Source organism: Pseudopipra pipra, chromosome 4 (assembly GCF_036250125.1).
Source record: "Pseudopipra pipra isolate bDixPip1 chromosome 4, bDixPip1.hap1, whole genome shotgun sequence".
Taxonomy (NCBI): Eukaryota; Metazoa; Chordata; class Aves; order Passeriformes; family Pipridae; genus Pseudopipra; species Pseudopipra pipra.
The window spans coordinates 42,381,127-42,669,484 of NC_087552.1; the positions used below are offsets into that span (position 1 = coordinate 42,381,127).

General features: G+C 39.2%; 7 protein-coding genes, 4 long non-coding RNA genes and 1 pseudogene across 18 annotated transcripts in view; 4 read left to right on the forward strand and 8 right to left on the reverse strand.

The window, feature by feature from the left end:
- The window catches only part of DCTD (dCMP deaminase), a 19,339-nt gene extending 11,263 nt beyond the window's left edge, over nt 1-8,076 (reverse strand). Inside the window, exons 1-4 of one of the 2 annotated variants that reach the window (XM_064652555.1) lie at nt 7,971-8,076; nt 6,660-6,710; nt 3,920-4,031; nt 2,392-2,527 (exon numbers count right to left, since the gene is read on the reverse strand). In XM_064652555.1, the coding sequence (XP_064508625.1) occupies nt 2,392-2,527; nt 3,920-4,031; nt 6,660-6,710; nt 7,971-8,005 (334 nt within the window). In that variant the 5' untranslated portion in view covers nt 8,006-8,076. The remainder of the gene's footprint in view (nt 1-2,391; nt 2,528-3,919; nt 4,032-6,659; nt 6,711-7,970) is intronic. The other variant, XM_064652556.1, reaches the window with a different exon arrangement.
- Nucleotides 8,077-46,296: 38,220 nt separating this feature from the next.
- Nucleotides 46,297-147,697, forward strand: WWC2 (WW and C2 domain containing 2). 2 transcript variants are annotated; one of them, XM_064652602.1, is made up of 23 exons: nt 46,297-46,774; nt 82,340-82,449; nt 93,967-94,170; nt 95,121-95,197; nt 99,771-99,850; nt 103,116-103,245; nt 103,931-104,077; nt 105,004-105,077; nt 109,746-109,988; nt 114,839-114,928; nt 116,858-117,471; nt 121,549-121,672; nt 124,141-124,221; nt 124,305-124,391; nt 127,354-127,546; nt 129,167-129,331; nt 130,155-130,267; nt 131,258-131,450; nt 133,402-133,566; nt 136,084-136,176; nt 137,261-137,503; nt 142,888-143,015; nt 144,998-147,697. In XM_064652602.1, exons 1-23 carry the CDS (start codon nt 46,644-46,646, stop codon nt 145,062-145,064), a joined length of 3,552 nt encoding a protein of 1,183 aa, XP_064508672.1. In that variant the 5' UTR covers nt 46,297-46,643; the 3' UTR covers nt 145,065-147,697. The 2 variants fall into 2 exon arrangements, with proteins under 2 accessions (XP_064508672.1, XP_064508673.1); XM_064652603.1 differs by lacking the exons at nt 46,297-46,774; nt 93,967-94,170; nt 95,121-95,197; nt 99,771-99,850.
- Nucleotides 136,163-161,078, reverse strand: LOC135413217 (uncharacterized). Its single transcript, XR_010430132.1, has 4 exons — nt 160,860-161,078; nt 140,962-141,021; nt 137,828-140,715; nt 136,163-137,492 (listed from the first exon to the last, which is right to left on the reverse strand). It is a non-coding gene; the product is annotated as an uncharacterized LOC135413217 (long non-coding RNA).
- LOC135413214 (claudin-22-like) lies at nt 148,520-149,144 on the reverse strand (annotated as a pseudogene).
- On the reverse strand, nt 150,366-151,196 carry LOC135413213 (claudin-22-like). Its single transcript, XM_064652604.1, has one exon. The coding sequence runs from the start codon at nt 151,031-151,033 to the stop codon at nt 150,380-150,382; it is 654 nt and encodes a 217-aa protein (XP_064508674.1). The 5' UTR covers nt 151,034-151,196; the 3' UTR covers nt 150,366-150,379.
- A 38,578-nt stretch (nt 161,079-199,656) lies between the features above and the next one.
- Nucleotides 199,657-204,594, forward strand: CDKN2AIP (CDKN2A interacting protein). The gene is made up of 3 exons (XM_064652605.1): nt 199,657-199,915; nt 200,010-200,140; nt 200,864-204,594. Exons 1-3 carry the CDS (start codon nt 199,692-199,694, stop codon nt 202,510-202,512), a joined length of 2,004 nt encoding a protein of 667 aa, XP_064508675.1. The 5' UTR covers nt 199,657-199,691; the 3' UTR covers nt 202,513-204,594.
- A 3,380-nt stretch (nt 204,595-207,974) lies between these two features.
- On the reverse strand, nt 207,975-215,221 carry LOC135413222 (uncharacterized). Its single transcript, XR_010430137.1, has 3 exons — nt 215,138-215,221; nt 211,345-211,563; nt 207,975-210,270 (listed from the first exon to the last, which is right to left on the reverse strand). It is a non-coding gene; the product is annotated as an uncharacterized LOC135413222 (long non-coding RNA).
- On the forward strand, nt 215,005-219,674 carry ING2 (inhibitor of growth family member 2). The gene is made up of 2 exons (XM_064652607.1): nt 215,005-215,216; nt 218,396-219,674. The coding sequence occupies exons 1-2, from the start codon at nt 215,027-215,029 to the stop codon at nt 219,064-219,066; spliced, it is 861 nt and encodes a 286-aa protein (XP_064508677.1). The 5' UTR covers nt 215,005-215,026; the 3' UTR covers nt 219,067-219,674.
- Nucleotides 219,675-225,595: 5,921 nt separating this feature from the next.
- LOC135413221 (uncharacterized) lies at nt 225,596-236,204 on the reverse strand. 3 transcript variants are annotated; one of them, XR_010430136.1, is made up of 5 exons: nt 235,468-236,204; nt 233,212-234,423; nt 231,603-232,622; nt 228,796-229,013; nt 225,596-225,747 (listed from the first exon to the last, which is right to left on the reverse strand). It is a non-coding gene; the product is annotated as an uncharacterized LOC135413221 (long non-coding RNA). The 3 variants fall into 3 exon arrangements; XR_010430135.1 differs by having other exon boundaries at nt 231,603-231,640; nt 232,449-234,423; XR_010430134.1 differs by having other exon boundaries at nt 231,603-234,423.
- A 15,896-nt stretch (nt 236,205-252,100) lies between these two features.
- Nucleotides 252,101-259,032, reverse strand: RWDD4 (RWD domain containing 4). 4 transcript variants are annotated; one of them, XM_064652619.1, is made up of 7 exons: nt 258,893-259,032; nt 258,514-258,594; nt 256,822-256,931; nt 256,567-256,711; nt 255,660-255,774; nt 254,378-254,427; nt 252,101-253,135 (listed from the first exon to the last, which is right to left on the reverse strand). In XM_064652619.1, the coding sequence occupies exons 1-7, from the start codon at nt 258,914-258,916 to the stop codon at nt 253,103-253,105; spliced, it is 558 nt and encodes a 185-aa protein (XP_064508689.1). In that variant the 5' UTR covers nt 258,917-259,032; the 3' UTR covers nt 252,101-253,102. The 4 variants fall into 4 exon arrangements, with proteins under 4 accessions (XP_064508689.1, XP_064508688.1, XP_064508690.1 ...); XM_064652618.1 differs by lacking the exon at nt 252,101-253,135 and adding an exon at nt 254,092-254,209; XM_064652620.1 differs by lacking the exons at nt 252,101-253,135; nt 258,893-259,032 and adding exons at nt 254,092-254,209; nt 257,579-257,679.
- On the reverse strand, nt 253,163-254,106 carry LOC135413231 (uncharacterized). Its single transcript, XR_010430141.1, has 2 exons — nt 253,370-254,106; nt 253,163-253,328 (listed from the first exon to the last, which is right to left on the reverse strand). It is a non-coding gene; the product is annotated as an uncharacterized LOC135413231 (long non-coding RNA).
- Nucleotides 259,033-259,201: 169 nt separating the features above from the next.
- TRAPPC11 (trafficking protein particle complex subunit 11) lies at nt 259,202-285,593 on the forward strand. Its single transcript, XM_064652616.1, has 29 exons — nt 259,202-259,607; nt 260,535-260,704; nt 261,114-261,184; nt 262,053-262,167; nt 266,026-266,125; nt 266,860-266,933; nt 267,145-267,241; nt 268,030-268,163; nt 268,506-268,653; nt 269,117-269,210; nt 270,556-270,635; nt 270,729-270,807; nt 270,896-270,950; nt 271,756-271,901; nt 272,997-273,058; nt 273,161-273,293; nt 273,880-274,010; nt 274,528-274,683; nt 275,212-275,399; nt 276,069-276,217; nt 277,757-277,878; nt 278,529-278,648; nt 279,008-279,073; nt 279,176-279,332; nt 280,902-281,010; nt 281,502-281,593; nt 282,485-282,618; nt 282,998-283,165; nt 284,605-285,593. The coding sequence occupies exons 1-29, from the start codon at nt 259,401-259,403 to the stop codon at nt 284,647-284,649; spliced, it is 3,402 nt and encodes a 1,133-aa protein (XP_064508686.1). The 5' UTR covers nt 259,202-259,400; the 3' UTR covers nt 284,650-285,593.
- The last annotated feature ends 2,765 nt before the right edge of the window (nt 285,594-288,358 follow it).

The window sequence follows — 288,358 nt, forward strand, 5'->3', positions numbered from 1 at the left end:
GCAGCTCTAGGGATGAAAGTGCCACCATTCCCACGGTTAGCTAATGGAGCACACAGTAAGTTTGTACCATCTCTGAACAAGCCAGTCAGGAAACAACAATAAAAAGTTCAATTTACACAAATACTGTGATGATTAGCAAAAACAGAAAGGAAAACATGACAGTTTAATGAGATTTTAGCAGCAATTCTACGTGTACCAAAATTTTTTAAAGCAGATTTTTTTTATATATATACTTGTCTGGTCTGTCAACCGTGCTATCAAGATTAATAAGAAACTGCTACAGTTTAAATGATCTGTGAATTACAAAATAGATTGTTTATTCATCACAGCAGACACTTTGTGTTACAAAGTTGTGATTTTTTTAATGAGGTGGAGATTAAGATTCTGAGGAGGAAAGGCAGTAGTTAGACCAATTCCCAGAAATCAACTTGTCTCTCCAAGCTGTTAGTGGTTAGTGAATTTTTTAAATATCACATGCTCCACATCTTTTGGAGGCAGAATTAACCAAAGAAGTAAAATTCTCAGGTCATCTTGTACAAAGATTTTTCACAGCACTTTTAGTTTAAATTGGTCAGTTTAAGGTGCCTGGAACATGCTCAGGTGCCAGAGACCACCCACACCGATCTTAGTTCAGAACTGAGATCTTACAGCAGCATAAAGGTTCAACCAAAATCAATATTCCGTTTTCAGTGCTTTATATTTAATCAATTGGCTAACACTTGTTTCCACATCCTACAAATAAAGAGCAGTCATACCAAATTGCACCACTATTGTCACAACATCATATGTAAAACCAGTGGTTTAGAGCAGACTTAAAATTTGGATGGAGCAGATTTCAAATTTGGCCCTAGTACTGGGAATACATCTCTTACAAAAAATAATATGAAATGATCTTGAGCTTAAGAGTTAACATGAGAGGTTTTATAATAAATCGGTAAAGTGAACAAGGACAAAGTACTGGGGTTTCAAGAACTCAAAAATATCAAACTGATGAATTATGTGCTGAGCCACTGCATATCATCTTCCACTTTAATGCCATGGGAAAACAGAAAATGTAATGCTGGTTTTTAGAGAGAGCTCTGGGTGAAGTGAGGCAATGTCAAAACTCATGCAAGTTTAATTTCTCTATCAGATCAATTGTTAAAGTTACAAGTGAGAAACAGAATTAGTAGGCAGAGATAAATACTGTACACCGGAAAAGAGCCAGGGTTTCTTTGCAAAAGGTGAACTCTGGTGCTTATGTCCCCCCACCCATGCAGGGAGAAGGGAAAATTTCTCAAGGCTCTTGCTCTATTTTGTTATTCTTCCCCCTGCCATTCCTGCGTCCAGGACAGGCTGAGATGCAGCACAGGATGTAGTTCCTAATGCCTGTTTTTCCTGTGCCCATGGCTTCTGCTGCATCGGCCTCACCCACAGAGACGCAGCAGGAGCTGGAGTGAGTATAGAAAGATGAAGAAGGACTTAAGGAAGCACAGGGACTGTACAGTCTCTTATTAGTCCTAATGAAAGCTTCTTCCCAACATCAGCTGTTGCAGGCCACGAGGCAGCTCAACTCCATTTCCATGCCCAGAAGACAGCAAGCATAACATGAAGCCTGAGGCAGCTCAGTCTCCTTGGTTCCTGCAAACCACACCAGGCTCAGAGGAGGAACTGTACAGCCCTGCTGACAGGTGCATAAAGACTCAGAGGACCCTTCAAAGGACGCTTACAGAAGGCCAAACTATGCCTACTGCAAAGACAAAGACAGGATCCAAAGCAGCACTCAACCACATTCACCACAAAACCATCCTTGCTCTTCATTCTGTTTGTCCATTTAATATATGTGAATCAAATCAGAGGCTGAAATAAACAACAAAAGTCATCCCACCCATGGAAGGGTAGATCCAGTGCACACCACATGAGGCAAAAGTGGCATGGAATGACAGAATGCAATCACACACTCCAAGACAAACAAAATTCAGTTCCTTCGTAATAGATATTACCTATGCCATCGATACCTGACATGGAAATTTCTCACAAGCACTGGAGTTCACAATTTTAATACCTGCATTTTAGACCCAATTATTTGTTTTGCATATATACGCTCTCTGTAATTTCTGTGGAGACGAACACACGGAAGCAGCAATCATCTGCATACACTGCAACTGTGCACTAATGAGCTGCTTTATATTTACAAGCTTTCACTATCCAATCCAAAACAGCTAATATTTATGAACATATTTCACCAGGAAGTCAGCTTTTCATAAAGACTGATTTTTATCCTGCTGTACCACATGTAGGCACATTAATGAAGTCAAGTGAGTGGAAGAAAAACTGATCAATACTTTACCAGCTGAACTTTCACAGTTACAGATATCACAAGTCTAAACTGTCAACCACAAGAAGCCTTACCATAAGGATATTTTGTGTCTAGTCTGTTTGCTGCTGTTCTTGTCCAGGGTAGTACATCATCACTGCAACCATTAGGCATCCCATTGTAGCCAATTCCAACAATCTTGTTTTCTGTATTTACAATGCAGGCACCAACCTAAATAAAATCAGATTTATATAGTACCAACAGCATGCAAAACAACATATCAACAGGAAAGATGAGGCGATAATAGTTAGTCCTATAATTTTCATTTAAGTGATAAAAGTTTCACTTAATATATTAAGTCACGCTATCTAGTGAGCAAGGCTACAATTGTACCTAATTGGTTGGGCTTTAAAATAAATCAGGGCAGCAGCAACCCAGCTACCCCTTTGGTCATGCCATTCCTATCTCAACCTGCCAGCACCGTTCCTTGTCTGATTATGAAGTGAATCTAGTTCAGGGAACAGCACTGATCTAACCTTAGTAAACTTGTCAGTTCAACTCCCCAAACTAGCTTTTCCAGCAGCAGTATGAACAGCAGCAGCAAAAGAAAAGGTATGAAACTTGGAACAGAAATACTGTATTATATTAATCTGTAATATCTGTTGGCTTACAATACTGTAAGCCAACAGTATTGTTGGCTTATGCAGGCCTCACAAGCCTTTGTGCCTTGTTTACACAAACATGCACTAAAATACCAGACCTTTTAACTCCCACCTTCCATTGCTTCAATCCAAGTCTACACAGAGACTCTTCTCATAGAATGATAAAGTGTCCCATTTTTATCTTTTCTCCCTATATTATTTACTGAAATGGCAACAGTACTGATTTTAATTCACACAACCTGTTTATCAACTAGCTCTTGGTAACAAACTTTAGCCCCAAATGAATACCCTTCAGTGAGCCAAGTGCCGTAACATACAGAAGGCAGTGAGTAATTGAACAGATTGTTTTTCTGGGATCTGCTTCCTGAATTTTTTCACACAAAGGAAGACTAACAGGATGACTGGATCCTGCAGAACATCATGTTTCTGATGTATCAATTGCCTCAAATCAATATTGAACAAGACTGAACAGAGGCACATGAAAGATGCAAAAAATGGGGACAGACAGTGAAGCAGAGGGAAAAAGGGGATCTTGAGGGAGGACCCAAACTAGAAGAAAACTCCTGTCAACCCAAGAACAAACAAACAAACAGGTAAGGAAAAGAAACCTGTAAAATGCTGTGTCTTTAAAAATTACAGTCTAAAACTTTCAGCAGTTTTACCCTTCTCTGAAAGTGACTATATTTATTGGAAAAAGGAAAGAAAATGCAAGTGTTATTTTAACTTCTAGATGAAAAGATGATTCACAAAACACCAAGCTGCAAATGTACACACAGAATTATACACGAGGTCAGCTCCAATAAGAGAATTTCTATAACAAAAAGTGCTGACTATGTTAAAAATTGAATAGTTATACACTAAAAAAACTTTTATTAAGAAATCCCTGGAAGTGCTACATGTGCATCTGATGTGATGTGCAATATAGATTAGGTTATGTTATTATTATATGTTGCCTTCTTACCTGAGAGCTTGGATCCTTGCTTCTTTGTGCTGACAAAAAAGCTACTGCCATAAAATATTCAGGCCATTCCAAATAATCTTCTCGTTTTTTGCAGGATGTTTCATTGCTGAAACTATAGTTTATAGAAAAAAACAGCCATCAGCAAGCAACACAGACCTAGAGTTACTACAAATTTTATTCTTTTAACATGCACAAGTTTAAAGTAACCAGAATCAGAATGTGGCTAAGACCACACATGCACAAATACTTTAACAGTAAAACCATCACTGTGATGTGCTTTCCAGGAACTTATATATGCAACATTTTCTTTTGGGGGGGAAAAAGCATCCAAGCGAGGTTACGGGTTTCAGTTTTAGATAAGAAGGTTGAGGTATTCAGAGTCACTGAGCTATTTCAAGACAGAGCAACTTACCCTTTATAGATAACACCTTGCATATTTCTAAGAGTCAGGTATATCATGTACTGGCATTCTTCTCACCCAAACAACAAAATGTTTTTTATGATGGCTGTGATAACTGCAAGCCTCTAATCTAAGTTATTTGGTACTTCTGCCTATGACAAGTGCTTGCCAGATTTCTATTTGGTAGCTTCCTCTACAGTCATTCATTTCTGACCGTACAATTATCACTATAAGTTTGCTTCTTGTTACAATACTTACCACTAAAAATCTAAAGCCATTCCAATAGTCCCCTGCTAAGTTTCCCTTGAGATTATGTCCTATGAAAGCCTTCTGAAAACTGACAGGAGATGGGCTCAAGAACTTTTCCTTGACATATAATGTATAAAAGCATCAGAATAGGTTCCTTCTTTCCCTGCACTGAAGGGTATATTTGGGGGAAGGAGGAAGGAAAAAAAAGGTGATGCATCATTTTCTCTTGTGTGCTCGGACTGTGTAAGACACAGCAGGGGAATTTCTGTGCTCTTCAGCTCGAAGAGAAGAAAGACAAAGACACCTCTCCCCTCTCCACACACATATCTAAGCTTCAAAAATTTCAAGAAAAAGATCAAATTCAAAGAAATTTCCCCAAACTCTCACACCTATTATTGCTACACCTTGAAAACCAAACCAATGGAACATCCTAAGCATAATGTCTAGCCTATCAAAATATAAGGGGCACAGTACATTTCTTCTTGGGCTCCTCTTACCAAGGACTACAGCTTAAGACTGAGACACCCATCTAGGGAGGTACAGCCAGGCAGAAAAACACGTCACAGGTAACTGCAAACAACAAGACATCTCCTAGCAACACTAGTACCAGCCCCTTCAGAAGACAAATGTGAGAAATCAAGTGTTTAGTTAATCATTATTTTTATAACCAAAAACCTGTATTAGAGGGTTGCAGTTAGCTTGTCATAAAGAGGTTACGCTATTTCAGTGAAGATAATGCCAGCACATGATAAAACTGTACTTTAGAAACCTACAGGGTGCTATTTACCAAAGATAAATTGCTGGTTTTGAATAGTTTGTATGTGGCACATTACAAGTTAGCAATTTTGGCTTGTTCTTGGAATGAATGAGGATCATCCTTAAGGCTACTGTCTCATTGTAAGGAGGGAGAAACACACACCCTTGGTGTAACCCAAACACCTCTCTCATATTTTGACAAGAGTGTAAATAGTGCCCAGAACTGTCAATTGTCAAAATACATGAATCGAGCATGTGATTCTGAAAATGCACAAACTGGCTTGAGTCACTATAACTAAAGGATTGGGGCTATATCCTACCAAGAAGGAAAAAGTGTTCAGAGAACAAGAAGCTCACAGCATAAAAGAAAGATTAAAGACATTCCCTCACACTTCTTCACACCAAACAGAACTTTGACAGGCTAACTGAAATGTTAGAAGAGTTTTTGAGCTAACTGATTATTTAAAATACCTCACAAAACCAGATTTATAAAATCTAAAACACCATTGGACTTTATGATCAGTTTAATACATTCCTAAGTACGTGACATTCACAGTGACGTCTTTGGAGAGAGATGAAACACAACTACAGTGAACAAAACATGCTGGGGAAAGGGCTCTAGAAAGACAGTGCTACTCTGAACTAAGAGGTCATGAGTTCTCCTTTTGTTAAACTATTCCCTAGCAACCCTATTTATCCAAAACACAAAAAAAGCTAGTATTTACTTTTCTAATAAATATAGAGCTGTATGTAAGTGGAGGTCCCTCAGAGTACCAACTTCACAGGGAGAGAAGCATATCTAAAAAGCGAGCAGAAGGCTTACATCAAAGAGAACAGAAGAAAAACCCAAAGCCCTTACTCAATTACTTCTACTTAACATCACCGTGTTTGGCGAGATAATTCCCTCAACTCAGTGCACAGGAATGCAGGACTGTGAAGTGGGTATAAACCACTTAATTTCTGATTGAGCAGAAGCCAAGGCCTTGGCTAGCAGTCAAGCACACACAGGAAAATTAAGTTTATGGATTTGGTGCAGCCGATCATCTTCTTTATGCTCATTTGCAAGTTCTATAATTGCATGAATGAAAGCTACTCTAGAAAATACCATAGCTAGCTGTAAAAAAGGCAATTAAGCTTTACCCTTATGATAACCCATAAGAACTTATGAACAAAAATAATGGGAACTGAAACCCATGAAAAAAACACTGCTCAAGAAGAACACGAGGGAAAAAACACTTAATTTTTTAAAAAATTAGTAGTCTATAGAAAAGTCTGTGTAAACAGTATTTCAAATAAAAAGAGAAAAAGATTCTGTAATTAGAGAACACTGCCTCCCTTTCCACTTCTTTTTCATCCATCCTGGCTTCAAGTAAGCTGTAACACCATCTGAAAAAGGAACAAATGTCATTCAGCTACTTAAAAAAAGGCCTACCATAACTAAAAACTTCACTGAGAATCCTAAAACAGAATATATCACCTCAAATCTTTTCATACAACAATTATGACGGTCAGCTATACATAGTACAACCAGAGAACTAGTGAGTATCAAACACATTCCCCTTTTCTTAAATTTTTCCTCTGCTTTCTTATCTTTGATGTCACGTTCATTATCTTACAACTCTATTTTACAAGTATTTTTTCCCCAGTATCAAGTATACTCCTAAAGACCAACTATCAATACTTCGTCATTTCAATCACAGAAATTAAGGTAAAAATAAAGTGTGTATTAAAAATAAGAAATAAACATCTCCAGCAATGCTCTTGTTCCCCAAAAGCCAAACAGGATATGGGCTCTTGCTGCCTTTCAAGACAGCCTTCTTCTATAAGTCTCATATTTTATAATCACTATTAGATCAAACAAATATGGTATTTCCTTTACTTGAGGCTTTTCACCTTTCCCCTCATTTATGTACTAAGATACGGTCATTACCTATTCCTTACTAGGAGGGAAGGTTTTGAGAGAGAAAAATCAACCTTTCTTAGAGAAAAACGATACTCAGCGCATTGAACATTAACTATATTAAAATTTTTCTTGTGAGATAACCCACCAAACCTGCAAACATAAACATTGTATAGAAATACTGAGCCCCAATAGAGCAGTACAAGAATATCTCCCTTCACTGAAAGTATTTCACTTTTACAGTCACTTTTGACTTTAATTAATTGCATGTTGCTCACGCCGGTCTCCATTTCCGGAAATAATGACCACGAGACACCCTGCCTGCTCTTTGTGCCACCGCGGAAATTACAAAGCCCAAGGAAAACAGATGGGCCTTCGGAGGCTCCAAGAAACGCCTCCCCGCCGGGACGGGTTTTCCCGGGCACGGGGGCGGCTCCCGGCTCCGCGGAGGCCTCCTCTCCCTGCCTCTTCTTCCCTCCCAGGACACCACCTTCCCTCCCTCTTCTTCTTCCCTGCCCCGAAGGTCACCGGCTTCCCTCCCCGCTGCCCTCAGCTGCCGGGACGGCCGCATGGAGCGGCGGGCCTCACCCGCGGGCGGCAGCGGCCAGGCCCGGGGCAGAGAAAGTTTAGTCAGCAGGAGCATGAGGAGAGCACGGTGCCGGTGGAAGAGGAAAGACGGGCGGGAAGAGCTTGGAAAAGTCTCCCGCGGGCCCCCCCATGCCCCTCAGCCTCCTCCACCCGCGTACCCGTTCTGGCAGTGGCCGGGCTGAGGGCGGCTCATCCCGCCGGTGCCGCGATCTCTTTCCTTTCGCCGCTTGGCGCCACAGCGGAGGCGGGCGGGGAAAGGGGCGGCCCCGGGGGTGCCCCGGCCCCGGCGGGAGGCCCCGGTTTGGGTGCGCCCGCAGCGCCCGGGAGTTGGTCCTGCTGACCCGGGGGAGGCCACTGGCGCTCCCGGGCTGCTGCTGGAGCCTCTGCGGCGTGTAAACGGGTTGCTTGAATATCTGTTTGTGTAGTTTTCATTTTTTCTGACAGGTGCTGTTCCTAACGTTATGCTTCGATACAAGCATGAGGGTTTTCACCCGGCTCACGCTCTTGAGGTAAATACTATTCATTAAAGCTTGACATTAACATATTATGATGTCTAAAAATCGGGGTTTTTTTTTGTTGTTGTTCTCTGGATATGAAATTGATATGTAAAGTGAGTTATGGTTTATTAATACCTCCAGCTGCTGCCAGGTTTTAGAAGTCTCCCAGGATGCACAGGTAGCTGAACATGTATATTGTCCATTACAGTGCAATATAAGCAGTATAATAATAAATATAAAATGTTGGTATGGTGTGTTTGTCTTGCTCCTGTGAGAGCTCCCTACCCTGGCTGGCTGGCTGCCACAGGGGCCTGCCTTTATGGAAGCACTCAAATGGGAGCACAGTACACATGTTTGCTCCGTGGGGCTGCAAGGCATCAAGTGAAAACTGCCCAAACCCAGCCGTATGTGACCAGTTCGGGTCCCACTGGAGGCAGTGACAGGTGCAGCATACTCAGTGATGGACAAAAGGAAAACACTTGCCTTTGAGAGCATCCCCAAGAGGGGTTTGTGCGCACAAACCATGGGTTCACGCTGCGTGTGAGCTGCACCATTGATCTGAATGTGGTCAACAGATATGACTGAGAGAGTGTTTTCCTGCAGCCTGGTCAAAAATCCTCCTCTTCATCCAGGAAGATGCTTCAGGTTGGAAACAGGACATTTTTTGGAAGCTGGGCATATAGCAGTCCTATCCTGGAAGCTGTCTTTATAGTTCCCCATCACTGACCATATGCATAGCAAATTGAACGAGTGGGTACACCTTACTACACCAGCATGTGTGCAAGAAGACAGCTAAATCAAGGAACCTGCCATGCTCAGAGTTACTTTTGAAGCTATGCCAAAATAGAGAGATCCTGCAGTGATAAAAACAGAGGAACACATGCTAATATGTTTTCGTATTTACATTGCTGTATAAGCTAGCCATCTTTTTCTTTTTTTGAGACAACTGACAAACCATCAAATATGAAAATGTTACTTAATTTCACAGATATTTCTATTCATTTGTAACCAAAAAACTTGGCAAAAGCAGCCTGTTATATTTCAACTGACAAGTTTTTCAGCCCTCAGAGTGGAAAACATACAGCTATTTCCATTTGCGAGACTTCTATTATCACAATTTCATATGGACAACACATGTTCATGTACGGTTTGTTAATGAATGAAAAGAAACTATTTAAATGCAAGAAAAAGAAAACAAATTTAATGAAAGTAGCATCATTCAGGAAAGCATAAGCCTGGAGGTAAAATGAAAGACCTGACTATGGCTGATCATGAAGAGAGTTATGGAGCACTCATTTAATTTATCTGGAGAAAAAAATAGCATAATTCAATTCCGAAAGTTTTCTACTCTCTGTATATCTGTTTCTGCGCTCTTGAAATATGAATTAAAATAGATAGTGCTGCAATTACCCATGCCAAATTTGTTATTTTTCATAATTAGGATTCTGAGGACAGACCATAACACCTACTAACCTTTAAAATTTGCTGCTTTTGTGCTGATCATACATAGTGAATGATTTTCTGTTCTATGAGCACCGGAGTTCTTACAAACTATTCCCTTCCTCTGAACTTATCATTTAACTTATCATTTAACTTAACATTTTCCAGCTAACACCTATAAACAAGCCAGAACCAAATTCAAAGTATTACTATTCCCATTTCTCAAAAAACAAACTAAGATTCTTGCTCCCTTCTCTTTCTCTCCTATTATACAAGAAAAAAATATACATTGCAAAGTAACTACTTATATTACTAAGCAATGAGGTTTTTAATTTCAGAGTGGAGTTTTCAACTTTCTATAAAATTACATAAGAATGATATATTTTTTGAAATGCAAAACTTAGCAAATAAGCTTCCATAATAATTTGAAAGTACTGTTGGTGGCCAGTCACTTGTGGTGTCCCCCAGGGATCAGTGTTGGGCCCAGTCCTGTTTAATGTCTTTATTGATGATCTGGATGAGGGGATTGAGTGTACCATCAGCAGCTCTGCAGATGACACCAAGCTGGGGGGGATTGTCGATCAGCTGGAAGGCAGGAGGGCTCTTCAGAGGGACCTGGACAGGCTGGAGAGTTGGGCTGATTTCAACAGGATGAGGTTCAACAAGGCCAAGTGCCGGGTCCTGCACTTTGGCCACAACAACCCCCTGCAGCGCTACAGGCTGGGGACAGAGTGGCTGGAGAGCAGCCAGGCAGAAAGGGACCTGGGAGTTTGGATTGACAGGAAGCTGAACATGAGCCAGCAGTGTGCCCAGGTGGCCAAGAAGGCCAATGGCATCCTGGCCTGGATCAGGAACAGTGTGGCCAACAGGTCCAGGGAAGTGATTCTTCCCCTGTACTCAGCACTGGTGAGGCCACCCCTGGAGTACTGTGTCCAGTTCTGGGCCCCTCAGTTCAGGAAGGATATTGAGGTGCTGGAGCAGGTCCAGAGAAGAGCAATGAAGCTGGTGAAGGGACTCGAGCACAAGTCCTGTGAGGAGAGGCTGAGGGAGCTGGGGCTGTTCAGCCTGGAGAAGAGGAGGCTCAGGGGAGACCTCATCACTCTCTACAACTCCCTGAAAGGAGGTTGTAGCCAGGTGGGGGTTGGTCTCTTTTCCCAGACAACCAGCAATAGGGCAAGAGGGCACAGTCTTAAGCTGTGCCAGGGGAGGTTTAGGTTGGATATTAGGAAGAAATTTTTTACGGAGAGAGTAATCAGACATTGGAATGGGCTGCCCAGGGAGGTGGTGGATTCGCTGTGCATGGAGGTCTTCAAGAAGAGACTGGATGAGGCACTTAGTGCCATGGTCTAGTAACCATGGCGGTGTTGGATCAAGGGTTGGACTTGATGATCTCGGAGGTCTTTTCCAACCCAGTTGATTCTATGATTCTATCTCAATCTAGTAAAATGACAAATTTTTATTTTTTTAAAATTTTTCAAACATTATTGACTCTTCTGTCTTGTCGTTCCTCAAACCCCAAAAACCTAGCTAACAATATTCAGCATTTCTTATAATACAACAGTGATATATGGCCTGAGGAGGAAAACTTTTGGTGGAATTTTAGTAGATTGCTCCTGTAGGGTTGCTAAATGACACATCCTCTGGAAACTTTGCTACATTTTGATTTTTCCCTACGTTTTTTCAAAGAATTGTACTGCAAACTTCTCTTGTGGCCAAGTTGTGACTGTTCTTCTGACAATATGCTACGTACCTGACATTACAGCCTCTTTCTTCAAGCACACTTGGGAAGTAGGTTACACCTGGATTAGGTAGGATTTCACCAGGATCCAGTGGTCTAAACACAGGGTTGTGCCAAGGGTAGGTAGTTTGACTTGCTACAGGTATGGGGCAGTCATGCTGCCTGGCAGGTTCCATAAGACTTCTCTGGCAGCTGCCTGCTTTGCAAAAGCAGCAGCTACTCTGGATCTGCTGTCTGAATCCTCCTCTCCATTAACTCTGCAATCTGGAAGCTTATTTGCACCCTTCATCTGTCTCAGAACCATTCAGATCTCTTTGACAGAACTAGAGGGCTCTTACTCAAAGCTCCTGTTAAGACAGACGTGCACTCAAATAGACTAAATTTCTTTTAATTTTGTATCTAACACTCTCTGGTTCCGCAGAAGGAGGATGTATGTCAAGAAGACTGGAATACTTCAGATAGTCTTTTATAAGTTATCTTTTTTGTGTCTCATTTCCTTACATGGTCCCAAGGATGGATTATCATGACCTTGCTGTATAGACATCAATACACAATCTGAGCTGATTACAAATACTTTAGATGCTTTTATTAATGAAGAGCGATACAAATATGAAAGACATGCTAAATATATAACCATCTGTCAAGGTGTTTATATTTTTAGCTTCCTGCTAGTGAAACATTCATATCTACCTTTTGTCAATTTTGATAAAAGCAAACTAAGTTGAGCTTCGGGAACCCCCAGGTTCCAGACCCTCTCTTCTCCTTCTTACTGCTTGCCAACAGACTCTTTTAACTTTGCTGGCAAGCAAGATCTCTCCTCAAATGTACCATATGTATAAGTCATGGCTCGGAGAGTAATGGTTGCTATTTGCCAGGATACGGAGCATGCAATTTGGTAGACCACACTCAAAACTTAAGGGAAAAGTAAAAAGAAATTGCTAACAAGTTGTTTTCTTTTTCTGTAATAGAGTGAATTTTTCAGAAACTAATTACTAGGTTTGGAGAGAAATACAGATAAATAAATATGACAATATGTCTTTATATCTTAACATCTGGTTCTTACCTATCTTTCAGATGAGTAACTGCTCATTGACAAGATAATTTTCATAGTTAAAGAACATTGTTTTTTAGGCAAGTCTCATCTTCTAAATGTTTTTCCAAATAGGAATTTCTACCTGAGTTAAACTTTTTCTTCTATACTTGCTTACAGACAAAACCCACATTAAATACAAATGAAGCTGCTGGCATATGCTGCAGTTCTCAATTTTTGTAGTTAATTTAATCAAGAATATGAGGTTATGGCTTCCTCACTGATCAAAAAACATTTGTTGCAATGTCAGGCTTTGTACTGTGAACAAAATACTATTTTGGAACCTCTATGGTAGAAGACATAAACAGGGTTAGCTGCAGCATCTTTTTAGTAAACCAGCCCCTTAACAGAACTGCAATAAACTGCTAAATTTTCATATTGTAGCATTTTGTACAGGGGCCATGAGCATTTCAGAATCGCTACAGGATTTTTAACTTTAGCATGTAACTCTTTATACTACATAATTTTGTAACTACTTATTGATAAAGATGGTAAGAAATGCAACTTATTACCAGCCTATGATGAAAAACAAATTGTATGGTATCATGGTAAATTAGGGGCAGATAGAAGCCTGTTAAAAATCTAGTATTTTCAAACTCAGCTAATAAAATTCAGGACATTGTAATTTGTGTTTAGATGCCTACCTTTTTGCAGATTTGTAACCAATGAATGTCAGAAATTCTTGTGCATGATGAGTATCCCTGACAGAATCAAGGCAATACTAAGACATCTCTATGTTTTTCATGTCCTAATGGAAATCTTCTCTTTATTCTTAAATTTTGATGGCTTGTGTATTACCTTACCTTTCTATAGCATCTGTTCCTTGAAAACTAGAATCTAGTGCTAAATTTAAGTTTTCTTCCTTCCTGTCCAAGTAAGATACTATTTTGAGTATCACATTCTCAGTCTTCTAGGCTCAAAATTCTGCAGTTTACTAACTCCCTAAATCTGGAATTTTTGCACTTTATTCTGACTGGGGTCACAAATGAGAATATAAATAATACTCTTAAAACAGTCTCCTGATCCATTTTTAGCACTACAGCTATTTTTCGTCTCACCTAAAATTTTTATAGACATATAGTGCTTTCCTAATTTTGACAGCTCTCTTTTTTATTCAGATTGACGGTTGTAGTTACAGGCAAATATTGTCTTTGCAGTACCTTGGTCACATAGTTGTTTCTTTGGTATCAGTATATTCTCCAGCTAGATTTGTTCTTTCTGTATCTTATTTGCTGATATTTTCTCTGTTTGTGTTTCTGTAATGTTTGTATCTAAGTCTCTGACCAGTCCTCTACTTTTAAAACTCCTTGTTCCATTCATACCTGCCCTTGCATCCAAATTCCCTGTTTTATGTAAGCTAGTACAATTCTCATACTGAGAATTTTACATCTCATACAAAACACAGCACTGTACCAGCTACTAAGGAAAAACTTAACTTTATCCCAGCTGAAACCAGGATAACAGGACAAAAATGGGTGCTAGAAAAACAGAAGATATTGCACATGATATTTTTTCCTATCTCCATTTAAAACTGGAAATCCCAGATAATTTCGCGAAGTTGTCCTTTGGAAAGTAAACTGAAACACAAAGTCTCAGACTGCAAATCCTCTGGCAATCATAGTGTTTTCTTCCAAAATATGAATTACCTTCTTTGCCCACCCATACTAGTCATGACCACAGATATTTCCTAATTAGAAGTGAGAAATTAATTTTCTGCTTTCAGTATAAAATTTCACTTTCTTGGCATGCTGCTTCTGTACTCAGCACCTGCCTACATACTTCACAGCTTTCTATTTCTTCTGTTACCTTCCCCTTATTTTTCAAGGCTATTTTTAATATCTAAGAAGATTATTTTCTATTTCCATCCCTTCTGATTTGGTATGATTTTCCTATCATGATGCGGTAGCTTTTCACACTGCATCCATGAACTTTCCTCAGGTCCCAAAATCTGTTGCAGTATGTTAGCTTGCAAAAACTCCAACTGGACAATAACACTACCTGTAATCACTACATCAGACACGTTCTGAAGACAGAAACCTTTACTCTTCCATACAAATAATATTGAATACACGTATCCCTTCCTATCTGGGCAACTAGTTTGCTGTTAGTAGTCTTTCTGTTTCTTCTCCCGATACAAATTCCATTTGTGTTTGTCTTCTACAACCTCAGTGAAATTTCTGTCCAAATTTGTTCTTGTTCCTCTCAAATTCTTTTTCATTTATGATAAGCTTTAGATTTCCTCTGAAGAGAATTTTCCTTTTTTTATGTATAATTTCCTGTCATTTATCTTAACTGTATCTTTAGATTTCATTATTACAGTGTGATAATACTTAAATCTTCATATAAGAGCTGCTATGCAGAATCATTTTCTCACATCTTTATATGGGATTTAGCATGGAAGGTTTTAAGAAAATGTGCTAAATCCATTCTGTGATAAGAGATGAATTACCCTTTCAGCTAACCTGTGGATTCGGGCAGGGGGGAAAGACAATATCTCAGGATTCTCAGATATACTGCTTTAGCTAGCTAAATCAAACTAAGTTAAAAGAAATAAAAAGAAACTCTGCACTCACCCTGGGTTTGTCCTGTATCTCACCTCAGCATGATGAGATCCCTTTGACCTACTTGCCTTTCAAGTTTGCCAATATTCCCAATTCCCCAAATTAGCATCAAAGGCACTTCCCTTCCTCAGTAATAACTGCGCCATCCCTAGGACATAGCACTAAGAGAACTATGAGACAGGAGGCACAATGCCTTCATTTTGTAACATCCTGAGTGTTAGCTTGGCATCAGGGCAGAGAGAGATCAGGTGCCGTTACCATTATCATATTATATGTGACTACTTTTCATCTCTTTTAAGTTCCAGCTGTTTCCTAAACTCACTGAACTAATTACAGAAGAGCAGCCATGCTGCTCTAACTTATCAATAATGAAAAGTGAGCTGGAGCTGTCAGGAAATACATTTGACATCCTAACTTGGAAGAACGGGAACTCTGTGCTCTCTCTGTAGATATGAGGGGAAATATAACCATTAGTAAACCTAATTTATTTCATAAGCTGAGTTGACAGCATGATTCCTTTTCAATATTTCCTGGCACTTTCCTATTATGAGATTCTGCTTTTAGTTGTCTACATCAGACAAAGATGATTTGTTCAGACTGAAATAACCCAAGCTGAGCACTTGCTTCTACCAAGATTATTTTTTTATCTTTCAGTTTGTATCCGTATTTTTTTTATGCTCCTGTAACTTTAAAACCATTATAAATAAAAACATATTCACTTTAGGAAGGCATTGACTTGGATGGCAAAGATACTATATGGTAAATGAGGAGCTTTGTGCTATAGAAAAGAGACGATTAGGTAAAGAAGGCAAAGATCGGGATGTGATTTTTGAAGCAGAAGTCATTAAGGAATTCAAAGATGGGTGAGCTATACATTGTGGAAAGGGGAGACAGCCATTAGTTAGATATATCCAATTCCTATTTCTCAGAATACAACAGAATGTTTTCAGGGTTCAAAGTACTGAAGAAAGACTGTCTTTTGAGATCAATCTTCACAGAAACCTAGGGAGATAAAGAAATTAAATAACAGATGTTCTTTACTTTTTTCAAAACTGAGGAAGCAAAAGGAAAATGAAATACAGTATTCTTCATTTACAGGAAAGTAAACTAAAAAACTGCCTTCTACTTCTACAAAAAATTCAGTAGGTTCTACAGGGACAATAACAAGGAGACTCTGAATCTCTCTCCTGGTATATATGTCTTCTGGGGTGAGTCTTCTTACACAAGCAAAATAAGAAACAGACCAAAAGTCATAAGAACTTTATGGGCTTTGTGAAAACTGGCTACCCTTGTTAGTACAACTTTTTAGAATAAAAATGTTTCCATGCAGAGTCTGTTAAATTGACTTTAATGATCTTTTAAAGGATTTGAGAATGGAGGATTCTTGTTGGGAGATATTATATGGGTCAGTTTTTCTGTGCATTTTGTGTTAGAAAATTCTTCAATATTTTGAACAGCACTTCAGCTGATCTGCGGTATGAGAACCTGAAATTAGCTAGCACAGTGGAATCAATACTGAGCAATATTTTGTCTCTGAAAGAAATTCAGTCTGACAGAGAAGAGTAAGAGCAGTGTGAGGAAATGGAGACTACCTGAAAAGCCAGATACAGAAATTTCCTATAAAGCAGTACAAATTAGTTGATGTCACTAGAGCAAGAAAACCATAGTGACAGAATAAGATGTTATCCAGGTTCCAGAATCCTTTATTATCACCACCTTAGGTCACTAAGCTTCACAAGCTATATCCATCAAGTTTGATACCAGTATATATACTCACAGCTGAAGCTAGAAGGTGCAGTGCTTTAATGTACTAACAATTTACATTAAGACACCTGGGTTCAAAGTCAGTTTATGACAGAAACAAAATGAGTTTGTTGGTCTCAGCCTGCACTCTAGTGGACAATTGCACATAAACCCAGTCCTGAGGAGAGTCCCAAGAATTAGATTTGTTGGCCAAGGCAAGGAGAAATTCATGTTCTCAGAACATTATTAAAAATAAAATATCTTTGCTATTCTGAAAATATCTGCTATTCTGAAACACTGCAAGATGGCACATTCCCATCAGCATCTCTTAAATACTGTGTTCAGTATTCTTGTTACCAGTATTTGAAAGAATACAACAGAAGGTGAAACAGTGCAATGGAAGGCAGTAAAGGAAATTAAATGCTTCCATGTTAGGGGGAAAATGGAGATAAGATGACATCCTGCCATGGTAGACATATATCAAGTTTATGACTAGGTAAAATATGTCTTTATTAAACTTCTTTCACTGTACAAGACAATGAAAAACAAAAAAATGACACACAAAATAATGATAAAAGAAATATTTTCTTGATACATAATTAACCTGTAAACTCATGTCTGAAAGACATCTTAGAGACAAGAGCTAAATAGGACTTAAATAAAAGATTTTGCTGTTACATGAATAATAAGAATAGCAAGGGTTATTTTAGATAGTATTAAAATGTATGAGGGATATAAACTCTCATGATTCAAGTTATAAAACAAACATAAATTACCTAAAGCATGGGAAAAAAATATACCCACAGATGTTTTATTTCATTAGTGCATCCCGTAGAATGTTTACACGTACTTCAGGGAGCAGGCAGTAGAATGCTGGAGTCTCAGATTTGTGTAGTCTGTGGTATTTCCTATGCTTCCAAGATAAATTCCTTAGTGATGCATTTGCAGAAATTAGCTGCAAAAAATTGTCCAGAACTCTGACCCCCTTGCTCTTTACATTGTTTAACCTTTTATTAGTCAAGAGAACAATATTTAAAATTGCAATCACAATCATGTGCCAACTACAGAGGCAAAGTAAAAATTTTATTGAGTTATCCTGTCTTTTCAAAACAAAAATAATATTAGCTATCACTAGCTTAAAAGTGACTCTTACATACTACATATATTATATTAACATATATATACACTATATTAAAACAATTTTTTATGGTCCTCTGATCTGTCCTAGTCTAAGATGACCTTTCCATTGTTTTTCATCATGTCATCTACCTCACTCATTTTCAGGAATGTTTGAACCCTTCTACATTTTACAAGCCTACATTTCAAGATAATTTAAAATTCAATTTTTATGCAAATAAAGTTCACCTAATGAAGTGTCTACCATTTACCATGTTTAGAATGCCATATTTCTAGATTTTCTATAATTTAAAAAGCGGTCTCTTTTTCAGTCTTTTAATGACAGAGCAGCCTCCAAATTTAGAGAATCAGAAATACTTGTAAAGAAATAATTTTGCCCTCAATTTTGCAAAGAAATGCAACTCCAGATATAGAGAATCACAGAATCACAGAATCTGCTGACTTGAAAGAGACCTACAAGGGTCCTCGAGTCCAACTCTCAGCCCTGCACAGGACCATCCCCAAGAGCCACAACATGTGCCTGAGAGCATTGTCCAAAAGCTTCTTGAACTCTGTCAGGCTTGGTGCTGTGACCACTTCCCTTATCCTTATCAAACATTAATTTCCACTGTCCCCTTGGTTACTTTTATACTGTTAGTTTATCAAAGCTCTTCTTTCCATGGTGCTTTCATAATTACCATTTCTGACTATTTTATTCCCAATCTTCTGATAGTTGATGGTTTTCTTAAAGGTTGAACCAATAAATGTTAGTGTGAAAATGTGAATTATTATTTACAGAAAAACTTTTTTTTAGGTTTTCTAGATTAAAAGTGAATTTTAAGTACTTTTCAAAGTGCACTAAGTGAATCTGAAAGCCCCTAAAATAACAAGGCAAATAAAGTCAAATCTTAATCTATTGGAAAAGGGAGCTGACTCATAATTTCTGCTTATGCAAATACAACAATATGCTTCCATGAGTAAATTCTTACTCCAAAACTATGTTTTTGCAGAATAGCTTGACAAGAATAATTTCCTTGTAGATTAAAAAAAAATTAGAACTATTAAATAGTCCCTAAATTTGTCTGGCATAACGCAGAGGAACAAAACAGCAAAGACTCATATAACTTCAAAAGAATTTGAATTATGCACTTAAATTCAGACTTGTGGCATGAACTAAGATAATTACCAGGAAAATAGCAGCTTTTGCAGTCAATAACAGCCATTGGATTGAGTTTGTCAATTTTTCTGAGCTGACAAATGAAAGCTGATAGCTGCTGAAATGAGCTGCAGATTATATAAGAACTACTACGGTCCATAAGAGCTAATGCTTTTATTCTCAAAGCCTGAAGCTGTAAAAATATTAATAAAATCATTTATATTTCGCTAGTTGTAGTGCATCAGGTACCCAGTAAGGAAAGGTTTCTTGATGGAGGTAGTCATTGTTTCCACTTGGCATCAAACACAGCTTTCTAAAAATGTTTTTCTGCTCTATTCTCCTGATAATTCAACAGCAGTAGGACCAAGACAACCTTGTCAGAAGTACTGACTGCTTGCACAGAATTTTTGTTGTACTCATGGCCACCCGCTGGCAAATACTAATGCACAGAACAAAAATAAGTAAGATAGCTATGGCTCAAAATGGATAGTGCTGGAAATGGGATATAGCAAGTGTACTGATAAAGGAGAAATCCCACCCATAATAGTGGTGCCTCACTGCTAGAGAACAAATAAATAAAGGCCAGTATTTATGCTATGCAAGATCTTAATCTTTATTTGTGATCTTACAAAAGAGCTTAAAATACTTTACTTTCTGCAGAGCAGAGATCTAAAGGACGAACATACTGTAACCATGACTATATATTCCAGGGATATAAACCACTGAATGACAGCTCAGGATCATCCACAGCTGATCAAAGCCTCAGGAATTTTATCTCCCCAACTTCTGTGGGACCCCACTGTGACAAGCTTATCTCTTTGATCCTAAATTTAGAATATGCCAGAATGGGTTAATCCTACATGTTTATTTTCACATTTGACAATATTTTTTAAATTCAAAGAGTAGGCAGGACCCTAGCCTTCAATTTTCTCACTGTTTTCCATCACCTGGAAAGTGCCATGGCATAGAGAAAACTTTTGAATTTCACCTTTTGGCTGAAGTATTTTCAGCTTTTCTCCAGCTCTTCTGCAAAAGGTTTCTGAATTAGTTTGCAGAGAAATATGAGTACAAAAAACCTTAGAACAAAAGTTCTTAAAAAGTACCATGAAATGAAAGTGAGAAGAACCCCAGTCTGTTACTATTTTTACACCCGATTATTTTGAGAAGTCATTGATTTTTTAATGCTGTAATTGAACTGTCTTAGACGTGGTACAGATTTCCTAAACCAGACAGTCAGTTCCCCTGTACTCAAGGGTATAGTATGATTCAGACAAGCCCTGAGCAATGGATCTTCTTATGAGCCTGACTGGCATCTGAGTTAGCCAAGGCATGCAAGGTCTCTTATGTGAAGTTGATGAGAGGAGAACCCTACACCTTCCTTCTGCTCAATCTCTTAATCATTCCCTGCAATCTTCACAACTGACTTCTGCATAGAGGCCTCGGGACTGAGCCACTCCCTTTGGTCCTGCTGACCCTGTGTGTGCCAGACTCATGACACAGCTGGGTCACTGAAGAGATATCACGAAGAGTTGTCCCTGGTGCTTCAGCAGGGACGCCTGAGGCACACATATAGCTGTAGCCTTACTGTGCAGAGCATCACTGATTACCATTGTCATTCCAGATACAATGTCAGTAGGAGTGCCACAAAAATACAAATGGGGACAACTGTTCACTGAAACCGACAGTGCTATGAGGGAGAGGAGCACAGGCAACTCCATGAATTAATTATCCATAGGACTAGGGGGAAAAAACAAGGGCAGGTAAGTACACAGAAAGTCTTAGAACAGCACATGCACATTATTCCCCCATATCTCCCCATATTTTTATTTCTCTATTCTCTACAGACCCAGCTCTGAGGAAGGGAACCCTGCCAGGAATCTGCTTCAACAACATCTAGAAAAGATCACAATCAGAGAACAGCAAGAGACTTACATCCAGGCACTTCTTCTCCACAGCTTTGTTTTAATTCAAAAAAGAGTAATGAAGTAAGAAAGACATATTTTGTTACAAGGAAGTGAAGGGCAGCTCAGAGTCTCAACTCTGTACAGGCACCAAAGAACCTATTTATGAATATTGTAGTAGGAATACATACTTTCTCTTAAGAACGACTTCAGAAAGGGCAAAAGGAAGCTGGTGTAACTAACTGGCAGGGTAAGTAAGGTTGTTACAAGCAAAAATCCATCTTTGAAAATGCTGAAGTTATGTTCCAATGGCACAAGAAGAAAGAGGTACAAACCCTGTGAGGTTAAATGTGAAAACATGATAAGGCAGACCAAAAAAGCATCTGAATAATCACTAACAAAGGAATCAAAACTAATAATCCTTTTCGCTACAAAACACATCAGAGGCAGGAATTTTGCTAGAATCTGTATGGCAAGTTCATTTTCAGGTCATGAAAGAGTACTCAGAGAAACAAGGTCATTGCAGAGAAGCTAAGTGAACCCCTTTGCATTGGTGTTCGCTGTGGAAGGAACTGGAAAGATTCCAAAACTGGAACCCTTCTTGGTGGGGGACTTGTCTGAAGAGCAGTCTGAAATTGAAATTACTGTAGAAGAGATTATGGAATAAATAGATAAAGTGAAAATCACCAGGACCGTATAGTATTCACTCCAAATTTCTAAAGGAACTCAAGGACAAAAGAGCTGAATTACTCACTGCAGGGTGTAACCTATTGCTTAAAATTGCCTTGCTTCTGGAAGGCGGCAGATGTGACATCAATTCTTTAAAAAGGTTCCAGGGAAAATCTGGGAAATAGTAGGAATCTAAGTCTGATGTGTATTGGGCAAATTACTAGAAACTATGATAAAAAACAAAATTAGGGGACATATGGGAAGGTCTGATTTATTTGGGAAGAGTTAGCATTCTGTTGAGGAAAATACTGCTTTACAATTCTGATAAAAAGTTTTTCAAAGGAGCTGTAAAGGGTGTGGCTAATATGGAGATGACGATGATGGTCAATACACCCTACTTTGATTTCCAAAAGACTTGAGTTCGGGTTAGAATTAGGGTTTGCTAAATGCATATGTCTACGGATATGGTAAGATTAAAGGTAGAAAAAAAGACCACCAAGGCAGGACTTCAGGAGTGGCTTATAGGCAGCACATTATGTGAGGGCATTGTAAGCACGTTCAGCCTGGTCTGACATAAGCCTTGGGGCATGATTAAGGCAAAGTTGTTCCAAAGGGTATGACTCTTGTTCCCAAATGGAGGATAAGGCCCAGAAAAGCAAAGACCTTGTACCGGTAAAGTGAGACACTATTAACTGTATTGTTTTTTCAGTGCATTCAGAGGTAGCTCTGTAAATAGGATTTTGCCAATACAAGTAAAAGGCCAGAAACTCTGTTGTGACCTGACAGTGCAGGATCTCAGGAGCTGTCTGGACTTGTCTTGACATGACCTCATTTTAATTTTTTTGGGTTTTGTGTGTGTGTACGTGTTCTATGAAAATCATCTAGTGAACAAGTGGGTATTGCCTAACTAGGTCGAGCGTGTTCTGTGCACACTTTATATGGTAAAAGCCTAACTACCCTGTTGTATCAGTGGCTTTTTATGTTGAAAGGGGCTGTAGGAGGCTGTGGGCCAAATTTCAGACTTCAGCAATGAGAAGGATGCCAACTATAGTAAGAAAACCCACGCAGATCCCAAATCAGAGGGGAAAGAGACTCCTACTGTGAACATTAAACTTTTTCCATCAAAGGAAACAGGAGGCCAGTGACTCATAACACCTCCATTTCTGACGCACTCTTTTTATGGAAGATGGAAGTTGTCAACCTTAGCACCCAGTGGGACATACAGCAGGTGAGCACAGCACCAGAGAAACTGAGTAGGAACAATGAAGTTTATATACAATTTTAACTGCAAATTTTAACTGTATTGTTAAAGTATCCTTTCTGTATTAATGGCGTAAATTGTGCCTTTAGATTATTAAAACATTAACAGGACCAATGCTACATTCTTACCTTCTCTTTTAAGGCACGATGCCTTTAGCCCATAACAGAATTTGAAAGTAACATGAATCCAGCCTCAGGCTGGTTTGTCTCAATGGCTAGGGTTAAGGTTTGAAAAGCTAGAAAGCTTACAGGGGGTGATGAGACTGATGGTAGAAAAGGGACTCCAAGGAAATGCAGGACAGGTGTCTAGGAGATTCCCAGGGAGAACAGTATACAAGGTGCCTTAAGCATGCTAGGAGGCGTCAGTCTAAGCTTAATGTTAGCCTTTGACAAAGTTCAGAAAAGGTGGTTGAAAAGAGTGTGCTTCTTAATTAAATGTGGAAGAAACAGTCTGGAAAAGCAGAAAAGACCTATTGTGAGTTGTGATATATGTATATATCTCAAAAGCTATGGCTGCTATATTGCTCTTTCTAGATTTGTAGAATTATGGAATCATTTATGTTGGAAAAGACCTTTGAGATCATCGAGTACAACCATAAACCTAGCTCTGCCAAGTCCACCATTTGAACCTGGTGCATTTGAACCTGAGCTCTGGCTAGGTGATAATTAAGGTTTGTTTCAATACAATCCTGATAGGGATGGTGGGACTGAGGGTAAGAACTGGAACTCCATGGGAGTAGAGGGCAAGCCTTAGGGATAACATTAGGCTAGGGGACCCGGAATCTATCTAAACAATGACAGCTTAAAAACACAGTCTTCCTGCATGGATAAATAGTTGGTTAAAAGATAGAAAAGAGAGCATCAGAGTAAATAGTAATTTTTCATTGTGGAGGAGATCACAAGTGGAGATTTGCAGTGGTCTGCCTGAGATGTTTTCCAGTATATTACTTTAAAATGGGAGCCAATAAGGAGATGTCAGTGTGTGTTGACGATGTCATAAAATTAATGGTTAGTGGGACAAAGGTTTGTTGTGAAGAACTGCTGCAGTCTCAGAGACCAGCGAAGTCCCTAAACAGTGAAGTCCCTCTTTGAAGGGAGTGAAAGAGAATATGCCATGAAGGATACTCGCTGGTCCAAGATTATGTGGAGGGAGATGACAGCTGTCACTTCACTATTTAGCTCCCAGTTACAACTCTATCTGGTGTGGTTCAGGGGGCTTAGGGCTTGCATAGTCTGCAAGACCAGGTGTCACAATGGACAACCCCAGGGGCCAGAAACCCTCAAGAAACAATGTTAGGACACATGAGTCAGTGTAGCAAAAGCATTAAGTCACATGAATGGTGGAGAACCAGTCCTCTGAGGTAGTCTGAGGCTGACTAGGGAAGCTGGCTGTAGTGGTCAAGTTTATGGGACCATGCTTTGCATATGGAACACAACTGTCTTCTCTCTACATGGAGAGTCACAAACCCAGGCTTTGTTCTGATTCCATGAAGCAAACAGAGAAGATGCTCACATTTTCCTGTTTGTTTTTGTCATTATTTAAAATCCATATCAATTAATAAAGCACAAAGAAATATGACCTATGCAAGGAAAAAAAAACCCTATTGCTAACAAAAGTCTATATTGCCCTTAATTGCCCCAAATTTTTAGAGAAGTAAAAAAATAGGATGTGATTAAAGTCTCAAATCAGACTTCTTTTCACCATGAATCCCTGTGGAATTCATAGGGGTTTCGGTGGCAAGACTTTTTAAAGGATTTCCAGTTTTAAATATATAACAGCCTAATATGTTGGATCAGTAATTCTTCTTCCATTAAATTTAATGGGTACTTTTTAGATTTCATATGTTTGTGACATTTTTGCAGGTTCATATTTCCTTTGTTGTCTTCACATTGCTACAGAGTTGCACCCCAGGGTACTTTATGAAACTGTAACTGATGTAAAAACTTGACTGGCAGATTTTTGTGCATAAAATATATGTTTCATGACATTTTAAAGTATTTCTTGATGAAATCTGCTTTGTTATTAGGCTGCAGTTCATTTCTGTTATGTGAAAACATATTTTTGCATTTGATACAGTACCAAATACACTGCTTTATGCACTGTCAGTAAAATGTTAAATATTGCTTATGGCATTATGACAGGTATCTAAAAATACAAGAGGAACATTTCTATTTTGGTAAACTGCCCAGATCTTCCATGCAAATAGAATTTTTAATATTTCAGTGTGAAGATTACCAAAATGGAAATCACATATAAAAAACTAACTTTATTTCTTTGAGGAAATGACAATAAAAGCAGACAAAAGTAGAGAAGCATATATTATTCACTTGGATTCCAAGGAAGTTTTTAATCCAGTACCAAATACGTTATTAATGAATAGGGCAAGAAGGTAAGGAAGTAATACTCAACTGGACAACAAGCTGGCTTGCTTACAAAATCAAGGAATGACCACAAATGTGAAAGGAAGATGACAAATGCAGAAAGCTTAGCATTAGACTCTTATTTTTACCATATTAATGGACAACTGACAGAGCTTCAAGGTGTGCAATTTGATGTGTGAGGAATACAGGTAAAAGCTGATCATGAACAGAAAGGAGGAAAATATAGTTCAAATTGAATGGGGAAAAAAGAGTGGATATGTGTATGCCATAAAAGTGAAGATATAAAATGTATAAAAGTAAGCATAAGGACGTTAAAAAAAATAAAAGAGATTATGCTCTAAATTATGGGCTGTACTGAGCATGTCAAAGACCTAGCAGTGTTCAATACAAAGTTTAAAATATCAGGTAATTAGATAAATGATTACATTAAATTATGTTCAAACTATTTGGTAAAAACATTAAATACCATTAGCCATTCAATATCTGGCAGCAGCTAGAAAGGACAAAAATGATGTGCAGAAGATGGAGAATGCTAAATCCAGACTCATAATACAATGGAGTGTGGAAAGAATTGAAAACTAGAATATTAGTTTGAATTTGTCTCAGGAAGACAAAGATTAACATGTCTTGCCATCAGTCTACTTGTTTGTCTGTCTGTGCAGTGAACTGATAATTATGCCAGCGGCTACAGAATCACAGAATCACAGAATCAACTAGGTTGGAAAAGACCTCTGAGATCATAAAGTCCAACCGATGACCGAACACCACCCTGTCAACTAGACCATGGCACTAAGTGCCTCATCCAGTCTCTTCTTGAAGACCTCCATGCACAGTGAATCCACCACCTCCCTGGGCAGCCCATTCCAATGCCCAATCACTCTTTCTGTGAAGAACTTCTTCCTAATGTCCAACCTAAACCTCCTCTGGCACAGCTTAAGACTGTGCCCTTTTGCCCTATTGCTGGTTGTCTGGGAAAAGAAACCAACCCCCACCTGGCTACAACCTCCCTTCAGGGAGTTCTAGAGAGTGATGAGGTCTCCCCTGAGCCTTCTCTTCTCCAGGCTAAACAATCCCAGCTCCCTCAGCCTTTCCTCGTAAGACTTGTGCTCCAGAACCTTCAGCAGCCTTGTTGCCCTTCTTTGGACATGCTCCAGCACCTCAATATCCTTCCTGAACTGAGGGGCCCAGAACTGGACACAGTACTCCAGGTGTGGCCTCACCAGTGCTGAGTACAGGGGAAGAATCACTTCCCTGGTCCTGCTGGCCATACTATTTCTGATACAAGCCAGGATGCCATTGGCCTTCTTGGCCAGCTGAGCACACTCTGGCTCATGTTAAGCTGTCAGTCCAAACCCCCAGGTCCCTTTCTGCCTGGCAGCTCTCCAGCCACTCTGCCCAACCTGTAGCGCTGCAGGGGGTTGTTGTGGCCAAAGTGCAGGACCCGGCACTTGGCCTTGTTGAACCTCATACTGTTGGACTTAGCCCATCTCTCCAGCCTTCCCTCCTGCCCTCCAGGACATCAACTCTCCCCACCCACCCCCAGCTTGGTGTCATCTGCAAATTTGCTAATGGTAGATTTGATCCCCTCATCCAGATCATTAATAAAGATGTTAAACAGGACTGGGCCCAACACTGATCCCTGGAGGACACCACTAGTGACCAGCCACCAACTGGATGCAGCACCATTCACACCACTCTGGAACATTAGTGACTGACAGAAAATGAATTTTTTTCTTTCCTGAGAATCTTCCACTTATTGTCAGAAAATCAGAAGGAGGAATACAGGTAGAGGACAGACAGAATATATAGTACTATATATGCTATAATACTTCTGAGAATAAAGAGGGATTTAGCACATTGTATTTCAAAAGTGTATATATTATGCACTAAGTGATGTTTTTCATTGCTCTAGTCTCTGACTAATGCAGTATATGCAAGCTAATAACTACTGTATATATCCTTGCACTTTGAGTGTTGCAGTGTGAGTTCTCCTCTCCCCTTGAAGGTGCATACTCAAGAACTGGAAGTGACTGGAAGCAGTGCTATTGCTACCAAATCCTCGGTTTACATAAGTCGCATGAAGGCTGCGTTTTTCAGTTAGACAAGGAGAACGAGTTAGGCAAGATGGCCATAAACTAAAACACAAGAAGTTCCACCTCAGCATGAAGAAGAACATCATTACACTGAGGGTGGCAGAGCACTGGAACAGGCTGCCCAGGGAAGTTGTGGCGTCTCCCTCTCTGGAGACATTCAAAACCCACCTGAACACATTCCTGTATAACCTGCTCTAGGTGACCCTGCCTTGGCAGGAAGGTTGGACTAGATGATCTGCAGAGGTCCCTTCCAACCCAAACGATTCTCTGATTCTGTGAAGATTAAGGCAACAGCAAGTGTAAGCTACACTTCGAATATGACCATACTCATTAGCATCAAGATAGCTTATTCTTTTGTCAACAACAGCTCACAAATGAACACTTAGTTGAAACTGAAGCAAAGAAATAAGTGATGGTACTTGAAGAGCTCATAGAAAATAGAAAAACTCTGAAAATAGAAAGCACTAAGTGGCTAACTCAGTCCTTGATTCTGGACTGTTTGCGGATTCTTACATCTTTGCATTTAAGACTAGTGCTCGCTCTCAGATAGTTGTTTTTGTTGAACTGCACTAGATAATGATCTTGTTTTATTATTCTTACTTCAGTTACCTAGATTATAGCAAGGCAGAGTAAAACCTGCAGCTCTCCAGGTGCTCTAGCCTACTTCTTATCTTCTGAAAATCACAGTCAATTCTGGACACATAAAATTCATTCTGCACTCTTCATATTTATTTTTCATTGATTTGAAGTCTGAAGGTCTGAGATCTCAGTATTCTGCAGCCTCAAGCCAAGGTAACTGAAATCTAGAGGGTGAAGAATGTGATTTTGGCAGAGTTGCTTCGCTGCCAGCCTATGTCAGAATAACATGACCTGTATGACAGACAAAATTCTGGAAGGACTGAGGGTAGGGGGAAGAAGAAAAAATAGAATCAGTCCTTACAGAAAGAAAAGACAATCCCACAGGGTCACTGCCTTCCGTTTCATGTGCAAGACCAGCTAAACCATGAAACAGACCCCTCCTCGATGAAGCAAAACAAAATGACATATATGTTTCCCCAGTGTTTTTAGGGCAGAGGTTAAATGAGGAGAGTCATTGTATCTCATTATTGGAAGGAATTCTAATAGTAAGATACTAAGTGTGGCATGAGAAAATGAATAGAATAGATAGGTCTTTTTTTTCCACAGTGAGTTCTAACCTTCACTACGTAGAACAATACAGCTGTCTTCCTACTGATGTCAGATGCCTATGGAGAAAATAAGACTGAAAGCAGTGCCGGTGAGGAATCCTTCCTGAGAGGTTTTTGTGCTGGAGATCAGGGTACTCAGAAGAAAATAAACCTTCTCCTTGTCCCATCTGAATCCTTCTCCCAGCAAGGGGATGAACTAATCTCTGCCATGCTGACCAGTTCAATGCTGGTCTTTGTAGTTCCTCTATATTATTAAACATTTCTAAGTCAGTATGGAGATTGTTCATAGTTTTCCTTTATAATTCTCTTGAATTAGCCTGTGGCTGTTTTTGCTTAATTTTTAATATATCTTAGATATTTTCATCATCTTACTGGGTGATGGTGATATAAAGGTGCTGTCAAACTCTCTGATGAATCTTAGATCCATACTTCATATCTAATATTTTTTGTAAAGAATTTTTCCTTAAAGACATTCAGATATTCACCTTTGGTAGATTTCCAGATTTTGTATCCACACATTAATATGCAAATTATCCCTACTCTCCCTCCTCAAAGCAATCTCCTAATGCTTCTTTTCATAATATTGTCAGCTTCTAACTTGAATGCTGAGTTTTGCAATACTAATAAACATTTTTGGTAGAATATGCAAAATAGAGCAATCTGCTGTTAGCATGTCTGGCATCAGTGGTATTATTCCTACTCCTGGTGAGTACAATGATGAATACAAATAGACCCAATGCATTTGAGAACAGTTTCTTGGGATCCTATTCTGGACAATTTTCCATTTAATTATTTCTTTTATGAAGCTTTCAAGACATCCAGAATTTTTCTATAAGTCTTTCTAATAGGTTGGAAGAAATATAAAAATATATTTAATAGGCATGTAGTGAATCAAGCTATGAAAATGAAATGAGGATAGAAAAAGAAATGGAAGCAATCTTACTACTGTACTTGAAAGAAAGGACTTACTGTGAGTTGCTTGCTTTATGTTATTATATTGAAAAGAATTATTATATTTAATGTACTTATTGGTAGCTCATTTATAACTAAATGATCATCAGCTATGGTCTATATGGTGGTCTTACATTATTTATTAGCTCCTGTATCACAGCATCTAAATGTAAGTCGTAATCAATAAATCATCAATACCTCACTTCTTCTTTATTCTGTGGGAACTAAATTATGCAGCTTTCTAGTATATATATGTGTATATATATCTATATCTATATAGCTGTATATATATATACACCTATATATGTGTATGTGTGTGTGTGTACATATATATAAATGTATATAATGCCCAGACTCTCCAAACCCATCAGAAATAAACTTATTTCTAATCAATAGAGATGCACCTACCATAATAGGATAATAGTTAAACAGCATAGGATAAAATGGCAGGAGTTTTTTATGCATTCCAACTTCGCAGACTTACAGCTTTGAATATGAACAGAACTAGGTTCAATGTTTAGACAATGTTTTTATTTTATTGTGAATTGTGCTCATGTGACATGAGAATAGAGAATCCTCAAGATCTCAAACTCATTGAGGAGAGGAGGGGAGGAGAGGGGAAAAGAGGGAAAGAGAGGGGAGGAGAGGAGAAGATTTTAAGTGATTAATAAGGAATGGTAAAACTTAATAAAAACGGAGAATTTTTTTCAGTAAAATGCTTCCTTCAGGAAAGCAAGTTGGTTAATGATGCAACAGTAAATGCTAAAGACACAGCTTGGCATACTTTCTGTAATGGAAGTCATGTTAGGCTTGTAGTAGGCCTTAGGCTGGCTGTTTAAGCACAGCTACATTTCGCCCACAGGCTTGAATTGAAGTTCAGTTTAGTTAAGAATTCAACCAACTTTATTTCAAACCACAGGGAAAAAAATCGCAACATTTAAAACTTCTATTACCCCTAAACTTATTTTAAAGGTGTCTTTTGATAAGAAAAACTAACTCATTAATCTGAATGACAATTATTACTGTTCTCAAAATGAAACCACTTAAATAATCTGGGTGTTCTTATGGAAAAGTTTAAAACTATTATACTTCAAATTAAATTTGAAGGTGTTGCATATTGAGTTGCCTTTTTCTTTTCTCCCATCGATTTTAATTACTAGTACATTTGCATGAAAATAAGATCTTTATTTCTTGAAAGCTCATCAGCTCCCGCTGCTCATTCTTCATTGAAGATATCATATGCAAAGGGTTAGATCTTCGGGTGAGGTAGAATCAAGAGCAGATGTGCTTAGAAGAAAGAAATTTTTTTATGCAAATACTATTTTTAATAAAACAGAAGAAGATAAAAAGTGAAAATACCTGCTCTGAAAGCAAAATTCCAATCTCTCTTCCAGGATATATAGATAGCCCTCAAAAAAAAGTAATTTTGAATTTAAAAGCTGAATATTGAACATGAAAATACAATATGAAACACTAAAGACTTACTAGATCATTGTTTACTCCAATTACCCTAATTTCATACTCATGCCCTTACTGTACAAGAAGGAAACACAAGTCCCAGGCAGTCAGGTTCATTTAAACCCTCAAAATAAGACTTTCCCTATACAAAGGCTTCTAATTTTTGATTGTCCTTTCTGAAACAAATGGCTGATTTCACATGGCTTAAGAGAGGCCTTCATATAGTAAAAACTGTAAGTCAAATGCTTATGTGAAGAAACCATGAGAAGCCAATACTGAATGCACATGAACTATAAACTAATTATTGGCTCTCCCATGTGCAGATCCAGCTGTAATGCAGCTTTGAGGGAGTTTGCACTACCACGTGTGCTTTCAAGGACAACTGGAGGTATTTAACGCCACATTTAATAGAAGAACCCTGCTTCTATTTCCTCATAGTGTAGCTTGATTTCAGCTACCAACAAAACCAAGTATGTGAAAACAGTAATGAGAGCCTTAGCTGTATTCAAAGTATGGGAAAAACCACCAAAGACTCATACACTGCTTTGCTTTAAGACTGCTCTTATGCTCTACCAAATTTTACTGAATATTAACTCATTTTCGGATAGCTCTGCCTGTTGAGGTAATCAATGTGGCAGTTATGTTTGACAATCATTGCAGCTGCCTGCAGCCTATCTGGGAAGCATCCTGAAGTTCATACACTCCGGGCACCAGACTGGTGATGACAGTAAACAAGCTGTTATTCCAAAACTGTGCACAAAAGTTTGGCTGTGTAAATGTTTTGGAATGACAGAAGGGCACTAATGATTGCCATGGTCAGATCTCCAGTCTGTGTAAAGTAAAATTTAGGTAGTACTGCCTCTCTGATGAAAGGGGGGCACCACAGTAAGGGAAGGAAGGTGAGGGGAGGGAAGGGAGTTTGGGTTTATAACGAGTCCTACTAAGAAAAATACAGTTCTGTCAAAGCTCCAGAAATAGCATTTGACCTCATTTCTTCTGGTACAGAAAATGCCACAGAGACAGAGGGAAGGCCCAGAGAGTATTTTACCTGCAGCCAGGAAATATTGACAGTGCATCATATACTCAGATTCAAATCTGCAAAACAAATAAATTGCTACTAATAAAAACAAAGCACAGAGTCCCTTTTACATTGTTTTATCCTGTTTAAAAGACAAACATTTGCACACTGCAAGCCTCAAATGGATAAATGCTACCATGAGAACTTATAAGCCATCTGCTTGCTTCCTAATGAAGCCAGTAACTATTATTGTTTACAGTTGAACACCGGGGGTCATGTGTATTTGCTGTAATGAGAGAATCAATGCAACACTGCAGATGCTAAAAGATGGAACGTTTTTTTTCAGACAGCTAATTATAAATACAATAAAATAGCAAATTAAAAAAAAAAATCTGTTCATTTCCGTAGAGAAATAGTGCTTGGCACAACAAACACAAAATGCAGCATTGCTCTGTTTTCTAGTGGTCTCCACTTGACAGGTTCAGCTTACAGAAACAAAATCACAAAAAGTTACTCTTCAATATTTAACAAATAGCTGATCACCAAGGGGTGCTTAGTCCCTAATTCTCTAACTTTTACAAACCTCCTACATTATTTAATTTTATTGTTTATCTGAATGTAATGATGAAGTGTGCATTAGCAGATATCTCTGTTGCTCTTTCACTCTGTATTTCTTGCTTGAAGAAGACACCATGATATATGAAAACTTTGTTTGGTTGAGCTATTAAAAATGTCTTGAAGTTTCTTGGATTTTTTTAAATGTTTGTTGAAGAGAAACTGATCCTATACTGAGCTATTAGGACTAAGCACTCCTCTACTCAAGAGAGAAGATATAGTGGGTACACACCATAGGTCACCCTGTAGTTTTATCTACGTGAACATGGAAAGGACACAAGGAAGTGGGATGAAAAATCAAGCTCAACCCTATAGGGACAGGTACATGAGTTGCAAGAGTGCTCAGTGTATAAACTAGGGGGAAAACTGGCCAGAGGCCACTGCTTGGGAACTGGCTGGGCATCGGTCAGCAGGTGGTGAGCAATCACATTGTACATCACTTGTTTTGTATATTCCAAGTCTCTTTCTTCTTCTTTTATTACTGTTATTATTCCTTTCTTTTCTGTCCTATTAAACTGTCTTTATCTAGAACCATGAAGTTTACTTTTTTTTTCCCCAGTTCATTCTCTCATCCCACTGGCAGGGGGGCAGTGAGCAAACAGCTGTGTGGTGTTCAGCTGCCTGCCAGGTTAAACCATGACAATAATTTAGTTATTTAATTTGACCATGCTTCCATCTTTGTGGACTTAAGTGAATAACTATTTTATATGTCTTAATTCTCTGTTTCATAACATGTCTGAGATAAGACTTTCTTCCTCAAACAGGCAAATATGTATGAATATACTTGATTCCCCCAATTACAGGGAGTTAGTTGCAAGAATTAATTAGTTAATGTTTGCTTCGAAGGCAGAAACCATTCTGTAAATGCTAATTACTAAATCAAAGGTTTATCTGACTTTATTACTAAACCACTAATAAAATAAGTTACATAGCTGTTGCATGTTGGAAAAAGCACTTTTACTGTCTAAAAGATATAAAGGTTTTAATTAGCAAACATTTTGAAAGCACTTTACTGAGGAAAAAAATGCTAACTATTAATACAGATTTTCCCTAATGACAATGGCTACAAAATATTAACTCCTGGATGCTACTGTAACTTCTGCATATATTATCTAAAGTTTTGTCCCATGGCAACGATATTTTTATTTTCAGCACAATTTTTGTAATATTGATGAAAAAATTGTGCTTATCTTTTTCAAATAAATGTTTAGATGCAGCAAGAGATTAAAAGTATCATTCTTAGCAGAGAATAGCAAAACCTAATGTATTGTCAAATTAGACATATATACACTTATCATATTTTTGCTATTTAACTTAAAATTGTATTTTGCTAAGTTCCCAAGCTTCTGGTGAATTACAAGGCTCAGATCTTCCAAACGCTGTACTGTACCTGCACATATGTGACCTGTTATCTACACCTGATCTTAAAATCTAAGCATGCAAACAGATTTGAAACGTTTACATGTAGGCAATTAGGCAGTCAGAAAGACTGAATTCTGAAAGTGCCTCAAGCCTTATTGTATTAACATAACTGATTCTGACTCATCCCCTTCCTACCTGCATTTTAGACATAAACTTGCTTTTAGAGCCTTCCAAAGTATAATTAGTAGTAGTAGTAGTAGTAATATTAGTATTAGTATTTCAAAATTGTCAGATGGTAATCAGTATTTCTCAAGTGCCTAGGCTAGTGGTTTGAAAAGAAGTTTCAAAGTAGATCATGATATGTTTAATACCTATTGTAGTGTCTGTCTGTGGCTGTAGAAAACTTGGAAGAAAGCTCAAGCTATACGAAAAGTCCTATTAGTCTGCTTTGCTGAGAGAGGAGAAGCATACCAGCATCCTCCCTGCTTAAAACTGGGCTGATGGTAGGAGGATGAGGATGCAGTCAGCCAGGCCCACTCACTGAAGCAATGAAGCCTGGCTGCCGAGACAGAAGCTGCCTGTCTCCACAGTCCATGAGATAAAATACCTCCTGCTATCTCTCGTGCTCCCAGCAGGATGGAGAGGTCCAGGTGTTGCTCCTACAGAAACCAAAGGGGTCTGCTGCTTTCCATTGTCACAGCTGGGTGGCTCCAAAAGGTCCCTTCCCAAACAGCCCTGGGGGAGGCAGTAGCATGTGTTCATTAATTTGAGCCATAAATCACAACTTCATGTGGCAGAAAAATGTCCAGAATATGCTACAGTAAAGAGTTACATCCATTTCTGCACTCTTACTATAGCTCTTCCAGGCAGATGGGGAGTCAGAGCAACAGCAGGAGTGCTAAACCTTTATCACTGCATTGATTTGTCAACCTGTCCCTGAAGGAAAGATGACCGAGCTTTTTTGGAAAGGAGGCAGGGTTCAGGGCTGGGGACATGAAGGACTGTCTAGGAATAGATGGGAAATGAAAAGTGTTCAGGAGACTTGTCAAAATGTTAAAAGGGCCCTTAGCAAAAGAAACTCAAGAGTACTGAATTTCTCTAAGCCCAGGGGTTTTTGAGTGTGTTTTCTTGGCTTGTAAATTCACTTTATAAAAGCAAAATTATTATATCTTTACAAAATAATTCTAGGCTAACTAATAAGCAGCCCAAATCATTTTGTGGTTAGTCAAAAAATACACATTGTGAAATAAGGTGTCAATGACATAAAGCAAGAACGGTAGGGCTGAAGTAATGTCTTAATGATACTTTTGCTGTTATTCTTATAACTATTAGCCCTTATTTTTTAAAAGTTATAGGAACTTGTGTGGCCTTTCTGGAGAAAATTTATGGATTTTAAGATTAATGGATGATATTAAGATTATACTAAAAATTTGTGTAAAAAGAAAAATAATCCCTTTTTTAATTTTTTCATGCTACATTAATTAAATCAAAATGGACTCTGGTAAAATAGAATTATAAACAAATCCTTATTTGAAAAACCTTAAAATGTATGTCAGCTTCCACAGAATAATTCTTATGGCACCAGTGCTCAAAAAGACAGGCCTACTTTGAGTTCTGTGTTTTGCCTTTGTGTAGTTTAGCTTTTCACATTCTGATATCACAAATGGTAAAATGGATGGCCAACAGAATTAGACACAATGCAGAAAAAAATCAGACATTTCAAGAAATACTTCTCTTTTGTAGCTGGGGAAAAGGCACATTAAGTGTTAATAAGTGATGCTAATAAAATACTTCCTGTTTTGACAGTAAATTGTGAAAAAACGGGTGATGACGCTGGGATGGGCATTAGAGCTTTGGAATATGATGCCAAAAGTAAAGGATATGGGTTTCAACCGGAAAAATAAAAAATCATGTTATCTGGGAAACAAGTATGTAAGAGAAGGGTGGCCTTAGTCCTGGGAATCAAAAAAAGAGCTTCAGTCACAGTAGCAATCCTTGCACACAAGTCCCAGTGAGGTGCTGTAACAGGAGTTAATCCAATCTATGGCAAAAGTAATGTGGAAACTGTAGCAGAGGTGGATAGATGCTACGTATCACTATATTTGGCATTAGTGTGACTGTTGATGGGGCGTTAGTGTTCTTTCTGATATTTCGAACAGAAGAAAGATCTCCTTTAATTGGAGTGGAGTCAGAGGAGAGAAATTAAAAGTATTAAGTGACTGGGAAGTGAGCTTTGCAGTGAAAGCTTACCAAAGAGGAGATTAAGAAGTTATTTAATCATATTATGTACAGTTGCAAAACAGAAATAGTCATTTCCACTTGTTCAAGATGAGATTTAAATGCATCTGATAAAAAAGAGTGAAGAATTCTGACATGGAAATGCTATAGCTATGCTTAATTCTGGTATATATAAAGCACTAAAATTAAAATCTAGTATCTGAAGAGGATGCAAAAATGCCCTGCTTGACTTGCTTGCTTCAATTAAAAATTCAGCAGTTACTAACACTCAGCTCTTTGTGTTTCCTGGAATAATTTGAAGGTAACCCTAAAATTTTTCTATTTGGTTTGGTATTCCATTATCCTTGCTTAGTTTAGCAATGCAGTTTTCTTCCTACTTGCTATGCATTTGCTTTCAAGAAAGTCTGCTCCTGTGACTTGTCCTAGAACAGTTTGCTTGTACGGGTACACATTAAAATTATGAGTAAGCCTAACTGCACATTGAGACAACCTCACATTTCAGAAACCATGTGTAACTATCTGTTTAGATTATATCCCAGCGTTGGTCAGGAAAAACAAGACTTTGCAGAGATTAAGAAGCTCTGCCATACCCTGGAATTGACACAGTTTGCCCTGAACCCAGGCTGGATGACATTTGGAATATGGGATCAGGTTAAGAATTTAAATCACTGGACTAACAGGACTTCACGTGGTGCTGCAAAAGTATCAACTGTTCGGTACAGCAGCAGAGAAAACAAAGTTTTGATGTGTTCATTATGCTTTCCTTTCATCCATCATAGTTTGCCTTTAGTTTGGGTGGGTTTTTTTGATTGGTAGGTTGGTAGGTTGGTTGTTTTGGGTTTTTTTGCTATTTCTTAGTTTTCTGCAAGTTCCTCAGTTTGGTATTTGACATGGTTTCAAAAAATATGACATGACAAGACATCATAATTATTCTGTCATGATGGTTTGATATATTTAAACATAAGAATTCTCTGTAAATAAAGTGAAAAGTTTTGAAAAAGAATTTTAGCTCTGCAGTCTGGTTTGTTTTTTTTTTTTACCTTGATTTGGAAAAGTCATGGTTCGCTGCAAGCTAACCAGAGTGAGTTTAATGGATTAGAATATATTATTAAAATGAGACTGCTGGAGAAGTATATCCCACAGATGTGGAATACTGTGAAGGGAGATTAAACTCTACTGTATTAAGAAGCAGTGTACCACTACTTTTTCTTTCTTACCTTACAGGATAAAGGGCAGGAGTAACACTACAAGTTTACTATAGCAGAAAAGTTGTATCTATTTTTAGCTTTTCTTCATTAATGTTGATACATAAAAAAAGATCTTTTTAAAGTATATTCAGAAAAGCATTACTCTTTCATGAGGCATTATGGACACAAAATGTGCATATATGTGCTTTTGAGATTTTTTTTAATATTCTTTTTGTGATTTTTTTTTTCCTGAAACATGATTTTGCTCAAGTTTTTATTTGATTCAAGAAAATTTCTTTTCATAAACAACTGGTTATCTTCTTCCCTGCCCCGGGGTATTTCTTCGCCTCCTCTTCCCAAAACAAAACAAGAGCTTGTGTTAGCTTGCTCATGATCTGTGAAATCCATCTAAAACCTTAAAAATCTGTATTTAATTGGGCAGATCTTTGCTTTCTCTTAACAGCATCTCAGCACTGGTGATTAGTGATGCTGCATGTAACTTGAGAACAGCTTGCTCCCTGAAAATAGTGTAGAAGGCACACCCATTGCAGAGGTGTCAGCAGCCTGCAGCCTCCAGTTCCTGCTTCTCAGAGTCATAGAATATCCTGTGTTGGAAGGGACCCACAGGGATCATTGAGTCCAGCTCCTGGCCCTGTGCAGGACAACCCCAAGAATCACACCATTTGTATGAACAAGTTGTCCAAAAACTTCTTGAACTATATGGAATCATAGAAACTTCTTCCAGCTCTCACCAGATGGAATTGCTAGTGTGGCTGTTGGTGCTGTTTTGAGGCCACTGAAGGATGTGCAGCATGTTCCCCTTCACTCACAGCCCCTCCCAAGCAGAATCGAGGCTTAGCACTCCTGTTTTGGCTTTAACCATATTTTTCTGACTCACAAGACTGGTATGGTTTGAATGGTAGCCCCAGCCACTGACTCTAACAGCAGATGTCACTGTCGGCAGCATGGTTCTTTGCTGACAGTTCACAGCAACAGGTACAGAGAGACTACAGTCACTTTCAAGACTGTTCCGGGAAGGTAGAATGTGGGATCCTCCAGAGAAGGGAGCAGCAAGGTTGATACAGGTATGACAGCACACACTGACGAAGTGCAGTGATCATCAGTGATATATCAAAAATTACCGTGAATTTTGGTTTAAGTACATGGAGTGAAACTAGATGGAAACTGTAGAACAATGAACCCTTGTTCCACTACATTTTGAAGGTACACACCACTTTATTTCCTTGGTGTGGAAGGCCTAATTCTGCAACCTAAAAAAAATGCCCAAAACTTACTGTTTCTGCATTCCTGGAGTGAAACTGCTGCATAAGAGTATTGCACTTCTTTCCCATTTATGTTTCAGAAAAAAGGTATTAATGTTAAGTGATCAGAGAGTTTCTGAATGTTTGAAACCACCATTTTTCTTTATATTAAACCCCCCTACTTTTATTTGTTTCAATTGCTGAAGGTGGCATATTGAGTTGTACAGTCATGTATTAATGCTTCCATAGAAGAACCAAGGTCTTTTGTGAGTGATGACGTCCACAATAACCACAGACGGCTGCAGAGGCTGCAGTATTGAGGCAGTTTATCTCTTGTTCTGATTGCCAAGTGAGACTAAAGGGAAGGCAGCACTGATTCCAAACATTCAGCTGCTTGCTTGAAGGGGAACCTCCGGCCTATGGTTTAAGAAGCCAGTTTGCAGTGTAGCAGTTTCTCTGGTTTGGTGTGTTTGAATTATGTGGCAAGCTTTTGTGCCCTTTAAAGACTTGAAGAAGTGGGCAAACAGGCATCTCATGGAATTCTACAAAGAGAAATGCAATGTCCTGCATCTGAGGAAGAATAAAACCTCAGGCACCAGTACACGCTCCAGGCACAGTTGATCCTTGGTGATACAAGGTGATCGAGGGAGGTGATCCTTGTTCTCTACTCAGCACTGGTGAGGACACACCTGGTGTGCAGGGTCCAATTCTGGGCTTCCCCATACAAGAGAACAGCAAAGGGCCACACAAGGACAATTAAGGGACTGGAGCACCTCACATATGGGTAAAGGCTGAGAGAGGTGGGACTGTTGAGTCTAGAGAAGAGAAGGTTCAGTTTTATCTCATGAATGTATATAAATACCTGAAGGGAGAATACAAAAACAATGGAGCCAGGCTCTTTTCAGTGGTGCCCAGTCACAGGCCCAGAGGCAATGGGCACAAACTGAGACAAGGAAGTTCCCTTTGAACATCAGGAAACACCTTTTACCTGTGAGGGTTACCAAGCAATGGAGCAGGATGAGAGCCCGGGGGTACTCTCAGGAACATGGTGTGACTCTTGTGGATGGTCCTGCGCAGGGCCAGGAGCTGGAATTAATGATCCTCGTGGATCCCTTCCAACTCGACATATTCTGTGATTCTGTGAATCGGCATCCTTGGAAATACTAAAAAAATATGCCTGGACTTGGTCCTGGGAGATTGGGCAATCATCTCTGGGTGGCCCTGTGCAACCAGGGGGGCTGAACAAGATGACCTCCAGACAACACCATTCCAACCTCAATCATCCCATGATTCTGTGATTCCTTTGGAATAAGCATCAACTATATATCCTTTTGCTTTACTTGTACACCTTTATAGAACAGCTGGTTATGAGCAACAGCTCTGACATTTCATACTCTGAGGATTAATCATTATTTAGTACTTGAATTTTGCAGACTGCCTAGATTCAATTTTTTTTTTATTATTTAGTGTAATCTTCTTATGCTGTTGGAGGTTGTTTCTTTATTAGTATATTTCATTTATGACCACACAAGTACAGCTAACTACAATTTATGCTTTTGTTTTGTTTTTCCACTGAGAAATTCAAAGTATTGTCATGTATGGATGCAATCATTTCATAACACATGCTTGACCATATGGAATTGATAACTTTTATACACATTTTACCTGGGAATGAGATACCAAAAAAAAAGGAGGTTTTGTGTGAATTATAATCTTTTTCTTGTGATAAGAAAGCTTATCCAAAGTATTCCTGAGACCACATATTGGAATAATAAAAATAACACAATTCAGTTCAATAGCTTCAGCTCAGGAGCTGAAAGCACCTTACATTCTAATCCCTATCCAATTTCATTTAGGTATTTTTTATTCCATCATGTCACTTAACATGATTCTTTTTTAATGTCCACTACAAAGTGGACATAATAGTATCATGCTGTGTTCTTCAAATAGTTTCAATCCTCCAAAAAGTGCAAACATTGTGATTCTCTGTTTTGGATAACCAGACTAGAATGGAAATTGCCATGGAATGATTCATACAATTCAGCAATACCTCTAGCAGTCTAGAAGTGCTAAATCTTGGTATTAATGCATCAGTCCCATTTTTGCTATAAATTTGCACAGATTCAAATTTTATTATTGCAGCACAGTTTTTAGCTTAACTTAGCAATAAGATAGGATTGAGGTTACTTTGTTGTTGGCCAGGCCAAACATCAAAGTACTTTGTATTCATGCAAAAAAACAGTATTTTTTGAGGGGAAAGAAGATATGAAAAGTGGGTAAAGGAGAAAAGAACTTTCTTCACATTATAGTTCGGCAAGTTCATACTTCTTTGCATTTGAAATAAGATTTTTTATTTGTTAGAAGAAATGTTCCCTAAGCCTCTCCATCAGTCAGAGGATCTTTTTTTCTTTTGTAATGCAGACGCTAAATACTCTGTTACTCAAGTCTACTTCATTCACTGCACGGTGTTTCTGAAAGTACATGTATGACAGAGCAGAAACGTACTTCAGAATGTTATTGCTAAAACTTTACTTTTTGTATTTCATCTGTTGTGCCCCCTTAGGTACAACACAGCATAGACTAAGTCCTTTCTACTGGCTGTGGTGGGAGCACATAATCCTTGTACCAGTAGAGAGAGACTGTTAAAAGCATTAGCTCTGTAAACCTGTGAACTTGGATACTGCTTGATGGAGGATCCTAAATACTTGAAGAAATTAATTGCTGTTCACTGCCAAAGGAGCTCTTACTGAGAAACTCCTCCATTCTTCCCTCCCTGCCAATGAGCACATACCCTCTATTGCTGGCCTGCTTCTTTCTTACATGCAGCCAAAAGGGAAGACCAGGCTCGTGGGAACCTTCTTGGCTGACCAGGCATGCTTTGCGGTTTTCCAAAGCCATTAGACAGCAGTGAGTAGACACTGTAATTCCATAGATATGATGAAAGGTAGGACAGTTAAATGTGTGTACAAGTATCAGAAATACACAAAGAATAGAGTGAGAGTGTTACTCTGGAAGATGTAATACCAAGACTGGATCAAGAATTTTTTGGGAATATGAGTCAGAGACTAACTTGGACTTCATCAAAACCACTTCAGGGGTTTTGGAATAACCAAAATTCTTCATCTCCTTTTTATTTTGTCCACAGACATTTCAGCAGTACAAATCAAAATTAACAGAACTCAATGATAAGTCAGTTTAATGAGTGGTTTGGGACAAGCTTGAGAAGACTTTATCATGAAAATGTTACATTTCCATAGCTAGGTTTGAGGCAAATCTCATACCACATCATTTCCATTCTAAACTTTCCATTTCCTACTCTAAACTCTTAATCAGAATAACAATCAGTTAAAATTGTTCTGTGCACTTACTAGGAGACATAGGATTTTAGTTATGTCTGCAAGGACTCAAAACATGCAATTGCTCATTACTTTCTCCTATACATGCTTGAAAGAAAGGAAAAAAGGCCAAAATTAAAAAAAAAAAAAAAAAAAGGAAAAAGCTAGTATATATTCATTTGAAGCAGAATCTGGTATGGCCTTTTTTTGCTGATACTTTGGGAAGTCTTTGTAGAACAATCTAAGCAATTGAATTTAAGTGGAGAGAGCAGGCTTTGAAATAACAAGAAAAGCTGAGTAAGCGTAAACATTATCTGGCTCCATCAGTTCTGCAGAGCTTCATGATAAATTCAACCAGAAACAATATTAGTCCAGTATCTTTTACTCTCAGATGTATACATGCATTAGAAGGTGACAACAGTAAAAGCAGCACTCCTCCTTCTTTCCTCCCTCATGCATGTACACTTTTTCTTTACAGGATTTTTTAAACCCTTTTTAAAACTAAAAAATCTCACTGCATCATGGAGTCATATTTATTGGTGTGGGGTTTTTTTTATTTGAAAACATAGCTGTCAGATAAAATTCACTGTTGTTAAACAAATAAATATTTAAAATGCTGAAAATATTGATTATTTTTTGAGAGTTCTACAGTAGCTACACGTGACAGAAGTCAGGCTCACTGTCCATACTCGGTGGTTTAAGTGTTTAAAAAAACCCAACATAACCAATACATATTTTCAAACATTTTTGTCAGCTGTGTCTAGAAATTAATTCTGTCATCATACTTCATAGTCCATTCTGCACTGAAATTCTGTGTGAAAGCAGTGGAGACTGAACTATGCAGATTTTCAGGGAGACACCTGCGGCTCCTGCTTCAGAGCCGTTTGTGGACAGTACAAGTTAGAGCTCTAACAGCTGTAAATTTCATCAGGGACAAAACTCTAGTGGATCATCAAGTTAAGGGAGTCTCTTAATAGGGAAGGACAAGGTACAAACACGTCTGTTGATTACAGTCAGTCCCAGGAACAGATTTACTGTGAAAGAAGAAGCAAGCAGAGAGTATCAGGAGATTAATTACATTAGTAAAGACTGGAGTAGGGTATGTTATGTGACAGGATACAAGTATATGCCTTTGGAGACCCCAGTTCTGGATACAACCATTTCCACCCTTGTGTTGTGAATTTTCACATAAACATTTTTTCTTCTTCTAGCTGACACAACATAGGTATTATTCTAATTCCCTTTAGCTCAATCTTTTAACTATGTACTACTTAAAACAGGACTTTCTTCAGGCTGGTTAAACATGCAAAGAAAAAGAGTGGAATGATTAACTCCTTTTCGTTGATTGCATCCTGTTGTTTATCATACTTACTGATAGATACTTAAGTTCATGCCATAGCTACATTGTTCTGTGCTTTTGGGCACCTCCTTCCTATGCACCCTTCTGTGTTTTGAATAAAGCATGTTTATGTCTTCTGAACTATGCTGTCTTACGCAATTAAGACAAACAATCTGTGGTATGCTGTCAGCTGACAATGTCAGTACAACATGCTAGGCAGGTTATCAATGGAGATGTAGGAGGTATACTTGAAAAACTACTTCTAGTTAGAATTTATAGCATATTTTAGGCTAAAAAGAATCAGTATGAACATCTGCTCTGCCTTCCTTTACTAGATTTATTAAAAAAATATTACAGGGTAGTGGAAGAAATTATTTTCTATCAGTCCAAATTGCAAAAGAACAAAAACCTAGGAGGATAATTGGATCGCATTTTGTACAATAGCAGTCCTTCAAAAAGCTGTATGTTCTCACTGATAATCTTAAAGGTCTATTTACAAAAATAATACCTAATTTTGTCTGTTTGACTTCAAATACTGTCATTTCTAAGTAGTCCTAAACTGACATTCTGGACTGTAGACTCTAACTGTAGAGGCAAACACAATGAAGTACTCAAACAATGGAAATTAGAGGGCGGATAAAGAGAGCTTAACACCATGCAATAGTTTATATTTAAGTGTAAGCACATCTGTATATAGACACTCAAGCATATACATAAAAATTAGACAATTATGCAATGATATTAGTGCATTTATTTCCAAAAATTTAAGAATGGCAATTTCTATCTGTTGTGCAAATTAAAATATTGATGTTTTCTGATGAGAAGTTTTTTCTAAATCAGATCCACATCCCTGTGTATCTCATCTGACCAATAATCGAAGATGTAGGTCTGGCTGCCTTGATGGTGACACAGCTGTACAACTGATTTCAGGAAGAAAAGTATATCCTCTATAGCTTTTTATCAACTTACATAACGAAATATCTTATTGATAACACAAACTGAACTTTAAATGAGAAAAGGAAATCCAGTTTATCCTGTCCCACAACTGCCACATGTACTTTCTCACTGTAGGATGTCACAAGTTTATAAAATTTAGTAGATTATTTAAAAAGACACAAATGTAAATGCTTAGTAAAAGTGGGGTTCTTTTACACTGATGGAAAACAAGACTGGTCTTTATAAACCAATCAGCTCACTGAAACTTAATATTCTCAATGATCCTGTTGCATTCCCTAAGTGGGTGAACTCTTATGGATATCCAGAAGTTAGGACAGCTCAGTTTTTCTCCATCGTTAACTACCAGGGCCTTTTTTCACGTATGAAGTTTCACTGCACATTACCTTAATATTCACTGCACATTACCTTAATCTTTGTTCGCAAAGCCTAGCCATGACTGACTGACTTACTGACCTTACTATAACAGATATCAAAGTAAAATCTTCAAGAGAATCTGAAGGAAGGCATATGGGCCATGTGGAGACAGTGTTACACAGTAAAATAAGTAGAATGAATAAAATAATAAAGGTCTTACCTGTACCAGATTGACAATTAGCTAAATTAAAATCATATCTTGCTGGTACTTTTTTCTGTTTAGGAGCAGATCAACAGTAGGACTTGGAGAGCTGTAAATTAGTTACTTCAATGCCTGTCAGATACGTGGCCTCTGAAGCAGAATGCAAAAACTTGTTATGCACTGAACAAGTCCAGTACTTAATAAGTGTAAATTGTCTCTGAAGAAGAATTCGTAGAGCTGAATGTTAGACAGCTATAATGGAGTAGATAAATAGACTTAAAAAGAAAATAAGAAAAGACAGCTCTGGGTCACATACTTCCTCTTCCAGGAAAATTTTGTTACTTAAAACCAGTAACTTTAAATGAAAAGAAATAAAATATTCTAGGGGACAGGGACTTGGGTTACCTCGGAGTCCTAGCCACTAAACTAAAGAGTCATATTCCCCCATAGATGCTCTGTTTCTGATGCCAGATCTTGGGAATCAGATACACATGCAAATTAATAGAGCTCATTAAGTTACCTTCTATCAGCTGAACCATGGTAACCGGCCTGGGATACTTTTCTCCTGTGGCAAATGCGAGATAAACACACAGTAACTCACACCTGGTTTCTATACTTAATGCGACTTAGCTGCCTGCTTTTGAGGCCACAAGGGTTCAGGGCACACATGGTGTACGTGTATTTTCCACCGATGCTTCTGTTATAAAAAAAAACCCAAAACAAAACCACAACCAACCAATAAGCACATAAAACCAAAACTAAAGACACTAAGTTTAGGTACTTCCAAGGTTAAAGAAGAGTTCACTTTTTAATTTAAATTTTGAACTCAAGTATTTTAAACGTGAAGGTTCTTTTTGGGAACCCTTGAGCCTTACTGGAGTTTTTAGGGAGAGTTCACAAGATGTGAAGTGAGGTTAGCGCGCCTTGAAGGGCTGGGACAGGGAACTCGACACCGCCACGACTGATGGAGGCACTGGCAAAGCTGCCTTTTCCCTGGGCGCGTTCCCTGAGCCCTCAGGGCCAGGACATCCCCCGCGATAAAGTCGCCTGCGCTACCCAGTGCGGGGCCGCGGCAACTTGGCAGACAAAGGACGGGACGCGCCGGTGTCCGTCGTGCCGTGGCGCTGCTGTTCCCGCGGGGCAGCCCCGGCTCCCGGGCCTCCCCAGTGTCCCGGCAGGCTGCGGGGACGCGCCGGAGCCCTCGTCTAACGCAGGGAGTTGTGTCCTGCCTTCGCGCCGGCCGAGCCCCCGGGCAGAGCCCGATGGAAGCAGGAGGGTCCCTCTGGCAGCCTCTCCCCCGCCGTCCTGCCCTACGCGCTGCCCCGCCGGACGCTTCCCGTGCCGAATCCGCGGCCACGGCCTGCCCGTCCCGGCGGGCAGCGCGGGCAGGGTTAACCCTGAGGAATGCGGCGGGAGGAATGTGCATGTAGATGAGATGGATGCTAATCTCATGCTAATGAGCGGCGGCCGGGGCCGCCCGGGGCTCAGCCGGGCTCCCCGCGCCCAGACGGCAGCTGGGCTCCGCCGGCAGCCCTGACCCGGCCGGCGCGGGCGAGGCGGCATCCCGGGCATGGTGGACTGAGACCCGGCCGCCGCACAGGGCTTCCCTGGGCTCCCGCGAGCCCCCGCTCCTGGCCCCTTCCCCGGCCCAGGTCGTGGCTTTTCCCGCTTCCCGTCTTTCTTTCTGTCCCAATGGAGCAGCTACTCCCGCCGCTCGACCATGCCTAGGAAAGCGGGGAATGGGCAGCTCCCCTTACCCGATGGCTGGGAGGAGGCAAGGGATTACGACGGCAAAGTGTTCTACATCGATCACAACACCAAGCAGACCAGCTGGATCGACCCCCGGGACAGGTGGGCGCGAGGGCAGGGCGGCGGCGAGGCCCGGCCGGGGTTGGGCTCGGAGCGGCGCTGCCGGGGCAGCTCCGGGCGGGGGGACGGGCGGGGGGCGCGCCCGAGGGTCCCCTCGGGACTGGAGGTGCGCCAGGGGGTCCCCTCTCGGGGCGCGGAGCGGGGGGGGGGGGGGGCAGGAGAAGCCCCTGCCTGCGTGGGTATAGACTATTACTAAGTCCGAGTCCGAGTTCGTGTTGGGGTTGGAGGGAAAGCCCGTAGAGCTCTTCCCGGAGTGGCCAGGGGTTCCTGGCGTTCGTGGAGTTCCGACAGGTACCAAAGTTTGCGGGTCCCTCCCAAAGCGGAGGCGCTGGCTCCTCGCCGTCCCTCTCCCCCGGGCTCTGCGGAGAGGGGCCGCCTCCCTCCCTCCCAGTTGGCGGAGCATCCCGGGCGCCTGCCCCTCTTGTGCCCCCTCTCCCCCGGCCCGTCCGGAGCGCTGTGCGGGGCTGGGGGGGAAGGACCGCGGCTGGCGGAGGCCCCATGCGCTCGCTAGGCCTCAGCAAGCCCAAATCCGCTCACTCCCCGCCCGCCGAAGCCCAGGGTGTTTGTTGCCCTTCCCTGGTCTGAGCTCTGTAAACCTCCTGTGGAAGTTCTTCGGCGAGCGAAGGACCCAGCGGGAAGGCTGCTCGCCCCAGGGCACGTCTGCCAGCTGGTGAGGGATGCTAGTGACTCTTAGAGTCGGCTTCAATGCTGTTTTTAATAGCAGGATCTCAGGCGCACAAGATACCTATTGTAAAACGTATATTTTGTCCAAAGCGGTGCTGAAAAGTAATTAGAAACCAAAACTTGGTGCATATTATGAAGTATGATGTTGCTATTGAAAACAGTGCAGCCTAATTATAAAAAAGTTTTAAAAGACATTATAAATTTATGGAACAAGCAGCACTGAATTATAAATGAGGGCCTTGGCTTATGTTTCTCAGATAAAATTAGAAAAGGTAGTTGTCACGAAGCTTGCTGGTTGTAAGTTGCATAGGAAAGTTTTGACAAGCATCATGTGCTGTGTAAGGCCTACTGCTCTGTCCCACTTGCTATAACAGCAAATTCCAGTAGTGGCAAACTTAATACTTAAATTTCTCTGTACTTCAAAACATGTTAATTACCTTGTAAATATTAGTGAGGTGGTAAGTTATTACAGGACAATGTTATTTGTTACACCTGGCCTTCTCAGGTGATTTTTTTTTTTAATGCAGGCACTATAAAACTTCTGGCTTTACTGTCCCTAGAAATAGTGAATATGAAGTTTTGTTTAGTTTTAGACCTTTAATTTGTGTTTTCAAAGCAGAATAGAAGATGGTATAATTGAAGTAAAGCAAAATTGTGACACCAGAGTTCACTTGTTATAATACTGCCTCATGAGTATACTACTAATTTAATTTTTTAACGCATTCTGTAGTCCTGAAAAGTTCAAGACTATACGTATTGGATGGTAAAATTTGAATCTTCACTCTCATTAACAGAGTAGACAGCAAAGTGAGTAACACTTGTGTGTTTGCCATCCTATAGAGATGGAATAAATATTGTTTCATTAATATCTTACAGGTGAAAGAGAAATCAAGTCCTGAGACTTTACTTCCTTAGTTCTCATTACAGATTATAAAGACCTTTTTCAGAAGAGTAGTGTTTGAAATAATTGTTAACCTGTGTCAGTCATGCAAAACAAACAAAAAGAGGAATTTTGCCCTAGGTGCTTGAGAGAATCCATGCTTTAGTGTACATGGCTCAACTGTGAAACTGAATTGCCTGCACAGAAGAGAGACTGACAAACCTGTTTAATGTGCAACTTGCAGTATTTGTATTTACAATATCCCTGTTTCCAGTCAGTATTTATACTGGTGACCTGTTTGGGAAAAATGAATAAGAAATGCATGAAAGCCCTGTGATGGCTTTGCTCCAGATTCCATTTTCGCTTCCAGCTATTTAGAGAATATACATTTGGAAACCATACAGGACATAATTAGAGCTTGCTGTCAAAAAAATTGAGAAGTGATTTTCCAAGTTTGTCAATACAATAAAATCTGGATTCATGCTGTTTCAAAAATGTATCTTAAATTGTCAAAATGAAAGTAGTGGCCTCTACAGAAGGACTGAAAACACATTCCCTTGTCTGATGATACTTTAGGACTTTTTTGCTATTTTCTCTGATGGAGATGATAAAGTTTTCATGATGTACTTGTGGAATGTACATGGGCTCCTAAAATCTTTCATTGGTAAAGCAAGTGTAAAATAGATAAGTTTTTATGGACAATATTCCTTCTAATGTTACACTGCATTCCCTGGATGATTACATAGAAAAGTCATGCCTGATGTTTTTAAATAATTTTTATCCTCTTAGATTTAGAAGATACAAATACTTGTCTCACAAAGACTAGTGCTGTGAGACATTAGTCATATGGTTGTGGGCTGCCAGGTGTATTTGAGCACAGTTAGGAATGGTTTAAAGTAATCATATCTAGAAATAAGTTGATGTTGGAAATGCCATATTTCAAAGCTTCTTAGAAAATTCTGTGTTTGTGGTTGTTGTTTTTTTCTTAATATAGTGATGCTTTTTCTCATGTTCTTTTCTAGACTGTTCTGATAGTATATGTTTTTTGTTAGTGCTTAGATGGTGCAGGTTTGTTAATGTGATTATAGCCTTGTCGTACAACTGTGGAAAAAAACCTCACATCAGCTTCAAGCTTGGGGCTCTGTTTCCAGTTTTGCCCACTTCATTTATCTAAGTAATCCCACTGATGTTATAGAATCTCACTCTTTCAAGGGCAAGAGTGACTTGGCTTGTTGTGTTTTAGGAGTGTTGTGGAAGGTCAGGGGGTTTTAATGTTTTCTACTATTCAGCAGTGTTTTTTCTCTCCAAACACTTAGGGTACCGTTCTGATTTGTTTTGAAGACTGGTGGCCCAAAAGAGAGGGCACTTTAAGATATAAAGTATGAGAAAGAGAAACATAAAGGCAAGAATGTGAGAGTTGTAGTAACATTTTCACTCACTAAATATATGGTTATGATTTCTTTTTTTATTACTCCATCACACTACAGCAAACTGAGTACTTACTAGTCTTGATGGTTCTTCTGAAACCGTTTTATTGTAAGATGGGGAGTAGCCCAAAATATCAATTGTATCCTTGACAAAGTTGTAGAAATACAACTATGGACTGAAGAGGACAAGCCAGATGAAAAGGGAAGAAAGGGCTAGAGGATTCATACTTTTCTTTGAAGTTCCCTTGAAACTCAGGTTCTTGGGATACTGAGATATGGTAAGGTATTGATGTGTTTTTGTTTCTTTTCTTTTTCTGATAGACAATTAAGAGGCACTTGGGGTGGGACAGAAATTTGAAAAGGAAAATATCTCTTTTTTTCCATCATTCAACACATTGTAAATGGGCCTTATGTTTATTATATTTCTTAGTGGAACCAACAGAATAAAGCACTAATGAGGAGTGAAATGGGAAGCAGGAATCTCAATACCCTGAATTTTTCAGCAGTTTTCTTGATTGGTTCAGCTTGGTTTTCTTACCATGAATGCAGAGCTTCTCATATCTTGGTTTCTATGTCATAAATAATCCAGTGCACACTGCTGATCACAACTGATTCAAAACAGATGATTTTTTTTTTTAATAGCTTGGCTACAATGAGTTCTACATCACAAATTCTGAAGCTACAAGTGATCTTTATTAAATGTTTATCTGCACTCCTGTCCCACTCCTATCAGTGGTAAGGAGTATGAAAACAAAACTACGCTGTCTTTCTGTCCTCACTTTGCTTTCCACTGAGGAGAAAAATCTGTTTAAAATGTATTTATACCTTTGAAATGTTCATGGTATGGTTTTGCTAGAATGTTTGTAGAGTACTTGCTAGCTGTGTAACCAAGAAAGTGCTTGAGAACATCGGATGTGCAGAAACCAGAGAACTTTATGAGTTAAGAGGCAGCGAAAGAGTTTTCTGTGTGCATAGGGAATTTAGTTTCCATTGCTGCTTTTGGCTTGTGGGGAGGTGAAAACACTACAGTTTTTAGCATGGGATTCTGTAACTTGTGCAAGATTGGATTTGTCTGAATTTTAGAAATTTAAGTGTTGCTTGCACTTTTCCCTTAGAAAAGAAGGGCACTTTGTTCTTTACCTTCTCATTGGAATTTGCTTTCTCTTGTCCTGTAAACAGCAGAGCCTGTGAAGAGTGAAGATACTGAGGTTTAAGTTATTTGAGGAGAGGGACTTTGATCCTGTCTCTTTCCTGGACGCTACTGTGGCTTAGGGGTGTGTGGTAGAAGACTTCCAGTCATAGCACTCCGAGGTGTACAGCTTGCAATAATCCTGTAGTGAGATAGGACAAGAATTTTTCTCCCCAAATGTCTTTTTCTTCTTGGTTTCATCCTGTAGTATCATTTGCTGGTTTTTATCCTAATTCCACGCAATTTGTTCCTGCCTCCTTGTCTGCTCAGGAATGTGCATGTGCCCTGTGAAACTGTCTGGTATCTCATTCTGGTTTCAGTGATGGGTTGGGGACTGCTTTTACTTAATTGATGTATATTTATTGAAAATAAACCTGTGAGGCAAGTACTGAACGTGCAGTGAGGGGCTAGCTGTGTCTGAAGTTCTGACACCTTCATTTGTTTATCCAGTGTAAAGCAGAATTCTAATATTGCAGTGCTGATATAGCTGTGATAGCATCAGACACTGTTAAAATACATAGTGATTGTGTATGTGGGTTTTTTAACCAGTCTGTCATTTGCTTGAGGCTGTGTGTTGTTGATTTTTAGCATTAGTGAAAATGGGTATGTTAACTCTGAGATAACACTTTTATTCTTTATTTCTCTGGAAGTGATAGGGCTGTACTGTATCTTTCATCTCAGAGCATGTGAAGTTAATAAGTCAGGAAATGCTGCAGAGTATTTGCTTATGTGTGCAAAGTATGTACTGCTGGTTACAGCCAAGGACTGTGACCTGGTATGTAAAGTGGGGCAAGTGGTCTAGATTGTGGTTTATCCAGACCTGTGTCTGAAGTACTTGCCTACTAGAGCTATTTCAATTAAAACCTATCTTGACTTACAATATAGTGTTACAGTAGTTGTCTTGCACAACATAAGTCTTAATGAGAAGTGGTACATGTGAAGGAAAATAGACCTTTTCTCAAATGAATGGAGCTAAGCTGTTTGCTAGATATGTTGTCTTACCCCACAGTATGGTTAAATGAAAGAATACTTCAGAATTCTGTTTTCAGAGAAGAGTAACTGATTTTACTTTGGCGTAATGACTGAGAGTTAAGTTTTCATTTTTACAGGCAAGGATCAATATATAGATCAAGTAGGGAAAAATATTTACAACTTTAGAGATCTGTACGGATGACATTAGCAGTTCTTGGGGTTTTTTCCAGTTAAATAACTTATCTTCAGCTGTTTGGTTAAAATTCTATACTTGAACATGAAATTGAGGTTATTAAAATAAGGTAAGAGGTTTCTCTACTTCCACTTACTAATGTTTGTAACATCTAGAGACAAAAGTGGGTTTTGTTTTAGCTTTCTTGCTACTTTTTTCTTTTTAGCCTAAAAAAACCTTTGGCTATTTGAGATTTAACAATTTTGATGTCACACAGATGACTGGAAACTGGAGTATACTTATGGAAGTAATGGAAAAGATTGAAAATGGACAAACTTATTTACATACGGTAATATTTCCATAGTTATACACTTTCAGGAAGGCATGAATAGAAACGATGCTAAGATTCCACAACTGTTATGCTGTGGTGTGTAAGAATGCTGTGGTATGAATTTACAGAAACCTGAAAGGGAAGTGGAAAAGGCTTGCAGAGGGGCAATTCAGCCCACTGAGTCCAGAATGTCATGGTTCTGTTTATGTGTCCTTCTTCTGCCACCAAAACTGACCCCAGGAGGTGATTTGACTAAAATGAAATGTCTTGTTATTAGGGTTGTTTTCCAGCGGAGTCAGCTCATTGTGTCACTGAATGGGTACTAGTACTAGTGAGGCTGGAGGCAAGTCCAGAGCTGGGAGCAAAAGGGGAAAATGGTACTGTAGAAATCAAGATGCAAATCAATCCTAGTTGCCATGGAACTGTTGTCTTCGGTGTCCATTTCTTTTGTTGGATGTCTCCATTGCTTTCTTGTACATGTCTTTGTGCTCACCTTTGCTACGAACCAGTAGTACAACTGTCACAGATATCTTGATCCTAAATATGTTTTCTATCACCAATAAACCTTTATGATGTTACAGACTTTTTTACTGACTTTTTAAATGTATGTTGCTGTGAAGCTTTTGTGGAAGAGAAATTTTGTCATTGCACAGTTGCAGTATTAGAATCTGTTTTTGGGAATGTGCTGCTGTTGACAATATGTTTACGAATAGCTAATTTCTACTGTGTATGAAAGTAGATGAGAAATTATTTTACTTTGGTGCATTTTGTTCCTAATTATTCATAAAGTGTGTTTTATGATCTGCTGCAAAGTGTCTCACCAGAATAATGTTATAATTCAAGATTGTGAATGTTTTATTGTGTGAAGCACACTGGAGCCATTTGTCTTCATGCATTTGAGGTTGTTATCTGTATGGACAAATTGACTTGGCCTTCATTTGGAAGGAGCAACTAGTGTCTGAAAAGGGCAGTTATATAGTAGTTATGGTTTGCCTTTTGTGTTTCTTGAGTAATTTGTAGGGTTTTGCTTTGTGGGTGTAGGGTTTGGGTCTTTTTAAATAGCGCATGTTGGGTATTGCTGAATACTGTTACTCTTCACAGTGACTTTTTCTGTGGAAAACCATTAATTATGGTGAAGTTTCTACCTGATGAAGTCAAACTCTGGCTCTTGTTTTTAAAAGAGCTTCCTGGAGGAGAGATTGCTTCCCCCCTTTGTTTACATGTACTTTTTAAGGGCCAATTTGCTTTTAGAATCTTTTTGTTGGTTAGGTCTTCTGGGCTAGAGGCAGTCTGTCAGTGTATTTTATCAATTGAAATAATCATTTGCATCTAACAGAACAAGATCGGATGCTGTCCTTTGAAGTTGGATACTATTTGTACTTGAAGAAAGGCAACTTTATCTCATCAAGTCTGAATACATATTGTATTCAAAGTAATTGTTTGGGTATGTAAAGAAGTAGGGACAACAAACTCGAATTTCTGCATACTCTTGCTGTGTGCTACATAATGCTCTATGTTGGACCTGCTTTGATATGTATGTGCTATTTTTCTCAATTCATGAAGTAAAACTTTAATCTTTATTTGAAAAACAAAAAGAACAACCATACTGGGATGCCTTCCATAATATGCTGTTTGTTCTGGTAATCAGGCATTCAGTGTCCAGAAATACCAATATTTTTTCACTTTTGGTACAAAGTAAAAGATTTAGAAAAATCTGTATTTTAACTAAGCTCTGCAAGGATGCTCTTTTTATATTAGCAACTTTCGTGTGTTGTTAATGAAGGAATAGTACTTTATACACCTATTTTTTCTTTTTAAAGTACTTTCAAGTGCTAAACTATAGTCTTGCCCAGATAAGTTTATCTTATGGCTTATAGATCTGACCTGTGAAGAATTCTTACTCTAATTCAATGCCTGGCCCTTCAGTCTCAAGAGCTTACCTCCCTCGTGGAGTTGGGAATGTCTGACAAAGATGCATCTGGTTTTAATCATGTGGCAGATGAACTTTTGATAAAACCTGCAAATTGTGTGCAAGCACATCATACCATATGGCAGAAAATATGGCCAATGCATGATGAATAGTGCCTGCCTTTTAGCTATGTGGCAGCCGTATGTCTTAGTAGCATCTTGTCAAGATGAGTTTGACCAAAGCACAGGTGTCCCCTGTCGTATCACTGCATGGCAGTGTTTTTATTGGGATCACGCTGAGGAGGAACAATTCTGGTCTCTTCTGCTTGTTACTCTCTAGGACACTTCTGGGCAGGGTGATTTGCTATGTGGTTCTCTTAATACTTCCAGAAGATGAGGTATGGGCCCCTTCAGCTGAAAAAGTGGGCATTTTAACATTGGTAGCTGTCCATGATGGACTGCAGAAAATTATTAGGGAAAGAAATTTATTTGTTTTTGGTGGGCAAATAATGAAATCCTTTGTTTAGTACTGTCAATAGTTAAACTGCAGTCTAGCCTAGAAATGCCTGTCTCATGAGAGGTGGTGATGATCTGATAGAGAACAAGTACTCTTATTGAAAGACTAGTCTCTTCATTCTTAATACACATTTGATTATGCAAAAAATGTCAATATAGAGTTAGAATTTTCTACCTCTTCACCAATGCTAACAAAATGTCTCTTTTAAAACTCATAATTCTTCTTAGAAGTAACCTTGTGCAAAATTTGTTGGTTAAAAAACAGTTGATTTGCATCAGACAACAAGATGTGATTCAGATTTACGTGCTAGATTTTTTAAGTGCTATTATTAGCAAATTACCTGTATTTTTTAAATGCTGTTACTTAGCAAATGATTACAGTCTCGCCCTGTGGTTTGGTTTGTGTTCATGAGCCATTCTGATTGTAGCCTGACTGGTGCAGAGTCTGACCAAGGGGGTGCTGGTTTTGGCTTCTAGGGAGCAGTTGTCAATGGAAAAAGGTTTATAGTGCAGTAAGGCTGAAATAGCTGGGAGAGGACCTAGAGAGGGACTATTTGGGTGTGTTTCTTGCTTTTGGAAAGGCGGTGGGAAAAGTAGGACGTGTATTGGCATCTAATGGACTTTGCTTCTGTGAATTTGTGGTTACTATTGCTTATGAAGCTTCTTTGACCTATGTTTATTCTTCGGTGGGTTTGTAAGAGATGCTTGTGATACAGAATTTCCTTGTGAGCTAAGGGTCATTTTATCCACATTCCATAAATTATCCACCACTCAAGTCTAATTGTACTTCTGTTGTCATATGTGTGTTACTGAGGATGTGATTTAAGTTTTAAAACGTTTTGGCTGTCCTGAGTTGCATTGTGAATACCCAGCTTGAGGTATCTCTGTATACATTGTTTCTTGGTACAGCACCAAATAATTATTTTTAAGAGATATGGAGAACATCCTGTGAGAAACTCATGAGATTTCAGAAGTTTAGGAGCTACTATTTTATATAGGAAGTGTTGTCTTGGTAGGAATATGTTAACACATTATTTGTGTTCTTAATTTATTGTTAAAACTGTGACATAGGTCATGGTTCTGCCTAAGGGCTATATGGCACTTAATTATGCTTTTTGTGTACTCTTGGGGATGTACTCCCAAGTGTACCTAAGCTCACTATCCATCCAAATCTGATCCCCATATTCCCAAGACCTCTGCAATGTATAGTCAGTGTAATCACATATCATAAAAAAGAAAAATCAAGTCCTTTTCAGTTAATTCTGTTAGTGCTGCCTTAACACATCATCATCGTGTACGGTAATTTGTGATAAATTTTAAATTATGACCCTTGCAAAAAGTTATTCATGTTTGTATTTTTTCTGAGGTACTGAATTTGAGTTACATTCTCAGTAATGGAAAGTTTTATTGTTCTGCAGGATATGAACCCAAATGGTATTTTTGGGTTTTTGTTTCTTGAGACTTTAAATGCAAAGGCTTGCACAATAGCCTCTCTTTTTAGTTTGGATGGAATTCAGAGCAATTCATTTTGGAGGGCTAGGGACTTCTCTCAGAAAGACTTACAAATTAAGTTATGGTATGAGTCTAAGGTACAAAACCATTTAGTACTAGATTCCAGGCTGAACAGTGACAAAATACAAAACCAGCATTGGAATGTCCATGGGGTTGGAGTAAGATCAAGAAAGCAGGATATTGCTCAGATGTGATCTCTGAGGGTCTGACTTGAATTTCACCCTTTTGAAGTAACAGCATTCCCTTTAATTTATGGATCAATTAATTAATTGTTTTGGAATGTAGACCTGTAGAGAAACTCCAGAATTCAAGGTCTTTTCTTCTGTGTTTTCATGCATTAATGTTCCTGAGTAGTAGGAGTTTTGCCAAAGTTTTTCACATTTTGTTTTGTAGTTCCCAGTTCCCTGCCACGCAGAAGTGGCAGGCTGAGGTGGTGCTTTAGTGGGTTACATTATGAAGGAGGATCTTTTGGAATGGAAGTATGAAATATTTAAAATATATTTGGCTTAAGCATTGATTAGTAAATGGTTATACATAAGAGAATGCAATTCAAGGCAGCAATCTGACAAGGATTAAAGACCTCTTTCTGTCATGCTGTCAGCACTGCAATGTTTGAAATGAACTGTTAACACATTTACAGTCATTCTGGTGAATAGTAGAATGTTATGGGTGTGAATAATCATCTGAGACCTCTACAGGACATTCCTGAAATAATGTTTAAATGACTAGAGATATTATGGGATGCAGGAAAGTATGCAAACACCGTAGTCAAGCCAGCATGGTCAGTGGTTTACTACTGCAGCAAGTAAGGCTTAACATGCAGGATTATTTAATACACAGTAAACAGATAATTTGTTCTGAAAGTTTCTGAACTTTGCATATTCTTTTCTGGTTTTTTTTGGTTGGTTGTTTGGTTGGTTTTTTTGTTTGGTTGGTTTTTCTGTTACTGATAATCCCTAGGCTCTCTTTTTATATCTACTCTTTGAGACAAAGACTGTAGTGGACTGAAGTTCAAGGTTTGCTAAAGCATTGTTGGTTGGGCTGCTGTTAGCAAAGTTAGTGATGCTACAGTCTAGAAGGTGAATTGCTGATAGCAAAAGGAGTTATTATGGTGATATGGATTTGGGGTTTTGGTTCTTTCTTATGTTTTCATTTGCTTGTGTGGTTGTTCTGCCTCACTTGCTAGCATGACTTACAATGATATAAAATGAGCCATAGATTTCTGTGCTGTGGCAGGTTGCTGATTTGCATTCAAGACCTGGCTGACCTGTTTGCTCAGAATACATGAAAGCCATCAAAACTTTTTTTTTCCAGGCAAGATTTTGGCAAGAAAATGAGCTTGGAGGACAGATGTAGAACAGTTAAAGATTTTTAGTGCAAAACCTTTAGAACCTCCTAGACTTGATATTTCATGTCCCTTTTTTTTTTGTCAGTCAGGGTTCGCTGAGAAATTGTAAGGTACCTTCTTTCTGCTTAAAGTTGTGGTACCTGATGTGGCTAGTATTTTAAAAAATGTAGGAAGAGTATTTAAAAAAACAAACAGCAAGAACAACAAAAAACGCAAACTAAAGAAAACCAACCAAACAACCCCCCCTGAAATAACCTTCCTGTAATCAACACTTCATTTTTGATTTTGTTCTGAATTTGGCAGGTGTCCTAGTTAGTTAAGCAGCTTCATCCAGCTGCCTGAAGTTCTTGAAACATTATCACTGCAGGTGTCTGGTGTTGAGGGGTGACAGTACTTACCAAAGTACCCTTCTTGTGGCAGTACTTATTAAGGTAGTAGGCTTCTAACAGATCCTTTGGGAATGAGCTGTCATAAACATCTATTTTGTAATACTGTATTTGAAAAGTTTTTTAAAATGGCCAGTATTAGAACTTTGTCTGAATGCCCTCTTTGTACTTATGCGTGACTAGTACCCACCTGTTTAAGACTTTTGGTGATATTTAAAGCTGATGTGATGATGAACACAGTAACATCCAGATACCATGAAGGTTTTCATGTGGCCTTGATGATGATGATGTCCTGATGGGTATTTTGATTACATAGGAACTTAGTACTTAACTTTAAATGTAAGATGATTGAATACTTGCAAAAATTTTGAAGGACAAGAATCTTAAGGGAAGACATTACTTCTTAGCCCTTTAGACTGATACATGGAATTTGTCTCTCCACAGGCAGTCATTTATGCAGATGCCTTATTGAAAGCAGACATATTTTAAAAAGCAGCTGTATTGAAAGAAGAGGAAGTTGTGAAACCTGATATATATTTTTTTCCTGAAAATATATTCTTTTTGCTGGATTGCAAGCTCTGTTTGGAGGTATTCCACTGCAGAATGTTTATAAACTTCTTTCTTGGGCTCTCTCATTCCACCTTTCATGTCATAGTAATACTCTGATGTCTAGCAAAAGTTGAGCTAGATGTTTTTATCCTCTTGGTAAGAAAGTTAGAGAGATAAGGAGATTTTATATTAATCTTTTCTGCAGCTTCTCTTTCTTACAGTGGCTTTTAATGCAAAGGTCAGGTTTGATCCAACTTAAGAATGGTTGCATCTAAACAGAAATATGTGTATGAGCACATACCCTGGAAACCTAATCCCATGGTCACCTGAACTATAGTCCTGACCATAACAGGTCATAGGTCTCTTTTGGCCCAGCTGATCCAGAAGTCAGCATTGAGAGATGGGACTGATACTTAGATAAGTTTCACTTTGCTATAGTGTCTGGTAACTCAGGAGGTTAAAAGCACTCCCAAACTCCACTTTTCCCAGTTGAGATGTAGCCGGAGATTGTTACCTTTCTGTTTCTCCTGGGGATATCTCCTTTGACTGTTGATCAGCCTGATGGTGCTTGATGATGAAGATAAAAAGGAATATTGGGATGGCAAAATCTTTTAAAGCAGCCATTCCTTTACTGTGTGATCTGTTGTCTTTTCAATAACGTCTACCCTGAAGTCATAGAATTTTGAGCTAATCAAGGAGTGTAAATAAACTTCCCGCTGCTGTGGACAAACTCATTAAGGTCCAAGTGAGGCAGTTTAGGGACAAATTTTGTATCTCCAGTGTTGAGACCTTTGGATCTGCTGTAGAAATATCCTAAGAATATAGGAGGTAATAGAAATCAGATATTAAGTCGTAAGGGAAGAGAGTGGGCAGAGAGTCTATATAATAAATAACAGTCTTTATTTTTAATTATTTTTTAAATAAAAAGAATCAAGTGCAAAATTTTACAAAATCCATGTTTGCTGTTCTGTTTCAGAGAAACATGTTAGTGCATTACTGTATTTCAATTCTACCTGTTTGGTTGAGATATATTTGATTTTCATGTGAAAACATCTCTAAATTTCTTTCAGAGAATAAAATGGTTCATGATATAAAATGATTGGGGCATTATTTGGCTGACACTTGTCAGTTTGAGTGGTCTGATGCACAGATGACTTTATGAAAGAGAGAAATGAGACTAGTAGACACTGAAGTTTTGATTTTGTGAATAACATTTTGTGCTAGTAAGAGCTGAAGGTATTTCTCTTTCCACTTTTCGCTTCTTTTTGACACTCCCCATTCAACTGTACTACACATCTGTTTGTGCAACTTTGCTGAGAATCAGAGTAGAAAGGCTTAAAAGCAGCGAGAGCAAAAATGAAAAAAGATGGCAATAAAGGTCATATCACAACATAAGCTTGTAGTACTTCTGCATCAGAGAAAAGTCAATTTACCTCTTTTTAAAAAATTATTATTTTGAAAAGATGACTCGTCCTCCTTACACTAGCTTTGGTACTGAAGACTTCACGTTGTGAAAGCACAATCTCTGGATGATGTGGAGACTAAGGATAAATTATATATATAGAATAGGTATAGAATGTGTACCACATGAATACTGACTGGTCTTCCACACAAATGTTAAAGTATGTGAAAGTAACACCAGGCAACTGATGAAAAATTTTTTTAATAGAAACCACAGAGTGGTTAACATGGAGATGAAATTAATACTGTTCATTATATTGAAACTGATGGGCCAATGTATAATCTGTATCCCAGAAGAGGTTTAAAAATAATTGCAAATGGAATTGCAGTGATTTACTACATCCAAAAAAATTGACAGTGTAGCCTGAAACTTGTGGTCAAACACTACAAGAGGTTGCCCTGAATGGTTGTGGGGATGACTCAAAGCAACCTGGTCTGATTTCACAAGGTGTCCTGCATTGGGTAGTATGTTGGACCAGATCTCTTCCAGAGGTTCTTTCTCTTCATTATTTACCAGGCATATGTGGGTAAATATGGCTTTATCAGTGTTAGATCATCAAATTAACTAAACATCATATTTTTAAAAAAGATACTAGTTTCAGCAAAGTAGTCTTGATGTAATCTGTTTAAATGCAAGGAAATACTTATTACCATACCTGACATGAAGTCCTTAATCCCAAACACCTGTGCCTTTAATGGAAAAATCAGATGATCAAGTAGCTGTGGGACAAGGAGACTAAAATGTGCTATATTGGAATGGGAATTATGAGGGTAGTTGGAGGTTATAAGTGCTGTTTAGCAGCATAATGACAGTAACTCAACCACTCTTCGCTTTAGTAGTGTCTGTAAAAAGATTTAAAGCTTCAATTTGCTCTAGCTATCAATTCTACAAGCAAAAATGTAGAAATTAAATTTCTTTATCACTTTGAAGATCACCTCTATTTGATATCGATGTAGATCTCCAACACCCTGGAGTTATCATTGTACTTCTAATAATTTGAATTTTAGAATTTGGTGAGGAAAATGTGTGTTACATCTAGTGGTTGGTTTATTAAAGATACCTCTGTGTGGGCTATGTTATATGCAGTGCAATATTAAAGTTACTACTAAATGTATTAGAAGCATCTCATTACAGTTGTTTTTTTTCCTGTTCCTTCAGATGTGACTTTGGAAGGGACAGTATTTTAAAGTTTGTTCCAGAAGGCACTTTCAGAGATGGATGATTGAAAACAACTCTCCTGAATGACACTTTGCTGTACTTCATAGATCATAACAGCTTTTATTCACCTCTGTGATTGTTTTTTAAATTACTACCTGTGGATGAATACTTGAAAGAATTGGCCTGCTGGCTACGTTTGGTTTGATTGAGGGCTATCTTGAAGTTGCCTTTAAATTACATGCGGTTCTTGATGATCCTAGCGTTTTCTAATCTTCTTTGTACTACATGGTTTGTTTTGTTTCTTAAATTCTTGCAATTTTAGAAAGCATAGAAATTCTATCTTTAATTTATTTTTTGCTTCAAAAAAATATGTCATTTCAAGCTAAAAGATAGAGAAATACTTCTTTAGCAAATGATAGTTGCTGTTTATTTTGCTTTATTCTTCCACTGGAAGCCATAAATTATGTAATGAATAATTATTATACTAATAGTTGCTGGTGGACTGGAAACTAAGAGATATATTTGTCATAGGGATAGTTCCAAGACGTCCATAACAGTGGTGTACAAAAGCAAAACTGCTTTAGTAGTCTATTGAAAATATCAGTATGGCAGTGGTGTGCTATGTGGGCTTTTCACTGGACTGTCACTAATAAGCCAGGCAGAAGATGTCATGGTTTGAGAACTCCAAAATCCAATTCCCTAGTCCAAACCCCCTCCCACATCTCAAGCCAGTGTGAGATGGTTTTTCCAGACACCACACGAGACTCAAAAATGGGGGAAGGGAATATATTACAGTGACTGTACAAAATAAATACTACAATACATTATATACAATCTTAATTATCTCTACCATGACATAAGTATTTACAACGCATCAAATCTCTTCTCCCCTCCAAATAAAAGTCCAGGAGGGAAGAAGGAAAAGATCCCTTTCTACTCTCAGAGCAACAATGTCTCTAAGGCACAGGCAGCTGTCCTCTTCTCATGCAGCAGCTGTAGCTGGATCTCTGCCAGCACACACGAGGGGGTATCCAAGCCCCTCGGCCACTCGTCTTCAAGCGAGGGTCTTCTCTTCCGTGGGCTGCGTTCACCCAGACAACGGTCACATCACCACGGTCATACCACGAAGCACGGGGGTCTTCATGATGGTCTGTATCTTCAGGGGATTCAAGTCCCCTTTGCAGAGCTTTGTGCTCTGTCACAAGCAGCAGGGGGGGGCAGGGTCACCCTCTCTGCATTCCTTCTCTGAGCTTTTCAGCTCCTTCCTGCAGTGCTGTAGCACTCCAAGACTAAAAGTCCATCATCCCTTCCTTTCTAGGAGGGGTCTCCAAGGAGTTTGGGGGTCTTTGATTCAGTTCTTACCCCAACCTCTGTCTCTCTCTGTGTAGAGCCTAGTTCTCTCTCTGCTGCTGGCTCTCTCTTGGCTCTCTCAGACAACTCTGTGTCTTCCTGCTCAGCTGCATGCTTGTTGCTGCTTGGTCTTATCTCTTCTGGCTCTCTGCCACCATTTCTTCAGTCAGTGCAGTTCTGCCGCTGCTCCTGCTGCTTCTTACAGTAGAGAAACTCCTTCAGCTCTCAGCCACAGGTACTTAGCCCAGCCTTACGCTGTTCCAAGTCCCTATAGCCCCCCTGCCAGGGGCTGGGGGGGCCAGAGGCCCCAAGGGGCTCCGAGCCCCTTCCTCGTGGCTCTACAACATGGCTACTTCTTCTACAACAACTACAACAACCTTCTCTTCTGTTCTACTTGTGATATGTTTATATTTTGCAGAAGCGCTCATTGGGTAAAACCTCAAAACTTCAAGGGTCACCACCCCCTGGGGTTTTACCATTTTATAACTTCAGGGGGAAAACTGTTTCCCACCACCGCAGAAGAAAAGGGAGAAAATGAATGTCAAAAGACAAAGTGACAGTTGAAGTTGTGTGATATATTAAAATAAGCTTTTTTTTTTTTTCAGAAGTTAGTGTTCATAAGTCTGTATAGAACATTCCATTCTTCTGTTTTGATGAAAAATTTGTGTCGGGGCTCTTTTGGGAGTGTAAAAGACTGGGAAGATTTTATTGCTTGTTAGTCAGTGCAGTGGTCTGGAATGTGAAAGAGTCAGATTCCAGTTCCTTTCCTGGCTCAGAATGACTTGGTGCTATTGAAAAACCAACCCCCAAATGAATGAGGTGGAAGAGGTACCTGAACATCCTGGTTCTGTTTTCTGAACTGCCATAACCCAAGGCAACAGGAAAATCTAGGATTCAGTTTTGGAAATGGATCATTTTGAAAAATTTAGGGTGGGAGAAACAGTGCTGTAGAAATTCCTGTGGAATGTAATCATTGTCCTATGGATAGCATTGAGAGGTGTGCCTGTCAATAGAAACATTTAACCAGTCAAAGACTGTCTGTGATCTCCATAAATTCTTCTCAGATTTTTATCAACAGCAGTTCTCAGCTTCAGGTGCCATGTCCTGTGTGCCCTCTGTTCTTAGAATTTGATCATTTCTCTTTAGGTTCAGAAAAAGCTCCAGCGAATAAGCAAAAGATAGGAGTGTGATGAAAAGAATGGCTCTCAGCCTGTTCAAATACATCACTCCATCTGTGTGAATAGTATGGAATAAATAAAAAGTAGGTAAGGGTGATGGCAGCAGGAGAATGAAGCATTTTTCAATGCTCTGAAGTCTGCAATACATTTTAGCTTGTTGGCAGCTTAACAACACAACTAGGATTGTTAGTGACTGGCAGAAGGGTTGTGATTTGCGCTATACAGTTCTTGTTAGTTCTGCTTTTTGGACCACAACAGCAAAACAGAAGGGAACAAAGACTTGAAGGTCAGGGTCGAGGTGTTTAAGTCCTTGTATTATCTTAGTGGGGAGTTTTCAGGCTGCAGACATCCCCCCCTAACCTCAGCTGAGGGATTTCCCTGACCCCTCTCTACCTCAGTCTGCACCTAGTGACCGCAAATTATTCTCTGCAAGAAGTACTCTGTCCCGCTTTGCTCTTCTGACAGACTTGGCAGTCTTTCTGCTAATGTGGGTATCACAGGAGCATCATGCCACCTGAATCTTTTTGCCTGTGTCCCTACTGTCCCTGCAGTCATCCATATTGCAACACACTCTAGGTTACAGCCATTCATAAGTATTTGGGCCATTCATAAGGGACTTGGGTTATAGCTTAAACATAGCAAATGTCAGTACAGTAAAGGCCCTTTGGACATCAGTTAGGCTTTCTGGTCAGGTTTGCGAAAGGAAGAGATTTTGCCTTCCCAAAGTCCAGTGAAAGAATTAAAAAATGCCCTAGCCTGCTTTTTTCAGCTGGCGCAGTGGATTGCCACGCTCCATCAACCAGACTAATTCTTTGGCTGCCGGTGAGGGTCACCAAGCACTGCTGTTTCCTTGTGTATCTCCCAGCAGCTGGCTGCTGGCTGTAGAGGGACAACAGGAAGAACAATCCAGGCATGGAAAAACAAGGTGATAACACTGTTAGTTACTTTGCAAACTTTATTCATCTCTGTTGCACAAGGCCATGCATTTTTTCTGCAGACTCTTGTCAAATGAAGCCAGGTGTCATTATCAGAAATTACGTGTGGTGGTGTTTGGTTTTGAGTGGTGGGTTTTTGTGCTTATTAGGATTAAAATAAAAGATGTCTGCTGTTATGATTAGATTTTGGAAAGCAGAAATCAATTCTAGACAGAATGTCTTCTATGTGTAGATGCAGAAATGCTAATAATGATTGAAATACTGTAATGTTAAGAAATTAACAATACTGTTTCTTCACTGGTACCCAGAGACTGCTCTGATACCGTTTGGCAGAGGTCTCTAGTTCTTGTTGCTATTTAAGTAAGTTTATGTAAACCAAACCAGAAACCTTGTTACAATCTGTTTATTATAAATACAAATGATAGAAGTACAATGAATTTAACATAGAGAAAGCAGTATGATGAAGGAGAGGAAATGTGATGGGCAAAATTAAATTCTTTTTGTGTCTTTGGAATGAAACAGTGCAGCAGCAAAAAAAGACAGGACTTGGACCCTTTCACCTGGACTTCTAGTAAAGAGCAGAGTTTTCACACTATTTGTTCAGAGTTAAAACTGCTGAAACGGATGAAACGTAGAAGTTAGGTTGGGAGAGGATGAAATTACCATGTACTGAAAAGTGAAGAGCTATGCAGATCACATTTAAGAAGGAATGCACGTTTTATTTTATTGAAAACTCCTCCCTTTCTTCCTTACTGTTTTTGCCTATAAAAGTTTAGTTCTTCATGGCATGGCACAGAAAGAGGTGCTTAGTATACTGACAACTTCAAGCATGAGATGATCAGCTTCACAATTGTGTTAAAAATGTTTAGAACTAAATGTAAAAGAATGGATTTTTCATTAAGCAAGCATGCAGTGCTAATGATTCCTATTAGCTTCTACCATTTCAAAGACTTGTCAGAAGATCAGATCTCTCTTTTTATGGTGGATTTAAATCAATCATTGTTCCGTCAGGCAAAATTCTAAACCCACCTTTGAAAGCTCTTTTGAGAATTATCCTTCCCCCACCCTAGGTTATATCTGCCAGATCAGGAAATTCCAGCTTCTTCTCTTAAATTTACTATGGAATCCCCAGAGTCTAAAACTCAGAAAACAGATTTTTGCTGAACTGTGAATAATCACGATCCTCTCTTTCTTCCCTAACCTTTTCACATACTTTCTAAATTAGAACTTTAGCCATACTGAGTGCCTGCAGATAAGCTAAAAAGAATTGCATGGGCTGTCACGAGCTTGGAAATCTGTCTGCTTGTTAGGTCAAGCTCCATGCTCATACACATTCTGACTGAATGTTAATTTCCCTTGTATTTGTTTTCTTTACATAGTATGTCGTAGAGCATTGGAATACATGCTGACACCCAGTGGCATTTTCAACAGATTAGAAGTTTGACTCCTGTTTAATTATAGTGTGCCCACTTTTAAACTTTCCAGTACTTCTGGAAATTGTTTTAGATGACTGATGTTTATAGGATGAGAGTCAGAAGCCTAGCCTTCAAGTAGATATATATGTTTTATTTTAAAAGCTTGAATGATACATGAAGTAATTTCCTAAAGGAACCTAAGGATACTATGTAGAATTGGAGGAAAAATAGTAGCTCAAAGTATTAATATTTATGTTAAAGATTTTTCACAAAAGCAACTGATGTAGATTGATTTATGAGAGATAGTAAGAGCCATCCATTGAGAAATTGAAAGAGAGTACATAAGTAATTGGATAGTAGAGATTCATATCTGGACTATCTCTTAAGAGCAATCCTCTCTATTCAGTTTAAAAGAATAACAAATGGCAAATGGGGATGTAATGGTTGTCTTGGCAAGGAATGACTGTATTTCCACTGTATGAGCTAATGTTGAGGTTTTTCATTACTCAAACTGTATAAAAGCTTTACATCTAACAAAATACTGAAAATTATTTTTATGAAGTATTCATTTAAAATTACTGTGTCTAAGAAATTCCAGAAGTCTGTGAAATTGCAGCTTTCTAGTCAGCTGAATTTATTGAAACGTTGCTTATATGGCAATTTGCCTTTTCCAGTACAAAAGATATGTACAGCGTGGGAGATTACTGTTTAATCAATTGTTTATGCTTAGGTGTTGTTTTTCTGTGGAAGTGCCTCTGCTCAGTATTTGAGACAGTGTTGTCATTTTCTGTGTCATTAGTAATTGTTTTTAAACTCTCTCCTTGCTAGAGCCTCATTAAGGAACTAGTTTTGATGGAAAAATAAAAGTCAAAATGTCTAAAGTAAAGCCTCTCAGAGCAGGACAAAATATTTTTTAGATTTTGTTTTGCAAACATGACAAACATCAGGTAACTAAACTATTAATTAACCTCTACACTGGACTTCCAGAGGGCAGATTTTGGCCTATTCAGAAGACTGGTTCAGAGTGTACTCTGGGAAACAACCCTTGAAAACAAAGGAGTCCAGGAGGGATGGACATGCTTCAAGGAGGAAGTTTTGAAAGCAGAGGAGCAGGCTGTCCCAGTCTGCCGAAAAGGCAAGCCGGCAGGGAAGACGACTGGTCTGGCTGAACAGGGAGATTTTGAGGGAGCCTACCCATTATGGAAAAAAGGGCTGACTACTCAGGAAGAGTTTAGGAATATAGTTAGGTCATGTAGAAAGAAAATTAGAGAGACGAAGGCACAACTTGAACTTAATCTTGCCACTTCTTTGAAGGATAACAAAAAGTCCTTCTACAGATACATCAATAGCAAAAGGAGGGGCAAGGAAATCCTCCATTCTTTATTGGACATGGGCAGGAATATAGTTATCAAAGACGAGGAAAAGGCTGAGGTGTTTAATACCTTCTTTACCTCAGTTTTCAACAGTAAGACAGATTGTCCTGAGGACACCTGGCTTCTGGAGCTTGTAGAAAGAGATAAGAATCTGAATAGCCCTCCTGTAATCCGGGAGGAAACAGTTAGCAACCTGCTGAGCCACTTGGATCCCTGCAAGTCTATGGGACCAGATGGGATCCACGCAAGGGTGATGAGGGAGCTGCCGGAAGAGCTCGCCAAGCCTCTCTCCATCCTCTACCAACAGTCCTGGCTCACTGGGGGGGTCCCAGATGATTGGAAGTTGGCCAATGTCACGCCCATCCACAAAAAGGGCCGGAAGGAGGACCCGGGAAACTACAGGCCTGTCAGCCTGACCTCAGTGCCTGGCAAGGTTATGGAGCAGATCATCCTAAGTGCAATCACACAGCACCTACAGGATGGACAAGAGATCAGACCCAGCCAGCACGGGTTTAGGAAGGGCAGGTCCTGTCTGACCAACCCGATCTCCTTTTATGATCAGGTGACCCACCTGGTGGATGAGGGGAAGGCTGTGGATGTGTCTACCTGGACTTCAGCAAAGCCTTTGACACCGTCTCCTACAACATTCTCCTGAAAAAACTGGCAGCCCACGACTTGGACAGGGGCACTCTGTGCTGGGTTAGGAACTGGCTGGAGGGCTGGGCCCAGAGAGTGCTGGTGAACGGTGCTGCATCCAGTTGGCGGCCGATCACTGGTGGTGTCCCCCAGGGATCAGTTCTGTTTAATATCTTTACTGATGATTTAGATGAGGGGATTGAGTGTACCATTAGCAAATTTGCAGATGACACTGAGTTGGGGGGGAGCGCTGATCTGCTCGAAGGCAGGAGGGCTCTTCAGAGGGACCTGGACAGGCTGGAGAGTTGGGCTGATTCCAACGGGATGAGGTTCAACAAGGCCAACTGCCAAGTCCTGCACTTTGGCCACAACAACCTCCTGCAGCGCTACAGGCTGGGGACAGAGTGGCTGGAGAGCAGCCAGGCAGAAAGGGACCTGGGAGTTTGGATTGACAGGAAGCTGAACATGAGCCAGCAGTGTGCCCAGGTGGCCAAGAAGGCCAATGGCATCCTGGCCTGTGTCAGTAACAGTGTGGCCAGCAGGTCCAGGGAAGTGATTCCTCCCCTGTACTCAGCACTGGTGAGGCCACACCTGGAGTACTGTGTCCAGTTCTGGGCCCCTCAGTTCAGGAAGGTTATTGAGGTGCTGGAGCAGGTCCAGAGAAGGGCAACAAGGCTGGTGAAGGGACTTGAGCACAAGTCCTGTGAGGAGAGGCTGAGGGAGCTGGGGTTGTTTAGCCTGGAGAAGAGGAGGCTCAGGGGAGACCTCATCACTCTCTACAACTGCCTGAAAGGAGGTTGTAGCCAGGTTGGTCTCTTCTCCCAGGCAGCTATCAGCAGGACAAGAGGGCATGGTCTTAAGCTGTGCCAGGGTAGGTTAGGTTGGATATTAGGAAGAAATTCTTTACAGAGAGGTAATCAGGCATTGGAATGGGCTGCCCAGGGAAGTAGTGGATTCTCCGTCCCTGGAGGTTTTTAAGATGAGACTGGATGTGGCACTTAGTGCCATGGTCTAGCAACCGCAGCGGTAGTGGATCAAGGGTTGGACTTGATGATCTCAGAGGTCCCTTCCAACCTGGCTGATTCTATGATTCTATACATACAAAGGTTGCTTCTAGCCTTGTTGAAGGCAAGGCTGCCTTTGACTTTGGTGTAGAAATTTCCTTTCTGTGAAGTTGTGTATCCTTCATAGGATCAGGCAGTTGCATCCCTCTGAAGCTGCCTGTTCCCCAAGCTGGACAAACCCCAGTCCCTCAGTGTCTTCACAGGGCAGGTGCTTCAGCTCCCAACCATCCCGGTGGCTTTCCCCTGGGCTTCCTCCAGTTAGGTCTGGGGGTGGTTTTTTTGCCTTAGAAGATCAGAACTGAGTGGAGTATTTGAGATACAGTTTAATGAGTGTAGAGTAGAGAAGGTAATCACTTTCCTTGATCTACTGGCCACATTCTTGCTGATAGGAGAGGCTGTTGGCCTTCTCTGCAGCCAGGGCACTGGATCACTGCCAGCTCACTGCCCGCCAGGACCCCAAAGCTACTCCACAGCTGATCAGTCCCAGCCTGTATTATAGTAGAGGGCATTTGCTTCCTGGATGCAGGACTTGGCATTTGTGTTGCTGAATCTCTGAAGGTTCCTGCTGGCCCATTCCTGTAGCCTAAGTCTTCTGAAGGCTGGTCATGTCCTTAATAGTGTTGGTTGGTCCCTCCAGTATGGTGTCATATGCAAGTCTGATGAGAGTGCAGTCTGATGCCTTTTCCAAATCACTGAACAGATGTTAAACAGGACTGGTCCCTCCAATAGTCCACATTTCATGATTTTCCAGGGAGAATACAACTTGTTGACTACTAGTCCAAAGGAAGGCAAGCGTGGTTTGCAGGTTGCTGTTACAAAACTAGGGCAGATGATGAGAATTGTTACCATGTTTTTAGTCAAAAGTAGAGACTAGCTATGACTTCTTCTGTTCAACTCAAGATGGACCTCAAACTTGTTGCCCCTCATCTAGGTTAGCTTTCTATTGTTCCTAAAATTTAATATTATTTGCTAGAAATGGGATTAATGTAAGTCTAAGAAATGTTAGCTTTGTGATACTCTTTAAAAAAAAAATCCTTTGTGACTATAACTAACAGAAGCAAGAAAAAAAAGAAACTGTAGTGATTCATTATAAAAATGTTCAATAACTAAATGGTTTTAACTAAGAATACATTAAACGGACTTCAAAGATATTTGTGTTTATGAGTTTCAGTGTTCCACAATATTCTCTGTAGTAAGACAGTTTTAAGAATACTTTCTAACAAGATCCAGTTTGAACTATGTGTACAAGACCAAAGTATTTTTCTTCTTTTTCTTTTTTTCCCAGTTGGAAGTATTTTCTTCATTTTCATCTTTGTATGTTAACTCTTAGGATTTGTGTATTATATGTTCCTTTCTGTTACCAAAGAATAACGCTGCTATAATAGTAGCTATCCTGAAAAGTATCACCTGCCTTGGTTGGTTGGTTGGTTTTTTTGTCTTTTTAATCCTTAATGTAAAGGTCAGTAGATCCTATATAGCCAGAGCCTTTTCTTTAAATTTACTTTAAGACAAGGTACTGTGTGTGACACAATTTCTATCTTTGGAATTCCGATTTCCAGTCTTAACAGCCTTGGGAAAGGAGGGAGTGGCAGATTTAATTAATCTTCCTGCATGTGCTAGGAGACAGGTGAATTTAGAATAGCAACTTCAATAGGAAAACAATTGTATCTGGAATATCACATTTACTGTCGCTATGAATCTGTTCTTTGTATTTTTTGTCAAATCTGTTTTTGAAAGCCGTTATGATTTTGACCTCAACAAAATGCAGAGGCAGTGTGGTCCAGCTATGATTGTGTATTGTATAGAACTTTGTTTTGAGCCTGCCCTTCTGTACTTTCTGCATGTGCTTTCTTGTAGTGTGAGAAACAGAGAATAAGTGCTGCCTGTTCCTCTCATGTACACCATATTTCCACTCTGTAAGAGACTACTAAGATGAATATTAACCCGTTCAGTTACATTACATTCTGTACTCTGATTGCCATTGCTTGCTTTTCTCTGCATCTTGGTTTGCGGTTTTACTTTTAAGATGTTGTGGTGGTGCAGAAGTACAGGGCTATCAGAGCTGAATGGAGCATTAAAAAGTAGTCGCACAAGAGCTTTAAAAAAAATTGTATGGTGGTATTTTCTGTTTTGTGTTATATTTCTTTCCTCGTAACATGTAATTAAGCTGTTTGGCATTTTGGCTTCTGCTAAGCGTTGAGCTGATTCAAAGAGCCACCCACAAGGAGTTGAATGATTTCTGCAGTGGTGTTGGCAAAAATAGTTGTCTCTTGATCCAGTTAAATGTGATACAGTAGTATAAAATCTCCTCACAGATTTTTGTAAATAGGCTACTTCCTTTTTTAATTTTGAGTTTTAAGTGTTAGCTTAAGCAACTGAATTTGAAAATGTGCAGAATAACCTCATTCTGGTGTTCTCATCTTCTTTCCCCTTCTCTTTCACCGTGAAAGTCAGGACTGGTAAAACATTGCTTTTAGCTACTCATGAGAGCATTTTGTATATTGTTTTGATGTTAGTATGCTTATTTAAAGAAATGATAATTTACTCTGTGCTATTAGCCACCACAACTAGGGACTAGGTTTGAATATGTACTATGTTCTCTGAAGTAATTCTTTAACCTGAATTATTCTAATTTTTAAATCAGCAATACAAACTGCTAATAAACCTGAAGGGAGTACATTTTCATGTTTGGGAGAGGTAGGCAGCTTTATTCCAGCATTAACTCATCTGGAAATTCCAGGTTTCCTTTGACAGTGTCTCAGAGAATTTCTCAGCGATCTTTGCAAATTACTGCTTTGGAAGTATTTGCTCTGAACAGCTTTGTGCCAAACATACTTGGTAAAGGGGGATGTGTGACAAGCAATTATGTGCTGGGGGTAGAGGAAAGGCTTATAAGGGTTCAGGGAAAGGGAACCAAAAAGGATAGCTGACCTGAAAGGCGTTTAGTCAATCTTGACATGAGAAGCAGAAGGTGATTCTTCTTTTTTTTCTTTTTTTTTTTCTTCCAACAGAGGGCCGAGCTTCAATAAACTGAATATGTGCTGTATTCCTCCTAGGGACTACTAGAAAATTTGCTGCCTTCATTACAGATTCTGAGGTGGTTTTTTTCAGCCAGTTTCTGGGAGTGGGTATGTGGGAAGGAAGTCACGGCAAACTTAGATGTTTCCTGTTGGATAATTGTTGCATATTTCCCATTCCTCAAACCTTACAACCACTGGGAATAAATTTGATCTAAAACTTGAAGTCAATTAATATTGTGAATAAAGAAATATAAAAACAGTAGAGATGGTGAAGAAACTCTTCATTGATTTTGTTTAATATAATACTATTTTCTGAGTATCTTGAAATATACAAAGAAAGACAGTTTAATTAAAGCATTGCAAATTAGAGCTTTTCATATTAAATTAGTGGGAAGGGGATTAAATGTGTAGGCCAGAACATATATCTGAAATCTTCTTATAATCATAATTTTATGCTACTGTAATTTTACAGTACCCTGACACTTGATGATCTTGCACTTTTAATTTCAATATTAGATTCGTATGGGGCAAACATTTGCTACAACCTTTACTTGTTATTTCAGTTTTGTGCAATTTTACTAATATATAATATAATAACTCAGTCTGTGACTTCCATATGATCTCAAGAATGTAAAGATTTTTCTAGAGTCTGTTTTCTATGAAAATTTCTATGAAATTATTTGAAGGATCTTTCTGAACCATTTGTATCAAGGGTTGGCAGACATTTTTATGGTCTCTTATTAATATTAAAATACAAATATATTATCCTTTTTCTTTTCAATATTATGCTACTTGCAGTTTTATATAATCAGTGTTGAGTTTGTTCTTTTTCCATTTAAAAAAATGTTAATACATTTTTAAGGGTTTCTTCTGTAGCATCTGGATACAGGGTTTACCAGTGGCCAGAGATGGACCAAGTGGTTGTGTACCATTTGAGCTCTGATTTAACTCAGTGTTTTTGCAACAGGAGCTGCATTGTACTGCAAAACACATAATGATTTAATGAAATACGCATTAAAAATTGTTCCAAAACAAGTGGTTGGATGAGAAGCCGGAATCAAGACAAGAAGAACTTAGTACTGCGAATAACAGAGTGGGGTGTTGTCCCCTGTTGGGTTCAGTTTGTAGGTCTGTTACCAAATTGCAGTGACCTTGGACTTAACTCAGGTTTGCTCTTCCCTTCTTCTGGAATGATTGGTATACTTGACTGAAGTGCTTCACAGTGATGAAGTTGAATGTTTGTGAGGTTATCTGAGATGTTCAGATGGATAGTACTTTTCAAAAGTGCTTGTCACAGACTTAAGTTTCCTGCTACTGAAATTGATAACACTCCTGATGACTTCAGTGGGAGCAGAGTTAGGCAAGGAGAGTCTTTAAATATCCTGTCTATAAATCCAAAGGTTCCTTGCATTGCAAGTAAGTGTTTGTTTGCAGGAGAAGTGGAATTCACAGTACAAAATTTTCAAAATCATTTTCTGTAGCTGATGAGGTGAGTAGTGGGGTGATTTGAACTAGTGCGTGAATGAAATTACAGAGAGGAGGAAGGGGAAAGATTAGAGGTAGGAAGGATCTTTTGATGATGACATTGTGTGATTGTGTTCTGGTTTTGACTGTGTTCTTTCTTTGAAATACATTTCTCTTTCCCATATTTAATTATCACACTACAAAAATGTCCTATATTTAACCCTTTAGTAGTTAACTATCTGTCATGAAGCCTACTTTTGGTAGTTTGTGACTGACAGCCAAGCTGACAAGTCATTCAGATTAACAGAATAAATGTTTTAATCCTTTCCTGTAAGTGTATCTGTTCTGATTTACTCTAATAAAGTACTCTGATCTATAGGTATTTTCCTCCCATTGTTTGTTGTGTCATACTTCAGTTAAGTAGTAAGCTTTTGGAGGCACTTGTTGCTCCTGGTTTGCATATGGAGATTCCTGCAGTGTGTGCCATTATTTGAATTTCAAAAACCAATGATTGACTGCATTTGTTGGGTTTTCATGGTGCTTTTTTTAGGGTTTGTGTGGGGTTTTTTGTTGTTTGGCTTTCCTTTTTCCTTGTGTATTTCTAAGGGTCCATCTTCATATTGTAGAAGAATACTTGGATAATGAATGTATGAAATGAGAAGCAGAGTGATACAAGACAAGTAAAGGAAACATTTCCAAGTCAAGTTTGTAGGCAGAAATTGTAGGATTGGAAACATTTAAAATTACTGGAAAAATAGCATGGTGTATATGGACTTAAAACTAATAGCCAAGTTTCTTAACAGTCTTCTCAATTGATGACAACATGGTGTCTTTCTATCAAGAGTGTACAGTCATGTATATATATAAATAACCTTTAGCAACGCTGCACATAATAGCCTTTTCATAATGTCACTGCATTTGAGCTTTCCAGGGACAGGCTCAAAGGTCGTATCATTGGTTTATGGCTGTGGAATTATCCCTGTGCTAGGGTATGGTTATCAGACATTCCTCACATTCCAGGTGTCTAATATTATAGCGCTTACGTGCCAGTGCAGGACCAACTGCTGTGGCGAAGAAAAACGCGGGAGAAAACATTCACGGCATTACCGATTTCCACTTCTTTGTGCCCTCCTTTTCCCCTAACCTTTCAAAATGTCATCTTTGCATTGAACTGGGCAATGTTAAAGAGATAAATTAGTTACAAGTAGTGACTTGGTTGGGGGATTTTCCATTTTCCTACAAAAATATATAGCTAAAATGCTGAGTTGGAAAATAATGGTTCTCCTTTTCACTTACAGACTTGGTTTATTTCAGTACCTTCAATTATGAAATAATGTAGCAAAATGTATAGCTGTGTTCAGTGTGGGCTTTTTTTTTTTTTCACTGATAGTGATTGTTAAGTGAAAAAGCCAAAACAGTTTATCATAATCAAAAGGCAAAGGAAACAAAAAACCATGCCAGCAGGCAGTTTGACCTGGTCCTGCAACCAGTGGGTGTGGGTCCCTTCCTTCTCAAAAGCGTTCTTCCCCTTCTGAGTCTCAGCTATTCAGTTCATGTGCCTTTTCAGAAGCACCTGTGAAGGGACAGAATGAGCTGACATTGAGCTAATGCCAGCTCAATGGGAGGAGGCAGTTATGCTCTGCTTCCTTGCTCTTAAAACATGTTTTTATGGCAGTCATTAACACGCACGTAGCATCTTATGGTGAGCTGGAGGGCAGCACACTCCCTCTGCACTCATCTCCCCCTCTCTGCTACCTCCTGGACTGAAAGCTTAAGTTGTGTATTCTCTGCTTGCTTCTTTTTGAGTGTTTGTGTATGAGAAGGACATAAGCTGCCCATTCTGTGGAGAGGTTTTTTCTGTAGAGGAAATGGGCAAGATCTTTGAAGGACCTGAAGATTTCTATCCTTATCTTCTCTGTATTGCATAAAGCTTATAGAGTTTGGGGATATACCCAAATAATGTCCCACCATTCTATGTTGCTTAAGTTAGCAAACTTATGTATGTCTCTTAATATAATCCTCCATCTGCACGTTTGTACATTTTTCTTTACCAAGGAAACCTTGTAAAACCAAGAAATATATTTCTTTAGGTCCTGTTGTCTTTCATAAGTATTCAAGGGCTTAAAAGAATCACAGGATAGAGGTTGCAAGCTATTAAAAATGTATACCTGTATGTTTTTTTAGAAAACTAGAATCAGTGCCCACATATTTCAAGTTTACATTCTTTTATATGGATTTGACTGGTTTACCCATCTTTGTATTACCAGGAGCAAAATTATCTGAAATCTGGAAAACAAGCGAAGACTCATTAAATGTATCCAGGAGTTAATAAATCTTTGTCTCCTAGAAGTGTATAACTCCGCTGTGACTTTAGTCCCTGCAATTAGATTTTGAGAATCCACTTGTGGTGCAAAAAGGTGGAGGTGCAGTACTGTCGACTGCTACGTGCCCACGCTAGGTAGGAGTGTGGCTGGGAACATTTGACTGTAAGCCTTTACTGTGGTGTGCATGTGTGTGTAATACAAAACAAACACATTAATAGTGCGTGTGCTACTGGCTATAGGCCTACATTTAATGCTGTTAAGAAGCATAATTTAATAGTATTGTGAATTTTTCATAAGTAAAGAATGGGGTGAAGTTTAGTTTGAGCTATTAGTAATTCTGTATTGGCACAGAAAAGGTAATAGGCATGTTTGCTGTCTTGTAAGCATAGGCATTTGTTAACATTTGGTTCCACACATCTTGGGAACAAGGTAAATGTGCACGACCTTACCATATTTGTTTATTTTACACCTCTATTCTCATACAGGCACTGTGACCACGCTACTCCTTTTTTGATCTGTTCTGATGTGGTACTGATGTCCACTTCGTTACTCTTTCAAAATAATACCTGTAATAAAGTGGCAGTATATCTTAATAATACCGTTACTAAAAGAGAATGTACCTGAGCAATTCAAAGTTTGTATATAATGTCTTGTCCTGATATCCGAATGGGAGGCACTACTGTGTTAAGAACATGGTGTTTAGAAGAAGAAATCCTGTTGAGAGACTCATGAGTGCTTTTTGGAGAGAGAGGTTTTGTGCGGGATTTGCTAGTTTATAGAATTGAATAAACCAAGAATATGGCAAAAGGGTGTTTTGTGGGCAAATTCTGCCCCTTCCTACAGGTAAACAGCGCAGTTACCACTTTTTAAAGTTAGGAAAGTGATAGCAATATAATTAATACAAAGCAAATGCATTTTGTTACAGCTTCAGCCACTGTAATCTGTAGAAGAGAAAATTGTATTCCCTATGCAGTGTAATTTTCATACTGTTAATGACCTCAGCCATAGGGAGCAGCAATGCCTTTCTTTAACTCTGACCTGCAAGGTGGTGCGACAGTTGGGACTCTTTCACTATTCATTTTGGGTATTTGAAGAAAGTTTTGAAATGCATGTTGAAGTTGCTATAGGAGTTGTGCGTTGACCCTAGTTATAATTGAATTCCAAACTTCAAGTGTTGACTGTAGGTGAAGTGTCAAACAGCAAAGGAGGTATTCTTGAAAGTAATTTTGAAAGAGATTAAGATGAACCTGTTTGTATTTCTCAGGTATTTGTGTACCTCTACCAACCTGTATTTTCTTCCTTTCTAATTGAGGAAAAATCATCTCAGGTTTGGGTGGGGTGGGATTTTTTTAGTATCTGTGTCTCTTTCTCCCTCTTCCCCACCCCACCATTTTCTGAGATCTGCCTACTTTAACCTTCTCTCTTCCCCACACCCTCCACCACATGTATTATAAGTCACAGTAAATCATTGATGCAATTGATGCACATTGTTCTATGTAAGCAAATCACAGTAGCTGAATTCACACAGTAATTCAGAGTATGGATAAAATCAGGTCTTGGTAGTAGGGTAAGGAGATAGGTGATGCTGGTATCAACTGAGTTTAGAAGAGGATGAAGACTAAAGTGTGGAGTTTTCTGTTGACGGAGTGCTAATCATAATATGGTTTAACTTATAGTTCAATGTTGCAATCGATTTAATCCTCAATGGATTTTGGAGAAAAAAGGTGCTCAGAGAAGGAATGCAGCAGAATGCAGCATTTCTCTTGCATTGAACAGTGTGTTCAAAATAGTTTGTGTATATACATAAATACATATGCATACACATTTTTAAGAACATGCACATTCATACTCTCAGATTACAGAAATGGGAAATACCATGGGCTGTCTGTATCTGCACAGAATGATAGTAAGTTTTACTAATATATATAGTAAATTTCTTATTTTCTGTGGACCCTGACCTTAGAAATAAGTCTATCTTCTATGTATTTTTGGGATCTAGGGACCGCAAAACGTGGTCTACATCAAACAAGAAAGTTGTCCAAACGGAACAGTGTTTCTGCACTGACAACCCATCAGTCTGTAGTTACAGTTCCATTTTACAGTATCACCAGCCTCATTTTTTTTAGAGCATGGTGCTAACAATGCCATGGTTGCAGGTTCGATCCCCATATGGGCAATTCACTTAAGGGTTGGAATCGATGATCCTTGTGGGTCCCTTCCAACTCAGAATATTCTGTGATTCATTGTTAACCTTAGATGCATATACAGACTTATTCTTAAAGTTATGGCTGTAGGTGCAGTAACAACTGTTAACAATAACACATATATCATCATAGAAACTGCATTTTAAGAGCTTAGCTAACTCTGTATTTGGAAACTTTAAAGAAAAAAGTGGATTTGATATGATATTACAGCTTTTTGATTTATAAACTGTATTTGTCTCCTAGGTTTCCCAGGGCATCTCTGAAGTGATTGGCAGTAACATAATTATACATTGTTTGTATAATGGAATTACAGAATGCTTCCTGGTTTTCCTAAAAATAGCCACTTCTAACACACACCTGCTTCTTTTTTGCTAAGGCTAAAAAGAAAAGTGCCCCTGGATGAGCATACTTGAGCTTAATGATAAGCATTAAAAAACCCCAAGCCTTTTGTTAACTAATTGAACTTCATTGGATAGTAAATGTGGACTTTTAAGTTCTACTTTTTAGAGTATCAGCATTCTTTTAAGAACATGTAAATTGATGGCTACAAATGAAACGGTATTATGAACTACCTCAGAATATCAGCACCCTAGAGATGCAGCACTTAATCCTCTATTATGGTGCAATAAACCTCATTTTTCTTGGGTCACGGTTAATGAATGTAATGGTAGTCCGTCTGTCATAGGTTATTATGTCACAGATAATGATCTTCACACAGACAAGATTCCTTCAGTCCTTGTTCCTAGATATTATTTCCTTTCCAATTACATCTCGTAACTCTCTGCTTTCAACTTTTGTCTTGCAAATTTTCTCTTGCTTCATATCATGTTAATCTCACCCATTTGCCATAAGTATTTTGAAAGTAAAAACTATTTATATTGAGACAATTCTGAGGGCCTTAAGCAATCAGGTATCACCTTGTGCTGATTCTTGTTCAAATGTAGAAGTACACATCGGACTCAAAAATCTTGTGCCATTAAAAGACTCTGGAACGAAAAAGAGAGTTGTGGGAACGTTACACTCTTAAGTAATTGTGATCTTACTATGTGCAAACTTTCTCATGTTTTAAAAATCTACTTGGGAGCACTTCTGACATAGTTCAGATCTTAAGGATGTGATATGCAAGCATGATCCAGCAGAGCAGAATTCATAGAACAATTTATCCAGTACTACCTGTATTTTTGGACCTCTGTCTCCCTCTTCTTCTCATTTTGTTTAAAGTCTAGAGTCGGTCACTCAAGTACTTTTCCACAGTTTTTTAGAGTCACTTTAATGTATGAAGTGTCTGGGATGAGAGAATGGCTGCTATTCATTCCCACGGTATCTGATTTCAGGGAAGTGATAACACCTGGACAGAACATTTGCACGATCAGAGTCGACTGCAGTCTAACATACAGAATGTTAGTATAGTAAGAAGTGGAAGCTATTATAGTAAGAAGTCAGTATTTGATTAAAAATAAAACTGATGTGGAGCACAGAAGAAAAGCCAGGATAGTACTGGGCTTATATCCTTCCTGTAGAGGTGATCTAAAAATCATGTCTTGTGAGTGTTGTTAGCTGTGGTGTGTATCTTTGGTGAAAGCATTGAATGCTTATGCAGAGTTCTAAATTATTTTATTAGAGATCATCTGGCCATGTTTATGTGAGTTTGTTATGATTTCTATGTTGCTATATGATATTTAAAATATTTTTTCCACTTGAACTAACTACATGAGCTAAGTTTTGAGTTAATATTATAATATTAAAGCTAATGATGACATTGAACTTTTATTTTTATCCAGTTTAAGATGTTTCATGAAAATCTACAGTTGTAATCAAATTTGAGACAGGACTTTCTTCACAGCAAGATGTGCTCTTGTAGTTGGCATATCTTGTTCACGTGACTAACCAGATTCACCAAAGAACTGTTGCTTTTACATGATTGATGCTTCCTCTGAGCAGCAGTGGCCTGGGAACTCTCTGACTTGGGTGGATGCTCTGTTTTCAGTCTGCTGCATGCTGCCTGTCTGAAACTGTGATTGTGCTTACCCTGGCTTTGAAAGGCTTTTCCTACTTTCCTAAGAGCCATCTCTTTCTTTCTAGCTGTTACTATTTGCAACAAAACAGTAACCTTTGAAGTGATGCTGGTAATTACTAGTAGGCAGCATTTGGGCATATCATTTGTGTTTGATATGGCAGTGCCAGGCAGCTGTTAACCTGCTGAGCTGCGTAGCTTCTGCTGCCCTGAGGGAAGGAGGAGGGTCAGGAGCAGGGTGGCAGGTCAGAGCTGGGGTTTCTGGAGAGCTCCTTGGAGCAGCCTCACTCAGAGCTATGCCAGTGTCTGGATTTAAAAATGTATTTTTAATGTTAGTAGTGTTAGGGGTTAGAATAGATAGGCTTGGCTTACTACAGACTTGCTCTCTCCCTGGAAGTCACTGGGGAGTTGACAGCTTGCTTGTGCTGCTTATAATCCATATTTTTATGTCCAGATGTAATTCCACATTGGTAATCTCACCTGTATTTTGTAATAGTTTTCATTGTGTTGAGTGGTTTTGCACAGCAGTTTGTAAGTGGCAATAAATAGGCCAATTTGTCTCATACCTGCAAATTTGTTCAGAACCTCAAATTAAGCATTAGTAACCTTCATAGGATTATGTTGTAAACTCTGGAGAAATATCAGGAAGTGGATTCATGCTTGCAATTTAAAAACCATAAATTGGAAACAAAATCACTGTTCGAAATGTTTTGAATCCTAAGAGCTTGGTTCTTTGTGATTTCTTCAGCCTTATTTTGGAGGAATACTGTCTTACTGAAAGACTTGGTAGATCAGATACCTTGATGATGATGATAATAAAGGTAACAATGGGGCAATGATTTCTAAATCAAACTTGTGCTCAAATTTCTGTTTTTTTCCAGCTGCATAAAGAATTCAGTAGTTTTGTAAAGTACTGTCTGTCTGGTGGTTTCTACACAAAATCCAATTCAGTTTGTAGAAGGTAAAATATAATATTCTTTTCTCTTTCTTTTCTCACAAAAAGTGTCAATAAACCAGTTTATTTTGGTCAGAAAGTAATTAAAGGAAAAAATCCCAAAACACAGAAAAGCATGTGTGAATTAGACTGTTAGCTTTTTATTTATATAGAATTTTAGTGGTGAGATGAAAAAACTGTCTTAGGTGATAGAACCTAATCAGCAGTGAGCAAAGGAGTACTGCTTGTATCCCACGAACTGCTCTCGATAATCTTACTCTGAGGATTCTTTTATTTAAACTTTGGATATGTACTAATCTTATTGTCACTATGGTGACAATAAAACCTTAAATCTCTTGTTCTTCCTGTTAAATATATCAGTATACCATAGATGGCATTTATCTGTGGATTTATCAACAGGAAACTCAATACTAATTTCTTTTTTAAAAAAAGGAGAAAAAGATGATCATGTAAAGCTCTGCTCAGCCTCAGTTGGAAAAGAGCCCATGTATTATTTTTATCAATCTACTTAATGTAAGAAATAAGTGCTCCATTATTAAAATGAAAAACTTTAATAGTCTGTCTTCCTAAAAAAGCACCATGTGAACATCTAAGGCCCATTAAATGTTACTTATAAAATGTCTGCTCTGTGCACACTGCTGTTTGTTTTATTCAAGTGCATGGATTGATGTGTGCTGCTAGCTGCATCTTAGGTGGTTGCATTCACTTTTCTGACTTTCTTGTCTGTGGTCGTTAGAGAAAATGATCTTGAAATCTTGTCGACTCAAGGTTGAAGGGTCCAGTTCTCCTGGTGACAAATAGGAATGTAGATAATTTTTATTTTTTTTTTACAAGCTATTGGTTGTTGTTTGATTTTAAACTGTCAAATATGAAAGATATTGCATTGAATTTCTCACTTGAGTTCCTGGACTGAAAAATGTTTGCAGTAATATGTTCTTGGAGGTAATAAATTCTGAAGGATGGAATAGGGGAAAAACAGTCAAGAGCCAAAACTTTAAGAGGGAGAAAACAACTTGCTTTCCTTTCTCCCTGCAATCTTTCTTTAGTTTCTATCATAATAGGAATTAATACGAAAAACAAACATATGGAAGCTGTGCCATTGAGTTGTTTCTTTGTTTTAGGTTAACAAAGCCCTTGTCGTTTGCGGATTGTGTTGGGGATGAATTGCCGTGGGGATGGGAAGCCGCGTATGATCCTCAGATTGGTGTATACTATATTGATCACATAAACCGTAAGTATTTTTCAGTTTGCCATATTGATTATAAAAGCAGGTTCATCTTGGTTAGACTCGGAATTCTTGATTAGCATCAAAATGCTGGGGAAAATTTACCCTTTGCTGTAACACTTTTGGCTTTAAAAAAAAGGCTTACAAGAAAATCTACTGGTACAAAATGGCTACATCTGTTTCTACGTATCTTTTTAATTGCATGGTAATTATGTCTAAACCATACAAAAATAGCAAAATTGGAATACAATGCTATTTAGAGTTACTGAAATGAATATAATTCTGAAAGCATGTCTATTTTCTCTGTATGCATTACTCCATATTAATTGATACCTTTTTCTGTTTTCTCAGAAATAGTATTTAGCAGCACAATAACAGAGATTCTACTTGCGAGTAATACCTGAATCTAGGTACCTGCCCTAGCAGTGCTATATGCTTACTTTAAAGATAGTAAGGTGTCTACAGCCATTTCAGATGCTTTAAGTTAGCAGAGACAACTGCACGGTAGATGTGTCATGGACATTAAGAGACCAGTGGCCTTCTGGAACAAAAGCTGGAGACAAGGCTTGCTACACGTGGCATCTCAAACATATGGGCAAGGGAATTGGCCCTGTGGTGTCTAAGCTGCTTTTATAGTCAATAGCTCTATTGTCAGTACAGTCAGTGTAATGAAAAGTGTGCTGTAGCTGACTGGGTGTCTGCTTTGGAGATGAGGTGATTTAATTTCCTTTGGTTGGGTTGGACTATTACTCTGATAACTAGAATGTGATATTAGATATCAGCTGTGCTTACTGAGCACCTACAGATAGACAACTAGTCTTGAACTGAATCCCACCCAGTAACCTCATTTGTGCTCTTAAAGCCTTGCTTTATTGGAATAGCAATGAGAGTCCTTTGATCTTGCATATGGTATTAGATTTTCATGAACTTTTAAAAATAGGGACGTTCTTGATTGAATTCAAAAGGTGAAGAAAGTAAAGGATTTGCTTCTGAATCTAAATGCTAGTATCAGACCTAAACTCATCTCTAACTTCTGCTTTGGCCAAAACTATAAAACATAAAGCTGTAAAATTTTGAGAGGCAATTCTCATTTCTGGGTGTTTTGAAAGTGTTTTCAGATCACTGCTCTGATAATTGTGCTCTTTATATTTCATGTGTGCTCAAAATATTTATTCAGTTCTAAAAAATCTCTTGTACCTTTGTTGTTTGGGTTTTTTTAAGAAAGAGTTTAAATACTTTCTTCACTCTTAATGTAATTTCTATGCATTGAAGGTGAATTCCTGATTATTATGAGCTACTCATGGGTTGAAATTCTGCTTCACACACATGTAAGATGTTGAGACCTGGACAACATTGTCTCAGAATTCTCTTGAAGATTGTAAATGTACTGCAAACACTAATGCTTTCATTTAATAGAGGAGAGTTGTGTATATCCATCTGTATACACGTCTTCTGTGGCTGGGACAAATGTCATCAGTTTGGTTTTGCTATGTCATGTTAATGCACAAGATGGATATCGAAGTGGTGTGCTTTGGATGTTGGTATACTTACAGTAGTTTCCATCCCTTGTTCAGTAGTGATTTGGTTCTTCTTACATTAACGTATATATTTCTTTGTAGCAATTTCAATTAAACTTCTTATCTTGTACAGTGGTATATTTTAGTTTTGTACACTGTATTTTGCACAGTGTTTTGGTGAGAGTATGTCTGAGTTGTTGGGAGGTAAAAACTGCCTAAGAATCTTACAAGTAGGTCATTTGTCTGATGTGCCAAATGTGGAGATTATACCTTCTACTTCATCTGACTAGGGGTGCATGTGTTGTTTTGATGTCATTGAAATCTCTAGTATGGAGGTCACTTGGAATTAGGGGGGCAAAGCCTTTCTAGAAAACAGTTTTTGTGCCTACTTCTCTTCTGGAGAGGGTTGAATTGTCTGTGAGCAGTCTGGAATTGTAGAACGATTCCTCAGATTCTTTTGGTGTCAATATGTTTAAGTATAATTTAATTTTATTATCATCTCACATTTTCTATACTTTTATATATTTTAATTTTTTTCCCCCAAATGCAGTTTGGGGATTTTTTTTTAGCTCGTAATGATTGCCTTAGAGCTTTTGCATGATCCTTTTGGATGATATAACCCACTTTGAGAAACATTGACTGAGGTCACTACTTTATGAATATATTACCCCAATTAGGAGTTTTAATGTGATGCTTTCAGCTTCAAGGGAGACCAGATTACAGGCCATCTGGCAAAGCAGAACATGCATATGATGTGGATAGCTAATGCTGTAAGAACTTAAATGCTTACCCTGTGGTTCAGTAGTGCCCTTTGTTAGAGGATGACTGAAGGGATACTATTTGGTGGCCAGGGCCCGAGGAGTTCCTTTTGTGCAGGATCCTTATTACATTTTAGAACTTATGCTGTTTGCTCTTATAATTGTATATATGTTCTCCTCTGTGTTCATCTACTTCAGCTAATTTGCTGACATTTACTAATTTTACTAAACAACATGGTTAGGAACTCAAAGCAATGCTAACACATAACTATTACTCCACTTTATTTTGTATATCTGCAGGCAAAGTGATCACTTTCAATTTTTTTCCAATTCTTCTGCAGGGTTTTCAACATCAAACATTAAGTGTCTGAGATGCAAACATCTGTGCTCTTAGAGCTTGGATTTGCAAAACCTTTAAGTTGGTATAATCTTTGAAAGAATTGGTCCTGCTCTATTGCTACCTCTGGCCTTTTGTTCTGTCCCTGCAATGTTTTTGCTTATACTGGCATGAACATTTGCATGGCCAGACAGTGAATCAGATCAGGGAGCCAATTCGAGTTGAAACTAATCTGGTATGGGAAAATAAAAGTTGCTGTTTGTTCTCCTTTCCACACCTCTATTTATGCAAGCAAGAAGGGGAAGGTGACCCGGGGATATGAAAGAACAGTCAAGTGGAAGAAATGGAGGACAGCTACTTTTCGTAGTAGCATTGGTTACATGTTCTTTGAAATTACATCCTTGAACTTTCATTTATTTGTTCCATGCTCTGTGCAGACTTTTCAGGAAGCAGTTTTGACTCTGAAGCTGTGATTTCCAGGTGCACTTCTCTGGTGATGGTGGCAGCTGAAGTAGCAGTCATTGCTTGCTCTGGTTCCTGTCCCCACATTGTGTCAGTGTGAGGATATGTAGTAAACATGGACAATGGGGATGCGCTCTGCTTCCTGAGGTGCGAGTTGTTGTCCACCTCTTCTTCCTTCCCCCAGCTGCTCAGGTTTTGTGATCTGGATCATTACATGGTGTGTGTTTAGATGAAGAGCTGTGGAGGTAATAGGAGCAAGAAAGGGAAACTTCTACTTTTGGCTTGACATGAATAGTCTAAGATAATCCTGGACTGGATTCTGCTTTGCCTTCAGCACTCTATGTGTTCCTAAATAACTTACCCTCTTTACTTTCAGTTCCTATCTTCAGTCTCAGGAATAACAAGGCAAGTGGTTGTTTTCTGCATTACATTGATCTAGTTAACCTATAAAACAGGTACTCTCCTGTTAGTAATGTTTAGTGGCAAAAGTAGCAGAAAGAAACTGAGTGATGGTATTTGAAAGATGATGATAGGAAGGAATAGCTCTTCTCAGCCTAGTACAGTTTCAGACCATCACACTGCTTTCTTTTTGCCATTCTGTACTTTGTATTCAATATGATGTTTTTTCTCCCTGCCTTCCTCCACAGCACTTTTTTTCAAAACAGAGTTGGACAACTACCTTCTCTGTTTCTGCGGCTCCTCCCTACTTAGTTTTAATTGTCCCCTTTGGAAGCATGAATGTACCTTTCCAGAAACAGCTTTCCATCACTGTTCATCCACAGAGAAAAATAAAATTGAGTCAGAGATGCTAAAAAAAAAAGGTGAAGGGGTTTGTATCTGCTTAGCTCAAGAATAGAATTCATCAAAGGTTCCTCTTTGCTCACTTGGTGTCCTTCTTAAAATTTCAGAGCCTAACTGTTTACCTACACTGTTTGATACTTACAGCACAATATTTTAACTACAGGTATTCTATTTCTTGTTGTAATCTTAAAGGTTTTCATGCTAGTTTATGCCTGTGCAAGTGGTCTATCTAACACAGGGACTTTTGTGGATAGACTGACTTTTCTCTGCTCCAGCCTGGGACTCTAATACATCCGCATCTATGAAAGTATGCCAGACTGTATTTTCAGAAAAGGAAGAAATCTGAAAATCCCACCATGAGTCTGCAATTACCAGTAGCTTGAGGGAGTCATGTATCATGATCGTAATTGTGCACTGTTTGTTCCCACAACCTACCACCATCTTCTGAGCAGAAGGTGACATGCAAACAATTATGAAGACTCTTTACTGTCAGCAAACACACATGGTGGAAACTCAAGTGCAGTATATCTTATCTTGAATCTTATTTGTAGGTAAGTGTCTTCTCTGTGTCCTGGCTATAAGAAGGGATTAGAGTAATCTGGTGCATGCTGGCTACAGAAGGGGGGCTCAAGCAATGAAGGCTCTGAATTAAAGATGATTTTACCTGCTGGCATTTATGTAAAGATCATACTTGCATCTTTTTCTAATGTCTTAGTTCTGCTAACCTTAGCAGTAGAATATTACCTACTTTCTTGATAATGTAGAAAAAGATGCTCAGAGTTTCTACAGCATTTTACTCTGAAATATATAAGCATACGTTACCTGATATCTCGAGGAATCTGATCGTAAAAGTCTTTGAATAAATCTTTCTTGCAAATCTGCTCATACTTACAGAGTATAGCTGGAAAAAGTTCTCATTTTCTCTCTTTACTCAAATTCAGACACAGAATTATTTTATGGAGAAGTGAAGAAGGTATCTGGAAGAGAGGATTCCTGTTTTTGGGATGAAAGTTTGATGCAGGAAACAAACTGTAGAGACGTCCATTTTGAACATACTCTAATAACCTAATTTTCATCCATGTCTCTCTTTACTTTTGTAAGTATTTTTAAAAGCAGAGGGGGAAAAGGAATAAGAAAAAAAAGCATTCAGAAAGCATTGTAAACAATAAAGTACATTCCTTTAGGCAGTCTAGTAACACTTGGTTATTCTCCCTGAAACTACTGCTAGTGCATTTGCTCCTTTGCTAAACATTAAGACTTGCATCTCAATTGCCTGCAATATTTGTTATGCCATTTGAAGTACAATGTAGTAATATTTGCACTTTTTTTCCCTAAATGTAGTTTTGGTTTGCATGCAAAAGTACTGGAGATTTGAAAGCCAGTTTGTTTGTCAAATAATGTGGGATATACTTGTAGAATAAACATATCCATAGTGATTATGTAATGTTGTTGATAAAACTGCTTTCACCACTCACCACTAAGCTAAGTCATATTATCCTGTGATAGTTAGTATCAGACACCGTTTTTCCTCTGATATGATATGTGGAAGGATTGGTTTTGGGTTTTTTGTGCCATCTGCAGACATTTTTGTGCAAGATACCATTGAAATCCTGATTCTCCTTTGCTGCACCTGGCCCTAGTTTGGCTGGCCTGCAGCCCTTTTCCAGGGGCTTGCTCTCAGCATGCAGTAAGCTGATTTCCAGGTTTCTCCTCCTTCTCAAACCACCTCTGTGGAGTAGAATGTACAGCAGAGGTATTGGGTGCTGTTGAAAAACCAGTATGGATTTAACTTGTGTACTTTCTTCAACCACTGGGTTCAGGAGAGGCTCCAGTGAGAAGGGATCCTGAATGTAGTCAGTTGTTGGGTTTACGCTTTTGAGGCCTGTCTTATTCTCTTGAAGGTGGAGTTCTGTTTGGTTGGAAGGAGTAGTCCTGCAATTATTATGCAAGATAACCAGAGATGTTATCTTGCATAATAATCAGGTGTCATGGAGTTATCTTTTCATCAGTTACTCTTTCAGGCAGAGAAATTGCTATCCTGATGCAGGGTATCTAGCTCAGCTGTGACATGCAGTAGTTCTGCATCAGTTAGAACTACCCTCTTTTCAGGACTTAGCCAGTGCAGTTTTGCTGCCTCTGGTTTCCAGGTTTGGAAATTTTCCTGTAAGTGAAATTTTCTAGTATATGAGGAAGAAGGTGCATGGTACTGATGAGTAGATCCATATTTAAGAATCCAGTGGATCTGTAAGTAGGCTTACTGCTGCCAAAAAAAAAGATTATTGTCCTAGCTGTGTAGTTCTTCCTTTATACTGGCTCATTGGACCTTTGGTAGCATATCACAACTCACTTAACCTGCCAGAACATGATGCATCTGCTTTTATGTTATCTTCTGGAGCCAGTTAGTGTTTGGGTGGGTTTAGTACATAAAACAGGTTTTGCACTGGATTGAGTTAGCACCAGAGACTGTGTAAAAGAGAACTTGTGAATGTGTAATGTTGGGGAGTGTGGGTTTGAGGTGATATGGTGGAAACCATCACTGCCAAAAAGGAGAGCTATTGCACAGCTCCAGATGTGGTGTGCAACTCCCCTCTGCTCTCCTTTCTAGAGATCTTAGGTCTCTGGTCTTCGTTTCTTGCCAGGTCAGTTAGTTTCCCTTGGAATAGCCTCTCTTTGGAGATGATGATTCTGCAACATTTACAAACTGGAATAATATGGGCATGTGTTTAAATGAATGAGAGTTCTCTCTTCAGAGTGAAAAGTATGTAATGTTTTTTGTCTCCTCTTGCTGTATATTTGTCCTCCTCAAGTAGCAATTTAGCATATATGGCTTTTGTTTTTCCACATTGGATTGCTTGAGACTACTTGTTCTCTAACTGTGTTGCCTAAATGCAGTGTGTCTAACTGAACATTATTTACGTATGGGTTGTTCTAGACCCAGCCAGTGCTATTATTTTTTTTTTTTTTGGCAAGGGGAGATGTTGGAAACTATTGCTTCCACATATTGTTAATCCTGTAGTAAAATGTTCAGTTCTCTCATGTCTCACAGTAGGGTGCCAAGGAGCCATTCCCTTTCCTGTGGGATTTTCTAGTGGGATTTTAATTTCGTATTTTATGGAAATAAGATCTACTGCTGATAAGATAATAGTTTCCTTCTGTTCAAGTAGACTGTAAAATTTTGGCAGAGCTGCTTGATAGTAGACAGGAACATAACGTATGAAAATATCTCATTTAAAAACATTGACATGCCTTACTATCGCCTGTATTCCATGTATAATATATATCCTGTGTATAATTACACAGAGCATGCATAACATTGCTGCCCTTGAAGCACATTCCAGCCAAAAGAATAAACAAAACTTTCAAGGCAGAAAGTCAGTCCTGGCATTTTGATTTTGAATTATTGTTTGGGCCAGCTTTTTTGCTGAGTTTAAGTGCATGAAACCTATCTGGCAGTGACCCAAGAAGAGTGCATTTCATGAATAGCAGTATGATTAAAGCCAGCACAGCTTCCTCTTCTGTGTTACAGGGCTATGATCATTTCACTGCACAATAACGTTCTTGGGTGGAGCGTTGCCATCCTGCCGTTTGTGCAGTTCCGCTGGGCGAGACCACAGAATTTCCCCCCTAATCTGGGTAGTCATTCAGTTCTTTAAAAATAGGAGGAAATAAATTGCTTGTTTATTATTTTTTCATAAATTTATTAACTATGCACTTGCAGTAATTTGTTTCAAGTTAAATTAATTGGTTTTAAACTAAGATCTCTTAATAGAATTGAGTAATTTTGCTTTGCAAATGGCTTTGCCAAACAGTTACATAAACCAGTGCAAATTAGGAATGTGTAACCTGAATATTGCACTCACCAGCACCTTCTCATTCTGTTACTATGGATCATTATTTTTGCATTGTGGTTGGACAGAGGAAGTTGTTTTATACAATTTTTTTTCTAATTGAAGTGGTTGTCTTCATAGGGCCTGATGTACAACTCTTAGTTGTTTAAAGATCCATTTGAGGTAGATTCCTTTAGTTCATACCTGTGTTTCTGTAGAAAGTTTTGGAGAGGCCCTGCCAAAGGGGATGGTTTGTCATTCTCCACTGCTAATGATTGAAGTCCAGTTTACATTTTCTAGAACAGATGCAACTCTACAGCTCTATCTACTGTTCATTACCAGTGCTTACTCCTCACCTGATGTGCAGAAATAACATCTTCCCATCCATGTAGCTAGCAATCTGCTGTGTGATTCGTATGTGCCGCAGACAAGGTTATAAGGCATCCTGTTGCAGTCACCAGTGGAAACATTTATCTGCCTTATAAAAGGAATGAGATCTCCCTAGTTTATTTTACATCAGCTGTTGAATAATAAGGGTAGGAAAAAGTTTGGATGTTCTTTGTGATTTAAATCTCACTTTGGTTTAAGCATGAAGGGCTTCACAACTCATTTCTGAATGTTCAGCAAGCCGCTCCCTCAATGACTTGCATGTTAACTATCCCAATAATATTTTTGCGCGTACAAGTTTGACCTTAACAGCAGGTGCTTGAAACATTCTTGTCCAAGGAAAAAAATCCTTATCTTTCTGAGGCTTTACTCTGAGAAGTATAAATATTTGGTTTTGAAAGAACCCTGCTTTTAAAAAGAAATTGTTGGCTCCTGGAAGGTCCATGTGCTCAAATGAACATACTTTTCAAAATGCAGCGCTACAGTACCAGAAATATTGTCCATAGTTCTGTCTTGGGCGTTTTTTTTGCTCTGAGGGGTAAACCTACTGATTAAAATGGAGATGATTGAGAAGTGTGTATATATATATATACACATATATATATATTTATATTTATATATATATATACACACACATGCATACATGAACAACTTGCCAAACAAGTGATATGCTTTTTTGGGTACAGTGAAAAATATTCAGAGTCTTCTCTGTTCGGTAAAAGCTGAGTAACAATTCTGGGATAGTCATTACACACTGCTTTGCTTTTTCCATAATGATGTATTTTCACAACTGAGTGTTTGTTCCAGAATAAAATATGTAGATAGAATCGGCTGAGAGTAATTTGACCCATCAATGTACCTACAGAGGCAAATACCCAAACCTTGGTATGCTGAAGTTACAGTGCGCAATTTTTAAAATGCAGGGTCACCTTTAACTCATTTATGACTATCAGTATAAAAGTTCTATATATGTCAGTATAAAAGCTCATAGTATTGTTTTGTGCTTGCAGTTTGAGGAGACAAAAAGAAAGTGTTGGATTGTATTTGTCAGCAATACAAAATAATCTGTTGTTGATCAGCTTTGTCCTTCTCTTGCAGTTGCAAGGACAGGGCATCTGTAGGCCACATTTTAGAACTCTGCAGGCTACATTTGGTCTTTGGGCTGCATGTTGAGCAATCCTCACTTAAAACCTACAAAGCAATTACCTACAACATGCTCGAAGATGAGACCTTCCAATCTTGTAAGATTATTTGGTGGCTGCTGGTTGCACTCTTAAAACACAATCACATCATTACATTCTTCTAAAAAACCACCATAACTGCATTTATCGTATTTGATCATTGACCCATGAGAATCCTGCTTCATGCTCTTCATCCTGCTTCACAAAAAAGGACAACTCTGGAAACCAGCACTTCTTATCTTGTGTAAATAACTGTGAATGTGGAGTGTGTTAAAGCACAACAACAATAAGTGGGCACAGATAGGAACATGTGTTGCCCATTTAGGAGAGAAAAGGTATTGATTTGCTTCTTTGTGTGCCCAAATATCTTTGTGTAAAAGAGCAGGTGGCTATAAACATGGATCTGTGTGTATGTGTGTCTGTAGCTATAGTTAGTTTTTTTTGGAGAGAGTGTTCCTGTTAGGGTTATTTGAAAACCAACTGTGTATAAAGCTTCTCTTCTTTAATCTTTTATGCACCACACTTGGATTTACGTGGTTTATACTCTCTGTGCATGCACTGTGCACATCTAAGAAATGGCTTTCCCAGGTAGATAAGTCACATTTATAAATGATAGACGGAGGGTGTTTGTGTATTTTAAAAGCATCAGTAGTTCCATAGATATTGTCAGTTTAGAATTCTACAGGGTTAGTTTTACAAAATGCTGCTTTTCTTTGCATGTCTTTTTGTTTATGTGATATTATCAAGAGAAAAGGCTTTTTAAAAACTGGTAGTTAGTATTGGAAATTGTTATTAACCAGAACCTGCCCTTATCAGCTTTCACTGTTACAAAACCTGTTCTCATATATGGAGTTGAAAGTGTGCCTTCTCCCAAGAGTGCACTTCAGCTACAGTTTGGAGCAATCATATTGATTCTACTGCAGTTCTTTTTCCTCTCCATGTCTTCAGCCACTTGTTCCCTTCCCCTCTCCCCCCAGCCCTGCATTGGTTTCCACAGTAAAGCAACTCAAAGGACTAAAGAGGTAGAAATCTAACCCAGAGAATAAACATCCCTCCTACTTTTTGCAGAAAAATTCTGAAGTAAATACTTTGCACTTAAATACTTTGGTACTGAATGTTAGTTTTTATCTCTGTAGATCTCTGCAGATTTACAGTATGTGACCTAGGAAGTTAGGTGCACATTTGCATTTAGATTTCAAACTTTTCGTGGCTATGTCTTATGAGAATGTTTTTGTACTTACTACAGCTTTTAAAGGAAGTATATTCATTGTACAACTTCAAAAAGTGCTGAACTAAGTCAGGGAGATAAGGTTGAACATTCAACCACAATTCACCCTCTTCGTATGTTTACGTTAAAATAAAATCTTAAACCCTGCAGTTATATTGATCTTATCATATACCTTCTTAATATATACCACTATGTCTGATCCTCTTGTCTGCATATCTTACGCAAGTCTGTCTTCTGTGTGGCTGCTGGAGTTAAAATGCTTGACCTGAAACCTGTCATGAATTAAAGGCCTGTTCCAGCCTACTCATTTATATTACCTGACTAGTCAGTGAAAAGGAGACACCTCAAAAAAACAGTTTGGTCCCAAATATCTTGGATATGTGTCTTTGATGGAGTAAAGTACCCTCTGAGGGCAGCCCTCTCTTGTCTGTTGACCGTAAAAGGAAGTTGTGTATTGGATCAGATGTCTAGAAGGAATAGGGATAGAGTTAAGTGAGATGATCTGGAGAGTTAGTGATCTATTGGTTGTTATAGGGGGAAAAATAAAATTGTTTTTGTAGAGTGAAAGGAGAGAGATAACCACTAAAATCATGCATAACGTATGGCTGTAAAAATTAATGAAGTGGGGAGGAAGGGGGTTGAAAAACTGTAATAGCTAAGATTGATTTTAATTTTTGTACAGAAATGCATTAAATTTTAAGATGTCATTGAAAGACTTTGTTGATCCCATTATTTCCAAATACTCTGATGCAAAAAAAATTATTTTTTTGAGTTTTAGGATGTTACTAATTCAAAATTGAAGACACGGTAATGATCTACATAAGCATTTGCCTATTGTACCTTACATTCTAATTTTGTAACTGATCCCTTAAGTACTGTTTCTTACACACACTGTTGTAGCAGACAAAGTCAAGCACCTGCTCAATAGCCAAACTCTAACTGTGGATTACAGCAAAGAAGCAATTTTAGTTGTAAATGGGTTTCAGCAGAGGTCTCTTTAAATCCTTTATTTTATTCCTATAAAGAAACAACACAAATAGAAGATCCCAGGAAACAATGGCGTCAAGAACAAGAGAGAATGTTAAAAGATTATCTTATGATAGCCCAGGATGCTCTCAGTACTCAGAAGGAGCTGTACCAGGTGAAAGAACAGAGACTAGCACTTGCACTGGATGAGTATGTACGGTTGAATGGTGCCTACAAAGAAAAGTCAAGCTCTCGTACAAGCTGTAAGTACGGTTTAGAGTACAATGTAACTCCTTTGATCTGTGCCTTGCAGGGGATCCTGTTTCTCTTTAGGATGAGTTTTAAAGATTTGCTATGAACGCCTTGTACTCTGGCTTTTCTAGAGATAGCGTCCCTGCATTATTTATTTATTTAATAGAAAGTTATTCTGCTGGCGAGAACCCTCTTCTCTCTGGTACAACTGAACTCCTTTGAGCCATGATTTAGAACAGTTGGCTCTGAAATCTGTTTTGTCATGCAGTTTGTCAGGACAAAATTCTGCTAGATCTAGGTTCAAAGTAAATAGGATCTCTCGCCTTCATGTCTGCATACTGAAATGATCCTACTGTGTTGACAGGTGTCTGTGATAGACCAAGAAAGGAATTTGTTACTGATTTATAAGAAGACCAGACAATAATTCTGTAGCCTGTGTCCTGTGACCAGGGGTGAAGCAGAGATACACATCACAGTGTTGGGCAAGGAATCAGCACACAGTAAAGCACTGTCAGAGGCCTGTTATTGGCCAAACAGCTCTCTTAGAAGTAGATAGTGAGATAAGAGTAGCACGTATATCTGCAGAAGGAGTGAGTACCAGGCTTCTGAATAAATCTGCTTTCCAGAGATCTCCTTAGAAATTACAACTTTCAGGAAGGAAGTGATCACGAGATGGCACACAGGATAGAAAGCCAGGGAGAATTAGATGCTACTTTAGGATCCTAGGATAAGTAAATGAGAAGAAATGCCATACAGTAGTAGGGGAAGTAAGAGGAAAATTTTGATTATTCATTAATTATTGCCATCCTGCAATGCTGACTACTCTATAAAGGCTTCATTATATGTTTTTCTGCAAATTGTAGTTTTTGATCAATGTGGATTCATCCAGGAAGGGACCAATTAGTGATTTAAAAGTACTTAAATATTTGTCTTTTTTTTTTTTCTGTCTTTTTAAAAAAAGTGTTTTCGGGCTCCTCATCAAGCACAAAGTATGACCCTGACATTCTGAAGGCTGAAATCTCCACTACGAGATTAAGGGTGAGAGTACTTAACTCATATTCATTTGGATTATCTCTGCAAAGTTTATGACTATAGAATAAGCATAACTTGAACTAGCAGTTGTATCTTGTACCCTGGTACTGAAACTTCCTAATATACTAATTAGATACCATTCAGAGGTTTTAAATTAATTTTTAAAGCTGTCCCTGGTACTTTCAAGTAATGCATTTTGGGGAACCTTTGACAGATATTCTGAATAGATGTGGGTTTAAATAAATCTCATAACTATTTTCAGTTATATGCTTTTGTTTCTAAAAGAAATAGTAAAAATAAAAACGTAATAGCCAAGGTGAGCTGCAGCTAGATGACTTTTTACACAACCTTTCTTCTGTTAGAAATGCATCATAAGCTACATGAACTGCCTCAGAAGTTTCTGTTGGTTAGAAAAACACTTTTCAATATAGTGTGAAACCTCTCTCTGTTTTGTCAAAATGTAACAATTCAGATCAAGGATGAAAGTTTGTGTCTGCATGTTGAAATTGCTAATGAACACAAATCCATTATTTGGTCAACTGTGTTTGGTATGGTCACTAGCAGACTGTAAAGAACTTTCATTCACAGTTTAGTCTCTAGTGAATTTATCTTGAATAAGGAGGAAATGATGTGGAAGACATTTAAAATATATATATAGGGAGTTCATTTATTTCAGCTACGGCATATAATGCTCTATGGATATCTTAGACTTTCTGTAGTTAATAATGAAAAAAGTTAAATCAAACCATTTAAAAACCATTAAATCAAACCAGGTTAAAAAGACAGCACCTCACAGCATATCTCTTCGATGTGGCCTGTAATACAGACTAGGGGAGCAGAAGCAGCACAAGGAACAGCATTTTCTCAGCTCTTCCATTGCCCCCTCCTGGTTTCTGCACAGAGCAGCACTCATAGAAGCCTCAGAGTAACATTCTCCTTCATCTGGAATAAGAGTTGTGATTAGGAATCTAAACAATTAATGTTTAAAAGCAACTGTGGCATAGTTCATTAAAATGTTAAACCTCAGTATAAATCAGGGATGGAATTTACTCTAAAACTGGTGTCTGGATGTTGCCTTCTTGCCTACTGAACACCTGTTTCTCCTTAACAAACTCAATTTGTAGTCCCTTATCCTTTAAGGAGAAGGGACGGTGGCTAGTGAGGGAACTTATTTTAATGCTGGAGGAGGTGGGAGGAAAGATTTTGTAAATTTAGTAGGAAGAATCAACAGCAGTAAGGAACAAGAAAGAAGAGACAAGGTGATAACTTATTTCTAAAATGAGTGGAGCAGTAACAGATGTTTCCTTTGGCAAGGCAATCACTAGTATATTTGGGAAATTAACAATGTTGTTGAAGAACACAACACATGACCAAATTTACATATAGTCACCTACAGGTCAGACATGGTCCTGTGCTCACTTTTTCCTACTACCATTGACTGCAGATCTACAACTTGCTCACCAAGGAGAGAGTCAGATGTGTTAATCACAGTAATATGTTTTTTGGAGGTGCTTTCCTCTCTTCATTGTTTCTTGGAGTCAAGGAGTCTAATATCCTGCTGGTTCCCAACACCTGATTTGTTGGCGTTGCAAAGTCCTGCATATGTGGCTAAAATAGGTGACCTGAATCTTGTCTGCAGAGTTTAGAAGGGTGCAGTCCAAGAATATCTGTATCAGCGTAAAGTGTGTTGTCATCCATCCAAAGCCACTGGATATGAAAATTGATATAAGAAAAAGTGAAACCCTGTGATGCTAGGGCTGGAAAGTGGTTTTCATGGAAGATGGCAAGAGAGGTATGGCTGTTATCATAGTTTACCCTTATTTGAATGTTTGAGGATGCTTGCTAATATGCCACCTTTGGGCATTTTGCAGTATATGCATGCGTGGACTTAATGAGAAACAAAGTTAGTCATTAGTAAGCTTCTAGCCAGTTACTTAGAATTTGCACATTGTTTAGTGAACTATTGGGTCAGTTGTACTAAACCTGTTTCTCTCTCTCACAGTATCTGAGGCTTACTGGTATCATCAGGTTAGTGGTGGCTGGAGGGGGGAAACTCAGCATTCAAGGAAGTTCTGAGTTGGCCTTTGGCCTTTTCCTTGTTAGCTGTGCATAATATGCCCGTGCACAATATGGAGCCTTCTGGATACATGAATTGCTTATTGTGCAATAGTTTGTGGAGAAAATATGACAGAAATCAGATAGCTATTAAATGAAATAAGGAGTAGAAAGATCTTTCTCACCAGATTAAAATTGAAGGATCTGATCCTACAGTGGACTTTGAGTGGGCCCATTCGGGGTCTTAATCAGTAATCATTAAGATAACTCAAACAGCACAAAGCATATGTGATCACAGTAAGTTTTACGCATATGCAGCAAGCAAGTAGGGAAGGCACCTTTATAAAATAATAAGGGGGGGGGGGGCAGGGGCAGGGTGGTCATGTTGTTCCATTAGTACTCAAGTGCTGGGAATAGAAGGGGCTTAGCACAAGAGCCTGCTTGAAGATGCAGTTAGAAGGAGGAAGCGAGAGACCTGTTAGGTGACTGAGGATGATGTGCAGAAGCAGTAGGAAGGGGATGAATGTTAAAACAAGTGAAGAGCTGTGAAAAACCAGGAATTATATGAAAGTTTTGAAGGTGAAGACAATGAGCCTAAGAATAGTTTAATGCAGGTATGATGCAGTAAACACATTCTATATTATGATGTAGGTCACATCCTTCCAGGATAATGCACCCAACTCACATTTCTTGATAATGAAATGATGATGAAGTACAGCAGAGAACACTCAGAAGATGTTCTTGAGGAAAATGTAATGGTTTCTGAGAGATCCAGTCCTCTAAGTTGAAATCAAGTGTGCCTTCTGCTATTACTGTAAATTCACATTTCTGATTTTAAAAGAAATAAGTTTTCTGTATTTTTCAGAAAAATTCATAGTTGTTTCATATTTTACACATCACTACCTGGAACATTTCCCTTTACCTTGATCAGAATACTTGAGAGATTACTCTTGGGGTTTTCATTCTAGTCAAGGAAGAAATAGTTAAAGAGCACTGAATGTGTACTTAGAGACACTGTGTATTTATTGTGATAACTATTCAGTATAGTCAAAATAAAAACAGTTTTCTGTCAAGTAAAGCAACTAGTATGATAGTTTCCAAAAGCCTGAACCTTACCCCTCATCCAGAGAACAGATTTTGCTTTGGAGAAAATGGAGATTAGAAACATTCTATTTCTGTCACAGAAAGTTCATTAGCCAGAAACTACAAACTTGAATGCCTAAGTATCATTCATAAACCCGTATGAAGGCTGTGCAAATCACTAGTTATTTTAGAAATTTAAAGAATTTTAAGTCTCTTGGAAAGCTTCAGCAGCTGCTGGTGCTCAGTAATTTTAGTTGCCTGGCATGTTGGGAATCTCACATTTTTTTTTCTTCTTTTAATTTGAAGAATATCAGCAAGTAGGAATTCTATCGGGATTTGGATACAAAACATTTTGGAGACGTATTTTGAAGTTAATTTCAGTTAAAGTGGTCTAAATTCTTAATATAATAAATTTTTCAAAAGAGTTGGATATCTGAGGACCTTAGGAAAACAAGCAAGAATTTCTCGGTGGTAGGTGACAGCAGGGGTCTTTCAGCTTTTCCTTTTTTTCACCCTAATGATTGGAAAATTAGAAAGTGTAACAATATCTGGCTAACGTGTGTGGTACAAGCAAGCCAGATATAGATGTATGAATACCAAAATCTGGTACTCCGCACTTCAGGGAGACATTTGTCTCTAAGTGTATGCTGATAATTCATTTGTGTTTAAGTGCATTCCTTTTTGGGTACTCCAGAAATTTTGTTTCAAACATTTGGAAAATATGGCATTAAAAATTAAATGGAGGATTTTTTATTCAATCTTGATTCATAAATATTTTGTAATGTACTCATATTTGCTGACATCTGAAATAGCAATATTAAGATTAAGAAGCAATTGACCATACAAATTTAGGGAAAGTAGAGAATGTTTTTCCAAGGATATTTCGATTAAAAGACATGTATATTTATGATCCATATGTGTTTAGTGATTGTTGTCTTTGAACTCAATGAGTGTAAATTATATATTTAGGGATCCAGTGTCTGGAAAGCTGTATAAGAAAGGATGGTTCATAGGGGGAAAAAAGAGTCTTTTACACTGTCTTTTACAGTGCAGATTACTTGAGAGCTTCCAGGAATGAAAAAGTGAAAATATAATAAGCCTAAAAGTAAACAGGCATGTCCCTGTAGGACAGTTGGAATGCATGCTTAACAAGTGAGAAGTAAATTACTTGTTAAAGTTCTCTCAGGTTTAATAACACAGTGTGGTATCAATACAAATAAGGAGTGTGATTTAATCTGCTTGTGTCCCTTTAATACTAAAGCATGTTGCCCATAGACATCAGGAAGAGAACAGATCCTTTTTTTTTTTTAATATGTGTCAGTAGAGCAATTTACTCTTTTTCTCTTATCTGATGTAGAGCATACAGTAATTGTTCAAAGCCATGTGTTACACCATTTAACAAGAGGAATTTTCTAACTCTTGCTTTGATTTAACACACAAGGTTAAGAAGCTGAAGAGGGAACTCTCTCAGATGAAGCAAGAGCTGCTGTACAAGGAACAGGGCTTTGAAACACTGCAACAGTGAGTAAAAGAAAATAGTAGAAACTGACGTAATTCAGACACCTAATTTCTTTTTTTTTTTGGCATGGAATTGAATCCATTTTATCTGAGAGAAATATTGTGGGGAAACAGGGGAACCTAGTAACTCTTTTTGCTGTAGTTAGGAAGCAGGAAATCTGTAGAAATGGCAAACCTTTTGTGCAAGTGTCAACATGAGAAATCTGTCTCCCCTCTTATTCTTTTTCATGAGGTAGCTTGTGTTGCAGAGAGGCAGAAAGGGTGGTTAAGGGTCCGTGGGATTAAATTAGCTACTTTGTGTGTCCCATTTAAAGTTATTTTTTTTAAATTTTGAAAAAGTAATTAGGTCTGTCTTTCCTCCTTCCTCACTCTTGAGCTCAAAAGAGATGGAGAGAAGGGTGCTGTTCTTGGAGGTATGAATGGTACACAACTGTGCAGGGTTTTAAATTAGTCACAATTTGAGGATTAGAGACCTGACTTTCTTTGTTCCAGTTGCTGGAATGCCTGGTGTCCAAAGGGCTGAAGCTGAACCGGATGAGCTTTCTGGGTGTTTAACCAATTGGATTATTAGGGAATGAATTTTTTTCAGTCTGAGCAATCCCTGCTGCTCCTGACTTACAAAATTGGGCCCTAAAATATTAAACATTACTGGAACTGTCACCACAAAGAACTTGCTGCAGAGGAAACTTTGCTAACAAGTGTGTTTTCTTGACTAATGTGAAGAGAAATTTATTAATGCTAGTTGTTTTCTGTAGTATGTACCCATATGTTCTATGGTATGTACCCATACATTAAGGATACATTTACAGTAAAATGCTGAGCTGTTTACTCTTAGTACACTAGTTCCAGTAGCAAAAGCAGTGTTGCAGCATTAGTGTAATATTGTCTGGAATCATTTACCCTTTTCCTCAGGACCTCCTGTGTTTGGCAGGATGCTGTCAGATAAGTAATAATCTCTATCCCAGAGAGCTTGAGAAGTACAAACAGAAAATGGACAAAAGGTGGGAAAAAGGAAGAGCATTTCCATATTCCAGATAGAGGACTAAAATGCAGAGAAGTGATTTGCAAAGGATGACAGAGCATCTGTGTTTGGAGCTGAGTGATTGGAGTTCATTTCCCAGTTTTAATCAAAAGACCTTGTAACTATTGCCTGTGTATTTTAATAGATCACTTCTAAAAAATAGGCATTTTTTTAACTCTGAGAAAGAAAATCTGGTGTAGGAAGTGACCAGTCATAATCAGAAACATGTCAAAATGGATGAAAAATGTGGGGGTTTTATATGAAGAGTTTGAAGTCAATTTGGGACTGAAAACTCTCAGCACCTAAGGAGGATCCTTCTTCATTTTGACTTAAACAGAAATGTAAGAGTTGTCTGTTATTTAAATATAAAAAGACCAGCAAGGATAGATGATTGAATTTAACCATAAATCAGATCTCATTTGTAGTAGAATTTGGAAGAAGAAAGACGTATTGATTCTAAAGCTTAAGGTAATAAAAACTCATGCTGCTGTCCCAGGATTAAAGGTTAGCCAATCATGCTGATTTTATTATATTAATTCAACAATGAAGTATTGTTTTAAAGCAGCTTGCTCACAAGCCATTTTGACAGGAATCCAAAGCATGTTTCAGAAACTGTCAACAGCATTCCACAGAAACACAATGGACGTTTGTTTTTAAAATTCAGTCAGCCACTTTCAAACAGTACTAATCCCATTAATTTAAAACAGGATGATGGAATATCTTACATGTCAGAGATCCTTCTTGTCTATCTTAATTATATACAGAATAAAGCAGTTGCAATTTGAATGTGGCACGTCATATTCTAGACAGCATGTGGTGTATTACCCAGCTGTTCATTCATGATCCCAGTTATTGGCGTATCCTGTATCTATTTGACCTTAGCAACCTGATAAGTTACCAAAAATTGAGTGTTGTCAGACAGCAAGTGCCTGCCTATGAAAGACTTGGAGGAACTTTCAAGCTGAAACAAATACATCCTTGAATAGAAATGATTGCAGAGTCACATAGGTAATTTTCTTACATAAATGCAGTTTAGTTTGTACAAAAACTGAAACGTGGAGAAAGGAGAACAGGCATGCTCACAGCTTTAAAGACTACTTTAGAACTTCGATATCTTTGTGGCCAAAACTGGAAGAAAAATAGAATACAGTTACAGGTGTTTTGTGCAAGTTGCTGTTCTTGCAGGGGATGCTTAAGATCACTTCTTATCATTAAAATGTTTGTTCATTCCTCACTCACAAGGTAAAAGACTTTCAGCAAAGATGATGGATGATAATAAAACCCAGAAAACCAATTGCATTATAAAAGAATGTATTCTCTACTAAATGATTGATTTTTGTCAAGGTGGCTGTTGATTTTAATTTTGTGAAGCACAGCTGCAGTCATTTCCATGATGCTATGAAATATTCAGTTAAACTAGAGACAAGAGAAATATGCTTACAAACTATAGTTCTTGAAGGAAATGTTGAAATACTAAAATGAATCATCTTTTTATCTCTACGTTTAGGAGGGATTTTTAAAATTATTTTCAATTTAATTATTTTCAATTTAATTAATTCAATTTTCAATTATTTTCAAAATCCTGATAGTTCAGGAATTTAATGAATTGTCCAATCTATGACATATGGTATTAATTATCTAGAGATTTTGTGAATAAAGAGAGCCTGGTGACTGGCTGAGCACAACAGCTGTACCAGATGGTTAATGCCAAGGATTAGGGTGAACTAGAGGGAAGCTGAGACAAGAATGGTGCTGCTTATGTTTCTGCTCAGAAAGGCTGATTAGTAAGTACCAAGAAGCTTGCCTGTCTGCCCATGTCCCAGTGCAGGTCTGGGTAGAAGAATACTACTAGTAATAAATTCTGCTTCTGTAAGGATCACAGACATTTAATTGTATGAAAGGTGTACCCAAAAGCTGCTACTGTGCTGCAGAGTTATGGTGGGGATAGGAATTTTGGCAGTGTTGTCAGTGATAACTCGGTACTTGTGGTAGAATGAATAGAAGTCTTTTGGTAAGCCATTCTCTGGACACTGTGTGTATGCTACATAGCTACATAGCTTTGCCCAGGATTAAGTAGTATTTGAATGGAGATTTCAATGTAATTTTTCCTTTTTGCATGTCTGTTACAGAAAATGGTATCTCATGTCCTTCCTTTCTGTTCTCTAAGTATGCTTCTGCCTGAAGTAGAACAGCAGAGATGTTAGTATTATTTTCTGTATCTGGTATTAATATTCTCTCTTTCCACAGAATTGACCAAAAAATGTCCGGAGGCCAGAGTGGGTATGAACTGTGTGAGGCCAAAGCCATCCTGAGGGAACTGAAGTCCATCAGAAAGGCAATAAGTTCAGGCGAGAGAGAAAAACAAGATTTAATTAAGGTATTTTGAATGGTCGATGCAAGTTTTGTGTGGATTTGTTTTAACATGATTCACTTCCCAGATGATAAATACTTTGCATTTTATACTTTTAAGGGATTCTCAAGATTCTTTGAGTCAAACTAGTATTAAAATCCATTTTCGTATGCAGAAACTGAAGCCTCTGATGTTCCTAGATCTAAAAGCCACTCTGTTAGAGAATATAGATTTTTTGAACATGTATGTAAGGTACAATGTATATGTTACCTCTAAATCACAATTTAGAATATAAAGTGGACGAAATTGAGGTGTGTTTTTGAGATGCAGGGCCATTTTCTGAATCAGTGAAAGTTTAACAAATCTAAATTGTCCTATTTCCATTTCTGAAAGCAAGTTTTTTTGTTTTAATCAACCAGATATTTAATTGGTTGACAAGTAAAAAAAACCCCAATAAAGCAACAAAACCAAACGAAATCCCAAAACAGATATAAACCCAAATGAGTAGTTTTTGCATTTTCACAGGTGTTGGTTTCCCTTAGTGTCAGCTACCAATGGCTTGATTTATAGGATGGTTTGCTTAATAGGAAATAAACATGCAATTTTTATAGTGGAGTCTTTTATGTAAATATCTTTTGGAGATAAACTGGTATAAACATGGTAAAAGTGCAAAGGAATTTTAACACCACTTCTTTATCTGTTTCCTGGACAGAGTCTTGCAAAGCTGAGAGAGAAATTCAGTCTTGACCAAACCATTGAAACATCTGAACCAGACTTAAGTTCCAGTTCTGTAAACTCCCAGCTGTGTTTTCCTAGACAAACTCTGGATACAGGGTCTCAGACTGACATTTCTGGTGAGGTGAGCTTTTTTCCATTTTGTCCAATGTAAAGAGAAATTGCAACAGACTGCTACAGTTAATAGAACTGGAATCAAATGACTGTTCACTGTTGCTGATAGGCATATATATATGTATTTATATTTATATATTTGTTTCAGAGAATTACGTAGAATCAGGTATCTGGTTTTTTTGTCCCTTGGATTTTAAATCAAGATTCAGATGAACTTTATACATTTAGCATGAAGCATTTGACTATCTAATTTAGTCAAATAGTTCCAGTACAGTGAAGATTGATCTGTCTCTAGGATATGTTTAACCTTACAGACGTAATTCCCTGTGAAGATTTTTTTAATTTTCAGAAACAAGATCACATAATTTAAATGTGCAATTTCATTTTACAGAGCTGAAAAACTGTTAGTGGAACTACTTGTTCAGTGATTTGGTAAAACCTTCTCTGTTTCACTGACGGTATATTTTATATACACAGACAGCTGTGCTTAATTTTGGCTGTTTCTTTGAAGTTCTGTGAACTAAGGATGTAAGGAAGAGAATGTACAAGGTTTTCCAAACAAACAGAACTCTGAAATGCACGGACTTAATTCTAAATTACAAGTTCAGCGGAGTTCAAAGTAGAAGATCAAAATTTTGGGTACAATCACCATAAGACCTCTTTGAAAATACTCTGAGAATATGGACAATTGGTAGTATAGTAGTTAAAAATAGATGAACTGGCTCAGAAGAAAATAGTGCTGTTTTGTACATCACAGTAGATGAGATCTTAACTAGGCACTTAAAAGCAAGGGTGGTGCTGGCTGCAGAGTGGGTAGGGAATCTAGTTTTGATTTTAAGTCGTGATTTTTCTATCCTCTGCCTCGGTTTTGTTGATTCGTTTAACAACTTTGCACAGTGATAAGGCTACTTTTTTTTTTTTCCCCCCCCTCAACAGATTGGAGCAAGAAGTAAATCAAATTTAGCAGAGAAGGTCAGACTAAGTCTGCAGTATGAAGAGGCCAAGAGAAGGTAACGAGGCCGGTTGATGTGTTCGGTCGCAGCCTGGAGCCGGGAAGGTTCCGGATCCCTGCGGCACTTATCCTTGTGCTCGCAGCGACACCCAGCGGACGGCGCTCCTGCCGTGTTCCCTTCCCTTCCGAACGCAAGCAGCTTCCAGGGGCAGCCGGGGCTCTGGAACAGTATGTTTGTCATTTAGTGCGAAGTTGGATGTGTTAAGAAAGAAAATTAAGACAGTGACAAATTACTGGCAAGTCCGGGATCAAGGGAATAGAGTGAGCTGACTTTCTGCTGAAAGGAGCTGCTAGGTTATTTATGTCCATTATATCCTTCTTTGGGATCATCATTTTACTTTACTATACCACTGAAGGCTCTTCAATTTCAGCATTGCTACATATTTCCAGTGCAGATTTAGCAGGCTTAATTACTTCTTTTTTTCCTGGGACTTTGGATAATTTAAATACTTGTTTTCACTGTGGGGTTGGTTTTTTTAATGAGTTTAACCTGAGGAGAAAAGAAATCTGAAACTGCTGCACTGATGAATGTGGAATGCCTTTCAAATAAAGTTCTGCGGTAGTTGCTCGTGAAAGCAGTGCCATTTTGATGAATTGCCACAGCACTGAAAAATGGGCATCAAAAGGCAGAACATTCAAGGTTCAAATGACATGTCTTCTGGGGCACCAGAAGTGCTACATAATGCTGGGGGAAGCTTTACTATTGAGATAGCAATCTTGTATTATTTTCTTATATTTGTCACGAAATTAATTGTCAGCTATTCAGAAACCTTATTGGTTTTGTTATGTAGGTTCTTCATAATATAAGGGAAATAATAATCTAAAAACTATCCCACACTCAAAGTTCCTTTTTTTACTATAAAGAACTAAGCAAGGCAACAAAATAAAAAATAATACTTTTCCCCAGATGAAAACTGTACCTAAAATGCTATTTAATCTGAGATTTAAGTATTATTTCACTTGGAATGCTGTGGCATGGTCAGTTAGAAAACTACGAAAATAAATTTGCAACTTCTAATACCAATTAAAGGCATAGTTGGTTTAAGGTTTTAAAGGCAGGAGGCTGCACAACTATTTTTTTGCCTAATTTTATATGTATACTCTCTTCATACAGAGTAGTAGCTACCATCCTTGCCAGTAACAACAGTAATCCTTTATATACTCATTATTGATCAAAAACTTTATTATATAATCAATGCATTCATTGAAGACTGCTAAGGCTATTGTGTTTGTTCAATATTGAACATGTGTGATTTTGGCTAAGAATCATCATGCACATAATCTTAATTGTCAGGTGGTGTTTTAGATGCAGGTAGACGGCATTTTTTCTCAGGCATAATTCATCCAAAACCAGATCATCCTCTGCTCTGACTGTGTCTTGATACCAAGAAGTGCCAGCATTGTGTTTTATCTTTCCTTTGTAGGAACAAAAAACCTGGCAGTAAGTCAGTTTACCACTTCTACCTTGGAGGGGGAAAAAAAAGAACAGTACAGTGCTCAGAGTACGGAGTACTGTAGCACAGGATCTTTCTTTCTCACAAATTAGTTAGCCAAGAACATTTCAGTGTTCATAATGTGGAATAATGAAGATACGTATCAGTTTGCACATAAAGTTCAGAACCTAATTACACCTTTTCCCCAGTTATTTGGGCCACTGTAGTCATCACTGTAATTTAATAAGGGTTGACCATCTTTTCTGAAATATTAAATGTGCAAATTCTCAAATTTTTTTATAATATAACTAAGAGAAAGAGAGGATCTTGTAAGTGAACTTCTCTACTTGAAAATTATCAGGTAATTTTGTACATTGCAGATTTTCTGTTGCTTAGCCAGCAGAATGTCTTGAGGAGGTGGAATGTTCATAACTATGCTAATTTCAGTTGCAGGTGTTATTCAGAAGGATCTGTACAGCATGCTGACAGTCCTATCCTGATGTGGTGGAGATCTGGCAAATATTCCTTCTTGGCCTGTTGTGGCTTCCCACCCTTAAGGGAAGGGAATATGCAAGATTCAGAGATGCCTGTGGTCGAAAAGGAATGACAAAAAGTCAGAGAGTCTGCAAAAACTTACAAAATTTTATTAGTAAATTATACACACGGCATGGAAATTGGTATGTTAAATCCACACACTTTGGTGGATTTTGAATAAGGGGTAGGGAGGAGAGAGAGGTTAAAGAGAGGGAGAGAAGAAGAAAGGAGGGAAAGAAGGAAGGAAACAAAGAAACAAACATCACCAGCCCTGGCTCCATTGTCAATGTAGCTGATAGGGTGTCCAGTGTCCTGGAGTGCTGCCCAGGCTTTGTGGGGGTACCTTTGTCCCCGCCCTGAATATAAGTTTCTTGCTTTCTATGCAGATTAGTTATGTATAGTCCGTTCTTCTAACCCTATCTGGAAATGGGTTGAGGGCTTCAAGGGTCTTGATCCCTCCCTATTGTGTCAGCCTTTGGTGGACAGTCCATGCCCACTTCTCTATCTCATTCCTGTGCTTGTGCTGTGTTGTGATTATCTCTGGAGCCAGAACAAGGGCGTTTGACCCAGAAAAGTGTTGCCCTACCCCTGTATGCCCCCCTTCTCCAGTCACATCCTGTTCTTTCTTACAGCATGTTCTTACCAATAGTCCTTGGTTGGCTCCACAGCCATCCAGCTGTCCGTATCTGAGGCATACACATTAACCCCTTCTCTTCTGGGCTTCTACACCTGTTGAGCAAGGACTTCCTCCAACGTGTGAGACCAGTTCAGTTTTCACATCCATGTAGTCCTTTGTCTATCTGATAAGGCAGCTGGAAAGAGTGTCAGTTATGGTAGCGAGGAGTTGTCTTATAGCAGAGAGAGCAAAAGACCAGTTTGGAGACTGCCATCCCATCCCGTAAGACATCAAGCAGCTGTCAGCAGCAGCTACTTTCAGAGTAAGGTTGGGTAGAACCAGTGACCTAGAGATGAAAGTTTCGACATTTCATTATCCATCTGAAATTATTTGGTTGTTTTCCATCTAAGTACTGCTCCTCTAAGGGACTGTTGAATATAAAAGATACATGTAACAGCTGCAAAATATGTTGAAAGTCTTCGCGATATTTCATCCCACCATTTGGTTACAGTGGCACTGCTGATATTATTTCTGTTTATTTTATATGCAGTTTTTTTGTGAAAATACCCTGAGTCAAACTTGTTCTTGTGGGGGTTGGGTGGAGGTATGGGTTGTTTGCATTTTTGAAGCTGTTGTTTTTAAATTGAGGTGCAGGTAGGAAGGAAATATTACCTATGGAAAAAGAAAGGGGTGGTTTCCCTTAAGCTTCTAGTATGAGCAATGGGATAGTTAGATTCAACATGAATTCTTCTTAGCTTGGACCATAAATAAATGCCTTAATGTACTGTAAAATTAATACCAGAGGTGCAAAATAAGCATGATATTATTGTTTTTGTTAATCACTGAAAACAAACTGGAAAGAAGAAAAATGCTTTCCCAGAAATCTGTCAGAACTACACAAAGATTATACATGCCAGGTTATCTCTGTGTTTTTGAAGTGTAGTATCAGGCATTACCTTAGTGCCTGGTAACACTGAAGTTGCACAGGCTGCTATCATTTGTTGAGCTGATTTAGGTGCATTTAACTACGACAGCTACAGGTAAGTAAAAGTAGCAAAGTAGTTTCTCTCGCTCTAGATTGTATGGGAACTTCTGTTTTGATGTGTCCTTTCTCTGCCTTTTCCCCATCATACAAGAAAGAGATGCAGAAAACTGTACATATTTCAAAGCTTCCATATTCTTGAGCTATGCAGCTAGTTCAGGTGTGGCTAAGCCTGGAAGTGACTGAAAGGTCTCCTCTTACTAGATATAGAGCACCTATAAAGGGAATTTTTAGGCTTTCCCAGTGGACAGTGAGTCTTTATTGCAAGACCTGCACTTTTTAAGCTATGCTGCTGAGCCCATAGACAAAATGATTATGGAGACTGAATACTGAAAATAACTGGTCTTGATCATGACAAAGCTTTAGTACAATGATATTGTAGATTAGTTCCTGCTTCCATTGTGTGAATGTGTGCAATAGGTTTGGATAACCAAGACTTGGCTGTCTTAACTCTGTGGTTTGACATCTGCAGTGGGAACAACAGTTGTGCAAACTTAAACTGTTGAGTTAATAATCTCTTTTGTGTTTAGGTAGCCATTGTCCTATTACCTTTCATTTTAATTTCATAGAAGAGTGGTGGTTTGTCTTGAGATTTGCATGCATGTGTGATACTGAAGTGAGCACCTTGCTATGGTGCACATTCTTTCACCATGGGCATTGCCATTTCTGAGGAGCAGTCAGCCTCCAACAGTTTAGGAGAAATCCATCATACTCCTGAAGGAGTAAAGCATGGTACCACTACTGTGTTACCAGACAGATCACTTTCCATAATCCTTTAACATTTTGACTTCTACTTGAATTTGGCATTGGAACAGGAGCAACTAATTTTTAATGTATACGCATATTGCTGTTGGCCTGGATAGGTGGCCTGGTTCTCCGGTGTAATCTGCGTTCTTGTGAAGCAAAACTAATTAAAAATAGGGCTTTCAGTATAAAATGTCTTTATGTCCTGATACCTTTCAAAATACTGTATCACTTCTCTCTTTCCTGGGATTTGTGTGCTGTGCTGGGCTCAGGCAAATCTGCTTTGTTTTATTTTAGCATGGCTAATTTGAAGATTGAACTCTCTAAGCTGGATAGTGAAACCTGGCCTGGAGCACTGGATGTGGAAAAGGAAAAGCTGATGTTAATCAATGAAAAAGAAGAGCTTTTAAAGGAGCTCCAGTTTATTACACCACGCGAACGTACTCAAGATGAGTTAGAGCAGCTAGAAGCAGAAAGGAAGAGGCTTGAAGAAGAGCTAGTGTCTGTAAAAAGCACACCCAGTCAAGCACTTGCTGAAAGGTAAGGGGTTGTCTTTTGCTAATATTAAATGCTGCATTCTGCAATCTAACCTTTGTACTCATTACAGAACCTGAACTATGCCTTTGGTTACAGTTCTGTGTAATTCTTAATTAAATTTGTTATTAGCCCTATGGGCAGAAACACAAAGAAGTCTTCTGTGAGAGAAAGTGAACACTCTGTATGTGTTCTGCAGTATCAGTTGCTCTGTGTTTGTTACCAGAATGAAAATGCTTGTGACAGATGTTAAATAACTGAGGAATGTCAACATACCAGCAGGAAGCCAATACATCATTCACTCGTTTCTGATAATAGCTGTAAACTGTTTGAACTTGGGTTACAAAGATTATCTTGATTGTTGCAACATCTGAAGCCTTTCATTGTGAGTTTTATTACATACAAAAATGCTACCAAAAGGGGAAAAAACCACCAAAAAGTTCAGATGAGAAGTGTAATTGCTGCAAAACTTTTCTAAGTTGCTGTTACCTACCTGGTAACTGGAGCAGCACAATAAATTGTTTTAACCAGATTCAGAGTTTGAGAAAATCAAAGCTCACTGTCATCAGCTGTAAGTGGAAATAAATTTATGGGCACCTCTAGCACACATAAAATGCAATAAACAGAAAATGTCATTGTCTGTATTGGTGTAGTATGCCTTACTGATGTAATACAATCAGCATTGAGGGGCTTTCTTACTTCCCTCTACTAAGAAAGACTTGGTGTTGCTCCAGTTTCATTGAATGATGAAATTCCTATTAGGGGCATTAGAAGCTGGATCCTAGGTTGTAGCTGAGTAGCAAGGATTTTTTTTTGTTTGTTTACAAAGTTCATAAGAGTGTATAATGCATGATTTTTTAACATTTTTACACTTTATAATAGTTTAAACTACATTACATTGATAACCCAAATATGTTCTAGAAGAAGGGTTATGTGCTACTGGAGCTATATTTTTGCAAGAGAAGCTACCTGTCTGTACTAGTAGTATTTAAAGTACTACAGATCTGTTGCTCTCTGACTCCATTAATAAGTGGAGAATAAGGGGTCAATAATAAAAGTAAATTCAAAAATAATTTTAATCTAAGATTTTGATCATATGCTGTTGTAAGTAATAGCTAAATCTTGATTCATGGTATAAATAGGCAGCTGGTGTCTGAGTCTTGTGTTTTGGATTTGCTTGTTTAGTGCCAAAGAAAATTCTGCACCTGACTCTTTCCCATATGTGGCAGATGCCAAACTTGGAGTACAAAGGGCAAGTAAAATTGTCCCCCAGTGTCAAGAAGAAATGAATTTTCCATATATAGTGACACAATGAGTGTTTAGAGCTTACGTTTTTCACCTCTGTTTTCCTCAAATTTTTCTCCTGATTTTTAATCCAGAAAATGTGGATTTTTTTTTTATATTTTTTTTTCCTGAAAGTACTGTAAGACATCATGTTTTACACTGCTGGTTGAGGTAGCACTTACGGTAGCTTTTGGCTTGCTTTTTTGTTATTCCAGTGAATCTCCAGTGAATTTCTACCTACAACTGTTTATGATATTAAAACTATCTCCCTTGTTGACTTCAGAGCATGTAAATTGTTTTACACCGGGCTATTTTGAGGATTGTTTCTCATTTGTCTTCTATAAACATAAAGAAAATGTTCATTTTGTAGAAGGATTCAGATGGTGAAACTTTTTCTGAAATTTAACTTGAAATTAATTAAATCAATTAATTAATGATGATTAATTGTATCAGATAAACCATCAGCATTTTGTTTCTTGGAGATGAGGAAGATTCTCCTCTCCATTATCAGTGGAGGAGCCATCTTCAGAATGTTGTACTATTGTTGCATTATTATTTTCTTCCCTGAAGTTTCGTGAATGCCTTCAGTTTGCAATGTTTTCACAGGTACTGATAATGAAGCAACAGTGTAAGAAGCTGTGGATTGTGCAGAGCCTAATGTTATGAGGGTTTTTCATAGGTTTGGTGGTTTGTTTCTTTTCTTTATTTCTAAAGTGAAAAGAAACAGAAGACGTGCTCTGACTTAAAATAAAAACATTATAGCATAGCCCTGGGATATTTTGGAGTGGGATGCTGAAATTGCCACTAGTAGATGTATGTGGATTCAATTTACAGAAGGAGGGTATAGATCATAACATATCAACTTCAAAAAGACAGAGACAGGGCATACTCTGACTGCTTTAAGAAGCCTTCCAGCAACTGAGTAGAAATAACTGGACTGGGGAACTGTTGAGAGCTACTTACTACTTTCTTGCATCTGCATTGGTGTCAGGGAGATTCCATTACTGCTTTAATCCTTGGCAAAATCTCCCAAGTAATCACAGGCATTTAAACAGTTGCATGATTTAACTGCTCAGTTGTGGTGTTCCCTGCAAAACTGGCACCTGCTCTTGTGCCTGTCATAAACAAACATGTCCACATAAGTTTGCACTGAAAGGTGAGGTATGTGCACTTTTAACTTTTTAATGTATTTTCTTTTAAGATTTTATGCCCCTCTCAGCGATGTTACAATTTAAGATCAAAACTGGAGAAAGACATCTTACTAAAACTGAAGTCCCTCCTGCAATATAGGTTAATTGAAATAGGAGGGATGCAAACAGGAGAGACTGAGAGAGGCCTGTGTCAGAATAGATAACACTATGATTGTTTAGGTGTTTACATGGTTTTTTTGATATTAAAGTTCCTACTTATGCTATAAAAAGGGAAGGTTCATTGCCTGAAAGTTTTAGAGGGTTTTTTTTTTCCATTCAACCTAATGTAGAATGAAAATACATCCCTTGAATCTCAATTTGTTGTGAGATAGTAAAATTGTTTTCATCATGCATCTCGTGTTTGTGACTTGTGACTAACATATATCTGAAATTTATCTGCAGGCATTAATATTTGTACTTTAATTACTAGTACATCAAATTACATCCAGGAAAGAATTTTTTTCAGGTGCTAAATTATATGGGATAAATTATATTTTATCAATTTCCTTAAGATAATAAAAGAAAACAAACTGTTGATTGTGCTTTGTGGAGGCAAAAACCAAAAAACCTTTTAGTTCAATAGTACAAATTCAGTGGAACAACTATAGGTGTCTCTCTAGAGGACTTCAGTTAGAGAAAATCCTAAGCTTTTATTTCCTTTCCTGCCTTCTACCATTAGTAGTTGAACACACAGAGCAATTTCTGTGCCTCTTCCTTGAGGAAAAAAATGATAGTTCACTATTGAAATGCCACAAAAGAGCTTGTGAAGAGCACTCTTGCTTGGGAAAAGCAGGATAGATTAGGCTTTAAAAGAAGACAGAAGGCATCAATAACTTGTAAAATGACTGGAAAGAGTGTCTGATAGTATAGATAAGCATAACTGGTTTGGAAACCTGTGTGTATGTCTTCCTGGGCAAAGAATGAAATACCGTGTATGCTTTTAACAGCCTTGGCAGGCATTGGCAGTTGAATCCATCACTGGAGTGTAAGAGCACACGGGGTGTGGGCAGTTGAGTGGAAGTTCACACCCTGGCTGACCTCAGGGTAACTTATTCACCTTTGCATAACCCAGATTTGCTCGCTGAATAAGCATGAGTGTAAGCAAGTGCTTTTCATGCTTTGCTGAATCAGAGACTTTTTACTGGTATCTGACGCTCAAAGGGAGTGAATTCTGGGAACTCTCCAGTATTTCATTCAGTTAATTCACTTTGCGTAAGAAAGCAATGGTTGATTTTTGGTTTTTTTATTTGAACTGTTCTCTTGCATTTGAATTTTAATTTATACATCCTTGAGATGACAGAAGGGCTAAAGGAACCATTTCTGAGAATGAACCATTAACTTTTTTTTTAATCCGTTAAAGGAGGGGAGTTAATTTCTTGTTTCCCAGATTAGTCACTTGAGAACTTGTGTCATGTATCAGTTGACTGAGCAAGGGCTAGACGACAATATAGTAATCACAACTACAGGAGGATTTTTGCTGAATCCACTGAGGGAAACTAGTTTATTCAGTGTTGTAAATGGAGTGATAAAGGGAATTATAAAAGGAAAAAAAAAAATCACTGTAAAGATTAGTGAATCATTTCTGCTAGCAGCCAGCCAAGAGGAATTGGAGAGTTCCACCTTTTGTGGCTTTAGAGCTATGCTACATAACGAAACAGGAGGCAATAAATCCTGCTTTTTCATAAGGGTGAACCTTAAGCATTACAATGCTGTGTGGCTCTGAGGTGATGACAAAGCTGTTGGGGATGTAGAAATCTTTACCAAGGACTTCAGGACTTCTAAATGTCGTCTGTCATCTCAGAACCTTTCACTGAATGCTGCTTTGGCTTGTTGTACTTTGTCTCTATATGAAGATTCTGAAATTAAAGGGAGTGCTTTGATTTAAAACTTGGAAATATCAAAACTAATTAGTGTTCTCTTGGGTTTTGATGATTTTATTTTATTTTTTTTGGGGGGGTTGGGGTTTTTTTCCCTGGAACTATATTAACTGAGGAACCAGTCTGCAGCATAGCTTTTAAAAACTGTATTAGGACCGATCTTATTATACTTAAGTTGCAGGTATTTTCCCAGTGCTCATCTGTTACTCTTTTATTGAGTGCATGTTCTCCTTGATACTGTGTGCATGTCCCAACACTCTACTTGCTTGTGCACTCTGCAGGTTTGTTACAGTGCTTGGAATTCTGCAGGTAAAGTCACTCTGCTGAAGCAGTTCAGGTTTTACAACAGGACTGAGAGCTAACACAGTATTTTGGATTTTAGTAACTGTCAACCTGATAGAAATGTGAGGGATCTTCACTTTGTTTCTTTCTTACCTGTAAAGAATTTTAACCTACAGATTATTCTCTAATGCTTTCCTGAACTAATATATACATCTCTTTGCAGATTAAAATTGGAGGAGAGAAGAAAAGAGTTGGTGCAGAAACTCGAAGAAACTACAAAGTTAACTACTTATTTGCATTCACAACTTAGGAGGTGAGACTGTACTGCATAGTGTAAAACCTGTTTGCTAGTGGACCTGGATGTCTTAACTTCATTCTTAGGTTTTTCTCTTAGCTGGAAGCTCAACAAAATTTGTTTAATATTAAGTAAGAATATGCAAGTGTAATAGTGTCAAGCATTTTGTCACCATGCAAACCTGGTGTACTTTTATAATTTCAGTAAGAACTCAAAACTGGATTGAATGGGTTTTGCACAGCTTCCATAGTTAAACAGGAAGACTTTATTTTGCTTCTGCATAAGGAAATAAATACATCACAAGTTCTCTACTTGGCCATATCTTCAAAGTCCTGTCACTGTGGAGACCAAACAGGTTTTCAGATTTCTGTCTAAAATGAGTTATTAGAACTGTAGCCTTCATTCTATGAAATGACTGTAGAGGCTTAATGAGTACATGTATGCATGGGAGTATTTAGTGAATAGTTGATTCTGGTTTGATTCTTCAACACTGATTTACACTATCTGTAGACAGAAATGTATCCTCAGCTGGATATTTTTTTCCTGACAGTCATTGAATCAAAATTTGAGTCTGAGTTTATGAAATTCATAGTCATAACAAAAGAGTAATCAGTTACAACAACTGTAAACTCAAACTCATTGCTCTGATGGGAATTCTAATATTTAATTATTATAGGATCATAGAATCATAGAATGATTTGGATTGAAAGGGACCTTAGAGATCATCTAGTTCCAATCCCCTTGACATGGACAGGCACACATTCAACTATACCAGATTGCCCAGGGCCCTGTCCTACAGGGATTCATGATACATGTAACTGGTATTAGGGAAGAGTTTCTCTCACTTCTGGACTATTACCTGGGCTACCAAACCATGTGTCCATTATATTTATTTAGAAAATCCTGAATTTTCTTGCATATCCCACTGGGATATGCCAATCAGACACTGTAATGTTTACCTGTTCCCTTAGAAATCAAAATAGGGCTTTAAGAGGAAGAATGTTTTTAAGTGTTCTGTAAAGTTCCTCTCACAATGTCATACATCCTATTCATTGGATCTAGGCTGATTTAGCTATTTCAGACATTTCAGCCAGATCCCATAAATGTCATCTTGATTGGTGATTAATTAGGGAAAGACTATTTAAAATAATTTTTGAAACTGTTTTGTACTCCTGTGTAGACTTTGGGAAGTCTCTTGTCCTGTTAAAAGAAGCTTTCTAGTCCAGTGGAAAAATTTTTCAAGTTGATAGTTCTGTTGTTGTTCAGTAAACAACTTTTAAGTGTTTAGAAGGGCCTGCTTGAGTTATTTCCCAGCAGTCCCTCAGAGCCAAGGCAGTGACACTCAGTTTTGCTGGCCTGGCAGGACTCCTTATCTCTTGTTATTAACAAGACAAGATTGCATGTTATGGCCCTTGCCATACTTTATGTAGTTGGATTTACTATACATGTAGCGTGTGTGTTGTCTTACAGATGTGAAGCAGCTCTGCTATAAGTTATAGCTGCCATCTTTCCCAGGTGTTTGGTAGGCTGCATAAATTGCTTTAGGGATGGCAGCACTCCTCTGCTGTCTTAAGCTCCATCTTGGGGATCCCTTTCCTGTCACATTGACCACGTGAGCACCCACATCAGAGTGGATCAGGTCTTTGACGAAATATGGCAGCTGAGAAGGCTGCTGTTACTGCCAGACCAGTTTGTCAAATCTGCAACCTTCTCCAGAAGAGAAGGGGCTTAGGCAGCTGGCCATAAGCTGGATAATTTGCCCTGGGGATGTGCAGGTTGGATACACTGGTCTAAACCAGGTATGAGTCCTTAAAAGAACATGGTGTCCGCAGCAGCTTTTGGCTGTAAACCGCTATAGTGCAGTTGCAGTCAAACTTCTCTCTTTGTTCTGTTTTGTGCTGGTTTAGTTTAGTAACATAAGTGTATGTGTTTGTGCTTTCTTTGCAGCCTCTCAGCTAGTACATTATCTGTGTCTTCAGGAAGCAGTTTGGGATCCCTGGCATCCAGCCGGGGATCTCTGAATACGTCAAGCAGAGGGTCTCTAAACTCACTCAGCTCCACGGATCTCTACTATAACCAAGGCGATCAAATAACAGATTTGGACTATCAGTACAAACTTGATTTCATATTGCAAGAAAAAAGTGGTTACATTCCTTCGGGGCCTATCACTACTATTCATGAAAATGAAGTGATTAGTTCCCATGGGAGACTGGGTTACAGTGACTCTCCTTCAGCTGCAGACCATCCCAAATTGACTGAACCTCCCAAGTCTGTGACATCACTGTCTTCCAGATCCTCGCTCTCTTCCCTGTCTCCCCCAGGCTCCCCTTTGGTTTTAGAATCTGCATTTTCAGTGTCAGCTCAAAATTCCCCTCTGCATCACCTCACTACGGACTTTGAAGACTCTGACCTTTCAGGTGATTTTGCAGGCATTAGTCTCTGTGAGAACCAAATATTATTGCACTCTGAAGCTGGAGCAGGACCTGAGATTCCTACAGGGGATAAAGATCTTAATGAAGGTGTTAGGCAGCCTCTGCCTTCTCTACATGAAGGAAGTTCAGGTAATTAAAAAATATCTAACATCAAATGTGTATGTAACATGAAAGCTAACAGCTGGCTCCTGAATGAGGAGGTACCTTGTATATTTGAAGAGTATCTTGATCAGCACACATTTGCCAGGGTGGGCAGTCAGTAGTCCTGAGTTACTGAACTTCCAGCTTTGGCTGCACAGAGCTGCAGTCACTCTGATTCCATCTATGTTTTTCAATCGCTATCCCAGAAAAAAAGTCCATGTATTGCAATCTCTGTCATGAAAAAACATTGGAGGTGGATCCTGAAGGCATGGAGGATGCATGGTGTTCCCAGGTACTGTCAGGATGTACAGACATAGAACAAAAGTACCCTCTTGCTGGTTTTTGGTAACTGGAAATCCGACACTTTGTTTCTCACCGAAGAATAAGTTACATACTAACTGACACCCTCAGTCCAGAGATTTCTGGACTCAGAATTATGTGTGTATGTATATCTAGTTATTTGAACCTGCTGTCACTGAAGGATCTGCAGTTCATTGTGAGTTGAGGAAGATGGGTGACCACATGCCATGTAAAGTTACAGTGAAACTCTCCCCATTTTAACAAGGTTTTCATAGCTTTTATCTTTTTATCCAAGTTAGAACAGAGCTCCTAAGCTAGTCTAGGTTCCCCCTGTAGCCTGTGGGAAACTTCCAAAAGAATGAGACATCTCATCCTAGACCATACTTCTGTTTTAAGGAATATGGGATGAATGATTGTGGGATAAATGATGAGTTAAGGCATCCTTAGTAACTAGTTACCTTTAACTTTGAGGTGGCTGAATTAGGTGTGGTGAATTCTACTTCTGGTCTGCAGTAAAAGCCATCCAACATACTTAATATTGTCAAAACCTTTGGCAGAGCCAGAGCTTCAAAAATGCCAGCTGTTAAGAATTGATGGCTTGTGCTCAGTCTTAGAGTGCTCACTTTGCTGCCTTTTGTTAGGGTTGACAGTATGGTATGCTTTCTCTGCATGTCTTGTCTTTTCTAGTGTAATTCTGTGTCATTGTCTTCAAGTATGTTGCAAACTCTTCATGTATACAGAATCACAGAATATGCTGAGTTGGAAGGGACCCACAAAGATCATTGAGTCCAACCCTTAGCCCCACACAGACCATCCACAAGAGTCACACCATGTGCCTGAGAGTGTCATCAAAACACTTCTTGAGCTCTGTCAGGCTTGGTGCTGTGACCACTTCCTGGGGAGCCTGTTCCAGTGCCCAACCACCCTCTGGGTAAAGAACCTTTTTCTAATACCCAACCTAAACCTCTCCTGACACAACTTTAGGCCATTTCATAGAGTCCTGTCACTGGTCACCAAAGAGCAGAGATCAATGCCTGCCCCTCCTCTTCCTGTCATGAGTAAGTTGTAGGCTGGGATGAGGTCTCCCCTCAGTCTCCTCTTCTCCAGGCTGAACAGACCAAGTGACCTCAGCCGCTTCTCATACGGCTTCCCCTCAAGGCCCTTCACCATCTTTGTTGCCCTCCTTTGGATGCTCTCCAAGAACTTAATATCTTTCTTATATTGTGGTGCCCAAAACTGCACACCATATTCAAGGTGAGGCCACCCCAGTGCAGAGCAGAGCGGGACAATCCCCTCCCTCAACCAGCTGGTGATGCTTTGCCTGATGTACCCCAGGACATGGTTACACAGTGGCTCTTTTTTCCCAAGAAAGAACTAAGGGATACAGATTTCCAGCAGCACTGAGCACTGGCAGCCCGAGATGAAACCTGGTCAGTACCTAGCATTCCCAGCTCTGCATTTCTGTGCCTGAATTGTTAGGGAAGCATCTAACAGGAGTTTGGGTGTCTTTGAGTAAATACAGCCAAGCTCTTGAGGCTGCATTGTCCAGATTTGTTGTCAACTTTGAGCCCTTGTGCTTAGCGTTTGCTAGTATTTAATAAAAGTATCTGGGCATATTGATGCAGTTATATATTTTAATGAGAAATTTGATTTTATTTTTTTAATTCTCTCAGGGAATTGTTGTAATGTCCGTTGGCTAATTATATTACCTTACTGCAAGACTGTAGTAATCTCACTGGTGGCCAGAGCAATGTGGCACCACAAAAGAAAGGCATGGTGTGCCTAGTAAATGTGAGTCCCCTCTCTGTTCCACTGTGCAGAAAGAAAACAAGAAATTGACTGATGGATGGTGTGAACCTGTGAAATGCAAAGTGAAAAAACATGGAAGGGAAATTTGGGGGCAGGGGGTCATTTTGTCGTTTGTCTTTTCAGGATAGTGTAACACATTCGTTATTTTACTTAAGAGCTGTATTATAAAAGATTGAAACAATAACTAATTTTCCTGCCTGTATTTCAGCAGCATATCCTTTCCGAATTAACATCATCTTTCGGTTTGTTTTTGCAGTCTGGCTGCAATTCATCTAGTCTGAGAACTGGCTTCAAGATGGCTTGGAATTTGGGAAAACATAGGGCTATGTGGAATCAGAGTTGTTGGGTTTTTTTATTTAATTCTATAGATCATTATTTCCACAGGCGTTGTGTGGTTGTCTAACATTTTTGAACTTCTCGAGGACCTATTCTGGATATTGTCAGGGTGTCTTTTAAGTCTATATGAGTAGGTACTGTTCTAAATTGTAAATTCATCCTGTGGTTCTTCATACTGATACTTCCTCAAGTAGGGTCATATACACAATATAAATTATCTTTAAATCTATGTTAAGGCTGCCCAAAACAAGCATTCAGATTTTGAAAAACTGGATACTAATCAATTATGCTTCAATACCTCTAGTTTCCACAGTAAAATGAGCCTCATGGTGAGACTTCTGTACATTAACAGCGAGGTATGGACCTGGGGTTGGTTCAGTGTTTCTGGTCCAGTTTCATTCTTGAAGCTGCTGTGATGGTTAATGGGAAGGTTTGCAACAAACTCAGCTGGAGGCATTAAACCTGCATGGAAAATTTCAGCCCACACACTTAAGTTTGACAAGACAACAAACCTGAATACTACTGACTCTTAACTTGGACATAGACAAACAGACTTGAAGACAGTATAGCTCGTATTTTCATGTAATCTGCATTGGCTCTCTAGATGCAGTGTTCACCTGCTTCTCTGTCTCTCTCTTTTCTGTACAGGTGAACCCTACAGAATTGCTCCTCTGCACATGTCCCTGCTGTCAGAAACCAAGTTGGAATATCATATAGTTATTCCACAGTCAGTCTCTGTCATTGTCAAAGTCAATTCAGGCTCCTGTAGTAACTCCTAAGGGTAATCAATAAATCATGTCATCACCTTCACCCCTCGCATGGTGAGGCGGAAGGGAAAGAGCACTTCATCATCAAGGAAAAAGCATTCCTACTGCCATAAATAAAAGCACAAATGCAGCAATCAATCATCTAATCTGGAGCCTTAAATTTTAAACATCTTAACAGGATGTAAAGTCATGATTCAGACAGGGATGATAATGCATACCAATATCCTCACCCCTTGGCAGATAAAAGGCCCTTAACTTACTGTGCTGCAGAATGTGGCTTCACTGCATGACACTAGCATATGAATGCGAGTTGAAGATTAAAGCTAAGTAGTCGTTGATAGTAAAGAGACTGTAGCATAGAAAGTTTTTGATGATAGTAAACCAGAGGGGATTTTTCATTTCTAGCAGTTATATCACTGGGGAGAGGGTGTCTGTCTGACTTCTGAATATTTAATAAACATGACACAAGCACTTGGCATGTTGCTGAAGTGTTACTACAGTGCTGAGTATGAACATGGCAAATACAAGTTTAAAGATCAGGATAATGAGAGTTAATAGTGAGGATAATGAAGGATAATAACTAACTCAACAGAAAAAGGTGATGACAAGAGCCTGTTTCTCTGGGAATGAATAATAGTACATTTTCAAGTTCATCAGTCTGGTTTTATCTATAGGCAGAATATGTGGTAACAGCAGTACAGTCTAAGAGTGTTTAATGATGTGAAACAAAACTACTCTCTGATACTCAGTTAAGGGTCACCGCTTTCAACTTGACAACTTTCTAAGCTATGCTCTTCTCTCTTTCTGACTATTAATCTCTTTGACTAATATTCATTCTGTTTCCTTTTTGTAGGTGTTAACTTACCACGGAGAGCAGCCAGTCACCTGCTTGAGGAGAAAACAGCTTGTGTATCTGCTGCTGTGTCTGATGAGTCTGTAGCTGGAGATAGTGGTGTATATGAAGCTTCTATGAAACAGTAGGTTTGAGAAATCATGCAAGTCTTTCCACCAGGAAGTTAAATATATCTGTGAGCAGTTAACGTAGTACCAGCAAAACTCATTAATTGGTCCTGCCTTTTTAGAAATATTTTGTACTTTCAGATGGAAAAGAAGGCATATTTGCCAAACAGTGAAGTTTGATTTGGTGATTTGGGTTATTTTTTGTGCTGTAGAACTTGGTTGAGTAGCATTAATACGCCTTCTTATAATATTGGGGGGTTTTTTTCTTGCTAGAAGTGTTCTCAAGAGAAAAGCTGGATTTAAACTTCTGCCATGCGACTGTATTGACACTACTCAGAGTTAGTGTTTTTACTTCTTGATTTGTTTAGATACAATCTTAAGATTGCATGGCATTTTGTTTGGATGTTTCTTTTTTTGAAAAGAGGCTATAGAAAAGATAAGAAATCCTCAGTTGTAATGTTGGTATTAAAATAATCCAGATTGGGGTTTAATGTTTGCCCTGGTGAACAGGATATAAGAAACATATTTGCTGTTGACAACTTCTACAGGATTCTTTATATTAGTTTATATAGTATTATCTGTTTTCTGACAGTGAGAACAATGAACTTCAGACTGCATAAAAGAAGGTTTGCTAACTATAAGAGAAACAAAAATCTTTATTTTTCACCTCAGTTTTAGCAAGTTGTTGACATTAAGAATTTTATTTCCTTTTGAATATTCAGGGAGATATGTTTTAGCATGATGGTTGCAAAGACATAGATGTGTGTCTTCTCTTGCCAGGTTAAATGCTTTTCTATTAGGACAGTTAAAGGTGCATTATGATACCATAAATGAGTTTTATTGGTATCTTATAAAATTACTCGTCAAGTCTTTCACAAATTAAGGTGTAATAAAAAATAGATGAGAGCAAATAAAAATGCTCAAATACAAAAGGGCTTTCTTCTGAAGTGTTAGAAAGCCCATTCAATCTCACCTTAGGTCATGGACCCATATTTAACCCTGAACTCTGAATCCTAATATTGGTTTGCTCCATGTCTTCAGTTAGACCTAATGCAACTTCTTAGGCTGAAATAAACTTCCGTCTATTAAAACTTTAGCCTTCTCTTGACTAAGTGGCTGAGACTGTATTTTTGTTCAATAACCACTATTGTCATTGCATTATGTTTAAATTCTGAGCTGCTGTGATCAAAACTTACTGTCTGCTCCAGTTACAAGTCCAGTGTAAGAAACAAGCAGAGATTGGGCTACAAGCTTTGGGTGTTCTGTGGAGCAAGTCATTAGCTGTCCTCTCCAATGACTGTGAGTGATGGGATAGGTGGAAAACACAACACATTGGTGTCACTACTCAGAAAAAGGGGAAAGATGACAATTGCATCCCCTAAAACTGTGTACAAAAGGACACTATTGACATCTGTGCAAGCTAAGATTTACATACCGACTATTCCATGATAGCTCCAGGTGTGGATACTCTTAATTATTACTGAGTAGGAAGTAGTGAAAAGGCAATGAGTGCCTCTGTGAGAGCTGCTTATGTTTAGTAGAAGTGTCTTTATGAGTACTGTGTATGGAATGACTTACAATTTGTCAGTTTGCTCCTGACGTTACAATGCAGTGATTTCTGCTCTATAGACCAGTGCTTTGTGTTGGGTAATTTAAGGTAGGGAAGGAAATACACTCACTCTACAACTCTATGAAATTAGCCATCAGCAAGGAAATGTGTGGTAAAAAGAAAACCTCTAAATGCAGAGTCCTAAAATAATGCTGTCATGTCTTGTGAGATGTTGTCTCTGTCATTCTCCACATTTCCTATCTTGATATTTTCTATTTGATCTTGTTTATTGATCCCAGCAGTCTAGTTTTAAAAATCAATGAAACACATTAATACCACATCCTAACTCAAACCTCCCAGAAAATGACTGGAATTATTTTGCCACATGGATTCCCTATAATTACTTTCAACACTAGATTTGTTCTTCAGCTGCAAGGCTTGTGTCCCTTTGGTTCTTTGAATGCTTCTGAAAACAGGCTCAGAGGAAAGATGCTTGTTATTTGCACAGAAACCTTTGTATTTTACAGAGCTCTGAAGCTCAGTATTCTCCAAAGTAGTATTTCATATCTAGTTTACATGTGGCTTGTGATTTATTACAAATTTTAACTTCCAATTTTGTATTCAGTGAGATAAAGAAGTCCTAAGTACATATAAGAACAAACAATTCTCTCTTGACTTTTAGTTTGGCCTGCTTCGGTAATCAGCCTAAGGCCTTTCTGAATCATTACTGCAGTTGTTGAATGGTTCCAGCAGCGACTGTCCCCAAAACAGGCACTGCTGTTGTGTAGGCTCTGAAATTCTCACTTGGAGTGCCTGCTGTCATTGAATCAGCCTGTGTAGGAGAATGCATATATGTTCTATGTATGCATGCCTTAATTATTGCTGAAAGCTAACTATAATTTTCTGCAATTTGACTATTTGCCTGGTTTTCCTTAGAACAACTGAAACTGAGGACACTGTATTTAGTGAAGATGATGCAACAATTCTAGAAGCTGCTCAGGTACAAATAGGACTCAGGTGAGTGACCAGCAAAGGGAATATTTCTGTTCATATGTAAACATGAATTGTAAACTTCCCTCATGTTGTCCTCTCTTTTACAGATATGACCACGACAATTCAAGTTTTGTGATAATCATAATACGACTCAGAAATCTTCCAGCGTTTTCTGTACCTCTTGGCTCTAAGGTGTAAGTCAAACAATCACTGAGCAGTAGTGTTGAAATAGGAGAGTATAGTAAGAAATTGTAAAAATTCTCCAAAAGAATCAGTTAATTTACTGCTTAACAGCACTGAAATATATATAAAACTTTTCAAGCTGTAGAAGTATTCAGCTTTTACATATTGTAGCAATGCTGCAAGCAAAAGAAGTTATCGGGAAATTTGCACATTCCACTGAACTGGAATAAAAAGGATTTTTAAATGGTGTTATATCTAGTGCTTCTAAACATTCTGTAGTTTTGTGGGTGCAAAACACCTGTTCTGCAGTTACTAAAAACATTCTTTTGATACTTTGCCATCCTTTCAGCTCAGAATGTTGTCTTTACATTTAAGTGACATTTTGATGTAAAATGATGTTTAAAGTAGTCTGTGTCTTCTAAGTGAGCTTTTAAAGGTAAGGGGTAGTTTAATAAATTGCGAGTGGATGTGCACAGTCACATTGAGATACATCATTCCTAACAACTGGAGCTTGGATGGCTGTTAAGAATTAGTTCTTGTGTCAAATTGGACCAACGTGAAAAGTCTAAAACTAAATTACAGTGGAAATCCTATGTAGAAAATTAACAGAAATGCCTGAATATGTTACCACTGAGATTCTAGTCCAAAATTCTCATCTGTATAAATAAGTGCAGCTTTCCCTGGGGACACTCGTACTTGAGTGAATTTTTTTGACAGACTGTAAGACTATCTTAAACTGTTGAAAAGCTTAATAAGATTGGAATAGAACGTAATCAATCCTTGGAAAATTTGCTTTTCTTTCTGGTTCCTTTCCCTTTGTCCCCTATTGCCTTGAATTTGATTGGCAGATAAATAAGAAGCCACTGAATATGGAGAGGTTGTCTTAATGATACCAATCTGGGTGCTTGCTGGATTTTTCTGTTCCTTTGTTAATAACAAATGCTTGTCTACTATCATCCTTCTCTGACCTGCATTTTTCCTCTGCTGATCTTCCAGATCCACTAACATTTAGCACAAGAATATAGCAAAAACTATAGAAGAAGAAATTGGCACAGCTGAGAGGAAAAGTAGATTATGTAAACTGTCAAAAAGATGTTCAGTAAGATAAAGTTAGGTCAGAGCTGGCATCTTTTTAGGAATTAAACTGTAAAGTTGTAATTAGTAGTCAAGAAGTCTAGACCTGCTGCTGCGAAAAGAGATTTAATTAAATTAAAGCTACACAAACAAGGAGGAAGAAAGGACAGGGTAAAGGCAGGATCTTGCAAATAGCATTTTTTTTTCTGTCACTTACCATTGTATGCATATATATGTAATCTGTACAGATAGATACAATAGTAAAAATTGGGTCTGGAAAATGATGCTATTTTATAGCTGCATTTCCTAGAACATCAAATTGGATAGATTAGTACTTTGTTGAACCTTTAGACGTGAAGGAGTAGATTTTACATGAGGTGTTACTGATATCTGTTTCCACACTGTCTGTAGAAGCTGTTCTCTTTTAGCGTAGGTAGAGCGTAGCTAAGGAGTTACTGTGTCAGGAACACTTTTTCATCAGCTGAGAAGTTGTGGGTTTGTCACAGCAAAATCTGAGGCATTGGTTAACTGTTTAACTTTTTAAATTAAAAGGAAAGTAACCACTCCTGTAAAACAAAGTTTTTAATTGCCTAGTCTATTAAGATGGCTGTTTTCAGTAGACCATGCAAATTGCTTACCTACATTTATATGAATACAGAAGCAGCATTGCTGGAATCACGTTATGCTACGACTTCACTTCAGGATTGGCTTGTCATAATGCTGCATACCTTCTATCCAGGCTATACATGCAAACCTAAAAATTTAGATCTTGCTTTTTATCCCAAGAAGTTTGGCATAATTGGGGAATAAAAACTATGCTCAAATTCAAGTAAAAAATCAAATTTCTCACAAACCTAATTTCTTTTGGTTTAATTAATGTAAAACCAAGTTTTTAATAATATTAACAACAGTATGCATGAAGGGAAAAAGTGAAAAGTGGTAGTGCTGTAAATTTTGGGAGAAGAAGTTCTTGCCAGAATTGTTTTCCTTGTCCCACTTTTTCTTCTTGCTTTAGCCAGCTAGCTTCATTGCATTCTATTCTACAGTGAATGTCAATTATATATAAAGCCAGCACCAGAAAGAGACTATTGCATGGGGACAGAAAAGATATAAAACAATTACTATGCTCATTCATGAGCATATGAGAAACTGTGCAATAGGTAAATAACACATACAAATTGCATTAGAAATGTCTTTACTCTGTTAAGCTGCTGCTAAAGTGAGACTTGCAAGTTAGCTAGTACAACTTTTATCCACGTAATGTCTAGCCATATTTGTTACATAAAAAGAATGCAACCATTTAACAATTTCAAGCTACTCTCTCTGCTTAAATTTAGGCTTGCAAGATGCATTCTTCTAAGTTGCACTTAATGTATTATGAATTGATTTTGAGCAGCAATAGCCCCTAGTTATTTTCTTCCTCGATTTCCTTCGGGTTTTTTGTCTCTTTGGAGGCTTTGTTTTGTTTGTTTCTTTAGATTAAAAGGTCTCACTACTTTTCAGTGCTGCTTGCATTGTTCTAAGTTTAATTTTTATATCCACCCCGATTTTTCTCGTATTTTTAATTAACATTAAGATTGTGTTTCCTCCCATCTGTGGCATGATCTTCAGTGTTTACTGTACTATACTAGAGGATAAATTTGGATAGAGACAGAAAATAGCTACCTCTCTTGCTACTACCTTACCAGGCACAGAAATTCCTTTTTGGGAAATGTTTCTGCAAGGGGCAAGAGGAGTTTCTCACTCATCTTTGTCACCTCTTTTCCATTCCACCTCTGATTTGTTGCTGTTCCATTTTCTTGCCATGCAGTCCTTTAGTTGATGGGGTCAAGTTCTATCATGTGTCACCAGCAAGTGCCAGTTTAAATTCAGTGTAGGATTTTGTTTTGTTTCCGGCAGGTATATCAGAGTAGCAGTACTTCCATCCTCAACTGACATCAGATGTCTATTCCGCACCAAAGTTCATCCTGCCATGGAAACTGTTTTATTCAACGAGATATTCAGAGTAGCCATTTCCCAAGTAACGTTACTACAGAAGACACTGAGAGTAGATGTTTGTGCTGTTGGTAGAAGTCATCGGGAAGAATGTTTGGTATGCAGTTTTATTTCTGGCATTTTTGGCATGCATTTGTTTATAGTGTCCCCTCTTATTCTGATGGTCAAGGCTGCTAAAATTCAACAGTACTTGGAGACAAACTCTGAAGCATAACTTAGCTGTTGCTACAGTACTTAAGATACTGCCTTTCTCTGAAATTCCTGATACAGAATCTAATCCTGGATGGAAGTTCTAGGAGGTGTTTTGATAATTCTAACACTGCATTACCTTAACCCTTTTAATTACGGATTGATATTCTGTCTTTGTCATTTTATATGTAAAACCTCCATAAACTTCAATGCAACATTACCTTAATGCTAGATTTTAAAGCAAAAGCTGAAAAAGAGCCACAGGGGGGAAAAAAAGCAAACCCTCATTATCACAAACTTGTCACAAAGAACAAACTACATTACGTTTTTGCATGTTGTTTTAAATTATATGATGAACACCTTTTTGGTTTTTATGATCTGTAGAAATAATAAAAAGGTATGACATTCATAGATCATCCCATTGGGAACTGTCATGTTTTAAATTTTGTTGTTAATTGTGGTCATCACCTAATCAGTGATGCTCCATTTACTTTCAAATTGCTTTTGCATGGTCTGGTACAACTCAGTTTAGTTTTTCACCATGAGAGTGATTTTAGTAGCACAGTGAGACTTTTTTAGTTACAACAGACTGAAGAGATGCCGGAACCTGCTGGGGTTCATCAGCTCCGACTGCTGGGAACAGCCTCTCACTTTCAGAACTGTAGAAGTTAATTCCTGGGGATGTGTTGACCTTTTTCAGTATGTAAGAGGTTTCCCCTCAGGAAAGGGAAGGGCAGCAGAACAAAAATGCAACAGAATGCAGGATACAAAGGTGAAGAAAAAAACTAACAATGAAAACAAAACAAAAAAAACCAAACAAACATGGAAGGCAAGGGTTAATCACAAGATCAAATGAAAGAGTTGGAAGTACCATCCCCAACAGAAAGCCCTGGGCAACATGACCAGAGTCTTGGCAAGAGCAATGTGTGCAGCCCAGTAGCTGTGGAGATAATTTGCCAAAGAATAGAGGATTTTAATCTCCAAGGCACAGCCCAAACACGAGTACTTCAGAAGCATTCCCAGAGTACCAACTCAGTGAATGTCAGTGCTTGTCCAAATGAAAGGGTTTCTTAATCTTTTACTGTCTTTTAATCTCCTCCTTCACTGGTTAGAGCAAACAAGGTCATCCATTATTTGCCACATGGATGATTTTTGTGGTGGGACAAATAAAAATTGTTTCCCCATGAGTTGGTGTTACAGGCTTCATTGGCACAGGTTTTCATAACTGAATGCAGCAGAAAGCAGGTGTGTGCATTACAGTGATAGATACAGTGTGTGCATGTGGGGAGAAATTCTGCAGACTGAAATAAAGGATGGCAGAATGGACAATATGAAAGACTTTTCCATTAACTTCTATTTGTTTATTTTAACTGGAAGTGGAGGGAAGTGGAAAATTGTACAGATAAAAAGGGAATTAAGATTCATGTCAAATTTGTCCTGTTTTACGTAGTAAGTACTGTAGAATTTATTTTCAGCTGTTTTGTAGAGAACAGAACAAAGTAAAACTTTTCTTCCCCTTTTTGTGCAGGCAGGGACTCAGATCAGCCTGGCAGATTTATCATTTTCGGATGAGACCTGTACTCTGTGGTACAACCTGTTGCCTGGCAAGCAAATTCCTGGCAAAAAACCCAAGGAACAAAACGATGAATGCATCTTTCTGTTAAGCAAGCAGTCACTGCACTCACTGGACTTGGTGAGCAATGGGTTGGCTATTACTGCAGCAGCAAGAAAAAATCCAGACACTGCAATTGTGCCATTGCGTTGTGATTATTTGAATGTGTGAATTCAAATACATCCTCCCCTGAAGGTCCAAGGCCCTGTTTCGCGGGCAGTTTTGTCTAGAGTGACTTTGTGTGTGAGTAGTTCCCATGTGGGGTGTCAGACTCTTTAGCCAGGGGGATATGGCAGATGCTTTTTAATGGGATACAAAATTGCATTCCAATTTGAAACACTTCGGCTGTGTTTCTTTATAAAAAGAATGTTATTGAAGAGCATCCTAAAGTTTACCGTTTATTTTCATATGCCCAGATATGAATACCCACATCAAAAATGTCAGTTTATTAACTATTTGAATCTGCATATTTAAAACCATTGCACTTAAAATGCTGTTTATGCAAAACACATACTAATTCTTCTGGTTAAAGAAGCTTTTCTGCTTTAATACCTTCTTAAGAGAACTGCATTAAAATGTAACTTTGAAGAGCACTCTTTTTTCACCTCAGGATATTACAAGTATGAGAGGGAAGAAGAGAAAATACATTAAAGTATGAAAGGAGCATGTTTGATTGCATTATTGTTTTAAAAACAGTCTATTTTTGGTTCATATTTACTCTATAAAAACAATAATTTAATGTGCTATACACTGACAATTCAAACACTTTTTACTTGTGAAATGGGTCATTGTTTCTGCTGACATCAGGGAGCAGCAAGGTAATGCAGCTCTTGCAAGAGCTGTCGGGTTTTCACCTGTTATGTGTCACTCAATTCTGGGTTTATCTTTTTTTCCTTGTGAGCAGGATGCTGTGTCAGCTCTGCTGGAGAGGACATCTGCTGAGCTGGAAGCAGTAGAACACGAGCTGGCTGAAGATGATGAGGAGGAACAGGAGCAAAGGGGCTCTGAGAAAGACTGGTAAAGCCACTTTTCCTCCCTCATTGTTCATGCCTGAATGATTCGGCTCATTCTTCCTATTCTTAGACAAACAAAAGGGCTGTACTTTTGGAGATTATAGACTTGTAGAATGGTTTGGGTTGAAAGGAACCCTTAAAGATCATCCAGTCTTAACCCCCTTACCACTGGCAGGGACACCTTCCACTTGACCGGGTTGCTCAACGCCACATCCAACCTGGCCGTGAACGTTCCCAAGGACAGGACATCCACAGCTTCTCTGGACAACCTGTTCTAGTGCCTCACCACCACTGGAATTGGAGTCAAGCCTCATTCTCTTGTGTGGTCAATTAATTCATGTTCTTTTAGGTTTACAGTGTTTTGGCTGCTCTATTAACTCCTGCTGCCAATGCTCCTCCATTCCATGTAAACCTGTGAAACCACTTGGGCAGTCTAAGCCACTGGAGGTGTAGGAAAATGTCTCATGTTATAGTTGCATTGAGGGTGATAAGCAACTAATAGGATTCAAAAAGAGAGCTGCTGTCTGACAGAGTCAGTGTGGGTGTGCTTCTATTGGTCTTGGTTTTGGAGAAACTGTGAGCTTTCCCAAGAAACAGATATCTTGCTAAATTGCTATTTGAGTTCTCTTATTGTGCAGTTTTTTTTAGCTGCAGTGTAGAAGTAAATACATGCTTTATTATGGGGGAGGGGGAGACACACTTGTTTGTTTTATTAATTTATTATAATGAAATTCTTTCAATGTTATCAACATTACAGCCATTAAATGTAATGCAGTGTTGTCATAATGATCTCGAGGGTGAACTGTAGTGGCACTTCTTGAGTTTTGCTGGAGGCTGCAATGAAATGTGCCTTCACGTGAAGTTAGTGGATGACAGTTGTTTTCCCTGTCAGGAAAATGCATACTTTATGGATGCAGGTCTAGGCCTTCTGATATCTTTCTCTGGTGAACTTTTTCAGTTTGAGAATAAGCCTGGGTTACTTCTGTTCACACAGGCTAGAGATGCTCACAGAAGCCTCTGATGAAATTGTGGACGAAGAGGAAGACAGCATTAAGCTGGCAGTAGAAGGCAGCTGTCCTGATGACATGGGGTTACTCATTGATGCACCAGAAACAAATGAAAACAAGGACAGAGAGAACACCGATGAGGCTCATGAGGGCCAGCAAGCTGCTGTGATCCTAACACTGGTGAATATCTTAAAATTTACATTCCTCCATTATCTTGCTGTGTCTGAAGATCTATTTCTGAGCAGTTAATATAGAAGTCTGCTGTATCTGAGCATTTACAATTTGATGTGGCCTTTGCTGTAGCAGTAATCAGCATGTACTTGTAGTGAAGTCAGTGTGGTCACTTCTGAACTACAAAGAGGATATTTAACAGACAAGCTAGGCAGAACTTCTAAGTCCAAAATAATTAACCAAAACTCTATCTTCACTTTTTTGTTGCATAGGGAGAATATTCGAAATACAAGTGCAGTTCAGTAGCTTCAGCTTGTACACATTTAAAGTATTTCTGCACATCTGTTACATTGTTTCCTTTTTTTTCCCCCTGATTCATCTGATAAACAGGGGGAAAGACAAAACAGGGGTCAAGATCTTTAAACCAATGCGGGGATTTCTTTATTTCTTCCTTCTGTTTTAGGGTGTGAAATACAAAAACCAGCTTAGCAGAGAAATGGATGGAAGATTAATGAGCAGAAAATTAAAAAATGTGTGTTAAACTGTGTACTATGGAACTACCCAGACACTGCACAAAACAAATTCTAATTCCATGTTCTTGGTAATTCTTGCCTTTAAATTATATTCCACTTTCCTGGAAGCACTTTTAGTAACTTTTTAATAAACATATCCCTGATGTAGTAGCAGACACTCAGAAATAAAATTTTTGGAACCTTTCGGCACCTTAATAAAAACACTATTGCAAGTGTTAAACCCGCAGGCTCTGTAAAACAGCAGAGGTAAAAACGCGAAGTGACATCTTGTTCCTTCAACTTTGTGACAATACAAAAGTTCAACACCTCAGTGGGATTGCTGGAAATTGTAATTAACTTGCAATTAATGTGGCAAGATGCCAAATGAGCTAAGGCCACGGTGTTAAAAGGACTGACAGTCTGCTGGGTAGCAAGCAAATATAGATCAAAGCCCTAACTTGGCAAGGGGAGACATCAAGGACAACATGGGAAGGTTAGGCACGCACACAAGTACTTTGCTAAGCCTGGGCTGGATGGACCTGAACAATGAGTGAAAGACATAGCAGACACCATTGCACAGTATAGATCTTTGTGTGCCAGATCCTCTCGGGGTTGCAGTTGTGCTATTTAGGTCACTGTATTTATCATGTGCACTTTGAAAACCGTGAACCTCATTAAATTACCAAAGTTGAAGAAAAAGCCCAAGTGCACATCAGTAACATTGGATGTTCCAGCTACTGCAGAACTTGGTCTAACCTGGCAGTCAAGATAATTGCAGTATGTAAGCAAGCACAGGCCATGCCATCTACAGAAGTGGGAGTACCTGAGGCTCCCTGTGGCACATGTGGGGCAACTGCAGTAGGCAGCAGGCCATGCTGAGGGACAGCAGACAGCAGAGTCTTTTCCCTGGGTTCACAAGGCTGGTGAAGCTCTGCAGATTGCCATAAAGCAGCCCTGCTGCTGAGGTTTGGAATGTGTGGCAGTATGTCTGGAAGAACCTGAGCAGTATAACTTTCCCAGCTGCCCCCTTTCAGTGTGCACAGGCACCATCTCTAACATGACAGAACCTTGGTCTTCTGCAAAATACAAAATAAAATAAATATAAATGCACAAGAATAATGTCTGCAAACAGCAAAGTAAAACATTTGTTGCACTGTGGTTGCATCAGACCATCTGTCTGGCAGCAAAGGCCTTTTTGCAAAAGCTTTGGTTTTATTGGCTACAAAGAATACCTTCAAAGTCTCTCCACACAATGTTAAGCCTTTTGAGAATTTTGTGTTTCTTTACTTAATATAGCTTCTCTGTAAATGCAAGATGCTTTTTGCTGCTGGCCTTTTTACATTTACTGCAAGATAACAAGAATGCTTGTAAAATCCAAAGGCACAAAAACTATGTAGTGACATGTATCTGGATACAGTAGGTCTTTTAAACTAAACTTCATTTCATAGGTTGATAAAGAGACCAACACTGAGGAATCGATTAATGAGAACACACCAGTCCGACCCAAGGACAGAGCCAGCTGGAGCTCAAGACAGCATCCCTTTGTCAGGAACAGCATGATAGTGCGCTCACAAACCTTCTCTCCAGGCGAGCGGAACCAATACATCTGTAGGGTAAGAGGAAAAACACTTGGAATGAAGAGCTATTAACCGAAGAGTCATTTAACTTCTTGGGAATGAAGCATTAATGACAGTGAGTCATGTACCAATTTTCCCTGCAAGAAGCAGAGCCTGTGCTTTCTCTAGAGTCTTTCTTTCCCTAACTGACCTGATGCATAGTAGAATTGACTTTCAGCAGAGTTGCACACTCCTGCAAAACATCTCTACTAGGGAAAAAAATACATCCTATTGGAGACAAGTAACACAGATGCCTGTGCTGGCTCTCTTCAAAAAGTGTGTTTCCCTGCACATCAGCAACTACAACACTCATAGCAAAATAATTTGTTAAAACATGAAATAGAATTCACTGTAAAATGCCATTGCATTACCATATTTTAGTAATGCAGCCATTTAAGGGTAACAGTGTGGAAAGAGCTCAGTCATCAATTTTAAATATCGCTTTGTATCTCAACTGGTTTTAAATCTATGCAGCCCAAATCCTGCTGTAATTGCATCTTTGAAAGATGTGCAAGTGCTGCCTCAGGGCTGGGTTTTAAACATGGCTTTGGCAGCTAAGTTCCCAGTCTCTCTAGATCTATGGTAGTGTGGAAAAAAGAGATTTAAATTGTCAGCCTTGTTGCTGTTAAACTAACTGTAAAACTCGTGTGTTTCAAGAGGTAAGCATGGATTACCAGCTCTATAGATTTTAATTACAGATAGCCTAGAAAAGGCAGTTTATTTTGATCTGTAGTTTCTACAGGTTGCTCATACGAGTATGACAGGTTTGGGGTTCTTTTTAGTAATACTTATGCTTTAATTCTCTGGTTCAGTTAGAGGCAGTTATCTTAATCATTTGGGAACATTAAAGTTGATCACTTCTCTGTGATTCTCATTGGCCTAAAAAAATAGATTGATAGTCAATACCTACATACTTAAATAACTATTCCATATACCCTCCAGAATGAAACACAGCAGATTGTTTTCTAACAATCTTCACATAATTTGCATATTTGCATTATTGGCTGAATTCAGAACCTAGCCTTCATCTTAATTCCTGTACTAGAACTTAATTCCTAAATGGAAATTAGTAGTATTGGCAAAAAATGTAGCCTTAGCTTACTGCCTATGTAGGTCTTCAACAGGAAGAAAAACTAGTTGCTCTGGTAGTTTAGTTAGTGTAAACTCTAGCAGTTTTTCCATCTGCAAAAGTGTTGGGCTTTTGTATCTTTGAACATTGCTACATACCTGCTGCCAGAAGCCAGAATAAAAAAAAAAACTTTTCTTGAATAAACAATTTTTTTTCTCATTGTGTATGGTATTGCATGGAAGCAAAGTGCCCTGGGAAAAAACCACTTTTGCACAGATGAATGTTCTGCAGTTTCAGAAATACTTCTTGTCCACTGCTGGGGCTCCAGAGTGGGCACTGTAGCTGCATCCAAATTCTCAGGGAGGGCAGAACAGTGTGAGTCTCTCCAGTCCCAGACCTCAGTTTGCATATCCAGCCTTGCTTTTTGGTGCTGTACAAGAGGAAATCACCTGTTGGATACACTCTGGTGAGCTGTCAGCTGCTCTCAATTCAGAAGTGATGACCTGGCTTTAAGAGAGCACCTACTCTCATATGATGTTCAGAAAACACAGAGATCTCAGAGGCCTAAAGGACAGAACCAAAATCTGTTGGCGCCTTTAAAAAAAATCCCTTGAAAAGTGCTTAAAGAATATCAGTGATGATAGCTGCGTCTCTGTATCCAGGGGTGAGCTCCCAGTAGTGGCTTATGGTGAAAAGACAGATTTGTCTCTTTAGAGGTGTGCATGTATTGCAAGAGGTTGTGTTTCTCACCCCTAGCTCTCAGCCAGTCCTGTGTAAGCACGCTTTAGGACTCTGGCTTCACATACTGAAATGTTAGCAGAGTGATTCTTTTTGTCTGTCCTTCTCTGAAGAAGAAAAACACATATCCTGCAGAGAGATGCTTCTGTTTTCCCTGGAGGTTACCACCTGTCAGATGCCAATGCATCTAACAGTCACTCTGCACTGATGGATATGGAACTAATGCTGAAGTTAAGAATAAGCTACTGCTGAGCTGTGGCACATAATTTTGAGAGGCAGAAAGTGCTTCTGAAGGAAGCTGTAGGCACACGTGTACTTGTTACAAATAATACAAAAATACTGCTTGTTGGACAGATGCATGTCTACAGTAATTTACCTTCCCTGTAGTAATTAGTCAAAAGCCTGCCCCAGGTAAGTGAAATTCATAGTTTGTATCTGTCAGTACCTAATAACCATAGTTACCTTCCTTGCATTCCTAAAGAGTCTACTTACTCTTTACTTACTATACATTCAGTAAGATCAATGGTTGTCTTGGTGTAGGATTAGAATTTTGGAGTAGATGCTGATTCTAGTTGCAGATTTTTTTACTTTATACTAAGAATACAACCTACATGTGTATCAGCACTGAAGTTCTCTTGACTGGGTATATTGACACAGATGTATATGAATGTCCTTTATTTCTCTTTTTGTTGTGTACATTTTCACAGTTGAATCGAAGTGACAGTGACAGCTCAACACTAGCCAAAAAGTCTCTCTTTGTAAGAAATGCCACAGAACGGCGGAGCCTAAGAGTTAAACGGGTATGTGCCTTATTAACAGGACACGGTTTAGGACAAAGTACAGGGAGAGAAGGAATACCAAACAACTTAAAGGATATGCTTTATTGAAAGTTTTTCAGCAAAACCAGTGCAAGTACCACGTGTAGTACTGTAGTTTCATATTGAAATCTCAACACAGTGGTCCCAGTCCTACATCTTCGCTCTCCAACAACACGTGTGGTGTTTTAGTTGTGGCTGAAGCCAGCAGGCAGACACTGCTGCTCAGCATCATGGCATTTGTTGTTGAACTTGAGTTACTGCCAAAGGGATCTGGGTTAAAGAACCTGAGTATTACAAAGTCACACAGGGAGGCTTATGCCGCACAAAAGTCAACGCTAGCAAAGTATATCTGAAGCAAATTTTGGTGGAAATTTCAAGGATTTAGATGTCCTTTTAAAGGGATTTACTCTTTTCCAAGTGTTAAAGTAGAAAAAGGATTGAAGAACAAGAGAGTAAGATTCTGTTTCTCTTGCATGAAATTAATTCTTACATAAATTGAGAGAGTTATATTTTAATCTTAATTGTAACTAGAAAAATAGTCCCATGGAAGGCATGTTACCAGGTAGCAAGATTGCATTTTGCATAGAAAAGAAATACTAAATAGTCTGGGATGGCTTCTCCTGCCTGACTTACTCATATGAAAAGTCACTGTGAAAGGACAGTAAATAATGTGAAATACACTGAAGAAATGCATGTTTATGGAGTTTGTAACATTGTGTGTTTGGTTAGGCCTTGAAAAAGCAAATGTTTATAAAAATAAATAATGTAATTGAAATCTATGGGGAAATATGTGTAGTGTTGGGTCTCCTGGCAGTGTCATCCTGGGGATCAGAATGTTTTTCTTGGTTTTAATCTATAAATTGTGCACCTGGTTGGAGAAACTTTCGCATTTATTTTTAGCTAGTGACTGAAGAAAAATTCCAGGATACATGAAATTTTAATTTAAAAAAAAAAGACTGCTAAAGAAAAACAAAAATAAAATTGGAGCTTTTCTGACTGTATTATGTCAAACCCTCCTCTAGCCTTTCTATATGTTAATTTTTATTCTGTTTCCCAAATGATCCAGCCTGTTTGCCAGCCGATCATGCGAAGAGCTACGCAAGAATGCCCCGTACGCACTTCCCTTGACTTGGAGCTGGATCTCCAGGCGTCACGCACAAGGCAGAATCGTCTGAATGATGAGCTTCAGGCCTTGCGGGACCTTAAACAAAAACTTGAGGAAATGAAAGGCAGAGGAGAGGCAGACCTTCCCCTGTGTGTGCTAGAGGACGAACGTTTCCAGAAACTCTTGAAACAAGCTGAAAAACAAGTATGAGCAGGTTCAGATATGTGTGAATAAATAGGCATATATGCTCCTAACTTTGCCTTAAATTTGCTAAGGAATTTGGTCAATCGTGTTAAAAGATTTTTACGGAAGCTGACATTTGACTAATTACACCTCTGAATTACATAATGTAAACTGTTTCTTTATTGGTCAATACTACAGCATTTAAACCTATAATTTTAGGTAGTATTTTTCTAGTGCCCTCTAAATACTTTAGTAATTCAGAGTAGCAGTTCTATTATTTGGAGTAATAGTTGTGGTTGCTGTAGTAAAATAACATTTACTTAGAAGTTAATTTAAAATTCTTACGTTCCAGCCATACTTCTACAGACTTGTGTATGCTCTCTATCCTTCAGCGTCGTTTGGTTTGCAGGCTGCACAGAACTTGTATTCAAAAGATGCTTGTAACAGGTAGAGAGAGGCAATGACCATTACTTAGAGTGGTAAGGGCATGTGTAAAGGCTTATTTCTTTATTCAGGACATAAAGGAAATTTTGGCAAAGGAAAGCCAAATTCTATTCTCTATGCAATGGTCCCTAAAACAATATAAGTATCTATGCACTGCCATAAGGTAGGAAGATGCCCTCATGTGAATAAAAGAGAAGAAACAGGATAGAAGAATGAGATGCAATGGTAAAAAGTTGGGATGTGGAAAATTCCAACAAGATACATCAAAAAGATGTTGTACGGTTTTTGTTATGTTTTTTGAAGGTTGTTTGTTTTTTTAAATCATTAGGGAGATCATAGACTGGAATAGGGGCCTAGAGAGGTTGTTAGAGGAGGAAAAAACCCAACCAAGCAAAAAAAACTCCACTCAACCTGCACAGTTGGAGGTATTAATGACCTAACTGGACAAGACCCTGAGCACCCAGCAATAGCATCACCTACTCTGAGCTGGAGCTTGGAGTGTATGCCCTCTGGAGCCCCCTTCCCATCCATGTCAGTCAATGTACACCAGGTTTCCATGAGGGCAGGTTGTGAGTGACAGCCAGGAAGGATCTGTTCTCTTTAGCTATTTATGGTTGATAGAAATTAGTGTTTTGATGACACCAAGCTATTGAGAGTAGTAAAAATGGAAACTTTTTCGTAAGGTGCAGAGGTCCTCCTAATATGTAAGCAATAGTTATTGGAGGTTTTTTGTTGGTTTGGTTTTTTTTTTTTAAAGCTAAATGTCAGTAAATAGCCTTGTTTAAAAGAGGGAAGGGTGATCCTAATGTTTACATATACAAAGAGGAGCTCTGAATTAGATGTTAGGAATGCAAGACTCCGGATATAAGGAACAAAAACATCAGCAAAAACATCACAGCAATCAGCAGACCTCAAAAAGCAAATAATAAAGGAATGAGTAAGAAAAGAATTTAGAACAAAACAAATACTGTTATGCCTGTAACTTAAACATTGTTCATTTCTTGTTCCCCTCCTCAAAGTGGAAAATAAAACTACAGAGGGTCAACAAGAATGGTCAAAGGAGGAAACAGCTTTCATGTTAGGAGTGGCTAAGTAGCTACAACTGAAGTGTATACAATCATGAGTGAGGTGGAGGAAAGCAATAAATCATTGTCTTTTATTCTACAGGAAGTAGAGAATTGAAGAGGTGGCAGCTTAAATGCAAGCAAACGTAGCACAACATTCAGAAACTAAAAATGTTTTCAACAGAACATTGAGTGCTGCAAGTTTGCATAGGTTCAAAAGTTTATGATTTTATAAATTCATGGAAGAAAAATACATCAGAGGTCATTAACTGTAACGTTACCATATACTTCAAGAAGCCCTCGAATGTCTAACAGCTTAGGAAACAAAACCTTCTCCCAATATGTTCTCCCAACCCTATGTTTGTTTATGCCCTGTTCTGTCTTCCTGTCTCTTTTGGTATCTGCTGTTCAGTATAGTTAGTGGAGTTCTAAAATTACTATAAAGCACTAGTAGAGTTTAGGCTGAGCACTGACAAATGTCAGAAAAAACCTTGGGCAAAATGGGGTAGAGTGCAGTGTTAAAACATCACACAGTGTAACTGTGGGTTTTTTACCATGTGAATTCACTGAATGAATGTGATCTACATTTTAATCCATAAAAATAGTAGCTTATAGAAAAGAAGTATAGCTAAATTAATTCAGTTCATAGTTTATATCTAATGGTGGATGCAGGGTAGAAATTATAATTTCTGATTGTTTAATTTAAAACTACTCCCACTCTAAAGCTATTCCCACTAGAACATAGTATGACTCTGCAACATTTAATATTATAAATCCTTTGGATTTGTAGTTTATTTCAGCTGGCTCTTTCAAGGCAGCAGATAAGTTTGTCACATTTTATATTGCTGGTGTCAGTGATCAACAGCATTACACACACTGCCGTGAGGAATAAGGGCAATAATACACATTCCTAAAATATATAGAGGCAGTAGCGCAGCATCAAAGTCCTCTTTTCAGAGGTAGAAGTCAGAACAATGATCACAGTCACTCCACCTCTTTGAAGAGTGCTTACAAAGTTTCTAGAAGTATTTCTACCCTTAAAATTGTTGCCTTCCCCTGTGGAGCGAAACAAGCCTGAGAATGCTGTACTCTGCTGTCAGTGTTTCCTCTTGGGTTAGCAAAACACAGCAGCCTCGAGAACATTGTCATAGATTATTTTTTAGATCCTGCAGGCATTATAATGGCACAGACTAATGCAGCAGCTGGAAACGCCAGAGAAATTGAGAGAGTCTCGAGTGGAAAATGAAACCGCAGATGTGGGGGATGTTGAAAATCAGTGGCTGCTTGCTAGCACTCAGTTACTCTGCTTGAAGCCAAATACAGAGACTCCATACCTTCCCTCCCCTTCCTACCACACCTTCCTAAGTACAGCAAGTATGTAAAGCCCACTAATACCTGCAGATCAGAAAACAGTAGGTAATTCTGTGCACCAGAAGCATTTTCTCTTGTTTAGATTGGATTTTTGTGAGAAATCATGCAGTGTTTTGAAGTTTGTCTTAACTCCTCACACAAGTAAGTTTTCAGACACCTGCTGTCCTCTGAAGGACTTCTTCATTTATATCCAAAGAGATTCCTGTAAAGATCTGTAGGTATCTTCTTTATTTCTTTTCAGTACATCTTCTGTGTAGAGGTAACCTGTAGTTGTCATTAATACCACAAGTATATTCTTGTTACAGTGTTTTGGTGTTTAGCACAGTTACAATTTTTCCTTAGATTCAGTTTCTTCTATACAAAAAACATGGAAGAACGAGACAGGAAATAGTGTTTTAGCTTTAATTTTTATAGTGTTTCTTCTTTGTCATCTTAAACTAATTTAAGCTTAAACTAAGCCCAGATAGAGGATTCCAGTCTGGCGCTTATTTTTGGTAGATAAGCGCCAGATTTTTGGCCATTTTATTAGTGTACTTTTCCATATTTTATATAGATCACTCAAGAAACATGATGCAAATGCAAACACAGTCATGTACTTACCTTCTCCTATGCATACTCCCAGAGACATTGGGCTGAAATCCAAGTTTCTCTGAGAGTATCCTGAAAAAATAAATGGATTAAAAAATGAAAAAAGAATACATGCTAATAGAGAGTATGAAAACAAAGAAGTCATCTATGCTGTTAACCTAAAATGCAGTAGTCACAAGAATCTCATGTATAGTTAGGGAAAGGATAAAATTAGAAAATTTTGAAATATTGTATGTTTACTGCTTTGATGATAAATATTAACTAGGGGAGCTGGTAAAACATGTCCAGTGACATACGTAAAATTAATTAAGACATTAACAGTTGTAGATTGCAAATTTATGCTCACTATCTAATGAAGAAAACTATATTTATAGGTTAATTTCATTTTAAAATCATAGCTATTTTGGAGTTGGGGAGTGAAGAAGTTAACAGCAGTACAAGGTGACAGGATTTTGTGCAAGTTTTTGAAAATGTGGTGCTCTTTCGTGTAAAACACTTTCATATAAAACACCAGAGTAGTGCGTTTTCAACAGACAGAGGGTACCACTATCCTGCTGTGAACGGCTTTCTTATAACTGCCCAGTATGAAACTGATAGTATGGACTAGCTCTTTTGAATTAGTTGGTTTTGTTGTTTAGGAGTCTACTGGGTTGAATTCAGAACTGGGGATGTGAACTCCTAAGTTACAAACCACCTTGAAGATTGCCGTTTCTGGCTTGCATGTGTGTTTTAATTTGAGGTAACAGAACAGCATTTTCAAGTGTCTAAAGTTAAGAATCAGAAATTAACCTCTTTAAAACTTTGTAGTTGTTTAAGAATGTGAACTGCTTCTATTGAATTTTGATGGCTGACAAAATTCAAACTACAATAAATAACATTTGTCTGATGGTGCCTGCGGTCTAGAAATGAAAACTAAGTGTACACTTAAGGTGGCACTGCCCATGCCATGTACCCTACACATTATGGGGGTGATAATGCATGTGTTAGGGGATTCACCCACATGTGGACAGTGGCTATTTGTCTAAGAAGTCCAGGTGACCTAAAAAGTGCTGCTGTTCAAATTATTGAGTGTTCAGAAACCCTTGATTGAGCTTTTTAAAAACCCAAGCGCAACTGTTAATAGCAGTCTTGCCGAAAAGGTGGATGGCACAGCTGTGATTGTCCTGTTGATGCAGCACTGCTTGGTAAAGACATAGAGCCAGGAATACTAAGGTACAGAAATACAGTAGCTTCCTGGGGAGTATGTAGCTGCTCAAAAATGCTCACAAATGACCTTTGATCTATTGTTACCACTGATGTTCTGTTCACTTGCCTTGGCTTTTACACCTCTACAATGCAAATGAAAAAAGTACGTCTTGTGCAAAATAGGTGCCATGTCCCCAATAAAAGCACAAAAGTTCATGTTCCTTGCTAACAAGGTCAACAAAACGTGAAAGCATATTTTGAGAGCACACCTTCCTTGTTTTTCTGTCTGTCATTTTAGAGTAGCTATAAGTAACTTTACAGAGAGTTTCATTAGGAAATAAAAGTATCTTACATGGAAAGAGAATCAGTGGCTCCCAGCTCTAAAAAGATACTTGGATAGACAACACATGTTCATACAAATTTAGGTATTGCCTTAAAAAATATCGAAATTTATAAGACCTAGTAGCCACCTGTGATGGCATGGGAGTTGTTCTATTTACTTTTTTAGGAAAAAAACTGTTTTTTATTTTGTGCCCATGGCCTAGGCTTGTGATGTCAGTCTTTTGTCTTGCAGACCCTTTATATAGAGATTATCATAGATTAATTTAGGTTAGAAAAGACCTATAATATCACTGAGTTGAACAGTAAGCCTAACACTGCCAAGTGTTTTGCTTGACACAGAAGAATCTCTCATTTCTTTGAAATGAGTAATTGTTCATTATCAGCAAAATACAGTTATTTTTCTTGTTACAGACTGAACAGTCAAAAGAAGAGCAGAAACAAGGTTTAAGTGCTGAGAAATTGATGAGGAAAGCTTCTAAGGATGTGTGCCGGCTACGAGAGCAGAGCCAGAAAGTGCCACTGCAGGTGCAGTCATTCAGGTATGGCCTGTTCTGCTTTTCATGCCTTTTTTAATGTAGCGAAGTAACCTGAATTATTTATAGATATAATCAGATGTTCCCTGTAACATTAGTCAAAAGTCCACACGCTTTTGAATTGCCAGAAGCATTGCACATTTCTAACATAGCTCTAAGTTGGGAGTTTCGAAGGGCCAGGCCTCGGTAACTTGCTCATGTCAGAGGTGGCAGTGTGTCAGCTGAGCTGTGGTGGTGCAGAAGCCAAGGGGGAAATTTCAGACCTCTATGTGACATCTGCTGTAGGCAGGCCTGTGTGTGACTGTCGTCATGGCTCACCTCACCCACAGCAGGTTGACGGTGGGCTTTAAGTCTTGGGATCTCTTCTAGTGATGGCAGCTGCCTGAAGCAAAGCACTCCTCAAGGAGAGGTAGAACAGGATACATCTCATCAGGAAACTGATTAACCACTCCTTTTGCCTTGCTCAAGACTTACTAGTAAAGAAAGATCTTGAATCCCTCCTCCTTTTTCTTTCCCTTCTCCTTTTGGTTGTGGGAACAGCAACCAATTACTTGAAGCAATTAATGAAGTGTTCTTTCTTAGCATAAGCTGGCATGAATACTTTCTATCTCAAACCTTAATTTTAACTGGTCTAAATTCCTAAAAGGCTGGCCAATAAGTGACTTGAAGGCCACACTTATATATAAAAATAAATATTAATCTTTTGATTGAAAAATACAGCTCTTGCTCTTGAACATAGAAATAATACTGCAAGTTAATTTGATCTGTTTTGTCAGTAACAGGTTTTTAAAGTTTGGATTTTTGATTCCTTTATAGGAAATTTAAGTCAGCTACTAATAAATGTGAGATATTCTTCCTTTTCTAACCATCTTCTGTGAGCAGTTGGAGAAATACATAAACAAGTAAGGCCCTGTGAGGTGACATGTATTGCAAATCACAGCTGTAAGTGATGCAGAATCGAAACGAGAAAAAAGGATTCCTCAGCAAAGAACAGCTGAGTTATTTATCTTTAGTGTGAAACTCAGAGCATCTTCAAACAGTTTTCACCTTATTGCAAGTCTTAAGAAAGAGTTTTGGTCAGTGCTGGTCTTATGACAGTCATCACAGACAGACTCCTGCCTAAATCTACAGGAACATATAATAGCGCTCAAGACATTCCCCTGCAAGAAGGGTATCAAAACACTCTATTGTCCTTTATCTTCTAGTTATCACACAACTAGGAGGAGGAATCCAGTTTAGGGAGTTGAATTTGCTCTGAGCTACTATTTTTAATGGAAACTTAAGCCTCACCAGTGGAAAACATGGTTTGTCTTCTGGACAAATACCTCCTGAGGCTGAATTGTACACGCCCTGCTAATTAGGCTTGTTACAGTGCTGTGGCCTCAGACTAATCACAGACAGGCATTTTTGAAGCTCTCAAGAAGAATGACTCTTCTGAGCTTTAATTTTTAAGCCCCTAATACTTATCTTCTGCTTTCTAGCCTGCTGCTAGGCAAGCCTGTGTAAACTTGTTATGCTTCAGTAATTTCTTAGTTCATAGGAGACAGAAATGGTAACAGCACAGGGGAAGCAACTGGAGAATGGGTTGACAATTCTGCTTCTCTAAGTCTTGCCCAGACACAACAATTCCCACCCTGCCCTTTTCCCATGTCAGAATAAAATTATTTCTTTTGCCTTTTCATCCCCCTGCTGAAAATGTCATCATAGGAAATTCAGTGACTGAATCAATATTTCAGGCTTACCATTGCAGTTATTAATGAAATATTGATATTTTTTCTCTTTCAAAATTGCAGCTCCTTTTTACATAAATCTGCCTAAGAAGGAAATTATGTCACATGAATGTGACACATTTTTTGTACGTAAATTGTATATTTTCCAAACCTCTACTTTACAGAACTATGCTGTAACATTAGCAACTCTACAGTGGATGACATTGGAGTCGTGCCATAAACGGTAAAATAATCCCTTGTTTTCTTTTCTAATTTCAGGGAGAAGATAGCATACTTTACAAGAGCAAAGATCAGTATACCAGCCCTTCCAGCTGATGATGTATAATTATGCTTTTTCATTGAAGTGTTTTTCCATTTGTTCATCTCTTTTCAGATGAGCTTTGTAGTTTCAGTGATGTGCTTTCAAAGATCTATTTTACATTCACTATTGATATGTTTATTTGTAAAATATAGTGAATTGAATAGTTGTAATCTTAAAAAATGACAAAAAAACCCCAACAACCAGAAAACCAAAGTAGATTAATTTTGGTATACTGATGCTGATTTTGTACAGTTTGTATGTGTCACATGTGTTTTTATTTTGTAAAGATGGAACAAATGAACTAAGGCAGTACTAAGCAAGTATCCTGTTGAACTGCACTGTGTTAAGAAAAATGGTGTTCAACAGACAATTGTTTATCTTTTCACTATTTTCATGTGAGGAGACTGTGAAGATGGCTGTTTTGCCATACAATATTTTTGTACAAGTGTGACTTTTATAGTTTAAAGTTAGCCACAAGCGTAAGCTCCTTTCCAGAACATCCAGGCTGCCTCACAACAGCTGCTAATTGCATTCATCACCAACCTTGGAATTTTTTCTGAAAACAAATTTCTTCTGTTTTTGTTTTTTAGTACTTTGTAGGAAGAGATGGAGTTCAGAGTTTAGTTTTGTGAATGTACAGTACTTTAACCTGCACTAAAAGGTTTCTTGCATCTGCAGGAGAGCAACAAAGGCAAGGCAGACAAGTAACCCTAAAAACTTATTATGAGACTACCAAAAGGGGCAGCTGCTTTCTGAATGGGATGAATCAAATTCATAATTCCAACATTGATATTGAAATAGTTATATCCAGTGTACAGTTAAAAATGAGAGTTTCTCTCTGTTAACCTTTTGTCCTAGGGGGCTGTCTGATTGCTAACTAGGAATACATAAAGGTGTGTGTTAGGTTTACAAATATGAAGATGTTTCCTTTAAAGTATTTGTACCAGGAGAAAAATCTGTCACATGGTAACTCAATTATCAGAAGTCCTGTTGGTAAGGTAAACCCTTTCTGAAAAGGAAAAGCTCCAAACTCTAAGTCTGCACATATTTCGATACAATAGAAAACATTTTTTTAAATACACAGTTGACCCTGTATTCAGTTGAGGGTGCACAGGTTTAATGAATAGATGTGAATGGCTTGTTTCAAATTTGTCTTACATGCTTCCTCCTAGCAGGCTGCTTCATCAGAAGGCAACTTGGATGCCTTCTCTTAGAAGTCCAGAACATTAGATGTAGGTAGGTTTTTAAGCAGTCCTGTCTTGGTAAAGCAATTGGGTTCTTATCTTCTGTGGGTACTGTGTAAGTAGGTGGACATTGCAGAGAACAGAATTATTTCATTTTCTACTTAATATATTGCATTCAGATGTATTTCATTCACTCGCTAGTTTTCTTCCCCAAGCAACAAGCCACATTGCATGGACTTCATCTTTCAGATATGCTATAATTACTTGATGAGAAAATGGAAACAAATATAACCACTATATGGTAGCAGCTGTCTTAAATTCAAAGTGACAATTCTGTGATGAGAGGTCTGTGTAACACCCAAGGGTTTTGTTATGCACAAATACATCAGTTCACTGAAAAGTATAGCCAAACATGCTATTTTGGGCAAGATGACTGATTGAACATCCTTTATGAATGCCCCATTTGTTTTTTGTGTCTTGGGTTTGAGATAACATTCATGTTTGAAAGGTCAATTTTAGAAAAAAATCTGGAATTATTTAATGTAGAGGTGAAATGATGGTTGTCAGTTTCAACTTCTCAACTTGATTATATAAGTTGTTTGTAGAATGATATTTAGAGGTGTACTTTATGATTTTTCTTTTATTTATTTACCGTCTTATTTATGTTCTGTTTAATGTAGTTCAGTTCTGGTCATAAAAATATTTGACATTAAGGATGCTATTGTGAAAAATACTTAGAGCTGTCTAAATTCTTGCCAGATTAGCTGGTTTTCCTCACATGTTGAATAATTTAAAAAAAAAAAAGTATTATTGTGTGATTTGTAAGCATGAGATGAGGTCAAAACTTAAGTATTGCTGGGTTCAGCTTGCAAAACTCATTTGAAAATGAGAGACTTATACATATTCATACTCTTAATTTTCCAGATTGGTAAAGTTGTACATATTTATAGGCAGCTTTTAAAAATTCTGGCTTTTTGGGTTTTTTTTTACTAATTCAGCTTATTCACACTTGAAAAACTCAATCGAATAAGCTAAAATACTACATACAAATAAGCTCCCATCAGTTTAAAGTTATAAATATTACTCTTAAAGTGGAATTTACTCTGCACAGTAGGGTACAACGAATGTAATTAGTTCTATGGCCAGGTACCAATGTCACTGCAGTTGCATATATATGAAAGTTAAATATTACTGGTACAAGAATATTTATCCAAATGAGCAAAGTTTAGCAGAAATTGTAATAGAACACAAATCAAATAATTTTAAGATTATTTTTCTTTTTACTATTGCTGTGTTTATACTGTATTAAATATAAAATGCTCAGGACTGAACTAAATATTTAATCAGGTTATATTCTGAATGTGTTTCTGTTCTAATTTTGTCTGTAAGAGTATGCAAGTACATCACATAGATTAACTTGTCTCTGCACTTTTCATGTGTTTCAGTGATTGGAAAATACATTTTTTTAACAAAGCTCTTTTCCAGACCAGTGTTTTATTTAATTCTTTTATTGCTGTTCTATATCTTTATATGCTCTTTGCAGAAACAGATGGCTGCTACAGCTTTGTCAATGTAAAATCATGGCAATTTATAGAAAGTTCACATCAATCACTGACAGCTCTTAGGGTAAGCTATATAGGAACTGATTCATATACTTGAAGTTAGTTCTTTATATTCATGAAGTAAAACCTGCAGTAGCAATGAACACAGTCGACTCCACTGGACAACATCTCATGATTATTCAGAAATACTGGCTTTCCTTGGAGAGGGAGAGAAAGAGATTGGGCAGGGATACAGGTGGTCATATTATCTCTCTCTCTCACAGAGTCATGATGGAGAATCTTGTATTACATGACATTATGTCTGAGAACATTTAGTTTACTGTAAATGATACCGCCCAGCAAACTTCCTTCAAAGTTGTACTGCATTAGGTTTTTGTTATGCATGTTGAACTGGCACTACAAACTGTTTCAGAATTAAACTAATATTATTTTTGTAAAAAATACTTTGTTTAAAGCAGCATCAGTAGGAGTTCTGCTATTTAAGATATGGTCAAGTCTCCATGCAGGCCTAGAGATTAAAAATTTTATACTCACTTATTCTAAAAAAATACCCAAGCCATACTACAAAGACAAAATCTGCAGTTGATCACATTTGGGAGAAATACAGCAGTGGATACTACTTAGTAAGAAAGAACCCCTCCCCCGATCTTGTAAACAGTGACCTGCCTGTTCAGCAGATCTCTCTTGCTGTAATGCAAGAGTAAGAAATCGGAAAACCTGATATCTGCCTTTTTTAAAGTCTTCCATTTCCAGCTTCCAGATGTTGTTGGGCATCTTGTATATCTGCCATTGCATACTGCTCTGGTAATTGACAGTCAGATGATAAGCAGATTGTGGAGAGTAGAGATCCTCCTAGAATTATAAAAAATCCACCAAACCAGCCACTGAACAGTGCATCCCCAATTTCCCATCTGGGCACAATCTCCAAAAATCCTGGATTATAGTGTAGGCAACCTAAGACACAGGGACTGCAGACATCTGCAAGAGTGTTCCTCCAAGTAGTAACAGCTGTTTCTTTAGCTTCTGCTCTGTATCCTCCATCTTTAGGCAGTCCAAACCAAGACCAGAGATCACAACATTCAGAAGTCCTAGTCGATTTGATGTAGACACTAAAATCCTGGAAATTTTGAATTCCAGAGGCAAAACTAGGAAAGAATTAAAATCCTTATGCTGTGTTCCTCCTACACCTTGGACTACACAGGTTTGCCAGAGTCCCATGGTCCAAGCTCCAGTATATTTAGGTCTAAGCTGAGTTTTTTCCAGCCTGATAAATAGTTACAGGTGCTAGTTAAAATCCATCCTAGCACAGACAACAGAAATCCAGCAAACTGTAGCCTGTGTCTGGATGCCAAGGTCATTTTTTGCAGTCACAGAAGCGCCAAACTGCTGACTTTTGCAGGCATTGTTCCAATCAATTCTTTGTCATACTGTACATAAGCAAAAGTTAAAATAATGCTTTATGAAGCATGAAATACTTCTCCCCCTCCCTCCTGCTTTGTTAGCCTGGTTTACCACACCACCTCCATGTGCTGGGAGGTGGTGTGGTAAACCAGTAGCAGAAGTGTGTGGCCACAGCTGGCTCACCTTTTGTTAGTTTTGTATTTGTTTGTTTTGTTTTTTTTTAAGAAAAGCATATACTTGGCTTTCCATCAATCTGCTAAAACATTACAGCAGTTCTGCTAGTTTTGGCATCTCACAGTTTGTTTTCATATTAAATTCTAATACTACATTGATGCACTTCCACTTAGAGAAAATGATGCTGTCTGCTCTGTGGCAAGTTAAATGTCGTATGTTTAAAGTCAAAGATTGCACAGCAACATATTCCAAATATGAGTGAATGGAGCTTAAGGAGCTGTGGATAGGATGCGTAATGCCTCAAGACTGTATCGAAGAAGATAGTGTAACTATTCTTTAAATTAGCATTTCTCAGGCTATTTTTGTGCATAAAGTATGCAGGTGCCAGAAATGCCTAGAATAACTTGTATGGGCAGTTTAATGTGGTAGACTGGGAAAACACAACTTGCTAGGTATAAGGCACCCACACCATCACACCCCATGCACAAAAAGATATCTGCTAAGCATGCTACAATTTCAGAAAACTACTATTTCCAAATACACAGAAAAACCATTTGATGCAATGCAGGTATTTATAGACTGTTTAGGATAGGAAATCTCCTCTAGTTTGTACATTACTGCGTTAGGCAAGTGGAAAATTGAAATAGCGAGTCAAGCTTTGAGGCTCATTTCATTGGTTACATAAAAAAGGAAGCACATTTTTGTTAAAACCCAAGCTGTAAGAGAACATGCATATTCATTTTCAGGATTTTACAGTGCAGTTGAGAAGCAAAAGCACCTCTCCTGCAGAGTTTACAAAAATTTCAGCATTCTTCTCTGAAACACAGTTTTAAGCAGTTCCCCAGGTGCGAAAACACACCACCTTCCAATACCAGTGTATGGAGAAAACAGACATAAATTTAGGGAATCAGCTAGGTAACAAAGAGTCCTTTGAATTACTACTGGAACAAGCTTCTGGCTTGCACTAGGGTTTGGAAAAGATAGGACAGTATTTCTGCACTGCTTTAAACCTTCCATTTTAAGGCCTAGTTTCAGTTTCCAAGCGTTGACACTGATCCTGCTGTTCTGCTACTGTGTAATGGACTGAAGACGGATGGACTTCAGTGGAACAGATTGTGCAATTAAGTAGGGATCCTCCTAATATTAGACAAAATCCAGCAAGCCAGCCAACAAACAATGCTTCCCCAAAATCCCACCTGGGAACAATGTCTGGTATATTCTCATCCCAAAACTCCTGGACTGTGGAATGGGCAACCCAAGAAACTGGGACAATAGCTGTAATCCCCGATATCCAGACGAGCATTCCTCCGAACAGCAACAACCGCTTCTTTTGTTCCTGTTGTCTTTCACCAATTTTCAAACAGTCCAACCCAAATCCCGAGAGCAAGAGGCCCAGAAGCCCTGATCCATTGGAAAAAAACATCAAAATCCTAGAAATCCTGAGCTCTGGAGGCAAAGCTAGGAAAGAATCGAAGTCCTTGCATTGCATTCCCCCTTCTTCCTGTACAACACAAGCTTGCCAGAGTCCCATGGTCCAGATCTCCAACTCATTCAGTTCCAAGTTAAGATTTTTCCACTGGGGTAGATAGGTGGTGAGACAGGACAGGACCCATCCCAACAGAGAGAACAGTATGCCACTTAATTGCATCATTGGTTGATAGACCAAGGCCATTGTAAGAGCAGAGTCCTGAAAGCTTGAGGAGGAAGGAAGGTCTCCCCAGCAGTTCTATACCAGCTGCTACCTTGAGTGATGGTGGAAGCTATGATGGTTTTAGTTTTCTGCTTCCCCAAATATAAGCCCTTGCTATTAACCCTTTGCAAGCTCTGAAACACTTTTTTGTTCTTCATGAATATAAAGTTTCACATAAAGGACGAAGGGCTTCACTAAACCATGAGTTAGGCTTTCCGATAAGGATTTGATCTGTTACCTTCCAATTTGCTTGGTAAAATTATATCCCAATGCCTGATGATTACAAGCCTGAGGATGAACAAAGAGGGCTCTATGACCCCTCACCCTAAAACACAACAGAAATCTTTGTGCTTCAATACGGATTAATTAGATTTTAAGTGGTGATAAAAAGGCAGCTCTGTGTGCAACAGGACTTCATTGTAATAGCTAAATTTGAGATTTCAGGGATGTAAATCAAGGCCTTGTAAAGAAAGGTAGACTGTTTGCCTATAATCTTTATTCTTAGACTTCCTCAACATACATAATGGCTTATCTTCCACTGCCCTGTTCTATGTCCCCAGCACTGTAAAAGACGCTTTGTAAAAGATCCTTATGTTTCACATTTTCTACATTCATTTCTTTTAAAATGGGCTTTGTTTTGACAGACTTTTAAGGGGAAAAGGAGACGGGTATGGTGAAAGTACCATAGAAAATGAAATCCTAGACATCCCTCCACCATAATGAACCCAGGCAGATCATCAGCCAGTGTAAACTTTACCTGCCCCAGGACTTCAGCAACACCATGGTAGCAACTTACAACAGCTTGGTGTCCCCTTTCCTAAAGCAAATGTCCCAGATGGCACACAGTGTATACACTTAGTATCTATATCAACAACATTTGGCACTCAATGCTCCCAGGGCCAGGAATGCCTGGTACACCTTTCTGATCAAAGCAAGATACCATTATGCCATTACCCCATTAGGAAACCCAGCTTTTTTCCTCCTCTCATGTCAGCTACACTTGTGCATGTCTACAGGGTCAGCAAGGTCATCTGTTTACTGTTCCCCTCCCCACATGTAACAGCACAGCCTTTATGGGAGGGAGCAGGAGCTGAGCAGTGTGAACACATGCACATGTGTCTGACCCAGAGATGTTTTCCAGTCTTTCTTGACTTCATTTCCTAGATGTGATAATGTACATATCTGTATATTTTTAATTCTCAGTTGCATAAAATGAATTATGTGATGGAAAAACATAACACCGCTTTTGAAGATTTCCAAAATCCTGAAGGGTATAATCAAGGAATATCACTGTGAGAAAATCTCTTCTTCCCCATTTCTGTATGGAGTTGTAATTTCTAACCCTTGTTTTTTCCTGTCACAAGCTGTGAAAGAACCAGCACAAGGAAAGATGATCTATTTCCCTTTATCTTATGTACCAGCCCAGTCCAATGGCTTTTACTTGGTCAAAAAATTACCATGCACAAGAGCAGGAATCCTTAAGGATATAACTGACAACACTGGGAACAGATTGACACAAGCCATCCACCAGGCAAAAGAAGACAGACCAATCCCACATTCATTCTTTCATTTGGACTCCAGATTGTACTTTCAGATTTGGCAGTGTTGTTTCTCTCCCCCTTCTCTGCTAGAGTGCTAGTTCTGGAAATCATCATGACTTTCAATGAGAATCTCCATAACGCCATTTGAATAATTTTTGAGATAAACAACCACACTCCAGGAGTGACTCTGCTCCTTCAGGGGCTATGTGTTTATCTCACTTTAAAAATCACAGTTACCGACAGACTGGAAGCCTGTTGCATTTCTCTTGACTGTGAACATTTAATATTTTCTTCTCTGCTCTCAATTCCAACAGTCCATGTAGTGTGAAAGCACAGGATCAGGCATGTGAAATCCATTCATTTTTCAAATGTTGATTACAGCTGGAACAGTGTGCCAGCCTTCAAATTTTAGCCATCAGAAGCACTGGGACTGCTGCATGAGTAAGTTCTGCAACTTACTTTTAACCATGCTTACTTTTAACTTAGGGCAAACAAAGCTTCCTTACACTATCCTGGATAGATTATATATAATCCTTGTGTGATTATATATAATACAATATATATTATATGATATATATATATATTATAGGGGGGGGCTGTAAGGTAACACTTCCCTTGTCACCAGGACAGCAATAAGGGTCTGAAATGCCTTTGCTTGAAACTTACTGATCTTATGACAATCTCAGCTGAACTGGGATATGTACATTCTCGAGTCAGTCACTGCCTGAGTCCAAACTCCCTTGTCCTTTTTTCACATTTTTCATACCCGCTATTATTTCTTCTTTTGTCTCTCATCTAAAAATATCTCATTCTCAGAATAATTTTATTTTGGTAGACTTGTGCCTACACAGATGGTAAGATGTCAGAGTTACTATGAAACCCAGGGGCTAGAATTGGGCTCCCATCAATTTCTGCCCTACTGCTCATGGTAATTTGAAACACAAGCCCAAGGTTCACTGTTATATTGCCATGAGAAGAAACATCTGCTGACATCTGCACAGCCTGAATCAACAGATCATCTCAAGGGGCTTCAGTGGAGATGGCCACTGAAAGATGCACCCAGGCTGGTGGGACAGGGAAGCTGCCTGCCAGGAGCCTCTGGAGCCAGAGCCAGGGCCCACGCACAATCGAGCTGCCCCAGGACAGCTCTGCCCCTTCTCGCCTCCCTGCTCGCCTTGCCAGCCTCTGCAGCAAGGACTGTGCCTGTCCAACACAAGCTTGTCAAGAAGAAAAGGAAGAGCAGGTACAGCTATCACTGACCAGTGTGCTTTCAAGTAAGGAAGGTGAGAATCAATTTAGAGGGGGTTTTGAGTGGGTTTAGAGCAAGTATTTTTGTATTCTTTTTTCCTATAGATTTTAAAGCCTGATATATGTAACATATAGCAATACCACCCTACAGAGGCTTATGCACCTAAACCAATTGGAACCTGTAGGAACTGAGGTGCGAGAAGAGAGTCTTCTGGTCACTCATGCAGGCCAGCAGAGACTCTCCAGAGCATCAGCCCCCCTGAAGCCAGGCACTTGTCACAGACACACACAGTGGTACATCTTTGCACTTGCTCCTGTTGCCATATGACTGTTTCAGCAGCCAGTTCTGTGAGACATTGAGCTTTCGTACCTCATGTTACAGACAATGCCTGTGAAAAATATAGCACAGGTCACGATCAGGTTCCTACAGGCTCAGGAATATTTTTTAAAGCACTGGAGATCACGTAATTCATTCAAACTAGCTCCAAGCATCATTTTGCAAATTGATTTTCACTACACTGAAGGGGAATAGGAGTGGTCAGCATGCATATCATTTTATGCAGTTAAGTGCATTAAATTTTTACTCCCCATAAAACCATTTCAGGTTGAATACAAGGATTTTGAATCTCATTACAAGTATTACATAATCCCTCAAAAGATACACTAACTCTTCTGGGAACCTCCATGGTGAGAGATGGATACACTAATACTTTACCAGCTGGAAAGAGTAGTAGGGAATTGTTGTCTTTACACAGCTCAGCAGCCCACACAATTATCCCAATGTTTTGTGGTCAGCATAAGAGGAAAAAATATCAGGTGCAGGACTTTGGGATCTGATTAGGTAATTTAATACCACAAAAGAAGTATTATGAGACTGGCACTTTCCTATACTTTCAGTTCCTTCATAAAGCATAATCATGTTCATTTTGTGGCTTGTTTATTCTCCTTCAATGCTCCAAAAGTGTGCTCATCTGTGAAGTGCAATGATCTCCAATAGCATTCCCCAGATACTACCATTATTTTCTCTAATCTGAAGATAGTCATGGAGTTCAGCAATATTTTTTGTTGCTCATTTAAATGTCAAGTACTGTCATGAGTCATTCACAGGTCTCTCAATTTTAGATTCCAATTTTATAGATACATATGAAAAAGATGGAAATAAGAGCTAGTGTACAGATTTTCTATGACAATCTTAGTTACAGCCAGTGAAACATAGCTACTGTCAGAAGCTGGCAAGGTAGTGTCTTTAGCATCTTAATACAAGTGAGTTAATTCATTCAATCCTTTGCTTTCCACATTATTGCTTGAACTGGAAGTTGTAAGTGTTAGTGTTTTCTTACCCATCTAAGAACACATTTCTCTGTGTGCTGGAGCTTCTTTGGGGTTTGCATATCCAATGTGCTCTTCAGTGAAACCATTGAAACATCAAGAAAAAAAACACAATCCATACTGCTGCTATCCATACTGACTTACTCTAGTCTGCATTTAAGTGTACTTTGACAAAAAATATTATTTGTATTGGTAGAGCCTAAGGTTTCACACAAAAGGCCATATCACCTCCCCAGCATGGGCAGTGAGGACACCCCAGCAGTGCAGCCACTGCAGATGGTTTCACAGTGCACCAGGGCTGGCACAGCAAGGCAAAGCTGGGCTGAGCACAGCAGTAGGAGGTGAGCAATCAGCACCTTCAGAAGAGCCAGGAAGGGGCTGCAGAGCCCTCTCACAAGGGAAAAAGGCATAGCCATCTCCGGCCTTCTGAATAGGACCTCCTTCCGCAAAAGGGAATATTCCCAGCTTTTCAGTATTGCAGGGACTGCCCAAACCAGCATACCTCTCCTTTACAAACCTTGGATATAATTCATTAAGCAACTTTACAAGAGCCTGTTATGTATGCAAAAGAAATGTACTTCTGTGATTGAAAGACCTTGCTAACAGTTTCACTTCTGTAAGATTAATCAAAAGCTTGAAATAGGATGTCATGTAGAATTAATGGCTGTTGCACAAGATCTAGAAGAGAAAGGCACTGAAAGAGTCAAGCACAGCAAGGTGAAACTGTTGATTTCTGCTTTAGGGACTTATTCAAAGGTTGAAATGAGAGAGGGTAGATTTGCCATCATTATACTGGAAGAATAAAGAATGCTTTAAGGCTCACTACTTCAACCTTTGCAGAAAATTTTCCATCACCATCCCAATCCAGACTTCAAAGTGAGGGTTGACTGGGTTAGAAAATTAGCCTTATTCTTCAGGGAACTATTTTTGATATACTGTCCATACAGGAGATTACTGTAAGTATGAAAATTCATGTCACTTGAGTGATTGGAATGTGATTTCCTTGAATGATGGAAGACTAAGAAATTAATTTCTGAGTTGTGTAATATGTAGGCTTCTTTATCACTATGCATCCCTTATTATGAGACTCTGGTTTAATAGTGTTATATATATTTCTGTAATGCTTTTCATTTAACACCTGCAAACAATTATTATAATAAGCTTTCTCTCATTCCTTAAGATATGTTTCTTAATGTCGGTAAACTTATGAGAAATTATTTGTGGTACCCAGCTGAACCCACATGAGGAATTGTTATTGCATGATAATTGGGATTAGAAAGATAATACAGACTTGTTAACCATAAATTAGAAGACTGCACACACCTTCTAACAGCAACCTAGCCAGAATGGGAAATGAGTCACAAGAATTTTTGACAAGTGAAGGAAGTGTGGGGTACCTGTGGCATTTTGGTCATCTGCCATATTGAGATTTGGGGGAAGGGAGGAAAGAAGCTTAACAAATTTATGGTAATTGTTTGAAATATGATTGTTCCTTAGATTCTAGTGGGTTAAACTGATTTTGCTCTTTACCTTTTAAAGTGCAGAGAGATAGGAAATGCAGAAAATGAAGACCTTTCCTAGCAAGAAAAGGCAATTGTTCTCTCTCAGATTGCATATCTTTCTGGCTGAAAAAAAGAAAGCTTTTCTTCCCTCACAGTATTACAGGATTTAATCAGGATTTAAGTATCCCCCTCTCAATGAAATCTCAGCAAACCTATAAACAGCAAAACCTGTTTAAAGAGTTCACGACATCCTGTCATTAACAAATTAAAGCATTACATTTTCAGTGTACACCTTACTGTTGTCTTCTGCCATATTCATCTCCACCCCTTCTCTCTGCTCCCTCTCACCTTCCTTACTTTACATCAAGAAAAGCTAAAAGGCCTCTATCCAATCAGGTTCCTTCAGGGGGACAGTGAGGAGGGAATCAAGTAAAGATGCTCATGGCTACTCCAGAGGAAGGAATGGATGCAAAGAGGGACAGCAGTTTCCTCCCTTCATTTCCTCTGCCCTCCCACCAACTGCAGCCACCTAGCAGCACCCTCAGATGTCAAATACTGCCTGCAGAGGTGAAAGAGATGATGCACAGAATACATTATCACAGGAATGCCTCACGTACTGCAAAACACGGTACAGCTAAGAGAAGTGAGACTGCAGGAGTTTCAGTTAATACTGCATCAGTAGATTGAGACGATGCCTGCCCATGTTCAATATCAACCCAGAGAGAGGTCACTGCTGGAGACTTCTAAAATCATGCCTCTGCAATAGTTACGTGATAGTGGTTCAACTAATCAATGATGACCATATATTGGAAAAGTACTAAGTCTTCTGCAAAGCATTGCACATTTTCCAAACACTCTTGCATAGAGGTGAAAGTTACCTCCGTGCCAGGGATTCAAATATTTAAACAGAGAATCCTTCATCCAAAGGATGAAGACAGTGAAGAATCTTAGGCTCTGAGTGCAAGAAAACAATTGTGAAGATGATTAAAATGGTTATTCCCCAATATGAAGATAACCTATGTTCACTTGACCAGACATTTGCTTTTAATTCTTTGATCTGTCACAAGAGCCTACTTTTAATTTACATAGTATCCAGGAAGAGATACTGAGAAAGTGACTATTCTGCAATATACTCAAGTGTTTGTATTATTTTGTAGAAAACTCCATGAAGACAAAAGGTAACAACTACATTATTTAGGGGAATGTATAAAGACAGATATGTTAGTGAGTTTGGCATATATTTGCAAAGCCACATTCACTAATACAAGAACAGTAGTACTATGCCAGGACAAGCCAAAAGTTCATCTAGCCCAGCAGGAAAAGAATATAACAACATGGTAAGGATAGATTGCTATTGTCTCCATGCTACAGTGTTAAAATCTCTGAGCCTGAACTTTAAATATACATCATCTTGTTTAGTAGCCTTTGATGGACCCCCTTCCCCTATGAATTTTCCCCTGAAGCACATGTTTGCTGCACCCAAAGCACCTTACAACAATGACTTCCACAGTTTAATTTTGCCTTGCATCCCCCTGTAATTATAAACTCACTGCTAGAGCATTTTACCTACTAGTCCCTAGTTCTTACGTGATGTTCATTATTCTTCTGTCATGGTTTAACCCCAGCCAGTAACCAAGCCCCACACAGGCACTTGCTCACTCCCCACCCCCAGGATTGGGGAGAGAATTGGAAGGGTAAAAGTGAGAAAAGTTGTGGGTTGAGATAAAGACAGTATCATAGGGAAAACAAAAGCCACACACAAAAGGAAGGCAAAAGAAGGAATTCATTCAGCCCTTCCCAGCTGGCAGGTGTTCAGCCGTCCCCAGGATAGCAGGGGTCCATCACGCATAACAGTGACCGGGGAAGACAAATGCCAAAACTCTGAACATCTGCCCCTTCCTTCTTCCCCTACTGTATATGTGGAGCATGACACCATAATGGTATGGAATATCCCTTTGGTCAGCTGGAGTCAGCTATCCCAGTTGTGTCCCCTCCCAACCCACTGTGCACCCCCAGCCTCCTCACTGGAGGGGTGGGATGTGGACCAGAAAAGGCCTTATGTAAGTCCTGCTCAGTGACAAGGAAAACATCCCTCTGTTATCAACACTGTTTTCAGCACAAATCTAAATCACAGCCCCATACCAGCTACTGTGAACAAAATTAAGTCTATTGCAGCCAAAATCAGCACACTTTTTGGTATATACCTCTTTAATCTCTTTAAGCAGAGGTCTTGTTTATGCTAAAAGATCCTAGCTTATTATATATACAATTACCTCTAAGCAGATGAAAGAGTGGTGATCTCTCTTATGGTTATTCTACCTTCCCACTGTCAGAGATCAATACAGTGTGCACATTATCATCCATAAGACAACTGATGTGGGAAAATAAACCCCTCTTAATTCATACCACTACCAGTATGATTTTCATAGTTATGTTCATGTTCACCATGCACTTTAAGACAAAAAGACTTGTTAAAATCTTTCCTGAAATTGAAAATATTGTGAATATCATCTTGTTGGTATATTGGTATTTTGGTGTCTGCATTTTGGTGGAACAAGAACTCTAGCCGAAGAAATACAATGGAAAACAGTGAATTATCTGAGCAGTAGTCTGCTTGTAATCTAATATCTTCTTCTGCAAGATACGATCTAAAAATGGCTTTTTTTTTTTTTAATAGGAAGGATACACTCACAAGTGGATGTACAAGTGAGTTTCCTGTAATATTTGTCCACATGCACAGATGGCATAAGATGAGGAAGGTGCTCCTCGCACCAAGTGCATGATAATTTTCATAAAGTATAGGTTCAGTGGTCGGGAGCAATACATCTGTACTCATGTAAAAACCCTTTGTGCTACAACACATTATCATGGTTCTTTTTACCTAATTATCACTTCTCTGCTGGACAATGATCACAGAATTCTCTGCTATTGTGGTAGAGGGAAAAATGGGGCATTTTATCCCTCTAAGAGTGCAAGTGAAATTCTCTATCTGACCTACATGTCCAGTTACACAGACCACAACCCACAGGAACACCACTGACAGCAGGGTGCAGAAATATTTTTAACCTGGGGAGTTTCCGAACAAAGGTGAAATAAAATCACATCTAGTTTCCATGTAAATTTGATGAATCATTAAAAGTCTTTTTTATCCATCTCTTACAAGACAAAATAAAGCAAACCACAACTAATACACAGTTTTCTTTAAAAAAACAAGCTCTGCTGACAGAATAAACATAGCATCCCTACACAACCTGTTCTAATGAAGTGCTGGAATACAGATCATATTTCCTAAGGCCATGTTCTTGTTCTCCCCTTTTGTTCTCCTTTCTTAAACAATAGCACCTAGTGGTAAATATCCTAGAATATCCTGAGTTAGAAAGGACCTACAAGGATCATTAACTCCAGCACCTGGCTCTGCACAGGACAACCCCAAGAATAACATCGTGTGTCACAGAAATGGGCACTGTCTGCTCTCTTAACAACTTTCCTCTTGTTGTAGTCCCTAAAAGGACGTAGCTTGTTGTTGTTGTTATCATCATTAAATAACATTCAGTTTATGATTTGCTGTAATTTTTAATTCTGCTATCATATTTGCATTCCTTGCAGTGCACACACACATGCACACACACAGACACTTTCTGACTTCTGATGATGTTGACAAGACAAGGAGCTTTCTCATCTCCTAGCACATGTATGGAAGAAGATAGGGGCTGACAAGCATTCCCCTTCCTCTTCTCCCTGCTGGTATCCCTCCCTGTAGCCCTGACAGAAGCACCTTTGTCTCTCACCTCTGCAAGTGGTTTGCTTTTAGAAATGTTTGATCACTGAGCTCCCTGCTGAACTCTTATTTCATCTCCACAAATACAAGAGAGAGGCAGTCTTTTACTGATTTCTGAATCAGAATCAAACTGTGTCCAGATTGTGAATGGGTGGAAATGAGGTGGCTTGAGGAAAGTGTAGGGAAAGGATATAGCTTTGGAACACCTTATTAAAGATCTGATGCTCAGTTCCTAAATACTGTGCCCGCATGGGGCACAGTGGATATGAGAAGAAAAAGCGAGTCAGTATGTAGCTGTGACATTTTCTCCTGCTTAATTAGAGAGCAGTCACATCTCTTGGATTATCTTCTAGGGTACAGAAAACATTAGTGTGCTCAAATCATCTCACAACTAGCACACAGAACATTACCTTTCTTGTGGTCAGACAGTGTTCCGCAAAATGTAGTAAATAAACTGGCTTCTCAGACTTATACAGGAAAACATGGTTCTACCTCCAGCTGATCTGGGGGAGCCCAAGCTGCAAAGCTGGCAGTCCTCATAGGGCTGAGAAGCCCAGCTGTGATGAAACAGTCAGAGTGGGGAACAGCTTTTATCAGCATAAAACAATAGTGTTGCATCACAGCATTGAACCACAATGTACCAGAATCTTCTGACCCACTGTTAACTACAGAGCTACATTATTTGTGCAAGACCAGGAGAAGTGGGCCTGGGCAAAGTTTGGGAGATCCCATGGCAAAGAGATAACAAAACCCCTCTCTCATTTGTCTTTTGTATGATTTAGCTCTGTATCAGAGAACAGCATGCTGATGGAGCCTAGTAAGTGGCCTAAACAACCAATAACAGATGAAAAGATCTTTGATGGCAATTGAAGACATTCAAGTTTCAGTAGAAGGATCTGAAGTGTCAAGTACTGCAGCACAGCCTGGGACTGCCACAATCCCCACTGCCAGTTGGAATAGGAATTAAAGGCAGAAATTAATGGCTCTTGCAAATTAAGCAGGAGCTACGGATGCATAATTTGGGAGTTTTCAACAGCTCAGGGAAGAAGCAGTAACTGATAGAAAGCTAAGAAGTGCCTGAGAGCAGCTTACTAACATTTCATCAACAAAGGAAAGAAAGATTTACAGTCAGCTGGGCAAACTGGGAGAAGAAGCTGTCTTTGGGAGTGTGCCTCACAGAAACGCTGCAAACTAAAGCATAAAAAAGATCTTTGAAATGTTACATATGTGAAATATTAGATAATTAATATAGAAAACTTGAGACTCTGCAATGCCAGGAGCATCTGATACAGATAAAAACCTAATTTATAAAGACATATCTAGGTCCCTGAAGGCAAAAAGTAAAACAATTTAGATCATAAAGCAAAGAAACCCTATTGTTAGAATTTGGTATGAGAAGCAGTCAGGGAAGTAGGTTGTCACAGGATTCAAATGAAGTTTGTATGTAAATACATCTTGAACTGCCTTTGATTCCCTTGCTTTACTTTTGTATTAAATGGGGGTGAAGGTGGGGGCAGGGTGTTGGAAAATCAGTTATTTACAAGAGTTCAAAGAGTTTCAGCTGCAAACATACTGACAACCAAGCAGTAAGAAAGACCTTCTGTTGCCCAGACACACACAGGTGGGGCCAACTCCAAGAAGGTGCACTAAAAGCAGATTAAGGCCATACACCAAAGCACTGCTTAGCCAGTATCCTATTTCTGTCAGGGACTGGTAGGAGATTCTAGGGAAGAGCAGAACAGGGCAAGGAGATAATGCTATATCATATCCTCGACTTGTTTCCAGCTTCCACCTGAATGCAGGTTAGGGGCTTCTAGAGGTGGTGTCTTTGCCTTCAGTAGACCTACACTTGTTCTAAATTTTGTCCAAGCGCTTACTGAAATCATGTTTAGCTACAAAAAACCTCCTCATCTCAGGCCAAGCCTACAAAAAACTCTTGCCAGTAAAAGTGTTAGCTTGTGGTGAAAATTGATCCCTTCCCCCTTTTTTAAAATCAGCACCTAAAAAGTTTTTCTGCTTGTACAGCTGATTTCCTTTTGAGGGAGTAAAATATTAGACAACAAGACATAATAAAAGGGTTTTCTAGTTCAGATATCCTAGCAAGACTATTCCAGACTTTAAGAAAGTAGCCAGACGACAAAAACATATATTTAAATAGCGTCCACAGAAATTAAACATTCGAACATGGATATGCCTATTCCTTTTGGCATTTCACTTATTAAAGAAAAAAAAAAAAGCCAAGCTGTTTTAAATTTAATTTTCTGTGAATCATATACTTTACTTTCAGAAATTGAATGCTGTTCCCACTAGCCTCATATCATCTGTCCTTGAAGCATAATACTTACACTACAAAATATTTCTAGGGGTTCTGGAATAACTGAACAGTGCTTTATGCCTTCTCTTTGTTTTGTTATGCGCAAACTAAACGCTAGTCCCCTCCAGGCAAAAAACCAGACTTACTGGTTCTATGGACGTGACAAGAAGCTCAAAGGTAGCATAAAGTTATTGTATAACAGAAATCAGAACCATAAGTCAGTTTTAATGCATTCAAATAAGCAGACAAATTAAACAAACAAACCAAAAAACACATTAACACAGAGTTTACACAAGTGGCCATGAGAAGACTTGAGCTCAAGTTCTGATTTCCACACAAACTGGATTGCTGAGAAAAAAAATCACAGTTCATAGTTCCATAGTCTGGATTTAGTGGCTCTCTAGACCAAGCAAAGCAGTATGTAACAGGCAGAAAAATGAAGATGACCAAGGGCTACAAGTCAAGCACCAGTCTTTTTCTCAACTCTGGTAATGGATGTACTTTTAAGAAGCAATTTAACTGTATTTTTTGCTAGTACCTTGTTTTTCTTCACCTATAAAACTATTGCACATCTAAGGTGGCCAGAAAGAACAAAACAGTTACTGTGGAAGATATTTGTACAAGAAGTAATCTAATTCTGCATTTTATAAGGCAAATCATTTCACTTTTAGAAGAAAAAAGTCTATATTGGATGAACGTTTTAGAGCACAGCACATTTAGGAATAAGTCTAGCAGTGTCAGTATTCTGATGAGGAAAGTGGTCCTAAGGGTTGATATATCTTATGACTATAGGAGAATTGATAGTAGACGAAAATTCTTTGATGTTTTATTTAAAAGTTTTGCTCAATAATTCAATAAAGGGATCCATTATAAATCAGGAAAGAGTAAGAACATGCCATGAGTAGAATCCAGTAATGAATAAAAACCAAGTCTACACAAGGATAGCAAGTATCTGTAATTTAGGCAGCATATAATTCCCTACTTAACTCTACCAAATGAAGTTATCTGGGGTATAAACCAGCATGGAGTCTTGGATCTAAACAGCGACCCTACTGTAACTCCCTCATCTTGTGAGAATGGATAGATAAAAAGTACACAGCAGCTCCAATATTTTCATTAACAATGGTCTAGCTTTTCTATCACCTATACATGCTTGATTTTTTCAGAATTCAAGGTGAGGCAAATATAAAAAGGAGAAGCAATATGTATGTGTTTTGTTGCTTATATCCTTCCCTCTCATCCCTGACTAAGCACTGTTAGGTCAGATAGGTACTCCAATGCTTATGAATCAAAACTCTGTTGTGCACTCATTCCAAGAAGAGGATTCAACAGGATTCATTCCAAAAAGTGTATTTACCTTTACTTCATAGAAACATACATTGCCTTAGTGTTCCTAGGTCTCAAAAAGAACATGTGGCACAACAGGATTGGATTTCTGGAATCTCTGGTGAACACACCTCCACAGACACCTAATTTGCCCCCCAGCTGCCTATATTTAGTCTCATTAAAGAAGATGAAAAATACTAACTTCTTACATTCTCACATCATGCCATTCTGCATATTCTAGCAGGAACTACAAAATTATTTTCCATAAACTTACAAGGAATCTGCTAGCATCAAGGAAGCCAAACCAAATTAGGAAATGCTTTTCCACAGAGTCTTCCGTCAAAATACAGCAAATATGGAAATTTCCAACAACTCAGCATGTTGCTACATTGCCATTTGCCCATAAATTCCAATAATACGTAGCTCTGTGATCCCACTAGCATCCTAGAGAGTAAATAACTAGTGAGCTATAACTCTCAAAACCCATAATCACAGTCATTGCTACCTATCCCCTACCTTTGAATCCAAAAGATTTTTTAAAATTGCATTAGCTATTTTTATTTTATTTTTGTGCCCAAATAAGCAATTCTGAACTGAATGATACCTTTTATCAACTTCAGCTGTAACCCTGTCACATAACATCATTTTCTCTAAACAAGAAATCCAGGTGGGAAAAAAAAAAAAAAAAAAAAGGAAAAAAAATCTTGACTTCAGGATCTTTTATTACAGCACCAACATCACATTTAGATATAGAAGGCTAGGCACTCTTTGCTTCCTTCCTTCCTTCCCAGGAAGTAATATTGCCAATATCCATTCTGTTCCAAATAGTCCTGATTGTCCCTTCAGAATATATCAGAATTTGTCCCAGATGTCCTCTGTAGGTATTGATTAATAATAATAATAGCCATCTTTCTTTCTAAGTCAGGCACCACTGAAGCGCCCAAGGTCAATAACAACACAAACCAGAACTTAGAATGACATGACAGTGGTAACATTTGCAAGGAAACAAGATTTTGCTTTAATCAGTCTCCTGCTGCTTTATGTTCCTAATCTGAAGGCAAATGCCACTAGGTTGATATGTCTTCAGGTAAAGAATAGCTGCCTTCATTTTATTATTCTAACAGGATTGTGAAAAAAAATCAATTAAAAAATCCATGTCTCTAAAAGATTACTTGGGAACAAGCTCTGAGAGTTGTATAAACCTTCCTTATGCTACAATGTCAGGCACAACTCGAAAGCCAAAAGGAATAGGAAACATAACCCTCAAGAACTAAATGCAAGTGAAGCAGAATTAAACCACCTCCCCTTAAGTCTCCATTGTATTTCTCTCTCTCTCAGTTTTGGAAAGCTATAGTAGAACTCTGCTCCTTTACTGATATCCTGTAAGTATTCAAATATAAAACTTCTCAGATTTTGTAACAGGTCATCAAGCTGAGGAATGGGCTTATATATATGGCAACGAAGTCAGAATTTGCTATACTTGCTACTACTTAATTTCTTAAGTCAGATCTGACAGCCATCTAAATTACATTAGAAGCTCAACACTAAGAAGGTGTGTGTTGTAAAGGGCTGCAGTAGCATTTTTAAGCTTATTATAACTGTAGAATAGGGGGCTTATTCTAATGCTGCTATTGTCTCTAGGTATTCATTTTCAAAAAGCTAGAATCATTTACTGTACCACAACTTAGCCCTTACTTGCCAGATTTACTTCTTTTCAAGTAGGACTTGTTCTTTTAAAGAAATCACATAGAAAGTAATTCACAAACACAATATTTTCTGTTGCCATGTATTTAAAAAAGCAAAGTGTAAAAGTGTATTTCTGCAAAACCATGATCAAATACTAGAGAAGCAATGAACAACCATTCCAGGCAGTTTCCCCACAAATAAGTTTCCTCTCCATTTAAATAAGAGACATTTAGGGGGTTATTTCCAGACACAGTTTATGTGTATTCATAAACCAAACCAATTGGTTACATACCTCAGAGGAAGTTACAATAGAGTATTGATTAACATTATGCTTACCTTTCTTATATTACAATTTCCCTTATGACCCAAGCTGACTGTTTGAAAGATTTCCTATTAAATGCAGCTTGAGTTCTTCAGTATCTGAGAGACTAACTGCTAAATGCCTTTATTACATAGCTTACAAACATTTCATTGCGAGTGCAATAATGTACAACAAGTTGATCGTTATAGCTCTAACATGAGAAAGGGCATATGGTTCCTGTCAGACTATTCTGTTTATTTCATCCTTACAGCTGTTGTGGAAGCAAACAGAAATTTTAGGTAGAACTCTCAAAACCTGAATTTGTTTCTGTATGCATAGCTATTCCTGCTAAAAGCTTTCACTTAAGCAAATACCTAAGTGCAGTTAGCACAACCAAAGCAATTGAGAGTCATTTACCATTTGTTTTCCCTTTCATTATACAACTATTCAGTGATCCCAGGCACAAATGGAGCAGTGCTTCAAGACATGCTAAGACAGCATACAAAGTGTTATAAGTCAGAAAGAAAAGATTAAAACCTTCTGTAACAGTTTCCCTGAGGAAACTGATGAAAAAGCCACATTTAATATTATTGCAAAAGTTCATTCAGGCTCCAACCAGTGTACAGGAAAACTAGATGCTGTGCTAAGTAACAACACTTTCTCTGCTCTTAAGTTGGGTCCCCATTCTTAGCAGTAGCACAGCCCAGGATCAGATGGGAAGCCTGAGGCTACTTTAAGAAAACATTCATTCTCCTCAGCTCTCTGACAGCTTTTAAATAAACAACTTAAAACCGCTTCCAACTTTTGAGCATTAGAAATGGTCTCAGTAAAAACAGATCTGTAAGGCACAGAAGGCTGCCAGCAGTGAGAAGCAAGTTAAATCAATGAAATTTACCACCTTGCCATCTGATGGAAGCTAACACTTCAAGACTGTAGCAAATACATGCAAATATGTTCTATTCTAACCAAATATTTGTTTCATCACATCTGGAAAGCCTATAGCATAGTTCCTTACCTTACCAGCAAATAAAAGCAGCAGCCTGGTAGGACAGGCAGAACAGATTCATGCCTTGAGTACCAGCTTATCAAGTCCTGCAATTTCATCCAAATCTATGCTTCCAGTTTTTGATCATCAAACATAGCAATGCATGCCTGAATGTACAGAAAGGCTAATTCAACTGCTCGGGCAAACAGAAATCACTTCTTCACTGTGTGTGGGTTGTACCCTCATGGCCCACTCCTAGACCCACAGAACATGCATGTCTCCCAAAGGAGCTGTACATACCCCACGGACTCAGCCAACACTTTTGCTCTACAATCCATACATTATGTTTATCTAGAGTAAAGCCTGCCTGCTATTGCTCCCAACACCACTCTACAGGGACATTTGGAAACATGAAAGGGTTTCCCATCTTGATATATAATCGAGCTTTTAGGACAGAGTGCTCTTATGAATTGAATGTGTCCAGCAAGATTCTGAGTGCACTTGTCACTAGCGCCTATCTAGCAAGCAAATAAATCCTATGAAAACATGTCTGTGCCCAGCCAATAATATTAATAACCAGGAGGAATAAGTGTGCTTCACATTTCTATTAGCAATGTATTAACTTGCTGTAAATATTAACTTTGCTGTAGTTTAGACAGCTACATGCAAATTACCAGAGAGGTTATGGGAACATAGAGAGACTATGCTCTTAATGATGTTCTTAATGCTATCTTTCAGCATACCAGTGGGAATTATGGAGAGCTGCATTGTGAGAAATTATTTCTAGTGCCATTAGAGCTTTAAGACACACAGATAAAAGTATAAGACATAAGTATGCATAAAGTGACTCTTAATAACTTCTTAATCATAGAAGTGCTTCTAATACGATTGTTTCCAGCATGTAATTTAAATTTAAAGTTAATATTTAACAAGAATAGAACCAGTTTTAATGAACCAGTTTTAGTTGGATTTCTTATTAGAATACCTCAGTTCTGCCAATTAGTAGAAGCTAATATTTCAATATCATACACTACCACAGGAGAAGACAAAAGCTCTGAATGATTAGAAGATAAACAGCAATGATTCTTTGAGATTACCTAGATTTCCTGAATTTAGACTTGTCCTGTGCAAGAGTTTTGTGACAAGATTCAGGTTTTACACCACACCAATATGATGAAGACGTGCTGTATGTTATCAGCAATTAACTCTATGGCTACAAAAAGGCCTCAGGTAACCAACAGACTTGCTCACAATGCTATTATAGATACTATTAATTAGCTTAGAATAGAAAACCTTGCATTATATTTGTGTCTTTTTCAGAGTTGAACTACTTAGAACTATAGAGTCAAAAAAACAAGCTCCCTTCCTAGCACTGACTGATGGGGTATATGGGGGATATACCAACAGCCCTTTTAAGTCACAAGTTCCAGGTTCAGGTAGGCCTATGGAGCAAACAAGTCCTACAGTCAAAAATTCCCAGTGGTAATGACCAGTCTGTCAGCCATGCTGCCTGTATCTCTTCTGGAAAGCAAAGTTTCAAAAGCCTCCTTCTCAGGCATTAGAAAGAAAACCATAAGCACTCAGTATACTTGGGCAGGGACAAAGAAGACACTGTTTATGAATGTAAGAAAACAACTGGAAAAAGCACTGTCTCAGAAACACGAGTACCAAAGCTATGTAGCACCCACTGCCCTGCCAAAGACATGCATAGACCTTGCTACATCTTTTTTCAGGAAGGGAAAAAAGGTTAATCTGTGGGGCAAGTCATCAAAGGTATCAGCCTCTTTCCAAGAAACCACTCAACTTATCCCTTTGTTCAAGCTGATCTCTGTCTGCAAACAACTTTCCACACCAGTGCTGCCATACAAATCCTGTGCAAACTGGAGCCCCCATCAAGATTTAAGTGCAAGCACCACAAAAAAAGAGTGAGCCTCCTTCAGAGTCGTCACCAAGGCCTTGCTGCAACACTTCTCACAGAGGAGCACAGCCCTCTCAACTTTCATATGTCTTGTTAAACACCACTGCAAATCAAATACGTCTGCCCCTCTCATACCACAGTTCACTGCAGAACTCCTAATTGATCCCAGCCTTCCCTCACTCAAAGCACAAATGGTAAAACTCCTGCCCCCAGTTAGGTTCCTGCAGCTCCCTGTCACTATAGTGAGTTTTTCCTCCTCTCACAGGTCTTTCCTACCTACCTCTCCAGCTGCCACCACAGGTTCCTCATACCTCCAGGCACAGCTGAGGGGTAATTAGGTACTCAGGTTCCATTAAGCCTCCTTCCTGCTAATTCAGGGTTATACCTCTGCAGTGAGCCAATCCCGCAACAGCTTCCTATCCCTATGGTGAAAAGAGGGCCTGTACACCCCTGATGTGTACAAAAGACATTCAGGAGCTTTTGGCATGCTTTTTACTCAGAAGGCAGGAAACAGACTGCTTTCTGCTATTACAAAGATTTGTAGTGGTTTCAGAAAAATAGTTTGTTTTGCTTTGAGATGGACCCGTACGCTTTAAAAACCTACAGGACTAAAATGAGATAGACCTGCTCATTCCAGAAGAGCAAACAGTTTTGGTTGTTCAGCTGAGATCAAAGAGACTCTATTCAAGCTGATTTTGACCTCTATCCGCTAGATTTTGAATGAGTGTCCCAGTTGCTGGGTACACTTACACACGTGACATGTACTCGCTTTTGACTAGGAATGCCATTTACACTGGAGAAGCTTTTGGTGAACAGGTATGTTCTTGTGGAAACTGCTGAGTTACCATAGTAGCACTTCCTATAAACAAACAAAACCACTTCCCAACCAAACATGGAGATTTTTGCCTTAAATGCTGCAAAACTCCACAAAAAATACTCTCACCACCACACATCACCAAGTTCAGGAGTAGCAGTGAGGAGCTGTTCCTCTACCCATTGTGAAAATATGCAATTGAATGACCCAATTATTAACTTTTGCATGTAAAGAGAGTAACCTCTACAGCCTGGTGGTTAGATCTGCACAAGGGAGGACACATGGATTTCAGTCCTTCTTCTGGCAACTATCCTACCTTAACTATTCCTAAGAACCAGGCTCCCCTACCTTCCCTTTTCTTTGGGAGTACTCTCACTAGCAAGTGAAACACTCACTCTTCCCGGTCCAAAGCATATTTAATCATTTCATGGAAAACTTCACTAAAGGGAATTCAGTAGGCAGAATACTAGAACATTTTATAGACTGGCAATAAGGGCATTGCATTTCAGATTCCTGAAAGCAGTAAATTAAATGGACTTTGTGTACCTACTGTCTGCATTAATGCTCTAATTATTAAGCTGTTGGACAAACAAAGAGAGGTTACAGGCCATTCTTGCCTTTTTATCAGCGTAACATAATAAATAAAACTTTTCTGTGTCAACTTCATTTTAAACACAAAAAAAAATATCCGTAGCAAGTCAACCCAGCAAGCAGCAAAACATTTTCTCTACCCTTTCTCTACATGATCCTTCCAACCACCATGTAGGAACAGGCCTCTGGCACATGGGGTCACCTGGATACTCACATCCACTGAATATCCATCCCTTCCAGAGACGCTCATCTTTAGATCATCCACTTCTCTTTCTGGACTGGTACCCAAATGACACAGTTAAATATGAATCAGGCATCCACAGGTTGGTTTATTAAGTATTATTATTAAGCTGTTCTCCCAGATCTACAGAGTGTCCCTTGCTCCATATTTCTTCTCCTGAAAAGTACTACTACCTGTTTCTGAGCTAGCTGTATTTTGCATGAACCCTGTGTTCATTAAGCGGAGGGTGACTGGATGAATTTCCAGTTATGAAGGAGTTACCTCATCTATGAACCTCATTGAGACCTACACAGATGAGAGAGACCCAGAGCTCTCCAGCACCAGCAAGTCTGAGGCACCCCTGGGCACATGCTATGTGGGAACTTTATTATCAGAGAAGCTGGCACCTGCGGGTTACAGATCCTTCAGTGCAAAATTTCACTTGAGAGCAAATTTTAACATCACACACATAAATACCACTTAAATACATTTGTAGATCTAACCTTTAGGCCTTTAAAAAAAACCCCAAAACTTAACCTCAGCATGTAGTTTTCTCTCCTTGCTACATTTCTCTTTCCCGTCTAACCTGGAAATTAAAAGAGCCAACCAGTTTACAACGAGGCTGCAAACCACAGTTTGGAAATAAGAAAGACAGAAGACCAATTTGCTTAATATCTGCCCCACTCAAATGAACCCCAAATTTGTTTGGCATTTATCCTTAAAGCACACTTGACAATGGGGCAACATGATGCTGAAATGCTCAAAGGCAGAATTGTTCTGGGATAATCGGTTTATTCTCATTCACAGACTGTGCCATTCATTGTGTGCCCAATACAAATCCCCTTCTGTGCTAAAGGACAGAAGAGCTCTGGAGGTTTACTGGTCATGAATGAAAAGCCTCCCACTATATCATGATACAAGCTAGCAAATGTATCATGAATCCATGCCAGGGCATTACAGTGCAGGATAAAATAAAAAGCAATGCAGACTATAAACTCATAGGATAGCTGCTTCCCAGAATACTGAAAATATGAGCTAAATCCCAGTTCCAAATCTGTGCAGCAGGCTCCTTGACTAACACTTGGCTCTCAATAAAGAGAGGATTAAGTCTTACCTTGGGAGGTAGAAAAGAAACAAATCTCTAATTATCTCTACTAATGTACTCTGGCCATGATTTCTTTTTCTCTGGGGAAAAATAAGCTTTGTATTACCTAAAGTCTAATGTGTGCATTCTTTCAGTTAAATATATTTTAAAGTATTAATAAGGTAACTTGTAACTTTTATTTTCTGGTTGTTAATGCACTTTCTAATAGGAATATTTTTTTAATTGTTCTTGCTGCCTATACACATGTTCATACTAAAAAGCACTTTTTAAAATATTTTACTCTGTAACCTGAAATTCCCTTTTATGTATGACCTAACCACTTGAACCACTACAGGAGAAGGAATTTTGGATTTGCAATCAGTTTAATTTTTGTTACTATTTAACCAAATTATTGACAAATATTTGCAAAGCAAACTGTCTCTGTTAATGACTAAACACCATCGAGAACAGAAATAACCTTCCTCATTTAGAGAGGAATGCCATCCAAGGGGCAAAACTTACTATCTTGTTCTACCTCCTAGGGGAAAAGTTGAAGTTGGAAGAAAAATAACTGAGGGAAAAAACCACAGAAGTCTTGATCTAGAAAAATAAAATCATGGCTGAGTGGAGTGAAGAGGGAAGGAAACTGAAGGACCTGCTTTGTAAAAATGTGAGAGAAAAGACAGTATGTGATTCTGAGGGAGAGAATGAGAAGCTAATGGCAGGCTGGAATTGCAGTTTAAAATACCACTAGAAAACCACATGAGATAGAACTTTCGGTCAATTTGGTGAAAAAGAAAGAGAAAAAATAAATGCAGAGAATAAAAAGATATATAGAAGTCAGGGAGACTGATGGGAAGAGAGATCAAGATGATGTGAGAGAGAAATATGGGTTGTTGCATGAGACAGATAACAAGATGTTGCACATGCAGATGAAATTAAAATCACCACAAAAACTCACTAAGCTACACTAAAGAAATAGGAGCTAGAACAAGAGCTAAAACCAACATGAAAAATAAAGAAAACTCTAAGTTATCTGTCATTTTCTCATTTGTCCTAAACCTAATCTAAATTATACACAATATTGTTTGATTTAGAGAAAATCAGGAAAGTTCTACAAAACGTTTTGCCTTTTTTTCCCCTGGAAAATGAAGTGTCCAAATCGCAATTTTCCTGAAATGTTTCTATTCTATTAGGAAAAGTAGAACAAAATATGTTATTTTCAGTTATACTGAATTGATGTTAAGTTTGCCTAAGCAATCAAACCCCCTCATCTGGGGTTAATCTATAACTAAACTTTTCCTGTGTGAATTGTTGTAGGGTTTCTGGGGAGTTACTGTTCAACTACCACATTCTGTTCAATGGATTAACTTTCCCAAGGAGGATTGCAGCTTCCCATTTGCCAAAACTGTTACATTATACACTACTTGCAGCAAAACTGGAGGCATCACCTAAATAGACACCTAGTCTAGAGATAAAAAGGGAATAAGGCACAGAACAGTTTCTTTCATAGAAATCCCCCTTCCCAGTCATACTGATTATTTGCTTCCTACACTCACCGCCTTTCACAACCAAAAACATTTCTTCTACACTCCATGCTCTTACCACTACTACATCTCCTTCCACATTTCTGTCACCTTCTCTCTGCTCCCTCCTTTACTGTCTGCTAGGAAGCCCAGTATGTCTGCTATGAAAGGTAATATGCTCTCCTTGGTATTTCGGGCACATTGGCCTGTCCAGGAATCTTCATTCTCAAATGGCTGTCACTCAGATCCTTTTCATGAGCCCACAAAACAAAAGCCTCTTAGCTGATGCTAGTTAAAGGGTCGATGGAATGTGTGAGTGTGTTTGCAAAACATGGAGTCCTTGGTGTGTGATGACACAAAGGACATATATTATAGGTTTTTAAAAAAAAAACAAACATCTTTGAATTATGTGTTATGATGTATATGCCCAGGGGTGTAACATGTATGCATATATGATAGGTGTGTTGATTATAAGAAATGTTTTCAGCTCCTGTTGATTTTTTCCTAGGACTTACTACAAAAGAAAATAGATTTACCAAAATCTATTACAAAAATATACAGTAAGATAGTTGCATTTAACATGTACAAAAGAAAATTAGTATTGGATCACAGATCAGTTGTAAGTAGATTTCTTCTGGTTTTTTGTTGTTTTGATTTTTTTTAAGACAGCAACTTTATGTATTTTACAAACTAAATAAGCTTATATGCAAAATTAACTGCTACATATTGCAAATTTGTAAGACATTTTAGCCTTTCCTTCTGGAATCAACTAACCCTAGAGGGAAAAACCTTTTCCAAGCTTCCTTCCAAAGAACATTTGTGTCTGAATTATGAGAGACCTAAAGGATGAACCAGTCAAATGTTCTCCATATCCTGAGTAAATCAGCTTTGTCTCAGAGAGGAGTTGTCTTCCACCCCCATAAAAGAATTTCAAAGGTGTGAGTTACTCAATGTACTTGTATTTTTCGACAGAAATAACAGATGTTCTCAAGTTTCTCCAAGCTGTGACTCCAACTGTTGTGCTGAAAAAAGTCATGACCTAGCTCCTACAAATATATTAAAACTGATTTTTTTTCACTTTACATTTTATTAGCCAGTTACTTTGCCTATTTATACCTTTAAACATGATGCTTTCAAACGACAAAGGGACTCATTACACACTAATTGAAACCAATGTCAGCACTCCAACTGAGTGCCAGAGTCCTTTACAAACATTGGCAAGCATACTCAGTGAACTCATGTTCAAAAAAAGTCCAATATTTGCATAATCTCTAATGTCTTGTGGTATTCAGAATACCAAAACAATAGGTATGGGAACAAAAGAATTTTATCAAGGATCTGTCCCTTTCTAATTACATCTCCTAATTTTATAAAATAGGTATAATTAGATGCCTTTGTTTGAATAAAGCACATACGAATCTGTGATGCAACTGTAGTATAAAGCTCATAAATTGGGAATTTAGTGCAGGGTGGGACTAAATCATGATTCTGGTGAGTTCGTGGTGAATAAATGCACCTTTAAAAATACACAGCTATCATTTGCATGTACATTTTAGTCCACCTTGTCCCCTACTTGTGAGCTTGACAAGATATAGCACATGATGTGCAATTTCTGAATTAGACATATAGCAATTAGTGTACCTTAGGGAAATGGTAATAGCTGAGCCCTGTCCCAAACCTTTGCACCAGGGGAGCCCTCACATGAGTTTCTCTCTACCCACCTCTCCATACTGACAAAACTTGCATGATTCCAACTGGTTTTAATATTTAAAAACTATTTTCTTCTCAAACTTGGCATATAAAACTGGTAACAATGGATGAGGAAAAGGCTGAGGTACTCAACAACTTTTTTGCCTCAATTTGCAATGGCAGCCTCTCTTCCTACACCTCGTGATTGGATGGACAGCAGCATGGGGACTGGGGGTGCAAATTCCCTCCCACTGTAAGTAAAGAATAGGTTCATGACCACCTGAGGAATCTGAATGTACATAAGTCTAAGGCACGATGAGATACATCCCAGACTCCTGAGGAAACTGGCTGATATAGTTGCCAAGCCACTCTCCATGATATTTGAAAAGTCATGGCAGTCAGGTGAAGTCCCACGTAACTGGAAGAAGGGAAACATAGTGCCCATCTTTAAAAAGGGTAGAAAGGAGGACCCTTGGAGCTACAGACCTGTCAGCCTCACCTCTCTGCCTAGAAAGGTCATAGAACAGATTTCCTAGAAGCTGTGCTAAAGGCACAAGACAGGGAGGTGATTTGAGACAGCCAGCATGGCCTCTCCAAGGGCAAGTCCTGCCTGACCAATGCAGTGGCCTTCTATGATGGAGTGACTACATCAGTGGACAAGGTGGGCTATAGATGTCATTTATCTGGAATTCTGTAAAGCCTTTGACATAGTCCCTCACAACATCCTTCTCTCTAAATTGGAAAGAGAGGGATTGATGGCTGGACTGTTAGGTGGATAAGAAACTGTTGGACAATCAGTCGCATCCAGAGGGCACTGACCAACGACTCAGTCCCAATGGACATAGTGAAAAGTGGTGTCCCTCAGGGGTCCATAGTGGGACCTGTGCTATTTAATATCTTCACTAATGACATAGATAAAGGGATTGAGTGTACCCTCAGCAAATTTGCAGATGATACCAAGTTGACTGGTGCTGTTGACACACCTGAAGGATGGGATGCCATCCAGAGGGACCTGGACTAGCTTGAGAAGTGGGCCCTTGGATCAAGAGCAGCCCTGCTGAGAATGACTTGGGAGTGCTGGTGGACAAGAGGCTGAACACGACCCAGTAATGTGCACTTGATGCAGCCCATGTCCTGGGCTGCATCAGAAGCAGCATGGCCAGCAGGAAGAGAGGTGATTCTGCCCCTCTACTCTGCTCTGGTGAGACCCCATCTGGAGTTCTTTCCCAGCACAGGAAGGACATAAACCTATTGGAGCAAGTCCAGAGGAGGGCCATCAAGATGATCAGAGGGATGGAGCACCTCTCCTATAAGAAAAGGCTAAAAGAACTGGAGAAGAGAAGACTGAGGACACCTGATTTCAGCCTTCCAGTACCTGAAGGGGGCCTACAATAAAGCCAGAGACTTTTCACAAGGGCATGTAGTGATAGCACAAGGGGGAATGGCTTTAAACTGAATGAAGTTAGGTTTAGATTAGATATTAGGAAGAAATTCTTTACTGTGAGCAACCTTGTCTGATGGAAGGTGTCCCTGCCCATGGCAGAGGTTGGAACTAGATGATCTTTAAGGTCCCTTCCAACCCGAACCATTCTATGATTCTATGATACTGAGAAAAATTGGTCCATACATTCAAAACTTGTCATGGACAGGCAGATAGACAAAGAGCACGAAAGTAGGTAAAATAGTAGTATTGCACAAAATTGATGCAGCCCATCCTGCATACACTAAAATTGCCTGACTGACAGACCATAGAAAGAAATTACCACGGTGAAATCATTAACTAGTTACTGTGTTAACTCTGGGGAGCTCTGCAAACAAAGATTCTCTTTTAGTCTGTCAGTGACCCAGGAGAATAGTATCTTTCTCTTCCGGATTTATAAGCTGAAATAATAAAAGAGTTTGTTACCCAAGTCAGACAAGTCTATAACAGTAAAGCCTTCACTTAAAAACTCTGTTGATAACACTAGTCACTTGTTACAGACATATTCATAATCCTGAGAAACTTTCTTAAGAATGATACAGGTTGCACTTTTTTACTTCAGGAGATATCAGATGAGTACTAAGCCACTAAAAATTATATTTAATTTTGTCTCCCTCAAAGCAAATAAAGTTAAATACACAATGCCTGTTTTCTTATAATATTGTCTCAATCAAAATATACTTTTGAAGAAAATGAAAGGTTTTGAGTGCTGTCAATTGAACAGATTTTATAAAAGGAATTTCTCTAGTGCCTTGTTTCCCACACTCACCAAAGGAATATTCAGAGCCCCAGCTCCCTACACATTCATGAGTAAAAAGACAATAATGTGTAGCCTCTGAGACTTTTTCAGATAAAGAAGGAGGGAGCCTTCCTCACCTGTATTCAGAAATTTCATCTGTGTATGGTTTACTCAGAGAGTGTGTATATTATCTGAGTGACTGAAGTCAAAGGCTTTTGTATGATGTACCTACTAAAATCAATACTTAACATCCAGACAATTAATAGGGTTTGCAGCTTGGGAATCAAGTCTTTCTGAATACTAGAGTCAGCTACCTAGCACTGTTTATTTGGTGTATACTCCATCTTTTAAAAGCGTAAGTATTCTGAAACTTCATTGCCTGTCCCCCTAATTAGCCAAACTACTAGACAATTAAAGAGATATTTTATTATCAGTACTTTTTGTTCCCGACTGCTAAAAAAAACCACCCCAGTTTTGTCTTTCATTGCCTACATGGAGAAATTCTAAGAAATCTACTGAGAATTGTACTGAAATCACTGAGATAAAACTTTGTATAACTTATTATCAGTGAATGGCATGAGGGATTCATCATAATCACACAGGGACTGAAGCTCTCTCCTATCAACTGGCATGTGTGTTCATAACTGCTGGGACTGCAGTCTTACTGGGTACTTTGAGAGTAGTTTTCACCCTTTCACTATTCAACCCATAGATTCCCTTGAGATTAGTCCAACAGCATGCAAATAATAGCTGGACATTTTTTCAGAGTTCATGAGCTTTGTTCCATGGTTGCATCACTGATTCATTCAATTAGGAAACTGATAATACTTGTTTTATAAAACAGAGAAGACATGTTTACCTTTTGAGGCGTTTTGAGGTGTAACTAGAAAAGGACAGATCTTTAACAAACTGCTTTGGTTCCTGTGCCCATTATTTGTATTCTGAATTCTTCAAGATGGTAGAAGTTATGCAAAGACTGGACATCTTTAAACTAGAGGCATTATAAGATGATAAAGTAATGGAAAACACAGAAAGAAGGCAGGCATATTGCAGGTAGCTGTGACATAGCAAACAACCATATAGAAAAACAGATTTGTTTGCTTCCCATACATCTCTTTTATGTAAGCTGCCATATAGAATAAAATAAATGCCCTACATACACTCTAGTGTATTATGTCAATAGTCATCTTTATCAAATGTACTTGTAATCTTCCCAGAGAACGATATCAAAGCTATTTGACAAGACCTATTTTTCCTGAATAAAACAGACACTCCGTGGTCATGAATAAAAATGTGATCTTCTAGCTGCTAAATATTGAAAGCATGTAGATCTCAGTTCTCTAGCTTTCTGTCCACCTCTCAGTGATGTCTTAATTCTCTAAGAATCTTAAATTGCATACCCTGGCTATTAGCCTAAATTCTGCTCCAGCCTCAATCCTTTCAATTGGTTTTTGGAAGGTATAACTTAGAACAGAATATTCACTTCACTCTACCTACACATGAGATGACAAAATAACAGAATTTCCAAAAGGAACAGAACTGGGGAAAAATGCCATTCTATATTAGCTCTCAATAAAACAGAATTGTGCAGAACCACATGTAGCTTCACTCTAAAAGACATGTGGCCACATGTTTGTCCAGTCAGCACTGGGGGTGAATTTGACTGTGATACTGGTAAGGGACCTGTAGAAAACACTACCATGCCCCCATCACACCATGTTGAACATGGTTCTCACTGACTGAATCAGAGTGACTACAGCCCCTCAGGGTGCAGTCTGCTAATACTACTAAGCCAGTAACAGTCATCTGTCAGAAAAGGCACAGTTCCAGTTCCCCTCTTTCTCTCTTAGTCCCTGTGGCAAATTTGTTCCTGGAATCCACAGATTTAAGCAACATTGGTATGGCAAATTAAATAGCCTATGCTGGAGCTACTTCCTGGAAGTATGTGACATACTTACAGACAAGACAAAAAGTTTGGTTTACTGGGTTTTTTTCATTAATACTGCTTTTAAAATTACACCTGAACCCACTCTCATTGTAGCTTGCATTGTATAGATAAAAACAGGCTGTTTTGACTCTGAAGTGACTATTATTTATTACTAAGCTTATAGAGAGGAGATGAGCAGGAAGAAGAGGTGATAACGGTTCACATGAGAAAGTGTATCTAGCAAAACAGTTATGTAGCTATGCTTAGACTTTGACAAACCTTGAGGCGGAGATGGGAGGCTTGGAAAAGCAGAGGAATAAGGGTTTAGGAGTATTTAGGCAGATTTTGTGCTATGCATAATCAGCAGCATGGATGAAAGCATGAAAGTGAATGTACAAGAGAACTTTAAAATATGGGGATTGTTTATAAAATGGCAGTGAGAGATACTTCTTGGTGATGTAGATTAAACATGGCTTGGAAAGTAAACAAGAAGTCATTTGTATTTCACACAGTGAAGAAAAGGGAGCCAATAGCATTGCGCAAAAAATGAGGAGGGACAAGACTGGGACAATGAGTCAAGAAAATGACCTTTGCAATTGGATTGAAAGACAACGAAAACGCTGTTAAGTGCATATATGTTATGCACATAGCTCCCAGCAGCAGGTTGTTCTAGGCAGGAAGGGAGACAGGAGGTCATGGGAGCTGAGAAGCACACCTGAAAAAGATAAAAAGCAGTAAGAGGACAGACATCAACTGTTGAAAACAAACCAGAGCCCACAGACTAACAACTTGAACAGCCGATTTAGATGAGAAAAGAGCCAGCGCATGGGCATCCTAGCAAGTATCCTATAATTACAGGCTAGAAGTATTTGTAAGAAATTTATACAAATCTGAGACTGCAGTCTGGAAAGCAGCAGTAATGAAGTCTACCTCAGAAACAGTGTCAGTCCTCAAGCACATACTGAATTTCAGGTAACGTGGACAGTTCTTGATGTTTGCTTTCTTAAAACATGGGTGAATCTCAATTAAGTTTAAAGCAATTGCACTATATTTACTGTCTTTTTCCCAGTGTCTCTATAGTTTTCTCACTGGGACCTAAAAACTGTGAGCAAGCAGAGATGAAGGACGAGTCTTAAGAAAAGGCCTGTCTTCTGCCAGAACTCTTGGGGACACAAGAACTCTTGGGGGACTCTGATTGGGGGACACAAAGAAGATGTGGATTTGGATTAGCAGGCTACCCATCGATTCGCCCAGCATACTGAATTCCCCTGGATTGTAAGGGCCTGGGTATGGTATAAAGAGTAAAGCAGTTCCTGCTTTGTCCCTGAAAAAAGCCTTTATTTTCTCATTCTGTCCAGGTGGTGTTCTGCCACAGAAAAGGGATTTGCTGTAAGCCTTTAAGTGTTGTACACTGACAAATTTTTTTATTAAAAAGTTCCATGTGGACAAATCAGACTACAGCACACATTTAGGAAGACTCAGGAGACCTACAGCAGGACTTTCATGCAGTGATAGCAACAAATACTGTGACAGCTAGCAAAATTCAGCTGCAAGCTGCTAATTATTGTGTGCTCCAAACCTCTTTCACGGACTAAAACCCTCTACAGTTGAATCTCTGTAGTCTCTGAAAAGCTTATCTGGAGTTTATTCTCTGGAGGCTGTGTGGAGAAAGATAGTGACCCTTTCCCAACTAATTACATAGCTTTATCTGCCTTCTCAGATGGAAGATGAAATTTCAATTTTATATTGCCATATTTTTTGCAGCTTTTAAAAAATACTTAGTTTTGCACTTATCAAAACAAATGCTTTTTGACATATAGGGTTTTACAAAATGACCCATCATCCTTTTCCCAGAAGGAGAAAAAGTCATCCTTGGGATAGTCAATGCCTCTTTCTTTGCTTGCATACAGCCTAGTGGTTTGAGCACAAGCTGTATTCAGCCTGGGAAGAAATGACAGCCACCTCAAGGCTGCCTTATAGTGGGGAGATGTGACACCTTTCTGGCATGGCCTGTAAGGAATTAAAGACAGGATTACCCTGTGATACTAGCTCACAGCACTAGCAAGAGGAAATAGTCCTGTAAATCTTTAATATTTTGCATATTGTACCTTGTTAGGGTTTTCCTCCTTTCCTTTTCTAGGACTAGAATCAATTTCTGTTTCATTCTGATCTACAAGTCTATGAACTTCTAAATACACAGCCATCAGGTCTTAAAATGAGACAGTTCTTTATGGCACTCCGTCTGGGTTGTCTGGCAGGCTTTCACATGACACTGTCTTCTCAGCATAGTAATGTTTCATCTGGTCTTTGCTGGAACACAGATAGCTGTGATATCTTGGTTCACTATCTGCTAAATGCATTTATCGAGCAACACTTCTTACCTAAATAAAAGCATTTGGCCTTCATTTCTTACCAACAGATTCCCTCTTACTGAGTTATGAAATAGTTGTTGTCTTAATTCTCTCTATGCTGTTTTCATCTGTAATGTTTTTCTTTACAAAAAGAGGTTTATTTTGTCAGTCTTGGCTAGGTTATATCTGATCACTTTTAAGCCACTGTTCTGCATTTAAATACGAGGACAAGAAAAAGTATCCTTTTACAAACTAAGCAGGAGCTTGCATCTTGGAGATATTTTATTGTTTTACTGTATTCAGCAAATAGAAAACCACAAGCTTGTGCTCATGGTATCAGCAGTCAAGGCTCTAGCTTATAAATAAAATTAATAACATGGTAACTACAGGTTTAACATTTTGCTTGTGTTGTTGCCAGCTCCCTCTTGTTTTTATAAATGATCTCCATGCACTCACTATAGAAACAAACCTCAAGTGCTGGCCCAGAATAAGAAAGTAGTTGATTTTTGCCCCAGTGTTAGATTTTGAGTTCCTGTCTGCAGTAATTAATTATAGACCATCCCTCCCAGGCCTTCCTCTCTATTACTGTTTTTTAAACAGCAGCTCCTGATTTTGTATATGTGATGACTGTTATTGCTTCCCAGGTGTATTATTTTACATTTATCTATATTAAATCTCATTTCTCTTTCCTCTGTCCATCTCTCAAAAGTTGTCCCTAACCTTATTCTCCAGTGAGGAGAGATCCTTTCTCAGAGCTGCTTTGTTTATGGGATGCATTGCTAGAAGCACGTAATAGGTAAAATAATTGTGTAGCTCTTCTAGACTTTTCATTCCCTCTTTACTACATTCCAATTCTGCTCCCTCTGATGTAGTCATTGACTTCAATTCAATCAAGAACAAGCATTTAAAGAGCTGGCACATTGTTTGGATAATGGCAGTAGTCCAGTTATTGAAATTTCTTAATCCTTTGTTTGGATTAAATTTCTTGTTCTCTTCTGAAACAAGCATGGGGGATGAGAGAAGAGATTAAACCATATTACACTGCATCCCAAGCCTACAAAAAGTATTTCATAAAAGCAACTTATAAATACTCTTAATGTCTGCTGGTTTTCTGCACCTGAAGGAAGTTGTGTAATTTCATGCCAGCACCTTCATTTTGGCATGTTTAGATTCATTCATGTCTCTGCTGGCTTAAGTTTGATTTTTAGCTGACAGATATTTGGTTTTGGGCTAGCTTTTGGCACAGCAGCCCCAGTACTGTACATCATCATTGATTTGTACCCTGATGTCTCTCAAGTCTTCTATAGTTCTCTGCATATCAGCAAAATTAAGATGAACTAGCTGAAAGCAACCCTTTGGGTTTTAGATAGCCTTTGAGAAAATCTTGCCCAGGAAGTAGATTTGCCCAATCCCAGCCAGCAGCCTAACTGAATCTGGGCAAGCCCCTCATACAGATAAGAAAGTGAATCTTTTCTACCAGTGTCACTTGAAATGTTCTTGAAATGCTCTATAGATGACAACAGTTACTGCAGTAGCCTTCTCAGGGGTTTAGGAGTTCGTGCTCCCTTCCTAGCTTTGGCACTAATGATCACGCAGTCCCGCAGGGAGTTGGCTCAGCAATGATGCTAATTAATTACTGCAGACAGGAGCTCAAAATCTAACACTGCTGAAAAATCAAATGCCTGTGCTTTTTGTCTGGAGCTGGTCTCTAATGGCTGCATTTGGGGAAAATCTTTAGCACAGTTCAGAGCAAAAGCACTCTCTCTATTTCTCTCTGCTGTTAAAATAATACAGCAGTGAAGAATTGAATAGTGCCAAATGCAACAAATTAGAAAGAGGCTAAAATAACATCACAATAAAGAAAAATTAATTCTCAAGAGATTTAAGAGTAGGGCACTCTTACGAAGGATACTGCTGAAAACATAAGACTGGAAGAGACCATCTGGGTCACTGAGCCAGTCCCTGCAAACATAAGTTGTCATTTAATAATCAGTGAGCCCAGAATGATCCACAGAATATTGACGCTGCATGTCTCCATACACAACAGGCTTCTTTCAACATCTTACAATAATCTTAAGACCTACTGAGAACAGAAAAAGTCACATCAATAATGTGCTTCAGGAAAAGAACAAGTGAAATCATGGACATTGTTCATGTCTGAGGACACAGATTCACGTTCCAGCCTTTATCCTTTCCCCTTCTCACCACATGTACCAGCACACTGCATCAAGTCAGGTTGCAAGTTTAGCTGAAAACTCACTGTATAAAATAGTGATTAATTTTCAGCCACAACAACTCCCTGAAATCAGTGGAGAATGAGCAGATTTTTTTTTTTTTTTTGGATAAGCTTAGTTCTTGGCTGCAAAGCTCCCTGAACCAACCTACTGTTCAGCTGCAAAAATACCAGGACAGACCATGATAGCTCTTCGATAAGGATAAAATGCCATGGAACTGTACTTTGGGGATGAAATTTCTCTACCAAATGGCTATCTGCCACTGGAAGGAGCAGTTAGTCTGCCTCAAATGGCACTGCTATTCAAGAAACAATTTAATAATTGCTTACTTTTTATGGTGAGGTTTGTTTCCCTCTAGTTCAGCTCAGCACGACCACCAGAAAAGTGGAAATGTGTGGCCAAGGAGGAGGGGGAGAAGCAGAATGACCTCGCTTTTTTTGCACTGGCAAACTGCTAGAGTTGTGTGGTTACATCACAAAGCTGTGGTGCATAAGTGGTTCCCTTTGAATGCTCCTACCTGCTCCTGTACCGTTCGTGTGCCAGCATCCATAATCATACAGCCCGTGTTAGACAGGATCAATGATTAATTAAACTCAAGAAGTCTGGAGAAGAAAAAGCATCTTTTTTTTTCTGACAGAAGTGTTCCCTGATTGAGTTCATGTTAGAGCTGAACAAGATTTGCCTGCATAATAGCAGAACAAGAAAATGTGGATAGCTGTAGTAGACAAGTAGTTGGATGAGATGCGGACAAAATTTTCAGATTTTCCAAAGAGGTCCCTTCCTGAGTGATTGTTTGCAATAGCCTGTGTCAAACACAGAGCTGGACTACACAGCTTGCAGACATCCTTCCCAAATAACATTTTTGTGATTTTATAATTCTCTACCACAGGAATTAGAAGTCATACACCAGTAATCAGAACAGATTTTGTATGTGTTGAATGAGCTATACTAATAAGTGTATTTCAAACCCGCACAAGCTATTAAATGACAATGTTTCTCTTACCAGTTTTTCATGTGGCCACACTTAAGCTAGCCAGCTCTGCTAAATTTCAACTCTTCCTGGGTAAAACTCCTAATTGGGTGCTATTTCTGCTCTCCTGCTACCCAGGAAAGCAGTCACTCAGAGTTTTCTCAGAAGACTGGCACTGTGCTCTCTCAGTGCTTCTTTGCCCCCATTCCTCCCTCTATTCCTCTTCTACTTTGAGCATAGCAATAGAATAGTTCTCTTCCTAATGTAGGACTTCTCCTACAGGAAGAACAAAATTCACTCTTTACAACATAGCCTTTCCCTCTTCGTTTAGAAAATGGGTAATTAAAATTTATATGTATTAGTAGGATTTATGGATCATCTAAGTAGCAAAAAGGGACATTGTATGACAGAAGATCTGGCAGACATTGTTCATTTAATTTACAGCACACATTAGATAATGCAAACACATATTTAGAATGTAAGTGTCCCTAAAAGTTTTAGGGACTTCATCTACCAATCTATCTATATATGCAATGTATCCAGCAAATGTCAGCTGTAATACATAATAACTGGTTATTGGCTGTATGAAAAAAGAAGTAACTATTAGGATGTGACCTTGCTCTACACACAGCACCAGAAAAACGAGTGCCCATGATTCAAGAAGAATATATAAGCCCTAGAAAAAAAACCAGACAGGTGGCAGAAAAAAATTATCCAGAGGTTGAAAAACAACATCTAGGGTATAAGATTTAAGAAATCTATTAAATCTGTTAGAGAAGAATGGTGACTGGATCACTGTACACAGATATACACATACAGAAAGAGTATTTGATCGTAGGGGAAGCTTTTTAGTCTTGCACAGAGAAACATAACAGGATCTAATGACTGGAAACTGGAGACAAATTCAAGATTGAAATGATGCAATTTCTTAGCAGGAGGATAAGTAGACATTGGAACAACTTACCTGAGAAGGTGGTAGAGTCACCATTGCTTGGAGTCTTTAAGGCAAAATCAGGTATTTTTCCAGAAGTCATATTCCAGTCCAGCCTCAAGCAAAACTCCTGAAGGAGATTAGGCAAAATGATCACTTGTTTGTAGCATTCCAGAGAGGAAGCTTTTTCATACAAGTCTATGAATGCACCCCAAGAGAGTGCCTGCTATGCCGTTTGAGCTGGGGAACTGAGGCTGAGCCTACAGTATCAAATTTATAATGTCCCTTCTGGAAGAAATAGTGCTCTTGTATCCGAGGCACAAATTTGATTTAAATATTTATCATCTGCTAGCAGCAGATGGATTTTTAAAATAAATAAATAATTTTTTTAAAGAACAGAAATCAAACATATACTGCCTATAAATATTTACATAGTTTTCATGGATAATGTTGGCTTTTGTGTGACTCTCTTAAAAAGTCTTTTGCTAAATGCCATGACTTTATGCTGTGTATGCATAAATTTTCCTGGCAGACGCAGTGAGAAAAAACCTAATTGAAGATAGCACCAAAAAGAATTAAAAAAAAAAATTGAAAAATACACAACTTTATTTTCTTGATTCCTTACTCTGTGTGTGTCTTTGCTAAGCAATATTATTTTTTAAAATCTATGTTCCTACTATTGAGTGCTCAGTATCACTGCCATACCTTGGACAAAAAAAAAAAATAGGTTGATGACATTATAAAGTTTACAATGATTGCTCAAATCTTCAGGGAACTGGATCTCTCCCTGTGACATTAAACAATTTACAAAACAACAGGAACAACTACACCAATATCAAGAAGCTATTTATTCTCATAATTTTAATAATTTCACAGATGTCATATCTTAATCTTAATGCTGCATAGTTCCTTGGTGACTTTCCACAGGTCAATTATCACAGATCATAGCACTGTTTGGGTTGGAAGGGACCTTGAAGATCATCTAGTTCCAACCTCCCTGCCATGGGCAGGGACACTTTCCACTAGACCAGGTTGCTGAAAGCCCCGTCCAACCTGGCCTTGAACACTTCCATGGACAGGGCATCCACAGCTGCTCTGGGCAACCTGTGCCAGTGCCTCACTACCCTTACAGTAAAGAATTTCTTCCTAATATCTAATCTAAACCTGACCTCATTCCATTTAAAGCCTTTTTCCCTTGTGCTACCACTACATGCCTCTGTGAAAAGTCTCTCTCCAGCTCTCTTGCAGGTCCTTTCTAAGTAGTGAAAGGCCACAATCAGGTCTCCTCAGAGCCTTCTCTTCTCCAGGCTGAACAATCCCAACTCTCTCGCCCTGTCTTCATAGGAGAGGTGCCCCCTGATCATCTTTGTAGTCCTCCTCTGGACTCACAGGTCAATGTCCTTCCTGTGCTGGAGATCCCAGAGAGCTGGATGTAGTGTTCCAGGTAGGGTCTCATGAGCATAGAGTAGAGGGGCACAATCCATTTCTGTCCAGCCTGTATTCATGCTTGGGATTGCCCCAACCCAGCTGTAGGACCTTGCACTTGGCTTTGTTGAACTTCATGAGGTTCACACAGATCCACCTCTCAAGCCTGTCCAAGTCTCTCTGATGGCACACCTTCCCTCCAGTGTGTTGGCAAAACCACACAGCTTTTTATTGTTGGTAAACTTGCTGAGGGTGCACTCAATCCCACTGTCCACATCACCTGCAAAGGTGTTAAACAGCACCAGTCCCAATAGCAACCCCTGAGGAGTGCCACTTGTCATTCTTCCATTTGGACATTGGGCAATGACTGCAACTCTTTTGAATGTGACTATCCAGCCAATTCCTTATCTGCCGAGTGGTCCATCCATAAAATCCATGTCTCTCTAGTTTGCAAACAAGGATGGTATGCAGGACAGTGTCAAATGCTTTGCACAAGTCCAGGTAGATAATGCTTTCTCCTTATCCATCAACACTGTAACCCCATTGTAGAAGGTCAATAAATTTGTCAGACATGATGTGCCCTTAGTGAAGTCATGCCTGGCTGTCACCAATCACTTCCTTATTTTCAGGTGTCATAGCATGGTTTCCAGGAGGATCTGCTTCATGATCCTACCAGATACAAAGGTGAGACTGACTGGCCTGTAGTTCTAACCCTAACCCTAACCCTAACCCTAACCCTAACCCTAATTCCTTTTTCCCCTTCTTAAAAATGGGGGTTACATTTCTCCTTTTCCAGTCAGAGGAAATTTCACCAAAGTGCCATGACTTCTCAAATACAGTGAATAGTGTCCACTTTCTCTGGTCCTGCAGGACCTGTGGATGTATTTAATCAGGTCCCATGAACTTGTGCACATTCAGATTCTCAGAACCTGCTCTTCTCCTACAGTGCGTGGTTCTTCACTCTCCCAGTCCCTTCTACAGCTTGGGAGCTGTGGCTGGAGCACTTGCCAGTGAAGATAGTGGCAAGAAACCCGTTGAGTACCTCAGCCTTCTCCATATCCTGAGTAACCAGGTCCCTCATTTCCTTCCAGAGAGGGCCCACATTTTCCCTAGTCTTTTCTAATTATTATTGGTGGCTCACTACATTCTAATAAAACTTCTCTCTCATCTGCCTGTCAAATGGAAATGAAATACCATGGAGAAGCTGCCAGAATGACCACTTGAGATCCTTTAAGAAATAAAAAAAAAAAGGAGAAAGATATTCTAGTACCCTCTATCCCAGAGGTCATTCTGAACACTGCCTCTTGAACAATGTTTTTGTTTTGCTTCTTCATTTTACCTTGTTCTTACTAATAATCACTAGCCTTTTACAAACATCAACTTGATGTTATTAATCGGTTATTTAAAAAGACAGCAATTCTGCAGTCAGTGCTTTGGGGATATACTTGCCATCCAGTTACACAGACACAGAATTTATTTTGTAGTCATGATCATGTCTCTAACATGAAACATTGCTTTGTCTCACTGAAAGGGGAAGGATAAATGTACTGGAGGAGAATGTGCTTTTCTCTTTGCCATACTACTGTCTGCCTCCATGACATTGCAGCAGATTCACAATTTCTATAAAGTTATGGTGACTGAAAAAATTACCATCCCCTTCTTTCCTGCTCCTCTCAGTACTTACGGTCTTAATTAAGAAGTAAAACAGAACAGTTTTAAGAAGCAGCTATGTTGGATGCCTATCATTGTATCACAGCAACAACTCAGAGCCTGAAATACACAACTAAAAGAGTATCTTTGGTTTTAACAGAAAGGGAGGTAATCCCTGGCACAAAGCCACATCTGACACCTGTATGTGGCAATACATCTGTTACTGCAGCTAAAGCCTACAGGGGTAATGAACAAGAGGTAATGAACAAGAGGCCACAGGCACATGATTTCTCTCTCTGGATGTGCACATATGGCTTGATGCAGCAGTATGTGCAGAATCCTCCAGCCAGGTCTGAGCCGGAGTCACGGGCACTGTGTATTTGCATGACCACAGTGTTGTATCTAACCTAATTAGCACCATGTCCAACCTAATTAGCACCACCTACCACAGGGTTAAGTACTTCGGGTGCAACAGCACTAATATGCAAGTCTACAGCTGCTGCCTCCTATTCCACAAGTAATTCAATGAATGTGGTATGTTAAGTCCTGTGCTCTGTTGCATGGCGTAGAGGTGCCCTCTGACATGTTTGTGTTGGTTTTTTTTTTAAATAGTAAACACAGATGATTTTATTTTATTGCTTTCAAGGCAACATGTAGCTTCACTTACTGCTGTTTCTCTACAGTTTCTATTTAACTGAATAGGGAAAAAAAGTTTAGCATACCAAGATATTAGGATAAAATATGTTTAGGATATGCTTCCACACGTGTCTAAAAAGAACCCAGTGAAAACAACTAGGTGAAAAGAAATCCCTAAGTCTCTACGCTCAGCTGCTCATGTAAGTGCTGACTCTCTTCTCTCATGTCTCTGGGGCACTAATCTACAATTCTGTAAGATGTTCCTGTAAACTGCTTAGTAGCAATGCTATGTCCATTTGCACAAGCATGAATGATGATCCAAGGTGTGAAGCATAAGAAAATAAGCCTCTTGTATTTATATATGAGCTTAGGGAAGTACATCTCCTTCAGGGCATAGCTTTGGGAATTTTTTATGTTTTTTTTTTAAAAATATATATTCTGTGACAGTTTAATCCATTTTAACTTCTCAAATAAACTGACAGAGTATGCCCGTTTCAAGCTAACACATGGACACATTAACTGTAGTAATGAAATCCAAAATTCCTATAAGCAACTAAACTGGGCATTATCAGCTGGCAGTTTACCATATGTGTCATGGTAGAGGAAACATTGAGAGATTTGAAGGATGAAGCAATTGCTCCAGGAAGGGTATTCCATATGTTGAGGGTGACCAAAAGGACCTCATTAACACATCTACGAGAAAAGCAGATGGAGTAGATATGAAGGCTGAGAGAGAAGAGGACAGGGAATGACAGGAAAAGGCAAAGTTGTGAAGTGCTGTGGTGCAACTAAGGACACAGCTAAACTGACAGAGCACCCAGCTGCTGCTGAGTGGGTGGGCTCCAGGGGCTATCAACAGAACAGAACAGCCAGGTGAGCCCTCCGGACAAGAAGTGAATGCTTCTGTACTGGGTTAGCTCCCACAGCTGACTCCCTTGGGTGAGATAAGCACCTGTGTTGGCACAAGGGAAGGGCCAGAAACCAACCCATGATGAAGGGTGAGGAAGGAGGCACAGCACTACTCTTTCAGCAGCAGCTGCCTGTTAGCTTGGCTTAGCTCTATCATCAAAATGACGTCGCAGCTTAATACCTACCAACGGTGCTACATAAACCGGCGTCAACCGTCGCTGCTCTGCAACCCCATGTCTCTACCCCACACCCAACTGCCTGACAGACTCCATCAGAGAAATAAACTGGTTGAAAATGGCTCCTCTTCTCCCTCTCCCATGCTATTTTTCAGCCAAATCGGGTTCCTAATCTGGTTTACCACACAGCTGAGCAAAACAACTGTGCCAGCAAAACAGCAGGCATATCAAAGAGACAGGCGCGGATGGCTGGGAGCAAAAACTGTCTTAGGCCAGCACAGCTGCCAAAAAAATTGTCAGACTGCACTCTCAGAGGGCTAGAGGGCTTGCAGAGACAGGGAAATCTATGGAGATACACTAAAGAGGTAAGTACAAAAAGGAACCACAGAAATAGGCCAGGGAGATAAGTGCAAGAATAGTGTTTCAAGGGACCTTTTTGACATGTCAGGTCAGGCATAGGGAAAAAAGCTGTCATAAGCAGGATGAGAGATAACAAAGTCTAAAAAAGCGTATCTGTGATGTGGACAGGGATAAGAAGAGGCTTTAGAGAAGAAAAGGAAATAAAATTCATATACATCAAGATAAACAGGCCAAAAAAAGAGTGGAGTCAAAGATGACTCCCATGACTCCTACAGGTCTGACTGACAGAGAGTAATTGTGTGTCTTCTAGGCAGGATTGCAAAGTCCCTACCTGGGAAAAAACAGGGGTCCTTGTGTAGAGACTGCAGATGGAGTTTCAAGTCAGGAGGTTCTCTGAAACACTATACCACATTTCCTCTACAGGTGGAAGCCTTTAATCCTGAATGCCTTCCTATGTAGTTTTTTCAAATAAGCTTAAAAGCTAACGCACTTGCACTTGCTCATAATGGTAGAAGTGGCCAGGATCAACATCATTGCCACGGAGCACAGGGGTCAAAAATTTTTCAGATGCTTTGTAAACCTTCATTGAAGAATCCAGAATGGGCCAAAGCCACTTCTCTTGGCCTTTATCTTTGTGGGGGAAAAAGGGATATTCAGATTTAGAAGCCTTGATTCTACCTCCACTGTAATTTTGCTACTGTCAAAACCTAGAACTACAGCTGCGAGTGTTTAAGAGCTGATTTTGATGACAAATTGTTACATCAGGATGGAAAATGAGTCCACATTTGTCTTTTTCAGTAATGGAATGAAAAAGTAAGACACTCTCGACTTTCGGAGTTATACTCAACTTCAGAAGATATTTCCATGCAATCTTGTCTCCTTCAGTGCCACCCAGTGGAATTAATGTGAAATATCACTCTTTTGCACAGGGAGTTTATACAAAAATACAACAGCACACAAAACAGCTTTATATTTTCAGGAGGTGCTGTTCATACCAGGTAAATTGCAGGTTGTCAGGGATATTGGTATAACAGTAATGAAAAACAGAAGCATGATTTCCAGTAGCTATAATTCAAATTAGATCTGACATTGTTGCTTGTAGTTTCAGGAAAGCTACTTATATAATTTCTAAAATAGTTATTTGTGTCTGCAAAATATGTAGGACATACAAAATTCATACTGGTACAGCACAGTATAAAGATTTAACAGCATCCATTTATGTAATGCACCTATCCACAACTCAAGCCAATAAAATATTAGTTGTAATTCTGCTTCTCCTCTGAGGCACAAATAGCTTGAGCAGGGATATCTAGATTTATAGGTGCTTACATGATCAATAATACAAGTATTTTTAAAACATATTCACACACATCTATATTGCATTACATATGTGTGTATGCACACATGCATAAGTGCTGTATACAAATAAAATGTAGATATGTTATAGCCTCACAATAGATTCTTTTTTCATATAAAACCTCCTTTCCCTTTTAGTACTTTCCTGAATCCTCTCAAATTACTATGAACTCATGCCAATATTTGCATTAACATTCCTAAGGCCGTTTTCTTGCTTTTTCTAACTCCAAGATAGAGCTGTCTGCTAAAGGCCTAAGGCTTCCTACCTAAAAACTCTTTACAGGTGGCATGCAAGATGGATTTCTGCAAACAAATGGATTTCTACCTCTTTTGTTCCTTTATAGCATACAGAAAAGACGAGAAAATACCTTTTACTATATTAAAAAGTCAGAATATTTTCTTGGTCTTACTTACCCTAGCAGATGTCTACTGCAATGGAAAATACCAAACCTATTGAAATGCTAATGTCTCTGTGCTTCTGAGTTTTAACTTTCCTTTCTCTAAGTCTGCTCAAATCCCAGTGGTTTCTCTGTCAATGCTCCACTTCCCATCACAGCTTGTCCCTTTTCTCAGAGTCAAGACTTGATTCTGTTTGATTTTATCTGCTCTACCAACGTGCTCTCATTCTTCTGGTTTCCTCACTGGCTATCCTCTCTCATGTCTCTTAGTCCTAGGCTCCTGGCATACAGTCCCCTACCGATTCCTCATCTATATTAACTTGTTCCCTTGCCTTGAACTCATTCTCCTTCATTTCTCCTTGAGAATTTAATTTTCTTCCTCACCTAATCCCAGTATCCTATTGCTCTATTGCTATCCCTATTGCTCTAATGTTAAGGTTTTCCAAGCCCAGTAGTTTCAGTCTTGCCATATTCCCTGCCTCCACACTTAATGTTTCCTTCCCTTCAGTCTGGTCCTTGTTCCCTCTCCATTCCAAAAAGACACACTCAAGCACCCATGGAGAAGAGAAGACAGCAATTTATTGAGAGCACAGGGTATGGTTACCATAGCCTCACTCTCAGTCCACAGACCCATCCCAGTCCATGGTGGTCTCTTTTGGGCTCACAACTAGGGGACACTTGACTGCAATACTTGCAAGGATGGTAGGGACACATGCTAATTCAGGAATGTGGAAAATTAATTTCTTCAAGGCTCATAAATTATGATATGTGTAGTCAGAAGACAATACATCGCCCTCCTGGTTCAGTTTTTCCTGACAAATTTCAAGTTTGACTAAAGTATAAAGGCATTTAAGAACCTCAAATATAAGACTTCCACAATAATTTACTCTAGACAAAGCCCTTTTTTCTTAGATCATGCTTGGCAGCAGTAAAGTACACTTCCATCCTCAGTATGGAAAATTTCATGCCAAGCCATGGACGTTTAGCAAGTGGTATGTTACCTAAACCATAATTTAGCAAGCAAAATCTACAAGTGATATGCTACCTTTAGCTGTAGTTAAAGTTTAACAAACTCATTTAAAGGACAACAACCCTATTCTAGGCATTGTTATATATATTTAAAGTATAACATATTACTAAATGCAAAATAGTATTTAAACTAGTAATAAGAACATGTATGTGTAAAGGAAAACTATTAGAAATTTACCTCTTCATTTTTACGTTTTGTTTTATGCTCCGTAATTACTCAATGTATTTTCCTCAGCTGAGCAATCTCAGAAGAGTGGATGATTTTGTAATCTAGATCTGCTTATGGTAGCATAACAACAGTTGCGTAACTGTGGTGAAATGAAAACACAGATTTACTCTAACCTCACTTCCATTGACAAGCCTATATAGTAATTAATGCTCTTCTTGCAAGTTCTCTCTTTTATTCCGAGGGTTAGTTTGCTGAACAGTAATAACTGGCTACCTTGGCATGTGCAGACATGTCTCCCTGGCAGTGTTGTCCCTTGCCTGGCTAGGAGACCTTCAGTGATCTGCTCCAGCAGAACGCATAACATTATCTTGGGTAACAGCAAAATGTCTCTTCCCCATCCTTCTTCCAGATGCATTTCTAAAGAACACAAGCCAGAGCTCTCCAGTGTTTACTTATAACTTATAGCAGGGACCAACCTACAGATGGTGCTCAGGGGATTATTGTGCCAGGCCAGTAAGATCCCACTGTTATTGGCTTTCTGTGGCAATAACTTGCAACAGCTCTCTTTGCATTGTCCTGATGTTAAGGGCACACTTCTCATATGAAGCTGAATAAATAATGTCATTATATATTAACCTTAACTGCACAGAATATAATTGAACTCAATGGCAGCTGCTGCCCTCTGTGTTTCAGTGGGACTTGACTTTGAAGAAATAATAATTCATTGGTTTATAAAGGCAGAAATAAACTTATTGTACAGAAAGTGCAGGTGCAATACTGTGATTGTAGACACTGGTATGATTCACCTTGAGATTTTAGTTATATCTTGCAGGTATTATCAAGATCCAGATGACTCTAACAACACTACTATTGGTGTAACATTTAGAAGTTCCTTCCCTTTTGTTTCCCTAGTGGGACCAAAACCATCTCTTTTCTTCCAGTGTTGAAAATTAAATGCACAGCAATAGCATGATCAGCAAGATTTTTAACTTCAAAATTGCCTTTCCTGGTGAGAATGAAAACACTACTTGTTTCATTTTTTTTTTAAATTAACAGCAGTGTTTTTCTCTCTTTTCTAATACACACTTGTATAATCAACCTAAGACATACTATGTCTCTAGTGCTCAGAGAGCACTGCAGGTATACACCTATGTTTGATTGTGCATGACATCCCATACTCCAGGGCTAGGATTTATCCCATTTCCAGTATGATTCAAACACAAAATTTAAGTAGAAAGACTATGACTGGAAAAAGAGGTAGAGGGGAAGACAAAAGGTTCTATTTTTGTTTTAGTCATCTTTGTACCAACAACACCAATACATTAATGCAGCAGGAGCATCAGAGAAAATTTAAGAAGAGAAAATTAAAACATAAGGTTCCAGACCATAGAAGTTGTTCACTACAACAAAAACTGTTGTGAGCTGTCCCAGATGTGTTCAGGACCGTCCTCTGACTTTTCTCTAGCTGTCATCTATGTTTGTGCTCACACATATGGCAGTGGGCAAAGAGGTGAAACAGCTCTCAGTTCATTTGTCCTCTAAAACTGGGCAAGAAAAAGTTGGTTTTATCAGTCCTTGAGCCACTCTAGGACCAGATAATGTACTAAGCTCTGTAGCTGTGCTGAGTCTCCAACATTCTCTAGAACAATGCTTTTGTAGGAGCCTGGGACTCACAGGTGAGACCATATAATCTGATGCACATGGGGTGACCGGGAGCAGACACAAAGCTCTGAGGTGTGGAGCCTTACCTCTGATGTTTGGCTGTCATTAACCCAGCAACACTAGAATATGACTTCTGGGGATCCCTCTGAGTGTACAAATGCCCCTATCGCCCTCCTAACCCTCCCCAGCTCCCACTCTCGACTGGTACATGAGCAGCTCAACGTGGACTGGTCCTTAGTCACTTCACTTGGTAACTCAGATGCTTGTGAAGGAGGACAGGGCATTTTCACCTGTGCTATTTGCTCTGCTACTTCTGCAAGAGTACAGACAATCCTGCTGCAGCTGAGTTGTCTGTTGAATTCCTGCTCTGGTATTAAGAGCATAATCCATCTAAGAGAAGGTCACTCTAATTAAATCTATGTCCTGAGGACCTCGCTGCCACCGTCCAAGCTCGCTCGGCCCTGGCAGATGAACCTTAGGATTAAAGGGTGGGCTCAGTTCAGCACATACTGTGTCTCACCTAAAAAATCCATTGAGCAGGCTTGAAGGTTTTACCCACTTTTGCAAAGCCCTGTATCGACATCTTCTACAAATAAGAGCATATAACATCGAGCAGGCCTTGTTGAATTCCTGCTGTCTCTGAGGGTCAGATCTCAAGCCTGGACCAAGTCCCAACCAGTTTCATTAAAAATAAACTGGTTCATTGAAGAGTGTGAACAAACAGACTGGCAGCACAGACAATCTTGTCTGAAGTGCAAACTCAAACCTATGTTTGCAGGGATTCCATTCACCCTTCCATTCTAGGGCCTGTATGGACCATGAAGTCAAGAACTGTGGTATCACAGACTCAGGGGTCTAGGAGACAGGCCTACCTCACCCAATGAAAACCCTAATGTGACAAATCATGTCCTTCATATATTTGAGCCTATATTACCAGATAACCACACTGATACAACTAATGCCTGGAAACAAACATGGGAACCACAGTGCTGTTTCTAAACCTTCTGAAATTGTTTCTTAACAAACCCATTGCTCCAAGACACCCACACTAGAGAGGGTACAAACTTTCTGCCCTTTTCTTCCTCTACATGCACATATAAAACAATAGAGAGCCTGTCAGCTCCATCCCACTCATTACTGTTTGCTTGCTCTCTGTCACTGAATTATTCTTGCCAATCTACAACATAACACTGTGTGGGCTAATCAGGAAAGTGAAGGAAAAGTACTTCCATTCTAATAATGGATAAAGAGTGAAAGTGCATTGGACTATATTTTTCTGACTTAGTTTCCTTAATCACTTAGTTTTTGCTCCACAGAGGTGTTCTAATTTAAGCCACTACACAACAATTTCCACAAAATAAGGCATTTAAGTCCCTTAAGGAGAAACACTCCTTCCTTAAATGCAATCTGTCTTGTAGTTCACTTCATGATGACACGTAGGTATTAAAAACTGAAAACTAAAGCAAACCCAGACTTTTAATTCAGAGAGAAAAATCAATACAGCTCTCCAGGGACAGCCCTTTAGAAATCAAAATTCATTCCTCTGTTGCACTGATTCAGCACGCACCATCTTGGCAGACCAAAGCTTGTGATATTTTCACAGTGTGCCTATTACTTTTTTACACAGAGTTCTCCAAACGGTTTTGAATTAAATTCTGGGGTAATCTTTTGCAAATTAAATGCAGCCTATAGAGCTGCAAGAGCAATTAGAAGAACCTTTTGTAGACAGCAGTCCTCACTTAATGCTTCCTCCAAAAGGCTACAACAACCCATGTCCTTGGCACCACTTTCCTGTCACACGCCGATGCTGCAAAATGTGGAATATGTCAAGATTATTTTAAGTCAGGATGGTCTTTGATGCAAGCCTAATCAGCAAGTAAGGAGACCTAATCAGTGGAACAGGCAGCAGCTAGCATCCCTTCGTCAAGGACTACCGGGAACTAACAAGCTTAAAGGATATAGTAAATCAAGATGTCAATGTATATCTATGTATATACATTGTTAACCTGGCAAAATACTCAAGGTTCATATATCCTGCAGGTGAACTATTGCAGAATCACAGAATATGCTGAGTTAGAAAGGACCCACAAGGACCATCGAGTCCAACTCTTAGCCCTGCACAGGACCATCCCCAAGAGTCACACCATGAGCCTGAGAGTATCATCCAAACGCTTCTTGAGCTCTGTCAGGCTTGGTGCTGTGGCCACTTCCCTGGGAAGCCTGTTCCAGTGCCCAACCACCCTCTGGGTAAAGAACCTTTTTCTAATACTCAACCTAAACCAAACCTCCACTATCACAACTTCAGGCCATTCCTCAGGTCCTGTCACTGGTCACCACAGACCAGAGATCACTGCCTACCCCTCCTCTTCTCCTCACAAGGAAGTTGTAGACTGCAATGAGGCCTCCTCTCAGTCTTCTCTTCTCCAGGCTGAACAGACCAAGTGACCTCAGCCGCACCTCATACAGTTTCCTCTCAAGGCCCTTCACCATCTTTGTTGCCCTCCTTTGGATGCTTTCTAATAGCTTAATATCTTTCTTATATTGTGGTGCCCAAAACTGCACACAATATTCAAGGTGAGGCCGCCCCAGTGCAGAGCAGAGCAGGACAATCCCCTCCCTTGACCAGCTGGCGATGCTTTGCCTGGTGCCCCCCTGGACAGTTGGCCCTCCTGGCTGTCAGGGCACCGCTGACTCATATTCAACTTGCCTGTGACCAGGACCCCCAGGTCCCTTTCCATGGCACTGCTTTCTAGCATCTCATGCCCCAGTCTGTACATACATCCAGGGTTGCCCCATCCCAGGTGCAGAATCCACCATTTTCCCGTGTTGAACTTTGTGATTGAACTTGGTGATTGCCCAGTCCTCTGATTTGTCAAGGTCTCTCTGCAGGGCCTCCCTGCCTTTGAGGGAGTCAACAGCTCCTCTCAGTTTTGTGTCATCTGCAAACTTGCTTAGTATCCCTTCCAGTCATGCATCCAAGTCATTTATGAAGATGTTGAAGAACACAGAACCTAAGATGAACTCCTGCAGAACCCCACCATATTATAATACTAAAAATCATGCCTACAGGTCAAAAAGATTCCTGTCCAGGTAAAGACCCTTCCCCTGAGCACGCGTAGAAGCTAACTGAAGAAGCTAATTTCCATAGCTTGTATGGAAATTACTAATTAATCATAATAGAGGGGCTGTGCTTGGAAAGTTACTAACTCTGAACTTCTGTGTATAAATAATGGCACAAAAAGTATGGAGAGGTGTGCTTGATTTGTGGAATACCACCAAGCACCCAGGCTTGCGCAACTCTGAAATAAATATCAACTCTCTGTCTCTTGAGTGTACAATTTTTGGCTTATTGCATATCGGGTAACAAATCCAATTTTGTGGACAACACCAAGGAGGAAAGGAGAAAAGGACCTTAGGATTCCTTTTCCTTTCACCAGCAGAAAAGGACCCGGGGATGCTGGTCAACAGCTGGTCAAACATGAGCCAGCAGTGTGCCCAGGGGGACAAGAAGGCCAATGGCATCCAATGGCATGTATTAGAAACAGTGTGGCCAGCAGGACCGCAGTAATAATCAGCCCTCTGTACTCGGTGCTGGTGAGGCCACACCTCGAGTATTGTGTCCAGTTTTGGGACCCTCAATTCAGGAAGGACATTGAGGTGTTGGAGCATCTCCAGAGAAGGGCAGTGAAGTTTGTGACGGGTCTAGAGAGTAAGTCTTATGAGAAGGACTCCCTCTAGCTGAGGGAGCTGGGGTTGTTCAGCCTGGAGGCTCTCTACAACTACCTGAAAGGAGGTTGTAGCCAGGTGGGAATGGGCCTCTTCTCCCAGGCAACCAACGACAGGATGAGAGAGGAAACAGCTTCAAGCTGCACCAGCAGAAGGTCAGGCTGGACACTGGGAGGAGTTTCTTCAAAAAAAGTGCGATAAGACATTGGAATGGGCTGCCCGCGGTGGTGGAGTCACTGTCCCTGAAGGTGCTTAAAAACTGGACGAGGCACTTAAAGCCATGGTCTAGGTGACAAGGTGCTGTTCGGTCACAGGTTAGACTCGATGATCTCAGACGTCTTTTCTAACCTAATTGACTGTTATTCTGAGGTAAAAACACCAGTTGATCTTCATGAACTCCGACCTCAGCAAGCCCAGAAAAATCAAGCCGTAAAGCAGAAATTTTATTCACGCTTTCCCCAGGCACAATGCAGTGCACGTAACAGTGCCCAGACCACTCCTTTCCCCGGCACCCGCGGAGAGAGCGGGACTCAGACGGCTCTGCCCCGCCCCAAAGGCCGAGGCCTCAGCCCGCGGTGCCCGCCCGGCCGGCTCCGGCGGATATGAGCTCAGGCCGCGCCCTCCGGAAGAAGCGGGGCGGGTGTTTCCGCGGCGGCGGCGATGGCGGGGAAGGCGGCAGCGGCCGAGCCCCTGGGGCGGACGGCGGAGGAGGCGGCCTGGGCGGAGACGCTGCGCGGGGCCTGCGAGCCCGAGCACCACTGGCGGTACCGCCGGGAGTTTCTGCTGCGCAACGTGGGCGAGCCGCCGGCGGCGGGCAGCGCTCAGCTGCAGCGCCTGGTGTCCCTCTCCATGGTGTGGGCCAACCACGTCTTCCTGGGATGCCGGTGAGTTCTGCGGGACACGCCGGGGCGGCGGGGGCGGCGCGGCGCGGCCGCCTGACGACGCCCCTTCCCTCTTTTCCCCTTGTCGCCCCTCCAGGTACCCTCCGCAGGTCATGGAGAAGGCGCTGGAAATGGCTGAAGGCATCCAAGTGACCGGCGCGCCTGTCCGCACCACGAGAGACGAACTGGTTGCCAAGGTGAAGAAAAGAGGCATATCAAGTAGCAATGGTTAGCAGATCATAGCTGTGACAATACATAGGAGTCTAGAAAATGCTTGTTTCTAAATGTTCTCGGCTTGCCTCGGGCTTAGAAAGTAATCAAAATAATTTACCCTAAACACTCCTGGTTTTTGTTTTCTCTCTCTGTGCTATTTTTTTCCCAATATAGTATCTCTAAAATGGATGTAGTGCACACGCACTCCTTTGGTAATGTAGAGCTGTCGTTTTGCACTTCTACAACTGGTTCACTTTTAAGCTGATTACTTGTGCGTTGCAATGGACTGCTGTACTCCAGCTTAAATGCCTTCTTGTTGCTTTGCCTTTGCTGCTAGTCAGACACTGCTGCTGTGTAAGAAACTGAGTTTCTTAAAGAAACTTTTATGATATTAGTAGACAAAATACACTTCTTTTTTTTTTAGGTCAGATAGTCCCTTTAATGTATGTTAGTTACTTTCGGTTTGGACTTCAAGAATAGAAATACGTAGTTGCCTATGGGTCCCAAACCAACATCTGAAATCTTACACCTGAGTATTTTCAGGTTTTTGTCAAGAAACTACTAAAATATTCTGAAATAGTATGTTAATACTTGAAATTACAGTTCAAGGTGTATTCCTAATATATACCTTTTAAATTCACAGAAATTATTGCTAGAATGTTTTAGATGATTTCTCTCTACATGGATATTTCATAGTTCAGAAATCAAAGAGGATAACATATTTTACTTGTTTTGCAGAAGGGCTAGAGCAGCCCTCCAAGAGACAAGCTGTTGAGAAAAGCAAAGACTCTAAGGATGCTGGAAAGGATGTGAAAACAATCAAGGCAGAAGCCCTGAAGGAAACAGAGAGCACATTGCCAAAAAAGCAGGAAAAAGGTACTAGCAAAGATCCAGAAAGTTCCCAGTCAACTCGCAGCTCAGATCAAGAAATGGTCGTAGCATCAGACATAGAAACAGAAGGGAAACCTGCTAATGCTGAAAATACTGCTGAGCAAAAGTCATCCTCATCTGAAAAAGAGCCAGGAAAGAAGCCTTGCTCAAGCCCGTCTGAAGAAAGCAAGTGTGAAAATGTGCCATCACCGGAAAAGAAAACTACAGTAAGTGTAGCGCCGCTGGCTGCCAAAAGCGCCCTGCAGCCAGAGGCAGTGGTGGCAGCAGTGCCACCAGCTGCCAAGAGCACCCCACAGGCAGCAGTGGTGGCAGTGGCAGTGCCATCAACCTCCAAGAGCACCCCACAGGCAGCAGCAGTACCAATGATTGCCAAGGGCACCCCACAGGCTGCAGCAGTGCCACCAACCACCAAGAACACCCCACAGGTAGCAGTGGTGGCAGCAGCAGTGCCACCAGTTTCTAAGAGTACCCCGCAGGCAGCAGTGGTGGCAGCAACAGTGCCACCAGCTTCCAAGAGCACCCCACAGGCAGCGGTGGTGGCAACAGCCATGCCACTGACCACCAAGAGCGCCCCACAGGTGGCAGCAGTGCCACCAACCACCAAAAGCACCCCCTCTACAAATGCTGCACTGCTGTCTTCCAAAAACCAAGCGACTACCCCAGCAGCAGTGTCCAAGAGTGCTGCTCAAGTGGGCAGTTCACTGCTTCTGGCTCCCAAGAGTGGCACTCAGGTGGGCACCTCGCTGCTGCTGTCCCCCAAGGGCCCTGCTAAGGTGGGCTCCTCACTTCTGGCTTCCAAGAGCAGTGCCGAGGTGGCCGCCTCGTTGCTGGCCGCTCGGAGTGGCGCACAGCCGGGATCCTCACTGCTCACTTCCAAGAGCAGCGCTCAGGTGGCTGCCTCACTGCTGGCTGCCCGGAGTGGAGCTCAGCAAGGTCCCTCCTCCCGGGGTGGAGCTCAGGCAGGTGCTTCCCTACTGGCTTCCAAGAGTGGCTCACAGGCAGGTGAAAGCCCTGCTAAGGCTTTGTGCAAACCATTAACCAGTGAAGATGCGAAGGAAAGACAGCCTTTTTTTAACAGACTCTACAAAGCTGTAGCCTGGAAACTGGTTGCTGTTGGAGGCTTCAGTCCTAATGTAAATCATGCAGAACTTCTAAACTCATCTATTCAGTCCGTAAAAGCTACATTAGATGTTGCTTTTGTTCCCCTGAAGGAACTTGCAGACCTGCCTCAAAATAAAAGCTCTCTAGAAAATATAGTTTGTGAACTGAGGTGCAAGTCTGTCTACTTGGGTACTGGCTGTGGTAAAAGTATGGAAAATGCCAAAGCAGTGGCTTCGAGAGAAGCTTTGAAATTATTCCTCAAGAAGAAAGTTATTGTGAAGATATGTAAAAGAAAATACAAAGGTAGCGAAATTGAAGATTTAGTGCTTCTGGATGAAGAGTCAAAGCCTTCAAATTTGCCTCCAGCTTTAAGAAATCCTCGTGAGATCTTGTAGGGGAGAATCACTGTTTCTACTGTGTATAGTATTTCACATATATACAAGGACTGAAGGTTAATTTTGTACTTTGAAAATGTAGGCTTCCGGATATTTTGTATTTCTTTCTCAGTTTTGCAAGACAATGATAGTTCTTTCACTCAGTAGCAATTGTATAAAACTTGTTAGAGATGACAAGTGTGCATTTAAAGGTATTGCCTTAATATACAGCACACTAGTGTGCTGTTGTATTTGCAAAATAGTCTACCTAACTCTTCTATTTTTAATTAAAGTATTAAGGTACAATTTGCTGTAAAATCTGACATTTTTGTAATTCTTACAATTTGATGGCAGCGTGCTCAATTGTCTACCATGTCTTTTCTAGCCACCTAGAAGTGTGTACGTAGGGACCATAATACTTGAATGATTGAAGGTTATTTAAAAATTTCAATCAAAAAGTTGGATTGTCTGTTTCAGGCTTGTTCCTCATAATGTTCACTGTTGATCATACTAGGAGAGAAAGTAGTTGGTTGACTATTTTTATGGGATGTTTTCATAACACTTGCAATATAAGTGACACCCTGATCCCATTTAACATTATACTAGCAGGTTAGAGCCATAGCATCACACTGGTGACTTAGCAATTAGTCAAGCCACAGCTATTTCAGCCACCAAAACTAAACAGATTTAATTTATATTGTGAAGTATCATTTACAGTTCTGGGGTTTTTTTTCAAATAAACATGGATTTCTACACTAAGTATATTTTGACTGGTACTCAAAACAATAAAACCTCTGGGATAAGCTTTTATAGTACTTTGGTTTTGGCTACTAAATATTCCAGCCATTTCAATAACTTTGCAACACCTTCAGAAAAGCTTTACTTCTGCTTCAAGGTGTAATCCCACAAGGATGTTGGTTTCTTTAGATGTGTAGCTGAAATACTGTAAAACTGATAGAGTGGACCTACAGAATATCAATTTCTACTTTTGTAACACCAAGATAATCAAAATGAAGATGCTGCTGTCTGCTGGAGACAGTGAGTGTATTGTAAAGCGTTCATGCTAATTGAGCCCTTCCTTTGCTACGTTTTTATACCCTGTACAGAATGATTTGAAGCAAGGAAAGTAGATTACCTTTTATTTTCAATGTTACTGAAATACCTGCACAAACTGCATGTTTTGGTATATTGGATAATGACATGTAATTGTAAAAACATAATGTCCTCAGTGCTATTTTGAATTAATCTTGTCTGATTACAGTAGTTAGCATCATTTAGTGGCGACCTTATGCTTCACTGACAGATCCATTGATCAAGTACTACAGGAGTGAATAGGAAGTTCTGGGATCCCAGCAGTACATACGTCCACTTCAAGTTCTTTTGTGATTTTTGGGACTAAACCACAGTTGTGTTGTTACACTCTACCCTACATGATTTTAAACAGCAGTGGCTGTCCATGGCACCAGAAGCCTGCAAGGCACTCATGCTTCCCAATGGCTGGTTGAGAACTTCCTCCACGTGACCCCTGTGCTTCTGTGTCCTCGGTCACCCTTTGCCCTGGTTAGGTTTCTCAGGAGTTCCCCCTCGGTATTCCTGGAGGACAACCTGATGTTCAGAACGGAATGCTCTAAATTGCATCTTAGCACAACAGCTGGTATACACTTAAAGCTCAGGGCAAGCTTCGTGCTGTGCTTAGGAGCTGTGGTATTCATGATGGGAAGTGTGAGATCTATTTTCAAGTCCCCACCCTGTTCAGGTAGAGATACAGAATGGCGGGGTTTGCAGGGCAGGAGTTGCATCCTGTGCCCTCTGGAGTACAGCTTTTGCTGCTGTTGGTTTGGGCATCTCCAGATCTCTGGTTCAGAATTGCAGCGCGTGTTGCAGTGTGAAAACCCGTGTTTCTCGTCTGGAAAGCAAAGCTCACAGTATTCACTGACCTCAAGGGGTTGTTAGGGCAACTGTATTAAAAGGCTGAGGTGCTAGATGCCATTTTTTTAAAGACCTGACTTAGGCTTACTTTTTAAAAAATTTTGAATGTTATTCCTCTTTGATGTTTGGTTGTGAATCATTAAAGAATGAGTCTGTAGCTACTCTTAATAGAAACTGAAGGTTGAAGTGTGTTATTTTATTTCACGTTTTGCATGGAAAGCAACTCAAAACGCACATTCTGACATACAACTGAATAAGCATTATTCGAGTATTTGAATGAGAATTTATTAACATTTCATTAAACCCGAAGAAAGAAAGAATTTCAAAGAACTGGCTGTGGCAAGCAGTGTTTGTGCAGTCCTGTCAGTTCTAAAACCTTTCAGTCTCCCCTCCAGGTACTGTCCTGGTCTCTAGGGATGGGGATGCTGGTCTTTAACTGTCAGACCCTGCTGACAAGGACCGGCGAAAACAATTACACTAACACTGTAGGTGTGCAGAGTTGCCTCAGGAGGACAAAGGAAACGAACCAACCGAAAGAAAAACTGAGCCTGTTTTGTCTGCAGAAGTACAGGAAATCGCAGCCGTCAGAAGTGACTCCCGTTTCTTCTGGAGTGTGGTAGAACATCCAAGTACTACCGCTGGCTCCTTGTGGACAGCCGCCCCGCTGGTTGCTGTTCCCAGTCTCCAAGGCACGCACCGGTTCGGGGCTGTCGCCCCAAGTTCCCAGTCCGCGCCCGGGGGGCACTGCAGTGGCGCGGGGCGGTCCCAGCGGCGGCCACAAGGCGGGGCCAGAGCGCCCGCCCGCCTCGGGGCGGGGCCTCGCTGCGCTATTTGCATAACGTGTTCCCGGCGCCGCTCCGTCCATCCCTGGGGAAGGTTTCGCGGCCGCCCGGGGTCGTGGCACCCCTCGGGGGCGGCCGAGCGGTCTGTCTGCTGTGCTTAGCCTGTGGAGAGTAGCGTGCAGACAACTAAACCTTTACGCACTCCTCGCCCTGCCCTCTAGGTTGAGCCAGCTGCCGACCTTTATAACTTGGTGTTGGGGGCGGGAGGATGTCGGGATGTTCTGAAGACCTGCTCGCTAGGCCATGCACGGAGGACGCCGGTTCCTCACGGGCCCCGCGCCCGCCTAGGGGAAAGTCCCCGGACCGCCGGCAGAGAGTGCCGGGCGCTGCCGCGCCCCCGCCCGCCCCGCCCCACGACAACCCCGCCGAGACGCCCCCGGGCCGAGCGGGTGCGCGCGGGGCGGGCTCTCGTCACGGCCACAGACACGCAGGTAGCGCGCGGCGCGCGCGCCAACAGAACGGGGCTCACTCTCAGGCCATCCCCTTTTGCCGGGCCGGTCCCCCGGGACAGCTCCCACCGCTGCGCGGTACCTTTCCGGCGCAGCACAGCCCTGCGCAGGGAGAGCAAAGCACGCGTGGGCACACAAGTCTGCTTCCCGGCAGCGGTGGGCAGGACACGCGGTCCCGCAGCTCCCTGCTAGCTCAAATCTGCTAGGCTTCAGGTACCTCCTGGAGCACAGAATCAGAGAGTCAATTAGGCTGTAAAAGACTTCTGAGATCATCGAGCCCAACCTTTGACTAAACACCACCATGTCAACCAGACTATGGCACTGAGTGCCACGTCCAGCCTCTCCTTAAACACCTCCAGAGACAGTGACTCCACCACCTCCCTGGGCAGCCCATTCCAATGCTTGACAACCCTTTCTGTGAAGAAATTCTTCCTGATGTCCAACCTAAGCACGCTCAGACAGGGAGGCACTCGCCAGGTGGAGCGCTTACCCCTGCCTGAAAAGGCTTTCCTTCCTTCCCTGCTCCGGGATGTAGTAAGAGGTCAGATGGAACTGACAAACTGTGACAAACTGCTTTGCCACAGGCACTTGCACCACACAAAAGTTAAGCACCAAACACAGGAGAGCCCAGTGCGTATCCGAGCAACGGCACAAACACTGGCACAGCACCGACTACAAACCACGCTGCTCAAGCACAGCAGCCACTCACCCTGCACTGTGCAGTTCCCCTGCTCACCTGGACCTCCTCAGAGAAGGCCAATGCATGCCACCAGTGTTACCTGCCTACTCTAAGCAGGTTCTCATGCTCACGCTCCCAGGTACTACTCAAGATGCTGCTGCCCTGCCGATAAGCTGAATTAATTTCATAGGCAGTTCTGTTCTTGCCTCTGATATGTCAAAGAAATAGCACACCACGATGCTCAACCTCTACTGCCCCACAATCATGTCTGGGTATGAAACATGATAGAAGAGCACTGGCAGAGATCCTCAAAACGACATCAAGTTTGGGCACCTCAAACCCCAAATAGATGATTTATTACCTTACCAAAATTACCTTTACTGCCTTATGTAAAAAGCTCCCAAGCAGCCCAGAGCCAATGCTTCCTTCTGGTCCATGCTGTCTTGGTATTTATGGAGCTCCTGTGGTGAGCCCAGGTCTGCTAAACTATCAGTGTCTTTCTTTTTCGTTGAGCCTCAGGCATATGGTCTATATGTAGGCACAGTACAATTTGCAAACCCCTCTGTTTTCCAACACCTGTTGTTACTCATCCAGCAGTATCCTCACGGTGACCTCTTTCCAGCCGTGTAAGACCCTGCACAAGGCAGAGGAGACCAGTGTGCAGAGCGGGGAGTACCTCTGCAGAAATAGTGATGGCAGCTCTGACTGCCTCACACAACAGCCAGCAAAGGGTGCGCAAGGGGCTGAGAAACCACCTGGCTTGAGCTGTTACTTTGGTTGCTGTCTTGGCCACTTGAACTACTTGAGTGTCTTTCTTTTCTCCCATTATTCTTCATGTGATCAGCTATATGTACATGGGAAAAGAGAGATTTCAAATTAAAATGCTATCAAAGAACCCATGCCCAAAGAAACAACTAAACTAGGGCACAACTCTATGAAGTTTTGTTTTTTGGGTTGAGAAGCTGTAATGATATCCCAGTGTCCTAGTTTCATCTGTTAAAAAGATATATCTAAGGCTCTATGAAGCTAACATTTCATGAGTCGTCATCCGTCTGTAGTGCAGGTAGCACCTGCTGTATAGGCTAAAGACCACAGTCAAGCTTGTGCAGACAAGCTGAAGCTTCTGCAGTGACTGATGTGTGCTTGATTTTCTAAGGTGCACTATAGCACCTTAACGATTTGGGCTGGTTCTGTATGTGTGTGTGTGAACAAAATGCTTTCACTTGTAGTTTATGGTAAATGTTGGTCGTCAGATTTGTTAGCAGGAGAGAATACATCAAACATTAAACTTCTCTTCCCTACAGATGACACTAAGCTGACATGACATGGTCTAGTGGACCAGAGACTGAGGGGAAAAAGCATACTTTGAAAGTGTTTTGATGCTGTCTCTCTCTTTCACTGCGCAGGTAAGTTCCCCATTTTTGTAAGTTGCAAAGTGCAGAGAAAATAAAAACAATATCTGCTTTGCACAATATTTTTTAAGCTTTCCTTTCAGCTAAAATTTTTGCAATGTTTTTGCATAATGTATAATATGCCACACTCTGTGTCCAGGTAACAACAATTAACTTGCATTTGTGTGCCTTCTAGATGGTTCTGTTAGTTGATACTGCCACAGCAAAGGTATTGCCATTAGCTAGTTTAAGTGTCTTTAAGAAAATGCTGTCATTAAATCTTGCTTTTAGGAAGTATCAGTTTTTAGTCTGTGATTAATTAACACACATTCACAGATGGGCATTTAGGAAAACAGGTTTTATGTTGATACCTCGTAACAGTTTCAAATATGTTGCAGGCTAATTTTGAAAATGGTGCATGATAATTTCTGAGCACAACTGCCTGCTCCTAAGGCAATGGAAGATTGAGTTCCAGTGGCTACCAGCTAGGTATTTTCCTCCTCTAGTAACGTTTCTGCAACTAAAAAAAGCATCATTCGGCTCTGACATCTGAGCCTACGGCCCTTTAAAGTTTGAACTGTCATTGCTAGTCAAGTAACATTAATTGTTAGGCCCAAGTGGGCTGCAAAAGGACTTCTTTTAAATATGAGCATCAGAGATTAATCACATTGGGCAAAAGATACTTTGTTGCTAGTAAGAAAGCTTATCTAACCAATGTTTGCCTGATTTTCTAAATCCTCTGATGTTTTATGTTTTACATTTCAAATCCTGTGGTGTTTAGCTTGGAGAAGAGACAACCGAGAGGGGATCTTATCCATGTCTACAAGTATCCAAAGGGAGGGTGTCAAGAGGATGGAGCCAAGTTCTTCTTGGTGGTGCCAAGCAATCGGATGAGAGGCAGTGGGCAGAAACTGATGCACAGGATGTTCCACCTGAATATAAGGAAGAACTTCATCACTGTGTGGGTGACTGTGCACTGGAACAGATTGTCCAGAGAGGTTGTGAAGTTTCAGTCTCTGGGGATTTTCAAAAGCTGTCTAAACACAATCTTAAATAATGTGCTCTAGGGGACCCTGCCTGAGCAGGGAGGTTGGACCCAGATGACCTGCTGTGGTCCCTTCCAACCTCACCCATTCTGTGATTTTAGCTGCAGTTTAAGAAACAAACTATATTCAATCAGATGCTGCCTATATTTTGACAACAGCCTTCCACCCCAAATTCTTCTTTAGTTTGGAATAAATGCCACATTTCTCTTTATTATTTTGAGGAAGAGGATGTTTGAGAGGCTAAGGATCTGTATTAATCTTGTTTAACCATTAATTTTTCTCACAATTACAACTGAATAATAAAGCAAATGTAAAATCTGTCAGTTCCTGGGGGGAAAAAAGTCTGCATTGGTCATATCCTACTAGTAATGCTTTCTGGTAGCTTGGAGTAAATGGTGGCACTGAAAAGTTTGCATAGCAGCAGCACTCCTAGGAAACACATAATGTGGGTGACTTAGGTGCTACAGAGTTATTTTGAAGACATGAAATACTCGCTGGTGCTATTTGTGGTGACTTTTCAGTTGCATTAGAGATTAATTATTTGTACGAGGTTTGGATAAGCAGATGCCAAAAGGAAAAAAAATCCACATTATGAGGGAAATGAGATGAGGCTTCCCCCTGTTTGTTGCGCAGTTTTAATGATGCATGCAAAACTCTCTTCAAGTTTTCAGGGGAACTCTGAAATTCATAAATGGTACCTATAGGCATGTAATTACCCCATTTTCGCATATGAAGTGGAATTCATTTCACTGACATCTGTGACAGCAGACCTGGGCTCCCCTTACAGTCAATGGAGACATTTGTAGAGCAAGGCCTATTTATGCTAAGATTCTCTCATATTCAACATATTTAGCTGGGTGACTCCCACCTTTATTTTCTGAACTAGAAAGAAAAATTAACATCCACATATGGGAGAGTATTATGAATGTCTTAAACTGTCAACTACTGAAACTTCCTGCAGGTGCACTGCCAGCCCTCATTTCATAATCTTGGTTACAAAGGTGCGATTACGTATGTTTGTTCCTCACAAGAGGAAGAAATAAGAATGTGTTTTTCACATGACCTGTGCTGAGCAGCAGAACCATGGAAACGCAGCGTGCATGTTATTGTGTAGCTCAGGTAAGAGCACACAAAAAATCCTTTGTTTACTTTGGGCAAAAAAGGCTCAATTCTTTTCCATTAAAGTCATATGGATTCTTCCGTTTACTTGAATGGAAGAGGATCAAGCTTCAGGGCTGAGCTAAGACAAGAAAGACGGTTACTACATATTTGCATAAGATTACCTTGTTACCATTCCTCTTTTGTCTTCCCTAAACGTCATCTGCTCACTTCCTGAGTTTTTTGTCATGGTGATTGGCTCTGGAGCTGGAAAGCAAATCCACTGATCATTCATGCTTTAAAACATGAGGTGAGGAAAAAGAGTCACCGTCTGAAAGCAGTTTTCTGCAGAAGAAGACAGGGAAGTATTACTTGAGACACAAGTGGACAGATCCATGTTGTAAATGACAGGAAATGTTATCCATGTGGCCCTATCATCACAGTGACCACATGCTGCTCCTCATCTGGTCAGCAGACCCCCCCTCCTCTAAGGAGCTGCAGTTCCTATGCCAGCCAAGCGTGCTCCATAGGACCTGTGAGAAGCTGGTGCTGTTCAGCCTCTGATGATTTCCAGGGGGTATTACAAACAGCTTATACTCTGACAAAAGAGCAGTATGGTTCTGCTCAAAACAAAGGGACAATAGGTCAGAATGCTCTGATGGAACCAATGATGTCATATAAAAGTCAATTCCTTAACATGTCCTGCCTCGGGCCTGTCAACTTCTCAAAACATTTTGGATACAGCCATGGCATTAAAGTATGGAAACTGAATGGACAGAACTGTAAAAAACAGATAAATAGTTATTACAAAACAAAGCACAGAGTAAACTTAGTTTGCACACTTTATTCCATTTTTTAGTCTGATCCTGGTAAGATAAGCAGAACCCATCCGTTCAAAGAAAAAAGTTGAGCAGGATATTGTAGCTGCTTTTTCCCCGTGTTAATACAAATCAACTGATTACTAATTCAGGCTCAGGAAGAGATTTTCTCTTAGAGCACATGGGCAGAAAACAGGAACTTCTCCAGTTTTTGAAGAGATGTTTGTATTTAGATGAGGAAGAACATATCTCTCCTGATCAGTGCGGGATGTTTGTTACTTTGTACTAGAAAGCTCTTTAGTACAGCTGAGGATGAAGCTAACAGGGAAAAAAGCACATGCCAGTGTTTTCAGGAAATGCACTGTTTAGTTTATCATCATATTGAAATGATCTGATGTTAGGCCATGTCTTATTTTTAGGTGTTCTGCACTTGAGTAAATGAAAGAAAAAAATAATAATGGTTGTGTTCATATGATTTGTATTCCACTGGATAAATCAAGCCTAATATTTAAGGAAGACCAAATGCAATGATGTCTGGCATTACAGGGAATTATCTGTTTTGGATGGCCTGATGTTAGAGAAGCTTTTGAGAACAGCTTACCTGGACAAACGCACTAGTACCTCTGTAGCTCTTGCAAGGATAGCTTCTTCCTGGAATATCATCTATACAAAGGTCAGCTATGGCCTATAGCTTCCTTCAGCCAACTCTGTAAAGAGCCCATCTAGCTTGTACTCATTCTTTCATTTCTTTGGGTTTATTTTCTTGATATATTGTATAATTCTTCATCCTCTTCATCTCATGGAAGACAGAGAAGCATTTCTGCCAAGAAATATAGATCATCAAAAATCAGTTCTTTTGCTTAAAAGAAGCATCCTGTTATCATCATTTGGGCATTTTTACTAAATACTAAATAGGTCTTTCACAACTACAGCCCCCTGTGGACTTGTCCTCATCAATAATTCTACTTTTTTTTTTTTTTTTTTTTTCCCACAGGCTGAAACACTTCCTGGACTATCAATGAAAAGCCAAAAAAAATCTAACCAACTTGCGTATTATTGGGTGAAATAGGACAGGAATCAGCTGTGATCTGAGGATGTAAAATCAGGATTGTGAAAGGTGAGAAGCAAAACTGCAAATGGGGAAAATAGGATTTGGATTAAATCTCTGGAAATATTTTATCATAGTAAAATCTATAATATAATGAAATAATTTTTCACAAAAAGAAGGGGGATACTCTAACTGGGGCTTCTGTTGGGATCTATTCTCCATGAAAACTTGGGTTAGTTTAGAGACATGTAAATAAATCTAAATAAATTGGATATAGTACTTCTGTGTATTATTTACTCTTGGAATAACAATAATTGAGATGGGTCTTATGCAATACACCCCAGTATCACATCCCTGATATCACCATGTATGTCAAGCTGACAATTGTCCACTTAGTACAGTGTTGGTGGAAATGTATGGTCACTCGGCCTTTCCATCTCTACAAACATCAGGGTTCTGCCCTACCTTGTCTCCTCTTACATCCACACTGTTCTCACATGCAGTCAGCTGGGTCATAGAGGTATCAACCTGCAAACTTGAATCAAATACATCAAAATTCTCCCATGATTGCTCCTAGCCATTTTGAGACATGGGCAATGCAGAGAATTCAGCCTGTTACTCCTGCTTTCCTTCCCCCTGAGGCTTCAAACAGGCAGCAAGCTAAGGCTTCCTTTTTCTAGGGACATCTAAGTTGCTACTGCATTCTTAAGGGTACTCAAAATGTAAATCTTTATTTCAGTGTTTGAAAGCAGCAACAACACTTAAATTCAAGAATCATTAGTGACAAACAGCAAGTTTTTAGCACAGAAACTACCTGTAACAAATGTTATGAATTATTCTAAAAGTGCTGTCTTGGCTATTTCTTTACCAACAGTCAGAGAAAAAAAAAGTTATGCCAAAACATTGGTTTTAAATTAACGTTTAATTATAATTAATGTTTAATTTTAAATAACATGTTAATTTTGAATGAACATTTTTGCTTTATTTTTTCTGATCTGTAAGGGAAATCTTCTATTTCTCAGCTTTATTTCCTCATGAATGATACAGAATGATACAGCCATTCAAACATACTATAAGCAGAAACACAACCCCTCAAAACAGCCTACATCTTTCTCAAGAACATTGTATCACTTGTACTAATTCAGGTCCTTTTACACTGGTGCACAGGTAGTGGGTTTTGCCTGTACAGTAAGTGTCATCTGTTAATGTTATATCAAAGAATTCAACGTTCAGTTACTCAGTTACTTCAGTTACTCAGAAGTGACAGCAATGAATGCTACACAGTAAAGTTTGAGTGGGTTATTGCTGATGGAAGTGAAGGTAACTAGGTTATTGCCACCTTCTAAATCTATTTGTGCAAAAATGAGACAAGTAGCATAACATGATCTGAGGCTTAGCTTCATTAACCTGAGATTTAACAATATATTGAAAGAAAAAGCAGCTGGTTTTACAGGTGTTACAGATTTTAAGATGAGGGTGCCTTCTTAAGAACATGAACACACGGAATTACAGACTTCCTGTTTTTTTGGCCAGAGTGACATCAGCATAATAAAGAATGTTTCGAAAGTACTGCCTACAACTTTGTTTTCATTCATTTTTATGAACTTGCAACACATTACTGGCTTGGGCAAAGCTGTCTGCCCACAGCTAAAATTATTCAACAGCTTAGACATAGATATATGAAAATCACTGCCATGTAGAATACCCTCTTAGCAGCTGCATGAGTTGGAAGTTAGGAACGTGTTTAAATACTTTTCTGAACTGGGGTCTTTAGAAAATAACACTTGCAGACTGCCATCATGTCTGCCATTGCTGTAGGACTAGCCGTGGAGCCATCTGGCACAGATCACACAGTGACAGAATCACAGGAAGAAAGGAGCCTGGAAAGATTCTCTGGAGGCCATCAAAGCAGAGCCAGCTTCACAGCCAGATCAGGTCGTCTCAGGTCTCAGCCAGGTAGGCTCCAAAAATATCCAACAATGGAGACTATAAAACCTCTCTGAGCAACCTCTCCTGCTGTTTGACCACTACTCTAGATCATGCCATCCTGAAATGTTATCTACAGGACTAGTATGGGTACTTTTTTAGTGCTGGCCACTTACCAAAGGTAGGAATGTAAGACAGAAGGGGCTTTGAGGTTTGGATTTTTTTATCCTTGAATCATCTCTGATGCTTTTTATTTCTTTTTAAAGCATTTCTGATGTTTTTTATTTTTTTTTATTTTTTCAGGTTCCTTAAATATAAATGCAACATACCGCAAAACATACAGGACTTCTCATGATGTTTCGAGAGTCCACAAGATTAATCTTATTTCCTGATGCTTACCAATTATTATTCATGCAGTAAAGATCTGAAAAATGTCTGAAAGAGAAGTGGAGATAAAATTGCAACTTTTTAGTAGTTCTATCCCCTTTACATCATTCTTCCAGAAAGAAAAATTATGTAGCTAAAAAGTATATATCTAGAAAGTATATTTCGACTATTGTTTCCTACTTTCCCTAATTGTTGTGGCGAACATTTGATACAAATTCTGCAACAGCCTTGGAAAAGACGGGATATTCTGTCACATTTTGGAGATTCGCTGCTAGGCAAAAAAACCCGCTTGAAGTGATTCCTCGACAGGACAAAATATGACTCAGCTTCCCTAAGTCACAGTTTATCACAAACCATCATCGCTCTTCTTTAAAGCTAAATCGGGCAGCTTTTTTTATGGGCAAGGACAGTCCAAACGCCCGCCTGCGCGCACCGCGGAACCCCCCCGCTCGGGTCGCGGCTCCTCCCGGTCGCGGAAGCGGCGGGGGATCCTGCGCCTTTAAGGGCGCCCCGCCCCGCGCGCGCTCCCGCCCCTCGCGGCGGGTTGAGCCAATGGGAGCGCGCGCGAGGGGAAGGCGGGAGAATGCAAACCCCTGGCAGCGCCGCCGGCCGCGCCTTATAAGGGCAGGGCCTCGCGCATGCGCGCGGCGGACAGGGGCGGGGGCGCCGAGCGGGGGTTTCGCTTCGGCGGCGGCACCGCGGGAAAGGGCGCGGGACCCGCGGGGGGCGGCCGGGCCGGAGAGCGCTCACCGACATCCGCTCACCGCTCACCGCGGCGCGGCCGCCCGTCGGCACAGGGGCGGCGGCGGCGGCGGGAGGAAGAGGAGAAGGAGGAGGAGGAGGAGGAGGAGGAGGAGGAGGGAGCGGGAGCGGGGCCGCCGCAGGGACCCCGCGCCCGGTGCGGGCGGCGCGGCGCCGGCGGATGTGCTGCTGGCGCGGGGGGATGATGCTGGCGGGGCCGCAGCTGGTGGCGGGGCCGGCGGCGCCGGGCGGAGAGCGGGCCCGGCTGCTCTCGCTCTACGTGCAGGACTACCTGGAGTGCGTGGAGTCGCTGCCGCTGGACATCCAGCGCAACGCCTCGCTGCTGCGGGAGATGGACACGCAGTGCCAAGGTGGGCGCCTGCGGGGCACCGGGCGGGGAAGGGAACGGGGACGGCCGCCCGCCCACCCCGCCTGCTGCACATGCGCCTGGAGCGGAGGGGCCGGGGCCGCGGTGGGACGCTGCCGGGCCCTGCGGGGCTGAGCCAGCGGCGGTGCCGGGGGGGCGCGGGGCTCCCGGTCCCTGCTGCGGAGGCGGCCCCGCTCCGGGGGCGGCGCTGCTCGGCGCTAGGCCCCGGCTCCGCTGTGCGGGGCCGCTCCCGCCCCGCTCCGCCCCGCCGGCGGGGCCGCTGGAGGCGGGGGCGCGGGATTCGGCCTTTCCGCAGCTCCGCCCGCCGGGCGGGGGCGCCGGTCCGGGCGGGGCCCTGCCCCTGTCCCGCGTACACAGCACGGGGCGGCGGGGGATGCATAACGCGCCAGCAGCGCTCCCCGGGGTCATGGAGCGGGTCCGCGGAGCGGGAAGTTGCCCTAAACTTAGCCGGAGGCACGGCTTCTTTGGAAGACAGGTTCACTGCCCATTAAAGCATCCCGCGGAGTTAGCGGCGCGCAGCAGTGCCCGGCAGCTGCCGGCTTGCCCTGCCATGAGGCAGAAATTTGGTCCCCGGAGTCGGCACTGGAGCCGCATCTCCCTCCTTCGGCATGGGCAGGAGGGGACCGAGGGGAGCGCCAAGGCCTCTCAGACGGTGCTTGGCCACCTCAGGAGGGAGCTGTCGGGAAGGGATTCTTCCAATTATCTTTCTAATTACTCGGAAGGATACATAAGAACAGGCTTTTGTAAGTTTCCTGGGATTTTCAAGTTTAGAGAGCATAGACTTGCCCGCAGCATTTGGAATTCCTAGTTAAGGCTAGAATACCTAGGAGGCTCTTTACCTCCTGATCGGTGGTTACTATTCAGCGCTCCTCATCTGCCTTGAACAGACTCAGTCTTTTATTTAGGCTGTATCTCCTATATGTATCATCCAGTCGCTAACACAATACTGGGCCATAGCGGAAGTTTGTTGCTAGTTTTAACCAAAGCCTTCAACTGTTTTAAAAAACAACAACAAAAAAATCTTGAAAGACCCTGAAAGATGGATAAAAATATTTTAGGCCCAAGTTTTAAGATGTAAAAGCAATGCTCTGTTATTTCAGCTAATTTGAAAGGTAGTGATAGTCTGTGCAGATGGAACAAAGTCACTCCTGTGCTTAGAAAACAAATCCTTTTAGCTTTCATTAGCTCCACCAAACTTAATCAGATTATCTGTAATGAACACTTGGCCCTGGTTTGTGTTGGGTTGAGGGTTTTTTTTTGTTTGTTTTTGGTTTTCCCCTAACAGAGATTTCAGAGCTGTTTATTACAATGTATGGGTGCCTTCTCTAGTCTTAGGGACTCACAAAGCATTTGGTAAACTTCCATCTCTGTTAGTCAAAAAGTTCTTTCCTCTCTTTAGCGGATGCTGATCCATTTAAATCTTTACAGGCTGCATCTATGGAATAACTGATGTGGGGTGAATGTTGTTCTCTGTCACAGTGTGAAAAAGTGAAGTTACTGTTTGTGGGTTCTGCTGGGTAGGGCATTCCAAATGTGGGAAATCTATGTAACTATACCTACACTTTCCAGCCCCCCTCCAAAGAAATTCATGTGGGAAATAATGTGGCTAGAGATTATTGTACTCTGGTTATGCCTTTCTCATTCAACAGCATACAAAGTACCTTTACTCCATGCTTTTCAGGAGCAGAGCTTAAGATTTTTTTAGTTTATTTTCCCCCTTTTCAGGGCAATGGGCAAGTGATGCAGCTGAAGATACAGGGAAACAAAGCTAATGTTTCTCATGGTAGCTGGGATGCTGAAATTGAGAAAATACAGGTTAATTGAGTTACCAGACAAGAGGAATCTTCCCCTAGTGAAAGTCTGGAACAGAACAAGATGCGTTTGGCTCCTGTTGTCATACAGGTTTCGGAATTTATAGTAAAAAGCAGCTGTTCATGCTTAAGCTACTGTTTCAAGATGTCAGCAGGAAAAAAATCGCTGGGAACGATGTTGAGATAATAGCTATGACTTCTATTTATCACAAGCTTGAATCATTTCACAACTGTGTAATGCAGACAAATTCTTTAAAAATGAAGGCCAGTTTGTGAAATGCAGGTCTTTAGGAAGAGATAGACTGTGCTGCATATCTTCTTGCTTTAGAAATAAACAGTTCAGTACCATTTATGAATTCTATTTCTGGTTCAAATAAAATCCTTAAATTCTGAGGGCACCAGTACTGTATCTAACACTGTGCATCAAGTTGCACTGTCAGTTTTTCTAAAGTATTTCCTGTCCTTTATGTATAGATCTAGTGTAACTTTTGGCTTGGAAAATACTGTTTTAAAATCCAGCAATATAGAACAGCAGTGTACAGACTAAGACTGATGTATAAGGCATTTGTTGGTCTCATATTTAGGTTCATTAAACTTGCTTCTGAGTACTGTATTTAATGAGAAATTCACAGCAACTCATGCAGTTATTTTGCATGACTAGCAGGAAGGAAAGCTTGGTAGTCAAGCTATAAGCCACTCATTTACTAGTTGCTTAAAAATATCCTGTGATGCACTAAAGAGAGGGTCACCTATTCTCAGAAGTTCAGCCTTGATTTAAAATGCAACTTGCTGTAATTTGTTTTGGTAATAGGAAAAATATTTTGAGTGATGTAAGTTAATTTTCATCCTGATTGTAAATTTGCTGTTATGTAACTTCAGTTGTCATACTCCTTTTATAACTACACTGAAACTGTAATACCAAACCATTAGATGAATAAGAAGAGGAAGGCAGAGGACCCAGGTATCCTAATTCTGGAGTGTTATATATCATGATACATAATGATTCTATGAATTTAAGGTTTCTTCCTGTGATAAAATAAGCTATTTCTTTGGTATTCAGGCCAGGGGTTTGGAACTACTGTGATAAGGACTCTTAATAGAAATTCTTGCTTTTTCAGATGAAGGGAGGATCTGGATTGTCTACGCATCAGCAACTACTGTGTTGTTTCTTGGGTTATCCTTTCTTTTTCCAATGGCTAGAATAAGCTTGCTCTTTCTTAGAACTTGAGAATTTTTTTCTTGCAACAATTAAAATTTGTACTATTTCCCATCAGTTAGAAATACATTCCTGTGTTTTCTTGAGCATGTTCCATCTTGTGTAATTATTCCTATTATTATCTTTATTTTATAGAAGCGTTAAAAGAAATAGATGATGTCTATGAAAAATACAAGTCGGAAAATGACCCAGTTCAGAAAAAACGCTTGCAGCAGCATCTTCAGCGTGCATTAATCAACAGTCAAGAACTCGGAGATGAAAAAATTCAGATAGTTACTCAGATGCTAGAACTGGTAGAGAATAGAGCCCGTCAAATGGAAACACACTCTCAGTGTTTTCAAGATCTGTCTGAGAACGAAAAGCCTCTAGAAAAGGCAAAGATGGAGTCGTGCCAGCCAGAGAGATCTTCCCGCAGACCCCGTCGCCAGCGAACCAGCGAGAGCCGTGATCTGTGCCACATAGCCAATGGTATCGATGACTGCGATGATCAGCCGCCTAAGGAAAAGAGATCGAAGTCTTCCAAGAAGAAAAAACGCTCCAAAGCCAAACAGGAGAGGGAGGTTTCACCTGTAGAATTTGCAATTGATCCCAATGAACCAACTTACTGCTTATGTAACCAAGTGTCTTATGGCGAAATGATAGGATGTGACAATGAACAGTGCCCTATCGAGTGGTTCCACTTCTCCTGTGTTGGACTCACCTACAAACCGAAGGGGAAATGGTATTGCCCTAAGTGCAGAGGAGACAATGAGAAAACAATGGACAAATGTACTGACAAATCAAAAAAGGATAGAAGATCGAGGTAGTGAAAGCAATTTATGTTTTAAAGAGTTACTCCTTTTATATTAAAATGTTTCATTTCCCAAGAACGCTGTTTTAGGAAATACATAAGACTATGCAATAATTTTTAATCTATACTATTAATGGAGTATTAAAAGCTGTTATATACCTTCTGTGATCTTTAACTTTCTGCACTGAATAACCAAATAATTGAAACAGGGTGGCTTCAGACCTTTCACAGAAGACATTACAAGCATAGGGAGCTTGATTTCAATTTAACCCATTAGTATTTTAAAGAACCTTGTGAATTTTGAACTAATGGTGGTGGAAAAGATACTGAAGAACTTCTCATGTTATGGTAAAGGTGTTGAAAGGCCTCACGTAACTGCTAGCATCTTAATAACTGAGTTTGTTCTTTATCCCAGGTTTTACGTTTTCAGTTTTTGTGTTAACATCACACATTTGGACTTAAGGTTTTTGAATTCAGCTGTAACTGTAAAAGTCTTCCAAGCTAAAAGCAGACCTCTTCAGTGACTTTCATATGACCAGTATGTTATTTCAAGGAAGAAAATACCACTAACTTAAGCTTTTTTTTTTTTTTGGTCAATATTAAACTCTTGTCTTTGTGACTTTATACTTGGGAGTCAGTTTTTGGGTATGATAGAATTATGGTGTATACTCAATTTTGGATATTCTTAGTAGGTTTTGTTTGAGTTTTGTCAAGCATCCCGATATTGTTGAAGATGATCTCTCTGTTGCCATAACTATATCCTTGATTGTTTATATTTTGCCACTGCTTGTGTAAAGCTTGAAGTGATAGAAGGATCCCTTAGGAGGAGAGGATATTACCTTTTCTGAGAACAGAAATTGCAAATATGGTGGAATCTTCATCATAATTGATCTCTCGAGAGCTGAAACGTGACTGGTATTCTCTGGGCTGTAGATTTTAATACCTTAAGTGGTATTTGTGTCTGTGTGTGGCTACACCTGGGTTTAGGCATAGCACCACATTTCTTGGACTAGGGCAACTGTCTAAAAAGCCTGAAGGTAAAAGCTTTCAATAAAAGTTTTGACAGATAATAAAAAAAAAGGCATAAGCATGCCTGGCACAGAGCCAGTAGACAAATCCCAGCAGGTTTCTGACAGGCTATGTAAGAGTGTTGTCCAGATGTATGCTGGTAGTATCTAAACACTACTTGGGCGGTACTTAAAAGCGAATTTCCTAATCTTCATGTCTTAGGGGAAGTGAAAAAAAGATGAAAACAGGTGTTCTGCTCCTTTGTAATGGGAGATGCTAATGGAGAAGCGAGTGGGGTACCAAAGCTTGCACTTAGGGTTCCTGCTCAATACTCTCTTCTTGATACTGGAGTTCTGGTGGGCTTGGCAGCAGCTCTGCAGGGCTGGGTGTGGGGGTTATCTATGGGTGGGCTGCAAGTGCTCATAAGTCCCCGTAGGTCTCTACCCTTTGCTGCTAAGGTTTCCCTTGACAGTGCAGAGGGAGAAGTGACACCATCTCTGGCCAAGCCTGGCTGGAAGCAGTTGTGCAGTCAAGGTAAGCAGTCCAGTTGTGCAGTCCAGAAGGCAGGTGAGCAAAGGCAAGCTGGGATGGATGAATGCCATCAAAACTCCTTCCTGCATCCCCACTAGAGGGCTGTGCTGGCTGGGGCTGGAGGGCAGGATGTCGTGCATGGCATACACGCAAAAAAAGCCTTGATGCTGTCAGGCCAGATGGCACCAGTAGATGTGCAGAACACTCAATATTATAGGCTATGTAACATACTGAGCTTGTTTCCTCAGTTATGATCTGATTACTTAACAGGATTTAACACTTGCAAGTAATAGTAATTATATGTCAGGGGACTGTAAAGGTAGCGTTTTCAGTTTTTGCTCTGAAATTGTAGGTTTATTAAGTGGACTAGTGCTCCACTGGGGAGACCCGTACCACAGGAATTAAACAGCTCCTGCAGGAAACTACTGTAAGGGCTCTGACCATCAGCAGGGTAGGAGAGAGGGTAAGCCTTATCTCTACCATGCTTTCCAGGCCTAGTGGATGATGTGAGGTTGCAATGATAGTCTTCTTGAGGGAGCTGGATCATGGCTACTGATGGAGTATGATCGGGCCCACTATTGGAGATGAGTGGCGTAAGTTGTTCTCTGTGCATTTTACTACTTTTATAATTTGTTATGGCTTAATGATTCTCCAATTTCCTTCTTGGCAAGATTGATTGGAAGGCTAGGGCTGAAGATTGTATGAACATGTAATGTTGACCTAAAATGGCATGCTTCCTACTACTAAAAAACAAACATCACTTAAGTAAACACTCCCGTTGCAGAATGAAGTACAAGTGAATTTGTGACTATTAACATTACTAATTTATCTTGAAAAGTATTGCTTGAATTTGCACTGGGTAAATCAAGAATAATTTTTTCCAATGCTGAGGAGAAAGCAGGAAGCCTTATATAATTGTTCATCTGAAATAATTGCTAAAGTAGGAAGTGTATGTTGGGGTGTTACAGAAAGAAAATTTTTAGATTTTGAAAGTGGTCCAGATATCTCTAATGCAGAGATAGTTTCTTTTATGCTAATGGACTTTCTAGTAGGGAATATGAATTCTTAAGGTTTCCAGTGAAGATACTGCTGGGGAAATTGCACTTGCTTGCCTAATACATGAAATTGCTCAAATGTAGAAATAATTCGGTTTACACTGCAGATTAGTAGCGTGCCTCAAATATATATGGGTGCTTCTAAAATTGCTTCTTTTAAATGCTCTGGCTAATTTGTTGTGAAGATGTACATGAGAAGATATGATGTTATCTGGCATTTAGCATTTCACCACTTTTTTTTTTTTTTAACCAAACACAAATTTTGTGGGTTTGCATCCATTTTCATACAAGATCAATGGTAATTGCTGAAGATGCACATAAGAGGCTAGTATGAAATCAGAAAGGTAAGTAGAGAACTCTTATGTTGCTTCTTAATGTTGAGTTCCTTTTCTTAAAGGGATGAACCTCGCTAGTGAAGTGATAACAAAAAGTAAACACTGCTAAACCAGTTCATCTTCAAGATATATATTGATTGTTATGAAGTTCAGCTTCTTGCAAAAAAAAAAAAAAATAAATCTGGGCAACACGCACTTTGGAAGTTGATAGAAGTGTATGTGACTACACAGGAAACCACTTCCTCTTTTGAAAATAATTGCTGCACCCTAATTCAGCCTAGGTTATATATTGTTTCTTGAAGCTTATGAAAATATGGTACACTTCTAAGTTCTTGCTTTTTGCCTTTCAGTTTTGGAAGTAATGCAAGTTCAGCAGCAGCACAAGGTCCCCATAAACTACTTAAAAGAAACAGTATCAGAGCGAGAGTGTTTCTTGATCATTGTCCCATGGACCAGTTTGATTAATCTTGACAAAATAATCATTTAGTCAAACCAAACTTTAAAGCAAAACACAAATACATGTAATAGAAAGATTACTGTTTTGAAAGCAAAATGAACGATTTCGTATTTGCCATCTATATTGTAAGGCCATCTTGATATCTGCAGCAGAGTGATAATACCTCCATATTTAAACTAGTTTTAACTGTATTTCCCTGCCAAACTGTAACTAATCTACACATCCAGAAATAGTAATGTGGTACTGACAAGTCTTTAAACTAGTACAGAATGGTGGCAGGTGAAATGCCCATTTCTTCCTTGAATTTATCTAAGAATTTAGTTTTGGATATTCTTTCAGAGCTGAAGTGAGCCTTTGTAAAGAAGATGGCATTTCATAACTTTGAAGACTCAATTTAAAAGCCTCTCACTTCAGCTTGAAGGTTGTCTGAATTCATACTTGACATGAGCAGTTTGGCACTTCTGTGGCTTGTGCCATTTCTGACTGCAACAGATCTGGCTCTTGAAAGTCCTGATCTGGGTTTTTATTCTTTAGGCTCAGCTGCTGTACTGGGACAAAACTCCAACAATTGTCACACCAGCAACTTAATAGCTTAGAGTTCTTTCTCCCTCTTATCTGCATACACACTTAATTTATTCAGAGGTCTCATCTCCAGTAGCTCTGCAAGTCTTTGACTTTGACACCTCAGATTGAAAAAAATACTGAAGGTTTTTGCGTCTGATACTCTGAAGCTGATGAGCAGGGCTGTCACTCAAATTCACAGGAATTGTTTTTCTGTCCAGTGCTAGTTAGGTAAGACGTTCTGCTGTCAGTGGTAAAACCAGATGTTACTGTGCAACTGTTCAAGTCCCACGGACTTGTATATCCCAGAAGGAAAAATGTTTGGATTTTTTACTATTAGCATGCCATGAAAGAGCTGAAAAGAGTTTGAAGTTCTCTCTTGTGCCAATTTCCTGATTACTCTGCAGTCTTTGGAATAGCTTGACGATTATGGATTTTCACCACAGCTGGCCAGTAGAAGTTGTATTTAATGAAAATTCTGGGAAATTTTTCATTAAGTAAAGCTGTCATTTGCCTTTGAATCCAAGTCTCTTAAGATCAAGCTAATATTATATCTGAATCCTTTCTAATTTCTGGTTGGGGTAGTGTAAGAGTTCTAAAAGCTTATTTTTACAAGTTCTGCATTTTTTTCCACCTATGTCTGCATTCTTTTGGTTTACCTGGTATAGGGGAAGTTGAGCTTTAAGTCAGCCAGTGATGTTTTAACTTCAAGTATATATGCAGACTGAACTGCATCTCTCTTCTGTTGCACCTGTGTTCTAGCAGAACATCACTGACTATAGCGTGGGCAAATTTGTACTTCTCAGAGATGCACTTCATGCATTGCATACTTCAATTTTTTTCTTCTGTATACGTCAAGGAAGTTATAAGTAGCATATACACATATTCAAACTAATTTCTATTCTGAAGGCCTGTTTTTTATTGTAGAGGTTAGCATCTAGTGAGCCCACAGAAAAATAAGATCCTCCCTAAAGCTTTGCTTCTGCAAACTTACGGAGTGCCTCCACTGAAAGTGCAAAAGCTGGTGAATGAATTTCACTACAGCAATTAGCTGTGCACAGTAAGACTAGAAGAAAGTTACAGCTTATAGTTGGAGGAGTTGGAGCAACTTGGGTACTTTTTGGGTTGAATGTAGTGTGATTTCAGAAGCCTAAAAAGAAACTTTCATCTCCTGTTCAGAAAGAGAAGAAAATAGAATGAATTCTAGAACATTTGATAATAACATTCAGTAGAGAAATTAGGATAAAATCCTGTCCCAATTTTAATAAAATTCTGTTGAGCAGGGTTCTACCAGCATACTGATTTCCAGCTTCCTTTGACTAAAGCCTAAAAAAAGATTAAAGCTCCATGGCAACTACTGTCTTAACTCCTGACAGCCATAGTATAAATTACATCTTGGAAAAACCTAATACTGAAAAGTTTTATTTAGGTCACCAGTCAGGCTATGAAATGGAAGGCTTATAGATGCCACCCCAAACTTTTTGTCCCTGCGTGGCATCAGTGAGGTAGAGGTTTTTATGGGAGACAAATTGAATGCTATATAACTATATGCAGGATGAATTTAAAAATCTGACAAGTTTTAGGTGTGTAAACTTGTTTCATGCTCCTGTGGAAAAGACTGCAATTTACTTGCAACTGTAATCTTCCAGGGAGGAATATGGCAAGGTTCAGCTAGGAGACAGCAGCCCAGACAGGTATAATGTGTGGTTATCACAGTAGTTGCATTTGCTAACAGTGGAGAAACAGTATTGGGTTGGTTGGTTTTGGGGGATTTTTTTTGTTTGTTTTGTTGTCATTTTTGTGTGGAGGTTTTTTGTTGTTTTTGGTTGGTTGGTTTTTTAATGTAGAGGGGAGGGAAATGGATGAGAGTTGTGCAACTCATTTGCCCACAGGTGTCCCAGCATCCATAGTTGTGCCAGACAAGCTGTAAATCCCTTTCATGCTTGTATGGAGATATTGTTTTCTTGCTGTTTGAGGTTAACAATGCATAGGTTATCATATGGAAATAAATAGAAATGGACATTAAAAGTCTAGAGTAAAGGGACCTGTGTTAAGCAACAACAAAACTTCCCAATTTTCTGCAATTTGCATGAAGATTATCTGGTACTGTTATTTACTTAGTTCTGTTTTCTTGTTCTTTTACTATTTTCAACCTTGTCCTCTCTGGCCTTGAAGAATGCCTTTAATTGTCTGAGGAATACTTTATTGGAGCCATTTAAATAGCCTGGATAGCCTGGTGGCTGAGGCAGGAAGGGATTGGTAACCAGGATCATCGATCCTGCTCCCCAGTGCAGGGACAAGGTGGGGTGGGACACGAGAGGCTGCATGCTCCCTAGTCTGTCAGCTGCTGCTGGGCAGACACAAAATTATTCCAAGGCTCCTTTTGACCTTATCAGATAGCAAAGTTAAAGCCCTCAATATTCTATTTAAAAGCGGAAAGTACCTATCATTTCTCAAAACCAAGATAATATAAAAACTGTACTGAAGTTGCAGCCCATTACATTCCTACCTTACTGCCTACTTAGAAATTTTGCCTTGTAAATGTTTAATACTAACATGCCATCTATTACTGGAGAAAGATGAGAAATAGAAGCAGTACAGTATAATAGTCAGTTTTACAGACCTGCAAGTAGGACTGCTTTTATCCTTTCCTCCAGCAGCTGGAATTTGATGATCACAGTATAATGTGATCCTCCTTCATAACCTGGAATAATTGTATGCTGTGTTCAAATGGATCCCAAGCTTTTATCCTGTGAACAGATAACAAAAACATACTCAAATACAAATAGATAGTAAAGTCTATAAGAAAAAAACTAAACATGTTTTTTCCCCAAAGGTATAATATTGAAATAACAAACAATGCTCAGTTGAAGCCAATGAGTTGTGTAAGTTAATCAGTAGACCTGGGACATGGGATACAAGATAATCTCACTATTACATGGCTTTTGGGAGAGCTTTAAAGAAGTTTAAAAAGTAGTAAATGATTTGCATTTCTGAGTATCAGTTGGATCACAGAATTTCTGCATTGGTAAAGAACTCTTCATATTAATTTCATAAAACTTGGAGATGTTCAATAATAGTTGAAGTCATACACAAACAGACCTCTGAGCATTTTCTAAATAAGGATACATACTTTGGCTATGATTTTCAGTGCAGTACTCTGCAATCTAATGATAATATGCACCAGCACGGCAAATTCATCTACATTATGACTACATTTTATTTAGCAATAAAAGGTAAGAATAATTTAGAGTCTGTCCCCTCTTACACTATTAAAATATTTGTCGTAAGCTGCAAAGGTACTTCACAATGACTTTATATAAAGAACATGCAATAAAATTTGTGATTATCATACCAGAGCTATTCTAAACTCGACTTCAGAAGACATACTTCCCTGTTCCCAAAGCACTTGCAGACAAGGTAAGTTAACAGAGTCTGTGTCCATTCTTACACCTGTGCAACATTTGGTCCTGCTTGCTGTGGGGAGGGTACTTAATGCACTGTAAAGCTAATGGAGCTTTACAGCCACAAGGCTTGTCTTCCTGTAAACATGCTCTGCACTTTTGAAACCTGCTTAAGGATAAAAGATGATGCTTTCTTGGTAAGTGACATTTTAAGTATTTAAAGTTTTCTTTAGAGAAATCCGTAATGTTTTGTCACACGCTTGTGGCTGTTGCCACGGAGACAAAATTGGTTTGGGGGAAGCAGGTCAGACATAAGTCTCATATTTAATAAAATTTTTTTTACTCACACCTCTCTGTCTTGTATTTAATGACTTGTCGTTCCATACTTGGTGGTATGGGGTACAACAGAAGAGAAGAAAGCATCCACAGGTTTGAAAGGCATGACTTTGTGGAGTGCACCAGAGTAACTGAACTGCAGCTTCAGTAACTCTTAGCTGTAAAAGGCTGTTAAAACTTATAAGAATTAAATTAACTGAAAATAAATTTAAAACTTCTTTTACTAATTCAAATCATGCAGATTCCACAGAGGAGGAATGTCCTGACAGTAACCAAAAACACTCCTGCCTCTCTTCTGTTGCTGAATGAAGGATTAAAAAAAATATATATATCCTATTTTGGAATAGCTTTTGCTTCTAGACAAAAGTTTGTTCAAAAAAACCCAGTAGGGAAAAGTTGTTGATATGTTAAGGTCATGTTATCTGCTTGCCAGACCAACAGATCATTTGATGAGGCTCCTTCTTGAGCTTTATGGTCAATGTAAATCTGCATATAAAGACACATAAAATGGGCCCAGATTATAGTCCTAGTTTTCCTTCTTACTAAATTAGGCACAGCTTTTAAATGGAATTACCTGATGAATATAAAAATATTATACTTCCATTCAATTCTTTATAGCTGAAGCTAAGTTACTTAGGCTGACTGTGCTTTCAAACACTTTATTTTCGCACTGATATAAACTGATATTCTTTCCTAACAAGTTGTACCTTTCCACTCTGCCCATTTCTCCAAAGGTTTTGTGCAGATTTGCTCTTTATCAGGTGCTTTATCTCCTATTCAACAGCCTGAATAACTGGTAAGACTGAGGTGCAATTTTAAATTTAGGCCTTGGCAAAATATGGAATCTGCACATAGCAGGTTCTGTCTCTATTAAATTTAAAAACCATGAGCACATAATGATGTTGAAACTGTTTATTTTTGCCTTGAATAGCAAAAATTAGGAGAGGCACTGGGTACAAGCTCCTGAACCAAAGCCAGGCATGAGAACATTTAGTAATGAGAGGGCAGTAAGCTCATTCCTCTAAGATACTGCTTGTGTTTTCAGCAAAATAGCCAAGTTCCTACTGAAGGCTTAATTGCATCAACCGAAAGCAACTAAGTAAGATATCCGAGTTGAAGTCATCTAACTCAAGGCTCTAAAACATGCTGATAGATACCATTAGGTATCTGGATCACTCCATGGGAAATAACTGAACCAATAATTGTGGTATTGCTATTTCTGCTATGCTTTTGAACCATGTAGGCAGATATTTAATGGAGTGTTATGGGTTTCAGTTGAAGGTGCTGCTGCTATAAACAGCTCCATTAAAACAGACTGTATAATAGCTTTGTCATAGTTTTATGTCAGTGTATCATTTCAAGCAGTTCTCTTTTTAAATCTTAAATAAAGCCCATTAGAGATCACCACTTGAGCTGTTAGACTTGGAAAGATCATGAAACAGCTGGCTGGACTTCCAATAGCTCTAATAAATGGCACGCATAACTTCTCTCAGTTGTCTCTCATTACTTACTGTTCATGCCTTAAAAATACTAAATTTCTTCTAAGTCTTATTTTTCACTAGATCTCTTTATTTTGTTTGATGCTTGTACCTTCTTCAGCCCAGGTCTCCCAGTGGGTGTGTGTCCCTGTGACTAGATTTTTTACTCCAGAGTGGAATGATCATCATCTACTTTAGCTGGGAAAAGTGTGGGCAAATTCACAAATAGTCATACTTAAAACCTGAGTCCCATGTAAAGAGAGCACTGTTTACTAAAGATGACACACGACAAAGCCTAATTTCAAACAAATCATGCCGTTCTATTAATGAGTGTTCAACATTCCTGCTTATTTCCAGAACATATAAGCAGAAACTAATATATTTGTGTCATTCCTTAAAGTGGTAAAAAACCTGGCAGGATAACCAATCACAGTGAAAAGTTGCAAATGAGTGGAATAAAATGATGTGAAAGTCATTTTGTTTAAAAAGATAAAGTAATTTTTACAAACATTTTAAATCCTTGACTTATCAGCAGAAGCACAAAATCCATTAACTTATTCTTTGCATTTCATGAAGTTACCTTATCAGCATTAGCCAGCTTCCTCATTTTTCCTTTCTGAGCAAGAGATTCGGTAGAAGGACTTGATAATTGTTGATTGTGCCATTCATGTAATAACAAAAGAGGGACACATTTGGGAGTTTACTCATTTTCCATCATGACTCCAAACACAATTCTTCTGCCATTGTATGTAATTGTTAGCAGTACAAATCTGGCTCATTTTTCAATCATTTTTAAACCTAAAATTTAGAAAAATAGTAATTTTAAGTGCCTGTCAGATAAACACATCTAATATAAATTTGATATTAGTCTTAAGGAATAGCACCTTTAATGATTATTTAATATAGTACAATAATCAATGACAAAAACCCCTAGGATTTGAAGAGAGGAAGATCAATATGTCACTAATTTTGCACTATTGAGAAAAAAACCCAACCAAATCTTGTGAGATGAATAAATAGGAATTCTGTTTTAAGATTTGTTGAGTAATTATATGCTATTCAGTTTAGGAAACCACTCTTAAAGGTGGAGGGAGTTCAAATAAGCAACAACATAGAGAAGAGGTGTAGAAGATGACTTCTAATGATAGAACGGAGCCTAGAAAGAAGAGGACTGAAGTCACTAATCCCCAGTAATGTGAAAGTTTGCTTCCAAAAGCAAAGGGACATCTGCGTAAATCAAAAGGACAATAACTAATGTCCTTTGGATGGAGCACTGGAAGTTTGAATAAGACACTAGGGAGAAAATAAAACAAAAAAAATGAGCTGTCTAACCACAGTGACAGTGAAACACTGGAATATACTACTTTGGAAAGTAAAGATCTCCAGTGACAAAGATGCTACAAGACAGGCTATACAATCATGTTGGTATTAGTTTAATTGTAACTGATCCTGCCTTTGGGCAAGGGGAAATGGATTGGATCAGGAGTTCTTGAGCTGTGGGAAGACACTGACATACCCTTGGAGGCCCAGGCAAAGCTCCAGGAGAATTTAGTCTTATATTTCTCCTTCCTATCTATTCCCCTAAAATTTCTCTCTGAAAATCATTTGAAGAATGTTGTATTTGCTCTCAGGACAGGAGGGGTGCAGAGCCATCAGATTTGCCCTGCCTAGGGGCACATTTGGAGCATCTCCAGTGGCCACCTGGGGGGGCACTTGTTGCATGTTCGTTGCACTCCCCTGGTAAGAGTGAGCTGAACTGTGTTGAAGTTATTGCTACCCCCGTGGCACAAAGTGCATGGGAAAGGCTGACCTTTTTCTTCCTAGTGAAATCCAGATCCACAACTGAAGAGCATTGAAAGGCATAGGATGTGAGGAATGGTGCAATTTCCCAGGGGCATCAAGACTTGGATCAGGCAGAGGAAGCTTGTAATGATACCTGTCAATTCAGGCAGCAGCTTCAGAACACAACTACCCAGGGACAACATTCTAGGTGTTATACAGAAGTACCACCTATTTGCTGGACTGGAAATAGGGATGTTTGTATATATGAAGGGCCTATCCTATTACAGTAGAAAGACAGGCCCAATAATAATAAATTTCAGTATCATTGAAATAAATCACCTCCTAAAAGGATTTTCAGCTCTGCTTTCTCCTTGCTGCATGTAATTAATAAATTAATAACAAAATAATTATATTTTTCACACTCATAGAAAATGTGATAGATGTTCAGGTATTTTAACCAGCAAACCTGGATATATGCTTTGGTTTCTACCTATTCAAGAAACACTGGAATAATACTTCACATTATTTTCTTTGTTAAGTGTTAATTTTTGGTGGAAGGGACTGGCAAAATGAGTACATGAATTTTTAGCATCTAGAGAACATATTCAGTAAGTAATCCTTGCTGTGCTGATCATTTCTGAATAGTTTCCTGCAAATATTCACTATCCGAACTTTTAGTTATTTTTATAAATACCGCATCTAGAAATGGTTTTCAACATGAAAAGACCCTTTAAACCTACAAAAAGTAAGTTGCATTCCAGTTTCTAAGTTCCATGGTATGATACAGTCAATTTTCTCTTCTTCAGTGTATCTGGGAAGCACCAGATAGGATCTATTGTAGGTCAAGGCAGTTATGTATAGAAAGAGGATAGATGTGTTGGTTTCAAGAAGGAGTTGGCACAAGGCTTGCAAACAACTCAGAGAAATGGTGCATGTGGTATGAACCCACTGTGATCTAAGGAGCAGCAGATCATGTCACAAGTCACAAGCTCAAGAACATTTCTACAGATTTATGTCAGCACTTTTCTTTTTATCTCATCTATCTCTAATTAAAAATATGTACCCTTCTCTCAGTCTTTGCATGTTTATTTATGTATGTTGTTAAGTGGCATTGGTGGTGGTCAATGAAACATAAAATCAAATGGACCTCTAGGCATAAGTCCCCTCATATGATCATATAAATTATTGTATATGTACACATATGCACTTGTCATAACTTCTGCAGCTGATCTATCTGTTGACCCAATGCAGTGATGACTAAGAAAAATCAAAGCAAGTCATCTCAAATGAACACAGGGCTGAGACTATCTACAGTGTGTCAGATGGGAAACTGTTCACAGTAAGGCCAAACACAGGCCCCCACTTATACTTCATATATGCAGGTGACAGTAAATACCAAAGATTATTAATAAATGTTGCAAAGTTGTGGGGAAAAAAAAGAAATTCTGGTTACAACACAACGAAACTGTAAAATTCTTATTACAATTTAAAACTTGATTTTTAGGAAGAAAAATCATAGATTTCCTGATTAGAAATTTAATCATCAGTGTAAGTTAAGAAATCAAAAGGTGGACTTAATTATGGTCACGACCACGGAACACTTACCTGTTTGAGACCTTCCTCATACCAGATAATAATGGAAACTATGGAGAGAAACCAAAGTTGGACAAAATAGCTTCTCAGATTTCTAACAATTCTTACATAACATATGCATTAGTAAGCAGAATAATATTTTGTGAGCTGAAGCTATATAAACTTGATACAATAGGATTCTCACCTTTTCATCTCCACTAAGCACAAAAGATGCACAATATACCTAATAGATGATCAGTACAAATTTAAGGCTTCTGGAAAACCTCCTTCTTTCTCATCTTTTGTATATTGTAAGCAGGTGGTGACAGACTGCACCTTAAGTAACTACTGTGAACAGCAGTGGTAGAATAAATTCCTTGCATTTACTCAGAAGTCAAAACATGCTGTCTGCAACTCCAGACTTCAGGAGGTGAAAGGAAGTAGTGAGGAAAATTCTCTGTATGCCTACCTTCCATTCACCCAGGACTGTCCATTCACCCAGAACTGTCCTGTCAGTGAACAAAACTTAGGGGTGACAGGTGGAAAAAAAGATTGGGAACCACTGCTTTAGACTGATGTGCAGAGAGATGGTAATGCTACTGAAACAGTATTTGAGTGAGGACAGTCACACCCCTCCTTCCCACTTCTCAGGCAGCTAGGGTCACCAATTCTTGCAGTTGAAGGAATATAATAATTGCACATCAGTCTGGTCTTCATCTCTGATCTCCCTGCTTCAAGACAAGGACACTCTGGCTTTAAGGAAGGTTACAGTGACCTCCTTTAGTTATTCCAGTAATTCATATTTCAGTGCAAATCCATGGCCTGGACAACTGATGTTTCAGCTTCAGCTCTGCAGTGCTACAGAAGTTAAAGTGTCACCTGTCTCTCCTTTGCTCCATTCTTCTTTTGGGTGGAGTCTGCTGGTACAGGTCCCTGGTGGCCTTTGACAGAAGATGGCCTGCCAGAATAGGTTGCTCAGGAGTTGCCTTTGTATTGCAGCTCATCCAATCCTTTACAAACCCAGCCTCCGAATTCCCAATGACAAAAAGTTCCCTGGCAAAACATCAGGATTCTTTGATATCACATGAACTATGTTCTGGGAACAGCACCAAAAGATCTTATCCAAACATTTCTCACAGACCTCACAAATGCTAGAGAAAACCAACTCAGTCCAACAGGCACAGGGAAGAATGAGTTGCGTCTTTCTGCTCCAGTGAGGTCTTTATTACTGTTAGAGAGTTTTATCCACAGAAAGCAACTTCTTTTGTCTCCCTCCATTTCTGGAAAACGGGGCCTTAGCTCACACTTCGAGTCCCACAGTAGCTTTGAAACTAAGTAAAGCTGACCTTAACCAGACTTAAAGTTTCCACTCAGAAACACAATATACTGTAAAGAATTGCTTATTTTCAGATGTTAACTTTATTTAGAGACTTCCTCAAGTATCTGATGGATTTTAAGAGAATTACCATTATGCTAACAACTATTGTGACTCAAGAAAATAAAAGAAATTAAGATGGTTGACTGAACAATCATTCTAATTAAAAGTATTTAGCAGTTAGTTTTATGGAGCACAAACATATGATCTTTTTCTATACATAAAACTTTGTGGATGATGCAGTCAGTGCCAGAGACAAACTCTTACCTAATTTCAGAGAGGCCAAGCAGTAGAATTCCTCAAGAATCCTGTACTCTTTACTTTGGCAAGGGACGATGTAGTGACCTGACTGTTTCTTCACATACTTTTTTCAAAAGGTAATAGGTTAACAGAGTCTAGTAAAAATATATTTTAAAAATGCCTTGCCTGCTTTGTGTAATTAATTATCTAAGCAAATGTCTTGTTTAATTAGGCTTTGCAGAAATGTAAAAAAAAAAAGCCCATAAGCATGCACAACCCTCCAAACTTATGAGTAAATTTGTTTTTAGTATATGAAAAATGAGTGTTAGAGAATCCAGAAGAGAGGCAAATCCCTTGTTTGTAAATACAAAGAGTTCTGTATCCTTCATCAGCTCAATTTCAATGATTTCTATCTTTTCCATTCTAACAGCATAGCATTCTGATTTTACTGTTTCACACTGTAACCACTCCAGCACTGAGATTCCTGCATACAACACCTCCAAGACAAAAAACCCCAAACCACTCACAATTTATGACTAGTAATTATTCTGCCTACAGAGTTGTCTCTGTTGTGTTTTAATGTTTGAAGTGGCTTGGTTTATGAATCTTTTGAATAATTCCATGGCAGTCATCTCCAGTTTCCCAGCGCAGATATATATGTATCCAGTTGCAACACAGAGCTGAAATCCTGGCCTCACTGAAACCAGTGGGAGCTCACTTTTGGAATTCTGAGCTCTCATAATAAATTATTAATTAAAAAAAAATCCATTTTTTTGGCTATAATTTGGCTGAGACATGGTCTAAAAAAGTCTGCCCATCAAGATGTTGCAAAGATGAGTCCTTTGGCTAACTCTTTATGTTCAACTTGCTTGTAACTGGATGATTCTAGCAATGTTCAGCATTATGCTCATTATGTTAGTTCTGAATCCAGCCCCCAAATTATAGAAAGTAGTACATTTTGTGTGCTCTTTTTGGCTGAATCACCTGTTGAAGGTTTCAGTCATGTTTTCAAAGGCAACACTGTGCTTTTCATGTTGTCTTGTCAGCTACGTGCCCTAAACTTAAAGAAAGGCAATGTTTAAACATCTAATATCTGTATATGTTGAACGTGCCTGGAACAAGTCTGTATAACCACAATGTCTCAAATAACAGTTGTATTTTTTGCCTTGTTTGTAGTAACAGTCAATTACTGGTTATTGATCTTTGCAGCCAAGTTCCATTTGAAGGTAGCTCTCTCCCCTACAAAAGGGTAAACAAAGAAGTTCAGGAGAAACACCTACATATTTAAGGTTAAATTTTTTTAAAAAAGCATTTGTAACACAAGAATAGAATATTCTGCAGTTAACATTTGTGTCTGTGGTTATTTTACTAGGACAATCTTGTGAAGTTGCTTGAATGGTCTGTCTGGATTTTGCCACCTTTTTGGCAAGTACACAAAGGCCAGGTACACAAATGTTTGCATTGGTGATAATTTAACTTTGTAGGTGAAATACAGGGTGCTGATCACTACGTATAAAGCCTAATGTAATCTGGTTTACAGAGAAAGTAGAAATTAGCAAAACTTTCTCTCTCCTACTGTCTTACCACAACATTTGTGTTCAGAAGGGACACAGGTATCTTTTCCTGAGCCAGGCTGCACAGGACATTTTTTAGAATAAGCCATTGTTTGACTTTAATGCCATCAAATGTATGTTTAAATCTCATACTACTACAAGAAAATCTAAAATGTATGTTCAATTATTGATATTAGTATTCAGTTTACTGATAAATTATTGAGATAGCAGCAGAAACTTTCATTCAGCACTGAAAATCATACCTTGCTTTCCAGAATGGAGATTTTTAGGATTAGGGTACATTTCAGTGATAAGGAGCAAACATAACATTTGGAACTTAATTTAAATTCCCTTAAAATTCCACAAAATTCACAGGAAATTTGATTCACATTTCTTGTATTTTCACAAATATGAATACACTTACTCACTACTTAAGCCCATTTCCTTTGTCACATGATATATTTCACAGCACTCAGGTTATTTGGTATTAATTTTTTAACCACATGGCACACTGTTTTTCATTGCTACCTTGTTGCAGGTCTTTATGTGAAACATTAAGAAATTAAACAATGTACCATGGTAAAGCAGAAGAGATTATAGAAGTAGGATATGGAATGATAATATCAATAGTTTGAGATTTCCATTTGCATGATCCTTTCAGAAATTATTCATATTCAAATAAAAAATTCTTCTTTATTTAAGAAATGGAAGCAGAAATGAAACCACTCACCTCAAGGATGAACTGAAAGTAACTTGGCCATATGCCTGTGGTCTTCACATTCCGGAGTATTATCTCAGTAGTATTAATGTCTGGAATACATTTTAATACCTTGAGGTAATAACCCAGACGATTAATGAAGCAGGTACAAATAAAGTCCTTGCAGCAACCCTGAAGAGTGCAAGAGTAGACAAAGATGCTAACACTAAAAGTTCTACTTGCATAACAGCTGCTGCCCTGTAAGGAACAGCAGAGCTGTTCATAGAAGAGGGAGGTTTCTATTACACCACTACAGGCACTTTATAACAGCATTTGTTTGAAAAATCTGTAAGACTATTTGAAAAGAAAACATGTTCTCTCAAGAAAAATTCAGGGTCAAATGTCAGTGTAAAGTGAAGGCAGCCCTGCTGGTCCTTCCAAAAGTAACGGAGTAATACAGAATTTGATCTTGGAGCAGGTGCTGGGCGGGATAGGATGCAGGTACCAGAATCTGGAGGGTTCAATGGAGGCATGAGAGAGCCGAAATCTCCAGCTTCCAGACAGAACACAGCTGGATGAAAAAGTTAGGGGCAAAAGCCCAGACTTTTAGGAAGAATAAGCCACCTAAATTGTTGGAAGGCTGCCAGAGTGATTTTCAAAAATTCCAAAAGAACTTAGAAAAGATGCTCTTGAAGACCTCATGGGCCACCAACATATTTTTTAAAATTGGTCAAAACTTCCTTTTCTGGAGAAGCAAGAATTCATTACTTAAAGATCACAAGGAAGTAGTCATTAGTTACAGCTTTTCCATGAACAGTGGCCACAGAGTCTTGGTGTATCAGTTTAACAACCACATCTCCTTTGCTAGCACTGAACATCATGGCTTCTTTTTTATTTCTGTAGAAAAGATGAGTCAACTAAAACAGAGAACAATTATCTGTAGCCCTAATATATCCCACTACTTAATAAAATCTGAAGACTCAAGTGCATGAACAAGGAAGATTGAATTGTTTCCAGATGTGTATGCTCAACCCAGTGCAAGAGGTGTATGACAGCGTCAGGTCTATACTGTCACAACCAGAGGAGCAAGTCACTGAATAAACCCCAGATGCTCTGATGCATCCTGATTTGGACTTTTTATACCAACTATGATAGGACTGGGAGGGGAAGGGAAGGATTGCTCTGGAAGTGACAGTTCAGGAATAAAAACTATCAGATTGCTAAATATGCTAGTTAACTGATCATTATAATGGTATAAAAGATTGTCACATACAGTAGGAATTTTTAATATGGTTTGATTTTGCTTTTTTTGAAATATTTTACCCTTGTTTCTGCCTGCACTGAATCTAGATGAAGCATTCATTATGATTTGCTGTCGTCCCAATGCCATCACCATCTGCACATCTAGTTTTATACCCTTCGGACGTACCAGTGATAAAGAAGTGAGAAAAACCAGGGCTAAATAAGGACATCAACATACAATTTGGATGATACCCTTTACAATCCCTTTTATGTATTGCTTCCTTCCTTTTTCATCCATTTGCTTTCTAACACTTTGTCTTAACTCGTTGCAACTGGATTTACCTTTGCAAAATATTTCTGTCTTTGACACAGGGTATTGCCAGTGCCATTTGAAATCAAATCAATGAGAGTGGCAGACACTTCCCCTAAATCTCACCATTCAAATCCGGTGAAACATACTGTGTAAGTATGTTACTGTCCTTTCCTACCATTATATGCTATAGAAGTGGACCAGTCACCCTTAGGAAGCCCATCATTTTTTTACATGACTACAATATTTATATAGCGAAGATAAATAATGAACTCCCAGCTGATACAGGGAATAGGACACCAACTGAGAGAACACTCCTGCGCTGCACTAGGACAAACCTTGTTCTCAGAAATCATGTCAACAAACATAAAGCTGCATGCTGGAGTGGTGTAGCAAACTAGGAGGATGCCCTTCAACCTGCGTTTGGAAGAAGTACTTGAGTAGCGGTTTGTTACTGGGAGATACAGTAGGTTGTTGAAAAGATGAGAGAATTCAAAGCTACAAAATGTATCCTTGGGATCCCTTATAACATTTGGATTCAGATTGCATAATGAAAATACATCAATTATACAGCAATGGAGTAAATATAAAGAAATTGTTAACAGACCTGACTTTCACAAAAAGATAATGAAGGAATTTTTAAATCCTAAATTCTCAGTAGTGAAAAATACTTTCTACTACTCTATAAGCACATAGATTATAATCTTTCACTGGATCTCTTAAGTATGGAGCAATCTCTGTGTATAGTAGTGTTTCCTGAAGAAATGAGTATTTAATGCAGCAACTGGCATGAGTGCTTCAGATCAAAACACTGAAATAATAATAAAAAAAGAATATAGGTTCACAGAGCTGAGTATGTTTCTGAATCTGCAGCTGCATGTATTCCTTTCCCTTTCCTGACCTCAGAATAAAGTATGAGGCAATAAAATTCTAAGGGGAAGGAAAGTCATATATGAAAACAGAGAATATGGAAGTATAACCACCACACAAAGCAAGAGCGAAAAACAAATCCAAACCAGAGGATTGAAATGACAGCAGCAATGAAGTGCAGAGGGAGAAGAAAAAAGCTGTCAGAAATAATTAAGAGGAGCATAAAAAGTAATTAAAAAAACCTAAAAATCAAAGTGAAGGGTCATTTTATAGCTAGTTAACTATCTGAAAGAAGTTATAATATATGTCCTCTTCCAAAAAGTTGTAAAATTTTCTCCCATTCTCTTTTCTTTAATTAGGAAAATCCTTACCTGCACATTCAAAGTGTCATACAGCACTGTAAGTTATTTTACAGCCAGTGCTGAGAGACACAATTGTAAACTGCATAATTTAAGGTTTGTTTGGGGTTTGAAATTTATGAGTGTCTTGCTCATATTTTTGAAATATTTACATTTCTCTTTTTATTTTCTATATTTGGCAGATTCACTCCCGTTGAAATGTTGGAAAATGCCTACTAAAAGTCCTGACAACTTATCCTATCAGCAACTAAATTGACAGTAAAATAAGTACAGAAGTAAGCCCTCCTCTCAGAAATGCTGGAAAAAAATGGATAATGAGCTTTTTGTAACTTAGAACAGATTCAGACATTAAAAAAAAAGTATTAAAACCTCATGCTCCAGTATATAATGCAACTTCTAACTGAGGAAGCCATAAAGCGAAGTCCATTAGACAGCAATATGATATAAACTGTCTTGTACCTTCCTCTCAAGGACATGACAAAATACTGTCAAGGAACAGAAACCTGAGCTGAAACTGAGGTTTGATGTGACTGTTACCATTTTTGCAAGACAAGATTTTGAAACTGAAAAAGAAATCCCGTAGAAAGTCTAATAGACTGTTCAGCCATAACTGGTGGTGTAGAAAGCAAATTTAACTACTATTAGGGGAGTTTCTCTGTCTCCTATCAGTCCCAATTCTTATGGCCAATAGACTAACCATTTTGAAGAAGTTAAAGGAAGCAATGGCACTGAAAATTACAAATTACTTGAGCAAGTAGGAAGCAGCACAGAGGCAATAAGGACCAGCTTTGTATATACCTCAGCTATAATTAACTGTGTGAGCTTTCCTGTCTTTTGTAGTACAAAGAAATCAACTCCACCTATTCCTAAAGACTGTTTATGTTCATGTGGTCAGCTACAACTCAGAAATGCTATCAGAAGCTGTTCTTTACCACCTTTCAGCTGTTAATCTCCATGTCTCAACATCTACTTATTTCTCTGCGGATGACTTATTCCAAATGCAGAAGGAAATGTGTGGAAAGAAGCTCACTTGTCCAGAAGGACCAGTGCTCCTCCCATCCTCTAAGTCAAAGGAAGTGTTTTTTTTAAAAGTCAATGAAATATAAATTGATCTTATGATTTAACAAATAAGAACAAGAAAAATAAAACCCCTCTCAACTTGACCAATTGTTTATCATAAAAAAACCCCTAAGGAGTTCCTCATTCATTGTCCATGTCGGTACTGGCATAGCCAAGCCAAGGAGATGCACGTGTTAAGCCCTCATGTTTATGGACAAACAAAGCAGCTAAAATTCTCAAGGTTTTTTTCAATTGCTTTTTATGGGATTTGTCAGGCTACTAACCTGTTCACCATAGTCTGGGGGTTTATATGTAATAATGAAAACATAGCTCGATACAATAAAAAAATGGCTTGGATTTTAACAAACTTCTAATAATATACAGTTAGGAAATCACTGTAGTAGAGCTGAATAAAAAATTAGCTAAGTAAAAAAGTCAGAACACTTGTCAGTATATCATCATGAATTGGGATAAAATGGAATACACCAAAATACTGTGATTTTTTTTAAAGGAAAAAAATGAATATATATAAGTTTGGAAACACTTAAATATTTAGTTCCAAAATTTTCAGTCAAAATAAACACTTTTAACACTTGACACATATTCTGTGCTGAAAAAAATCAAAACACATAATACGGATGAACTACACCTTCTATCCTTTTTCAGCCAATTAATTTTTTTATAAACAAAATTTCAGTTTAACACAGAGCAGAAATGTTCTCCATCCTGTTTGTAGTCAGGAATTTTGAGAGACTTCTTTTTAGAGACACAGATTACCTATTCACACTTGCTTCCACCTGACCTAATTTTCTCAGGGAATACTACTTTACTCTCAAAGATATTTCTATTTTGTACAATTTTGGTGGCCTTGTTCATGTTAAAAAGAACAGCATACATAAAACCCAAAGAATAATGACATATACATCACGAGATTTTGCTTTGCTTGCTTTGACACTGATGTGACAGTTCCCAAAAAAGGGAGCATAGGGACATGCACTTATTTCTTATCTGGTTGCCATCTGCTCCCAAGCTAACTTGAGGACAGATGCTCAAATCCAAAGTCCTGTGAAGTTTAAGAGAGGACTTCCACCAGTAATCTTCTGGGAATTGAAAGGACAACTCATGTTGCTCCAGAAGAAGGTAGATTGGATTTTAGCAAAAATTTCTTCACCAGAAGGGTTGTCAAGCATTGGAACAGGCTGCCCAGGGAAGTGGTTGAGTCACCATCCCTGGCGGTATTTAAAAGGCTGTAGATGTGGCACTTTGGGACATGGTTTAGTGGTGCACTTGGCAGTGTCAGGTTACCAGCTGGACTCAGAGATCATACCAGTCTTTTCCACCTTAAATGATTGTATGAGTCTATAAAAATCAGATGGTTCTTGGCTTGAGCTCCCCCTGGTGGGTAATGTACACTCCAGAGACCACAACTACTGCTAAAGGTAACCACCACAAAACAAAACAACATACAGGTTGTTATATTTTGCTCAAAATACACATAAATACACCCGCTGACTAATGATTACAACTGAGATCAGAGTTAAAGCTGCATCTTAACACATTTGTGCTGAAAAGTGGAAGATGCAAGGTTCTTGTCAGAACTGAACTCCCTTGACGATCTCAGATGTCCTTTCCAACCCGTCTGATTCTACGATTCTTTGATTCTATGATTCAAATTCAGGGCAGAAAAGAGACCAGTGTTTCGGTCCAGATGCAAATTGATTTTCAGCACCTAATATTGAGCAAAATAAATTGAAGAAGTAGTTAAACACTCTTCTTTCTTTTTTTTTTTTTTTTTGGTCTGTGTTCTTGACTGGTACTTTGGGCTGTCCTGGTTTCAGCTGGAATAGAGTTAATTTGTTTCCTAGTAGCTGGTATGGTGCTGTGTTTTGGATTCAGTATGAGAATAATGTTGATAATACACTGATGTTTGGTTGTTGCTAAGAAGTACTTACCCCAAGTCAAAGACTTTTCAGTGTCCCATGCTCTGCCAGCAAGGAAGTGCACAATAAGCTGTGAGGGAGCTTGGCCAGGACAGCTGATCTGAACTGGCCAAAGGGATATTCCCTACCACAGAATGTCATGCTCAGTATATGAACTGGGGGGGAGTTGGACAGGAGTTGTCGATGGCTGCTCAGGGTCAGTCTGAGCAGTGGTGAGCAGGTGGTGAGCAACTGTATTGTGCATTGCTTGTCTGTCTTGGGGTTTATTCCTCTCCTTTTCATCACAATTATTTTTAGTAGTAGTAGTATTATATTACATTATATTTCAATTAATAAACAGTTCTTATCTCAACCCACAAGTTTTGGGAGTTTTTTGTGATTCTTCTTCCTACCACAGGGAACGGGTGGAGTGAGCAAGCATCTGTGTAATACTTAGTTGCTGGCTAGGGTTAAACCATCGCAGAGGCCTAAAGTTTGATGCCCTTTCTAAAAGATATTTTGTTGGCAGGATTCAGAAAATATTCATTATTTCAAAAATCTCACACCCCAAAGATTATTTGTTAAAAGGAGTGTAAAATCTGTGATATCTTACCTACAAAATAAGCACGTCCACACATTTATCAGCTGAAACAATTAGAACATATTAGAAAATTAGAACATATTTTATAATTTATATTCTTAGGCACAAATCTAAGTCCTTCCACAAGAACAACGGGCACACTGTATTGCAGTATCCCAAATACAGGAGTTATGATAATGACAATTTGTGATAATTCTTATATTAAAATAAGCATCAATAATCTCTGCACTATATAAAACAATACTTATATTTTTATTACCTCAGAAAAATGCATGGAAACTTTGCAAATAGCAGCAATCATACTTTTCTGCTCTCATAAGTGGCACTAATAAACCAAACTAACTCTTGCATCCCTGTGTTATTGTTTTTTTCCATTCAGAAGCTTACTTGTTGGTCTGAATCACATACTGACAGTTGTTTTGAAAAAAAAAACAATGTTCCCATCAGAAAAACGTAATTGAGTGTGAAAACATTTGGGGTAAGAATGGTCACATAAGTTCATGTTCTTCAGTGAACCAAGCCCATACTGTTTAGTCTTAGAACCAACTTAAGCAACTGTATAGTTTATTCATTAAATTGCTTATGGAGCTACATTATGCTTAAAGATGACCCAATGGATGAAAAGCTGGACATGAGCCATCAACGTGTGTTTGCAGCTCAGAAAGCCAACCATGTCCTGGGTTGCATTGAAAGCACTGTGGCCAGCAGGTCAAGGGAGGTGGTTCCGCCACTCCACTCTGGTGAGACCCCACCTGGAGTGCTGCACCCAGCCCTGGGGTCCTCAAGAAAGACATGGACCTGTTGGAGCAAGTCCGAAGGAGGGCCACGAAAACGCTCAGAGGGATGGAGCACCTCTCTTATGAAGAAAGACTGAAAGAGTTAGGATTGTTCAGCCCGGAGAAGAGAAAGCTCTGGGGAGACCTGATTGCGGCCTTTCACTACTTAGAGAGGGCTCCTAATAAAGACGGGGGCAAATTTTTTAGCAGGGCCTGTTGTCATAGGACAAGAGGTAATGGTTTTAAACCAAAAGAGTGTAGATTCACACTAAATATAAGGAAGAAGTTTTTTATGATAGGAGTGGTGAAACACAGGAACGGTTTGCCCAGAGAGGTGGTAGATGCCTCATACCTACAAACATTCAAGGTAAGATTGGACAGGGCTCTGTTGAAGATGTCCCTGCTCATTGCAGGGGAGTTGAAATAGGTGACCTTTACAGGTCTCTTCTAACCACTTCACGATTCTATGATAACTAAGCTGCAGGCATGTATTTTACATCACAACTTTCATTCAAAAAGAAAACTACTACAGAATTTATAAAAATAATTTTTTTCTAATTAATATTTTTCTCCTTTCAAAAAGGAAGCCATCCAACTTTAAGGTACCAATAAGAATCTGGTACCAGAAGCTCTTCACCAGATACGTAATTTTAATTGGAATTCTAAGCAATGGATTAAATACCCCAGAAACTTCTTTGAGAATTATTTTAATTAGTTCCTGTCCCCTTATGCTGCTTCATATGTTTGGACTTATTTTAAGTAACATAAGAGTTTTATGGGGTGAGGGGTATACATGCAAGTCATATACACTACAGACTGACTTGTTTGTAGACATGTAGGACTGAATCCTCCATGTGGTCTCTGCTGGCTAATTAATTTGTAAATTTCTGAATCCTCCTGCTCGTGTATCATGGAGTGGGGACAGAATGGATTTGTATGAAACTGCTTACAACACTCATAGTTCTGTGCTAAGAAAGAAGTACTAAGTGACTTTGTTAACTCTGATGCACAGCCACTTTGATTTTCCTTTGTTCTTTATATGAAAACCAGAAGAGATTTGTAAGAAAAACCATGAACTGTGTTTTGCTTTTAAATTATTATTGCGTTAATTAAGATTATTCTGCAGTAGTCATTTTATTCGCTGCAGCTAAATAGAATTTCACAGCATGTGTTTTATTTTGTTGGGCCCAACTCCAGGCTTTCTGATCCTTTAGTAGAGCCTAAAGAGTTGCCTGCAGATTATAGAAAGAGCTCCATATATTTAAGTGAATTAAACAGTACACTGCAAAGAAAAAGGCATTTAGGGTTATTGAGAAGTAAAGTCTATTTTACGTCTTTATTACAGTGTAACACACTCACTAAAGTATCACTTGTCTTACCACAAGATTCTGACAAATGCCAAAACCAGTGATGTCTTTAACTTATTAGAACTAATCTGTTTCCCTCTTTTAGGAAACAATGTATTGCTGATTATTCTGGCTCAGTGCCCTTCTTTTAATTTTGGGTTTCTAGTTTCACCTGTCTCAAGAAGCTCAGTGGATGCTTCCTCTGAGAAGAAGTGGAGCATACTCTTGAAATATGTTACATAGTTTCTGGAAAGCACTCAGCCATTTCCCCCTAGCTTGGTGCCTGTGCGCAGACCCTTGCTGAAAATATCCCTGTAAAATGTGTTATGAAGATGACTAAAAGACAAGCTGTGAGAACATACTGGAAAATTAATAAGTTGCTTTAATCATAAAAGGTGAATAAAGAACATCATTACTTCAGATAGGTGCAGTTCTAGCCTACCAAATTGCTGCACAGTTTGGCAGATGGACAGGTACAGGTTTGAGACTTATTACCTCTGTTTTAACAAGTATATATCTCATCTGGGCCTCAGTTACACCATCTCTAAGATAGGGATAAAATGTCATATGCCTATTTGATGACAGTGTTACCAGCATCATTAATAAAAACTCAGGAATATTGTCCTTCAGATACCTTCCAATGCTGTACTTCTTGGTATAATAAGAAAAGCACTGCTGTTCATTTAAATAAAGATACTATTCATTTGCACGATATAATGTGTAAGGAAACTCTTTAGACTTAGTACGTCTACCATGCAAACACTTAGAAATAAAAATTCCAGTGATTAAAGAAGTGAACCACTTTCAGATTAATGAAGAAAAAAATTCATCTCCTTAACAGATGGGAAGGAAACCCACATTTATTCCTTTACTGAATCCCTCAGCTGGAGGACCATGACTGCAAGAACAGTTGACTCCCAGTCAACCCTAAAATTGTGCAGGATCTGCTGCTCCAGCTGGATCTCTACAAATCTATGGGGCCTGATGGGATTCATCCCAGAATCCTCAAAGAGCTGGCTATGTCATCGCAAAACCTCTCTCAATGATTTTTGAGTGGTCTTGGGAATCCAGAGAGGTCCCAGCTGACTGGAAGCTGGTGAATGTTGTCCTGACTTGCAAGAAGGGCAAGAAGGAGGACCCCAGAACCTACAGGCCTGTCACTTCAGTACCTGGTAAAATCATGGAAAAGATTATTCTGGGAGATATTGAAAAACATCTGAGAGACAACACAGTCATTGGTCACAACCAGCATGGCTTCATGAGAGCAAAGTCCTGCTTATCAAACCTGATTTCCTTCTATGACAAGGTAACCCACCTAGTTGGATCAAGGGAAGCCAGTTGATGTAATCTTTTTGGATACATAAGAAAGATATGAAGCTCTTGGAGAGCGTCCAAAGGAGGGCAATGAAGATGGTTAAAGGCCTTGAGGGGAAGCCGTATGAGGAGCACCTGAGGTCACTTGGTCTGTTCGGCCTGGAGGAGACTGATGGGAGACCTCATTGCAGCCTTCAACATCCTCATGAAGGGAAGCAGAGGGTCAGGTATAGATCTCTTCACTCTTATGACCAGTGGTGGGACTTGAGGAAATGGCATGAAGATGAGTCAGGAGAGGTTTAGGTTAGATATCAGGGAAAGGTTCTTTACCCAGAGGGTGGTCGGGCACTGGAACAGGCTCCCCAAGGAAGTGGTCACAGCACCAAGCCTGACAGAGTTGAAGCATTTGGACAATGCTCTTGGGCACATGGTGTGATTCTTCGGGTGTCCTGCACAGGGCCAAGAGTTGGACTCAATGATCCTGATGGGTCCCCTCCAATTCAGTGATTTCATCATATTCTATGATTCTATGAAAATTTTCATCCTACCAGTGCCTCTGGTTAAGAAGCTACATTTCCCTGTCGCATTCAACAGCAGGTTGTGCTTGAGGAATGAAGGTGACACATTAAACAGATCCTGCTCATCTGAAATGTTTGAGTCTGATTCTCTGTTAGAATGAATTCCAGTTACATTTTGTTTTGATGATTTGCCAATTCCCCAAAATGTTGAATAACACCTTCCTGATTACCATCTGTCTGCACTGCTTTTTCGGTCAGAATTGTCTCTTTTGATGCCCCATGAGATACAACACATAACAGTTTCTGCTTTTGCATTATTTTGGTTAATTTCATTCTTCCAATTATACCTTTAATTAATTACAAGATTTTCTTTCACAATATTCCTGGGATGATGAGATTATCAAGCTTTTGCCCAACAAAACCTGAAAGCAATGAGAAAAGGAATACATACCCACAGGGAGACAAATAAAAACCTGATTTACATACAATACACTTAACCAGTGTGTATCAGTCAAAACTATGCTTCATTGTCCCTTCTTCTTTGGTATTCTTTTACAATATGCCCTTTATTTATATACTAAAACCAGTAATGTACTTACTGTACCCTAAAAATACAAATTCAATAGAATTCAAAAATCTTTAAAAAAAATCCAGAAAACCTTACAACAAATCTTCGATGTCTCATCTCTTGATACTTCTTCAAAATTTACAGATGTAGCAAAACAACGGGGTGATAACTTCTAACACCACCCAGAAGCCTCCCCCCTCCCCTTAGGTCCATCAGCTGGAGTCACAGCCTCTTTCCCTACAGCAGTTGTACAACTGAAAATAGGTTTCTTCCATTAATGCATTTCTTTCTGCCTCTGATTCTAGCACAAATATGCATAGAGAGATCAGGTGGTTGTAATAAAAAGTCATTGCAGTTTTGATTATTTTGCTGCATTTGATGGCAAAAGCTTCAAATGAGTCAGAGGATAAATATTTATCCAATAAGACAGATAATCTTAGAGGGGATACTCTTTGTCCATTTGTACCTTAAGTGATATGATGCAATGATGCACCTTACCAAGACTGCGCTTATATGCACACGTGTAGCAAATCACATTTTACCCATTCTGCTCACAAGATACACTTTAATTGGAGGTTTAAATACTGATGATCTGAATTCGCAATTGCAAAATATACATCTAAATCCAAATTTTGTGCACTACCCTTCCTTGCAGCAGATAAAATTCTGAGCTTGCAACACTCAATACATTAAACTACTCAGAATTTCACTGGAAAGATGAAGCTAGGCTTTAGAATTATCTCCACTTCGTAAGTAATGGAAATTGCATTTGCTTGGTATACAAGAATCTCACAGTTCCAAATCAGAATTTCTAGATTTGTTCCTGTGTATAACTCTCTTCTGGTGACATTCTTTCCTCCTCTCAATGGTTTATCATTAACACCTTTAAAATATTTTATCATCTTCTAAAATACCTTAGAGATATTTTAACATACAGAGAAACGATGTATGTTTATCAACTGTATTTTTCATATGAGTAACCAACCATGTTCTTAAGGCTCCAGACTCAAGATGTTCCTTCTTCCTTCTTTTCCTTCTTCAATAATTCTGTCATCTTCTCTCTCTGAACAGATATCCAAGGAAGCTGAGTGTTTGCTTTTCACATTTAGCATGTGTCTCTTCATGTGTCTTGTGAGCAGAATGGTTAAAATCTGATTTGCCATGCATGTGCATATAATACATATGTTTCTTCCCCATTTCCTGATCCTGCAAGACAGTGACCACGCCTGCTTTCTTTCTGTTCATCAGTGCAGCATCTAACACAGTAAGGCCTGTGTCTTTGAAGCAAAGATTATTGTGATGATCACAAAGAGATTCGGCCCAATATTTACCAGTTAGAGCTTGTAGTAGATATATATATATATATAAATATATACATTTAAAACAGGAGGAAATAAAACAAGTGGTAGACACACAGTGATGCTGAGTACCTTTTTTTTGCCCATGATGGGAAGAAAACAGTGGAGGAAGATTACCTATAGGAATGCACTGTGAAAAGAGTTAAGAGAACTCTCATCCTGCCATGAAATCAGGAAACACAGAACAACTGCTCTTGAACTCATCTGACTGAACAGTTAGTCACTTGACACATATACACACTAGCTAATAAGCCAATGTATCTGCTTGTATTTAGAGCATTTTAAACATCATAAGCAAGTTAACAAAAAAAAAAGAAACATACAAAAATAGTGGATCCACATTAAGATAAGCCTACTAAATTATCTTTTAGAACTTCTCCTTTTTAATGCTGTCAGACTGACTGTAGTGCCTGTTCACCAAGTCCAGCACCCTTGTTGACAGCATACATGCAGATTTCTTTCATCACAGAGCAGTAACAGTGTATCTCCTCTCCTTCCATCAAATGCAAAGGGATAGAACTAGAGCTCATTACCAACACAATAGAATCTGCACAGATTTCTGTAATACGAATTTATTGAAAGCAATGGTTAACTACATGGACTGCAGCTCCATAGCCAGCCTAAAATTATCCATAAGCATTTAGTGGTCACAAATCCCCTGCATGGAGATAAACTCTGAAGCAGACTAAAGCCACTCAGATATGTTCAGTTTTACTACAGCAAATTAATTTGCCTCTATACTTGGTCATGCTGTTTCAAATGTCCACTTTGTTCCAGGGACAGTTCTGTTACTTTATTTACTTTCACAAAGTGAAAACTTTGTTCTCTTTTCAGGCTTAGGAGCATACTAAAACTCATTTTTTGCACTACTTTCCTACTAAGAGGGACACTAGGAAGAAAAGCACTAACCATCTGCTTGACACTACAAGGGGGAAAAAACCCCACAAACAAAACCTATGAAGAACACATAGTCACAGAAAGAAAACCTTATGAATTCTTTCTCATATAAACATCACACAGGCAGCTTTAATTTTGGCACATCCTTACTTCTGAGTAAGATTATTTCCTTTGAATGGATTTGTAACTGTAGCGTTATTTTGATTTTGGAGATAAATTTCTATACTACATCCTGTACTTTTATCATCTAAAGACATATGGCATGAAGGGGGGAAAGGAAAATCATAATCATGCTATATATCAGTCAACTAAAACCTGGTAATATTCTAGCACTGATCTTCACAGAAAAATATAAAACTGATAATGCTGTACAAAATTTGTTAATCACCTATGGAGGCTGTGTACTTTTTATCATTGGGCTGCTACATTTTCCCTGTACTATTATAAAATATCTCTCTTCAAGGTCAATTGAACCATAGTTTTCACTATAAGTACAGATCAAATGGTTCCCTACAGTGGAGACAGCACCTCTTTACATAGTAATGCTTTCTTCACACTTGACTTTCCTGCAGGAAATCATAAAATGCATTAACTGACAGACACTCTTACTTGATTTAAAGTAAGATCCTGCTCTGAAGAGTGGCTCCATATAAGACTCTGTTTATTGCCTCTCAGTGCCACTATAGCAGATAATTCCTTGAGAAAGAAAAGATAGCTTTTTTCTTTCCATACAGTTTCTTGAATGTTATCTTCCAAACTCATACTAGACTGACTTTTCCTTTCTGATCATAAAGATACTGCAGAAGAAACTATGCCCTCAGAGACACCCACACAACACCACTCCCCTCCAATAAGGCTATGCAGTTAGAGCTTGGCTTTCTCTCTCATTGCTACAACCCTAGCCCATCTTACAACATAAGCAGCTTGCAGTAGGTAATCACAGTAAGAGTTTTCAAATTTCTGCCTATTCTTAGCATCAATACTTTAAACATAAATATCTGTAGGAACCACAGGCATGAATCCTCAGACACAGTAGCAAGGTATAGCTATGTAAAAATTTCAGGCTGACATAGTACACCAGTGCCTGGATATAGATTCTCATGTCTTGTGTAATTCAGCCATTTGGAGTAACTCCTTACTTTGCTCTGAATGAAGAAGAGAGAGAAGAAGCAGTCAATTCTTTTTTTTACCTACATAAAATATTTTCCAATGCCTAGTCAATATGCCTTGTCTTAACTTACACCAGGCTTTCAGAGGTTGCTTCCATGGGCTCAGAAAGAGAATAACAGGAAGCATAAATTAGTCAAACAGAAATATCTTCTCATAACCACAAAGCAGATCCATTCTGAGATGAAGCCAAGTCCATGTTGGTGAAAGAAACCAGAGTGACAGAAAGAAAATCCACAATCCTCTGGTCCTTCACCTTAGCTCAAACTCATGACAGAACTTATAGCTCTGCAATGATATGCTTAGCTTTTGTTCTGTTGTATTGTACTGCAGCAGCGACAATTTATCCCCTATGCTCTTTTAGTTTTGTATACAAGTATGTTCTTTCCCGTCCACTTCCTCCTCCAATCCACCCAGAATTCTCACGCTTCTGATATTTTCTTTGTTGAATGAACATTTCCTCTCCTCTTCATTCTGCTGTTAACTGCAAGTGCTTAAGGTGCCACACTGTTGAAGGAAACAATTTCCAAAGGGGAACTATTTCTGGTTCACACCTGTTCAAGGATTTTCACAGGACTAAGTGCATGGTATAACCCAAAATCATTTGTATCCCTCAGGTGAAAGGAGGATAGTCTCTCCACATTTGCTCTTTACCAAAGCTCCTCTATGGAGAAATGCTGGCTTTTTTTCTACTGGTCTTTTACTCACCAAAATCTAATTGCTCATCAGTTGGGCACACTTTATCTATCCACCAACCAATTGAAGCAGGACTGCAGAAATTATGAGCCTTGATTTCAATGTATCTGTGCCAGGCTGATCACAGGGGTGAGAAGGACATGGTGGGCACACACTGCGGACTAATCACAGCTGTCACCTCTCTATTCAGCATAAAGGCAGTCTGAATTATTCCCTGGGATTTGGTACCTTCCACTGCAATGGGGCATCTTTGGTCGGGATACTAACAGCGTTTTGAACACCTGCTACTTTTCCTTTACTGTTACTAGTATTGATCTGTAACAAATGTGGATAGAGCCTTCTCAAATCTTTGTTTGTGAAGCCTAGCCATGATGATGATGATGATGATGATTGACACTTGTCTTTTCAGGCCAGCCAAAATTCTACTGCAAAACTTGTGAATCTAAAGAGGTGGTGTAGCCCTACGATCAAGAGACTCTCATCCAACTGAAAAAAAGCATACATCACTGTTTTACCAGAGCCAGTGGGTTTTTACCAAAAAAAAAAAAAAAAAAAAAAAAAAAAAGGTGGGAGCGGGAGTGGATTTTTCAACAGTGTTTAGACATTCCTCAGGAGTCATGATCTCTATTTACAGTTGTGTCTTTCTTCATGAGAATCATTACATTTTCCTTCCCCTCAGTGCTAAGGCCTCTCCATAATATCAAGTGCCTAGATTCTTTAAATGATCCCGTTCCAATCATCACATCATATCAGAAAATCGTTTATAAACATGAATTACCTTTCACAATTTACGCAGAGGAGAAAAACGGGTACAAAAGTTCCCAATGCAAAATATTTCCCTTGAAAGTAGACTTCAAAGCAGGTACATTACTAACAGAACCAGGTATCTTCAGGAGAGCACGTGATTTACAGACTAGGAGCTGAAAAATGAGGCATTTCACAAGGTTAATAAGCTACACACAGTAACACTATAAAGAGCAAGAGATGTGGTTCTTATTTGTCCTTCCCCCACCCTCCCTAACTAATCTTTAATCAGATAAATTGTCATGGCAACTTGATTTATACACCAAGGATACCAGCAAAGACAAATCGATTCCCCTTGGGGAACTAGTGAATAGAAAGAGTCCTGCTTGTTCTGACACTGGCAGAGACTAAAGCTAAATGCCCTTCTCTGTCACAGGTTCACGACATACTGCCAGAGCAACTTCTACCTGCAGTGGTATTCCCCATCAGACACTCTTGCTCAGGGTACAGCCATGAGACTCCAGTTTATGTCAAAGTCAAGACTGCATTGTTTGGAAAAGGTCCTCTCATGTGTACTTTACAACCTTTTACTACGTGAGAGTTGAGTTCAAAAAGAAATCACGACTCTCTGAAATGAAGAGTGCTGTACACAGTGGAGTGCACTCTTTCAAAGGGGCGCTGGACTTGCTGCGTGTACTGAACACAATGGATACTGTCCCTGTAACTCTCAGTGAGGTGATTGACCCTCATACTAGTAACACAGCTACCCTGAGTATCATGTAAACATATACCACAAGAGGGAAGACACAATTCTTCCACCAATTTTTAAGAATGCTTTCTTTGTAAAAGAAAGCTTTTGCAAGTCCAAACTTGCACAGCACAGTAGGCACTACACAATTAAAAAAAATAAACACATACCACAGCAGATAAATAGGCATTTATTAAAGTTCATCTCAAACCAAACAAAAATAATAAAGGACATTAAGGCATCTTGTATTCAATAGCAGTTTATATAGTAAAGATGACTTCTCTTTCTCATACAAGAGAGGCAGATTAGGGAAAAAAAAAAAAAGAGCTCACCCAAAAAAGAGTTCTCCCAATATGTTTGACAAATTGCTGATTTCCACTGTCCCACCACTCAGTCAGCAAACCCCTCTAAAGAATGCCCATTTCTCCAGTGAAAGAGCTACAAAATCCCAACACTTATTGAGACACTGCAAGAAAGCACTTTTCCTGCCCCTCAGACATCCAGCCACCTGTAAAGATGCACACTGGAGAAAGACCAACAGATGGGATATTGCAAGAGTAAAGAAGACACACTTCTGCTATAACCATTCATTTCTGAGCAGACTAGAATATCTGGCCTTGCTTTCACTAGTATTTACTATTTTAACTAGTGAAATGAGACCACAAGCTCTAGTCTGTTTTGCAATGCAACACTTTTTACGTTCTCCTTCTATGTTCATATTAGATAAAGAAATGACAAAGGTCTTATTTCCATGGAATAATTTATTTTGATGAATTAAGCTGTCAAGTGACCAATCACTGTTATAGTGCTTTTTTCTTCAATTGGAATAAGAACATCAGGAAATGTTTACAGTATCATTGGGTTCACTATAACAGGATTTTACTACAGATTAAAATATAAATTAAGAAACACTGCAGCACTATTCACTTCACTACACTGGCTCTCTATATCCTTGATCACAATCTAACCTTCATTTAAGGCAAGTTTGTTGTTTTGTCTTTTTTTTCCAAAGAAGACTACATAGTCTCTAGATAAACTTGTGTGACTAGATTTACAAGTTAGGAAATCGAGCTTTATAAAATGTTTACTTCAGCAAATACAAAAGTTATTAAGAGAGAGATGGTGACCCAAAATTGCACTGTATTAAAAGGTGGAGTTTCCTTGTACCAAAGTCCTTTATTCATCATCTTTAGAACCAGTTTTGCTTAACTATAAAAGAGACACAAAAAGAAAGTATTCAAAGTTTAGACTGCCATTCCATTTATTAGGAAACAAGAACAACATTATCTCCATCTCACATTGAACACATGTATACTTAATTAACAATACAGACTGTGCTACTGTACCAAGAGACTGAAAAGCATCAGAATTAATTCTTAAACTTAAACACTAAATGAGCTTACTTCCTGAACATAAAAGTTGAATTTAAAAAAAACCAGCAACAAATTTCAGAAAAACCTCAGGGTACTGTTTCTATTTAATTTGAAGGCTCCATCACCAGCTCTCCAAAATAAAAAAGATGGAGTAATGGAACATTATTTTCACACATCTCTGAGAGAATTCCCATATAGAAATTTAAACAATATAAAATCAGACATTAACTTCATATTTCTCAGTTTTTAAAGCTAAATTTAAAACTATCAAATGCAGCACGCCTGTTATGAAATCTATCTGGAATCCAAGATATCCACTACAAATAGCCGCTTACAACTTAGAAGGACTCTGCCCAAAACCACCCTCATCATTTGCTTACTCTTATTTAACAACTGGAACTGGTATTAGGTCTTACACTGAAAATTACTCACAGTTGTGTAAAATAAAATAGTTTGCTTTTAAAATTCTCAAGCAGTGATTTTCACTGAATCAGCAAATACAAGAGCGTGGAAAAATTCAGTGCTGAGGGGCAAATAGAAAATAATTATCCACTGGAATAGTTGTAGCAGAGAATTGGGCTTGTAGGAGACAGTAAGTTGCTCCCACTTGGCACAGCTCCCTTTTTCTGCTTACTTATCCACTGCTCTCCAGAACCCAGCAGCACCACTAATTTTATTTTGAATCTTGTTCTCATAGAAGACAGCATACTTGCAGTTAGCAAAGCCCTCTCATCATAAAATTAAAATTTAGCTGCTCAGTAAATAAATACTAAAACAATCAAGGTGAAAAGAGGAAGGACTAGCACTTTAAAGCATTTGAGAAATACATAATTTAGAACCCAAAATAAGCAACTGTTCTTACTCTTTCTTTACTTACACTAAAAAAAGATAACTTGAAAATACTTACATGCTGGACACATATAGAAATTAATCAGACACCATAGTCAAATCCAAACATAGTTGGAAGAAAAGCAAGAAAAAACATATCAGATCAGTTTTCTTCAGATATAAGTACAAATCATTTTTAATGTACATACACAGTAGTTTCATAATATTGCATATAATACAGTCATGTTACCTTAATTACGTCCACCCAGTTCCATCCTCGTGGAAGCTCCCCTTTGTTATCTGCAGAATAAGAAGGTTTTATTTTCAACACACAAGCTAAGGGGAATATTTATCTTTCTTCAAAATCAAGGCACAAAATTCTAAATATCCAAACTCCTCAATTTCTCCACTATGAAGCCATGAGGACAAAACAGCTTGTTCTTTAACCAACCCCAAGTGAATGCATGAGACGAAATGGCCTTAAGCTGTGGCAGAAGAGGTTCAGATTAGACATTATAAAAACATTTTTCACTGACAGAGTGGTTAGGTATTGGAATAAGTTGCCCAGGGAGGTGGTGGAGTCGCCATCTCTGGAAGTGTTCAAGAGACATCTGGATGTGGCACTTGGGGATACAGTTTAGGGATGATTACGGTGGTGCTGGGTTGATGGTTGAACTGGATGAACTTGAAGGTCTCTTCCAACCTTGATGGTTCTGTGATTATGTGATTCAAACTAATTCCGTTTGAATAAAAACACCTCAGTCCACCTGAAATTTAACTTAGAAGGTCACTCTAACATGAGCTGGGCTGACTAGCAATGATGAATTCTGTCAAAGAACAAAATTTTATGCAGCTTTTCCTCTATACAGTTTACATTAAGTCTACCAACTATACATTAGGTTAGGTAGATTATATGCAGAAACCTCTATCACAGGGTACAACTTATTGCTGCAATAGGATTGTATTATCCAGATCATTAGTAAAAGCTAAGGCTGAACACGAGTCATCAGTCATCAGCTGAATCAACTGAAGTAACCAACAGCTTTCAATCAAAACACTACTATTTCATTGAAAGCATTAAATATCTGCAGAAGCACCTCTATTTCTAAAATACAAACTAAATCAGATGTTTTATTTTGGGTTTGAAAACACATACTTTCATTTAGAAATTACATTTTTAATAACATGAATTATTTATGAGGGCCCATCAAAAAATACATCTTCTGTTGATAGAGGTCCTAAATCCTCTCCTCCAACAAGTATTGGAAATTTCACTTCTGTCACAAATTGAATTAAAAAAAACCTAGAAGACAATGACATTGTGAAATCCCTACTCTGTAGAAAGTTGCTTTAACTAGAACCAACATCTCAGGCAAGAATAATTCACATAGAACAAGTAAAACAGAGACCACAGACTTAAAGTAGTTAATCTTATAAACAAATGAGTACTGACTCTGACTCCAGCAAGATGTCAGTCCTATAAAATTTGGATTTTCATACTGAACAAAAAAAGAATATTATAGTAAACAAACCTGTTTTATCAGCTAGCTTTCGTTTCTGGGTTTTGGATAACTGTTCCTTTTTCTCTTTTTTCTTACTTGCAGGCACATCAGGAGTTCCAATTGCAATACTATTGCTTACTGAAGTCTGAGAAAGATAAAAGTGGTTGTAAATATTTGCATATTAGTTCCGTGAATACCTCTGTGTGGTGTGATTACCAAACCTGACACACTGAAATATCCTTGCTGTCAGAAAGAAGTAATGTTGTCAGCAGCCTGCAGCTTTTAATCAACATACAATCAGGACCACAGTTTTGAAAAACATGTGTTGGGGACTAGAATTATTCTCTTTTACAGTTGGAAAAGGCACCTCTTACACTTTTCAAATTTATCATGGAGTGTGATTTACATTTTAGTGAAGGGATTCAGACTTCCCAAACATGGAAATAATTTGTCCTTCCTCAGAGCAAATCTGCAGCACTATGATGGCAAATAATGTCCTTACAGAACACAGAAACTACAAATTGACTCAGTCTCACTCCTTAAGACCCTGGAGGTGCACTTATGCAATCCATTGCATTTCAGAAGGGCTGCAGTAAATTGTCACCCTTCCAACCCTCAGCAGACACCTTAAATCTCTGTTTCAGCTTCCTTTAGTTTTGCTTCTGCTCCAAGTCTCCATTTGTATGTTACCGTGTGGGACAGAACAGCAGCCCACAAACATTTTGGTACAACAACAAAGTAACAATCAAATATAACAACTGTGACCACAGAGCACTGCGGCACCATACTCTGTGTGACAATTTTAGCCACTAATGTGTATAACCAATGAACTGATTTACAACCTAAAGAGAGAGCTATGAAGTATTCAGAGAAATAACAACCATTTTTTTTTTCAGTTTTAAAAGCACAAAAGCAAAACCTGAATTTATCTACTTACCACAGTGTTAACAGGCTGATTTTCCATGAACACATCCTTATTGTCTTTGGCATATTCAAAAAGTGTGTATGTCATAGCAGTTCCAAGATTTGCTTCAACTTCTACCATTAACTTCTCCAATATACTTTGCTTAATAGCTGCAGATCTAAAAGAAACCATTAAACTAAACTATAAACTAGACAGATGAAGAAAAGTTTACCAAACAAAAAGCCCCCACGTTCAAGGCCAAGGAGTGAAGCTGTCATAAATACTTACATCGTGTTGTTGAAGAAAGCATCCATCGATATGACTGGTGCTGTTTGTGGATATGTTTCTGGCCAAGAAACTTCTATTAGAAAGGCTTTGGGATCACCACTTTCACCTATCTGAAAGGAAAAGAAAAACTTTATCTGTTTCCAGTCACCTACTAAGAATTACAATATCAATACAGAAGTCTTTTATTTCTTTTAGACCAATCAAATTTCTTGAGACAACAACTATTTTCATAAAGTTATCAGTCAGAAAATAAAGCTGTTATCTAGAAAAAGCATTTCGAAGCACACTGATTACAAAACAGCTGTGCTCTGTATGTGAGACAGGTGCAAGACACGCTGGTCTGAAAGATGGCACACGAATTTTTTGTCATTCACTTACCTGCGTTATGCCTTCTCGTAATACAAATCCTTCTTCGGGGGAGAGGTGTATTATTGTCTTTGTCTGACACTATGTTTTACTGCATTTAAATTGAGTTTTCCTAACTTTTGGCAATTATTTTTCATCTAATAAAAATTAGAAATGACCAAAGCTAGTGAAATGTAAAACAACACACTGTAGACTTGTAGGCATGTCACATTTCCCCTTCTGAGGAAATAAAATTTACTAAGAATGATTCTATCAGTGAAGAAAGGCTGCACTTACATGGATAGGACTCCAGAGCTATTAATTAAATTGACCCATATCTCATTACAATTACTGACACTATTCTTAAGTTATTTGAGAAGTCACAAAAAGGTGATTCTAGATGTCTTCTCGCCAGTACATGCATATGGCATTTCCAGAAGTCTCCCTTCTGTCCCATGGGTGCCTAAATTTTCGTCAGTAAAGTCCTCCGGCCATCCAAAGATCTGCCTCAGTCTGTGCTCAGAAGAACGTCCAGGTCTTTAAATCTGAGAAAGCTGGCGAGAATTTCATGCCATAACCTAGCTGCATATCTTGAGCTTGGCACTCCTTGTATGTCTCTCCTGAGCAGAACGGTACCAGTGCATGTGCCCAAAGCATTTAATGGATTTTCTCTTTAGCAAGTAGACAGAGCATGTCCAGCTGCCTCTGGATGAGAGACTGGAACCTTGTAACTGAGCAGCAATGAAGGTTCAAAGTTTTACACGCAAACATCTCTGTAAGTCTCTACATTTCTGACCAGCCAGGGGACGTATTACTCAGCAGGCTGGCTCCTTCAGAGAGTTTGACAATGCTCACTACACCAGGCATAGAGATGCAAGGCTAAGGGATAACTGGCTTGTAGTGCCAAGCAATAGGATGAGAGGTAAGGGGCAGAAAGGGATGTACTGGAACTTCCATCTGAAAATAAGGAAGGACTTCTTTACTGTGTGGATAACCAAGCACTGGAACAGGTTGCCCAGATTGGTTCTGGAGTCTCTCTCACTGGAGATATTCAAGAACCATCTGGATACAATTCTGTGCAATGTATTCTAGGATGACCCTCCTTGAGCAGGAAGGTTGGACCACATGACCCTCTGTGGTCCCTTCCAACCTGATCCATTCTGTGATAAACCCACACTGGGAGCAGGTTCCTAAACATGAATTATGAAGCATCACTGTACCAAAGATTCTGAAACAGCAGCCTAAGGATCTACCCTTCACTGAACATCGGACACCTCTTCGGCTTAGAAACCCCTGGTACGGCAACTACAAGCAGCAAAGTAACTTCAGGGTGCAACTTCGCCTTACCCTGTACTGGAAGGACACGGGGCTGAGCTCCCTGAAGCACACATCTCCCTCGTAGATGGAGCGCAGCGCCTCCAGCTCCATCTGCAGCCAGGGCAGAGCAGGGGTTACCGATCGCGGCCCCGCACGGCGCTCGCACCCGCCCGCGGTGGGTGCGCGAAGCCTCGCCCGGCCCCGCCACCCTCGGCTCCCTCCTCCCGCCCCTCACTGCTCCAGCACCCGCCGCCTCCCGCGCCGCCCACCCTCCCCATCCGGCGGCTCCATCCATCCATCCATCCATGCATCCATGCATCCATCCATACATCCATCCTTCCTCTCTCCCTCTCTCCCTCCCTCCCGTCCTGGGCCCGCTCTCTCGCAGGGAGCAGGGCCTAGGACTCACCTCCTGGTCCTCGTTGGCCGCCATGGCCTCAGCCCCACTCTCCGTGGCCCGGCCCGTGCCCGTTCCCGCCGGGGCTGGGCGGGCCTGGCTGCGCGACCCCACCGCCCCCGCACGGACACGCCTTCAGCGGGGCACCGCCCCCTGCTGTCCCATTGGCCCGCCGCGCGCTCGCCCGCGCTTCCTCCCTCCGCTCACTGGCTCCTTGGCCAGCGACGTCCCTCCTGACTGGCCCGGGCGGTGCAGCCGAGGCGTCGATTGGCCGCTCGCGCTGCCCTTCCGACGCCGCCCGGCGCTCGCTTCCTGAGGCGGGGCCCGCCCGCGCTGCCTCCCGTGACCCGCGGCCGCTGCCAGCTGGTGCTTCCCGGCGCGTCCCGGCTCTATCCCGCCGCGGTAGGCGGCGTTCCGAGGAGGACGGACCCCGGACAACGGGGCGCTCCTGCGGCCGGCCTGGGCCGCCCTCCCGCCACCTCTGTCCCGCTGGTCCGCGGGCCGCCGTGCCGGGTGCAGGATGACCCCGCCGACGCACTGGGACTTCCCGGTAGAGCTGTGCTGCCGGCCCATGGCATTCGTCACGCTCACCGGCCTGGACGTGGTGTATAACGCCGTGCACCGCGCCGTGTGGGACGCCTTCTGCGCTAACCGCAGGGCCGACCGCGTCCCCATCTCCTTCAAAGTGCTGCCCGGCGACCACGAGTACCCCAAGTGCAGGACGAAGGTACCGAGTGCCCCCAGTCCTGCAGGGCTCCAGCCCGCTGTCCCCGCAGCACGGCCTCGGGAGTGAGGACGCGGGAGTTGGTGTCTCGCTGAGGGAAGGGCCGTGGGCTGGTCTGCAGGGTCCGCAGGCGGCCGAGCACCGCGCCCGGCCGGACCTGTGCTTCTTTCCCCGCTGTTGGAGGGGAAGCGTGGGAGCTTCAAGTCAGGGAAATTGTGAGGGTGAAGGGGAAGCCACGGGTGTTGTGAGGGAGCGCAGTGGGTGCATAGGAGACCGGGTGCCTTAGCTCGTGAGCCAGATGCAGAGGAAGACAGTATGGTTTGCATTTTAAAGTACTTGCTGTTCTTTGACTCAGCGCTAAGGCACCTTGTAAAATTTGAGCTTTAATGAAACCTCAAGTTTAACTCTGGAGAAATTAGATATTTGGAATTAGTGTGTTCTGAAAACAGCATGAAGCCTTTAACTAAGTGAAACACAGCAGAAGGAATATTTCTGCTCTACTCTCTGCTTTGCAATGGCAAGTTAAGAAGCAATGTCAATGGATTTAGCCCTTGGAAAACTACATAATTCCATGATACTGGCAAAGGCAAAGAATTTAAGCTGGTGTGTCCTTGCTCTGTTTGAGAGCCCTGTTTTAAATTGAGCCTAATGTTTCATGGCACTATGTGAAACAAGCTTCTGAACTTGACCCTTCTCCAGTCTACCTGGAATATGTTGTTCTTTGCTGCTGCTATCTCAGACATAAAGTCTTGATGCCAGGAATCAAGGGATATGTCTTAATAGGGAGCAAAGGCTCAAGGGGAGGAATGTTAAAGGAAATTAACAAACATATTCTCAAGTGACAAGAATGTAGAGGCAATTCTTTTTCTCCTGCTACAAATGTTTGTAAATGGATTTGATAGCTTGCTTTGATATCCTCAATATTTTCAGAGGACATCCTATGAATGGTATATTCCAAAAGGAATCCTGAAGACTGGTTGGATGAACAAACACCTGAATTTGGTTCCAGCACTTGTGGTGGTATTCTATGAACTAGACTGGGATGAGCCACAGTGGAAGGAAAAGCAGCTGGAATGTGCTACTCGAGTTGAAATTGTCAGGTAGACTTTTTTCACTTGGTTCATAATGTAGTAAAAGCTAATGTAAGTGTAAATTGCAGAATATAAAACATACCTTTTTTTTTTCTTAAACACAAATTAAGGGGAACTTGAGCTTTGCTCTTTAACATACAACCGACAGTAAAAAAGCTTTTTTTAACAGTTTATTTGTAAAAGTTACTTAAGTAAAAACAGCCCCTGAAATTTTGCTTGCTAAACTCAGTGCAATTATCCTCTCCCAAAAAAGGGAACACAGCATTCTGTGAATGATGTAGTATATTATTATGTTTGGCTTTTTCTCCTGTGTAACATTCTTCTAGTGCTTCCATCTAGACTGAAATCTCATTTTGTTCTGATTATTCAGAATTAAGAAGTGAAACCTTGACACTGTGCTGTGTTGTCTTAATTTTAGGCAAAGTTTGCAGGGAAGAAATACGAAAGTCGCTGTGGTTTTGATTCAGAAAAAAACGCCATTGCCTCCAGGTACTTGGAAACTGTGCACAGTTGTGAAGTTCTTGTTTTTCAGAAGACCCAAGAGACTGAGCTGACTATTGTTTGTCACATTATCTGCAGTTCTTCATCTAATGTCTTCCACATATATTAAATATGACTGTAGGAAAGTGTAAGGATAAAAAGCACTCAGGGTGGTTGACCCTAAACATTTGATACTTTTCTCCTTAACATCTTCCTCTTAAGTCCAAGTCTGATTTTTGATACACAGTATCAAAGATGGTTTACTAGTGTAATGCACATGAGGTGCCTTCTTGTAAGCAAGTTACATTTTAAACTTTGCTTAAGATCAAGAAAAGCAGTAAAAGCTTTGAGAGCTTAGAGGAAAGGTATTTGGTACCTACAAAGGTCTTTCATCTTAACTCTGTTTCAGTCAATAAAATTTTGGAGCCAAGTGGAGCTGTGCAATGTGATACACTTTAACCTTACATTTCTGTAGAGCTGCTGCTTCAGCTGTAGCTGTACACTTTTGAGTGTTTGGCAAAATGTTTTTTTTTTTTTGTTTTTGCTCTACCTGCTGTATGTGTTTGACTTTTCTGTATGCTGTTGTATTTCTTAAGACATAGAGTGTTTAATTTTGTGAGAGATGAAAAACTTATGTAATACTTGTAGTTTTTTGCTAGAAACTGCTAGAAAGTTTCTGCAATGTGTTCTGCTGGATGAAGCACATAGTATTCTGAAAGAAGTAAGAAAGAATGTGATCTTGCTTTTAACTTTAGTAGATTTTTCCATATCTTTTAGAGCTTTAGGTCTACCTAAGGTTTGACTTTTAAGCTTTTAGAGCTAGTTTGACATTGTGGCACCACATACCACTTACTTGTGCTTTCCTTGACTTCTCTAGGGGAAGATGTTATTGCATCAGAGAGGGCAGCAGCTTTATGTAATGCTTGTGACCTTTCTGGAAAATCACTCTTTGTACTTCCACACACTGATCATCTTGTTGGCTATATCATAAGGTAAGCACTGTTTTGCTCTGTTTGCTGACTGTGGGTAGGTTTATACAACACCAGGCCTGCTGACAACAGCTGGTGTACACTTGTCTCAAATGGGGGAAAGAGTTAGCTGAGCTTGTTAAAAGGGCTTTGAACTAGACTTAAAGGGGGAAAGGGTTAAAACCAGGTAAGCCTGGGGACAGCATGCCAATGTATTGGTGTGCTAGTGAGGACCTTCATTCTGCTGGGTCATTGGAAGTAGGGGATGGAACTTCATGTGGCAGTGAAGACACAAGAGTTATGGCTGTGTTAGGAACCATGGAAGTGTCTGAGAATGATCACGTAGGAATTAGGGCTTCTCCCCTCAAAAAGATGGTGGGATCAATAGCCCAGCTGAAGTGCATCTAAACCACTGCACAGAGCATAGGCAACAAACAGGAGGACCTGGAAGCTCTTGTACAGCTGGAAAACTATGATCTGGTTACCATCATGGAAATATGATTTGCACAAGTGAAGTATTGCAGTGGATGACTATAAACTCTTCAGAAGGGAAAGACAAGGAAGGAGAGGCAGTGGGGTAGCCCTGTATGTTAGGGAGTGTTTTGATTGGGAGTGTTTCAATTGTCTAGAGCTTAATGATGCTGATGATAGGGTTGAGTGTTTATGTGAAAGAATCAGGGAGGAAGGCCAACAAGGCAAGTATCCTGCTGAAAGTCTGTTACAGATCACCCAACCAGGATGAAGATGCAGATGAAATATTCTATAAGCAACTGAGAGAAGCCTCATAATTACTAGCCCTTGTTCTCATGGGAGACTTCAGCTTACCAGATGTCTGCTGAAAATACAACACAGCAGAGAGGAAAGAGTCTGGGAGGTTCCTAAAGTGTGTGGAAGAGAACTTCCTGACACAACTGGTTAGTAAGCCAACTAGGGAAGGTGCCTACTGGATCTGCTCTTTGTGAACAGAGAAGGACTTGTGGGTGATGTGATGCTTGGAGGTTGTCTTGGGCACAGCAATCACAGAATGACAGTATTTTAGATTCTTGGAGAAGTAAGGAAGGGGATTCAATATCCCGCTACATTGGACTTCTGGAGGGCAGAGTTTGTCCAGTTTGGGAGACTGGTTGACAGAGTCCCTTGGGAGGGAGTCCAGGAAGGCTGGACATTCTTCAAGAAGGAAATATTAAAGGTGCAGGAGCAGGCTGTCTCCTGTACTGAAAGATGAGCCAGCGAGGAAGAAGACTGTTCTGGCCTGAACAGAGAGCTTTGACTGGAACCTGGGGAAAAAAAGGAGAGTTTATATCCTTTGGAAGAAGGGGCAGGCAACTCAGGAGAACTACAAGGGTTTCATGAGGTTATGCAGGGAAAAAAGGAAAAGGGCCAAAGCCCAAATAAAACTTAATCTGGCTGTGCTGTAAAAAAACAATAGCAAAACCAAACAAATCACAAACAAACAAACAAAACCCCAAACAAACAATTAAAAATGTTTCCATAAGCACATTAACAACAAAAAGAGGGCTAAGGAGAATCTCCATCCTTTATTGGATGTGGGGCAAAACATAGTAACAAAAGAAGATGAAAAGGCAGAGGTACTTATTGCATCCTTTGCCTCAGTCTTTAATAACCGGACCAGTTGTCCTCAAGGTACCCAGCCCCCTGAATTGGCAGACGGAGACAGGGAGCAGAATGAAGCCCTCGTAATCCAAGGGGAAATGGTCAGTGGCCTGCTACACCACTGAGACGTGCACGAGTCTGTGAGGCCAGATGGGATCCACCCAAGGATACTGAGGGAGCTGACAGAAGTGCTCAGTGAGCCACTTTCAGTCATTTACCAGCAGCCCTGGTCAACCAGGGAGGTGCCCAGTCTGATCTCCTTCTATGACCAGGTGACCCGCTTAGTGGTTGAGGGAGCGGTTGTGGATGTTGTCTACCTGGACTGTAGTAAAGCCTTTGACACTGTCTCCCACAGCACGAGTGGTGTTCCCCAGGGCTCAGTAAGGGGACCTGCTGAATTCCACACCACTTTGTTTCTCTGTGAATTTGAGTAATGACAGTCAGATATGTTGCTTATAAAGAAATATTATTAAATATCCCAAGATGTTCCCTTCCTCAAGTGAGATAGAGGCAAAGTGAACTTTTCTACTTCTGCAGTGGTTTTGGCCTTGCTGGTTCTAAATGATTTTCCCTACAAATGTGTTGTTGTTAAGTTTAACTCTTGGCAGGTTTTTGTTTCCCCCTACCCCCCTTCCTGGCTGTGCAGCTCTCTCTTTCTGTTTATGCTAAGTGGCATCTGTCTGGCTGCAAATATTATGTCTTTGTCATTTTATAAATTTCTTGTGCTTTCTGTTTTAATATTTACAGGGAACACAACATCAAATAAATTAGGAAGACTTCAAAAACAGATTAGGGAAAGGTTGAGAGACTTGTGTAGATCTAAAAAGAAGGGCTCAAACTAAGGCAAATCGTGGTTTAATAGAATTAGTTTTAATTTTCCAATATATGCTCAGGGAGAGAAGAGGTCTTGGTCTGAGAGGCTAATTCTTCTCTCACCTTTGTATTTATATATAAACAGCATAATTCTCAACATAAATTGATGCTGGTATTGTATCCACGCTGCTCACAAACTGCCACTGGAATTCATCAAAATAGGGTAACCATTACTTCTAGTTTTTCATATTTTACTTTTATTTTGCTAAAGTGGGAATGTTCACCATGTGTTAACTAGTGTCAGCCTTTGCAAACTGCATTTTATTATGAGATTTATTATGAGATTTGCAACAGTCTCCAAGTTGGTGGGAAAAAAACAACAACAACTGTTTGTGCATATAATCATGTCAGAAGTTCTGGTATAAGTCTTTTAATTTTGACATCTTTAATTGAGATTTCACAGTAATAAAAGACTGTAATTTGTTTTATCCCTCAGAGTGGCTCATGTTCTCTTATATGGCCACAATATAATACCAGAACAAATATACTAGGTTGACTTTATTTGTCTCCCTGTTGTGACTGAATTCATAGTTAACAATTGCTGTCCAGTGGTCTTTCCCATTGTTTTCATTGCCATCCTCTCAGTTGCATGGCAGACAGAACACAAGTTGTGATCTGCCTTAATCAAGGTCTGCAGTGATCCCTTCTTGGCCAAATCACAGAGTTGGTACTTCAGCCTTTACTTCCTGCATGTGTCAGTGCTATTGCAAGTATTCCTCTCCTGGATTCTGGTCTTGTTCTAGTTGATTTTACTCCTCATGACTTGATCATATAGCATATGGTTCTTAGGTTCTCCTCAGCCTCATACTACATTTGGTGTTCTTTGTCTTCTCCCCCTACAACTTGCCTTGGGCTATTTATCTTGCAAACACAAATCTCACTGTTACCTCTGCAAACCAAGTAGCTGTTGATGTTTGGACAGAATAATGAAACCTAGTCTGTGCCCTCATAATTTTGTTTACTGATATTTTTTTCCTTCCCACTACTCCCCTCAGCAAATAAGTCCAGCAAATAAGATCTCGACCTGTTCAGACACTGTCTGGGAGCCTCAGCAAGGTTTACTTGCCTTGATTTAGGGGCATCTCTCCACTTTCTATTGCCTTGCAAAATCAGAACAGCTTACCCTCAGACTTTCTTAAATTAAATGCTAGAGATTGTTGTATAAGAAGTCAGTATATAAAGCTTGCTTGTTCTACTTCTTGCTATCCTTATGTGAAGAGTTTTTGTCTGCAGGCTCTTAACTGTGTTGTAACTTAAAGAAGAGTTTAGTAATACCTCGAGCTACTTTGCCAACACTGAAAAAAGCAGGATTAAAAATAACTTATTTTGAAGAACTTCAGAATTTCTTTGTTTGTGGGAGAAACTTTGTGACACTTATGAGCAACTTTGTTGCAGGTTGGAAAATGCTTTCTATGAGCATGCACAGACTTACTATTACACAGAAATACGACGAGTTAAATCTCACAAGGAGTTCTTGAACAAAACCACTCATCAGGTAATGTTACCCTGTTTTTGAAGTACTGTGCAAAATTATATTGCATGTTAAAACATGAAAATAAGAGTTGTTTATTGCTTAAATGTTTTTATTCCCGCCCTTCCAACTTGAGATGTCCTCTCTCAGTATAGTAAGTAAATCAGGTTTTATTTTCTGCAATTTAAGCTTTTATTTTGATTGGTTTTGTTCTTACATTTGTATTCCTCACATCTGCATTAGAAGAGCTGCATCAAGCTCTCAGATTAAAAAAAGAAAAACTTCTTAATTATCTCTATGGTTTAACCTATTTGAGTGTAATATCTTAACAAGTTGTGGGATGTACTTTCCTTAGACATTTTGTACTCAAAGTTGCACTTGATTTGGCTTTTTAACTTTTGCTTTTCAAATCCACTCAGACACACAATGTTCTGTTGAGATTGCCAGCTTCCCTCTCTTGGAATCTGGAATCCAAGTGATAAGCTGCAAACCACAATCAACTCTGTCGTAGAGACTTTGGGGTGTTACAAAACCTCTCCCTTGTTTCGGGGTAAAAGACTTTGGATAGATTAAATCTGTTGAAAGATCACTGCTGTGTCATGGTGGCAGAGAGAACTATTAGGAAACAGTTGCATAGTCAGTTTTTCAAGTCTAGTGCTATATTATGTAAATTTCTGAAGTTATCACCTGTGTCTGCTTTGTAGGTAACAGGTATGTTGGAATATTTGTGAATGATGTACACTGTTTGTGTTTTGCAGCTTTTATTTGTTAGACACCAGTTCAAAATAGCGTTCTTCAGTGAGCTGAAACAGGATACACAGAATGCTCTCAAGTAAGACTCATGTAATCTTCCTCCACCCTCTAAGCCATAGACTGTGATAAATATTTTCCTGAATGCAAAATTATTTAAACATGTATGTAAGGGGCAAGTTCTTCCTGGGAAGAACACACTCATTGAAAGGCAGTTTTTTGTTGTCGGCAGTCCTGTTCTTACATTTTATTATTTTGTATGATTTAACTCTAATTTAAGTATTCGTGCTTAGGAATTACAGAACTGCATATAATCTTGTGCATGAATTGAGGGCTCATGAAACAAACATGCTGGAAATCAAGACCATGGCAGGATTTATAAATTACAAGGTAACAACTGTACTTCTAATCTTTGACAGTCTTTACTTAAAAAAGAACTCGATGCATCTTTAATGTGTGAAAAGTTAATTTTATATTGCTTTTACAGAGATGGATTAGAAAGAGTGAAATCCCAGTTAGACTTGCAGAGACTTCTGAATTCCATACAAAAGAAAGATCCTTAGCTGAAGTTCGGGATTATTTTGAAGGATTGGAGTTCATTTGAGATGCAATCATCTGAAAGACTAGATTCCCTTTTAACTTGCACTCTGTGCAGGGGGAATGAATGCAAGGGCTGCTTGTTCCCTGAATATTTTTGTCTTCTTGCAAAACTTAGGGCAATATAGTTCAGTTACTGCTTGCTAGGAGGAGGAAAGCAACTCGTTAAGAATCAGACTATACTTCTGTGGTGTTTTAGAGGATTTTAGGTAAAACAAAACTATCCCACCACTTACAACAATCTTGGAGTTGGATTCCATCAAATTCCATTTGCACATTGCAGTCTTCAAAGATAATGATATTTATAGTGGCTCTGCAGTTCTGTGTTACATTTGGCAGTGGGTTATGCACTCTTCCATTGGTGCCCTGGGGAGAAGGGGAAGAAAAGTAGCATTAGATGAAATAGAGGACCATATAGTTTCAGGTGTAGTGCATTATGGTTTACATCTATTTTTCTCCCTATATTTTTTATGCAATTTTTGCTCTTCAGAAATATGTAAAATTAGTTTGGGGGGGGGTTTGAGTGTTAATTCTTAGCAACCTAACACAGTGGTTTTTCCTCTTATTTTGATGTTTTTTAGATCTGTCGCCTTTGTTTTCAGCATAATACTCCACTGGATGCAATCGCACAGTTCAGGAAGCATATTGACCTGTGCAAGAAAAAAATAGGAAGTGCAGAACTGGCTTTTGAGCATGCTGCCTGGATGTCTAAACAGTATGTTTTTGCTTAGTAGTGTTTCTGGCTTAGTTTTATATAACCTTATGTAGTTCACTGTTTTACTTGTCTAGACAAGATATAAATTTTGAGCAATTTATCTAAGATAAAGATACATTAGAACATATAAACTGTACACTATTGTTCTGTTTTGCACTGATTATTGACCAATTTTCTCTTTGAATGAACAGACTATGACACAAATACAGCCATAGAATTTAGATGCAAAAGTTCAGAGAAATGTAATCTGCCTTAACACTAACCAGAACTTTTAATTGTAGGGTACCTTTCAGTTCAAATTGCTGTTCTGTACATAATGTTGGTTACAAATTTCTTTAACAGGTTTCAGGCTTTTGGTGACTTGTTTGATGAAGCGATTAAGCTGGGATTGACAGCAATTCAAACTCAGAATCCAGGTTTCTATTACCAGCAGGCAGCCTACTATGCACAGGAACGGAAACAGCTAGCAAATATGCTTTGTAACCATGATGTAAGTTGGGAGGGGAGAAAACGCTTTGCAAGTAACCAGATAGAAAATTAGCTAATATTGTAGTCTTAAATGGAAGTGGAACAATCTGTAATATGCATAAATGAAATCCAAAGAAGCATCTTTCTGATGCTTACTAATGTTATGTGTATTTGTTGTGTATGGGAAAAGTTACTGCAGAGAAAATGCATTAGTATTTATTTTATTACAAATAATTCTGACATGTTCTTAATATTTTTTTTAAATCTACTTTCTACATCTCTGGATACTTGAAAACTTATTGGTTTGTTTTTCCAGTATATTTTTCTATATGTGCATTGTATCTGTTGACTTATGGGAAGCCGAGAAACAAGAGCATTAGTATCAGTACATGGTGGAGGGTATTGTTTTAGGGTTTTTCTGATGCTTACCTGGCAGAAAATAAAACATGAACCCTTTTTTGTTACTGTATTTGCTGAATTTACAGTCCTCTGTGATGTATCCCAATCCGGATCCCCTGGAAACGCAAACTGGAGTGCTTGACTTCTATGGGCAAAGACCATGGCGGCAAGGAATATTGAGTATGTTTCTGTGTCTTGTATCTGTGGAGTTTGGACAAACTTTTTTAGCTGCTGATCCTGCCAGCTAACTTAGCAGGCATCAACATGTAATCCGTTTTCCACTGAGATGGATGCAGGGCTGAGACCTCACTCTCTTGTTAGTTGGTTGTACGACTTGAGCAGGTGTCAGTTGGCAGCACAGGAAGTGTGCTTAATCTCTATAACGAACAGAAAAGGAACCTCAGGTTTATGCAGGATCAGGTCTTCAGCAAAGTTGCATAGGCCACGTTGAAGCTCTGCTGCTGCTGCTTTGTTTCTACTGCTGCCCAAGCTACCTGTAATCACTGTGCTGCAGGAATCCCAACTGCAGTGAAACGTGATCCTGGGAAGAGAAGTTGGAGAACTGGATACAGCAAAAGTAATGATGTCTGTGAAAGTGATCTTTATAAGTTCATCCTGCCATCCACACTGTGTCTTGTCAACTGCAGACAGGAGCTCAGGACTTTCTTTTTTTTTTTTTTTTTAATGAAAAAGGTTTTGGGATTTTGAAATGGATTGAGAGGATGCAATGACTAGATTTTTATCTAAGAAAGGAATTAATGATTTTCCTATTAAGGAGGATGTTTTTCTCAGAATTTCTGACTCTGCATTGTAACATCTTTGAGCTATATATGAATACACATGTAGTTCTGAGATCTTCATTGTTGTCTGTGGTTTTACTTCCCTTTCTCCCTTTCCATTTGGTCTTCTATATTCTCTGCATATCCTTTGGGCTTTACTGCTTTATCACTGCCCTCTTTAAGACTTTATTCGGTTTACTGTAAATACGGTACTGTCTAACCTCTTTTATCTTGCAGTCCTACTGTTTTAAAATTATTTAGAATCTACTTCTGAGGTTAAACAGTTTTAGATGAAGAGAAACTTTACTTGTTAATATATTAAAGTTAGGGGTTTTTTGTTCCAGCAAGAGTTTATAGTCTTTTAAAGCCCTATGCAGTTCATGTGATGGTGAGCTCTGTGCTACAGAAACATGTTTGTATCCTTATTTGAGATCAGATTTTAAAAAGGCTACAAATTTGTCTTAACATACACACTTTAAATGTTAATAGATGCAGTATGAAGACTAGGTGGTTTTACTGTAACTTGCTGATTTTGGGTAGCTTTAGATAATTTCTTTTAAAAAAGGGGAAAGATATTTGTTTTCTAGAATTTCCCTTCCAGACAGATATAACTGTCTGTGAGGTGAAAGAATGTGCGACTGTGTTTAAGTCGAAGCTTGCATTGCATATTGCTCACAGAATAAATAGTTCCCTTTGGCTCTGGACAGAATTCCAGTTTCATAGATTTTTTTCATTGTCTTATACAGGCTTTGATCTTTCTGATCCTGAAAAGGAGAAGATGGGGATTTTATCTCTACAGTTAAAAGAGAAAAATGTCCTTCACTCGGTAAGTTTTATTCTACAGAAAAAAAAAATCTGTTTTTAGTACAACGCTAATGTTTGTATATATAATGATATCAGTAATGATTTTGTCTGATAGGAGCTAATAATCACTCTGTTGAGTAATGCTGTCGCGCAGTTCAAGAAATACAAATGTCCAAGAATGAAAAGTCACTTGAGTGAGTATAGATAATCAGATGCGGTTTTTAAATTTATTTTGCAAAGGCTTTCAATATTGATCTGGAACTTTTTTTTTTTTTTAATCAGTGGTTCAAATGGGAGAAGAATATTACTATGCTAAAGATTATGCCAAGGCTTTGAAGTGAGTATCTTTCGTGATTGCTTCTTTTGCATGCTGTATTCTCATCAAGACCCCATGTCATATTGCTGTGAAATAATGTTGGAAGCTTGTGTAAGATCATCCTTGTACCTGGATCTGATTGAAGCACAAGCTATTGACTACTGAGTCTACAAACTCCACTTTTATTAAAGAAAGCAAAACAGATATGATGAGTCAGTTATTAGAGCAGAAAAACTTCCTGCTCTGAGCTGTTGTGGGAGCTTGCCTTACTGGGCAAATATTATATATTTCTAGCTCACTGATTGAGTGCTGTCTGTCTCTTGTTTGAAGACAGACATGTATTTACTGTTGTTAGTAGCTGACTGAAATTTACATGGAGGAGAAGATAGGCTACAATAAACAGATCAATTTGTGTCAAGCTTGATTGTTCTATGGAGAAGCTTTTTTTTTTTTCTGTTAAGTAGATTTTTCTGAAGTAGGCAGAAATTCTTGTCTTAAACAGTTGAGCAGAGTTTAAAAAAATCGCTTCTCTGCTTTTCTAGTAATGACAAACATTGGTCAGTATTAGGAATGTATTAAGGTATGTGGTTTTGTTCTCTTGTGAAAATTTTTCTAGTTTGAAATAGAAAATTCATGGAATAAATGTATTTCTTTGCCACAATTTCATGTTGTTTTCAATAATCATTGCCACATATAAATGGTAGACTTGATTTTAACATTTGTGTTAGTGAAAATGAATTTTGTATTAATGATACCAAATAAAGGCAAGCTTCTAAAAACTATTGGTGAATATAACTTGTTTTCTCTCGATTTTACTGTGTTGCAGGCTTTTGGATTATGTTATGTGTGAATATCGCAGCGAAGGATGGTGGACCCTTCTCACTTCCATATTGACAACAGCACTCAAATGTTCATATCTGATGGCCCAGCTAAAAGATTATATAACATACTCTTTAGAACTATTGGGTAGAGGTAGGTATTCTTTTAAGAAATCCACTCAGCCTATACAGAAAAATTTAAGTACATGTATTTTGAAGTATGACAAATCATTGTCAGGTACAGTGCTTACAGTACTTCAAATTATTTGACTACAAAATAGCTGTGTACCTGTGCTGAATTTTTACTACCTTCTGTGGTATGCTGGAATTTGAGTTTGCTTGCTCTTCTATTATAAAATTCGTTGCATTCAATTAGACTGTGTCAGGGATATCTGAGGCACAGAGCTTTGTTTGAGACAGTTGAAATAATGTAAAAGGAATTTCCTGAGCTTTGGGATGGGAAAAGCATTTTTCCTAGTAACAAAGCTAACACTATATTTCTGGATTTAAAATCACAAATATGCTTCTCTTAGACCTTTTACTAGAACTCTGCTGATGAAATATGCATGTGGTATGTTTTAAGGAAAAAATGTGACACAGGGTGGCTGCACAGTAACAATGCAAGCACTCTGGTCCATGTAATGTCTCTTACTTGACATTGCAGAAATAATCCTTTCGGGCCCTAAATTGCTAACACCACTATTAGGGTAGGTGTGGTAAAAATGTGTTTGCATCTTCTTTTAGGTAGCCAGGCCACTCTGCTTTGTATTAAAGAATAGCAAACAGTGCAAACCCACCTTTCTTCAAGAGAATAATGTGTATTTTAAACAGTCCTTTTTTCTTCCTTACAACTACCTTCAGTAGTTGTTTTTTCTAATATTATCGGAACTTGCCTCTCTGCACGTTCCAGAGTTTTCTATGCTTTCTTCTGTTTTTAAACATAAAAACCAGGAAGGCATAAGCATTATTCTTGTGGGACTTTGCTCAAAAAAATTACAAAATGCTTGTCTAACCAAAAAATATTTTACTTGGTTCCAGTGAAAGTAAGAGGAAACATTTAAAATAGGAAAAGTTCTGAAAACCCAATGAATCCTTCATTACTAGTAGATGGATGTTAGAATTTTTTTTCCCAGAATGCGTTATTTGAAAGATGCAATCTAAAGGAAAGATTTATTGTTAAGTTTAAAAAAATAGAAAGTAGGAACACTTGCTTCTGTCTTGTAACCTTTGGTTTTTTTCTGTTTATTAGCATCTACTCTTAAAGAAGATCAGAAATCCCGAATAGAAAAGAATCTGATAAAAGTTCTAATGGTAAGTGGCAGAACACCTATTACCCTTTTAAATAATTCTAAGAATGGTCAGTGTCTGGTAGCCTTCTTTTGCTGCTGTTTGTAATCTTTTACCTGTGTTTAGAATGAAAGCCCTGATCCTGAACCTGATTGTGACGCTGCTGCTGTGAAAGCATCACAAAAACTGTGGGCTGACCGTGTTTCCTTGGCAGGCAGTAATATTTTTACAATAGAAGTCCAAGATTTTATACCATTTGGTAAGTAAGAAAGCAAATTTATGCCAAATCGTAAATTTTGATGTAGTTATACCTTGAAAATAACTGATTAGAAAAAAAACCACGAAGTCTGTATTAAAGTGAGGAACAACGCTTCAGCACTGCTGTGTTTGTCTAAATCAGCAGGATAAGAAATAATGAGAGAATTCAGTGATCTGTTATCCCTGATGTGGATTACTAAAGAAGAATTTCTGCTTTTTGGAAGACTTCTGTCACTCTGATGTGCTTTGAAGTAGGATTCTGAGGAAAGAGGGCAAAATGTGTGCAAAGTAATACTCCCCATAGAAAGGGGGAATGAGTGACTGTTACAAAAAAATTGCATGCAACTATACAGGTCTATCTATTTTCTGCTGGACATCTGCATCTGTTCTCCTCTGCAAAGGTTTTGGCCAAAGTGGCTTTCTGTGACAGTGTTAGTAGTCAAATTTGTCCCACTTACCAACCAAAGTTGTAGGAGTGTACACAGAAAAATCCTTACAACAATTATTTCAAGAGTGTGCTTCTGGACTATCATGTTGTAGTTTATATTTAACAACTACTTCTTGTTTCTTTTTTTTTTCAATTCCAGTCCAGTGCAAAGCAAAATTTCTTGCTCCTAGTTTTCATGTTGATGTTCCTGTGCAGTTTGATGTATACTTGAGAGCTGATTGTCCTCACCCTATCAGGTTTTCTAAGCTTTGCATCAGTTTCAATAATCAGGTAACTATGTTCTTTGTATCTCTGAGCTAGTGATAGAAGCTTGTGATAAGAATGGAGTAATATCTATTAGTGTTTTTAAACATAAAAAAAATAAAAGCTTTTTTGCAAAAATTATGTTAATACTTAAGCTGAAAGGTGTTTTTGTGGTTTCTTTTCCATTATCTATCACTTTTGACAAGTGTATTGATACTGGGATAAAACTCCAAAATGCAGTTTGATTAGTTCATCTATTGTATCTTTTTTTTTTTTCTGTGGAGCTCTCTGTAGTTTCAGAAGGATCATTTTGGTGTCTTATTTCTTGTAATGCATGAAGTTGCATTAATGTAATGGATATCTTGTGTCAAAGAATTGCATTGTAATTACTTGTGAAGTCTAACTTTGATAATGTGAAAAGTAGGAAGAACCCATATAGTTTGATCCAGTTACACAGAGCCTTAATATTTGCCATACTGCCATTATTCTCTAAAGATGTCTTCAATCTGAATTTATCAACTTTCTTCCCACTCCCTCATTGTAGGATTACAACCAATACTGTGTAGTAGAAGAAGCCTATCAAAAAAGTGATGTTCTAGAACAGTCATCGCAAGGAACAATGTGCTTAGTGCCTGGCAAAACAAGAAAGTTCTCCTTCAAATTTGTTGCAAAAACTGAAGATGTAGGAAAGAAGATTGAGGTTTGTCAATTTATGTTGCAGCTTTCTTACTGTTACATACAATGAACTCAGACTACAGTGTGCCTCTGATCTGGCACCAGTTAAGTCACTGCTGTTCTGAATGTTTGAATTCTTGAAACTGAGTATCAAATGTGAGAGTAAAACTCTTGACAATGCCAAAACAACAACAAAAAAAATTACAAGAACTTAAGTACTGCTCCAAGATTTTTTGGGGGTTTTAAGTTGTTTTTTTTTTTAGATACGTGCAATACATTAAAAAAACCCAAAATGTGAGAGGTGGTATAGCATTATGGGGGGGTAGGAAACTGCAGCCTTCTACGCTGCACACACATGAGGATGGATACTTTTCCCACTGCTGTTTCATTAAATGAAATCCTGGGGTGGTGAGGTGCTCAGTCTGCAAAGCTGCCAGAAGCTTTTTGATGATACGTGTGCTTATTGTGCCGGCATATGTTGAAAAACTCTATTCTTACAGTAGGCGATAAGAAGAGAAAGTTACCAATACATGTTCAAATTTCTGTCCATCAGATCACTTCTGTGGACTTGATCCTGGGAAGTGAATCTGGCCGATGTGTGATTCTGAACTGGCGAGGAGGAGGGGGAGATGCTGCCTCTTCTCAAGAAGCATTGCAGGCAGCACGTTCTTTCAAGCGAAGACCTAAGCTTCCAGACAATGAAGTGCACTGGGACAGTTTGACTATTCAGGCAAGCACTATGTGAGTAAAAACTTGAAAAAATATGTATATATATAAATAATGTATCATTGTGAGTCTCCTGTGAAGTCCTGATCACTCTGTTTAAGAAGATAAAAGGCTTGTTTGGACTTCTTCAATACAAGCTTTTTAGTATGTCTTTGCTTAACTGGGGATAAGATAGATACAATCCAATTCTTTAGGACTCTCTAGGCTCCAGATAGCTGGGAGCACAGAAAAAGCTTGCAATGATCTCTGAGTCTGCCAAGAATACTTTAATTCTCCCCTTCACCTAACTTTGCTATGCAGATTTTTCCCAGATTTTTGTGCAAACTGGGAGGTGTTATTGCTCTCTTATGAAAGCCATCACACAAAGAATTCCTTAAAAAAATGTATTGCAAAGCTATTATTAGTAATAAAAATAATTAAATTTGATTGCAGTTGGTGCGAGTGCTTTTTTCTTTTCTGACAGAACATCTGAACCATTAATGCTTATTCCTAGGGTTCCAAAGTGGTCTGTTTTTATTGAGTTTTTCCCATCATACTGCTTTTCAGGAGCCTCACTTGTCTTAGTTTAATAGGCCACCAGTTGTCAGACCTCTCTTAAACAGTAGACTGGTTTAGTCTCCTTTAAACTAGGCTTAAAACATGTTATTTAAGAAACATACAATAACCGAGTCTCTTCTCTTAAAGGATTATTTCTAGAGTGCCGAACATTTCTGTTCAGCTCCGTCATGAACCTCCTGCCCTGACTAATGAAATGTATTGTTTGATTGTGACAGTCCAGTCACATGAGGAGACAGTGGCCAAAGATGTTAAGCTTACAGCAGGTTTAAAGCCAGGTATTTGGGGTTATTTTCTTTTAATCCAGCAGTCTTATAATTGAGTCCTTGTTCTTGATGCAATGCAGAGAAATATAGTAAATGGCTTTCCCGCAGTAATTAAGTTGGGAATGATGAAATACCAGTGGTAAGAACAAGAGCTAACAGACTCATTCAGTTACGATTATTTTAACCATGGCTTGTCTGTGGTGTTTACATGGGTATTTTCAGAATATAAGTTTTTACCATCTTGAAAGAAAACATGGAAGCTTTTGTATTCCTTTCTAGCTTTTTGTTTAATTTGCTCATAACTAAGCTTTTCTTTCCCCTAAAGAGAAATCTTTTCCTTGCTGAGACTGAGATGAAAGCATTAGACAGCACTAGATAAATGTTTTCTAAGTATGGTCTTTGTGGGTTTTCTCCTACGCTCACCCTGTGCTTTTTTTCCTCTGCTCTGGACTTTGTAGTTTGGCTTTTAAACCACTTCAAATTTGGAGAACAATGGAGAACTGAGGCAGTATTTCTTTGAATGAAAAGTTAAAAATGCAAATATTGTATGTGTAAGCCCTAGTTAGCTGTATATAGATATTGCTGATAGTTTTCAATATGTCAAGCCCAAATGTTACTCGTGGTACTCCTATTAGTAGCAACTATCCTAAAAGGCAAAAATATTTTTGAGCCACTGACATAAAGGATGCCATGTGTTCTGTGTATTCTGAAACAGAACCACGTACCCTCTGCAGTTGTATGGTTCATTAAAGGCAGTGAAGTGTTCTCGAAACTTGTTTAATTGGATGTTTGGGCTTGGCTCCTGAAGCAGCGTTTAATAGATGGTCTCTTTTTTTTCTTGGGTTTTTTCCTTGCTTGATCTTAACCCTTTAACATGTGATATGCAAGGTCAGTGTGGGCTTGCTAGTTGCATTAAAAGAACGATTGAAATGTGACATTTCATTTATAGGGAAGGTGATGTATTTTCCAACAGTTGCAACTCTGGCAAGATGTGGCTTGTTTTGCTTTGAAAATTATCCCACATAATTGCAGTAATGCCATTATTCTAGTTAAGCTCTGACCAAAGAATGGTGTCACTTAACATCTATACATTTGTTGTTATGTATTTTCAATACCAATTTGGAAGAACAGATTTAAAATATGTGAAATCATTAAACCATGCTCTTGAAAACAAAAGAATCACAGAACAGTGAAACTTTTCTTTTTACTTCATTACAGAGTATCAAGAAAACTTGGATCACATAATTGTGTTGTGTTACATAATATGGTAGGGAACATCTAGATGTGATTTCTGATTTTTGAGATACTTTTTCCCTGGCCTAAATAGCTGAAACAAACTTGCAGGGATGTGAACCCTTCAACTTAAAAACTTAAGATGGTGTTCAAATCTACCCTCTGCTGGTACTTTTGAAAGATTCCCTCAACAAAATCAACAATGTTAATTCCTTATGCATTGCTTTTTCGAGATTAATATTGTATTACTTTTAGTTATTGTTTTCATGCTTTAGTGATGTATACCTGTGTGGATATGAAGACAGTTTTTAATCCTAGGGCAAGATGCCAACCTGACTCAGAAAACTCAGGTAACTCTTCATGGAACAGATGCCTGTGATGACTCTTTTCCTGCACTGCTTCCTGACATTCCTGTAGGAGACTTGCAACCGGGGGAAAAGGTGAAGGCTTAAAACCTTACTTCTGTATCACACTTGAGAAAATAGGGACCAACTAATAAACTCTCATAGAAGGCCAAATGTTTACTTTCAGATGTATGAACCGATAAATTAAATACTTATAGCATATTTAACCTACTATTTACATGTAGTTTAGTATTTCTTTAACCAGATTCTCTTTTGGACTAAGTTTAGGAATAAGGTATATTCTGGGGTTGATGATACAGCAGGGAGATAAGAAATAAGGAGGCTAATCTCAACTGTTAATTAAATGCACTGCCTAATGGACAGTAGATAATAGTCAGCAAGTGTGATTCATTGTGGTAGAGGATCAAATATGCAGGGTTTGCACCAAACTGAAGCTGTGATCAGTAAATTAGAAATCAGGTATATCACATATTACAGTTATGGGTCTTTCCTTGTACTGTTAAGTAACAGATGAGCATCAGTAGCAAAGCACCTGGAGCTGTGCTACTCTGATTAAAACTCACTGCATGATTAAGATCAAAGGAGATTTCTTATGGTCAAAAAAATACCCATTCTACTATTGCCCTCTTGGACCAAGTAAGATGATTAATACATTTTGGACAGCTCTATGTCTAATAATGTAATTTAGGTATAGCTTAACTCACACAGTCTCCTTTATTTTGCAGCTGGAAAAACCAATCTACATTCGTTGTGGAACAGTTGGTGCAAGAATGTTTCTGTTTTACATTTCTTACTTAATCAACACTGTTGTCGAGGGGAAAGAAATCCTATGCAAGTGTCACCGGGTAGGTTTTAAAGATGCACCAATTGCTGGAGATACATTCATGGAATGCAAGAAATATTTTAAAAGCTGTAATTTCAAGTGTCTTAGAAACCTTTCTTGTAGATAGAAAAAAAAATGCTAAATCAGCATTTGGTATAATCAGCAGATAAATCAGCATAATGGTAGCCCTTTCTAGGGTGAGCCATTTTGTAACTATAAGCAGAAGTTTTCTATATTTATTCTTAAATATGTTTAAAGATATATTTTTCCCTGGGGAGGACTTGGTTAAAATGATAATTAAAAATAATTTTACATTAGTAATCTTTGTCATCAACAGCCAGGTCTGAAACTCTTCTTTCTACCTCTTTGTTACCTATACAGGATGAAACTGTAACCATAGACACAGTGTTTCCCTTTGATGTTGCTGTCAAATTTGTTTCCACGAAGGTATGTGTTTGAAAAGCTGTTGATATTTTGGAATCACACCACTTTGGAGGGTTGCACCTTGTTTGGTCAGAAATAGTCAGAACTTGTATCTGTCTTTGACAGTTGGAGCACTTGGACAGAGTATTTGCAGATATACCATTTTTACTGATGACAGACATCCTGAGTGCCTCTCCTTGGCCTCTCACTATTGTAACTAGCCAGCTACAGCTGTCAGCTTCCATGACCCCAGTAGATCAACTGGAATCTTATGTGGAGAATGGTAAGTTTTCTTAGAGTATGCTCTCTATCAGGAGGATACTTTTTGCATAACTTGACAGTAATAGAAGGGGACATTTTAAATGTTTGCTTATCAAACCCTGAATAGAAGAAAGCTGCTTAATACTCTAGTTGCTTGCCAGAATGCAACTTGGACAGCAGTATGCTTCAAAATGTAGTTCTGTTTCACTAGATCAAGTAAGTAGACTTGAATAATGGATGGTAAAGAAAATTCTAAATATAACAGATGTAAGGGAAAGCACCTGAAAGTACTTCTGAAATGCAACTTAGATATCCATATGAGAAGATACTCAATGTTTCCAGTTTTTATGGGCTATGTATACTTTCTGGAATGCGAACACTATTTACCATGCGATAGAGGCAACATCTGAAGACCAGTGATCAATGTTCACGATTGCAGCCACAAAACTGAAAAATGTGAAGCTAGAAAGGGTAGATTATAAAAAAACAATTAGTAGTAACTGTCTTTTTTTTCTAATATTGCCACAATTTACTAACTTATTACTTAAATTTGAAAAAAATTATCTTGCAGCTCTTACCCATTAAAACTGCAGTATGTTAAAGTTAAATAAATGGAGTACTTAACAATAGAGCCAATCCAAAATCTTAGAACAAAACATTCTTTGCATTTGCGGGGTCAGAGATGTGAAAATATGTATTCTATCAAAAACTTCGGATCAAATGAGGCAGTTTTGGTGGCTACCTGATTGTGGGGCAACTGTCCACCCATGCAATCAAGGACTTGCAATACTCTAGTTCCTCTGTAGATTCAAAGGTTGCCTGGCAAAAAGTAATTACTTCCCATGTCCTTTACTCTTCAAACTATAATATTTCATCTTCAGCTCTGGCACCTTGTGCTTCATGACTCAATTGATTGCTCCTAAAGAGCAAAGTGCCAGGACATATGAGCCCTACAGGTACCAACCACAGGTGTCCATCTTTTGGTTGATTTTTTTTTTTTAAAGATTAATGATTAATTTTGAAAGACTAAAACCTATTTTGTTAGTACTTTTTAAAAATCACTCTCTAAATGAAAAGGTACTTTTTCTTAGTTCATTTGGTCAGAAAAGAAAAGAAGAAAAAGAGTGAAAACTCAAAGCCAGTAGATTTTTCTTGTGTTCCTTCTCTTCGCCACCACTCATCCATTTGGGTGGGAGAGGGGAGGTATCCATGTTCATATTATTTTCAAGCATCAGAGACCTCTTATGCTGATGTCTTGGAATTTGCTGTAGGAGAAGTGTAGAATTTGAACTGGCATTATTTTGCTTTTTGTGCATGTTTATGAACTCTAAATTTCAAATGACTCATTCTGCATGTACATAAAAGACCTCATAATGCTGATCAGAAAGTAAACTGTCATATGCTTGCTTATGTCACTCTTTCATGTGTTGAAATACTTTGCAATCTATTGAATTGATACATTATGTAGGTATAGTTTGCAGAGCACTTCAAAGGTCTTTCTGGCCGAATGCTTGTGTCATATTGGGTTTTTAGAATTGGTGGCTTCTGCAAAAATTTTATGCTTTGATTTTAAACAAAATCTTGCTGATAGTTGTTTTACAGACAGGTGAGAGTGCCAGTGAGTGCTTCTGCCTTCGCTGTCCTCCAGTTACTAATGCTACTGGAGTGGCAACTGGGTGTTATATAATTTCCTGGAAGAGGTAAGCATCTCTTAGCCCTGATGGGGAGACGAAGTAAGCTGATTTGTTCTTAGGGATGATAGTGAGTTGTTGGTTTGGTTTTTCTTTGGAGGGGGGTGGAAGTTGAAAAAAGCAAAAAAAAGTTTTGGATCTTTCTGTAGCAAGACTTTGGACCTTACTAATTACTGCTTATTAGTTAGACTTTTGATAAATCCATATTTCACTTAAGAGGTAAATATAGGATTATGGTTTTAGCATTAGAAAGAAGAAAGCTTCATGGAAGATCTTAGATCAATTACAAAGCTATTTTGTCACCTTCTACTCCCTGTCTTCTCCAGTCATGAAATACTTGTGTATTTCTGTTTTTTCTTTCCACCACTGAAACTACTAATTTATTTGAAGCTACTGAAATATTAATTTAGTCACATATAATGATGTTCTTTTGGTGTACTTGCTTGACACTTTATGTTGTATAATATTCAACATGGTCTGCATTTGACTGTTTCCTGCAGAAGTTCACCTGTGGAAAGTGTACCTGTTGTTAGCACAGTCATCACTCTACCACACGTGATTGTAGAGAGCATTCCCCTCCATGTTAATGCAGGTAATGTTAATTTGGCAACATATATGTCCCAGTTAGAGTTTTTAGGACTGCCAAAATTTTTTACAGAACCCAGAGCTTGCATTGACTGTAGCAAAAGACAGAAAACTGATGCTGGATATTATGGGGCTAGTGAAATAAACCATATCGTCACTTAGACTGCCTCAAGCCTTGCCCTGCTTTTCCCCCTCGAAGGGAAGAGCAGGAAGCTAGTTACATGAATATTTTCTCCTAAAAGCTGTCAATGGATTGACCTTTATTACACGGCAGCACAGAGGCTGGACTTACCTGTGCTGATGCTGCCTTCCCAGTAGGTTTCTCTAGATGCCTATGGTGACAATTGTTCCATCCACGCCCACTCTGGCTGCATCCCAGGAAAGAAATAGCCTAGAGAGTTGAAGATGCTTGTAGGCAGGTGAACTGTTTCTCTTCTAGCATTTCACCTGCACAAGAACAGAGGGGTACTGAAATGCTCACTGAACACACATAATTCTGATGCTTTCCTTGGTTTGGCTTCATTTTTACTGAGATTCTTCCACCAACCTATCCTATATTTTAAAGGAGCTTCTTGACAGTATCTGATTAGATTTTGGTAAGCTGAAAATACCCAGCAGCAGCCAAAGTGACTTCCTAGTTATTATTCTTAGGCAGTGTTAGCAGTTAGGAGGTTTGTAACTAGATGTTGAAGAAGTGTTACTGGAAAATTGTAATGAAGTTGTGTTCTGTTCTTTAAACTGTTTCTAAAAAAACTTGTCAGAAATGCTTTAGATACCTAGTTATTGTATCTTTTTTTCTTCAAACTTTTCACTGCTTTTTGCAATGGACTTTTTTTTTCTTTTTTAATGGAACTTGAAATGCACTTTGTATTTGAGATTTCTTACTTTTTTTCTGAAGATCTGCCATCATTCGGTCGAGTCCGAGAATCCTTACCTGTCAGGTATCACCTGCGAAATAAGACCAACTTAGTCCAGGATGTGGAGGTGTCCGTGGAACCCAGTGATGCCTTCATGTTCTCTGGCCTTAAACAGGTACAAAACTCACATCTACTGGTCTTGCTGGCTTCTCTGGTAGTGAAGAATACACTGATTAGACTTCTGCTGATGTGCAGAGAGGACAAACTCATTGGGTTTTAGGTGTTCAAAGTATGGTAAATTCTGTCTGGAAGAATATGGAGATGCAGATTCCCTTTGAAAAAGGGCTAAATGGAAGTCTGACTAGGAGCTGTTTGTCATGTTGTTTATAGGTAACATGGTGTTTCAGTGTAGAAGCAATAGTTTAAATTAGAATAGGCAATTATTTACATTCTCTCCAGCTTCAGAAAGTAACCATCGTATAAGTAGAAAGTAACCAGAGGACTGCTTTTAGACACAGAACACCTATATTTGTGGCTTTCTTTTTTTTTCTAAGATTCGATTAAGAATCCTTCCTGGCACGGAGCAGGAAATGTTATATAACTTCTATCCTCTGATGGCTGGATATCAGCAGTTACCTTCTATTCACGTTAACTTGATGCGATTCCCAAACTTCACCAATCAGTTGCTCAGACGGTTCATCCCGACACACATTTTTGTAAAGGTAAGGCTGTGGGAAGTGACCTGTGTTTAAAGGCTCTCCTTGGGGCTCCTCAGGTTTTGGGGGACAACCACTCTAGCTCTGTTCAAGCTGAGTGTTTCCAAGCAGACTAAAACAGCCACCTTGTAACAGAGTTACTTGCTTTGAAAAATCTCGTGTTGTGCCTTGGTGTTGTCAACCAAAATCTTCAGGAAATCTGTTTCAGTGCAATTCATATTTGGTTACCGCTAGGTGAACAAGCTGAACGTGCTTGTCCCTTCCCTGTTGTTTTGTTCCATGTCTTACTCTGTTAAATGAGTTTTAAAGTTTCCTCTATGTTGAGCATAGTGGAGTGAGCTAAATATAATGAAATACTTTCAATACCAAAATTTGTAGCACTTCTGAAAAAAGAAGTGTTTGAGCAACCCGTATGACTAGGTTCAGAGACACTGTAGCATCCCACACCTCCCTAAATAACTTTTAAAAACACATTTTGTCAGTGAATCACTCAGTCTAGATTTTTTTCATAAGTGATATAACTCTGAAGACAGTTCACTCATGCCATGAAAAACAGATCACGGTGGTCTTTTGACTTTTTAAGAATCACTTAAATTCAATTGCCTAAAACAATGCTTCCTCATTCCACTGCTGCTGTCTCCAGAATATTTTCTTCACTTTTTATTCAGGCTCTTAACAACGAAGGAACCTGAAGAGTTTGTTTGTATGATTTGAGATAGACTTGTCCAGACATCTTTAATCATGTTTCTAGGAAACAGGCCTGCCATTCTTTCAATTTTGTTTTAACAAAAACAGATAGGCAGAACTTACTTTTTACATGTAAAAATTGATTGTTAAGGTGTCCCCCTAAGTGAATTGAAAAGGCATTTACCCTCAAAAGCATGGTGTTCAGAACACTCCTGTGGACTCTTTCAGGCTTCAGAATTCTTTGATTTTGCTTTGGAATTGTCAAGACCTCAGAAAAGCTTATTGACGGATGCCTTTTCTTTAAAACTTCCTCCTTGCTCTCTCCCATCTCTAGTGATGTTGCTTAAAATTCCTCCAAGAAATTGTCAGTCTCATTCCTGTTTTATGCACTGATAATTTTCAGCTTTCTGTCCTGCAATAAAGATCAAAACTCTGATCAGCTGGGTCTTGTGCTAAGCTGTGTATGGAGAAGGCATTTAACAGGGCAGTTAAAGAGCTGAAGCCTCTACCAAGTACTCACTGGGCCAAACTGAAATTTCAGCTGGATGTCCTCTGTGTTTCTGCTGCTATTGGAAACGTTTAGAAGTCAGGATAAGCTTAATGCTCCACTTGTGTACCAGAGCTACATTGATAACACAGTGTATTGCAAAGTTAGTTTCCTAGTAGCCTTAGCCTTTTCTGTTTGGTATTTGGTTTTTTTTGGGGGGAGTTGTTTGGGTGGTTTGTTTTTTTTTAATTCTGTCTTTATTTTCTTAAAGCCTCAGGGTCGTCAAGCAGATGATAACTCGATTGCAGCTGCATAACTTTGAGACCTGTACCTCTGCACTTAAAGAACATGGGATGTTGCACAGAATATGTAAAACTTACTTTGGAAATATGGCTGTGATCAAACCATAAGAATTAAATTTTATTTTAAAGTTACAACGCTTAACAGAACTAATGTGTAAAAAAAAAAGCTAATATTTCACAGACTTTCTTTAAGGAATAAACATATGGGGAAATCTTGGTGCTTTATTTAACAGGAACATTCTTTTGAAGTTAATTTTGAATGTCAAACTCTGAAAAGCATTGTTTAGGCATATTAAATGTCTTGAGTATTTAAGTGAAGAAATGCTAATTCATGTGACCAAAACTGAAAGATGTTTTCATAGTTAACAGTACATAGTTTAAGTACAAAGTTTGTACTTACTATTAGAGACATACAACAATGAAAATGATCATTCTTTACAGAAGTTTGCCCTGTGCCACTAGTCTAGAGAGCAGAATAGGTTGTGCAGTAGCACCGTAAACTACAAATGGTTGCATCATACTGTTGGAATTGAGCAGCCTATTTATCCTTTAAAACTGTAACTTTAAAAAGCCACAGTTTCTCCTGGGTAAGCCATACATTCAAATTGGAATTCAGCAGCTGGTCTAATGAACAGAGGGATTTGTTCTTAACAGTTGGACTATCCAACCTGAAGCTGATATGGTTTGCGATTATTTTTACACACACAGCTTCCAGATGAAAGACATGTCTTGGTAGTCTTCTGCTGTGTGAATTTAAAAAATAGACATCCTACTGTTGTACAGCTCCAGATGAACTGGTGTTTAAAATACAGTAAATTATGTATATATTAAAACTCGCATTGTGAAAACTTGCATTGTTTAACTTTCTAAATAATTACATTTTGATTGCTTGGGAAATGCCTTATTTATTGTCAAAGTGAAGTTCTAATAAACAGCTTGTGACAGAGTACTGCTGAAACTGTGTCCTTAATTGCATTGTTTTCACAGTGGTTTCATAACTCTAGTCTCTCTTGTGGGCTGATTCATTCATCTGTGGCACTGAAGTCCAAAATCACAGCTGTGATACTCAGAGGAAAGCATGAGTGAAGTCCTGAAAAAACATGTGAGCATATACATTTTTTTTGGAGTGCAGATGTAGTTAGATTATGACGGTTTTTTTCATTGTGTAGAGGAGGATAAGAAGGGGAATGATAAACTGTGCTAGGAAAAAGAAATGAAACCTTCCTTATTCTTTGCTTAAATATACTGAACTAAGTGGCAGTCGTGGAATAGGTGTCTTATCTCTCTTTTTTTTAAGAGTGGAAAATGTATTTCATTTCCAGATATTTTTTTTTTTTAAGTAGCCAGTCAGGTTACAGCATCTCTGGCACCTCCGTTACTGCTTCTTAAACTACTTGCATCAGCATGTCTTTTAAGTGTTTGGTGGAGAACTGGGGTGCCTTCCCTCAACCCCAAAAGTGTCTAACACTGAAACAGTGATTTGTATTCCTTTCAGAGGGGAGATAGCATAAAACACTTTCATGGTTACAATAATATTGAAGTCTTAAATGAAGTGTTTAAATAGCTTCCTGCTTAAAATGGTGAGTAGTAAAGGTAGGAACTATATAAAAATGATATGGAAATACAGAAATGCAAATATATCTCACAGCATGAAAAAAAATACTTTGCCATCGTTACGATTCCTATTTTTTTTCATTCACAAAGGGAATCTTTTCTTATTTTGTGTGATCTTACTATAGCCGTAAACAGTACAAAGTAAAGATTTTTGTCTTAGTTGTCTCTAAAGTGCTAGGCATACCTTTTATGCTATGTAAATGACTGATGTGAATGAAAACATTCAGCAAGCAGGAACCACCTTGTTAAAAATGCTAGAGAAGTGATTAATGATTACTATCTTTCTGACTCATAAAACCCTAATGCTGAGGGGAATGTTTGTGATTCATAACCCAAATCCCTTTGGAAGTCTTAAGGAAATAAAAAGGGCACATATATTTCAGTGTAAGTGCAATTTTTTTTATTATTTACTGTATTTTGAATATTGCTCATCAAACTTCAATGTATATTACTTAAATGTACTCTATTTTAATTGGAACTAATTAAGTATCAAAGAAAGAGAAGCTACTTAAAAAATAATTTAAAAATAGCTCTCAGGGAAAAAAGATTGAGATCAACATGTCCAGACTGCTGCTGAGCTGGAGACTTAGCCCCAGCACTACCGTTTCCTCCCCTTTTGTGCTACTTGGCCCATGAGAGGGGAAGAACATGTGCTTCCCCTCTCGTGCACTGAGATGGGACATTTCCCCTCATCTGATCTGGCTACAGCAAAATCTGGAGCAAAGAAAGTACTCTATTCCTTCGTCATTGCTTCCAACCACTGAACTCTGTTTATAAGAAGTTAAGGAAAAGTGAAGGATTAAAAGATTTTCATTTCAAATTCATTTTTAGGGTCTTGCATGAAGTATTCTCAGATTGTTGATTTATACAGGGGCTCTGGAGGTTCTACCAGCTTCCTTTTATCATGTCCTAATGAACTAGTTTTTTCTCTTCATGCTTTCTCTACCTTCACCTGGGGGATTGGTAGTTCCTGAGTAAGAACACTTCAGTTAGGACCCTCCTTCAGGTTTGAGGTTACTTTATGTTAATTACATATGAAGAAGTAAAAAAACATCTCAAAAGCACCTTATCCCTTAAACTTCCTCTGCTGCTTCATTTTCTAAAAACAATGAGCTCCTGCTCCTTCATGTCATTTCAGTGAAGAAGTTAGGCTCAGGGGAGCAATGGTGAACTTGGGTATCTTACCCCAAACTACCTTCCCAGTAGGGAAGTAGGGCTGAGTAGCAATCTCTGCTTTATTCCAAGGATGAGGCTTGTTGCAGGGTTAACCGAAGTGGAGGATGGAGAACTGTGCAGGACTTGTGACTGAGTATGTTCAGCTTTCTCAGATTCACGACGACTATGCAGTGTGTTTTGCATCTCAGCATATCAGGTGTGCCCTGACAGACACTTGGCTTGATAGGCTACTGAGGCAGCTCCTACTCACCTTGTAGGTTTGTCCCGTTGCCTCACCACACTGGGTTGTAAAATAGTTCCTGATTGTAACACTTCTTACCTGTCCTAGTTAGGACAGCTTACACCAGTTCATCACTGGATGGGTGTAACACAAAACTGTGTATTCTATAGCCTTCCATGCCATTTCCCAGAAACTGTTATCAATGAACCATTTACACCATCTGCACATAGAGCCTGACTCCTCAGGCTATAAACTAAGAGGCCTGCGAGATAGGAATTGCTCTTGTCCTCACACCCATTAAGGAACCCCCCCCGCCCTGAGGGAGGTACTGAGCATTCCTGCCTGAACTGGAGGATATATAATCTTGGAGTCTTGGGACCTTTTGAACCACTCGTGGGATCCAGAGGAAGACTGCAGATCACTGCTCTCAACCAGACTGCAGACCACCACTCTCGACTGGACTGCAACCACCACCCTCGACCAGACTGCAACCACCACCCTCGACCAGACTGCAACAGCACTCTCACCAACAGGTTTTCCCCTCTCCTTTTCCTTTGGACTCAGGGGGCCCAAAGAACACCACTCTGTTCATGCCCCAGGGTGCTGGGTTATACATTTGGGTTTTGTGGGTTAAAACCAATTGTTTGTCTGTATAATCATATTTATTGTATTATTTTATTAAATTGTTATTCTGACTTATAATCTCTCTTTTG

What these genes read in the sequence shown, in the direction of transcription:
- LOC135413213 (XM_064652604.1), bottom strand. Translation starts at nt 151,033, where the DNA reads ATGGCCTTGGTCTATCAACCAATGATGCAATTAAGTGGCATACTGTTC.
- WWC2 (XM_064652602.1), top strand. Translation starts at nt 46,644, where the DNA reads ATGCCTAGGAAAGCGGGGAATGGGCAGCTCCCCTTACCCGATGGCTGG. An exon ending in TATGAAGAGGCCAAGAGAAG is followed by an intron (nt 105,078 to 109,745) that starts GTAACGAGGCCG and finishes GTTTTATTTTAG; the next exon opens with CATGGCTAATTTGAAGATTG. An exon ending in TTGCATTCACAACTTAGGAG is followed by an intron (nt 114,929 to 116,857) that starts GTGAGACTGTAC and finishes CTTTCTTTGCAG; the next exon opens with CCTCTCAGCTAGTACATTAT.
- CDKN2AIP (XM_064652605.1), top strand. Translation starts at nt 199,692, where the DNA reads ATGGCGGGGAAGGCGGCAGCGGCCGAGCCCCTGGGGCGGACGGCGGAG. An exon ending in CACGTCTTCCTGGGATGCCG is followed by an intron (nt 199,916 to 200,009) that starts GTGAGTTCTGCG and finishes TCGCCCCTCCAG; the next exon opens with GTACCCTCCGCAGGTCATGG. An exon ending in AGGCATATCAAGTAGCAATG is followed by an intron (nt 200,141 to 200,863) that starts GTTAGCAGATCA and finishes CTTGTTTTGCAG; the next exon opens with AAGGGCTAGAGCAGCCCTCC.
- ING2 (XM_064652607.1), top strand. Translation starts at nt 215,027, where the DNA reads ATGTGCTGCTGGCGCGGGGGGATGATGCTGGCGGGGCCGCAGCTGGTG. An exon ending in GATGGACACGCAGTGCCAAG is followed by an intron (nt 215,217 to 218,395) that starts GTGGGCGCCTGC and finishes TTTATTTTATAG; the next exon opens with AAGCGTTAAAAGAAATAGAT.
- TRAPPC11 (XM_064652616.1), top strand. Translation starts at nt 259,401, where the DNA reads ATGACCCCGCCGACGCACTGGGACTTCCCGGTAGAGCTGTGCTGCCGG. An exon ending in AGAAAAATGTCCTTCACTCG is followed by an intron (nt 270,636 to 270,728) that starts GTAAGTTTTATT and finishes TTTGTCTGATAG; the next exon opens with GAGCTAATAATCACTCTGTT. An exon ending in ATCTGATAAAAGTTCTAATG is followed by an intron (nt 273,059 to 273,160) that starts GTAAGTGGCAGA and finishes ACCTGTGTTTAG; the next exon opens with AATGAAAGCCCTGATCCTGA.
- RWDD4 (XM_064652618.1), bottom strand. Translation starts at nt 258,916, where the DNA reads ATGGCGGCCAACGAGGACCAGGAG. An exon ending in GCTTTCTTCAACAACACGAT is followed by an intron (nt 256,712 to 256,821) that starts GTAAGTATTTAT and finishes GGTTTCTTTTAG; the next exon opens with ATCTGCAGCTATTAAGCAAA. An exon ending in AAAGCTAGCTGATAAAACAG is followed by an intron (nt 254,428 to 255,659) that starts GTTTGTTTACTA and finishes CTTATTCTGCAG; the next exon opens with ATAACAAAGGGGAGCTTCCA.